Here is a 283,894-nt window from a genome sequence, read left to right on the forward strand (position 1 = left end):
AACCATTCAATTGCTGTAATTTGTGTATTATCACAAGTATATTGCATGGAATTGCCAACTTGACCCCATTCAATCACAGAATTACTTTTCTTTTTCGTGCCATCTTGACATGTCAAAAATGCTTTGAAAATCACAGCTGACTGCAAGCGCTGGCAGACCTGCTTCCTCTCTTCGAAGTCACAGTTTCAAAAGCACCATTGGTTTTCTTATTGTGATCGTAGCATAACCTAGATAATATATTTTATGCAGATATACATGCTGATGTTGGTTCTGAATATAAAATACTGTAAAATGAAAATATTTGGATGACTTTTAAGAATACTGTCTAAATATTTATTGACCGGCCGACTTCCTGGCAACATCTTATGATTCATTGAGAATCTTGGTAACATGTGACCAGCATTCAAATTTCAAATCTTACGTCTCTAAAGTCACCCAGGCTTGTATTTTCCTAATAAACTGCAACTTTAACTACACACTTTTCGCTCCATCTACAAATTCATGTTTCTCCAGAGCAGGGCAACTATAATGTTAACAAAACTAAGTCCATGCTCACACATCATCATTCTTGCTTCCCTTCAGCAGCGTCCAGTGATATTTAGAACTCATTTAAAAAATGTACAGCAGATGTGCTAAGACCTTATTCCAGCAATGGATCACCAGTGAACTGATCAGGGCATTTTAACTACTTCATGGTGCTATATCAAAATCCAGGCTTTTGAGGTTGTAGCACCAAAAAATGTGGATCAAACTGCCTTCTTCTATGGTTCATTTTAAATGTCTGCACCAAAAAGTTTGGGCTAGTATTAAAATTGTTGCTTGTACGCAAGTATGCCTGCACATATGTAACATATGTATATTGCTAAACACATTTATTAGACCACATGTTACAAAAACAAGAAAACACAACTCTGTATAGATAAATAGAATTATTTTAATATATTGGTTCCGTACAGTAAAACAAAAAACAAAAAAATGCACCCCTGTTTTTTTGTATGAATATATCTCAGGGATTCAATGTGTAGTTTAACATCTTTATCCTGACAGATCGGGGAGTTTCACTGGCCTGGCCCACTTAAAGTCAAAGTGGGCTGCATGTGGCCCACAATGTAAAATGAGTTTGACATCCCTACTCTAGTCCAATCATCTTTCTGCCTGCCTTCTTTAAGTTAATCACTCTGCGTACTTTAAATCTCACTGCTCATCTGTCATTCTCCGTTGCAGACGCCTTCATGGAACGCACCTCCTCCCCCTCTTTATCTTCACCGCCGACAGCGCCTAGACTCTGGGGGGGGGTCCTGCCCTAAATCCTATCACCACTGGGATTCCGTTCTGCTGCGATGGGCCATCGGAGTCTAATTGCCAAGTAGCTAAATTGAATTCTGTATATCAATAAATCACGTTCAGTTCCTTCTAATGACCTCTCCTTATTGAAATAACATTTATTCCAATCAAGACATTTAGCATTAAGCTCACGTCTCCTCATTACTGGATCTAACTAGCAGGCCAGCTAGCGGAGCCTTTAAATTCATCATTACGTCAAGGCTTCCACTAGTGGTATTCTTGGGCTAACTAAACAATAACTACTTGCACACACAAAAAAATAAGGTTTAAGTATCTAAAAGCAACATTGTGTACAAAACAATTAAGACAATTGGAAACAATTTCATGCTTTTAACGCTTTTTAAAATTATGCATTTAAGAGAGTTCATGCTTTTTAAGGACCTGTAGCCACCCTGTAAAATACGTGACTCTCACTTCATTATCACAAAATAAATCTCATCTATACATGATAGCTTAGACACATTAATATAATGCATTTGTACAAGAGAAATAGAGAGACTCGATGTGTGCATGGACACTGAAGCGGGACATAATCCACAAGTCAAAGCCTCTGGAAACAGCATGGAAATATCCATCTAAACAGCAACATTATGCAAAGGCAACAATAAACTGGTTCTCATGATAAACAGACTGTCATATCTCTATACCCAAGCCAGAGGGCAACACACTCAGTGACATCCATCTTCTTTAAGTAACACTGCTCGTAATGGCACTGTGCATGGCGGGAGCAGAACACACACACAAGTTAACACTGCCAAACACAGTATTAATATGCTCACTTGCACTCTCTCTCTCAGCCTGACACACATATATAGACTCTCCCAGTATTTAATACAACTGGGTAATGCCAGGGGCGAGGCAGAACTCATAATCACGAGTGTGTTTAACAGCAGTGTGACAGGCGGATGCTGCTTCACTGTAAGTAAAGCACATGTAAATAAGCGGGCTGAATTATTCAAGACGGGAGACTGGCTCGCTCGTGCTGGCTCACCCTCACACACTCAGATCCAGACATGCTGGGATAATCTCAGGAAAAAATGCCTTTGCTTGTCAAGGTGCAAACAGTCCAAGACAGAGCCAAGCAGGAGTGCTTATCATGCAGCGGGCGTAGTGAACTCACGCGATGTGCCTGCAGATTCAGGAGTTTGGTGAAGTTGTGAAGATGCACATGTGGCTTCCACAAGGCTCGGGGGAGATGTCGGGGACATGCACGGGATGACAGAAGAGTTTTGTGCTGCATATGACCAGATGGGGATGAAAGAAGAAAATAAAAAAATAAATAAACATATTTCTTGCAACTTTATTTTACAGCAGACTTTTCCTACTTTTTCCCAGCTTGATATTCTTGGACTGTACTGGAGTAGGTTTGCTTTTATATACTGGGTTTCGTTGGCTCCCTTTAAGCCAACTTCGCTATGATTGGCTGCCTTTCATAAACAGATGGTTTGAACAGCAGTTGGGTGGGGCTTATGAGCTCATAGCCAGAGCTGCGTGCCTGAGATGACCATATTAGGGATTTCCATACTCACTGACATCCTAGAGATCCAAGAAAAAGTATTTGGAGCAGTCTGAAGACAAGGATTACTTGCACATACCCTGACAACATTAATAAGAATATTATTATGACATTCAAGTTTGTCTTATATAAGAAAATGAGCAGTAGGACCATTTTAATTAAAGATTTCAGGCTTTAATATTTGATTAACATGGACAATGTGACACTAACACATGTACAGCATCTCTCAGGAACATGCGTCCAAGTGCACATCTATCTGTGATTTTTTTCCCCCCCATATTTCACGTCTTGATCATAATTTACTCTTCAGGTAAAGGTCAATGTCTCTCTACAGTTTATTTCAGTGATAGACGTGGCACAGTCACTCTTTTTGCCGGCAGTTTTGTCTGCAGCCCTTTCCATATGATGGCTTTCTTGCAGCTTTTCCAAAGTAGCATTTGCTGCCATTCTTTGTCTTATTTAAACATTTTCATTAGATGTTTTATCGACCAAATAATCAGCAGTTCAAATTCCTGCTATTTCATTATTTGCTGAGTGAAGTTGATAAGTCGAAATGTTTGCTTTGTTTTGTTTATAATGTCTGCTTTATGTTTCTAAAGCCCAAACTGGCATCATTAAATGCCATTATGATAATAGAAAACATCTAAAAAAAAATGCTTACAAGCTGTAAAGGAAGGCGTATAATTACATGCACAAGGCAAGAAGGTGAAAGGCTCCTGTAAAAGCACTGCCAATAACAAGAGGAATGCCTGGACGCAGACTTTAAACCACAAATCTATTTACACAGACAACTTTCAGATGTGAGCCAGATTTTCCTCAGGCAAACAAAGGCATTTGTGGTTTGGAGTCTGTTAGCAGTGGTGTCCCTTTATTGAGATAGCTCACACAGCAAATAACTACACTCTAATAAGGGACAATATCGTTAAGGGTTTGTGACTAACACATAGCTTTATTAGGAATCAATCGTTTAATCATTCTACTCATGCTAGATCAATTATAACACATTAGTGCAGTTGCCCTCTGAAGGTTTAAAATGGACTATGTAACCTCTGGAATAACACGTGGAGAGAATCTGTATCAAAACCAATCTGTTAATATCTCTTTGGGGTTCCTGCAGCTTAAGGCGTGTTAGATTTTTAAGTCTTTTTAATATCTTTTTTTTTTCTAAGAAAAACTGAAGGGAAAAAAAACAAGATTAGTTAGTGTAAGAGTTGCCTGGGTTTTGTGGTTTGGCTGAGGCTGTTTGTGAACATTGAAGCGACACATTCAAGATAGCTCATCTGAGATCTTGAGAGCTTAAACAAAGTTGCTGATTCCATTTTTTTTTTTTTTTTTTTTTGCTGATTCCCAATGTGGCGAGTTTTGCACACTTGTTGCACAAAATCCACAGCGCCTCATATACATTGCCTGTTTTCAACCAAGCCACAAAACCCTGCCATACTGATTGCATCTGCAGTTCCCTGTGACATTGCTGACAAGCAGCCAGTGCACCTGACCTGAGCTTCCCTGCAGTAAAACAAGCTATAATTGTTGCTGGCTGTGCTTCTGATCTGCCTAACTTAAATCTGAGAGGCATTCGGTTTTGATGTATTTAGTTTATGTGTTACCAATTAACTAAATGTGAGAAAAAAAGAGAGTCATAAAAGTCTTACTGCCCATGTTTCAACATTTTCAAGGGATTTGAACGATCAGTGTAAGACGTGTTAATACCTGTTTTATGCATTTTTTTTTTTCATTAATCTGAGGGAACCGTGTTATCGATAACGGTAAAACCCAAGAATATTTAACGATTAAAGCTTTTGTGTGTGTAGGGGGGCGGGGGTAGCTTTAAAGTAGCTAAAAAAGAAACAAAATGAAAGAATATTTATATAAGTGGTTCTCCATAATCAAATCATGGAGAACCACGAGGCCAATTACAGCCTGACTCAACGCGTAACTCAACATCAACCGAAACCTCTCTAAGTGAAAGCATACCCTCATACCTTACTTGCTTATTACCCACAGCCAACAAACTGCTGTTTTCACAACCCCAGTCTGCTGATGAGGCCGATCTTCCTGATTAAGCCTCATTTAGGAGACATGTCAGGGCGGGTAGTTTGGTGAGATTAGAGGCACATTCATTTCGCTGTGTCACATTACCACAATAAACATCTGCAATAACAAATGTGTGAGAACCTGCGAGCTAAACCACAGGGAGGGCAAAGAAAACACACCGTCAGCCGTGATGAAGCAGCACCTGGCTGTTAAAACATGCCTCTTTCTTCCACTCGCACATGTGATCAGTTAAAACATGTTCGACATTAATCGCCCCGAGGAATCGCGTAAATATGCCTGACAAGTTGGAAGACTGTCTCGAAGAAAAGCGAGCAGGAGGACTCTTTACTGACCACCAGCGGGAGCAACGCGAGAAGCAACGTGAAGCACCGGGAGAAGGTTGATCTCATGGTTGTCGGGCATTCGGTGCTTTCTAGTAAATGAGCTAGGGGAGCTTTGCTCAACAGAAACTTGTACCTAATGCTGCTTTTTCTGGCTGTGTGAAGTGTGTCTTTGTGATGGAGATTTCGAAGCTATTTTAAATATATTTATATAAATTCTTAATTTATTGAGCAAGAGGAAAAATAACACAATATTGAGTTACCCCAATCTAAAGATAAAAACAGAGAAAAAAAATAACAACAACAAAAGGAAGTTAGAAGATTTCAAATAAAATATGTGCCTATAAAAATGTGGATTTATAAGTAATGTGTTTTTTGAGAAAATGTCTTTAAAATTTTAAGAAGTAGTGTCCTTACAAACACATAAAAAAGGCTATATTTTCAGAAAATCATCGTCTTTTTGCCAGATCTTTTGAAACTAATTAAAAATGCAGGGGCCGTTTAAGGACCATACACTCCAGCTTTTGTTTTCCGTTAGGGGAAGGTATTAGCAAACAGATCTGTGAATAATCATATTACTGCAGAGTAAATGCCACACAGACCCACAGAAGCAAGGTCCCTAAAGCCCCTGAGACTGCAGCATTCATAGGCTCATCACAGGTGCTGTACAGACTAATTCAACTCCAGAGATATCGAAACCACTCTGCAGTTACTAAAAATTTACCATCTGTGATGAGTGTGTATAAAAAGGATTTTAAAAAATTATTTGATTTTTATTTGAAGTCCTTTTTCTGAAACAAAACTAAAACTCAGTCCTGGTGAGGTAGGCCATTTTCTGTATGGTGTTTTATTGTGTTAGTTTTTGTTGAATGTCTTTCTTGATTGTGACATTTTCATGTGACCTGGCATGGAACCACAGATGTAGATTAGCAGTTCTGCTTTATTCCGGCATTACATTACATTACATCTTCTATTCTTTTGTATTTTTATGTACATAAATGTGTGTTGTCCCTGGTGAAACAATAATATGTACTTACAAAACACACTAAGGTCAGTTTGGAACTTTTTCTGACCACAACTTGTCAGATGGATTTTGCTATGTTTGTTTATGAAGTCATGGGTCGTCTACATGCTGTAAGTGTGCTGCCAGCACAAAGTGTCCTATCAGTTAATTTTACACAGCAAATCCAGCATGTCCAAATTAACACTGTCAGATTTGATTTCAACACTTTTAAAGTGTCTATATGGGTCCACACCAGAGAGTGTTAATTTAACTCTTTTTGGAGAGTTGGTATGTTAACTCTGATTTAGTGTTAAACACCAAATCTCTCTGGAGTTGATAATTTAACACTTGGTGTTAAGAGTTTATATATTAACTCTCAAAGAGTATTTTAGTTTAACTACGTAAGAGTTCTTCTTACTTCTAATTAATTCTAAAAAGCGGGAATTTTACTGTTCTGAACTTCTAGAAATTTCTTTTGGAAATAAACATTTACTAAAATGACGCAATGGTTTTTGAAAAACATTTATTCTGAACTGTGCACCACAATTTCAAAACATTTTCTGAAAGATGTAACAGTGTACATGTTCTCACTTTCATTAGAATTTCGTTTATCAAAAGGTCTGACATAGGTGAGCTGGTAAATGCAAATAACAGCATTCTCATCACTTATTTCAATAAATACAAAATACAATATGCATGTCCTTCATTCATCACTTTGTGGAACTGCAACGCACTTCTGCTCTCCCCCATATTCCATCTTCACAAGCATATCCTATGTGGAGATTGAATAAAAATTAGTTGACACTAATTAATGGCACAAATCAATTGCAGCACAGTAAAAAAAAAAAAAAAAAAAAAAAAAAAAAAAAAAAAGGAATCCTTTTTGAGACATTACTTGTGTAAAGTATTTTCCCAAAAGATAAGGACACAGGCAACAGGTAGTACTGAACTAAATGTAAAACCGTGTGCACAAAACTCTGGAGGGATCTAAATGCTAACGTAGAACCCAGTCAGGACATCTGCTACTGCTGTTTGCTCGTTTTTTATGGGAGATCGTTTTCAGGCTTCAAGTAGCACCATTATATCAACATTTCACATTCTAGACATTGTTTTAGGTGTATTTGACCAAAAAATTTAACCGAAAATTCACATGCAAGCTTTTTTTCAAGGCTGTGGTATTTGCCGAAAACAATACCTTTCAGCTAGCTAAAACAGCGAGCGGTGCTATCAGCGAGCAACATGGCTAATGCCTTTCACACAGCTTTGTCTCAACTCCAAAGAGCCACAGAAGTAAAAGCTAATAATAATAATTGAAACAATCTTTGAAAAAATGACTTACCAAGCATGGCAAACAACTCAAATATGTAGAGCAAAATGTTCTGAAACGACTTCACTTCAGCTTCGATTGGAGCCGTGCTGGGGGCGGAGTCTGTGAATTTACTCTATTAGTGTCATAGCCCCTGTAGGAGTTCAGAGTTAAGAGGTCAAGAGTTAATGTTTCCATTGTAACACCTCCAGATTTGAAATAGAAACACTCATTTTTAACACTCGATTTTAACTACTATCATTTTACACCTCAGAGTTACATTAAAAGCATGTGACTCTACTTAGAGTAAAATTAACTCTAAGACTACTAACACCAAAACATTTAACACTTTTGAATTTGCTGTGTAGAATTTGGTATTTATAGTTTGGTATTGATTTCTGTTTCGTTTCTGTTTTCACTTCAGTTGAGTTCCAGGTAATTCCCAGAGTTGAGTTCCAGTTCAGTAAAAAAAAAAATGTCTGAAATGTTTTCATTTTCACTTAATATTTTTTATATATATTTTTTTTTTTAACTTTGAAATTCCTATTACTTTTTTAAACTATAGGTTTTATTTTTATTACCATTTATGTGTTAATGTTTTTTTCCACACCCAGTTTTTAGTTCACTTTTAGTTATCTGTATGCTCAGAACTCCTTTAAATCTTGGCTTCCACATTAGAATAATTTAAGGAGAAAAAAAGTCTAAAAGCTACGCTGATATTAATAAGAAAAAGCAAAAACTGAAGGATTTAAACAATAAAAGTAAAAGTAAAAGAGCAAATGTATTTTGAAAGTGAAAACATAAACTCAGAAAATACATTATAACCACTATGACTCATTCAAATCCCCCTGTTTGTAAAATAATCCAATACAAAGTATTTAACTACAGCTCGTTACTGTAACGCTCTATCTCGCCGTCTATTGGCTGCTGGCAAATGCCGCGGTCGTTACATGTCTACCAACAAATTAAAGCGATTCTCCTTTCACTAGATTTTCAGAGAAAGAGAGAGGGAGTGAGAGAGGTTGAAAGGTAGGTTTCGCGCTGCATCCTGGGTACATAGCTCCACTGTGATGCAGTGAGCCTGTTGTGTTGACTGGACACCAAAGTAAAGTGAAACGGGAGCGGGTCGGCTCCGAGGGGCTCTCCGAGCGAGTTACGATGCGTCTTTCACGGTGTTGAACGGTCGCGGTGAGCCATGAGCCAACTTCGCCGGTCGCCTCGAAGCGGAATGAGCCACTGTTGAGTCCCGAAAACGATTCCTTCTCGGAGGGGGGAAAGCAAAAATGAAGAAGCCGAGCGCCCTGCTTCCCGTTGCCGGCTTGACTGGGAAATGGTAGCGTGCTGTAGGGACCGCACTGGGAAGGATCATGGTCGAGAGGAGCAGCAAATTCTTGTTGATCGTCGTCGGATCCGTGTGTTTTATGCTGATTCTCTATCAGTACGTGGCCCCCGGGGTGATCAATTTCGGCTCCCCGCACGGTTATTTCACGGAAGAAGACGAGGGGGACATCTTCCCCACTCCGGACCCCCACTACGTTAAGAAATACTACTTCCCCGTGAGGGACCTGGAGAGGACGATTGATTTCCAAATTAAAGGGGAGGACGTGATCGTGTTTTTGCACATCCAGAAGACCGGGGGGACTACCTTCGGTAGGCACTTGGTGCAGAATGTCCGTCTGGAGGTCCCCTGCGACTGCAGACCGGGCCAGAAGAAGTGTACCTGCTACCGGCCGAACCGCAAGGAGACCTGGCTGTTCTCTCGGTTCTCCACCGGCTGGAGCTGCGGTTTGCACGCAGACTGGACGGAGCTCACCAACTGTGTGCCGGGGGTCCTCAACAAGAAGGAGAACAAGCAGAAATCCCTGAGGTGAGACTGGGAGGTGTTTGGTGTAGTCAGGCTACTGTAGACTATGGAAAAGACACAAAGTGTGGTTTAGGTTCTAATCCCCCAAACTGCGGAGGATTTTGTTTGTCTGAAACTTTAGAGCTCTTCTCCACTGGAGGTACAATAAGGTCACTGAAAGCTCGTAAAAACAGTTGATAAATAAACTTATGTCACTCAGTCAAACTGCCTTTCAGTTCTTAGCAGCTTCTTTCTGCTCATGACATCTTTTACCTCATTCCCCTGGAGATATTTTAAAAGGCATAATAATCAGTGGTTTAAAGCTCATCTCTCCTCATAAAAATATCAAAAGTCCACCTGGAGCAGGTTTTTTTTTTTTAATCACAGGATTGTTATTGTGATCCCAGAGAAGATAAAGCACAACAGAGGGTAATATAAAGGTGTTATAGTCTCATAAACATGCAACAAACGCATGAAAATCCCCACAGCTTCTTCACGGATGTGTTGTTCTCTGCATGGGACAGCATTACCATATAATTTTCATAAAGTCATCTATCTGCAGGTCGAGAATAGATGCTGAGAGACAAATGTTGATTGACATTTCAACACCACACTGTCACAAAATGCCACAGGAGCTCAGCAGCATCTCTGACAATTGTTGATCGGTGCCAATATCAGGGTGCCCTCCCACTGAATTGTACACTGAGATTTGGCTGAATTTATTTCAGGAGGGCTGTAATACATCCAGGCAACATTTCCGCTCAGTAATAATCCCTCGCTTTGACTGCGAGGTACCCAGACACAATGCGCATTCTTATTAAGTTATAACCCATTTCTTCTCCACGCCTTCCCCATTGTTGTTGCCCACATATTGCATCCCTCACCCAGACATATTGACGGCTGTATCAACTTCCATTTCACTGCACCCCTGTGGTTAAAGGGTACGCTTGTTGAATGGGTTATGTGTCTTTGTGTTGTCTGAGCTTGTTCAATATTTTATTTTGGCTATGGATGATCAATAGGACAAAGAGGGATTAGAAATTGTGGAAATTTGTCTGTCTGGCAGCCAGGCGTGGTGGAGATGTCAGGCCGGCTGCTCTGCTTCCCATGGCTGCTCAGACTGGGGGATCAGTGCTGCAGGCTGGGCTGGGCTTGGCTGGTAGAGGGGGAGGGAGATCGGGGGACCCTGCGGGGGTTTGGCTCCGCTCTAATCCGGGTGATTATTACCACTGGGACACGCATACACACACACATACACACACTAGCAGTGGTATTTGCTACTGGCGTCTGTCCTGACTCCTGTGGTTTCCCTGGGGCAGAGGTGATAACGTGTTCGGCCATTCTGCATGGAGGGCTGCGATATCACAGTGGATGCAGGATAAACTGCCTTTCATCACTTTGTGAACAGTTTCTGAGCCCACGCGCACCTGAAGAGGCCACAGGAAAAGAACGAGACAAGAAGGCAGAGAAGATGAGAGTAAATATGCACGGGTGAGAGCACAGATAACAGAGACGATCGCTTGGCCCGGGTGTAATCGACTGTCTGAGCACTCGGAGCAGGAAAAACAAGGCACTGCAAGGGTAAAAACGCCCTAAAGGAAACAGTGCCGCTCCAAGCTGTGTACAGCGCAACTTTCACAAAGAAGAGAAGTGAATAACTGCAAAGAAACAAGAAGCACTCTCTGTTTCTCTCTCTGTCACGGCTCTGTTTGTTCCTTTTTCTCCCTCATTGCCTCTTTTTCTGGCCTCTGTCCTCATTGTTCGGTCCTCTTGTGCCACTCTTATAATACTGGGAGCATTTATCTTGAGGGCATTGTCGTGCAAAAGCGAGTTAAAGCGTGAATTTAAAGGTGTCAGTGTGGCATTTCTCGGTGTCCCCCCAACCCGTAGCTTTCCGATGAACTGCGTGTCATAGTGCGTTTATGTTTGAGGAAGTGGGTTTGAGCGAATCTATATCTGTGTGAAACGGAAAATGATTATTTAAAACAAACCTATGTAGCAGGAGCAGTTGTTGTGCTGACAGATCCAGCATCCCTCTCTCCGCAGCTGTGCGCTCATACAGCTGTCGAGTGGATTTTACACAAATGTCTCAAATGCTGCAAAAATAAAATGTGAATTAGGACCATTTCCATCAGCTGGATTGAGGCACATAAATACACCACCTGGCTGTCAACAAAAATATATATCTGCAGGAAAACCTGAATAAAGTCCAGACAAACAAATGTATTTAAGATTTAATAGTGGACAAGTCACTAAAGATGGCTACCACTACTACTGTAAGGGTATGTGAATACATCCCAAACTGTTACGTCTCATTCAGTTTGGCTTTGCTTGGTATGCTGTGCTCTGTATGATATGGATATTTCCTGAGTTTTAATGTAAGCCAAACATCTATTTCATGTCTATGTCTTTATGTTCACACGCCCTTAATGAAAATTGATGAGCTTTTTCCCCACAGTGTTTTGGCAGCACACCAGTCCTTTTAGCCTTGCAGTGTTTCCCCGAGGTTAACTGTATCCAGAAGTGGATGGGAGGGTTGAGGAAGCTTATCGGTGGGGTTGCAGCTGTAATGACATCAGCAGGAGAGCCACCAGGGTCGTGGTCAGGATTGGCTTCTCTACCAGCAGAGCTTCTTGCAGTGTTGTCTCTTGCTACTAGCTTCATGTGGGATGCATATTAAGAAATAATAATGATAACTAGGAGATTTTAGGGCTGACTTTTGGACGCTGGGGTTGTCTTTGGGTTTAAGTGGAGCTAAAGTGTAAAGCTTTTTCTCCTCGCTCAGTCACATGATGAAACAGAGAGCAGAGGAGAGAAATGACAGTAAAACAGAGCAGATGCACACACTGAGCTGGAGTGAAATTAAGACGCATGTAATATGTAATTATCATTAATAAAATGTTTCCTTCTTAAATTGTTTTCATTTTTTGATTATATTTTATCCCATTTTGATTGATTTATGCTTTAATGCGGAGATTCCCAAATTGTGGGCGGGCCCCCCTGGTGGGCCACAACAGTATTGCATGTGGGGCACATTAATAATAGAAATTCAGTATGTACAGTTCCATATTTATTTAAATTTGTGTATTGATGTCAAACGTTAATTAAAACTGGTAATATGAGATGGTTAGTCTGTGGTAGTACTCATTACTGCTTTTGTATTGAAGTTTGTGTCAAAGTGGCAGGTGGGTCACTCATTGGGCTCAGCAATTTGCATATGACTTGGTAGCATTAGCAATTTATAGCCAAGAGCCTGTTTCTGTTTGTTTGTTTTAAATAAAAATTTCAAGGAAACGCATCACAATTTAAGATTGGGTGGGTTCCATGGGATTTTCAGGTTTTTAAGTAGGCTGTAGGACTCTTGACTTTGGGAACTTCTTTAACGTGATGATAAAATCAAAGAAATGTCTTTGCTTATTTTATTCTGCTGATTAAGCATACCAGCAAAAACCAAAAAATACTTTCAAGCCTTTTGCGAAAGAAGTATCAATACGTTTTTGTCCAAACAAGTGCATCCATTAATAAAATTCTGCGATATTTGACAGTTGCCTAATTTATTAACTGTTTCTAATTATGTTTATATGGGGGCATGTTGCCCTTTTAATAAGAGCCAGAGAGCATCATAATTACCCTTATGAGATTTCCAAAACATTTGTGGATTTGGGAGCTGTTTTGTATTGATGCTGTAACACTTTCCAAGCCCAGTTGTTATGGCTGGATTAGTTATTGATTGAACAGATGAGTCTGTTGCACCATTTCTTCTGAATATTTCCACTTGAAGAGAGCGTAACAGCAGCTTTAAAAACGCTGAAGAAAGTAGATAAAGTATGGTTTCTTTTTTTTTCTTTTAAATACAGTGAATCCAATTTTTTATTTTTTATTTTTTTGAAGAAAATAAAACAGTTGATTGGACATAGTTTGGTGTGGAGATAAATGTGGCAGCTTCAGAGCAAAGCGCATTAAAAGGAGCAAGCAGCGGCGTGATGAATAGTTGGTAATGGGGGAGACAGGTCTGGCTTTGATTGGTGATTAGATGAGATCGAGATGAACAGTGGCATTGTGGGAGAAAGTAACTCACTTACTCAGCAGAGCGCCACTGAGAGTGGATTTGTCATCTTCCCACTCCTTATACCAGTTTTAATGTTCCCCACTGATCCCATGGGACACACTATCTCGCGCTCACACACGTCCACTAATAAGTGTGTGAAACAAACAGTCAAATGCAATGCTTAAGATATGGCGCTTCTAATTGGTTAAGGAGGTTCCTATCACTTTACTCAAATTAAAGCACCACTTTCAAATGGGGGGAACCATCTGTCCTCTGGAAGTGTGTGTGTGTGTGTGTGTGTGTGTATACACACATCTCATGACTGTGTGTGCCTGTTTTTCTTTTTTTTTAATCCTGGCATGTCAAAGAGTGTCTTAGTAAGCAAAGTGATGGGGCTAATTTTACTGCCTTAGTCTCAGTCCTCTTTCAAATCGCTCCGTTTCTTTCTCCCCCACCTCCTCTTCAGCCCCCCTTGGCTTGTCTCTAAAACACTTTCCCTCCCTCCCTCTCCTTCCATCCTTTCCTCCCTCCTTCCGTCCACATGACGGTGTCACTCTAATCAAACAGCAGGCTGGCTTTCTGCTTGGTGGCTTTATGGCTGGGGGCTCTCTTGCTGTCTCTCTTTCACTTTTCCATCCATCTCGGGCCTGTTGTCTTTCTTTTCTTCCTTTGCCATCGTTCTCTCGCTCTCCCCCCGAGCGTGACTACTGCATTAGAGGAAATGTCTTTTCATGGAAGATTTGCTGCAATTTCCAAAATGGCTGCTTTGCCTAATGGACAACTGCCTTGGTTCTAATGAATGATTACATGTATGACTATGAGGGAGGGGAGGGGATGATGGCAGGGGGGGAACAGAAGAAGAGATGGCGGCGATGAAGAGTAATATGAGGAAGAGGATGGAATGAGTGTGGGACAAGAGGAGAGCTGTCAGGGAATGATTGGAAAGATAAAGGATGGAGGGGTGAAAACGTTTAGTTTCATTGCTGGGGAGGGGGCTAGTCAATTAGCACGGTTGTCAAGCACTGGGCATTACTCTTCTTTCAATAGGTCTGTTTCAGATTCACAGCACAAATCACTGCACCCTAAGATGGCTGTGTGTGTGTGTGCGTGTGCGTGCGTGTGTGCGTGCGTGCGTGCGTGTGTGTGTGCGTGTGTGTGGCGTGAGAGCGGATGCGTATGCATGTGGTAGCCCAGCATGATGCCAGTCAGCCAGCCAGTGCAACCCAGCATCCAGATTAACTTTGCAGAGGCAGCCACGGCTGATTGGCATATCATATGTGCGTGTGTGTGTTTGTCTATGCGAGCACATGCACGCGCTCATGTGTAGTCAGGCAGGTCAGTGTTAATCCAATCAGATTAGCCGGGTTTAAGCGCTGGCGGCCAGGCACACCAAAGCCGGTTACGTCCGTTCATCCTGTGGCTGCGGTTATAGTATTCCCGACAAACATTCCCACATCAGTCCAGCCAGTTATTCCCTTCATGAACTCAAATCCCCTTTTCTTCTCAGGCAAGCCTGCTTATCTTCCTAGAAACCAGGCTCTGATTGGGTTTATCTCTCATGAATAATACCAGTAGCTGCTTTACTTTACCTGATGAATATCATGTTTGTACAGTGGACATGCAGTGATAAGTGTGTGGATGGATGTTTACATTTAGTCGTGGGAACATTAGTAGATTAATGGAGTTTTCAAAGGACACACAATTGATCAATGACAGTTGTTATGACCTGTTTGGTAATTAAGTAAAATATCAAACACTTGCTGCAGGAGGCAACAGGAAGGGCATCCAGTGTAAAAATCCATGCCAAATTTAATATGCAGATCCATCCACTATGGCGACCCCTTAGGAATAAAGCAGAATTTGTGGTTCAGCAGGGATAGCACGTTTGCAGTCCATCCTTCGGCAGACCGATGCATCATCAACTTCCAGAAATGCACAGTTAGGATTTTAGAGGACTGGGCGAAAACCCCTCTCCATGCACGTTTGCAGGACCATACCGAAAGAAGCTTTGTTATAGGTTGTATATCTGTACAAGCTGCTACCAGGCCGATAATCCAAAATTCTTGCTGCTCAACCTGTTTTATTTAAAGTTTTCTTTTTAAAGCTTAAAATGCTTTAGTGTGGAGTTGAATAATGAAGCCACCACAGATGTGCCAAAAGCTTCAAATATCAACTCGTTGCTCACAGCCTATTTGAGACTTTAACAGGACAGTGGATAATGTCAGGTGGATCGGTAAACACTGCACTACTAGTTCGTCATTTTTCACCAATGCAAGATTGGGGAAAAATGATAATCATTTGTTATTATACAGCAAATAGTTTTGTTTTGGGGATTTTTAAAAGTTAAGTAAAGGTTTTGATTCTTTGTAGTCTGTTTAGTTTAATGCTGTTTTAAGATGTCCTCAAATAAAATGGTTATTTCTCTACTGTTAGAAAAAGTTGAGATGGACTCTGTATCTGTTTTCTCCTTTGGTAACGTAGAATTGACAGGTCTGTGCTTCACTGCTGCTTCGCGTTGACTTCAGGAGTTCAGCTCAGGTTCATTCTCAGGTCATTGCGTCAACGTATAACACAGCCTCAGGATTCAGAGCTGAGACTTTAGCTCAATAGAATATGCCAGTACCTCTGTTGGGCCTCATCACTACACACATACGCAGGGTTTTAGTTTGACTCCGTGCCACGGAGACCATCTGCAGACGTTTTGCAGCAGACGAAAGGTTGGCTTTGGTTGATCAGGGATGCACATGTCTGATTAGAACCAAACTGTTGACGTTGGGCATTACAGAATCAACCTTAAAGTCAACATGAACCGGCACAGAAATCAAACCAGTACAGTGAAGCCGAGTTGAGGCCGTTGCACGTAATTGATTGGCCACAGCTGTTTCACCTCAGTGGATTGTAAGGGCAGGAGAAGTAGAGGGACTGCTAAACATCGTCTCCATTGATGGTATGTGAAAGGTTATCATTACCCTGCCTGCAAGACTTCGTTATTGATTGAGGTGCTATGGATTAGATAGGTTGGGTTTTTTTGTCATTGATTGATTGAACTTGAATGACAGTAACATAAAGCAGAGTCTTACCAGACCAGTATGGATGTATGCTGAAGACGGACGACAGACACGCAGACAGAGAGAGCGTGAGTGTGGGACAGAAAAGCAAGAGTGATGTGTTTCTTAATCATTACACAGCCCCTACCGCTCTGTGTGTCACTCCTTTTCTTCCACCCTCTGTTGCCGACTGTCAAATGTCAACCCTCGCCACCGCCACCGAAGTGATTCTGCGGCCCTGTGGACAAATAACCGTGCGGTGAATGATTAGCAGACATTTCTATGGCTGGTAATAAGGGGTGTTACGCTGCAGCAGCTCCGCCAACAGGATTACCGCGTATTGATTATCCTAGCCTAGCATTAGTTTTGCTAGCTAAAAGCGACTGGCTGATTAGTGAGCATTTCTATAGTGGTTAATGAGTGGTGCTGCGGAATGCTACGGTATGCTATCCATGAGAATGGGATTACAGTCTATTAATCAGACAAGAGGCTCGCTGGAGTCATTAGCCAGCCCCGCGGCAAAGTCAGCGCATCTGTGGCTTATTTCTGGTTCCTAAATGAGGTTTGGCCTTGTCTCCGTTGTCTGGTCTCTCGCTACATATCAACTCTGAGTTTCTCGTCTTTCTTTTAACACCCAATGATTCCCTATTCTTTGATCGCACTTCTCATCTTTTGCCCTCCCTCACATCTTCTTTCCTTCCTCAGAGATGGAGAAGGACAGAGAGAGAGAGAGAGAGAGAGGGAAGGAGACATCCCTAGGGGAAGCCTCTCTCTCTGCATCCATTAACGGCACTGTCTTTTCACGTCCCTCAATATGACAAGTCCAGACAGGATGTGAACCCGGAGCTGCTCCTCATCTCTCAGTGTGCATTCCCTCTCCTTTATTTGTTAACAAACAAATAAATGCGGCCGTTTTCTGCATGCTAGGATTTATGAATAATCTATTCACGAAGCTGATGTGCGTCTGTGGGTGCGTGTGTGCGAGCGAGAGATGGCCAAAGGAGGCATGTGAACGGAGAGGCGAGGCTGACAAGCGTGTTAATTGAATTGTGGGAAAAATGCAAATCCTGCACTGCCTCTTTGAGTTAGGGGGAGGAGTTTCAGCTGACTGTGACCGTCTCTGCTCACACACGCCCATGCACGCACAGACGCACACACTGTGCTAACTTTTACCGATCCCCAAAAAAACCGGTTTTGCCTTCTACTATTTGACGCCTCTTCCCATCATTACCCATCATCCTTCTCAGTTTTTCTGCCCGTCATGCCATCCCAGGACCTCTTTTGTCTGTGTGTGTGTGTTCATATGTGTTTGCATGTGAGGGTCCCGCCAGAAGTAACTTAAGCACCGATGCCATTCATGGAAAGACAGAGTGGGGGGAAAATGAAATTCCTCGTTCTGCTACACTTGGTTTGTGTACTTTGCTTTAGGGCAGAGCTGTAGATCACCAGAGTTGCTCCTTGTTTTGTTTTGGTTGTTTTGAAAGTGCAGTGTGTGTCTGTGTGCGAGTGCATGTCCTCTAACTTCATTGGTGCATGTGTGCCGTGTGTGTGCCGTGTGAATGTGTGTCCTGTGGGATCTGTGTTCACAGCACTGTACATTAATTTGATTTGTGGGCCTGCCCGTGACTGCATGTTTGCCTGGTAAACCACAGATGAAATGCGTTGCTTACATTGCTGCCAAGCGTCACTGAAAATGCATATTTCTGATTATCTTCTAATACAAATAATGAGCTTTGAGCTGTGATTTCTTACAATTCCTAAAAGCCGAGGTGTGTTTGTGAACATTTAGGTGCACCTCACAATTATTTCTGCACAATGTCAGCTTCAGATGATGCAGTTTCTTGTTTCTGAGGCCCTCCCAGGGATGTGACTCCAAAATCACTGCATTTACATGAATAAGATTGATGTTGCATAATAATATCTACATTTTCTGAAGGCTTTAAACGGCGAAAAAGCTCGACGGTGGTCACTTTAAATATTAACAAGGACAAACCGAACAACAAAAAGTCACTCGCTGCTTTCTTTTCTCCAGTATGAACAGAGCGGTAGTTGTGACGTCACATCTGCGCTCGCCTCTGTTCCATTGTTTCCGTAACTCGCTGCCGCGTCTCATCCAAACTGGCATCTCCTGACTCGCCCTTGGTTTCTTCTGTCGGATTAGTTCTGTTACAAATGCCACTGGTGACATTGAGTGTTTTTGTCTTAACTCTGGAAACAAGCCCCCAAACTTCTGGTTTCATTTCAGCCCTCTGTGCACCATCTGTAGCTGGGCATAAATAATAAAAACTTCATCAGGCTGCCCGGAGAGATTTAGGTTTTTATTTTGTGCTGAGCAGAATTAAAGGCGAACCGCAGCTGATTACTTGTACCACAAACAGTCGTATGAGGAGCTGTCAGGTGGCAGCTACTAAAAAATGTTTCTTGCACACAGATTATGCGACAGGCCTGGTTGAGTTAAGAGTTAAATCCATACGTCTCCTTGTTTGAAAATCAGCACCGACTCTTGTTGATCTGAGCTTTAAATGTAGGGCAGGCCTCTCCTGTAACTGCACTAAAGAGACGAGTGAGAGAGTGTCACTCTGCCAAATAAAGGTCAGCGTTAAACCTAATCCAGTTATACTATTCTTAGTGCCTCTTCACCTCTTTGTCTCTTGCCGCTCTTCCTTCTCCTCCTCTTCTTCATTTCACTTGGCTCTGTGGATCTGGGCTGCAAGTATGTCAGGTTCACCTTTGTTTTCCCCTTCTCTCTTTCGCTCTGTCAAAAAAAACTTCTTCATCCTGCGCGCCACCACCGCTGTCATTCCGAGTCCCCAGCGCGTGTCAGCTTCCTCCAGAGAGAGGAAGTGATGTGTCAGGATGCGCCTTTATCCGCCAGTGATCTGATCTGATGTGAGATTGAGATAAACACAGGAGGAGTATAGTGTTCTCTCCCTCTCACCCTGGGGAACTGTACGACGGATTTCTTTTCTCCCCCACCCTCTGTCTGTGCCTTTTTTTTCCCTCATGTGCACAGACAGAAAAATCAGGTGGTCTTGGGGTAATTGCCAAGTTACAAAGGGAATTCTAGGGAGTGGGTCTTTCATGTCTGCTAAGCCTGTCAATTCCTTAAAATATCTCCTTTGATACCTTATACTAGAAGTTTAGGAAGAAGTCTTGTAACAGTGAGATCACTGGTTTGATCCCCCATGATATGTAATATGTCTTCCGACAGCTTTGTGTTGTTACAGTCTTTAAGTAAGATACTAAACTTCCTTCAGCTTCTAGTTTTATACTTTTTGTTAGCCTGTCAAATAAATGCAAAAAAAATACTAAATTACTTCAGGAGCTCCTACAAATGCATAGTACAGTGTTGTGACATTTTTAAGACTAGTACTTGAAAATATAGATACAAAGTGTATCAATATTTCAGATTTTCCCCTAGAGTTGTCCTAATAAGCACATAGATTGGTTACTTAGGCTTTAATAGGCAGAGAAAATCCAGTCCCACTGAGGCTGCACTGTTTTCAGCAGACAGTGTAGTGTCTTATATTTAAAACTGCTGTATTTATTATAGTAGATACACATGGAGAGGCAAGGCTAATACCATAACCAACCACTTGAACATTGCATCCTTCCATCTTCTACCAGTTATAAATTCAGGGTCGCGGGGAGAGGCTATCTGTGGAATAGGATAGGCCAATACATCCTAAACAGGTCACCAGTCTATGGCAGGGATAACAGAGAAACAGACAACTGTTGAAAATGACATTCACTCCTATGGCCAATTTAGAAATCCCAATTAACCTAACCCCATGCACATGTTTGGACTGTGGGAGGAAGCCAGTATACCCAGAGAACCCACTCGAGCACAGGGAGAACATGTGAACTCCATAAAGAAAGGACTCAGCCGACCAGTGTGGATTCCCAGAACCTCCTTCCTGTGAGGCAGCCGTGCTAACCACTGCACCCTGGTGCTGCCCGTTGCGGATATTTTTAGATAACTCCCCAACTAAGCCTGAACATCTGTTTCAAAGTTTATTTTCATACTTAGTCAATGGCATCCACTGCTAATACGCTTTCGAGCATTCCACTCCAGTCTCGGCCTAAACCCCGGAAATTTTGGTATGCTGTAATTATCTCCAAGGTAGTGCTGCTAACTCCTAAAAAAAATATTTTATTAGACAACCGAACAGATGACCAAAAAAGGAGCTTTGACGAGTTCAAACGCATGAAAACGCATCACTTAGCGGTGCTTAAGAGGGCTTTGTCATGTCCCGGAAAGTAGAACATAACAGCCCAATTAGAGTTGAGTATGTAAATTAGATGTTTATGAGAGACAAGACTTATCCTGCCTCTTTAAGGCAAACAGTTAATTATGTGCGCTTCCCTTTAATGGAGTCTTCTCCCCATGGTCGAAGGCAAATGGGATCCGAAAGTCCCACCAAACGCTGATAAGACATGCCTTGTTACTACACTGGATATTAAGAGCTCGAGATGTATTGAAATTGTTCAGTCTTTGTTTTTGTGTTTTTCGCTTGTTCTGAAAATTGGACTTGGCTGCGCATCCCAGTCTGTAATTACTCAACAAATGAAGCCAAAGCAATAACTATCAAACCGCTTTCCCAATGACTTCTTGTCACTCCGCTGCCGTCTATGAATTTCATATTCTCCTCTAGTGGAAAGCCAGGTAATTTGAGGTGTTAGCTCCAAAGCTTTCAACAAACGTTACCCCACCACCAATGAGCCTTTAAGCACGGAGAAGCTTTCAGAGGTGAGTGTGTCATTGTGAAGCAAGGTGTTCCCAGACAATGAGTAAAACAAGTGAGATTGTTCTGTTTTATTTAAGCTTTTTTTCCTTTTTCCCTGCTAGGAAAGTAATTTAAACACAGTGTTGACTGAAAGGGGCGGCGAGGCAGGGGGATTTGGAAAAAAAATGATTCAAATTAAGCAGCTGATACTCAGAAACACTACGTATAAACAAAGACAAATACCGGTTATAGGACTAAAAGGCTATTAATTTGCAGAAGGCAAGATACTAACTGTAATGCAACACTTAAACCACCGAAACGAATTAAAGAGAAGTACCATTAACAGTATTTGAAAAAAAAAAAAAACACAGGAAAAAAGACCTAGGCAGTAGCCATTTTCTCTGCTTCTGAGTGTCTATAGCAATAGATGAAAGAGAGTAGAGGTATTAAAGGTGCATGAAACTCCCTGCAGTCCAGAAAGATGTCACTTCATCACAACTTGGGTTATTTCCCATTTGCGTGATGCTGGCCTTTTGAGCATCACAATGCAAATAGTCCGAGGCACTCATGCAAAAATGCAGACCGTGCTCTCTCTGCCACACACATGCTCCCTCCGTCCCTTACAGACTTTATGATGTTCACTGTTCCCCCCACATGTGCTTCCCCCCCCCCCTCCCTCTCTTTTCCTCCCTTCCTTCCCGTTCTCCCCTCGCTCTCTGCCATCTTTTGTCCGGCATCTCTTCACGCTTGACCGGCCTTGCTGTGACTCTTGACTTCAAAGAGCTACTTCATTCATCAGTCACTCATCAGAAAGAGAGGGCCATTCAGCGCTGCGCTAAAAGAGAGGGAGGGGACGAGGAATGAGTGTATAAAAAAGAGAAAAAAAAGAGTGTGCGTTGGGGGGGGCGGGGGATAAGTGTATGAAAAGAGGGCACGAGAGAGAAAGGGGATCCGCTCTTGACCGCGGGAGACCTTGGGAGTCACAAAAGCAAAAAAAGGGACATGCTCCCACACATCCACACACCCATGCAGAGTCCCTGTCAGCACTTAAACAAACTGTCTCATACTTGTTTTCCATCCTGTTGGGTGTGTGCAGATGCCTCGTGCACATTTCCTTCCATCGTTTTCTGTCAATCTCTGTTTTCTCTCTCTGTCTTTTTTTTTTGTCTTCTCATTTGAGCCAGCGGTGCAGAGGGAGCGTCGAGTCCCGTTCCTTCTGTAATCCCCTCACTGCACCTGGGTTTTTTTTTTTCCCCAAATCTTTTCTACACGACCGCTCGCCACTATTTCTAAATCTGTATTTTCTGTATTTTCACTCCATTGGTGTTCACTGACATTCTCCCTCTTTTTTTCCCATTCCTCTGTATTTTGAGGTGGCTGGCAAGCTAGTTTTCAGGTCAGTGGGAATTGCTATTGCCTCCCCTCTCAGTTGGAGTCTGGCTCACACTCGACTGCATACAAACACACTCGCACACACAGATATGCACACTTATTGTTCATCCTGCTCTTTTTTTCCCTTTTATAACCAGTTTATATGGACATGTGGTTCTGTGGCCTTGTACACACGGTTTCTTAACTTGTAAAGATTTCTTGTAGGTGCGCCAGGTGTCTTTCATCCACCTTCATGTCTTTTCATCATCCCGGCTTTTATTTGCGTTTCTCTCTCAAGTAATAAGTCACAACTGAAAGACTGTGACGCTCTGGGTGCCACGATCTGTTTTTGTGGTTTTTCACTCTGTATGGAGAAGCGATTTCTTTATGACTCACCTTGTTTGTGTGTGGGCATGTACCGTATGTATCTAAACTCTTACCGAAGTTAACCTTTCATGCTCAACAAGCAGGTTTTAATGTTTTTACAAGAGGTAATTATGGTCTTATGTAAGGATGCCAGTGCCTGTTGAAGGACTTTTAAAAGTTTGAAAAGGCTTTTTGTTGTATAGAAAGTAAAAGTATATGCATACAGTGAACGGTAATATGTTATTGTCATTTTTATTATTATTTTTTGTGCACCCTGCAATTACTGTGTGCTGAGCGTAAGAGCCTAAAATAATATTTGACTGTTAAGATGTTTTTTTTTTCATATTTATTTAATTTGAATATTATTATTTTTTATTGTTAATATATTTTTCCCCATACAGCACAATTTAACTGTTTTTTCTAAGGTGTTACGTAGGCACCCCTCACTATCTGGTGCTACTTGAGGCTTCACACTTTTTTCTGATAGGAAGTTGCAAACAAGCTTGGTGGGAAAGGCCACAGTCAGTGTAAAAGATGGGTGTAGCATCCGTTACTGGTTTCTGAAGCGCCGTTTTGAAGCTTCCAAGATGTTTCCGTTCATATGTTGGGGTTCTGAAACCAGATCTGAGGAGCGAGTAAAAAAAAAAAGAAGGAGTAAATGTAATGATAGACTGAACCGATGAACTCGGCAAGGAATTGTATACATAGGTCAAAATAGCATTTTAATTCCTTAAGTCCAGTTAGCTTTTTTTTTTAAGTGCAGGTGTGCAATTTTGTTATACGTGTACAATGGCAATAAAGGGCTATTCTATTCTTAAACTAATTCTTAAACTAATTACACAAACTCCGGTCTTTACTTCTTCTTTTTTTTTAGTTCCTGTGGTAGAAACTGTGGCTTTTGCACCAATAAGCTGAATTCGTTCAACAAATTTTTCACAGTCCATTTTTTTGTTAAACACTGTTAACAGTGCCAAGAACTAGCATGACTCAGCAGTACTTTGGGCTAAATGTAACAATAACGGCAGTTTTAGTAAAAGGAAGTCATAGTAACCCAGCATGTAACTACTCATTACATAGTCCTGTAGATGCTAACCTGCTGGGAATGAAACCGCTAGCCACACCATGCTAACTAGCGTGACATTGTATGCAATTTTAAGCATAGTGGAAAGCACCACACATTTTTAACAAAATTGAAATATATTTTAGTTACTAAGGATTAATTTCAAATAGCTGACAGTTTGTAGGAACAGTACTTAACCTCAGCCGTTGAGTGTGGGCTTTCTTTTAGACTGAAAGGTTAGTCTTGAGGGGGGTTTTTTTGTTTTGTTTTGGTTTTATAAATCTTGTGTTCATGTCTTGGGTGCACTATTATTGCAAACTACGTTCTTAATCTATATCATCTTAAATTATGCGTTTGACACGACTCACTCTAAGCAGTGATTCTCTTCCTGTTTCAGCTTGGCTGTTTGTTGCTACATTTAGCAACTTTTCAGACATTTAGTAGCATTTTTCTCCCGTCAACCAACTGCTGTTCAGCAACGAAGGTCCTTCTGCAGTCAAATGTCTCCTTCTGTGCCATTCAGCAAGTTGGAAAGCAGCATGCACTGAGGAGAAGGAAAAAAGAAATTCTGCCTCTTTTGGATCATTTTACTGTCAACGTCTGAAGCCCAACAAACGATATTCGAGACAGCCCTAAGTGTAACTTATGTTTTTTGTTTATTTTTTTTGTACCAAATTTTATTTCCTTCAAAGTATTCAAACATCAAAGTCCTCCTCAAATACATTTTACGTTCATTTTATCAAAGCTCAGGATAGGTAGGTAGCTAGGATATTATTTCGTAGAAGTGAAAGATTTCAGAGTTTTATTATAATTGAATTCACTTCAAATGTAGTTTTCTTAACGCCGAAAAGAGATTTTAATTGAGATTAGAGACAAAAATGTGAAATTAGTAGATACACAGTGCTGTTCATACCATGCAGCTCTTTCTGGCATTGTTTTAGCTCTGTTTGGTAGTAGTAACGATGCATTGGGCCGTGTTTTTTAATATTTTACCATTCTTGTGTGTAAATAGGGACAAACAAAACATAAATTTGTAGCTTTAAGCAACACAGAAGCCCCCGTTAAAGGCATTCAACTAATTAACCGCCTGAACGAGCCTGAGAAGCTTCAAAAATATTGACATGTTGTTTTTGTCGCTGCATTTTAAAAAGTGGGGGAATGAAAGCAAAGAAGAGAAATTGCGCCCGCTGAGAATCCGTCAAAAAATTGGCAGGAGAGCTGACGTGTCCGCAGACCGCAGTGTTTGGATTTTAAAGTCAAATACCGTGTCCGTGTGCAGTCTTCATGAGCTGAAGTTCACTCTAGCAGACGCACACACAAGCTGCTGGGCGCTGCTCTGCACCAACGGCCACAAAAAGCCCGTAGAGAGCAGGTGTAGAGACGAACATGAGTCACAGGTCTTAATAAAGCAGAAAAAGGTGCAGAATAGTTAATGAAACACCTAGTCATTCCCCCCTTTTTGTTACTCTCGCTGCCAGAGTGATAAAATGTGTGTTTCTGCTTTTGTGTGCATATATAAAAATATATCTGTATTTTTAAGTATTCATCTATATAAGTCTGCGTGTAAATTATGTACGCAAACTCTGGCCCTATGGGGCTAGTCGGGCAAGTTCTTGTAAGCCTGGTGGCTGAGAAACAGACCTGCCAGGACATGCCGGCACACATGCACACTCCTGCTAAAACATTAAAACACCCATAGGAGAAAATGGATATGAAGGGAGAAAGAAGCTTAATAAAAGCGCCATGATGAAGGAAATTGGAGGGGTGAGATAATTGTGTTTGAGCAGGCAAACAGAAGGAAAAGCCTGGGAGAGATGATGGAGGTTTTTCTTTAAAAAAATAAAAATAAATAAAAAGTAAAAGAGCGAAACAGAAAGCAAGAAGGTGAGGTGAAACTATCTCGTCGCCCCTCCTAACATGATGGAATGTTAATCAGTGTAAAGAGGTCAGCCTTTGCGGCGTTTTGTGCGTCTGTGTGAGAGTGTGTGACGAGGTGAAAAGGTCAGACATGGGTGTACTGGCTCTTTGGAGCCTCATCTTAAAGTCCTTGAAGTGAACAACTTTACACAGGGGTCCGTTACGACTTTCTTCACAACACAGTCGCAGTCACAAATTGTAGATAAACACCCGATGATGATCCATCAGTTTTGACAGATTTAGAAAAGTGGCCTCAGATATCTGTCGACTGTGTTTTTATCTATTAAATATTAAAAATCTATCGCGCTTACCGTCTTTTCAGCTTCTCTTCCTTCAGTCACTGTTTTGTAAGTGCAGCCGTCAGCCTTTATGAGCAGCTTTTACCTGCCTGCTTTTTTTTTTTTTTTTTTTATTCCCAGAAAGGGAATTGTGCTGCCAGTGTGTTAGATCTACAGGTTGGACCCACAGGATTGTAGATCATTAAACAGCCACAGAGCCATAATGTGTCATCCACAGAAAAGATTTAAAACATGTTGTGCATTTCCTCTTCTTATTAAAGAAGTCTGTGGAAGATTATTTCAGGGCAGCAATCGCCTTGGGGTGAGAGAAAAGGCTTTTGCGATATTGACAAAAACATCATAGACCCCCCCCCCCCCCTTCTGAATTATGCACATTGGCGTTTCAACAAAGTGAATGAAAATTCCACTGCTTAAAAATAAACACAATGCATAAATAAAAATTGCAGCTGTGAGACTAAGATGCTTTTGTTATAAATGAACTAAAGGATTTTCTCCTACATGAGTCTTTTTTTTGGTGGGTAAAAAAAATTCTTCACAGCAATAAATTAAGTTGTATAGGAAACTGCCTGAAATAGTCTGTGATGTAAAAAGAAGGAAACACAGTCTTGGATTGGTTAAAATGGCAGGAGTTAGCATTGTACCAGCTGTACTACATATGATTTATCCTATGAAGAAACCCATCGAGATAGATTTGAAGATTGTATGTTCAGTTTTTCATTAAACATCCGAAATAATCAGTATTTTATTTTAACCAGATTTTTTTCGTAAATGTAAAGCTCTCGTATTTGTGTTGTTGCAAATTATCTGTAGTAGTTGTTCTTGTGTAAAAGATCCACTTTTAGTCTTCTCTCACTAACTTATTTGACACATCTTAAAGCAATTTGTGTATTTGTTCGGTCACTAATTGAATCTGGAGTAGCAGTTTCTCTGTATGTCTCAGCTGAGGTCATTTTTACAACTAAATCAGTCGAAGTAGCTGAGAGTGCTTTTCAGTTTAGTGGGTCGTATAAGAAATCGGGCCGTGTAATTTCACTTGGGAACAAAACAATCAGACCAGGAACTCGTTGAGAGGGCGTGCTGCTCGTCGACTCTAAAGAGATTCTGATCTTACTGGCGTCTAATCTAACTCTGTTACATGGAAGAAATTGTAAGATTTCCAGAAAAGTCTTCATGACGGTTCAGTCGGTCCTTGTGTTGAGAAACTGAGAATTCAAATGAAATAGGATGACTCGTTTATTCGCAGTCTCATTTTGTAAATAGTGATGTGATCCTTTGTTGTACATTGCGACCACATCAGGATACGTTTCTAAGGGGAACTTGGTAATGTAATGTAGTGTAGTGATCCACATCTGCAGCAGATGCTTCATGTTTGTTTAGCTGTTAAGGAAGTCCTCTCCAACTGGAGATTAATGACTAACAAAGAAACAAGGGCCATTGGGGGGAAAGCGTTTCCTTTTGGGTAGCATATACATCGGAATTAGTTTAATGAGTAACTGTACAAAGTCAAGGTGGTGACATGGATGTGATGAAACCTGATGAGGCAAGAAACACTGGTTTAGTTAAAGTGGGAAAAACGAAATAGGGTAGTTCTTAAACAGTGCTTTTTTTTACTCTACTGGAGCACTCAGGGCGTTTTATACACACCTATTCATACAAGCCCTCTGTTCAAGCCTCAGTGCATTCTATTCATTCACACAGTTGTACTCCGGTGAATGTATCAGTTTCGTGCCCAAAGGATACTTTGGCATGCTGAATGGAGCAGCCATGGATTGAACTACGAACCTTCCAGTTGGATGACCTGCTCTACCCCCTGAGCCCGATAAAGCTATAAAGCAAAGCAAACGTTAATTTTTTCTCATAGTGTTTAGCTGCTTTATCCAACCTGTCACCAGTTTTGTGTTGAAAATTGATTTCATAGTGCAGGTTCCATGCACATCTGCATTGGCTTCACTTTTCAGACCCAGAAGCTACGTCGATTTTTCATACGCTCTACACTTGTCACAGTAGGAACAGCACAGATGTATTCATGATGGATCCATACCGTATACAGGAAAGCCTTGTAGACTGATTCACTGTTATGGCTTACTGGGACACTTAACAGACCTGAGCTATCGTTAGTACCTGTGCTTTCCCCACTGTGACAAGTCGAACTGGCTGCTGTGCTGCTAAAAAGGTCTATAATAGCGTACTAATAGCGTAGTAATACAAGGCATTACGCTAAAGTCGTCATTATTATCCTAGATGAGATCAGTCATTTTAGCTAAAGAGTCCACTTGCAGACACAGATGTAAAATAAAGAGCGTATTCAACCGGCAAGAGAGGAATAACAGGATGTATTTTACCAACTTTCTTTGCAAGGATGATTATACTGGGTGGCCGTGGCAGGAGTTACCTTATATTAGGTAGGGACTCAGTGTTTTGTTCTGGTAACTGGTGAATTATTGTTAGCCTGTTGATAGATCCTTGTTAAACAGAGGTGCACATAAGAACATTAGCTCGTCTTTATTCTGCCAGTTCCCCAAATTATGCATCTAACAGAAAATAGGCATCATAGATGAAATTGATTTAATTCCCTGGGGTTCAGTAACTTTTTCTTTTGTTTGTTTGGCGTTCAAGTGCATTTTGCTGTCTGTCATGGAAATGGGAGAACGCTACCAGCACTTTCATTGCTTTCCCTTTTAGGTGGATTTATTTTAATACATGCTTTTAGATAAGCTATTAATGTGCCCAGAGCTGTTGTTGTATAAATGATAGAAAATTTGGCTAAAACTATAAAAAATAAAATAAGCCAAGATGGAACAAAAGATGAGGAAAAGGAAATGCCTCATTAGCTCCTTCAAACTCTGCCACTCTTCTCTCTTTGAATCCTCGTGTCTCCGACTGTCACTGTATTGGGGTTCGTTCCCCGCTCTTGTACCCAGTGATCTGTGCGTTAGCGTGGTAGTAACGTGGTATCTCCATCCATTACTACATATGTATGATCACAGACACGGAGGTTGTCAGCTTCGCCACGCTTCGTTTTAATTAACTCAACTCTGAGGCGAAAGTGACTGTCGCGTGTTCGCATGAAGCAAGACGTTCGCATATGGTGTCTGACATACTGCGGATATGTTGAAAGGAATGGGCGTCCTCTACATCCTGATCTTTCTCCCCTCTCTCTTGGTGTGTAATCACATGCTTATCTATCAGGTGATTTTCTCTATTTTTCTTTCTGTCTGTTCTTATCTTAACCGCTCACTCCATCATCTCTTCCTCTCGCCCTGCTTCTCTTCTCCCTCTTCCTTTCCTCAGAAGCCGACAGCTGCCATCAAGCTTATTTCAGGCACTGGCACGCGCACACACACACACACACACACACGCATCATCGCTTGCTCCCTCTTCTGTTTTCACACTTTCTCTCCATTTGTCACCATCTATCCTAATTTTGCCGTCCTTCTGTTTAACTCCATCTGAACATACCTGCTTGTGAGCGAGCGCCTGTGTCCGAGTTGGACCGTCTTCTGAAGCTTTGGCCAACGCCAGCAGAAGAACTGGAGGAAGACCAAAGCAAACTGGCTCCTCTGCTACTACTTCCTTCCTCCCTTCTACCTTCCTCCTCCCCACCACCCGCTTTCTACCTGTCCATCTGGTTGCCAGCTCCAGGGAGGAGATTTCTCACCATGTTTGTGTGTTTGTCCCCCCAGCGTCAGCCTCTTTGGGCACGCATCTCTCATTCATTTATAATGAGGTGTCAAGCCTTCCTGTCCCCGTGGCTGCACAGGCTCCCTGCTTTTGGCACACTCTAAGTCGTGTCTGTATGTCTACTTGTCCATCTCACTCTGTCTCTTTCCAATTTATGCATCTGTCTACCTGTCGGTTTGCCCTCCTGCCTGTCACTCCTTTTGTCAAATAAATAGGTCACCCACCTATCACTTTGTCCCTCCAACTGGCCTTCCTACCTGTCGATCTTTCTGTGCCGCTCTGCCGCTCGGGGTGTTCATTTTTTCCCTCACTTGTCAGCGTGTCAGATTAATTCTTCTGCGTCCTATAAATGAGCCAAGGAGTGGCATTTTGAACTATTGATTTCAGACTGTGATTGCTATGGGGATTTTCTGTGGTTCACTCACTGTTGACACAGTGTCACTGTGTTAGGACACTTTGTTCCACCTTTATGTCAGCACAAGTCATTATTTACCACTCTCTCTTTTGTTTTTTGTGTTTTTCTTCCATGGCTCCTCCTCCTCCTCCACGTGGCCTCTTCCTGAGCAGGTAAGACCTTTTCATCTGACCTCTTTTGTGTGTTTATGTAAATCAGATCAGTTGTCACAAGACTCAAAGTTGCATCGCGCGAGTTTGCTAATCAAACAATTTGCACTGCCCTTGTGGCTTTACTCACACACACACACACACACACACACACACACACACACACACACACACATACACAGACCCACTTTGTTCTTCACACATGCGTTTACAATCGCAGGTCACACTCGCACACACAAGGTCCACGTGTGTTGATTTACTAAACTAGTTAAATGTTAACTCGACTTTGAAGCACTGAAGGTCTTTGCGTCTGTGTTTGTTCTCCTCTCGGTGTGTTTGTGCGTGCGCATCGTCCTCCTGTTGGGACGTTTCAGCTCTCCCAAATGGGATTGGCCCTTTTCCTTTCTTCCATTCACACAGCCTGTGGGACCCGTTTGTATTTGTGTGATTTCTTTATAAGTGTGAACATTGTGTAGTCTGCGCGCATAAGTGCGCGCGCTGCTGTCTCATCACCTGCAGGATGTTGTTTTCCCTGAGCTGTCTCTTGTGATCTCTCTCGCCTCTGAAGCACCTCTTCTCTAATTTCCAATCGTTCTGTATTCTCCCCATTTTCTTTTCAGTTTTCTTTTTTTCCCCCCTCAGCCCTCCTCTTTCTCCGGTCCCTTATCTCTTCTTTGCAGCCAAACCCAGCCCAGAAACAGCACCTGTGCGGACCTCTGTGAGTGTGTGTGTGTGTGTGTGTGTGTTGCTCTGGTGCACTCTAGTGTAGTCGGCAAAGGTGTTTCTCCACGTTCCACCGCTCACTCGTCTCTTGTGTCCAATTCATTTTCTTTTGTCTCTCTCTCACTCTCTCCCCACCTTTCCCTGGTCTTCAGTCTTACACCCAAAAGTCTAGCTGAGCACCTCACTTCAGTGTGTGTGTGTGTGTCTCCTTGGTCACTGGTGCATCAGGCAGCACTGCAGTATTTTCTTCTTTGGTGGAAAAAAAAATCACCAAGCTTTGCTTCATCCTCTTCTTTCTTTTTTTTTTCTATTTCTCAGTTTTTGGGGTATTTTTTTTTTTTTATTTTTATAACTAACCAGAAGGCCAACAAAAACAGCCAAAACAAAGTAGCTTCCATCACAAATACGCCAGCCTGTAGAGTCTGTTGCTTCGCTCCCCGGGCTGGCAATCAGAACACAGGCTCAGAGATATTTAATTGTTGAGGCATGTGGAGTTTGTAAAAGAACAGTCGGTGATGGGAGCAGTGGAGACTTTTGGGGAGGGGGTGGTGGTGCTGGACTCTCCTCTGCTGATATTTGTCAGAAGCTTTTTTTCTCTCTCTCTCTCTTAGTCTTATTTTCTGTTATTTATTTATTTTTCTTCTTGCCTTGTTCTGTACCTACTGTACGCCCGCAGGGAAGCAGAAGAAAGGATGACCCAGATAGGGGGTGGGGAAGAGAAGGATTGAGGAGGAACAGAGGCTGCGCTGAGGTAAAAAAGTGATATTGAGAGAAAAGAAAGGGGAGGGGTGTGACAGTCGAGAAATTAACCGGCGACACCTGCTTCGTGTCATCGCTCCGTCGAAACAAACGCTTTTATTCGTCTCCCTCGTCTCTCTCCTCAATCTGGTTTTATTTTTCTGTGTTTTCCATTTTTCCTTTTTTTTCCTTTTTTTTTTTTTTTTTTATTTCTGGCGCCCGTGAACCGAAAAGGCGAGGGAATAGGAGGGGACAGACAGGAACATGTCAAGCTGGGAGGGAGGGTGCGAGGCAGAAGTCCCGTGCGCAGCTGTTTTTCAGTTCGTGTGTGTGCGTGCGCCTCAGCCTGTGTGTTCGCGAGCATGTCTGAGTGTGTGTGTGCGAGCTTTTGAAGAGTTACTCTCAAACAGCATTATTAACTCATCCGGGTTTTGCATGAGTCGCCTCCCATTCCCAGACAATGCGCTCACACACACACACACACACGCACGCACACTGTCTCTCTCACACACACACAGTGCAGTGAGTTTTGACAGCTCCCCAGGCTCCTATCCTGGAAAGGCGAGACAGGAGAGCAGTGGAGCATGATGGGATGGTAGAAGACCCGGACGTTCATCTCTGAGCCCCCCAGCCCAGTTAATACTTAATGTCCCAGCATGCACACAAACACACACACACTAACATACCGGCATTTGTAGTACGTAGAGCTAGAAAATCATAAACACATGCACACACACACACAAGACGTAGGCATGCTTTTACACACATATATATCCTCTCACATACGTGCACACAAACACACACAGGCTCACAGTATAAAATATTCAAGACCCCATGAAATAATGATGACCATTGATGGAATGAAACTTGCTAATTTAACTGGGACTCTCTCCTCTCTCCTTTGTTCCAAGGACAACAGACAGTAACTTGGGACTTGGATGCACACACACTCACACCTTCACAGAGTTAATCACAGCAAGAGAGCTGAAGTGACAGGGCATGGGTACCACTGGGACCGTTTCTGAACCAAAGTGCGACGTCTGCGTGCGTGCACGATGGCGCACATGTTCACTTGGCTCATATCATAGTGGATGCATGTGAATTTTACAGTGGTTTGATTGTTAAGTGTGTATACGTGGAGTGTGTAAGTAGGGCAGCTGTCCCTTTTCCTTCGGTGCAACAGCTTCAGCAGTGAGTGGGAAGTGCGACAGTATTGCTGTAATGATTAATAATGCTGGCTGCTGTTTGTAGCATTGAGATAGAAGTTTGGTAATCAGTTAATTAAATCAGCTAATTAAATCAGTGTTTGGAGGCGAGCGTGTTTTTCACATTTTGCTTTTCTGAATGGTTGCAAACAGTGGGAGGGAGACGGAGGAGAAGCACAAACGAAGAGGAGGAGAATATGAGGGCCTGTTGAAAGCTGGACATCTTAGACGATAAGGCCACGGTGTGAGTGTGCGTCCGGGGCGGTCAGTCTGGGGGCGTGTGCGTTCATGCGCAAGTGTGTTCACGTGTGTTTACCGAAGGGAGTTCATGAACGTGTGTGGCCGTGAGTATTTACAGCGTGTAAGTAAATACACTCGCTCATTCACATGTGGGTGTTTTTCAGAGAGCATTATTAGCTCATCTGGATTTCGCTCTCCTCTGTGTGTTTAACTTAAACAGTTTCCAACAGCAACAACTTCACATTCGCCGAGAGGCAAATTATAAGCGTGTGTGCACGGTGCACATTTTCCACTGATGTCAGCACTTGGACGCGGAGTCACCTTATAGTGAAAGTTGTTACAATGAAATGCTTTCCCTTATAACAACCTCCGTTTACGCGGCGTTACCTGCCACCGATTGTGCTCTTTTTCTGGGTTAAGCTGTCAGATAACGGCAGAGGTGAAATGAAATGTTTCCTCTTATATTCATGAATTCTAATTTAGACAGCTGCTTGAGCAGCGGCGCGATTTGAATCACAGTAAACTTCACATTTGCGACTACATTCAAAACACAGTTAAGAGCTTTACAAAGCAGCGAGGAAGGGAAGCCATTAAGAATAATAGTATAATGAGATGGAACTGCTTGACGCGAATTAAAAGCACGACTGCGGGAAAAGAATATGCAAGGAAGCAGCCGGAATCAGGCTGAAACAAAATAATGTGGAAGCTCGCCGCTAAGAGTGCAAAATGGTTTCGAAGTTGGGGTTGATTTTCTTTGCCTCAGCTCCTCAGGCTCTGTGCTTAAAGGCCTCAGAGCCCACTCCACACCCAGGCCCCCACCGTTTATTGCTTGGTGCAGTGCCTGCAACCTGCAGCACATAAAAGCTAAGATAGAATTTGTGTCAGCACTGCTCTGTGATTCTAGTCGTGGTGACGCTGGCGTGTTTGATGTTGCAGAGAAGAGGAGGAAGCATTTGTTTGAGCCTCACCCTGTTGGTGCATACGTGACTGTTGGGGATAGTTTGGTTCACCAGTGTGGACGATCCCCTGCCGCCCAGCAGATTGACACCCCAGATCTCTGTTTGTGGCGCCCTTTAATCTGTCTCCTGCGTCTCACCATAATCCCTCCCCTGCCAACCTGCGCTGACAGGTGGAGGTTGCGTTGGGGTGTCCTTGACCTCCACTGCATGGTGGGTTGGCGAGGGACTGGATTAGACCAGATCAGGCCCTGCTCACTCTGTGCTTACGTGTTTCAGGGAGCCAGAAAGAGCTACAGGTAGCAGAAAGGCTTTTGGGGGATTTTTATTTTTCCAACAGTGAGTGCAATGAATCTCAGTTGAGTCAATATGTACTGTAGTATATTTTGCTGCAGCAAATGTTAACACTGTTAAGGGATAAATGCTGAACTGAGTTTTATCCCGCGTATCGGTCGGTGTGTTGCTTATTTTTTTTTCCCCAAACTCTTTTAGTGAGAAGTGAAAATCTGGCAGTTAATAATTGACTGTAAGTAACAGGGATGGGAATCAGTCAGTCAAGAGCAGTGGTATCAAGGTACAGTCCCACAAATGATCACAGTACTAGCACCACTACAAATACCAGTTTCCATGCCTCCAATAACAACAACGTTACACATAAAAAAATAACAAAAAACAACAGGACCTATTGGTGTTTAGGTCCTAATAACTAGAGATGGCACGATACCACTTTTTTATGTCCGATACCGATACCGATATCATAAATTTGGATATCTGCCGATACCGATATGAATCCGATATAGTGTTTTTTTTAATCAATAAAACGTTTTTTTTAATATCTTGTTGCATTTTGTATAAGTTCATACTCAAGTTTAAATAAATAACAACACTAAAGCTATTCTGTTATACCTGTATGTAAAAAATACACTGCGCCGAAAATATTTCATAGTTCAGCAACACTGATCAATCTAATAAACTTAAACCTGCACCATCCTCCCTATTCTGGTATTTTAAAGAGTACTTAGCAGAAATATTAAGCAACCTAACTAATAGGGTTGCAAACTCCCAGCAAAAAAAAAAAATAGGGAACCACCCTCCACCTCATGATGCTTAATTGATGTAATCAAATTTAATTTGATGCAAGGGGGAAATGCACAAAAATAAATTATTTTTCAAGAATAATTAAATAGATCCAACATCTTTCTTCAACAGAACTGCAGACTGCACAGATGGTACCTTCCCAAAGGAAAAGGTAGTATAGCTTACTAGGGTATATTAGACTTAACAGTTACTATATACAGTAATGGACTTATATATATTTTACATCAGATTAAAACTTTGGGTGTAAGAGTCAGACAATTATTTTTAAAAGCTAGACATTTTAAATGAGAATAAGAAAGAAAAGTATGTCTTTGTGCCCCCTTTTCCCTGTTCATGCCCTATCGGGCCCCCTGGCTAAACTTTGCTAGATCCGCCCCTGCACAGTTACCAGCCGTCAGCTGCATAGAAAAAGATCCTGGTGTAGAAAGTAATATTAAATAAATTCTAACAACAGCTTATCAAGCTTAAACGTGCTGCTGTTGTTCAGCCGCTGGTTTCCTCTTTCTGGTGCAAAGTGGGCCAAAAACTAAGAAGAGAGACGGACTCGCGACAGAAAAGCCGATCAGCTGATCATTAAGCAGTTTCACGATTGAAGTAGCAGCAGGAAAGAGAGAGAGAGAGGCAGTCGCTCCATATATCGGTTGTTAAGCTTAACGTGGGAATGCTTTACAAACATTCAGAGATGAACTTACACTCTTGCTTTACTTCTCTCTGGGAAAACTTCCTCGGAGATGAAATGCTGGTTTGCTAGCACACAGCTGCTCTATCACGTGATGCACACTGCTGCGACGTGCTACGGTTATGAGCCGAGTTACGCTGTGTAGCAAGTTTTGTGAGGTGCTTTTTTGATATTTAATGGATCGGATTACATTTTTTATTTCTCGCCGATATCCGATCCAGTAATTTGGGTCAGTATCGGACCGATACCGATACGTAATATCGGATCGGTCCATCTCTACTAATAACAAATGAGAACACAATAAATAGCAGGCTGGCTGTAATGAACATAAAAGATATACTCAAGTAAAAGAAAGGCGTTCCAGTTCAAATAACTCTATGAGGACATCTGTAATGGCAAAACACGAATCTAATGCTTTGTAAGATCCTATCATGCTCTTTTAAGACTGTTTCTTGGCAGAGGCTTCTGTCTTCCTGTCAGTTTCAGTCTGCTGACAGTAAGCAGTCGTCTGAGGCCAGGCTCGCTGGAATAACCCAGCGCAGGTAAAAGCAAATTAAAACGTCATGTTTGCTCTCACTGACCACCTCGCTAAGACAAATAAGCTGTTTTTTTTATACTATATGAAAGTGAATGGCGGCTAACCGTTTCTCCTTTAAGGTGAGAAAATGAGCCCATATTTCATTTATGCTGACTGTGTTTATATACTAGCAGAGACGAGATGGGGGGAACATGGTGGTGATTTGCTAAACACCAGCATTATCCTTGCTTGGAAAGCCCTGCGGGTCAGAATAGATAAATCCGTAAGGCTCAGGTTTTATCTGTGGAGGCACACTTACTCATATCGAGTGGTTCGTGTTGATGCTGAATAGAAGAGACAACAAAACTGATAAATGGAATAACAAATCTATAAACGGAGGATAATGTGGCAAACATTTTTTTTTCTTTTTTTTTAACAACACTGCAGCTTTTCATAGAAAATTCCTTTCCTGCCCAACATGAAATTTGATTAGCTGTCCCAGCTGAATGCTGAAAGGATGACCAGTGGAGCAGAGAGAGGAAGCCGACAAATTCCTTTATATACGTTTGGGAGTGTTGCTACGGGGAGGGACGCGGATAAAATAATAAACAACACATTATTACACCATCTTAGACTTCTCTGTCTGTTAAGAGTCTACGGGGATGTTTGTTCGAAGTTACTTGTGTGGAAGAGGAGCAAATGAGTCTGCACATGATGCACAGGAGCAAACCTGCTTTTCATTTTCTGTTTGAAAGCACTCAGCCACAATAGGACACAAGCCTCCCCCCTTCTTACAGATGTAAGTAATAACCGTCATTTTCATCGTCAGATAATCGAGCCGGTTGCTTCCTCCAACTTTGGAGCTGTAAATGTGAGAAAAATCCATAGCAATTTACTCAAATTCTAGATATTTAAGTCTTGCGTTATTTGAAAAGTTCCAAACCAAAACGATTAATGAACAGAGAAAAGAAAATAATGATTTTTTTATGATAGTCTAGTAGCTAATATGTGTATAATGCTGAATATGTAATGTAATGGTTAATAAATTAATTGCCTAATAGTTTGAGGTTGCAGACTAATGAGAGAGGTTTGCACTGGCTCATCAGTTATATCTGTATACTAGCTAGGGCCCTTATTTTCCCAGTCTTTACACACTAAACGGGAATCCAAAACACAGAGGAGGTTAATAAATCCTGCCCTGTCCTATACAGAGGCTATCCAGTAAAGCATAAATGCCCACTCACATAATAAATGGGAAGACTGTCCTCCAGCTGGAAGGTCTGTTTCCATATTCCCCCGGGAAAGCAAGCACCGATGTGGATGGAGTGTCCTTGTGTGAAGCACTTGCAGACCCTCCAGGTACCTGTTGGTATCACACATCACAACATTTCTGTGTTAAGGCCGTACCTGGCAGCCCCTCCGTTGCCCCTGGAGAATTGTGAATACCCTAATAATCACATAATGGATGCCGGTGGCTAAAAGGCTCCAGGCTGCGCGATAGTTTTGAGCTTTTTAAAATGTTTCCTGCAGGGGTGATTAGCAATGTGGCCATCCAGTGTAGACAAGCGAGCCGGAATTCTCAGACGAAATGTCTGCTGCTAGAGCCGAGGTGTCCTTGCAGCTCGCTGATTGATTCGAATTTGAATTATGTTGCTCTCTTCCATTTCCCAACAGAGTCCTTGCTGACATCAGCTCCCCATTAATGAAGCAAAAAAACGTCTCACCAAAATGAATCTCCGAGCAGCTATTTCCTCTCGCCACACTGGTTTTTTTTTTTTTCCTTAAATACTCTTCAATATTTTTTTTCTTTCTAGGACAAGATAAGAATTTAATTTATTTAGTTTAATTCCAATTAGGTATATTTTTGGGGGCTCGAAAGAAATTCTGCACATGTCCCAACACGGGTTCATATCAGAGCGCAGCTGTCCAGCCCAGTCAGGCATAAACTGGTCTTCGGCCTGCCAGCTTCCTATTGCAAAGTCCATGTGATGTTCTGTTGTGCTGATGTGCAAACCGGCAAATATTCCAGTGGATTTACCGCTTGCGAGTAGGCGTCATGTGTGTTCCCTCCTGCACCAGCAGTGTGGGCAGCACTATTTCTTGCTGTGTGCTATATGTGAGAATAGAAACGAGCAGAAATATCCCATCCTGATACTTTTGAAATTGTTCCAAGTTCATGTGTGAACATGTCTAAACTGGAATACATCATATTAGGTCTCTTTGTTTTTTTGTTGGGTTTTTTTTTCTGTCCCCGAACTGGGAAAAACAAAACACTGAATCCTGCCTTGAAATTGAGTCTGAGGCTTTTTATTGTGTAGGTGATTGAAATCCTGTTTGATCGATTACAATAATCACCGCCGAAGCCATTTGGAGCCGAAAAGGTGCTTTTGCATCACAGTCACCCATCTATTTTTCCAGCTGACCTCTTTCCACTACAAGCCTAGTTCCAGTCAGATGGGTATGGATCTGTTGTCAATGGCATCCTGTAGCTTTCTGCCTGTGGTCACTTCTTCTTATCCCCACAGTCAGACTCTCCACCACACGTACTTCGTGCGCTCACGTGTGACGTTTCGAGGAACAATCGATTCAATCACTTTGAGATTTTCTCAGAATGTGAAGACTTCACACTATGTGAGTATTGATGTGATTTGAGTTTTAAAGAAGTTTTCAGCGGCACAGCTTGTTTTTGCAATTGATTAGAAAGATTTGTTTTCGTCGTGTTTTTTAAGCCTTAGTTTGATATTTTATTTTGCCTTGACAGTGACCGTGCAAATGGAGCCTCAGGAGAACTCAGTAGTGTCTCTATTAAATCTCACATGAAATAAAGTCACAGTCATAACTACCATCTGTACTTCTTGGTAATATATTAGAAGATCTCTTAGTTGTGAGCATTCGGCGAACAACTCTAAAAGTTGGCAGCAGTTGATAAAGCCGGAGTTTTGTACTAGGGTATTTAATAAAAGAAAACATGCTTGAAATAGTCTCAGAAATATCTAAAGGTTGCCCAGTTTTTAACCATATTAGTGTATGTATTTTTAAACTGCTGCTGTATATTCTGTGCACCATGAAGTTGATTTGCTTATTTGGAGGTTGAAACAAAATTAGATTTTACTTTACCCGTATCACAAGGAAGTCATAAGCAAGACAGTCTTCCCCGTTGTCATTGGATAGGTGCTGATTTTTCTATCCGCGCTGGTTTCATATTTCACCGACATTATTTTCAAAGACAAAATACACCTTCGGGTCGCTTTTTTCCCCTTTTTTCCCTCAGTAGCTGCTTCCTTAACCTAAAATGTTTGCATTCCTGCAAATGTCAGTGTGTCAAGCTTCAAAATAATAGAGCACGCTGTGATGTGGTACTGTTTGATATAAGATACAGCTGCGAGTTTGTTTCTTGTGAACAGCTGTGAATGCCTGTGATGTATGTCTTTAACTTCTTTACAGATCTTTTTTTTTTTTTTTACTGCTGCCAGGAGCTGATTGAACATGGGAGGAGGGGGTGAGATTAGAAACCTACAGTAGAATTGTAATTCTCTTCATCTAATGGCCTACAGTAGAGTCAGGGTAATGTGAAAAGGATTAACGCTGGGATGAATGCACGAGAGGAGGGAGAGAGCCTGAGATTACAATGAGAGCTTTGTTTCTCTAACTATCGAGCCGAGGTTCCTGTAAGGATCCATTATTCTTGCTTTAATGCTGCTGTCTCAATGAAAAGTAGTTGGCGGCGATGCATTGTTTCAACAGCAATGGGGATATCACTGCAGTGCTATTCAGCATAATTTAACCCCCCCCATGCTCGTCCTTGCCTACGCCCCCAAGTTACTTCCCGCCTGCTTCGTTGTGACTCTGTGCAATTACCTGCGGTGCTAAATCAGAGCCTGACAGCAGTGGCTAAATATGGAGCTTCATGCCCACCTTCACCTTATCAAACTTTCAGTGCTTTGCCAAGCAGGATCCTATCCGAGAGGGATGGAGGCCCCTGATAAACGTCCCGGTTACCCTGGACGACGAAAGTCCTGGGTACCGTTTATCAGTTATATGGGCTGGTTGTCAGGGAGCAGATTGTCAGAGAACAAGGAAGTCGGCGACAATTAGAAGATGGGTGATTTATGACACCTGATTTAAAAAAAGGAAAAAAGAAAAACAGCCGCTTTAGCGTTCGGTGTGTGTGTAGGCGTGAGCGGCGCAATCCTCAGCTGTGCGTGCTTGTGTGTGGATGCAGTTGGGCGCGTTGATATGTCAAAGAGTGACAGATATTCCAAGCTTGGAGCTTGCAACATCATTTCCCATTGCTCCTCTCGGCACAGATGTTCGTCTGCGCACACCCTGTCTCACACACACGCACCCCGCTGCACACATACACACACATTATGGGCAGCTCACTGCATGCATCCCAGCTCCAGCTGTTCCAGCAGTTAGTGGGACATGGTAGATGCCTCTATTAGAGAGCCGCAAATCCCTGCAGAGGTGGAGAAAAGAGATGGAGTGAGCGATGGATAAGAAATGAGCAGAGAGGGATGAACAATGACCCCGGTGCTGCAGGGAGGGAGGGCGGGATTGCGCTCTGGCTCTGGCAAATCTCACAGCAGACATTCTGGACATTTCTGGATCCAGCTTCAGGGAACTTTGTTGAAGTGGAGGGAGAGAGGTACACACAGCAGGGGTGTGTGGGGGGCTTTGTGAAGAGGTCTTGGAGCGGCTGATGAATGCTAGTGGAATGCTCCAGGAATGTCGGATGAGGCTTTTTAGGGGCGGCCTGCTTAGCGGAGGCAGATGTGGCCTCGGGGGAAATCACAGGATCATCATTCCATCACGGCTTACCTTTTTCTCTGAACGCACGTGCATCAGACACTTCCACACACACAGACACACATTCCAGTGGAAAGGGGAAAGTTTAAGGGATAACTTAACCCCCAGCTGTGGAGCTCGCTTGCCTCCAACCCTTACAGATGGTTTTATTTACTTTTTACAAGGATTTATGTTTGTGAGTTTGACGCTCCTGCCAGCTGCTGCTTGTACACAGGAGGTTAAATGCTACAAAATAAAGTACAGGGTTGGTAGAATCCCTCTGCTACAGCAGCATCTCTCTGGTACGCCGAACCGTGTCTGACCTCTACAGAAGTCTATATTTTTCTCCTCCAATCTCGCCTGTTTCGTTCTTATCCCTCTGTCCTGTCACTGCTCTCCCGGGGACAGGTTGTGAAAGCTCCAGATCACCGTCCAAAGCATTGTGTAGGTAGATCAGCCTCACTGTTAGACGAGACAACACGGTGCAGGCCAGACGAACATACTTATCCAGCGGGCTTTTGGAGTGATTAGTTTTCCCTGTGTGCCTTGAGGTCGATCTCAGCAGTTGGTAATGTTTCCTGTTAGTCTGGGATGAACCAATGTGGGCGGATTAACAGATAATAGTCAGTGGGAAGGCACGGGAAAAAGACATGGTGAGCTTTCAGCGTGGTGACCCAGTGTGGGAGGTATGCAGGCAGACTCTGATAAGGGCCAGACTGCTAACTGTTTCCTCCAGTTCCTACTGAATGCTAATCAGGAGCAGCAGAAGACAAGATTGGCTAGTTTTTCCTATTTTCCTCTATTGAGCGTCTGCTGCTTCCCTCCCTATCATCTCTTGTCCTCTCCTCTCATTCTGTGTTCCTCTCGTCTCTTTCACTTTTCTCCATCGCAGGCTGAACAGGGATAGCAGTTACAAGGCTTTGCAGATTTAGCATGAAAATGAGGGAAAGCACTTGGCTCGTCAGTGCAGACGTGTGTGTTTAGTGCTCAGTTGACTCACCATATGGAGGAGCTTTATTTGCATAGTATATTGTTCCCTTGGCACATGGTCTCTTGCGAGTTTTAATATACTCTCTTGTAACCAGCACATTAACACGGAATCACTAACCGGGACCCCCAGTCGCCTAGTCTGGCTTCTTATTTTTCCTCGTTCCACTTCCCAACACCGTCACCACAGCATCTGATCCAAGGATTTGTTTGGGATTCTCTTGGATTCACCCTGATTCTCCTCTTTATCAGTGCGCTCGTGTGCTCGTCCCTACATGTTTCTTCTGGCTGGGCACATGAGGATAATTACATATCAGCCTCCCACACAGTCTCTAATATCTTTCCAACAAGACAAAATCTCGCATTGTTCGTATTGGTGCGGGTAGGATGTGCTGCCGCACATTCGCGCGCACACTTTCACACACTGATACTATTACTGTTATGTAGACATTCCATTGACTAATATCCGCTCCAAAACACAGGACATAGCTGTTATGAATAAATGCCCAACCCGCTGTACGATGCAGTCTGCAGCTTTTTTTCCACATAGATCTGGCCAACTGAATGCTTGTGACTCCTATTTACTGTTATGGTCCTACATTTTTAGTAGGTAGCTTGATGAGTTTGATGTTATTACAACATAAAAAAGGCGTTATAAAGGCGTTATAAAAGGACCTTCATAAATAGGGTTGCAGACTCAGGGTTAGCTGATTGGTTGGTTGATACCCACTAATCCAACTCAATACATATTATTGAGACAATCAGTGGTGTTACTTTTATATGGTGAAAAGCACAACATCAACAGCTTTTCAAAAACACCCCCGTGCTTTTGGTAACTTTGAGCTCACCCAACCTAATGGAGACCGCTGGGTCTAACTTATTTAATGCTTACTCTGAGTTGGCTTCAAACTAAGTGGCACCATGTCAAACGAGTCAACAGAGTGGCTGTGTTTAAAGTGGATTGCGAAGAAGCTGAGTGGAAACTCTACAAGCAGCACTTTTCATATAGCAGCAAAAACAACTGCTGTGCGTTTTCTGAAACAAAGGGGGCTAACTGGTGTGCGTTATGATATCTTTTGTGTACAAAGGCTGTGATCTCACGCGGCCAGCACCTGAACACGTGCACCCAGCCACAGTTTTACAGGCTTCTGTTAACATGAAGCTGGATGTGAAGCCTTCTCTCTCATCAAGACAGGAAAACGGTATCTGAATAGGAATTTAAATTGTAGGATTCAATAGATCATGTGTGTTTTTGTTTAGTTTTTTGAGTTTGGGAAAGTCCGCTCCGAGTGTTTTTCATCTGGCAGAGCTTATGCCAGATGCCTTTCCTGGCACCACCAAAATAAGAACTACTAATAAGAACTAAAAGCGCTGACTTTTATGTTGTGTTTTCATAAAAATATGCATGCAGAATTATTTTTTCCCCCCTTGTTGACAGTGTGAGGGGTTAAAGAGGGTGATTTGAGAAAATCAAGATTTCCTTTTGCTGATTTCAGACCTGCGCACGATAAGCTACAAACAACTTTTTTTTTTTGGTTCACATGAGACTAAATGGTCGTTCACGGTTTTCCAGTTTTTGCTCTCATTAAACATGTTACACCCTTTACCCAAACTCTCTAATCAGCTGGCTTTTTGTTCTTTTGTTTCTGTACGAGGACTAGTCCCATTACATGACCATTAAAGGAGATATTTATTCACTCTGTTTTCATTTTTCTTGCCTCTCTAAAGGGAGCACTCCAGCTTTGACCCTTGGCCTTTGTTTACTTTCATTTTGGAGGATAGAATAAACCCGCCAGCTGTGATGTATATTTTTTCCATCAGCCTTTCACTTGTTGTTTTTCCATGTCATTCGTCTTCTATTGGAAGAAAATCCCAAAGCATGTGGTTGATTCGTGCTGGGAGAACAGCAGCCTTATGCCACTTTAGTTATATAAAGTAAATGAATGGATTTTTATGCCAATTCCAACCAGGTGGCACAAATTCTGAAAGGCGCTGTTGATACCAAAACAGGTCTCTGGGCTTTTGATTTAGCACACTTTTTTTTTTTTTTTTTTTTTTAAATGGAAGAAATTCCAAATACCAACATTTACAATTGTCCTGCTTTTGAATTCTGACTAAATAATTCCGGGTAGGGTCCTTAGCTGAATGCGTAATAGTTGCTGACAACATGAATGGTTATTTAAGCTGACACACACACATATATACACACACACTGCATGTACCCTGTCCTCTGCTGTGTTGAATGTCGGGGTGTTGATGCTTGGTAAGTTTTTATCCCAGTTGGTTGGCGAGGAGTGTTGCCAGGATCGCAGCTGCTCCAACTCCACATTCCCCTGCATGTGATCCGAGATTGGAAACTCAGGGGAGCGTCTGACTCGGACATACACACATGCGCACACGGTGAAAAACACATGTACTTAGAGCCACACATGCACAGCTTAGAATCACATAGACACATATGCAGGGTGAAGGCTGAAGAGCTAGAGAGGCTAGATGTCACGGGCCTTATAATAGAGGGATGCCCCCTTAAGCTGCTTCACAGCAGAGCCCAGAAAATCAAACTGTCATATCAATGAACAGCTCAACACCCCCCACCACAAAAAATACTCCCCTCTACACTTCACTTTTCTTTTTCAGTCTCTCTTCTATCTCTCTGTCTCCCTCTTTCCATGCTGAGAAGCAGGTTTGAAGTTTTGTGGAGGACGGAGCGGGCTTTTCAATTATTTTCGGCGTCATTCGTAATGGTATAAGACGGATAGAGGAAGAGGGAGTCGTGAGAGAAAAGGGGAGACAAAGCTGAGAGCAGAAGAGAACATGGGCACTGGCAGAGCAGAGCTGTTTGTGGCAGGCTAAATGGAGATCTAATTCAATTTTAGCTATGACCAAAGGCCAGGTTCCTTTGCTAAAAGCCTGCATCAAATGCAAACACAACATCTGTTTTTTTTTTTCTTCTTCTTTTTTCTAAATCCTTTTCTTCCTTTTAACCCAAGACGGAGACATCAAAAGGGCATGGATTTTCATCCCTCTTCAGTCTTACATCTTATCTTCTTTTGCCTTTTCTCATTCCTGTTTAAAGGTTACTTCATAACAGCATTTCCAGGTCTTTCCAGCTGCCCTCTGTGTTGGGTTTTGTGCAGAATTAACAGCCTTTTGAATCTCTGAATGCACAGTCAATATGCACCCAACAGATGGTGCCTGGCTCCACTGCTTTTCCTCTTCCTTCTTGTTTTTTTCCTCTCCACTAGCTAGGAACAATTTGCTGCTCGGTGTACGTTAGCTGCATGTTGCTCTGCATTGGTTTATTCTGCTCTCTTTCTCTTTGTCGCAGATGTAGCCTGAAATCACGTCTGTCACACTGGCCTTAATCTCACTGATAGCAGCTGCCAGTTGATTGTGTGTGTGTGGAGCGCAAACGTGTATGTGTTTGCGTGATCTTGTGTGAAGAATTAAATAAGCAGTTAAAATCCCCCTTAACGCTCTGGTCACTTGAATGTGTAAGTGTGTATTTAAAGCTGTTGGTCAGTGGATAATTAAAGGAATAAACTGATGTTGATCAAGCTGGACAGACACACACACATGCGCACACAAACTGTCTTGATTCAAGTTTCACTAGAAAACTTCTGTCTTATCTGAACAACAGCGCACTAGTGCAACAAAATAAGAAAAAAAAAAAAACACAATGTGCAAAAGTCTTGAGCCACCCTCATTTCTTTAGATTTTACCAAAATGATAAACATGCAAAAGTAAATGGAAATGCACTATGTAAGGCAAAAATAGAGCGAACTCAGTTTAAATAAAGTTTCCAACGAGCTTGATAATCAATATTTGGTATGACCTCGACCTCTGAGGCAAGTTTTTTTTTATAATTTCTTTAAAGTTACAGTATGTAAAATTTCACCACTAGATGTCAGTAGGTTGCAAATTCCTGTCAACTGAATTCTGTTTTCCTTCCTCCCATTCCAAGTGCAAAATCCTGGCTATGGTGGCCAATGTAGAACAAACAACTCGGTCTACTGTTCATCTATAGTCAGTGTAGGATGTCAGTCGGCTGTTTACCTATGCCAGGCTGTAACACTTTGTGGAGTCCAATACAAGTTTAAGAATCAGGTGACGGTGATACTGAGGTGAGTTATAGAACTTTTCTATTATTAAGGGCTGGTGTTTTTATTGTTGTTAGCCAGATTTAGTGAAACTTTCTTTAACCTGGATTTTTGGACTTGGACATTTAACATTTGAGAATGTGATCAAACTGTTTATCAGAGAGAAAGTTTAATTTTTACACTCGAGCTTAACATTAGCTGCAATAAAATTAGTCTCTAACCAGCTGTTGTTGTTTAGCTGGCCTGCTGTCAGCCATGGAGACAGGAGGGCCGCATATGTAATCTGACAATAAGTAACTGTGACAATATCAGGAATAAATAAGCATGTTTATGCACAGCTTTGTGTGTTAGAGCCCTGACTTCAGCTTAGGAGGTGAAGCTTGAGGTGAGGAGGAAGATGATGACGTTTTTAATCCACATTCTAGTCATGTTTTGTCTTTCCTGATGATTAAACATAGATCTGATTCACACTAATCGGTTTATATTTATGAGTACAACATTCTTTTTTTCTATTAAAGTACCTGAAAACCTTTAAGTAGTCTTCAGGAATAGTTCTCCAGGCATCCTGTAAGCCATTCAGAGCTCTTCTTTGGATGTTGGCTGCCTTTTGTTCCATTTTCTGTCAAGATGATCCCACACTGCTTCAATAATGTTGATGTCTGGGCTCTAGGGAGGCCAATTCATGACTGATGTATTTTTCTATTCAGGTGCGCTTTTACTTCACTGGCAGTGTATTTGGGATTATTATCATGCTGAAAAATGAAGCCGTTGGCAATCAGATTGTTCCCACATGGTATTGCACGGTGGATTGAAATCTGACTGTACTTTTCAGCGTTTATAATTTTGTCAAGATCCCCAACAGCACTTTGAAAGAGCAACCCTGGAGAACTATTGCAGCCGTTAGGTGAACTCGGCCTCTAATAGCTGTACAGTGCTGCACCAGAAACCTCCTTAAGATTGATTTGGTCACCTGTTAATTGCTGCAGTCACAGAGTGCTGGTGAAACTATTGAATGTGAAATGTAAAGTAAAAGGGAGACTATTCACCTTTAAAGTAAAGGTCTTGCCTTTTCTAACATGTTGGTTGGTGTGGCAAGGCACGACCTTTACTTTGAAATTCTCCAATTTCACCTGGTGACAACCAGCAACCACCTGCAAACCAGTCGGGGAATACATTTTTTTCCTAGCAACAGGTAGTTGCCATTGGTCAGTGACCAATCTCCTAATCTCTAGGCCTGTGTGGCTCATGGGCCTTACCCTTTCCCCTGTTATGCTCTGTTCTAACAGGAAAATAAGGCTAAGCTCCAAAGTCAGATGTGGCTTTGGTCACATTAAATAAATTTGCCTATTAGTGTCTCTAAAGCTCCAATATCTAATCGTTTTTGTTTAACCAACACAAAAATTGTGAGCAAAAAGTGTGAAAGCCACAAATTGTAATTTTGCATGATTGTTTGCCTAAATATTTTTAGACCGTGACAGGTCTTTCCACAGTCTTTCCCATTTTACATAATTTCTCTTGTTTGCCTGTCACAGGCTGTTTTTGATAGAGGATTTTTAGCAGACTATAATACAGTTAGTGTAATGGGGTTATTGTGGGGTTATTTCAAGTAGTGTTTATACCACTTAAGCGGACGAGTCATAACATGTTAATTAGCAAGCTTGTAGGCAGATTTAATGACTTTCAGACGAGGGAGGACTTGCTGGGGGATTTTGTTTTGCTTTTTTTTTTTTTTTAAGGCCTCTTAAGCTACCAGGCTGTTAGCCATAACTATACATCAGCTTCTTATTTAACTTGCACCCCAAAATGTCAAACTGCTTTTTAGGAATAGATTGACCCTTATTGAAGAGATTGAAGGTAAGGGGGGAGGGAAGGCGAGGAGGAAGGTTGCTATAGCCTCACAGCTTATTTGAGACAAAGCTGGAGCTGTGAGCTCAAGTTATGTTACTAGACAATAGTCTTCTTTCACCCAAACCCACAAACACAGACACACACAGCACAGGCGTTCTGTAGAAATCAGTTGTTGTGCCTGTTGCACAATATTTGGCTGTTATTATTTTGCTATGCCCCCTTCTTCCTGTTCTCCTGCCTCTGCTGACCATCTCTGATTGTAATTTCCTTGGCTGCTTGTTTTTGCCCGACTGATTGGAGGGTGTGTGTGTGTGTGTGTGTGTGTGTGTGTGTGTGTGTGTCTTGTGCGTTTGGACTTGCCTTGGCCTGTCACATGTATATAGCCTGTGTCGTATGATTGCGCATGATAACAAAGGCTAATTTTAGCTTAGAAATCCCTCTGACATTGTGTCTCCAAGTTGTGGCTGCATAATGAGAGAGTGTATGGGGACACAATCTAGGGAATGTCACCTTTATTCTTTAATTCCCTGGAATTTTCTTTCCCATTTTCCTCCACGCCTTGTTCATGCCAGTCCCTCTCTCCAGGCACTGCTCATTAGCCCCTTGGCCCTCTCTAAACAGGTGGGGCATGTTTGGCACAGCCCTCCGACATGCAGTCAGGCTTAATTGGGCTTAGAGGACCCCTTAACCACACACACACACACACACACATACACACACACATCCATCACTCATATTCACCCCTCCTCCTCCCTTCACACTTTTCCCTCCATTCTTAAAGAACCAATTGTCCCTGTCCTATTCCCCAGGGTGAGGTTGTGGTTCCTAGGCCGGACCGCGTAAATCCAGCCTCAGGCTTGTCTCCAGGCCTGGCTGACTCACTGACTTCCCCCACATCTCCCTTCTCCCCATTTTCAGTCAAAAAGATAATAACTACTACCAATACAAGCTCCATTGACATGCAGGAATATATTCCAAATTCACTGAGCTCTCCTGGCCTTTGGCTCCTCAAAGTCTCCGTGCTCACTTTTTTCCTTCCTAACTCCACCTAGTCTTTACCTCTACACTTTTTCCTGACTTGTCTTTCTTTCCATCCCTGACTTGGTTCTAAGTAAACTCTTTGTCTTACTGCCTGAGAATATATTTATTTATATATATGTTTTTTACCTGAAGAGGATTTTGTTTTTTATGCCTTTCTCACTTTTACTTTTCAAGGATACTGAGATTTATCCTCATGTGACTGCAGTTTTTGTTTTTTGTTTTTCTTTGTGCTGCATGTATGCTCAACTTTCCGGGTAATCGTGAAGCATCAGCATGCCTATCTATGTCTGCGTAATTACACCCGCATCAGGCTGCTCTTTTCAAAAATTTTTATTTTTTTTACCGTTCTCGGGCAAACGCTTGACACTACCTTAAAAGGATGTTTACTTCAAACGAAAGAAAAATCCCCAGTCTCGCTTTTTTGCCTCCTCGCCTTTTTTGTCTCTCGGTAACGAACACACAAGCGCACACTATCCACCGCTGCTACTGGCTCAGCAATATCTCATTATCCTGTTTATTCACACAGCTGAATGCCTACTTTCTCTACACGCGCATGCATATATATACAGATGTAGCGCTGGAGCCGAGAAGTAAAGAGAGCGCTGTGGTGTGTCTGCGCGTGGAAAGGGTTGCACAAGGCAGGTGGGGAGGTTTGAATGTTAACTGCCTTATCACTCCAATTTCACACTCTCGCCTCCAGTCACGCACGCACACACAAACACAATGCACGCACACAGAAAACACCCTGTTGCCTGCAGTCTCGTATGTGGCGACTGATTAACGGACAAACAGGGGGGTCTCTCTCCCTTTCTGTCTCACACACATACACACACGCACACACATAAAGTGCACACACTAATCCCAGCCAGAGGGGAGGTTTTTGTGTGTGTGTGTGTGTGTGTGTGTGTGTGTTAATGAGTGTGCGCGGCTGCTTCTGTAATGGGGCCACCTGTCTACTCATTAGCCTCGTTATCCAGCCTTTTAATTGCCCCCAAACTCTGCACAGTCTCCTCCTTCGTCTTCTTCTCCTCTTCTTCCTCCCCCCTCCCCTTCATTGGAATAAGTGAACTGTTGGGACATATCAATAATCTAACATCACTGCATATGGCGAGGATTATGTCACAACTTGCAGGTGTGTGCTCGAGTGCGTTTGTGCAATAGGAGTGGGTGAGGTTGCGTTGATTGCAGCTTTTCCATATGTCAGCAAAGTGATTGCTTTGACCTCGGTATCAGGAGGCACATGAACATGATGCTGGGTGGAGGGGACTTTTGCACGCACGCACACACACACAACAGGATATCAGGTTTAGTCTGTTACCTTAAACAGCGTAACGCTCCACCTTCATCCCTCTCATTTCCTGGCTCACATTTCCTCTGCTTAACTGGATGCATGATTATGAAAAAGGACTCTGATTACTGAATTTTTATTACTACTGCGCTCACACTTACAACAACGATTATTTGTCTCAGCTTTGGGAGACTATAGCAGATTGTTTTATTGGATTTTTTTTCGCAGCTTAGCATACATTTCCACTTTATTACCGTGCACTATTTCTTAAACTTGCTTAGAGTGCTTTATTCCACACTCTGCGATCTTTATACTCTCGTTGTGGTCCTTTTTGCACCCAATTCAGTTAATAATCACTTCTTTATTACTTTGGGACACAGCTGCAGCCCAGAGGCAAACTTAGCACACATTCTGCAGTTATTTGTCATAATCTCCCTTAAAACTGAAGATAAACTCAGATTTGGGGAGGGGTCTTTTCTTAAGATGAGCCAATTCACTCTGCATCACAAAATTTAACTGCTGTTTTTGGTCACACAGTGATGAGCGTTACATGCTGGAATGAATATGAGGTTATAAGTGCGTATCACGGACATGAAAGTGGTTGCTAACTACTTTGATAAATATCAAACCGTCCCAGCTTGTCAAAAACGGAGACATTCATCAATTGTCGTGCTAGCTGCAGGTTAACTTGTCTGGATGGCTGAATAATCAATTAATCATCATTTCCACTCTAAATGTTGAGGGAAACATCGACATTTAAGAATTGTATATCTGCTGCAGCTACATCTCATACAGCCACATCTTCCTATCCTAACATGCGCGCATAACATAAAATTGCAAAAACATGAAAAATGATCTGCGATTACTTGTGCAACTTTCCTTGTCCTCCACCCATCTACCTCTCACCATATCCATCTTACTTTCTCCAGGCTCCCTCTCGCTCTCCCTCCGTCTGTCAGACAGCTCTCTGGGCTGTTGCCAGCCAAGTTACATGAGCGAACAGGCGGCCGTACATTCCTGCCGAACATAGCTTTGCACTCAGGGGATTCCCTCCCCTGTCTCTCTTTTCCTCCTGCCCTCTCTTTGTTTTTGTCCATTCCCAAACTGTAACGAACAGCTCCGTAAGCCGTGGGCTACACTTCCATACGAGGCATTCTGCTCCCTGTTTGCTGCTCCTCTTTGTCTTGTAATCACGAAGAGGATGCATTTCTGTGCTGAAATGCAGCGAGCCATGAGTTATTTTGCACTCATGGCAAAAGCCAAGGTTTCACACGCTCTTTTAGTTATGGTCGCACAGCAACTCCCACTTGCATTGCCAACTTGCATTTTTTTTTTTTTTTTGTGAAGAATACCTTGCTTGTAGAGAAGAGCTCGCCTGAATGCTTTGTTAATGACTGCAGGGGCTCTGAAGCATTCTCGGTGTTGGATCCAAATTTACTGCCCCAGTGGAACGACAATTCAAAATTGTTACTGTACATCATAATAAGCCTCCTTTTTGGGGGCGATGCTGGCAAAATGTGCGCCTAATGGCACTGGTTTCATTCTCTTGACAAAATAATGAGTAATAAAGGCTGGTTAATACAACTACAGTAATTGTTGTTTTGCTAATCTTGCAGTCCTACCAAAAACTCTTCAGTCACCACTCAGTTCTTTATATTTTGCTGGGTGACATAAATGAAATGGGAGCTATTAAAACATGTGCAAACGTACAAGGAAGTAGAGCAGGGCGATATGAGCAAAAATATTTATCACGATATACTTTTATAACGATATAACTGACGATATAATTGACACAAGACAAAATAATTTAAAACTCCACAACTTTATTAGTGCAAAAAAAACCCCATCAATGTATTTTTACACAAGCAGCTGTTTTTATGTGCATTAAAGTTATATAAAAATTTAACAGTGCAAATGCAAATTCCTTGCTGACAGTTTAACCAAAAGCCATTTCCAGTGGAAATTGGCCGACATATCCTCAGCATAACCATGTATAATATCCACAAAACTTAAAAAGAGGTTATACACACACAATACGGTAATATTATCTTGAAGCACAGTACGTATCACTCCGCGAGGCTCCTGCCTACGATAGACGTAATGCTCCGACAATCCATCAAGCGGTGCGGGTTCGTAGCTTAGCAAAGTCGTACTAAAACATTTAACAAATTTTCGAGCGCCATGTACCACATAAAGTTGTTTCGAAGTCAGTAAACTCAACCAGAATTCATACATAAGGCACACGGGATCATAAGGGGCACTGTCGACTTTCACAAAAATCAAAGGATTGGTTTTAAGTGTGCCGTATTTTCCAAAAAACACGGTAATAACGACGGCCCGCTAGCATGCTCTACCAAAAATAGTGCTTTGTTGTGTGTCTGAGAGATGAAAGCTAAACCAGTTCCACACCACTGAAGTTGCAGCATTTTTACAAACCAATTCTGGTTCATCCGTTTCATTCAACGATCCGCTGTCGCCCTTCTCATTCTCCGCCATGCTTTTTCTGCCACGTGCGTATGAAAACAAAGGCACTCCGCATGCACGGTTTTACCCATATTCTATCGTGATATTTCATTTTCTTATCGTTGCCCAACATTATACAATGAACGGCCCAGCCCTACAAGGAAGTACAATATACAGTGCATAGTGGCTCAAAATCTTATTCATACTTCCATCAATGACAATTTTGAACCAAAAACTTCACATTTACGACTCCTCCCTCTATAACACCTTTTGCCACAAAATTTTGTTCTAGTATTTGCGTACTTTGGGAAACCCCAACCTATTCTACCAGTTTCCCTTTCTTAATAATGGCTTCTTGACAGCCACTGAGACCATTTCCATTGAAGCTTCAGTGAACAGTAGATGGGTAAACTGAAGGACCAGATTCAGCTTTTAAGTCTTTACTGGATTACTTCCTATTTCTTAAGGGCATAACTTCACTGTTCATCTGCTGTAGATATTTTTCTTCAAACCTGTCACTTATTTTTTGTTCTTCACCTATTTCCTCATAATTTAAAAGAAAAGTCTATATACACCATGTCAAACTATTCATTTTTTACTAATAGTTCTTTAGGAATCACCTAGTTGGTGCACAAAAAATATTTTATGCCTCTGAAATTGTGTTATCTTTGCTTAGATTTGACTAAAGAAATTGAAACAAATCGTGTTTTCGTGTCAGGCTGCTACTGCCTAAAGATACAACTTAAAATTGGTTCTTTGCTGTGATATTGGTTGTGTGGAGACAGAGCACTGGCTCATCCCTTCAGTTAGATACCTTTTTTTATATTTGAATGATTCGTAGGTGAGCGTTTGGCCTAAACTAACTAAAAAACAAAAAAGAATAAAAATAAATAAATGAATAAATGGTCACCTACTAAGACTGGATTGACTGCATTTTCACTCATTTTCAGTGTCTGAAAGAAGAAAGTCCAGAACTCGGAGAGATAAAAAGAAGAGGCAAATCCACACTCTTGATAAGCTGGAGCCAACCAGTGTTCAATATACAGACTGAATAAATGAGCAATTAGATCATTAATAGTGCTAATTAATTTCCTCTTACCTGTTCTGATCAGTTAATCAACGATTTCATTTTGCATCTTAATAGTGGCAGTAATCCTGTCTGTTTGTGAAGCTGAATGATGATGTTAATCGCGTGATAATGTGATTTCTCTAAGGGAGAAAAAAAAAAGTACAAATCTAAGTTGCTGGTTTTGTGTAACTACTACAAAACCTGCTTGTGAATGTCTTCAGTTTACTAGATAAAAACCACCGACTCTCATTTCAACATCAGTTCAAGTAGGGCCCTTTTTTACTTCTACTCTCAATCACAAATAGACCGCTCAGTAATATTGTCTCATTAAACAAAATGACATCAGGTTCTCTATTAAATGGTTTGATTTGCTGTTTTTTGGGGGGGGTTTGGACATTTAGTTGCACAAAGCAATCCCTTAGTGGATGTTACATATGGTTACGGACAACTGATTTTTTCATTGTTTTGCCAAATAATGATTGCAGTTACAGGTCATAATGTGATATAATTATGAATTCTGTTGCTCTGAAGGTTGGCCTTAGCCAAGTTATCCCAGTCACATTTTCTTTGACACATCAGCACATATCCAGTTTCATCCAAAAATCAAAGTCAGGATGTTTTGATATAGAGAAAATGTGGATACGCTAAATGGAAAATATTTAGAAACCATAAATTTCCTCTCTTGCTGTTGAGAGAACAAAGAATTTCTGTTAATGTCCTTAATATTTAACCACAAACACTCTTGGATGTCTGCTTCATATCACCGTGCTCTCTCTGCGTCCCCTCACCCCAGCACTGTCCCCATTGTCTCCTGTTCCTCCCCCGTCTCTCCCACTCTGTTTTCATTCCACTCAGTCTCTCATACGTCTTCTGTGTTTAAAGTCCAAATTACCAAGGCAGGCTGTCTGAGTCCCGAGGCTGTTATTGATCAACTAACAAAGAAAGCGGTACAGGGAGGAAGAGTGAGCCAGGGCAGCCAGAAGAAGAAGACGCCCGGAGAGCTTGTCTGAACCGGAGGGTCTATTTCTGTCTGTCTCGGTGCGTCATTATTGGCTAGAGACACTTGGGACACACGGGATGAGATGACGGATGGAGAGCGGAGAACAGGAAAACAGGAGTAGGGGGGAGGCCAAGAGGTGAGGTTTAGCCTCAAGAGATCACCTTTTAGAGGGACAAACGGGCACTATAAGTCAGCTTTGTGGGGGGGTCGAGTGTGCGCGTTCATCCAAATGATGACGTGAAGGAAGTCCTCAGTGGTAGTCTGCTGAGAGTCAAGTCCCAACATGTTGATCCCTGCTTTCACTCCAACATGGCTGATGTCATCTGAATTTACAGCCATGTTATTCCACACACCAGCTCCTTTGCCAGCATTCAAAGTGCCTGTTATTGAGAGTTAAACCACACGCACACATTCAAAATCTGATTCTTATTTTTCGTTTTTGGTGTAGACATCGTCAAATCTTGATGTTCGTTTGTGGTATTCGGACAAAGAAATCTAAATGTGACAAGAAAAAAGAGCAAAGTCACACTTGCATATATTTTACCAAGTGCTAAAAGGAGAGGATGTTCAAGTCTGATTTCTGGCATCTTTTGTGGTGGTGCTAATTAAAAACCGTTTATGTATCAAATGTAGCTGTGATGTTAAAAATTATGGCTGTAACTGTGATTTTATGCATATGTATGTATATGTATATAGATATATATATATATATATATATATATATATATATATCTTAACCAGGCTCCTATTTGACAGGTTTTTATGTCGGATGCATTTTCTGTCTCCCCTCCCAGGATCAAACTTGAGAGCTTTCGCTTGTTAGCTGAATGTGCAAACCAATACTTATGTATTTATATTATATTGTTTATATTTAAACGTGCTCTGCGTTCCTGATGCATTTCGTTTTAGTCTTCGTTATTGCCACCATGCAGAAGACCGTAAACTTCTAACTGGACCACATGGTGGATTTTGACAGAAAGAAGTGATGGGATTTGATCACCTCTGGCCAATGTCTGATCACAGTATCCCAATTTCAATCAATCCTTCCTACTTTGAACACATTAAGTGAAATAAAGTACATTTTAATTTGCTTGTTTTATCTCAAATGAGGTTCATTTTTACATAAGTTATCCTCAGCGTTTCTTCATCATCTTTAAGAAACAAGATGTGCTGCTGGAATTTCAAATCTTTGCATAATCGACCAGCAATCTGAGGATATTCTGCACATCGTGCAAGTTTTTCGCCTGCTATTTCCAACCTTTTTGTCTGATTTTTGAAGAGAAATTCACCAGCCTGTGGCGTTGGCATTAAAGCATAATGGTCAGTTTGGACTCTCCTTGCGGTGGTTTTGCTTCCAATTCTATTTTTAGAGGTGGAAAAAGTTCATTCTTGAGTGGATCTGGTTCCACCGACCGTCCAGACTATTAATAAATCATGGCTGCGACATCATAGGGTGCTGTTGGCGTCACTGTGTTTACAGGGCCGGATGAGTATGATTTACGCATGTAAACACCCTCAGATTTATATTTAAACAAGTTGTCTTAACCCTTTCATGTTCTTAAGGCATTAAAAAACTGTTTGCATCTCTTGTGTACTGAAGTGAACCTCTGGTATTTCTTAAAAAAGAGATTTTAATTGTAGGACAACCTGCAGACCTCTTCACCATAATTAATGGCAGTCTTGCTTTCTAATATTTTACTAACTAACAGTAAAGTTATAGAGAAAGATTTGGGTGTCGCACTTTCAGGGTGTTACTCCAAAAGGGAAAAAAATAATTTCCTAGATTGGATGGGCTAAAGTAGACGACCCAGAGGGAAGGGAAGATTTAAACAGAAGAAAATAGAGGCTTTTAAAAAAAAAAAGGAGGTAGAAGTTGTAGAAGTGATGATTTGAGGTCCTCAGGAAACAGGGTTATGTTTTTTTCCGGGCTCTGAGGGACCGTAGCCGGGCCAAGTTCTGTGTGTTTCCTCTTGATAACACTCAGCAACCTCACTTGTTGTCACACTTACTTGCACTGTAGAGAGTCTGGACTGCGTTGTTATAGAGGGATGAGTCTAGCACGTTTTGTGTTTATTCAGTTGTCCTCCAAGTTGTCCACCAAAACTTGCAAGGAATCACAAGCATTCAGTGTTTCCTGACGTCGTCGTAGTTTTGGCAAAGTTGGAAATGTGAATAAAATATAAAAATGTGGAAAAATACAGGTGCGCACAAGGGACAAGGAGGAAAAGAGGGGGAAATTTCTCGAAATAGAAAACTACTGGAATCATTGCATGATGGGCTTGCTTTGTTCTTCGTCCTATCTTTGTTTTTGTCAGCCAGTCACCTAGTGAGCTTCATAATGAGCTTATAGCCTCAATTTTGAATTCAGTTTTACTGATCAGGACAAAGTAAAAAGGGAGGAAGTAAAAGAGGTACTAGACAAAGCCCCGCGGTGGCTTCCTCACACCTCTTCCCATCAAGCAGTCGTCTTTTTTTTGTCTTTTTTTTTATCAGTGCTCCACACACCACCAGTCTGACGGGATAAATCTATAAGTGTTCGCCGATTAGTCGACATGTTTCATAAATGTAATTTTGACTGCTTTTGCAGATAACACAAAGGCAAACCGGCGAATCTTATGGAAGGAAAACAATGCAATGCATTTAAATGTAGTCTGCAGGAGGGGACCTTTCAAGCTGCAGTGTCATGACTACGAATCCACAGCCGTGCTCAGCCGGAGTATGACGATCTTTAATCTTGCCGGTGAGAGATTGAGCAGTTCATATTACCTTTGTAGCTGATTTGACAAGTGCGCATAAGCTTCAGCTACGAGCCATGTCACCTGTGGTGGGGGGAAAAAAACAGAATACCTGTTGTAATGTTCCGCTCCCTCAGAGCCAAGGGAAAAAAACATGGAAAAGGGAGTGGCCTTGCTGGTGAGTGAGTAAAAATACGTGAGGCTAGGTGTGTGTGTGTGTGGGTTGAACCATCATTACCTTGGGATCCGAGTACACGGCCAGACATCATTAGGCTTTAAGGCGAGAAAGTCTCCGCAGCACTGGTTTCGCAGTCTGCCTGACCCAGCAGACACGACAGGCCGGCATGCCGTTTAAGATCATTTATTTGGCTTTGCGTGTGTGTTTGTGTGTGGGTTCCTATGCGTGTTGCCTCATGTGTGTGTTTGTGTGCGTGTTATTTATTTATTTTGCCTGGTAATATGCCTGAGCCTTCATTATAGCAGGAGCCATAACTTTGATAAATCACTTGGGCTTGGGGCCCTCACTGCTTTCACAGTATTAGAAAACTAATTGAAATTCTCTTCCGCCCCCTCCTAACTCTCTCCCTCTCTCTGGCTCTAGCTTCCCCTTTTTTCTTTTTCCCTCCCGCTCCGTTTTTCACCCTTTCCCTCGTTCTCCCTTCCCGTCTCCTGTATCGAGGGCCAAACAGTACCGTGTTTTTTCAGTGGAATGGAAGCCAAGAGGGGGAAAATGTCATCACTGATTTAATAGGCATATTCTTACTGCTAGACACACACACACACACACACACACAGTTCACTCTGGGGAGTGTTAGGAATCTTGATAATGTCATCGCAGGAATCTCTATAATGTACTCAGGTGTCCTGCAGGCTCCAGTTTGACTGTGCCTCTCCTCTGTTTTTGATTAGATGGGTGCAGTGGGGTGGGGTGGGGGAGATTTTAGGTTTAGGGTGATGGGATTTAGAGTTTAGATTCTTGTTTCTGTGGCTGTGATTTCCACCCCCCCGCTGTCTCCGAGATTGAAGGTCTGTTTGGTTCGTTGCCTGGGATCTCCCAGCTGCCACTGGATTGAGGGTTTAGTCGTTTCATTGTTCATGATCTCTCCCCCCCCCCCCCGCCGCCGCCGCCGCCGCTACTTGATTTGTTTCATTTGCAGAGATGTCTCTGTGCTGCAGCTACAATCGGGGTGTGGCTGTTTTGTCGTGCAGGGTCTCCCAGATGATTTTTTTTTCTTTAGCTCTCCGGGATCGCCTCATAACTGCTGGATTTAGTTGTTTTTTTTTGTCTTTATAATGATGCTCTATCTCTCAGCTGTGGCTAGATTTTGGGTTTATTTGTTTTGTTGTCCAGGATCTCCCTCCTCCTGCTGCAGCTGCTAGTGCTGCTGGATTTTCAGGGATGTTGCCACTTTTTAATAGCCAGACACTGCTACTGTTTGTGTGACACTTGGGGCTTTGTGTCCACCCAGCAGTCCCGCTTCTCTCGCCAGGCGAGCTTTGTAGTGCGAAGCCCAAGATTTAGCGATGAAAGCAGAGACTCTGTGTGTATATGAGAGGCGGCTTGTGTGTGAAGCAGGCGATTTCGTAGAGTTCTGTCAGCACACAAAATTCCCTCTGCAAACATTCCTCTGATGTGATGCAGGCCCAGGGGAAAAGGGCAGCGTGTGTGCCTCTGCGTGTGTTTTTGACAGTTGACGTGCGTCTGCTGCCCAGGCAAATCCATACCACCACTCTGAGCCACGCTGCAGGCACATAGTCACACATAAGCATACACGCGTGGGTTATATGTGTGCGTTTTGGTTAATGAGGATGTGTTGATTGATTAGACTGCAGTAATTAGCTGGAGTGTGAAGGCCTAGAAAGGTCTCCACTCTGGTGGGAGTGTCCCCTCTAGAGAGATGTTGAACTGTGCTATGCACCATTACATCACACACAAACACGCACAGACAAACACCACAGAAATGGTTCCATCCAAATCCAAGATGCGGGATGAGTCATCTCTCAGAGAGACTTGGTGCAAGCGCGAAGGAAGGGGAAAGGATGTTTGCCGCGCGTGTGCGTCGGAGCCCGAGACAGAAGGATGTTTGCAGCGTGGAGATGTGTGCTGCACACATGAGATGTGCTTGAGCCAGCAGTTTCCTTTCCTGCACAGCATGGCCCCAACACTGACCCGATCCCTCTGCCTTACAAATCAACTCTCTCGCTCACTTCCTCCTCCTCCTGTGCTCATTTGCAGTTTGGCTTCCAGTCTTCCACCCAGATTTCTTTTGTGCAACACAGAGCTGCTTCTAGTAAATGCAAATAATGTGGTACTAAATATGACAAGCTCAGTGTGAAGCCCTGAGTTAGGAGCATGCACAATGAACTGCTTCGGGAAACCATTGCACACAGTGCCACCATATGGTCGGCTAAAGAACTGCGTGTTGATTTAGCGTTCTTGTTGGCATACTTGATGCGTGTAAAGAGGCGAATAAAATTCACTTTGCACCCTTAAAACAACATCACACGAGGCTGATTCTCTTAAATGTCTAACATTAAGGGTTTTTACCTTTTGACTTAAACTGTGCATACACCATTTGAAATGTTCTGTACAACTGAGGTAACCTCTGCTTTTTTTTCTCTCCTCCCTTTTGCTCCATCCTTGTCCCCAAATAGAAAGTTCTACTACATCACTCTGCTGAGGGACCCCGTGTCTCGCTACCTCAGCGAGTGGAGGCACGTGCAGCGGGGCGCCACGTGGAAAACCTCCCTGCACATGTGCGATGGACGAACTCCAACGCCCGAGGAGCTGCCCTCCTGCTACGAGGGGTCCGATTGGTCGGGGTGCACCCTGCAACAGTTCATGGACTGTCCCTATAACTTGGCCAATAATAGACAGGTACAGGGGGGGGAGAGGTCATAAGCATGTGTCTCAAATCACTGGAAAAGTTTCTGTACACCATGTTTTTCCCCCTTTTATTTTACCTCATAACACACAAGAAGATGTACTGGCAAATTCTCATACAGCTAGATTGTTATTTTACTATCATTTATTCCTGATGTTTAAACTGTCTGTAGTCTTGCTTTGTCTCCTTTAAGAAGATGTGTGGCCTGTCCTGGCAGTGGTAGCGACTGGTGATCGGGAACCACAGTTTATAAAAGACTTCCTTTGCTCAGTTTGCTTTCTTATTAAAAGTAGCGAGGAAGCAAAAATCCATACCATAACCATAATGGAATCACGAAGCTTTGTAATGTATAAAACCAGCCTCAAACGTTGTCTAAAGTCAGCACACTGTCTGTCACTTTTTAAAAAATAAGCAATAAAATAAGTTAAACCTGTGCACTGTAAGTAGGCCTTGACCGATATAGGATTTTTAAGGCCAATACTGATATTTGAAAAGAAATTGGACATTCATATTATTACAGATACAGATTTTTTAACAGTTTTCACACAAATGGTCAAAAATGGTCCATCAAACTTACATCACATCACCAGACCTGACTTCTCTCCTATCAGGTTGCTTTATCACCATGAGAATTACTGTACAGATGTTGAAAACACCAGCAAAGATGCACTTTGGCTTGAATTAAAGTTAAAGTAGCAGGAGAACTTGTTTATTTCATTTCTTACATATAAAAAGGGCATGGTACACTTGTAAGATGAAATCCGCATGAGTGAAAATATACTAGATCTTTCTCCCTCTCTCTCTCTCTCTCTCTCTCACACACACACACACACACACACACACACACACACACACACACACACATTTACCAGTACACGGTCAGGAGTGTGCCTTCTGGTCATAAACACCTCAAATTCACACCTCCTTTTCTCATGCTATCTCAGTCTCCCTCAACGTGTTGGCCAGCTTATCTCATCTGAGCCTCGGGGTGTTATTACTCAGGGTCCTATGACTTATAAATGTGACACGCGCGCACAAACACACACACATGCATACTTGAGGCATCCTGATAGACCAGCAGGCTATGGTGCATGCAGTGAATCCAAATTTATGTCCAGTCTGTTTGTTTACTGTACTTTAACAGCCCCCCGTATACCCTTGGTAATGAAGTGATCTCTCACTTTGGAGCAAAAATTTCTTGGCTCTAATCTGCTCCTGCTACTGGAATTTCAGAGGGAAATTTGTTACTGATACCGACATTTTAAAGATAACACATGATGTGCCAGCAAAATCAAAGATTTCAGGATCAAGGCTGGACGATGAACAGTGAAAATCCAAGTAATATTAGTACCACCTACATAAATTCTGTTGCACATGCAGTGAGTGACAGACACTCCATGGGACGCACAGCCACCTTCACGTCCTTTTCTCCCGTCTTTAGGTTCGTATGTTGGCGGACCTGAGTCTCGTAGGCTGCTACAACATGTCCACAGTTCCAGAGAAGAAGAGGGCCCAGCTTCTCCTGGAGTCTGCCAAGAAGAACTTACGAGACATGGCCTTCTTTGGCTTGACAGAGTACCAGAGGAAAACCCAGTTCCTCTTTGAACGAACCTTCAGGTTGCGCTTCATCAGGCCTTTCATGCAGTACAACAGCACACGGGCTGCAGGGGTGGACCTGGACAACACTACGGTAAGTGCAACATTGTATTTAACTCTATAATGCCAGATGTATCATCTTTGATATATGAATTCTCTTTTCCCCCGAAAAACCTAAATAAATTGCACAAAAGTAACAAAAGTAGTAGATGTAACAAAAATTCAAGAAACTGAAACAAAAGTTAAATAAAAATTAAAAATATATACACATATTTTATACATTTCTTTCTTTCTTATTTGTCAAAATGTTCAAAAATAAGAATTTTCTGGCAATTATTTTAAAGCAGCTTATACTAGCTTATACTATAATCACGCTGCTTCTATTTTAAGATGATTTATTTCTCATTGCATTCAAATTTGTATTACTTGGCAGATACTTTTTTTTTAATAGAAACTGGAAGAAAAAGGAAGAAGTACAATAAGCTGAAACAAAAAATGAAGAAAGGGGGGAAATGGCAAAAAGAGAGACAGAGAGAAAAGTCTGCAGTCTGATATTGCTGTGAAATGAGTTGGAATGACTGTCGCTGTTGAGAAAACAGCAGCTTTAAACATGTTCTTCACACTTGTGTGGGAGTTTTTAAGCTCAGTTCTCATCTTAAAAAAAAAAAGAAAGAAAAGAGAAATCCTCCAGTATACAGCAGACTGGTGATTTATACATCAAAACCAGTTGGAGCAGAGAATATAAAATATGCTTCTGACAGATGCTGTGGAAAGGTTGACCCACTGGTTATTATCACGAAAATGAGGAAATATCATATTGTGACAGGTTGGAGTCCGACAGATGTGGCGTTTTGTGTCGCATTTTGTTTAAAAGTAGGTTATAAAATTGGTTTAAATCTTGGCGAAGCCGCTCTGCTAAACTGAATTATTTAAATACGTTTTTTTTAAAGGAATTCAAATAATTATATCAGCAGGTTTGGCGGAGACTGTTTACTTTAGACTCTCCTCTAAAGCTGCTGAAAGCCCACTTTTACCCTCATCCCTTCAAGATCTCAGTGAGTCATTTTTGTTTGAAACTGGTTTCTAAATAATTCGACGCCTGTTCTCAGATAGCCGTGCGCCTTCTCCCTGGCTTTCTTTTTGCTGGTGTCCCCCCCACGCCGCTGATCAAACGCCTCAGATTTTCTAACATCGACGCATCACGTCGCTTCCCCCTGTTATCCCACACATGGCTCGCAAATGATATCCAGCACTCCATCACAGATTTCAAAGGGATTCTCTTAATTAAACACACACACACCCCACCTCCATGTTCAATCTGCACACAGCAGATTACAAAGCCAGCTGCATGGCACAACCAAACAACATGTTTCTGTTGTCTCCACGCTGGTGATGCATTCTCTTTCAGTTCCCTCTCTCTGCAGACGCTAAAAAGCATGTGATCAAATGTCACCATGGGATATTTTCGCAATTCCAACTTTGAAACTTTCCCAGGATCGCATGGAGGAAACTGAGACTATATTTAGTTTCTGGGGTTGTGCCTTGAGTGTTTTGGGAACTTTCTGGGCCTGAGTTTGTAATATTGAGCAGTATTGATGGGTCATTAATCACAGACATATCCCTGTGTCCCCAGAGTCAGTGTTTGGGTTAGGAGTGGACACAAGTTGATGAAGAAATTAAGGCTTCGACATCAATCCCAGAGCAATCCAATACCATGGCTAAAGTGATAATACCTTCAGCTCCATGCATTTCCAAGCATATTGGCCTTACTTGTGATCCATCTCACTTCCCCTGTAAGTTTAGTTGACCAAAAAAGGGAGGTGAGCCGCGTGTCAAGTATGATCACTGTGTTCTGACCTTCATCTCTCCACAGAGAGTTTTCTTTTTACTCCCGCCTACATCAACACTCCAGATAAGGGAACACTTTGTGTTTTTTGCATTGTCAGCAAGCAGCCGGGCCGTCCTTGACGCAGAGCACGAGGTAGAGCATGACGCAGTCAGGTCACCGTGCTCCAAAAAGGTCTGCCATGACTGACCCTTTCTGGTTCCTCAAACTAGAGTGAGAGGTCAACTTTAAAAATCTTATGGAAACAATACCGATTAGAAATCAGTGCAATCTAAGGAGGATCCTGGAGCTATTGAAACTTTTAGAAAAGCTAATAAAAGCCATCCCTGTTCACTCCCCCCCCCCCCCCCCCCCCCCCCCCCAAAATCTCATCCACCCAGCTAAATTTCTCCTGCTCTCTTCTTAATAGGTCCAGCGTATAGAGGAGCTCAACGAGCTGGACATGGAGCTGTACGACTACGCCAGGGACCTGTTCCAGCAGCGCTACCAGTATACCAGACAGCAGGAGAGGCGGCAGCAGCGCATCAAGAACCACATGCAACAGAGCCACCAGGGCCTGGGCATCAGCCTATGGCCCTCCCGCAGCCAGCAGAGCTTGGTGTCGACACTGGAGGACGGAGACGGAGAGCGGGAGGAGGGCGAGGAGGGAGGTAGAACGGAGGAGGCGGGAAGCAGGCTCCCCACTGAGGACTACATGAACCAGATCATCAACCGCTGGTAGCAGAAGAATGAGAACAAACAACAGACATGCATATGTAATGTGAAATGCAAACACATACACATACACACACACTTACACTCACACACACACTTACACTCACAGAAAGTGGCGCCTGCTTCAAAGACCCGACTGACTGAAAAAAAATACAAAAAAAAAAGAAAACAGACTTTACCAGAGTTGGGCTGCGGGAATCAGAATCCGAGTGGGTTGCTATGGAAACCTGAGCTTGGTCGATTGCATCAGCTCACATTATTGAGGTTTGCCCAGTTGTTATTAGCGCCTGCTTGACCTTTTCTCCCCTGTGCATTTCTTTGTCTCTCCCATCATCATTACTGACTGAGCAGAGGAGAGATATTTTTAAAAGTCGCTGACAGCTGAGTAACCCAACCAGCTCTCCCGCCTCCGCTCCTCCTTCTGTATTCCTCTCCGTCTCTATGGCCTGATATGGAGCATGAGAAAATGAATTTAAGTCTGTGAATTCCTGCTAATCCTTGCAAAAAGAGAAAGAAAGAAAGAAAGAAAGAAAGGGGGAGAAAGGAGAAAAAAAAGGACCAGTCTACTTCCTGGATTCTCCAATTTCAAAGGAACTGGGAGAGCTATGAAAATGCGCTGATTGCTGGGCCGAACAAAGAAAAAGGTGCGTCAGAGACTGCCCCAGAAAGATGGAAAGAGAAGTTGGACTCAGTTGTGTAATAAAAGCTTTCCGCTTTACAAATAAAAATAAAAAATAAAAAAAATCTGTCATCTCACCCATGAACATGCTTTGGCCATGAAATAGTGACATTCTCATTTTAGGATGAATTTATTTGTATTTTTCCTTCTGTGTTGATGCTTTTTTTTAAAAAAAAAAAAAAGCACAATTGTAATAACACTGAGACCAACATTGCTGCCTAAAGAAAAGTAATTCCTTTATGTCTTTATTTTTATTTGTTTTATAAGTCAAAGCAAATGGATTAGATTGATGTACTATGGACCATAGCCATTACTGAAGCCTTGCTTCTTAGGGGTGGGAATTTTTGTTTTTGTTTTTTGTTTTTCTAGTCAAGGTTTCCACAGCCGTTGTCGCTTGATAAGTTCATTATTTCTCTTTTTTTTGGTCTCCATCCTGCAGAGAATTACAGCCAATTACAGCGCAGAATCTCACATAGGTGCGAGGAAATCAAAGGGAGGGGAGAGGAGCGAGTGTGCTGCAGGTTGTTGCCAGGAACTGTGCAAGCGCTTTGGAAGCCTTAACTCAGACAAATGCTTGAGATAGGAGCCATGGAACTTCTGGTCACCATGGCAATGTGAGCTCTTAATGCAGTGGGTGGCATTTTCAGTTTCACCATTTATTCCCATTTCTTTCTTTCTACCTTCTGACTGCGTTGTAAAAGTAGCAGTCTCAAAGAAGCTTCTGCCCTACCTGCAGAAAGGGCGCCCACGGCGCCGGTGACCTGCGGTTCGTTAGTGGGAGCTGTCTTTTTACCCTGAAGAACGGACAGGGTGAGGTAGCAGTGCCTCTATGTACTGGGAATCATAGTCACCATAATTATTGCTGATACTATGTCTGCATTACACTACAGTAATTTCTCTGACTACTTGTGAGTCTGTGTGGATGAGTGCAATTCTGCAAGAGTGCGTGTGTTTGTGTAAATAGTATGTACAGTATGCCTTTGATTGGCGTATGTGTATGCCTTTGTAAATAGTGTGCCTGACTGACTGACAGAGGATGTGCGATGAGTTTAGCGAGTGAGTGGCTTCATGACCAATTATAATGCCTTTTTTGTTTTTGTGGAGGGCAGCATGTCAGAGCAGTGCGACCCTCACAGTGATGCAAGCCAATAATACTCCCCTCCCCTCTCCTCCTCCCCCGCGACCTGTCCTTAACCCTTGTTTTTTTTGTCTCTTTCCCATGAGGCTACGTATAAAGACTATCAGTACGACCACTTAAAATCCTAATTTGCATTTTTGTCAATCAGTCATAAGTAAGCTTAGTGGGATTTTTCTCCTTTGGTGACCTTAGTTCCCCTGTATGTTATTCAGTGATTTGGTCATGTAGCGTTATGTATGCAAACTGCAGGAGGGAATCCAAACGTGCTATCCAGCAGCTGGCCGTATCTTCAAAGGCTGTTCCAAGTTCCCACAGGGGTCAGCTTTTTAACCGGAAAGTTAAATATTTGCATGGGGAAGACTGAAAAACTATTTCCACGCAGCGTGCCAGCTACTGGCACAGGTTGAGCAGAAAGCCTGTGGAAAGATCGGATTTAAATGCGTCTTTAGCCCAGGGTCATCATTTTATTGTTTTCTACAGTAAGTAGCTGCTTGAGTTACCACAAAGAGAACTGGAGACACAACTTCTATCCAGATCACAGGTAAAAAGAAAATTAGATTTTGACTTCATAGCCCAAGGTTGCGTAGGACCTCTGACGTGGTCACAGATGGGGCTCTAATGGCAGCAGTTTCCAGTCATCTGTAGCTAATCGACATTAAGTCCATAGCAGCTGAGAGATATCTGCAATTTTCTGTATTCTGCCAATGATTGTTTCCTTTCTATAACTGCTGGGAACTTATCTGGTTAGCTGAACACGTCTCAGGAATATAATCAATACTTTAAGGTCATCAAATTAATAGCGCCCAGCTCACTGAAAAATATGGTGCAAAGCTACATCTGTTCATTATCACTTAATCAAGACTTTGTGCTACAGTGGGATTTCTCTTTAGGCTTGAGTTACAGGCTGGAAACAATAAATGTATTCGTTTCACATGCATGGAAGGAAGCATTTTGAAAGAATTTGGGTTTAAAAGTGGATTGGAGTTGGAAAAATCCCTCATCGACCCTGCCTGCAAGCAAACACTGTCAGCAATAAAGCGGGAAAACGAAGAGAATGTAAAAGTGGGACGGGAAGAATCTAAACTGAATGTAGTCCGCTGTTTGTGTCCTCAGTCAAAGGATGCAGGCAAACAACCTGCTTTCCTGGTATCCACATACATAAGATGATTCATCTGGTTGTTAATGTTATTTTATTATTATTTTTTTGTAAACAAAGGGAACAATTTAGCTGAAATTTAACAGGCCGGATCCTCCCGTCCTCCTGCAGATCTCTTTATTTGATCAGCTCTGTTTAAATCAGGGATGATTTATGAGGGAGAAAAGAACAAGGGCGAGGGGGGTGATGAAAATGTACTGGGACACATCCAGAGTCAATATGCTTCTTTTAAAGTAATGCATTAGGGAGAGAGAAAAATGGTTATAGAACGAGAGAGCTCCCTTTTTCATATTTTTCCGTCTCAGTCATTGTATTCTTCAAACCGGAGATTTTTATTTATTTTTTTCCCCCCTAAGCTCCGGGCGTTTTGCCCACAACTTCTTTTTCAGAGTCACACTCACATTAGTCCATGTTTTGGCTCGAAACCAACAATATCTGGCTCCGCATTAGTGGTTTCGGAACAAATAAGACACCAATTCTGTATCTCAAGAGCGTTTCATTTTCAGCGTCCCAGTTTCAAGTGTAGTAGTCCTCAAAAACACTCCCCGTACCTGAACAGAGTGTGAGAGGAAATCTCAAACCTTTCACCGAAATGATTCCAGTTACCGATGCTCTGAAGCTATGCTCAGATTTTTGTGTCTGATCTCTGTGTATATCTGATGTCTTAACAGCATTTTTCTTTGTGACAATGAAGCAACCCGGGTGTCGCTAGCATCATGCTTTTTATTTTTTTTAAAGAGTGTGATAGAGATGTGTGTTGTTTGTTTTTGTTTTTGAGTTGGTGTGCAGTCTGTCTCTGGCTCCTTCTGTATGCATATTTCTGGGATTGTTTCTTATGATTGCAAAAATGAATCATCAAGCCACCAATTAAAATATTTCATTTTTACAGACCGGGCTGTGTTGTGGTTGTCACTGCGTGTCATTTCTGATGTTTCCCATTCTGTCACTTTATTATCAAGCATGAAAAATATCTTCCTTTTTTTTTCTTTTTTTATAGCTGGAAATTACATCCAAGGTACTGAACTTGAAAACGAGCCACATGTTCAATTACACTCAGTGATTTTTTGACAGCTTGAGTGGGAGCCGAGACCTGCAGGTTTCCACACTCCCATTCACAGGCCAATTTGTAACTAAAGGATTTCTTTCTTTTTTCTTTTTTTTTTTACCTTTCGCCTACACTAACTGCAAAACTGTGACCCCATAAAGATGCCCGTTTCCCCCACCTAATGACGGTCCTCAGTCCTGTCGCCAGCGATCTACAGCCTAATTCAATGTGCAGACACTCTGAGCCTGCCTGAGGCACTTATATGCACACAAATATGCTTCTTCCTCTGCTGTGGCAGGTGGGTGTTTGCGAGGAAGAGGACAGCCTGTATAAATATAATTCCGTGTCCTTGGCTGAGCTTCCAGAGGAGAGAGGCCTCCACCCTGCCTCATCAACACACCAGTGAGCTTCAACTCTGACCTATCGAGGCAGGCGTAGAAAATAATTTGCCAGGACGGTGACGAGCAGGGCCAATTGGCTGGAGGGAGATCAAAGCTGGCACGGACAAGAGCAAGAGTGTCGAGCAGATGAGGAATCAGAGAGAGTCTTTATGTAGGACATGAGGAAAGAGATGCTGGTTTTTTGGGGTTTTTTTCTTTTTCTGCCTGACATACGAACAGAAGAGCGGGATAGAAAAGGAAGAGCTGCGAAGCCTCTCTGGCAGCTGGCAAATGGTAAATGGTGTGTTAGACTGAACGCAGTCTTTAATCCTCCCCCTAGCTCTGGGTCGCTGTCATTCCAAGTGCAGCTGGACTGAACAAACAATAATGGCTCGACCGTTGCAGAGGGGTGGACAGCTTTTGTGCGGCTGAACGTGTGCATGTGAGTGTTTGGGAGAGAAAGCGCTCGCTTGGTTTTGCAGTGGGAATCCAGCTCCGAGTTGATTGTACGGACTCTGGCTGCAGTCCATTATTAGCAGGTCAAACTGGCTACAGCTCCTCAGTGCTGGTCCCATACGTGCGCCGTGCAAACAAAGAAACTCTGGCGTTATTACTGCTTATTTTCAGCGTGGAATTCTGCAGATAAGTTCATACCGAGTTGCTCCCTTATGTGCATCGAGCCAGGCTATTGTAGTTCTGGAGGACTGCCCTGTTGGCACTGTCAGCTGGTCACGATGGAGTTTGGTCTTTGTGTCTGGGCTTGAGTCATTTCCAGCAGTGGTATGGCTTAGACCCTCATCGTCAGATATACAATGTGGATAAATCTCTCTACACAAACAATTTGCAGAGTTTCAGTACTCTGTTTTGTCAGATTGTGAATGCGGAGGGCGGTGAGGGAGAGACAGCAGTCCAGAGTGGGAGTACGCATTTTTCCCTTTAGCAATAAAATAAATATGATTAGATGGACCATCTGGGGCTGTTATCTGACCTTCCGCTCCACGTCTGGCTAATCTCCCAGGTCAACACCAAATCACCTCTCGTGATACTGCAGGATTGAACAGAAGAATCTAACCTCCCAGGCAGTGCTCTGCTGACTTACACTAGTGGGAGTCCGATCTGAAGGATCTCACAATCCTATTAGGCTTGAAAAATGTGTGTTCATTATGTTTGTTTGCACGCACGCATGTGTGTGGAGCTTTGGAGCTGTGGGACAGGAGCTCACAAAGAGCTGATCTGCTGCAAACTTATTAACCTCAACATAAAAGCCTGATAAATGTTGATGTTGGGGAAATGTAACAGGACACAAACCCGCAGGGGCTGGGCCAGCCCATGAGATCTAAAAGGCTGTTTAAAAGGGATAACATATTCACATTAAGTGACACATGGATCCTTCAGAGAACACAATCATTAAAAAAAATGCTACAGTGGAGGAAAAAAGTGATGCGCTCATTAAGCGTGTGCGTTCTCAAAAGAAGGCACCTGGATGTTGTTTTTTGAACATTTTTAATGGACTAAGCAAATATTTTACTCAAACATATACATTTATCAGGGTGTAATTAAGGCTTCCCAACAAATTAATGCATTCTTATGAACTTTGAATTAATCAATTAAAAATACAGAGGTGCGGGCATCGGTTTGTGAAAGCGCCATGTAAGAGTTTCTGTGCAAGAGTAAATAAACGTGACTATATATTAACAGCTGAGGCGAACAGCGAACTGACAGCCTACACTCACTGGAGATGAATGATGACCAGAGTTGTCATACTGTAGCCACCAAGCCAGGATTATCCACTTTCAGTTCACCCAGCCTGCAATCTACTGACATCTAGTGGTGAGATACTACGTATTGTACCTTTAAGTTGTGGAGACGTTTCACCTCTCGTTCAAGAGGCTTCTTCAGTTCTAAAGCTAAAAGCTGGAGAATCCCAGCTAAAGCCTAGTGGGGGCTGTCCCCTTCAGAGGTGATGTTGACCCGTTATTGATCATGTGAGGGTGTGGATCATTGCCATCACTGGGGGTTAAGGGTGAAACTACTGTAAGACCTTGGCTGACTTACTCACGTCACCTGAGGTAAATTTGTGAGTGGGGGTTGAAGCAATGCATTGTAGGTGGTTGACGTAAGCCACCACCTCTATCCAGTGATAGTCATTCACAGTGGACATGCATTTGTGAAGTGGCTGTTTAGTTTCTCCTGCGTAGAGATCCAAGCACTCCTCAATGCCCTGCACAGCATATGCTACATTGTTTAGTTAAGCTGTGGTGATGAAGTCCAGTTGCCTTCCTTCTTTTCAAGCTCTCGAGACTACCGTGACCTGGATGACTGAGAACCTGCGCAGATGTTTACGTACGAGTGTAAACAAAACGGTCCTCGTCTCCGGGTGTATTTATAGGAAGCGAGCTCAGATCAGCAAAGAGTTTTTGGTCGCTGTTATGTGGTGAATTAGCTTGATGTTAGTGACCCCAGCTGACCCTCATTATACAGTCAGGGACACATTTAATTAGCAGCAACTCACGTGAAACGACAAAATGTATTAATATTAATGGAGGTTTAATTGAGGTCGTTTTGGTCCCCCGTCGAGGCTTTCAACCTCTAAAATGGCTGACGTGCGATAGTGTGAGGAGAGGGAGCCCACAGCCCGAGCTCGCCATTTCAAATGTGACCCCAGAGAAGATGGCAACCATCTCCCATAATTCATCTGAAGATGTCACCTTCCTGACAGATGAACAGGCCCTGTGGGCAATGTGTGTGTGCATGTGTGAGACGGGTTTTAGCTATACTTATGCGGACTAATGGGATGTTTAGGCCTGTCCTAATAGAGATATGGCTGAGTTTTCTGTGTATGTGTTAGATTTTGCGAGTCTGTCCGCATGGGCACGTCAAAATGAAGGTCAAAACCAGAAGGATAATTAATGTTGCTGCTTTTTATATAATGTTAAATCAAACCCTGGAACTGCTCCCTCTGGAGGATCAACTGTCCAATTTAATTTAGGCTGCTAGAGCGAGTAAATGAAAAAGCAAGAGCCATGTCTCTGCACCCTGGGACACTGTCTCCGTACCTTTCATCTTCTTTATCAAGACCACACAACAGGTAGAAAGGCAGTCTGGCACATTTTACCAAATCTGCCCCACAGGGATTGTCTATCCAAAAGATATCACACAAACTCAAGGTAAAGGTTTACAAAATGATCCCAGGTGCTCCTTTCAAAATAAGAGGGTTTTCAGTTTATCTACTTTTTCATTAGCACACAACAAATACTTTTAACCAAAGGGACAGGTATGAATGAAGGATTTATTTCCCATGGTTATTACACTGTGCATATAGAATATGTAATTCCATGAGCTGCATTTCAGAGTAATACCTAGAATCCCAAATACATATAGCTCAACAGCCACTACACACTGAACAATGCTCTCTCTTTTACAGTTCTACAACAGGTGAGTTTGGGCGGCTCTCAGATTTGGATCAGCACTGGAGACTTGACTTCAGAATATGCATGCTAATCAGTCACAACATTAGGAAGTGAAACATGTTTCTTATCATAGTGAAACGTGTGTAAGGGGTTGGATGTATTGGCACCAATTTAACAATGTTTGCTTGAAGTTGATGGGCAAGTATAGTATTCTGAGTGAGATTAGGGTCATGGACTGTAAAGATTGATCCTATTTGACATAGACAAAGTGTACGGAGAAGGTCATGAGAGAGGTACAACAATGAGTGTCTATTATGAACATAAAAAAGCGTTGTCAGATTTTAATGTCCCATGCAATACCATGGGGAGAGCAGCAGGTTGGGAGCAGCTTCATATTTCAACATAGCAATGATCCCAAATACACTGCCAATGTGGTAAACTATACTTGGATAGAAAACAAACAATGCAACACTATCAGTCATGGACTGGCCTCCCCAGAGCGTGGGCCTCAATCAGCGGTCCCCAACCCCCGGGCCTCGGACCGGTACCGGTCCGTGAGTCGTTTGGTACCGGGCCGCGAGAGTTGAGGCTCAGGTGTGTATAGTTTTCAGGGTTTTTTATCGGTTTTCAGCATTATTTTGTTATCGTTTTTATTGTTAACTCGGTTTTCCTGGGTCTTTTCACGTGTGTTATGAATAAATCTTCTGGGTTTTTTTCGGTACCGGTACTAGTTTTATTTTGTTGTATTTATCCGCGACACCTTAAAGGCCGGTCCGTGAAAATATTGTCGGGCATAAACCGGTCCATGGCGCAAAAAAGGTTGGGGACCGCTGGCCTCAATAATAGCAGTGTGCAATCATCTTGACAGAGAATGGAACAAAAGGCAGCCAACATCCAATGAAGAGCTTTGAATGTCCCTCAAGAAGCCTGGAGAACTATTCCTGCGGACTACTTAAAGAAATTATTAGAAAGCTGAATAAGACATTTCAGGTCGTGTTGAAGAACAGCGACAGTAAAGTGAACTGACGAGCCAGGGGGATGCTGGCGGGAGGGGCTCTTGCAAGGCTGAAATGAACTTTTTTGTTTCAAGTAATTAGCATCATAATTAAGCTGCCTGAATAAATAAGTTGGGAGACTGAACCTTGATTTAAAAGGATTGTGTAGGCTTTCTAATGCCCCTTTCACCCTTTACAAAGTACGACAAAATAGTTTAGTCCAGTCCTTTGTATTCCCAGAAAAGCAAAACTTAAGTATCAAAAACAAAAGAAAGGGAGGAAAGTAAGCAAACTAAGGGAAGTCAGCTGTGAGCTGAGCACGAGTAACAGGTTAAGTTGGTTGGTTCGCCTATCAGCAGCTAGTAAAGAAAGTGAGGCAATGTGGGATGTGACTCTATATCTATCAGAATGACCCAGCACAACTTGAAACTCATGGCCCTTAATTTCAATAACAGCCAAAGAGTGACTCCAAATATTCAAAATGAGACACAAGGTGAGCTCATATAGTGGCAATTGACAGTTTTTCCAAGGAATTACATGTTCTGATAGCAGGTTCAGTTGAAAACTTAGCAAAGCCATCGTCAGGCAGCATTAAGCTTTATTCTGTGTTAGGCCCACAGTTTTTCATTGGTATGCCATGAGGTAAGCAAGAGATTTTGAGGAAGCCAGTGAATTTCAAGCAGTTGAAAGAGTAGTTTAAAACTACCACAATGACTCTGCTTTTTAATTTAACCTTTTTTTAAGTAGGTTGTCAGTTATATGTGGATGAATAGATTTATCTTTTTCTAGTTCTAATAAAACACCATCAGACAGCACACTAACATGTGTATACCCTCGAAAGCCATTTAATGTTTTACTTAATCACACAGTATATCCACAAGACTGTTAGAGTGAACACTAACAGAAAATAGCTATTATATATCAAATCATTGCACATATCATAAACCTCATTTAACCTAATGCATTGTAACATAATGCTCTTCTGCCAACTCAGCCAAGGTACTATAATTACACTGATGCAGGTCTATAAACACAAATAGGTTTGGATACTTATTTAAACTGACTATTATCGAGATGATTTCATTATTTACAGTCATTACAATGTGCCTTAGTCTCTGACCTTTGATGTGCCATAGCACCAAAAGGGTTGAAAATAACTTCAGGCTGTCTGTGCAGCAGAAGATGATTCACGTGAGTTGCTGCTGATGGAAGTGAATATGCAAGAACAATAATGGCCGCCCTGAGGGTGATGGTGAGGATGAGAAGCAGACATAGTGAGTTAGAAACTCAGATTTGACTTTAAAGCTTTGTTTATAAACCATGAGCATCATTAATTCTTATATAAATTAAGAAAATAATACAATCATAAACTTAATACTCGAAGCAAAAGTTATTTAACCATACAAACCGTGCATATTTATGAATGTAACAGTGATTTTTTTTTTAATGCAATCTGGTCTATGAACACAAAATCATAAGATGTGCAAGACACACGCGAATCAAGAAAGAAAGGAGGCCCACAGAGACTGCCTGGAGTTTTGCTCTACAGTCCTGTTGTCACACCAAATATTGACTTTCAAGCTTGTTAAAATCTTACAAACTCTGCTTATGCCTGATTTACTGTATTCCTATTTATGTTTCCTCATGTTTCAATAAATATTTATCCAAAATATTAAGAAATTGGGAATAGTTCAAGACCTTTCCGACTGCTCATGCTGACCACTGTCAAAGGCCCATAGTGGACATATGGGTGTCAGAATTCACTCATAGAGCAAGGTCCTGTTTGGATGGTTTTATGAAGAGCATCTTGTGCATGTGTCAGTTACATCGGTAACAGAAATCAGAATCTTTATTGTCATTGTGCTTTAAGAATAACAAAATTGTGTGCAAACCCGTTCGGTGCAAGTGAAAAGTGAAAAGAGCGCATTTTTAAAAGAAAAATAAATAAAATATTTATAATATATACAAGACAAAAGAAACTACTGTATATAAAAAAGAGAAAGCACTGTAACAGGAGACAGAAGAGTGCATGATTGGCAGAGGTGGCAAAAGCACAGGCGTTCTTCACTTAAAAATGCTTGTGTTAAAAAAATATTTGGGTAAAGGTTAAAATACTGATTCAATTTCTTTGCTCAAGTAATAATTAAAAAGTACTGACTCTGAAATGTACTCAAAGTATAAAAGTAAACAGGAGCTCTATGGAAGACATTTCTACTGGGTATTTTTGTGAAAAGCTATCTGAACCTCATGTCATACTAATATAAAAATACAATAATTCAAAATGCAAGGAATTACAAACTTACAAAACTACAAAATTTAGCTGGGATAAGCTTCAGCTCTCCCAGGACCCTTATGAGGATGAGCAGAAGAGAACGGATGGTTCTTCCTCCATCTCTGAGTAAAGACATCAGTCATTCTTTTGTCTTTCTGAGAAACACAGCAGATGCACATTTAACTGGCAGACACACTGCACAGAAAAACTACACAGAGAAATGTTGTAGTTGAAATGATATGCTTTCAAAAGCGACCCATTTCATTCCTTTTTTGTAGCATAAGCTAGATGTCGTAATACAGCAACCACAACTTCTGTACATCTGCACCAAAAAGATAATAAATAATGCATGAACTATATGCTTTTTTTGGTTCTTTCATCTCATCTCATGTAATTATATTTACCTACAAATACTTAGCATAAACCACTTTTTAAACAAGACAACCTTTTACTGTTTTTAAACAAATTTTCAACACATAAACACTTCCTTCTAACTGTATGACGTTTTTAATTCTCTTGTAATTTCATTCTTACCGTAGACTAGGAATGTCTTGTTATTTCAGCTTGTCTCATTAACAGTTTCAACACTGTTCAGCGAGTAGTTTACAGACACGTCAGCATCTTCCATGCAAACTGCTGGAGACCACAGCAATCACAAGCAGATCGATGCAGCACTGTACACCTCTTTGCAACCTTCAGTAACCACTTGCCAACTGTTTAAAACTAAGGTCTAAGAACAAAAGAAGAGAGCACAAAAAGCAAAGAAATGACTGAACTGTACAAAGAAAAAAGGCTAAATAACATTGTCTTTAGCCAATATGAGCAGTTTATTGTTAACTGTGTTCGAGTTTGCATTACAATTAAAAATTAAAAAAAATATTCTGTTGAAGTCTTTCTTCATTTGTGTTAATCCAATTTTTGGAAGTTTTCTCACAGTCCTTTTGAAAGTTCTGATTGAAGGTTGATCAGTGTGAAAGAAAGAACTCAAGTTTGACTATCTCCATTAATATAGAGATCAAATGTGCCTATGTCCTGCAGTTTTTGCTGGTGGGTTTATTTATTTTTTTTCTAAGTAGGAAAGGGACAACAGTCTTTAATCACATGTTTATATGTAATATAGGAGGACAGTTGAATAGTGGAACATCTGTGATGCACAGAAGTATTAGGTAGTATATAGTATACCCCAAAAAGTACAGTATATTTACACTGTAAGATGTAAAATTAAAAATTAACCATACAAAATGCCTGGAAATTAGGCACTTACTTAAAATGACTTACACTATAATTCTTCTTTCTTGTTAAATCTTGAACTAACTAGACTACAATAAGAGGGTACTCTTATTGTAGTCTATTTACTACTAAGTATTTGTAGGTAAATATAATTATATTGTAATTCCAGGTGATTATACGTGGAAATTCCATTTAATTTAATTACACCCTTTGTCAGGCCCGTATTAAAAAGTGTTTGTTACCTGAAGCACTTTGTTACTTCCCACCTCTGACCATTGGGAAACAAGCTAAAAGAGACAATGGTAAGTCCTTGGTTAGTGCTATTGCCAAGAGCTGGCAATACTTTCTTTTCAAATATCTTTAAGTGGGTGCTGCTTTTTAAATAACATCCAATGAATGTCAGGATCCAAGGTTGGCGAGCACTCTAACAACATTTGTCAGTGGTTTTAATAATATGGTTTATTAAATTATGTATATTTTCTGCTTCTCACTTCTTACACTTTTAAAAAATAATGTCCTTTCACATAGTTTACTTAAATCAGGAAAATAATTTTAGGCAACAACACTAACAACAACAATAATAATAAATATAAAAAGAAAAAGGATTTTGACAGTCTTTGTTTTTAATTAGTGAATTAATTATCAGCGAAATTTGCAGTTCACCGTCTAAGGCACGTCTCATTTGTTAATCATTTATTGCTTGAGAGGTTCAGTAATTTTGAACAGGCAACATTGTGGTTGCCTAATGAGCCTGTCAGGACCCGCCCACTCCACAGCGGATCATGAATTCAGGAAGCTACCGAGCCGGCTTCGGTGAGACTAAATCATTCATTTTCTGTGTTGTGGAGCTTCATACGCTTGTAGCTAAGGCTGTTTATTGTCGTTTCAAACAGAATTTTACATTTTGTGCGTGTAAGTAAACAAAAACAGGTGCAATCGGGCAGTTTTGCTTTTGTGCGGGAGGCGTTAGCTAGCATTAATTTCAGGTAGCGCTAGCTCGCCGTGAGTTTTCCGGCTTTGAATGGGCTCTGAAGAGTAAATATAGCAGACATTAGAGCTGGTTAAACCAGTAAAATTTGAACGTGTGACGTGTTTGTTACAATTAGCAGTTAGCTCGTGATTACAGCTATTATGACAGCTCTGAGGGTTGTCATTGAGACAGCCCGGATGTCCAAACTGTGCACTCATTGGACGGATGAGCCACGCTGAACTCTCCCATTGGATAGAAATGATGGCACGTTTTGTTTACAGCTTCAGCATCCTGCTTTCCTGTAATTAAGCGTAACACTATTAAAGAAATCTGTAACGTTATGATATGGCGATGAAGGGTTCATGCATTTCCTCCTCATCAGTTTGTCTCTTCTTTTTGTCCTCTCAGACCTTATATCTTAGAGTTATTTAGAGTTTGACTTGCTGGTCACCCAGGTGTCTTTCAATGAAGTGTAGTGTACCCAGCGGATTACACATAACCACTGGTTCACTACCCATTGGTTGTTTTGTGGTAGGGTATTTGAACTCGCCCTTTTAGCCCAGAAAACACACTGGCCCCTTCTACCAGGCAGAGTATCATTACTGACCATAGCAAGATAACTTCCAACTACTGTGATATTGGATTAGTTACAGCAACACCACCAGCCTGAACCACTGATAGGATGCAGAATGGGTCCATTCTTTCACTGTGTACCTTCTGCTGTAGCCAGCCTGCTTTAAAGTTTGATGTTTTGTGCATTCAGGGATGCTCTTCTACATACATTGGTTACAACCAGTGGCAATTTGTGTTTATGTTGGTTTCTCATCAGTTCAAAGCAGTCTGGCCATTATGCTCTGGTCTCTGGCATCAATGAGCCATTTTTTCTCAGTGAACTGCTGCTCACTGGATATTTTTTCTTTTTCTGACCATTTTCTATAAACCCTAAAGATGAATGTGAGGGAGGAAATTTCTGAACAGTAGCCTATCAAGGAATTGCAACAATACCACGTTCAGAGTCATTTAAATCCCCTTTCTTCCTCATTTTGGGCATCAGAATGGGGAAGAACTTTACATGCCTGGATTAATTGAGTTTCTGTCATGTGATTGGCTTATTAGATATTTGTGTTTAAAGTAGTTGAACAGCTGTAAAGATGAAGTGGCAGGTGAGTATAAATACATTTACTGGTGCTGGCTTTTGTCATTATATATTTATAGTCTATTCTATAGAGATCTCTATCACCAGTTCCTGTAATAATGTCCCTGACTGAAGTAGGCAGCACTCGATTGATCAATTTTGTGTGGAAGAAGAGTGAAATGATACTTGATAGTATCAGGCTACATGGGAACATGCACAGAGCCTGAGGCGAAAGTTCTAGGTTAGTAGACAAAGCTGATAACTGCTGTTTTGATACCTGTTAATTCTGACCAGGTTTTTAGAGTTTATTAAGCCAGGTAACACAAAGAAACAAGGTTACTGGTGCATCCTCTTTAGGCCTTTAAAGGCTCTAAGGCTTTTTTAAGCCTTTCTAAATACTGAACTTCTAAAAAAGATTTTCTAAAATGCAACAATATGGAAAACCTGGCATCATACCGATGTTTAAATTTGACAGATGATCCTGATACCAGCATTAATTATTTATTTCATTAATTTTTCATTGCTGTTTATTTGTTTTTGTTGAGCTCTGATCCAGGGCAAAAATTGATCAGACACAAAAAAGTAAACCTCAGCCACCACCTTTGGTAAATGTTATTTTGTTTCCACACGGTAATCGGCAAGGCCTGACATTGCTGTGTGGTCAATAGCTGTGCATCCCAAAAGCAATAAGAAAAATTGTCATATTAACATACGATAAAATATAACTAATATAACTTTTACAATCGTGAATAGGAACCATTGTGTTATGTTATTTACAGCTAAACTTGCACAGGTAAATGATTCTGCATAATATGAGGAATAAAATGTTTAAAAATCCAGCTTTGTTTAGATTAATTACAGTTTTTTTTTTCCATGAAGTGATAAATAATGACCAGGTGTTTCTTTTCTTTAATATTTAATTTATGTGGGTGTATTCTTGTATAATTGCTAAGTAGTCAAACATGTAGAATCAGTTGCACAGCTTGAGGAGATGATCTGGTACCTTGCTTTAGGTGAACACTTCACAACCATGTTTGAATTGCTTAGCAAATTAGCAGTATCCTACTGTGCCTGGCAAGCCTTATGTTGTCGGCAGCACTGCTGAAGGCGGTATCACGATGTTAATAAGGAGTCTTAAGGATATTTTCTTACACTACACTTGTTGAAGCAGCGCAATGTGTCCTACTATTAAGATGATTATAAAGTCTAGACCACATAATCATACATATGTGTAAAACAATAATATTAATTTTGTTTATTTTAATTTTAAATTACTAGCTTGGAACCATTTATTGTTTGAGCAGACTTTTTATTTAATAACAGGATTTGATCAGATCTCAGTATTATTCAGTGGAAAGCTGATAAAAGCCTGTTATGCACACCCTGTGGCACTGAATCATGGATCGTTCAGTGCTGTCAGAAATTAGAGTTCACCCACCATACTGTGGTCTTTCAAATACATACAAAGGCAAAAACAACACTGATTTCGTCCATTAAAATATCAGAATTGTTCGTCCTTGCTAGTGAGACAGTTTTGCGTGTAGTTTAGTTAACAGACTAACATAAAGAGACCGCAAAGGAAGAACTAACTCCTTCCATCTATTTATTTTGTTGTTTGTTTATCGGAGCCGGGTTGTGGGCGCAGCAGCCTGAGCAGAGAAACCCAGACCTCCTCCTATCCAGGCCACCTCCTCGAGCTTATGCGGGAGAACACCGTGGCCTTCCTAGGGCTGCTGAGAGATATAGTTGCTCAAGTGTGTCCCGAGACTACCGCAGGGCCTCCTCCTGGTAGGACATACCCAGAACACCTCACCCAGGAGGCTTCCTAATCAGATGCCCAACCCATCTCAACTGGCATTTTTCAATGTGGAGGAGCAGTAGCTTTACTCTGAGACCCTCTCAATTGACTAAAATCTTTATCCTGTCTCTAAGGGTGGGCCCAGCCGCCCTTCTGTGTGACCAATAAATGAGTGAGGTGGGGACTTAAATCGACCTTGCTCAGAAAGGCTAACTTTATTTTTGTCATATTGCTGTGCAATATAAATACAATAAAATCAATCAATTATGTTAAAGTCAGTGCCCTTAAAGTCACTGAATATTTGGTGTTTAATTATGGTGAAATCCAAATATAAGTTGCTAAAAATAATATCATTTGGAAATGTTGTTTGCAAGCTTTAAATCTTGGGGCCAAGAACTCATGAGAACATAAATGAAATTTATAAGATAAGCAAAAATATGTAAAAATGGCAACACGTGTTTTCTATTTAAGTGCTGTTGCTCTTTCTTCAGAGGTCTCTTTGAAACATTTCCTTGTTTCAGGAGCTTTTACTCTGAGTTGAGATGTTGTATCCTACGGAGGGTCTATTGAAGCAAATTCTAGGTAAAAAAGCACCACAGTACAAAGGTTAGAACTGCACATAGATGGCCTTATTTGATCCCTGTGTTCCCTAAGTCCATATGGCCCCATCCATGAAGAAAACCAAGGTTTAAATATGTTCAATTCAAAGGTCATTATTAGTATATAAAAGTGTCAGCAAACAGTAGCACCAACGCATTTGGACAGAGTGTAAGCAACTAAATGTTATTAATGTACAATTAATAATATATGTTGGTTATACACAGTAGTTGTAGTATGTTATATCTGTATGTTTTTATTTGAGAGATAATTAACTGCATTCTTGGAAATCTGCATAAACAGAGCTGAATTTGTTAAAGGAAATGATTTATTGTTATTAAAGGTTTGACAGTGGCTACATATTGTGTTGTATTTCCATTTTCATGTTCTTATTGTCTTCATCTTTCAATGGCATCTTTGTGGTCACTGAGCTTGTAGTTTGTTAGGATCTGCCTCTGTGTTTTATCTCTGTTGGCAGTGAGATGTTCAGCCAATTCGTACAGAGCCAGATAACATTATAATCTACTTTGGTGGCTGAGTGGGCTCCGTTCTTCACTACCGTGTAGCACAATGGGCAGGATGATACTATCATTCACACTGTTTATTTTGAGCTCGACTTTAACAGCAATGTGGAAATCTTTAGCCACACTTCCCAACTCTTCTGTTCCCTCAGGTGTAGGCTTGAGGATGTGGCTTCTGTGGATCGTGCTGCTCTCGCTGCTCTCTGCAGCATCTGGGGGTGCGGACTCAAAGGCTGTCACAACCACTCTTACAACCAAATGGGCTGATACACCGCTGCTGCTGGAGGCCAGGTATGACACTGCACTGCTCAAAGGGAGCAGCACTTTGGCTGCATTACATATAAATTACATTTCAAAAGGAGATAATAGATAAATCAGTGTTCTGAGGTCATTGCTGTGACTGTCCTCTAAGTGAGTTTAAACTACACTTCTGTCTCACTGATATGTCCTTGAGGAAGACTGTGAATAATTAAGGGCTTTAGGTGTTGTGCTGTTTGCAGTAGCTGACACTATGCATTTCCAGCTTACGAGACCGCCACTTTCATATTCTCCTTCCCCAGTGAGTTCATGGCAGAGGAGAGCCAGGAGAGGTTCTGGGACTTTGTAGAGGCCAATCAAAACATAGAAGGAGAGCATGACGGTAAAGTAAAACTTTGGACTCTGTGGACAAGATTTCACTTTTAGTTTCTGCGCTGTGAGCAGCTGAATTTATGATGTGTATGCAGCATCTTGGCAGTAATTGCATTGTCAGTGTTTTAGCTACATACTCGTTGGAGGAATAACACAATAAAAAGTGTATCTCAGTTAGACCAGCACTGCTGTAACACAATTTCAAGGGGACCTATTATGCTTTTCCTTATTCTCTTTATTATATATACTGTACCAGTGGTGGTTACTCATTAAATTTGGTCAGATTTTCCGATATTGAGGTCAGCGCTTGTGCAAGTAATCCCAGTGAAAATTCAGGCTTCAGATTGCTCTAAACACAGTTTTTTCTCCTTTTTTTGATTATGGCACCTTATGTTGTAAGTGAGAACAGATATTCTCTCAGCACAGCAGCACCGTCCACCTGCTGTTCAGACCTTCCGTTTGTGAGACCCAGCGAATTAGAAGAAAGTTTGCTTACAGGGAGCGTGACCCTGAAGCGAGATAAGATGATCTGTGGTTATTGCCTCACAGCCCAGTGTAACATAAAAAAGGATTATTCTGAATTGTGAATTCTGCAAAGCTATTTAATATAGATTACATTAATTAAATATGAAGGGTATTGGGTCCTCTAGAGAGGGGCAAGACCACCCTGAAATCTTACGTGTGCACATTTGCTGTCCCCACACAGACACAGATCAGGCCTACTATGATCTGATCATGAAGAGAGCCAGTGCCTTGCTCAGCTCCGTCCAGTTAAACATGCTGAAGTTCGCACTCTCACTGAGAGCTTACTCTGCAACAGTACACTCCTTCCAACAGGTAACAGCAGGGCAATTTAAAGCTGTTTTGAAGGCTTAAGCATACATGTGAGTAGGATGATATTATTACTGATTATGCTTTTTGGGTGTATATTTTTAGATAGCGTCCACTGAGCCTCCTCCTTCTGACTGCTCAGCTTTTTTGAGCATCCACGGAGAGAAGACCTGTGATACAGGGAAGTTAGAGGCACTCCTAAAAAGTGCACCTCAAAGGTAAAAAAGTCACATACATCTAAAGCAAAAGGATTACGAATTATATTATTAAGGGCAGCTTTTTTTTCTCTCTTCCAGGACAAAGCCATATCTTTTTAAAGGTGATCATAAATACCCAGGTTCAAATCCAGATGCTCCTGTTGTGATTCTTTACGCCCAGTTTGGGACGGCAGATTTCCAGAAGCTTCACCAAGTCATTCTATCCAAAGTTAATGAAGGCTCGGTGACTTACGTGCTTCGCCACTACCTGCCTGTAAGAATTGATTTACTTCTAATATAATTTAAATGAGAAGATCACATTAGATAATTTGAGATTGAGCATATTTAGGTCACTACTTGTATATTACTATGTAAAATTATCAATAAAACAAATGTTTTCCATGTCAGGAATAGTTTTATAAGTGTAAGTTGGTTTATAGTCATGTGGTGAAAGTTACTTTGGGCTCCTGTGTTTTATCTGAGTCTTACAAAAAAAAAATCTGCAGTTTAAGACGGTCCTCATTTACACCTGGGATGAAAAGAGCTTCTCCAGTTCCTCATGCTAGACTGCAAGTTTCTCAAGTTGGATTACTTTCCCCTCACTTGCAAATCCATTTGATAGCGTTTTTCTTTTTTTCCTCCCCCTGATTATGCTAAATTATTCTCACCATCTGTCTTTCAGGCAGGAAGTCCTGGGCACTAGAAAGGCTGTAACATTTAACTCTTACTCTGTGCATATAGCTCTGGGGCCAGACCAGGGACAGTTAGTGGCTTAAGTACTTAGCAAGCTGGTTGTCTGCACATGGAAGATAGTCAGCAAGCACATGCATTTATAATGTGAGTGGGATTTATTTTTTTTACAAGTGGGAACACAAGAACGTTCACAGAGCTTTTTACATAAAAAAAAAAAAAAAATATATATATATATATATATATATATATATATATATATATATTTTGTTTTGTCATCAGGTTAGCATAACTGTGTCTTTTAATCTGTTTGCAAATGCAATTAATTGCAATTAAGCGTTTTCTGTGTGTGACACAATTATAAGTATGTGATGAGCCCATCTTTTCTTATTTTTCTTCTTCTTCTGCAGCAGTCAAGAGGAAAGAAGGTGTATCTGTCTGGGTATGGAGTGGAGCTGGCCATCAAAAGCCAGGAGTACAAAGCAAAGGACGACACACAAGTCCAAGGTGTACATACTCACAGGAAGACACACAGTCGATACACACATGTCCACATTGTTGTAATCCCAGAGGAGTCCTGACTTGAAAATCGAGTTAATTGATTGTGGTTTCAGGGGCGGAGGTGAATGCTACAATGATCGGAGAGAATGATCCAGTGGATGAGGTTCAGGGATTCCTTTTTGGCAAACTCAAGTGAGTGACTCTGTGTCAGCCCATGATAAAAATTCAAAGCTTGGATTAGGTCCAGGAATTGCACCACACTCTCTCAGCCAAGCCTTTCTTTTCTTTTTTTCTTTGTTTTTCCTCCTGCCTTGAAGCACCGACCACATCTGTGCTCAACTAACCAGAAATAATCAAATCAATCTGTGAATCCAACAACTTTCTCTTAATTAGCACTTAAGTCATTTAACAGATGCATCCATTCTGTCCATCTTTCTCACTAGGACCCTCTACCCGGAGCTCAAGGAACAGCTTAAAGAATTGAGGAAGCATTTAGTTGAAAGCACCAACGAGATGGCACCTCTGAAAGTCTGGCAAATGCAAGGTGGGCCTCTTTCCAAATTTTATTGTCTTATTTCGGACATCAGCAGATTTTTCTGTGTTTGCAGTTTCCTTCTGAGTGATTGGTTTTGACAATATGAACAGGCTCTGTAAGGAAGTATCTGTTTCTGGTATTACACGTGTAAATAAATAATGACACAGCACAATGAAACAAACTTGTCAAAACTGACCGAGTCAACGTCTTGACAGGCTAGCAGAAAATAAACTGTGAGGCCCTCTCATTTTACAGGTAGCACCTGTGGGCATTGCTCCTGTGACTTAATTTTTCAGAGAATCAATTTTATGATCCTGCAAATATACCTGCAGGACTTGAACTTCGTTCTCTATCTATTACTTCCATAGCTATGGCTGACAAAGACAATTATCCGATGGGAAAAATCCCATGTCCTCATACCCATTAAATTCAAATCAATTGTTAGCTGACCCAGAGCGTCCTCTGATGTTCTTACAATTTCACAGAAATATCTCGTTACACAATCATTTTAAAGATACCCTCCTTACTCCACAAATGGAAAAAAAAGATCATTTCAAGGTTTTTTCTAGCACAGAATGGGCCTTTGGGGAGTGACTACAGACAGCAGAAAACATAATCGCCGCCTACAGTTAAAGCAGTCAGCCTGTGCTTCCTAGAAGCCCATGTCTTTTCTGGGATTTCCTAACATGTGTTAAATGGAAAAAATGCCCAATATGCTTAACTATTACCAACTATAAGTTGGTAGTAGTTTTCATTTTTGGTAGAGGACTGGTTAATGCAAGTCAAACAGGTGGACCAAGAAATGGGTCCACCTCAAAACAGTATTATATGAGAGAAAATGAACTGTATCTGTATTATCACATGCTAGCACCGTACATATACTGCATTTGTTTAAATCATCTGTTAACCATGAGAGTTTCCTGAACTATTAGAAAGTTAAAAACGCTTTCCTATTTCCTGTCTCAACAACCCTTTGATCAGGAATAAATAAAAATAAATTAACATTGGCTTTTCCAGTTGTCTTCTGTTGCTTTAACCATGATGTCATTCCACCTGTGAATCAAACTAGCAGCTGAAAATGTATCTGTATCGATCTCTGATCTACGACTGCGATCGATCACTGTCCTCTTGATGCGTTTGAGCCATAATACCTTGAAGACATGAAAGCTTTGTCTGCAGCAATATAAAAGCATTGATTAAGATTACATCATATATTGATTAACAGTTCAAAGTCACTCCCACAGATGCAATCACATATACTTTTTAATTTTGTCATTTTCTTTTTGATGTTATCGAGCACATAAAAAATTATATTGGCTCCAGCTCATCTGTTATGTTTATGTTTCTTAAAGAAAACGCTTCCATATGTAAAAGGTCAGCCTATCAGTAGGTGTAATCAGGATGTGAGCGTTCGGCTGCTTTTATATTTGGCGAATATAGGCTCCGAGGAGATGAGGGGGTTGAACTCGACTGTCAGACTGTCATGTGGGCGTCTGTCTTTATCTCCTAACCCTGTGGGGCTCATTAGCTCAGCCTGTTTACAAAGAGAGGGAGACCTCCAGAGGCTAATAATCACACAGACTACAACACCATTACAGAGATGCTCACTGCATTGAAATAATCCTCACTGCTCTCTTCCCTCCTTGCACACCAAAGCTCCATGCACCCCTTTATCTTTTCCACACTTACAAATTAAAGAGATAAGTATATCTGTGTTTATATCAATTTAAGGTGGCGAACATCATAAACATTATTCCTGCTCAACACGAACATTTCAGCATCGACACTTTAATGTGAATTGTAATTTGCCCATATGAAATATCTGTGTTGTACAGAGCTGCAAGCATATTGCCTTAGTCCTTTTAAATAATCAAGAGTAAGTTAACGATCTTTGAAGCAGCCCTTGTCTTTGTTTTATGTCTAAGTGCTCACATGTCTTCTAATTATGATCATTGTTTCTTTTTTCTTCTTTTCCTGTTTCCTGTTCTTCTTACTAATTTTTCCACTCATTTCTTTCCCATTCTGACCCTCGTCGCCTGCCTGAACATCCACCCACCTTCTCTTTTACAGATCTGAGTTTCCAGACAGCTGCTCGCATTCTTGCTGCTCCTGCTGTTGATGCCCTCAATGTTATGAAAGACCTCAGTCAGAATTTTCCCACCAAGGCCAGGTAGAGGAGAAACGAAAACACACAGACACACACACATGAGCAGTAACTACAATAAGAAGCTTGGTTTGTGTAGATTTTGGATAGTCAGCAGTTTCACAGTTCAGTCTTCCTTTTCTCTCCCAGGTCAATCACTAAAACTGTGGTCAACTCGGAGATCCGTAAAGAGATTGGCGAGAATCAAAAGGTACATGTTTGATCATCTTCTATTTTTTTCCACTTGTCCTTTTGTAACACAATGAAAACACTTCTGCTTTTGGTTAAAGATGAAAATGAACACTTTAGTCTCTTTCACTTTCTTTCAACTTCATGAATGCAGTTAATAGGCCTTCATGTGCTTGTTAGACTAACACTAAATGACTTGATCATTTCAGGTATTTTCAGGTTTAGAAACCACATGTAATTGTTACAACATGAATTAAGCTGACTTAATTTATCCAACATTATCTCCGATCCCAACCTCAACACGATGTGTCAGTGTCTTTAGTCTTTATATTCCACTCTGTGATGTCATACATCTTTGCTGTGTGACTTGGGGAAAAAAACAATACTGATGGCAGCTTGATGTCACATAAAAATCTCATTAGGACACAAGCTTTTCTTGTCTTCTTGCAAAGACCGATGATGAGGCTGTTACAAGGCTCTTTTTTTATTTTGTTTTTTTATTGACTCATCCAATCGAAGGACTGATAGGCTTATGTGATGGCAGAGCATCTGTTGTCCATACATATCTCCACAATTCACAAGAATTGGTGCAAGATCAAGGTCATATTTGTCATTTTACAGCTACTCCTTCGTTTTCACAAGATCTGCTGCTTCTTTAAAGAATATTAGTGTGATTTTAGTGAAACAAGATTAATTTGTCCCTCTTATGGCTGTTTGTGATCCTCCCTGACTTCTTGGTGGATTTTACCAGTTACAACAAAACCTAGACCTTTCATTAGGAACTTTACATTTTACAATAACCTGTGAATTCTGGTGGTTCATGAGCTGCTACATCATTGATATTCTGGTTCCTTCTTTTGTGCCTCCAAGACCTTTTCGTTGGTTCTTTTCATATCCATCAGAAATCTTTTATTCTTTGGGCTTCCCTGGAGTAGCTTTGTATGCTTCACAGTTCAAAATAACCTTTATAAATCTTATAGTGGGCCTTGGTGCAGCTGCTCAGTTCATCCGCTGTCTGAAAGACGTCGCTTTAGCTCCTTCCCCTATAGATTTGCTCCCCTTTTAAGCAGTATTTCTTGTGATTGGCTGCCCACAAAGTGGGAGTAGAAAAAAACTGAAAATTGAGTTTTGATCAGCCTGAAGCATTAACTTTTAGCTCAGCAGTTTAGTGGCTAGGACTAAATCATCTGCTTTCAAACTGCTCGATTTCATCGTCTGTCCTATGTTTGTCTTTCTATTATCGAGGATCCTTATTCTTTTAATCTTGCAGACTGTGTCCTCTAGTGGTTAGGGATAATTTAGCTTTAGCTGTTTACCAATTTAATCCACCAAAGAGGAAGAACCGAGACAAACAGCATTATTGCAAACATCCATAATCAAGTAGCTTTTGTCTCTCAAAATGAAATTGCCCCTCCTGGTTTTGTTTTACCTTTTACTTTGTGATAAATTGTAAACATCATCTGATTTGAAAGCATTCAGTTTTTGACAATGTGTGTTTTGCTTCGCCTGTTAGTGGAATAGGCACTCACCCCTTCTTCTTGTCAGTGTTTTCTCTCTCTCCTTTGCTTGGTCTCCTCTCCTGAAGCTGTGCTCACATTATCTTGGTGTGCAGACAGGAGTTCGGGCTGATGGTGGGGCTGAGCAGACAAACGTCCTAATTACTGAATCGGTGATTCATTCAGCAGGCGCGCGGAGTCCTGCAGCGAGAAATGATTATTGATTGAAGTAGTTTGGACACGTGCACTTGCTCGCACACAGACATGTCTTTGTCTTTCTCTCACACACAGGCATGCATCCACACACTCACACAATTTAAGTGGGATGAACAATATTTGTGTTAATCATGTCTTGTTGTAATTGCAATGTCTGGAGTATGATTAATCTGATGTCTTTGTCTTTCTGTAATGAGATTTGACTGCGCCAGAACGACTTTGAGCTTTCCTTTTGCCTGTGCAGACGCACAAACACACATGCGGGTCTCTTCTCATAGACATATTCACACACGTTTACACACCCCTTCTTTGATAATTAGATTTGTTTAGTGTGGGGTTTAATTGCTCTAAACAGGCTGATTTTGAACAGAGTTGTCAGTGCTTGTTTAGAGCTGTCAACGTGACTCGTTGTGGCTTTGTGTTGACTGTTGCCTCTAGTTTTACAGTATAATTGACTACGTGATGGCTGGTTTTGATGTTGTTTGCCGATCTGCTCAGCTGGTGTTGAATGGGGAGCTTGACACAAACAGGATATTTAGTCATATTGACGTTTCTCTTTCCATAGTTTTTCAAAGGAACTCTGGGGTTGCAGCCCGGGGATTCAGCGCTGTTCATCAACGGGCTGCATATAGATTTGGACGCACAGGACATCTTCAGGTACACACAAAAAGCCATATTTTGAGCATCTAATTTGCAGTAATTACATCACAGAAATGCATCTTTGTTGCTTTAACCTTTTGCAAATGAAAGTATATAATCAGTCAAGACCGTAGCTTGACTGATTATATACTTTAACAATTGTTTAGAACAAAATGTTATGAACTGGTGATTGTTTTGAAAATCTGTCCTCAAACGTTAGAAGTAAAATTAAAGATTTTTGTGTGTGTGTGCGTGTGTGTGCGTGTGTGTTTGGGCTCTCAAGACCTGGGAATGTTAAGACAACTGGGCCTAAAACCATGAAAAGATTTGAATGATAGTCACAGAAGCAGCAAATGCTTCCATATGGAAAACTGTACCCAAGTGATATTCTTGGGTTTACTGGAATATTCAAAAATTAGTTCTTGTATTAGGTTTTAATAGGTTGTGCTCGACCAATCGATAAAATAAGTTGAGAGTGAGACTGTATAATAACGGAGATTGTTGCTTTTTCTTTGTCATGTTTTTAAAATCTGATTTCACATTCACATCTTACCTGCTGTTTAATGATTTAAATAAGCCAGATCAAAACTGAAAATAATGAGCTCTACTTATACATCTCTTTCAGATAATAAGGCAGTGTAGATGCTACGCTCAAATTCTTGATTACAATACACACACACTGCACCCCTTAACTCGCCTCTGTCCTTTGCTACCTGCAGTGTGTTTGAAGTGCTGCGCAGCGAGGCCCGGGTGATGGAGGGTCTGCGCTCCCTGCTAATTGAGACACCTTTTATTCATGACATCCTGAAGCTCAACGTCCAGCCCTCCGACTCTGACTACGCCGTCGACATCCGCAGCCCAGCCATCAGTGTAAGAGTGCCCGTGTTCACGCATGTCCCTAATAACTAACTGTTGAATGCTGCAGCAAATGAGGGACTAAACCAAAATAAGCTTGGAAAGAAATGTATTGTGTTTGGAAGATTTTTGTTGTGCAATCAAGTTTCTATTTGAGCAAATTTGGAGGCATTTCAAGCCCTCCAAAATTATCGTCGTGCTTTCTTTCCGCTAGCAATAAAAAGTAATTTCTTTTCTGCTCAGTCTTGTCTTTAAACTTAATTTAAACCATTTCCTCTTCACTGCATTCTCCTTTTTAGTGGATTAACAACTTGGAGACCGACTACAGGTACAGCTCATGGCCCTCCAACGTGCAGGAGCTGCTCAGACCAACTTTCCCTGGAGTCATCAGGCAGATCCGCAAGAACTTTCACAATCTGGTAAGAGCGCAGTTTATTAATCAGACCCCTGTGAATCCAAATAGGTCTGAAACTTTTCTGACGAATGCTAACACGCATCTGTTACAGGTGATCATTCTGGATCCGACCCAGGAGAACACTGTAGAACTGCTGAGCGTCGCAGAGATGTTTTATGCTAATAATATACCCCTCAGGTTGGTGTTTCTGTCATCAAGATGCATACATTTTTTTGGACAGACATTTTCTTGGGAATTAATTATCAGCTTTTATGAATTTGAATACACAACATATCCCTTTTTTTATTGCTGTACAGTAACCAGAAAACTAAAATGAATAAATAAATAAATAAAATAAAAGAGGTGCTGCAGAGCATTGGTAGTCAGTAGAAATGTGTAGTTAAAAATCCATTTTAATTTAGGAGTTTTGTCAGGGATGTTTGGAAGACCTTTGATACCGCGCTGCATGTGGCATCTTGGGATGGTCAGTTTGTTTGAATACTGATGAAGCAGGCAGCACACGTTCTGCATTTTAACTGTTTTTGGAAGCTTACTTGCTCCGTGTTTGTGTTTAGGATCGGGCTGGTGTTTGTGGTGTCTGATGAAGACGACATAGATGGTATGCAAGATGCCGGTGTGGCACTCGTCCGAGCCTACAACTACATCACTGAAGAGGTGGACAGTCAGAATGCCTTTGAAGCCGTCATGTCGGTGAGTCCATTGTTCACAGAAACTAGAAAGTGAAAAAGACCTTTGTAAGACTTTATCTAATCTGTGTCTCTGTTACTCTTTGCCTGATCCAAATAGTTAACGCATCCCTCCTATCAGGTGTCTTTCCCAAAAGCCTTAAAAACAGCAGTTATCAAACCAATATTAAAGAAAAAGAACCTAGACAGCACATTAATGCAGAACTACAGACCAATCTCTAATCTTCCATTTATCAGTAAAATTATTGAAAAAGCTGTTTTCCAGCAGTTAAACAGCTTTCTCACAACGAACAACCGCTTTGATATTTATCAGTCTGGTTTTCGTAGGCACCACAGCACCGAGACAGCCCTTGTCAAAGTGATTAATGACATCCATATAAATACTGACCGTGGGAAATCCACAGTATTGGTACTACTGGACCTTAGTGCGGCGTTTGACACCGTTGATCATGATATATTACTGGAACGTCTAGAGAGCTGGGCCGGACTCTCTGGTACAGCACTCGACTGGTTCAAGTCCTACCTTAAGAATAGAAACTTCTATGTGTCAATTAGCCAATTTTCATCACAAAATATAGAAATCACATGCGGGGGTCCCCCAGGGTTCCATCCTAGGGCCCCTCTTATTTAGCATTTACATGCTCCCGTTAAGCCAGATTATAACCAGCAATAATATTAGCTACCACAATTATGCAGATACTCAACTTTATATCTTAATGTCACCAGGTGATGTTGAACCTATCCAAACTCTTAATAAATGCATTGAGCAAATTAACAACTGGATGTCTCATAATTTCCTTCAGCTGAACAATAACAAAACTGACTTATCTTAAAAGATTGATTAAATATCAGTAATCAGCTCAAACTGGTCCAACTAGAAACTACCGACCAGGCCAGAAATTTAGGTGTAATAATGGACTCAGACCTGAACCTCCAGGGCCACATAAAAGTTATAACAAAGTCAGCCTTCTATCACCTGAGCAACATTTCTAGGATTAAAGGACTGATGACACAAGGAGACCTAGAAAAACTCATCCATGCATTTATCTCTAGCCACATTGATTACTGTAACAGTATCTTCACAGGTTTACCCAAAAAATCAATCTGACAACTGCAGGTGATTCAGAACACTGCTGCTCGTGTTCTCACTAGAACCAAGAAAATAGAGCACATTACTCCAGTTCTAAAGTCATTACACTGGCTCCCTGTAGCTCAGAGAATAGACTTTAAAGTGCTTTTATTAGTTTATAAATCCTTGAATGGGTTAGCACCAGAGTACATTAGGGATCTGCTATCATGGTACAAACCATCCAGATCAGTTAGGTCCTCCAGCTCTCGTTTATTGACCGTCCCTAGAACCAGAACTAAACATGGAGAAGCAGCTTTTAGTTTCTATGCTCCTCACATCTGGAACACACTATCGGGAGAATGCAAAGCTGCAGAGACACTGAAGTCTAAAATTAAAACTTACTTATTTAGACTTGCTTATGAGTAACTGATCCTATTATGGCTCTCTACTTGTTTGTTTTAATTTTTCATATAAATTATTGTTTTATTGTAAATGTTTTCTTGTATTTTACTTTTATAGTGATTTATTTTTTATTTTTTGTGTTTTATTTTAATCATGTAAAGCACCTTGAATTGCCTTGTGCTGAAAGTGTGCTATACAAATAAAATTGCCTTGCCTTTTCCACTTGTTCATCCCATTCTCTTCTCCCTCTTATAGATGTTTAACCGTGTGCCAGTTGGTGGTCGGCTGAGTGTCGGGGATGTAGTTAAAGTGCTGGAGAAGAAGTTTCCCTATGTTGAAGTCAGCAGTGTCCTTGGAGCCGACTCCAGCTATGACAGCAACAGGAAGGTGAGTCGAGCAGAATGTTTTTTCTGTTCATATTATTAATCTAAAATTACATTTTTATTAACACAGCAAACCTAAGTGTACAATTACAGTCAAAAGAGCTGTATGTAGTACCAGAATAAAAGGATAACTGAACAACTCAAGAGTAGTTCGATAATTCATCAGTGGATGAATACTGGTCATTTTATTAGGTACACACATTAAACTGCTCACAAACGCACATATCTGAGCAGACAATCACACGGCACCAACTCAACTGAGCGTCAGAAATGGGAAGAAAGATTATTTTATGTGACTCTGACTAAGGGATGGTTTTTGGTGACAGAGGGACTGCTCTGAGTATTTCAGAAACTGGAGATTTATTCAGATTTTCCCCACACAATCATCTCCGGAGTTTATAGAAAATGGTCTGAAAAAAGAGGAGAGAAAAAAAATCAGTGAGCATCAGGAGAAAAAATCCTTGTTGTAGTCAGAGGAGAATGGCCACACTGCTTCATGCTGATAGGAAGCCAACAGTAATTCAAATAACCACTGGCTACAACCAAGGTATACAGAAGAGCATTTCTGAATGCACATCATGTTAAACTTTGAAGCAGCAACCACAGAAGACCACACTGCATCACACTCATGTCAGCTAAGAACAGGAATCTGACGTGGAGTATCTGTCATCTGATGGCTGCTTCCAGTGGGGTAAAATCATCTTAAAGTGGTTTCTTAAACATGAGAATGAGTTCACTGTACTCAGATGACCTTCAGTCATCAGATCTCAATCCAGTAGAGCACATTTGGGATGTGGTGGAATTGCAGCAACTGTACAATAGTATCATGTATTTAAGAGGTTTTTAGATGCAAGAATATTAAGTGTGATTTTGTTCTAAAAGAGAAATAGAACAGCCTTTTTAAAGTGGTCAGACCTAAAACTGACTCCAGAGCCTAATAATTAAGGGTTAACCAGATAACATTTCTTTCTTTCTTCCCTTTCAGGAAGGACGGGCATACTATGAGCAAACAGGAGTAGGCCCGCTGCCTGTGGTCATGTACAACGGGATACCTTACCAGCGTGAACAGCTGGACCCGGATGAACTGGAAACTGTCACCATGCAGAAAATCCTGGAGACCACCTCATTCTACCAGAGGGCCGTCTACCTGGTCAGTTACAATCACATTTACAATAAAAGCTCATTATCTGCCATATCATTATTTTATTAAGGGTTATTCTAAAACACAGGTTTTAGAGCATCAGTCACAGTTTCTAAAAAAAATCTGTTGCTGGACTTTAATTCAAAACAACCAATAATATATCTCAGTTTCATCTTTTGATATTTTGTATTTGTATTATTTTGAACAATATGCAGAAAACTGCATTTTGCATCTCAGCAAAAATAGTTTGCCTTAATTTCACAAGCAAACTTCAAATCTATTCTAATTTTTATCAATAAAAATGTGTTTTATCTTTTTTTCTAAAAAGTACATCATAAGATATATTTATTTGTCTGTCCTTTTTCTTTTAATTAGGTTTTTCTTTCCTGCTTTCTTTCCTGCTACAAAATCTTAGTGTAAAATTAAAAGTATTAAAGGCAGAAGTTAAGCCACTGTCTGTCTTTGTAGTCATAAAACAAATTCTCTTTTCAGCAGGATCTTTGTGAGCATGCCATCTGTCATTTTTCCTCTTTAAATGTCAGCCCATCACACAGAGGAGCCAAATCTTTGAATTGATTCTTTCAAAGGATTTCTAAGGAATTTAAACACAGCAAGCAGCATTTAATTTGGTGGCTATAGAAGTCTTACTGGTCAGCATAGCATTAGTCATCCTACCTACCTTTTCTCTTTCCTTTCTTTTAATGTTTAACTCAAACTTATTCAAAGAAAACTTTCTAAACAAGCACCCGTAACTGCAGTGGAAAGGCCATTAACATTTAAGAAGTGCTTTTTAAACTGTGAGCAGGGAAATCTTGCAGAGAAGGACCTCCTGCATGACTGTCAGCTCTGCAGCTAAAGCGACGACTCTGACTTTTTACTTTAACCTTACACGTTTCCTCTCATGTCACTCGCAGGGTGAGCTGGCTACAGACCACGATGTCGTCGACTTCATCATGAACCAGCCCAGTGTTGTTCCTCGAATCAACCCCAGAGTGTTGTCCACCAGCAGAACCTACCTGGATCTGTCTGATACCAGTAAGTATGAGGGTTTCTTAAATCTCAATTTTTTTAGATCATCCTCAGAAACGAATGTGCTGTCTGTGACATGGATGACCTCAAAGCTTCATGTAGAAGCACAGTTAGTTTTCCAAATATTCTTCAGCCATTACTGCTACTATTTATTTCTATTTATTTGATGATTATTATTTTGTTGGCATTTTTTGCAGTACAGATATGATGTAATCAAAAGTTTGTATATTATAAAAACATTTGCTCCAGAATCGATACTTTACTCCTTTTTTTCCCTCTCGTTTTGCAGATAACTATTTCATAGATGACTACGCTCGCTTCTCGACGCTAGACACAGTAGAGAAGAACACAGCTGTGGCCAACAGCATGAACTATATGACAAAGAAAGGTAAGAGCACTCTGGCATCTGATCACTGAGTAGAAAAGCATGCCTGTGGATTTTTTTTTCTTGTTGTTACTTGTGAAGATAAAAAATTTCAAAGCTAAACTCTCTCCTGGTGTATTTTCCTTCTGTCCTCTCCTCCTCCTCCACTTCCGCCTCTTATTCATGTGTTTTTAAATTCCCTGCATCAGGGATGACCACCACCAACAGGCATGGTAATCACCCTTTTTCTCCACATTATTCCCCCTCCTACTCACTTGCTCTTTTTTTCAGTTTTCTGTTAACGACATTGTTGGCACCGTGTTTGTGAATCCACCACCACTCCTCCATCTGTGTTCAGTTCTCAAAGGACACAAATGACTAATAATTATGCATGTGATAATTGTCCACCAGTCTCCAAGCATGAGTACTAAAAAGTGTTTATGTAACTGCTCACTATAACGTTGTTTGTTCCAGTGGGAGAGCATGATAGTTCACCCAGTATGATTTCAAAGTAACTGCATGAAAAGTTTGAACGGTGTGATAAGGAAGTAAAATTTGGAGCAGAGAGCAGCACTTTAGCACTCAGTGGTCACTTTATTAGGTACAGCTTGATGGTGCTGGTTCCTTCAGAGCTGTCTTAATTGTTTGTACGTGCTGGAAGTGAGTCTCAGAAGTTTTTGGTCCATATCAACACGATGGCATCAAATAGGTGATCTATTGGATTGAGCTCATTTGAGTAGAGCGGTCATGTGATGTTCAAGAAACCAGTTTGAGGTGATTTGAGCTGTGAAACATCCTGATTCATTGGGCGTAGCTTCTGTTCTTAGCTGACAGGAATGGCACTCGGTGTGGTGTTCCACTGCTGTAGCACATATGCTTCAAGGTTCAACATGTTGTGCATTCAGAGAATCTGTTCTGCATACTTGGTTTTTTGAGTTACTGTTACCCTATCTGGCTATTCTCCAACAACGTCTGGCATCAACAAGGCATTTTCACCTAGAAATTTGCAGCTTATTGAGTATTTTCTCTTTTTCTGACTACATTCTCTAAATACCTAAGACGTCGGTGTGGGGAAAATCCCAGTAGATCAGCAGATTCTGAAACTCTCATACCAGTATGTCTGACACTACCAACTATGCCATGGCTAAAGTCACTTAAATGACCTTTCTTCTCTATTCTTATGGTCTGTTTGGTGAATGACGCGTGTGTGTGTGTGTGTGTGTGTGTGTGTGTGTGTGTATTTCTGATGAGTTGCTTGCTTGTTTTGTTTTTTTTAGATATAAGTGACCTTGATTCTTGATGTTTTTATGCCTGTGAAGCTGTTTGAACTTCTATATGTGATATTGGGCTATAAATAAATTTGAACTTAATGAACCGTGAACAGGCGTACCTAACAAAGTGGCCAGTGAGTGTATTATCTTTGTTTGCCAACACCATTAATACCACTGAAGTTGATCTGTAGCACAACTGTGGTTGTTTATTCTTACCTCGTGTCTTTCTTCTTCTGTGGTTGTCAGATGATGCCTACATTCGTCCTGTGACTTTCTGGGTAGTGGGAGATTTTGACAAACCCTCAGGACGCCAGCTCCTTTATGACGCCATCAAACACATGGTATGAAATGAGCTGTTGTTTAAAATGTTGTTATACAATTTTTGATGTCAAGTAAACTGTATAAAATAAATTCTGATACCTTCCAAAAGTTGCTTTTTCACAAAGGATATGTGACCTAACCACTCCATAAAGCTACTACTTGATGTTTTTATTCTGCAGCCTGTGGCTGCTGCAGACGTTTATACACAGCTAGGCTAATGTGCAGCTCGCTATAGCATCATAGCGTGCAGACACAAGAGTGATGACTTTATTGTTGTAGAACTTGAAGGAGAGAAAAGCAAAAAGGCAAACTTTCTTTTACAGTGATACTCATGTGGAGTGTAGCTTATAGACGGTCAGAACATTAAAGCCTGTAGAAGCTTACCATCTCTCCCTTCTTGTACAACAGAAAACTAGTAACAACGTCCGACTGGGGATGATCAACAACCCGTCAGCTGATGTGTCTGCTGAGACGACCCGCGTCACCAGAGCAATCTGGTCCGCCATGCAGACACAAACTGCCAATAATGCCAAGAACTTCATCACAAAGATGGCTAAAGAAGAGACTGCTGCGGCCCTGCAGAAGGGTGTCGACGTCGGCGAGTTCGCTGTCGGGGTGAGAGGTTTACATACAGAATCTAAACAGGATCATGTTTTCTTCTTTTATTATTGGTGAAATATTTAGCATTTGCACTAAGGCACTAAGCCATCCTAGTTTTTTTGTTTTTTTTTACTCCTAATTTGTCCCTTTGTCAGCTGCCTACAAAATATCTATGTTTTTTTCTTCAGGGTATGGATTTGTCACTGTTTAAAAGTGCGTATGAGGCTCCCAAGTTCGACTTCCTGCTTTCCCACGCTGCTTACTGTCGAGATGTGCTCAAACTGAAGAAAGGACAAAGAGCAGTTATCAGCAACGGAAGAGTGAGTCAGAAATTTTAAACCTGTCCTAGATGTTGTATAGGTTCAAATATAGCTTATATTGATTTCAAAAATGTCCATCTACCCACATTTGCTGTAGTTATTCAGTCAGTATTTTTGTTTTCTTCTTGACAGATCATAGGTCCGCTGGAGGAGGCGGAGGTGTTTAACCAGGACGACTTCCTGCTTTTGGAGAGCATCATCTTAAAGACTTCTGGAGAGCGCATCAAAAGCAAAGTTCAGAATTTTGGAATCGAGGAGGACAGGTATTTTCAGGCTCCTCTAAGAAGAAGTTTACAGATTAACTTTTCTTGTCGAGCTAACACTTAATTCTTCTCAGGGCCAGCGACCTTGTGATGAAGGTGGACGCTTTGCTCTCGTCTCAGCCTAAAGGAGAAGCCCGTGTGGAGTATGGCTTTGCAGATGACCGCTACAGGTACAGCTGTGTATAAATCAGATGAGCAAGATTTCTTTATTGAGTTGAGAGGTTTAAAAAGTGAGTACTCCACAAGGGTGATTTGATGGTTTATTTCAGAAGGGAGACCTTGAAGAGGTCGGTTAAAGTTTTTTTTGTTTGCTTTTTTTTCTGGAGAAAGCAGGAGGGTCTTAAATATGTTTTGTTTGCTTGATTTTCTCATTGATTTGCTGTTTGTTGGCAGTGCTGTGAAGATTCGTCCCAAAGAGGGAGATGTATATTTTGATGTTGTTGCCGTGGTAGATCCAGTAACCAGAGAAGCTCAGAAACTTGCTCCTCTTCTTCTGGTAGGTTATCTGTGATAACTCCTTTGAATTTGTGATCCATCATGCTTGTATGTCCAGTTGATTTATTTCCAACATGGTCTGTTTTTGTTCTGTGTAACACCTTTCTCTCCGCGCCTCCTGCAGGTTATAAAGCAGCTGGTAAATGTCAACCTGCGTGTCTTCATGAACTGCCAGTCAAAGCTGTCAGAAATGCCCCTGAAGAGGTGAGAAAACAAGCAGTTTCTGTACTCCATGCTGAAATTGTACATCCTGGTAACACCTTGATGGTCTTTCTATTTCCTCTCCCACATCACTTTTCATTTATCCTTTAGTTAAAGTACAGAATCATCAAATATCATATTATTATGCAGGTTTATTGACTGCATAATAATATGGACATCTGCTAACAAGTTGTTACCGTTCCTGAATCTTTTGATGTTGCTTCATGTGCATATGGCACTTACTACAAGTCAGGATTGTTCTGTTAAAGCAGGCAGGACGTGTTGTAAAGACTCCTCCACCTGATATAAAAGTTCACCTGATTTCTGCTTGTGTGTTTGTCTTCCAGTTTTTATCGTTACGTACTAGAGCCAGAGGTGGTGTTTCAGGCTGATGGTAGTTTCTCTCCTGGGCCTTTGGCAAAGTTCCTGGACATGCCCCAGTCTCCACTCTTCACTCTAAACCTCAACACTCCCGAGAGCTGGATGGTTGAGTCTGTGCACACTCGATATGATCTGGACAACATTTACCTGCAGGAGGTACAGCAGAACATCTGTTTTTAGGCAGGGTCGCTTGTTTGTTTGTTTTTAATTCTTTAATTTTGCTGTTTCAGTAACTCAACTGGCTGGACAACATATAGATAATATAAGTTGCTTATATATTGAACATTTTGGAGTCCAGTCCTCATGGAGACCTTCAGCTAATTTGGGAACCATTATTAATGTGTGTCTGTGGAGCCCCTGGACGCTGATATCGGGCTGCATAAAGTAAACTTTCCTTGGCTGTGCGTTGGTGTTTGCAGGTGGAGAATATTGTAGCAGCAGAGTATGAGCTGGAGCACCTTTTGTTGGAGGGCCATTGTTTTGACGTCAGTTCGGGTCAGCCTCCACGTGGCCTTCAGTTCACCCTGGGAACCGAGTCTGAGCCCGTCATCGTGGACACCATCGTCATGGCAAACCTGGTAATCGCTTCAAAGCACGACCCTCTCTATAACACAGCTTTGATTTGTTATAGTTTAATGCTTTTCTACTTGATAAATAACATATTTTTTTTACTTTCCTAGACATTAATATTCTCTCAGCCTGAAACTGTAAATCTCCTTTGTTCTGCTCTGCAGGGTTACTTTCAGCTCAAAGCCAATCCAGGCGCCTGGATCCTAAAGCTAAGGAAAGGGCGCTCTGATGAAATCTACAAGATTTACAGGTAATAATGTGCAGAATTGGCTATATTCTGTCACATAAATGAAATGTCAGCCACTCCTCTTTGCTCCTGGTTTTATAAATTAATCTGAAAATCTCTCTTCTAATGTTTTCATTGTCATTTCTTTCTTCTGTTGCAGCCATGACGGCACAGACTCTCCGGCGGACTCGGACGACATTGTAGTCGTGTTGAACAATTTCAAGAGCAGAATCATTAAAGTCAAGGTCGGTTCACTTGCAATGCAGTGACGTCTTTCTGGCACAAAAGCACAGAAGCAGTGGCAGGAATCTGCCCTTCAGCACTGTTAGCTGGATAAATCCACGATGGAAAGTTGGTGAGCAGAATATCCAGACTGCTCAATTTCTCAGGTTTCTCATAAATTTTAACGAGAAGCAGAAACTGCAGTCTGAACTGAGCCGTTTTGAGCTGAATAAATATGTAATTTGTGCAAAGATGACTAAAGTAAAATCAGACTTTGAAGCGGTATTTGCATATGACAGATGTGCCCACGTGCCAGTGCATTTTTCAACTACAGACAAAAGCACATACACATTAAGCTTCTCTCACCTCTTTGTTTTTCACATTAAAAAGCCCATATTATAAGTTTTGGGCTTTAGTGGGATTTATAGTATTTTGTTCGTGTTCGTCTTCTCAAAAATTCTGAGAAGTTGCAAAAGTATGCTTCAAAATTGTCTTCCACCATTCATCTACATCACTGTGTAACACATTTCCATAATGCCCACTAAACAGCTTGTTTGGCCCTTCCTCAAACAAAGAAGGAGCAGCTGCCTCACAGTCGACCTTTATTCCCTCACTGTACTTACTCTAAAGGTTAGCCACAAGCAACGCATGCCAGTTTTTGTAATGTTGGCTGCCAGTGAACAGTGTCTTCACTCCAGGTCTTGCTTATGCCCCTTGACCCCTGTGTGGTAAATACAGTCTCATCTCCTAGGCAAAAATATAGGTAAAATCCAATTATGCTGTCAGCTTTTATTCTCTCAGGTTGTCGACCTGCTGTTGTGTCTATGAGTGGAGGTTTTTGCAGGAGAGTGGTTTTCAACAATAGGTGTGGATGATGCTTTGTGTAGGTTGAATGCTAATTGGTTGACAAGTGGGCTGGGAGGGGAAGGCAGCGACAGGCACTTCATATTGTAATCTAAAGACTCGACAATATTAGACTCCCTATGAGCAAGCACTTGGTGACAGTGGGAAGGAAAAACCCCCTTTAACAGGAAGTAACTTCTGGCAGAAGCAGGCGCTGAACCTGCCCTGACCGACAGGGAAGATGCAGCATGAAAAGTACAGACAGTGACTATCTTGGAAACTTCATTGTTTATCACTTCAGCTCTTTGTTGTTAGCTCTTCTCTGTGGCTAATTGGTGAACCAACAACGGCACAAACAAGAGACTATACTTGTCTGTTGTCTACAATTTTATTTCCAAAATTTACGATAAAAAGATGAAAAGCTTTTGTGACTAAACTACTGTGAAAGTCTTTCATAAATATGACATCTGGCCCAGTATCCACCCCGTGTCTGCAGCTCTGCTCCCAGAATCTGAGGGTCCTGAGACTCTGTGGATTACTCGTGTTTTTGAAGGCAACATTGCCGCAGCAGCTTAGCAATAGCTTAGCATTAGCTTTGATAATGTGCCCAAAGAGCAAAGCTGTGTAAGAAAGCAAACCTGAAGCACTTTGACTTAATATTTAGAGAATTGCACTCTTGAACTCATGGCAACATGTGAACATGCGATCTCGTGTGATCTTAAAGCCGATACAAAATTTAAGTCCGAGTAAAAACTCAACCACTAATGTTTTGTGTAAGTTTCAGTCCTGAATCAAAACCACATCATATGATATTTGATTCATATTTTAAACAGAATAATTGATTTTCTTCTTTTCTCCTCCCACAGTATGTTGTGACTGACTGAGTTATGATTGTGTGTTGATCAGGTCCAAAAGAAGCCAGACAAGTTCAGCGAGGAGCTGCTGAGTGATGGGACGGAGGAGAACGACACTGGTTTCTGGAATTCTCTGACCAGGTGCAGCTCAAAACAGATCTCATTTTTAATTTTCAAATGTTCCAAACTGTCAAATAATCGCTTTTCATTTTGTCTTTCAGAGGTTTCACAGGTGGAGGCAAGACTGAAGAGCCTAAGCAGGACAAGGAAGATACGATCAACATCTTCTCTGTGGCCTCGGGGCATCTGTACGAGAGGTTCCTCAGGTGGGTGTCAGAGATGTGCCCGGGCAAAGAAAGGGGATTGTTGTGTCAGCCAAAAATCCTTGAAAGCGAACATCCCTGCTTCTTCCTTATACTTTTGATTTTAGAGTCTTTTTCTTCACAGTTCTGTTGCCACCAGTCTTTTTACTTTACTGTCCTCCTTCTCTCTCAGAATCATGATGCTGTCAGTTCTAAAGCACACCAAAACTCCCGTCAAGTTCTGGTTCCTCAAGAACTACTTGTCTCCCACTTTTAAGGTAGGATTTTACTTTATTTTATTCAATTTTTTGCCTCCGGTGTTACTTTAAAACTCAGCTGGCATCTCGTCACTGATGTGGAAATCTTCTCCAATGGCTGCAGCTTTTTCTCTGTCCAACATCGATGTGAAGCTCAAGCAGAAACGTGCAGCAGGGATCGGATTACTCCCTGATTTTTCTTTGAAATATTCTTTAGTTTTTATGTCTAAAAATAATTTGTGTGGGAGATACTGTTGGCTTCTGAAGGTGCTGCAGTTTAGTGGATAGGATGCTGAATGTATTGCATGTTTTAACACGAGCGTAACAACCTTTGCTTGCAGGAAAACAGAGAAATGTGGGATGTACTTAGTATTTCACTAGAAAACATGTTATTTGTTTAAAGCACAGTACACCCACGGTACAGTACTCTGGACCAAAGGAGCATTTCTCTTATGTTCTCACCATAAAAGCTGCCGGGTGCAGCTAGTGTGAAGAAATGTAACAACCACCTCACTGACGCTGTTTTCATACATGACCTCTGGACTATTTCAGGAAAATTGGGTTGGGAAGTTGTCTGAAGTTACTCACATGTGAAACACAGCAGTGAACGTTTGAGAAGCACTAACTGGACATTTTTTGTGCCCACAAGGCATCACACCTGAAACCCATTTGTTAGCGGTGAAACCACCGGAGTGTTATTGAATATCACTCTGAAGCTGACGGCTGATCTCTTGTGGAAGTTCCAGGTTGTCGGGTCATGTGTCAGTCAGCGGTATCCTGCTCTCTCATTGGTTGTTGCTTCAATTGCTCGCCCGGAAGCTTAGAAAAGTTTGTCAGGTCCCGCCAGCGGTTATTTCACCCGTAGACGGTTTGAAATGTGAATTACACTTCTGTGTCCAATCTATCTAATGTGGCTTTGATGGGACTGCACCAAACATTTATACTAGTCTTCAAAGATTTAAGCCCATTCATAAACACTGAATCGAGCAGCTTGTGCTATTTCTGTAGCACGGCACAGCAACAGCCTTCTTTCAATAAAAGAACCAAGCAGACGGCTGCAATAGGAAAAGAGATTATTTTTAAGTCAATATTGAGCCTTTGAAGCAAAAACAGTAACAGCAAAGTGTAGAAAAAATATTGTCATAATAAATGTAAATTCAACAAAAAGTAATTCAGTCAAAATTAAATACATCACAAATATTAAATTGGTAGATCACTGTTACCATAAATAAGATTTAGTTAAAAATAAACATCAATATATATAAACAATTTAAGAATAATAAAATCTGCTAAAACTGAGTGTAATCATACTTATTTCACTTGAAAAATTCTATGAATGAGTTTCATTCCTCAGTAGATGACTGCATAATTTTATACAAACATATGGCATTCACTTTACTTTTGATTTCTGCTGTCCTACAAAATCATCTGTCATGCCACATATTTCACTAATTTCTAGAAATCCTACGTAAACAACACAAAACTCAACATTTAGAGCAACTATTCAACCACAGAATGACTGAGTTTAATTTAGCTTACCACTCTTAGTTTCAATGTTACAGATGTAAGAGTTTTCTGATGAAGAACAGTGAAGTTTGAAATGCTTTAGGCCATTACTGATTGGTCCGTGCAATAATGTCTCTAACCGTCACATAGCCTGATCTTTGCCAATTGGCCGGGAGCAGTTCGTGTCCTTCTATGACCTCATAGAGTGGCATAGCAAAGCCAGTTTTGCTGTCTATTGAAGTTAGCATGCTTGTTTTCTTTGTTTTGTTTTGTTTTGTTTTGTTTTGTTTTTTTTTGGGGGGGGGGGGGGGGGGGGGTTGGTCTTACATTGTGTTTATTTAATTTTCCATTTTGGATATTTAAGTCCATTTTCATTAAATCTGTCAGGGGTCAGTTGTCGGTCAGCTGTCAGCCTGTTTATGAATTTAAACCTTAATTATTTATGGCCCCATATTGTCAAAAGGGAAAATTATGAGGTGTGCACATGCTGACAGCTCTGTTCTTGTGTATCACCATCTTTCAGGAGTTTATCCCCCACATGGCAAAGGAATACGGCTTCCAGTACGAGCTGGTCCAGTATAAGTGGCCCCGCTGGTTACACCAGCAGACGGAGAAGCAGAGGATCATTTGGGGCTATAAGATCCTCTTCCTGGACGTGCTGTTCCCTCTGGCTGTCGACAAGATCCTGTTCGTGGATGCTGACCAGGTTTGCTCACATGTAGCTGTGCAAACACAGTCACTCATCCTGCATCTGTCCAAGTATTTGTTCTTTTACTATTCAGTAAAGGAGGAAACTGTCAGCTTCAGAGAACCTGTTAAATATAATGTTCCTCATGACTGCCATGAAGTGCTAAAAGGTTTGGAAGTAGTTTTATAGAAAAGTTTGGAAGTGCACACTCAGTTTTGCTCCACATGAGTTCCTAGACTCATTTTTTTTCTTTTTTTTATGTGAGATATTTTCTCTACTTTTTATTTTTACTGTTTTGTGCCAGCTAAGCTGTTCACACCTCCTCCTCTGCTTCAGATCGTGCGCACAGACCTGAAGGAGCTGCGTGACTTCGACCTGGAGGGAGCTCCGTACGGATACACTCCATTCTGCGAGAGCCGCAGGGAGATGGACGGATACCGCTTCTGGAAGTCCGGATACTGGGCGAGCCATCTCGCTGGACGCAAATACCACATCAGGTAGACGCTGATCGCTCAGCTCCAGTGTCGCGATCAAGTTTCAGCAGCATTTAACATTTAACTATCTGCAAACATGCTTTCCTGCAACTTTCTCGTGTTACCATTGTTTTCAGTGCGCTGTACGTCGTCGATCTGAAGAAGTTCAGGAAAATAGCTGCAGGAGATCGACTCAGAGGACAGTACCAGGGGCTCAGCCAAGACCCCAACAGTCTTTCCAACCTCGACCAGGTCTGACGCTCTCTTCACTCACTGTCTACATTTGTGTTTTTATGTACACGTGACATCAGAGCCATGTGTTTTATGTAAAACAGCCATATGTTTTTAGATTGATTGAACACTCTTCTCCAGTTTTTCAGTGAAGACTTTAGAGCAGCCTCGCGTTAGCGTGCGTCTGTTCCTTGTCGCCGCTCGTGTTTACTCGTCGTGTTCTGCTCTGCTTCTGATTTCACGACAGCGCATCGCTGGTTTTATGATTGCGGCATTGTTCAGCAGCTTTTACATTTCAGGCTCTGATGTCCTTGAGCACAGCGACAGGACAAACTGTAGTCTGTGATTGCAACTTGATTACTACGCAGCTGAAAGAAAACATAAAGACAGCCAACTGTGAAAGTACACAGGGGAAGCAGATGCTGCTTCTAATGCTTGTTTGTACATGATGCTTCAACCTTCCTAACAATAGTTTTCCCTTCTTTGCTTTTAGTTAAGCTCTGCACTTTTCCTCACTAGTTTGTTTGTTTATACGATTTGATTTTTTTCCAGGATCTTCCAAACAACATGATCCACCAGGTGCCCATAAAGTCTCTACCTCAGGAGTGGCTGTGGTGTGAGACCTGGTGTGATGACAGCTCCAAGAAGAGCGCCAAAACGATAGATCTGGTAAAAAATGCTTCTTTTTATTTAACTGTTTTCTGTACAGTTTGTCAGAGTTACAGAGGATTGATGGCAGTTTTCTAAAGATTCCCATGTATCCTAACAGCCACTAGAGGGCAGGCAGGCTTAAGAATGAGTTCACATTAAAAATAAGACCACCTTCTTCCACCACAGTGGACCATCTGCCTCCATCTCACCCTGTCCCTAGCATCCTCCTCGGTCACACAAACTCTCTGCCTGTCCTCCTCTACATTCGTGAAGCTTTCTCTTTTCCTCCTGCCTGGCAGTTTTATATTTAATATCTTTTGCCCAGAATATTCACTATCCCTCCTCTGCACATGTCCAAACCATCTCAGCCTTGCCATGAAGGTTTTAAATAGTCATTTTATAGGTGGACATAAATCAGTTTTGATGCTGCGTCCTGTTTTTGTTACTGAACCACATTATGTGACCTATGATATGAGCTGTTTTGTCTTTTTTCTCATTTTCCCAATATCAGTGCAACAACCCGATGACCAAAGAGCCCAAGCTGCAGGCTGCGGTGAGGATCGTAGCAGAGTGGACCGACTACGACCAGGAGATCAAACGCCTGCAGGCCAGAATCCAAGACAGAGCGAACCACATGGCGAAGCAGCAGGACACAGGTGCACCTCGCTCGCAGAAACCGATACGCGCAGCTTTCCGCATTAATCACTCAGGCTAACGTGTCTCTCCTCTGTCCTCTGCCAGATGCTCACACGGAGCTGTGAGGCGCTCGCTACAATGAGGCGCTGAACTGGACTCTGTTTAAAGAGTCTGCTTCAGAACGACGCTCCTCTCCTGCCTCGGGGACTGCTGACAGACTGACCGACTGGTTGAAACAATGTCCAGTTTTTTGTTCTTTTATAGGTTTCGGTGACTGTGTGGGTGCAAACTGTGAGGATGTGTTTTGTGAAGCGAATCGCACATTTTTTTTCTCCCTGTAATTGATGTCAGTCTGTTTGCACTGATTGGGATTCTGGTTCTGGCTTTTGTAGAAGCACAAAGGGAGGAGGACTTCAGAGAATGGTATTGCTGGTTCTTTTTGGTGTTTATTTGCTGTATGTCAAACATCTGGTGCTGGGAACACTTTGCATTCGCTCATTTGAAGCTGTTTGGTTTTTCTCTGGATTGCATAAAGATACAAGTTCACGTGAAGGCTGTGATTTTAAAGAAAACAAGGAGAAGCACTGTAAACTCTCACCCACAGGTGTTTGACCTGAAAATGAACATCAAAATCAGTAGGATTGTTGTCACTGTGACTCTCAGGTACAGATGTTGCAGCATAAAGTCAGAAGCTGATCGAAGTTATACTCTAAAGGGAAGAGAAGCCTTAAAAATTTGGCTTAAAGCAAAAGTGATTTCGGTTCTTTGGTAAGATCGATGGATTTGTCATCTTCATCTTGTTTCGGCTGTCAGATATTTTTGTTAAATAAACTCTGATTAATAGGTGGTCCAGTGTATTTTTGTTTACATGTGATTACTTGAACAATATTCTGCTTTAACTGTTAACGTCCTGTGCAGATTCTCCTAACCCTGGTGAGAAAGCTAGTTAGCAGCCAGATAAGTACACTGCTGAAAAAGGAAACATTGGATCACATGATAACAGCAAGTCCGTTAAACTTCAGGGGATATCATTCTGTCCTGGTAGGAAGCATGAACTACTGTGAGTCCATGTCACCTGCTCTGGTGCAAATCAAAGTGACATCAGAGGCAACAACCAGACTGCCCCCGTAGCCCTCGTGACTGCTTTTTCTCTAGTTTTGGTTTTGCCTAGTGTCCTTGTCACATCTGGCAGCATGAGGCAGTACCTGCAGCCCATGCTTGCTGTCAAAAGAAGCTTTGCTGTGTCTCCCAGCACAGCCTCAAGAGTGTGGAGGAGCTGCAAGGAGGAACAGGAGCACTGCCAGAGCCCTACAACATGACCTCCAGCAAGCTATTCATGTGCAGGCTGTCTGAATCAGAGTCCACGAGGGTGGTGTGAGGGCCTGACGTCCCTTTGTGGGACCTTTTCACCCCAGCACTGCGCAGCTTGACAGAACACCAGAACTGGCCGGTCTGCCGCTGGGACTCCGTTCTCCCATGTGGAGAGCAGATTCACTCTGAAAGAGTGTGGAGAAGCTGGGCAAATGTTTCACTGCTTCCAACATCATCCAGCATGACAGGTTTGGCAGTGGGTCAGTGGTGATCTGGGGGATTCATATCCTTCAGTCACACAGACCTCCACAGGCTGTGCTGGTGTTACCAGGATGGCATCATCAGACTGATTATCCAGGCCATTGGCTAGACTGTGTAGGTAGCTCCTGGATGACAAAGTAGTGATGTCACTTCCTGCACCAATCTGAAACCTTACCTCTACCAACCATCAGCATCTACACACTCTCTAAAGCGTAACTCTCTTGGTGCAGGTCATCCCATTTCTGCCCCCGACACACAAAACCTGTTATTGGAAGGTTTCAGACTTTTATTGTGATCCATTTGAAAAAAGGTTTTACAAAAAGGTAACATTCAATTTTTACACCAATTCTTTAAAAAAAACAAAACAAAAATCACTTAAAATAAGGTTTTGATACAACAAAATTCAGTTAACTAATGGCTTCTATGAACAATGTGAAAATAAGATAATATACATGTAAATGAATGCTACAAAGATGAGGACAAACAAAGGGATTACATCAATTAAAATAAAAAATAAAAACACAAACAATGGCATGATTGTTTTGCTTTTTCACTTGAGTGACATCTGGCCAGAATTACCAACAGAGCGGTTATTGCAAAACGAATCCCACAGCGTGTGGCGTGCAACTGGAATGTGATGACACAAAAAGAAGCAGGAAAAAAAAAAAAAAAAAAAAAAAAGTAGAACCGCCCTTAATGAGGCCGATTTGATGCATCCGTTTTCTTCACATGGCAACACTGGTGTGTGCAGACTCCTCCTGCAGCCAACAAACAATAACCCAGAACGCTTTAAAACCTATGATTCCCATCATCGTGTGGCTTCAACATAGACGACACCCAGATCAGCAAAGAGACGCGGAGAACTGAAACATAACGAGAATTAACCCACCCCCCAAAAAAGGGAAAAAAAAAAGGATGTGGTGTTTCTTTAAATGTTGACAAGCATCAAGCTCATGAAAACAGATGCTGAAAGAAGTTGCTTGCATTTGTTTCCCCCACCCCTCCCCTCGTCCTTGAGGCAAAAACGCAAACTTCAAACCGGTTAATGGTGGCACTGTCATCTTAACCTGACCAGCCAGCTGTGCCCGTGCTCTGCGTCGAGCAGCACGCGGCGTGACATCAGCACCGCTGCCCTGACTGGGCTGGAAAATAACCTGATTTGCCGTCTTACTAAAGTCTGTAACGCCAAACGCGAAGCCCCTGTGAGCAGCTGGTTACCTTTAGCACGACGACAGTGAAGGGAGGGGGTGGTACCAGACTGCTGGATTTTTTTTACTCTCAGGAAAAAAGCGAATCAGCACATTTCCAAAAAACATTTAAAAACTACTTTAAAAAAACAAAACAAAAAAACAAATCAAGGCAGCGGTGTGGACGCCGCGCCGCTTCAAACAGGGCGCTCAGATTTGTCACGACTCTCCCCGAGAGTTTCCACGGCCTCCTTTTCCCTCGGTCCGATTTCACAAACACATTTACCCCATTACAGTTACATCATCTGCAAAGCTTTTTCTTTAAAAACAAACAAAAAACCAACATGCACCTCCAGCATTTTATACAAGAGTATAATACAAAATAAGGCATTTCATCGTGTTGAGTATTCATGTCGTGTTTTGAGTGTTAATGTGTGTTTTCATGTGTGTGTGTGAGCGTGTGTACATAGCAAACACATTTTAATGTTATTTCTTTTTGCCCGCCTATAAAAAGACTGCAAAAAACAAACATAAAGTCAAGATAACTCTTACTTAAAATATATATATTTGTCATATACATTTAGGTATATATTCATATGTAAAAAAACAAAACAAGGAAAAAAAAGGGGGGGAAGAGGGGAAGAGAAAAGCCCAAGAGGTCCCTTTTGATAGGCCAGTTCTCAAAAAGCCACCTCACCACATCAACCCCCACCCACCCCCTCATTCCATGACCTCGCCTGGCGCCACTGTGACCAGCTGCAAGGGGATCTCCTGATTGGCTACAAGGTCGTGCGCGTTGGTGGCCTGGAGGATGAGCGTTGTTCCGTCCGTGTTGATGATGGCGTCGGAGGTGGGAGGAGACGTGGAGGGGGGCACCCCGCCTTTTTTATTCTGGTGAGTCTTTATGTGCTTGGCCAGGTGGTCGCTCCGCATGAACCTCTTGGAGCACTCTGAGCACACAAACTTCTTCTCCCCTGCAGGGTCCAACAAGCACACATCAGTGGCGAGGCACATTTTTGTCTGCAACTAACTGAACTGCAGCATTTGGAGACTTTGTCGCTTGTTTCTAGCATCACATCCTTCACTTAGCAGTGGGGACGGCTCCCTCGAGCCTACTCAGGACCCCATTTTAAGCATTTCCTTTCCTAACCCTCTTCTTAGTGTAACTGTTAAATAGTTTTCAGCATCACATTAATTTAGAGTCATAACATTTTAGGGCCTTTACCTCACAATATAAAGCATGTTGAGATGAATCTTGATTTTGAGCAAATAAAAGAAAGAAAAACATCCCTACGGCATCATGATGACGCTGCACACTGGACAATAGGGATGCCGTTAATGAGTTGCCTTACCTCACTAAGATGCTACAGAGCAACTTTATTGCAACGCAACTTTTTGCAGCCCTTGTCGAGGTCATGTGACCTTTCCTCTCTTCCGTACATCTTAAAAAATATGTGATGTTAAAACCATAAATCTCTAATCTGATTCTACACTGAACTTCCATCTCCTCAAAGGAAGTGTGGATCTCACTCATCGTAACCACTGGATTCTTGGTGGCCCACGTGAGCAAGAGCCTACATCACCATCTACTCAGATTCACGACATCACCTGGTTGAGCAGGTGACCATATGACCCAAGACTCAATGCAAAATCTGGGATCAGATCCTTTCCCGTCTCTCTCCTCCCACTTTCCTCTCTGAAAATAGCTAAAGGGCCCCCTAATTGAATAATTAAAACTTGTCCCATGCCTGCCCCTAAGGAGCCAATCAACATCTAAATGGGAAAAGTATGAAAAAACACACTTTACTGGTGCTTCTGTCCCGGTGACCACTGAAATTAAACTTTGGTTTCCTCCCTCACCGACTTAGACGGTTTTCAAAATAAAAGCCAAAAAGGAACCCAAAGGCTTTACCAAGATAGCAAGACTGAGCAGCTACACCTCTACATTAATACTGCTGGAAGATTGTTGATGGATATAATGATTTATTAATGACAGACGGTCACATATTGCATCATTGTGATAGAAATGTGATCGCAGTAATGGGGTCAGATTTCTAAAGAAATCAGAGCCTGACTCTAGTTGTCGTTTAACCCAAAGTATCAATTAAGGACAAGCACACATCACAAGTTTGTCATCACAGCCCCCGTCTACATCTCAGGCTTTATCACAGCAACGGCAGCCTCGTTAAAATGATTTAATAATAATACTTTGTGCTGAGTTGATATTATCTGCTACTTAACTGCACAGATGAACGATGATGTAATTTCAAGTGTTTATTAGCTGATTAAATTCATTTCAACTACAAATAAAATAAAACTGATATCGCTGATGATCTGCTGTGAAGTGTCGGTTTCTCACTTTTTTTTTCCTTCTTGTTTCACACCTCGTTGCTGAACATTGCGTGATTGCAAACAAAAGCTCTGGACAGCAGCAGCAGACATGAAAACATTTTGTAACTGTAACATTGTAACGGCAACGCGATCCCCACATGAGCTCCGACCATAAAACTGTTACTTTGTTGTCATTCTTTCTTTCTTTTTCAATTTCAAAACAAAAAGCGTGTCGACAGGTGATCTCACCTGTGTGCGTCCTCCTGTGTCTCTGCAGCTCGTCGCTCCTGGTGAATCTCTTCCCACAGAACATCCAGTTGCAGACGAAGGGTCTCTCGCCGCTGTGCCAGCGCAGGTGAGCTCGGAGGTGGGATGTCTTCCCGTAAACCTTGCCGCAGCCGGCGATGTGGCAGATGTGCTGCTTCTTCTTCCCCATACCTGAACCCCTGTGGAAACGAGGGAGAGTGAAGATAAAAGGGATCAGGGAAGTGAAGTGCTTCCATTTTCCAAACTTTGCATTTACTAGTGTTTCCTTTTTTGTTCTGCTGGTCAAAGGTGAGCTCAGCACCTCCTGTTAATCATGGCGTGTGTGTTTTCAGAGGCCCACCTTCCTCCGGACTCTTTGCAGTTGGGGCAGGTGCAGGCGACTCTGCGGAGCCTTTTGCCCTCCCCGCTCGGCGTCTCCATGTCCTCGTCTCCCATCTGAACACGCAGGTTGTTCAGGTCGCTGGGGTTCAGCGTGGAATCCCCGCTCAGCTGCCACTCCTCAGAGTCTGGCTCTTCCTTTATCTGGATACCTGAGCAGAGGAAAACAGAATGAAAGAGGAAGATTTAAGAAACTGTAAGGGATTAACTAAATGAATGAAATGAGGAGTGATTTATGCGTGGCTGTACCTGCTGGACTGTTTGCATCCTCTCCCTGTGAGTACTGGACCCCAGTTTGTGTTACAGAGTTAACTGTGACTGTTTGGAGGTTGGGCAGGCTGACCTGGCCTGTCTGGCCCAGGGGAAGGGTCTGGACTGGGGCTAAAGTCAACTGTTGGGCCTGGCCCTGACCCTGGGGCAGCTGAAGTCCTTGGAGTGACTGGACACCCTGAACCTAAGAGAGAAAACAGATGTTTTTAGGAATCTTATGGCAAAGCAAGCTCACCTGAAAGAGCAAAGCAGCCCCTTGAACTTACCTGGAAGGTCTGCCACTGGATCTGTCCAGTAGCAGTGACAGTTTGGGCCTGGATGAGAAAGGTCCCAGGGTTAACCAGCTGCACGCTCTGTAGAGTCTGACCTGCTCCTGCAGTCAGGTCCTGACCCTGAGCCACCTGGGCTACCTGGGCCTGACTGTCCCCAGACAGCTGCAAAATGGGCTGTGAGATAGTGGTGGCATTGGAGGATGACACCTGCAGGAATAAATAACTTTTAAACAAAGGCCAAAAAAGTAGAATTCATACGTTTCCCCCTTCTTCTTTTTTTTTGAATGCAGTACTTTCTGCAGTGGAGAAACTGCACATTACCGCTTTATGTAAAGGCCCAAATAACACAAGTGCATGAAAAAATTAACCAAACCTATTATCAGCAGTGCACTTTTAGGCCCTTTTGCTTTGTATCATGTGCAGATGCCTTCTTGTCAATCACATCTACTAGAAATAATCCCCCCAAAATTTTAAAAAGACAGATGTGAGATGCACTGCAGCGCTCTGATCTAAAGTAGAACTGATGAAAGTACACAAAGCTACATTTTTATGGCCTGACAAACCAAAGAACTGCATTTTTCGAGTGAAAAGAAAGTGGATATCAGCAACAGACTGAGAGGAACCATCAGCAGGAAGAACAGGAAAAGTGTGATCAGTATGTGTCCATGTGCAGTGATTTAAAAAATTTCCAAATATGAGTTGAGGCCACAATATTTTTGTGAATGCATTTGTGTTGCAGTTGGATGTTGATTATTCAGACAGCTGTGAGTAACAGTTTCATAAGTGCTTTAGTTGACTGCTAGCATGACACGCTATGCTGAAATAATAGAGACGTTGTGCAATCAAATGACTTTAGCCAGCTAAATCATTTTAACATGATTTCAACCCTCAGTCGAGCCCAGGTTCTTGGTGCGTTTCCATAGGAACCACCAGGTGGTCTTGGCCAAAATATGTTCTGTGATACACATCAGTCACAGTAAAAACTTCAACAAACATAAAGAGGAATTTGTAAACTTTAAATGCACACTTTAAAGCAGTGCCTTACAGACATTATTGGCCTTGGGGTGATTAGAAGAATCTGCTTAACCCCTCATTACTTGGGCTGGGTGTCATTTTTCACATTCTGTTGCCAGTGACGACAAAGTTATTAAATTGTGTTTTCTTTACAGGTTATTATTATTACTATTATTATGGATTTTCTTTAGTATCTTTTAATTAACAAATGTTTTCTAAGTATTGTGGGGTTGTTGTGCAAAACCTTCCCATTAAACTGGCAACAGTATGACTAAAGCTAGGAATCTGTCAACTCTTGCAACAAATAAGTCTTCAGGAATGACGATATTCCAGGGCCTACTTGTCCCCACTTATGGCTTTAGTGCAGACCAAAAACTTTTCCTTTTGAGATTGCTTAATTTTATTAAATTACTCACTTATAATTTAAATTGTAGTCAAATGTCTCCAGAGACCATTGGGCATGACACACATTCACATGACATGCTGCTAAAGCCACACACGCTGACCTGGATTTGCTGCAGGTGGTTGTGGGAGTTGTAGTTCTCCGAGGACGACAGATCAGATACGCCTGCGGACACGGCAGTCGCCTGGGTGAGAACTCCTGTGCCGTCGATGGTCTCAGGAAGCTGGGCGGAGTTGGAAGAGGAAGTGGTTGTGGTCGTTGGCACGTAGAGCTCTTGGTTGGCGCTCGGGTCACTCACTGTGACCAGCGACTGTTTGGCTCCGGTGTCCTGGTTCTGGGTCTCGAGAGCCTGGCTGCTCATTATCAACTGGCCTTCAGGTGTGACTCCTGTTGCAATAGGGACCGTCTGAGCTCCGGTCAGCCCCAGCGACTCCAGATCCACACTGTTTATAGGGACGAATGTTATGTTGCCAGGAAGCCCTACAGGCATGGTGCCCGTGTACGCCGAACCTCCAGCTAGCGAAACGCCTTGGATCGACTGAACCTGCCCCGCCTGTGTCAAGAGATCTGTGGTTGCCGTCGTGGCACAGCTGATTCCAATGCTGCCCTGGCTGCCATCTTGGAGTAGCTGAATCTGCCCCGTACCGTCATCCAAACCCTGCGTGGGGAATCCTGCAATTGTCCCATCTGCATTTTGGATTTGAGGGATGACCTGAAAGACAGAGCGGGGGGGAGACAGCTTTGAGCATGCTGATCACCTATGCAGGAGTGTTCTGATCTATATGTTTTTCTTTGTTCGTCTTTACCTGATACTGAATGCCCGACACTCCATTTGCTGCAGCCTCACTCCCGGTTGCTGTAACATATATGGGCTGGCTGGGAATACTCCCAATAGGAAGCACGTACTGCCCGTTGGACGTGATAATCCCCGAGTTCGGAATGTGAACGACTCCCTGGTCTTCCTTCCCAGCCGATATGGGAGTCAACACCTCCCATCGATCTGAGCCCGTCAGCTGAATGGCTGACATATCTGTCGTCTGGGAGCACAATCAAAAGTCACATTAACAGGGACAGATCACACTTCCAACAGGGAGACAGTGACTCCTCTCAGCTTCAGATTAGATCACAGTCTGGCTATTGTCTACCAATCAGGTTTGGATTCAGAAACTGTGCAGATGCATGAAAGGAACAAGTGGAGCACGGGCAGGAGTAGATCATGCAGCATTTAAAGTCACAAGAAAGATGTGAGCACTACCAGCACACATACACATATACAGAGTGAAGATAGCAGGCTCAGATACAGCCGAGAGCAGGGTGTGGGGGATGGGTGGCCATTACAACACAACTGCAAGCTACTGTTTTGATTATGGACGCTATCCGTGCTACATTATCCCACCCCTGCATCCTTCGAGCCCAAGGTACACCGGCTATCTTCCAGCGAGCCGACCCAAGTGACTGACTTCAGTGTCCTACCCACTATGGGCGGGTTTTACAGGGGTAAAGTGGGTGGCCGTTATTGAGGGGAACACAGGAAGTGTACGGCTTTCTCCCCATGCCATCAAAATGTTAAAACCTGTGAACTTCATGCTCCCAAAACAAAACACAACCGAGAAATCGAAAGCGAGCGAGAAAGACGAGCTAGAAAATGTCGGATACCTGTGTTTCCGCGGCGCCGCCGGGTTGCAGAAACTCGCTTTGACTGCTGTCCACGTCCGCGGACGCCATTTCTCCTTGTTTCAGAGGCTGCTCTGGCGCTAGCAGGGAGAGAGGGGGAAACTCAGCAAAACTCTGTAATCTTCAACTCCTGCCTGCCAGAAAAGCCCGCAAAGCATCCCCACTCTCCGGTCCCAAAAGGAGCCGACTGCGAAATTCTACTTTGCAGCGGAGGTTCTGAAGAAATTTGGGGGGCCGAGCTCGACTGTTTACTTTGTCAACTCCGTGGCTAGCCAGCTAGCTCAGTCAGCTAACCATATCGAGCTCGTTAGCAGCAGAGCTAAAGATAAAAAGACGTAGCTCGCTCGGCTCCAGCTCTCACAAACTCACCGATTAGCTGCACGCTTCGATGTGCTGAACGTTTACGTACCAGTCATAGCGTGAGTGGTAGTAACCCGGGGGATTATCGGATCAACTAAACTCCGAACATGATTATTTTATCAAAGGCGGGCCAGTGTTGATCGGCGAATTCGGGTCGATTTTTTTTCTATTTTGATTGACGGTGCGGGAAACACAAAAAGGTGGGACTAACAAGCTTGACCGTCGAATTTGCATCACATTACAGGACGTTCCGCCCTTCTTCTCTACGTCGATTGGCTGAGCGGAGGTTGTGGTGGAACGTCATTGGTTAAAACCGAGCGCCAGTCATTTTTTGTAGGACGAGTGTTTCCTGTTTGTTGAAGGAGACAAGAGAAGGAATGCAATTGTTGAAATTTAAACAGGGCTTAGTTTGAATACGGAGACGCTCCAGTACAGTTTTTGACGTAAAATAAAGTTATTTGTTTATTTTGTATTGCTTTATCTCTTTTGATTTGCTTTCGCTTTAAAGCCGTAGTCGTTTGCGATACGAGGGGATTGTTTTTTTTTTTTTTTTTAAAAAGTCCAAAAAGTCCAAACTACTTATGTTCACTGCAAACGTCATTTAACCTCCATAATTACAACCAGGCAGCTTCACGTGTTATTACAGCTTCACACTGAGAGCTAGCTCGTTGTAATAGTGCCACATAATTAAAGAAAGCAGTGCTATCAAACATCGGGAGCTCTTTATTTCACTGAATTCGGGATTAAAACGTCCAGATGTTTCAACCGCTGCAGATCTTTGTCTTTTGAGTTTATAAACCCATACAAACATGTTAAAACAAACCTTTAAAAATTAAATTCGTTCTGGCTAAATTTCATGTGTGGGTCCACGATGAAAGCTTATCCATATATGAAAATAGGTTAAAAACATTTTTATAACCACCAACTTTGAATTAAGCTGCCACATGACTATATCACTTAGTGCATGAAGCCCAGTGAAGTAATAAGACCGACCTCCAGAGTGTATGAAAAGTACAGCAAAGCAGTCTTTCGTGACCGTGTAAAAGTATACAACTGCTCTGGTAGCGTCCTTAGACACTTTGTTACTAGCAGCCTGTAACAAAAACACATTTGTTCCAGTTTCTTAGCTGAACCTTCAAAACTGCCAAAGATTACATAGTTTTGACAGGAGTCAAAAATATTTTTTACACCAAGGTGATTCCCGAAGAGGTATTAGCTGAAAACTTGGCACATGGTGGGCAAATTTTGAGGAAACTGGACAAGTGAAGGACAAAAAAAAAGTGTCAAAGAACAGAGAGATAAGCCACCATTGTTCAATGAAGCTTCATCAGAAATGGTCTCAGTGGAAGGTTGACTATGAAGAAACCACTGTGTAGGAGGAGAAATGGTGAGAAAATGCTGAGGTGTACCAAATTACACAAAGACTGGAAATAAAATCAGTGGCAACAGGTCTTATGGAGCGATGAATTTGTATTTGACATTTTTGGTAATATGTTTTTGTTTTTCAATATGTACAAAGGTAAGGAGAGAGGTACAGCAGTGTCTACAGCCATGTGTAAAACAGATGGAGTCACAGTTTGGGTCTCCATTTCAGCCAATGGTGTTGGAGATCTTGTGAAACTTGCTGGAATTATAAATGCAGAAAATCCCAGGAAGATTTTGATCCTCCATGCAATACCAACTAAAAAGTGCCTGAAGTGCCTTCATTGTTTTAGCATGAGAATAATCCCAAACACACTGCCAATGTAGTGAAAGCAAATCTGGATAGAAAAACACAGTGGAACACCATCAGTCATCGATCAACCTCCTCAAGGCCTGGACCTGATTTTGATCTGGAATGGACCCAAACATCCAAAGAGCTTTTTTTCCTTATATATACACTGCATTGCCACAAACAACTGTACATGTTTCACAAATAATTTCAATAGATGCTGCAACTATTTCCTATCAAAATATAAAGAGATGAGAGTAGCTTGGGACGACGATTTGTTTTGCCTGGAATGAAAGAAAATAAACATACAAAACCGTAACAGGTTTATCTCCTTTTATTGAAACATGCATATTGATGAGGGTGATACTTATTGTTCACTGGTTTCCATAGGTCAGAAAGATTTCTATTTTAGTCCACAGTGTGGCAGCATGTTTATGAAAATGAGCATAGTTTGTGGGCAGTGAGAGAGGTGAAACATGATGCGATTTAAAGCTGTACAGTCCAAATGATCCACAATGGTGCATTCTCTCGTTATGCGGGGCGGACTCCTTTACGCCAGGAGTCTGTAAATCAATAAAAGCAGCTTTCTCTTCAGGATCTGATGAGGCACTGCCACCGAGGTCTCCGTTCCTCTTTCTAAAATAATATCCCTCATGTTATCAGCACAATACAGTTCAGCCCCACCCTCAAAGAAACACCGACCGATGGCTTTCGTTCTCCCAAGAAATGATGATCTATTTTTGGACACAATATATTTTAGCACTTTTTTAATTTAATTGAACTGTGCTGCTCTTTTTAAATTTTAAGGGATGACATCTAAAACTAATTCACCTGCAGCACGTTGTTGCTTTATGCAATTATGAGTATTCTTATGATAGAACAGCCACGCCTGCCCTTACTAACGCACCAAACAACAGGCTCATTAGAACGTGAAAGCTTACAGATTAATCAGCTGTAGCCATGACTGCAATTCATGAAGAGAGAAAAGATGAGCTGCTCGGAGCAATAAAACACTTAAGTCTTAAAAAAAAAATCCAAAACAGAAACCTGTCTCAAAGGAAGTCTGAGCTTTTCTTTAAATTAAATTATCAAAAAAACAGTCTTTTATGTGTTAAAAACACATGAACAACTAAAGCATTGTTACCAAAAACTGATTCAAACAGCTGAAGCCATCAGAATCAAAAAAGAAGTATGAAAACCAGCAGACAGTGTGCTCTGTGGGACTAAACTGTATTCTGAGTTTTGATTCCCCAAACCCAGTGACTCTGTGGTCTTATTTCTTTTTGGGTGCATTTGGTGTGTTGAATTTGAAAAAGATAATGTCCCCGTCCTCCACAATGTAGTTCCTGCCCTGTTGCCTGTACTTGCCAGCAGCCTGAGAGAGAAAGAAACAAGGGGAAAAAATTATAGTTGATATATTCCAGAATAATAACAGTTATTGATGACGGATGATGGAGATTCAGCACATGCAGCAACTCAGGAATAATTGGGCTGGGGAAAAACAAACAAACAAACAAAAACACCCAAAACAAAACAAAAGCTCACACCTTGGCTGCAGTTTCACTGCCCTCTTCTTTGAAGTCTGTGAACTTCATCACCTCGGCCATGATGAAGCCTTTCTCAAAGTCAGTATGGATCTTTCCAGCAGCCTGAGGAGCTTTTGTACCTTTCTGTGGGACCAAAGCACAACAGGACATGTTATAAATAAAATATGTATTTATTAAATGCATCACATTTAAGAAATTCTGCAAAAGTAACAATCTGTGCTCCTGATATCATCACAAAATGATGACAACTGTCAAAAATTTACTTCAGGGCTCTGTTTTGAACAAAGAAACAATACAATTTCTACCAGTATTCAAATATAGAACTGTTGAAGACACCAAATGGCAAAAGCCAAAGTAATATAATATCACATATATTTAAAAATCTATATGTCAGATGTTTCCATCACTCCGTTTTACAAGTCAGATCTTCACTGACTACTTAAATATAATAACTGAAAACAAAAGTGAAGCTGGTTGTCAAAAAAAACAAAATAACAAAAATGATGCAAAATGTTGGAATTGTAATACAAGCCAAAATTCTAATCACAAATTAGGAAAAAAAAAAACATTGGAAAATTAAGCTTTCCAAAATATTCTTTGAATAAATTCTGTTTTTTATTTTTTAAACTCAGTGAAGATCTCTAAAATTCAAAACTATCAGAGTGGTTTATCTTCAATCACAAGAGTTGATTATGTATTTTTAAAAAGGTTACACACACGCACGCACGCACGCACACACACACACACACACACACACACACACACACACACGTCAAAACACTCACCCTGATGGTCCACGCTCGCACCTCATCTGGTCCTGCTGTGAAGAAGTATTCCAGCTGCAGCGCTGCATAGCCGGTCTTTATTATTTTGGTCAAAACACTAGAAACGCACAAACAAAACAAAACAAAAAATGGTTTGCAAATTCAATTTTTGCACAGGGTACGAATGTTTCAAAGCACATTAGTAAATAAGGACCAGTGCAAACTTTAATTACTCAGTATTAAGTTGCCTGCAGCCACTTAATATCATTACAGCAGAAAGGTGCAACTACAAAGAGTGATTAAAGGGTTAGTGAGCCATGAACTTAAAATCAAAGTTTTTAGTGTCAAGTCACCTCAAAGTGCCATGTCTTCCCCAATTATTCCTCTGATTGCAATACAGAGTTTGCCTAAATAAAACTGTTTTATGCATGCAACCTGTTGAGCCGTTCCTTACCATTACCCATGAATAAACCCTGCTGTGAAAGTTACAGCAGCACAAATTGTGCATTGCATTCTCACTGACATGTGCATGTATTCAGGGAGCAATGCATTTAAAGGCATCTACACATTTCTTCTGCCCTGCTGGAATTGCACCTACAATAACAGAGACTGCTTGCTTCACAGTACACCCATAAAGAAAGTACCCTTCAAGTTTAGCATGATATTAACAACTTAAAGACTAATGACCAAATACCTCTGTGTCTTCTGTTCCTCACAGTATTTATTCCTCTCCTCCTCCTCCATGTCCTGCAATTTAAACTCCAAAGCTCCACTTAAAGGAATGACCATAGCGCCAGGATCATGAGCATCTACCCACTCCTTGATTTTTGCCAACCTGATGAACAACAGGCCGCAGGATGAGTTATTTCAAATGGCAAAGAAATGCGATGACGGTAAGATTAATATATGCGACATGTAGACACGCAGGGTGAAAGCAAACATACCACTTGTTCTTTTTCCTGATGTAATCTTTCTCTGAAAGATTAACCAGGTAGAGCATGGGCTTGGAAGTCAGAAACAGGTACTTGTTCAGAACTTCAATCTGTGAAGAGTTAGAGATGAAGTTCTTTATGAAAAAGCCATTTCAAATAGGGTCTAAGGGAGAAAAACTGTTTACACTGGAACACATCAGTACCTCTTTGTCATTCCAGTCATGGTAAAATCTGATGTGCTTCTTCTCTTCTACCACCCAGTTTTTTATTTTCAGCATGATATCCTGAAGCAAAGAGAAGAATGTGAAGAAGCATATACAGACCGATTTAATTCAGAATCAACAAAAGACAAAAAGTAAACGCTTCTACAAAAAAAAATTCACTTACATATTCAGGTTTTAGTTTTTTGTCACTTCCTCTGACAGCAGTTTTCTCCAGTTTGTCGATAATTGGACCGATCATTTCTTCGTCTTTTAGCCGCAACTCCTCATGGATTATCTCGATGTCCCTCACCGGGTCAACGTTGCCCTCCACGTGGATGATATCCTCATCATCAAACGCACCTTAACACAAACAAGCGTCAGCAGACTGTCGATGCAACGACATAGCTTGAAGACAAAAAATGCAAATACTTTCACTGGAGAAGTACAGCAACAGCAAGATTAATAAATTATTAATCAATTTAAAACATTTTAAATGTTCAATTCTGCTAATTTATTTCTAAGCAAATTGATGTCCCCTTTCACTTTTTTGAAAAGTGAAACTAACAACAAGCCAAGAGCCAATTATTTTGCCTTTTTATTTCATTTGCCTTCATTATTTATTGACTAATTGGTGAGAGGGAAACAAACAAATTTAATTGTTCTTCAGTCTCTCAAGATCTGCCTAATATTACCTTCGAATGACCACAAATTTCATTATACCAATTTATGAAACAGAATCATTGAGATATGGACACAAATGCAAAATCAGACAATGCTGGATAACACCTCTGGTCTTGGAGATTAAAAAAAACAAAAAAACAAAACATAAACACAAACTGCTCAGATTTAACAAACAGATTTTACTTCTAATATAATATTTGTCACCCTGATAAAGATTCCTTCTTTATTTTTTAATTTTAACTTAAAGTCTTTATTCTCAACTGCTTATCCAGTTAAGGGTTCAGAATCAGAATACACCTTTAAACTGTAGATGGAAACAGTTTGGAACTAGGCTTCAATTCCCAGTCCTAGTCAAAGCCACAAGTACACTGAGAAAAGTTCTTAAGATGGACCTATTACCCCATAAGACCTTTATTTCCAGCATGCCCTGACACCTGTGCTCTCTCAGCTGTTACTACACAGCAGCTGCAGTAGTTTATGCAGCAACTGTAACTCACGAGTCATGTGGAAGATCCCATCACAAGCACTGATGTTAGAGAGGAAGGCGTTTCCGAGTCCCTGTCCAGAATGAGCTCCCTTCACCAGACCAGCAATGTCCACAACATTCAGGAAAGCGGGAACCTTACTGAAGTGACAAGGAAGATCATCAGATGATGCAGATGTCCTTACATCTCCTAACCAGCTGTTGCAATACACACCTGGCAGGTTTGTGGTACTGGCAGAGGAAATCAAATCGCTCATCAGGAACGGGTACCCTGCTCTCATTTGGGTCAATTGTGCAGAAGGGGAAGTTTTCCGCAGCAGCTTGGCTTTTAGTCAGCACATTGAAAAATGTGGATTTCCTGCAACAGCATTAAGAGAGAATGGTGACGCTTAACACTTTTTCCCCACTCATTCAGCTAGAAAAAAATACTATAACATTTACATACCCAACATTAGGTAATCCCACTATTCCTATTTTTAGGGATGTTCCAAATCGTCCAATCAATGGAGGTTGCTTCGGAGCTTCTGTCTTCTTTGGAGGCATCTACGAGATTGAAAACAAACTGGTCAGATTAAGACACTCGTGTTGGGATACTAAAAAAAGCAGAGTTTTTTTTAACCAACTCCTCGGCTCTGCTGCATGTCAGCTGGCTCCACTAAAAACGTGTAGGGTCATATGCTCATTCAAACACAGCATGCTAAAGCTAGCTAGTAGCTAACTGGAACCACTCCTAGCTAGCAGATGGGAAAATTTAAACCAGAATACATAGTCCTGTTTGTACCGTCCGAACTTTACAAAGACACCAACATTTATTTGGCTAAGAAAACGTCTCTTTTGCTACCTTAATGTCTGTTCTCAACCTGCAGGCTACGTGCTGTCCACTCCTGATGCGTGTTCACACCGGCCGCTCTACTGGAAAGACAAGCTGGGGAGCAAAGCGGAAGTGTTTTGACGTAAGGGCTCTCTGATTGGTCGGGCGAAGAGCTGGAAATGCTTCAAATTATTTAATTTAAATGCACTTTTCTGCCTTTCTTTTGTTATACGATACGTGAGTCGTCTCGTGAGTATTTAAAATTACTCCGCGGTCTGTTTCACCGTGACGTGTGCGTAATGCGTTCAAGAACACGAAGTCAGTATTGTCAGTATGGCCAGAACCCATAAAAAGACTTTACTTCTGAACCAGCTTCGATAGAACTGGATATCTGAGGTAATTTCTTATTAAAATACGCTGGACAACAACAGAAAGGGGTCTACTTTTTCAAAATACAATGTCCTCACAAATTGAGTGAATGTAGGGAGCAGGAGAGGCAGCCTGGAGAGGTTGAAGTATGCACTGGAGAGAAGAGGAATAAAAGCCAACAGAAGCAAGAAATGCTGGAGAGATGTCTCTCAGATATCCTAAGAATGCTTTGGTGTCCCAGTGGCTGGAGAGAGAGAGGTCTGAGCTTCTCTGCTTAGCCTGTTCCCCACGTGGATCAACTATCCATAGCAACAGAAAGTGCACAAGAAGTGAAGAAGAGGGCAGGCAAGGTGGAGGGAAGATGAGCGACAGGAGTGTTTTGTGACAAAAGGACAGCAGAAAGATTTTCATTAGGAGGGACCAGAATGGACAAGATGAGTACATTAGATGAGTAGATCAGGTTGAGTGGATTGTAGAGGAATATAATGGACAAAGGACATGGAGCTGACAGGCAGGAGGAAAACAAAACCATCACAGCAAAGATTCACAAATGATGTGGAGAATTTACAGCATTGCTGTAACAAAGATTCTAGAGATAGGATGAGATGGAGGATGATGATCCACTGTGCCGACCCCTAAAGGGAGCAGCAGTGCTTATGACTGCGTGTAGCTGTTGCTGTAATTTATTAAAATAAAACCCAAACATTTGTTTTTATATTGTTAGTAGTAAGCAAGCAATACTTTTCTTACTGGTGGAAGACATTAGTTTAATCAAATAATGTTCAATAATTAATGCTTTAACCAGTAACTCTGACAATTTTGATAATAACACAATTTAGGTGTGGAAAAAAATGGAAGCATATCTTAAATACAAAGAGCACAGCATGGTCAAAGTATTTTTTTTTTAATTTCTTATATACAAACAAAAGTGGACATTCGATCAAGCAAAAACAAACTGAAAAAGAAACATGGCATTTAAAACTTAATGAGGGGCAAACTAGGCTCACGACAGTTTAACAAATCACCTACCAACAAAGAGCAAAATGAGAAAGTGTAAAACTGGCACAGAAAAATCCAGCTATGATACATAAAAAAAACCAAAAGAAACCAAGAACTACTGAGCACATCGTAGCCTTTTTACAACGACTGACTGTGCTTTCAATTCAATTCATTTGATCACACTGAGTACTCAAAAATAAAATAAAAAATAAATTCATTTTTCAGAAAAAAACAAAAACTGATTCTTTGCACAGACTTGATGCAGCATGATTCCCTGATTACTTTTTTGTGCTCAGGGAGAAATTTAGGGGGTTCTTTTGGATCAATTTTGTTAAACATTTGATACACAAACAGATGCAGAGTTTTTAAATCACATACATAATATTGTCAGATTTAAAACAAAAACAACAGAAAAAAAAACTGTCATCCAAACAGTAACACTTCTGTCGCCTCTTCTCTCGTTGCTCAGTAGTGACCTGTTTAAAAATACATAAAGATTAGAGATAGAGTCAAATTGAAGGTTTTCTAAACAAACTAGTCTAATGGCAGAAACATGGTTTGAACATACGTGGTGAGTAGGATCGTGATCGAGAGCGATATCCTCTACTATAGTAAGGAGATGGAGATCTGCGCCTGTAGGATGAGGGGAGGAAAAAAAATTTAGTTACAGTTACTGACTAACTTGAGTCTTTATCAATCATGCATCATTATCAAATCTTCGTGATCAACACTGGGATACAAACGGTGCTGGAAAAAGCACCAACCTGTATGAACGGTACTCGCGGTCATCGTAACGATCGTAGTCACGATCGTAGCCTCTATCATAGCCTCTGTCGTAGCCCCTGTCGTAGTCCCTTGAGACACGACGTGATGAGCCGCCGCCACCGCCGCCTCCACCACCACCACCACCACCACCACCACTGAAAACAAATGACAGTGTGTCAATTTTGCTCAAGTAACCGTATAATATCTCAAGCTCCCCAGTGGACAAGCACTCACTATGTGGGGCGTCCCATGTAGATTCCTGGAGTGGGAGTATGGGCTCGTTTGGTAATAGAGAAATCCACTCGGATCCTGCGTCCATCCAGCTCCATTCCATTAGCTCGCTCCTTGGCCTAAAATAAATAAACACACACACACACACACACACACACACACACACACACACACACACACACACACACAGTCAGAAGCAGACTAACTGAAATTGTTTGCATTGCAAATTGTTTCACTCTTGTGTAGACACTAAACAGCAGACTGGACGGACCAGAGGAGCTGCATAATCAAACAAGTTTCACTTTCACATTTGTCTTTTATGCTATTTTACTTACTTACTATTGTTCACCCTGTACAAAATCAAGGATGTGCTCTTTGAAGTTTAGTTTGAACTAAAATAGCTTTTTAACAGCAAAGAGGTTAACTATATTAGGACGAATAAGCAAACTGTTTTAAGTTTTTAAATACATGTTCCCATGTTATTCTACTTACCTCCTTGGAGTCCTCGCAGTTCTCAAAGTAGACAAAGGCAAAGCCTCTGGATCGACGCGACTGCTGGTCATACACAATGTTGACATCTGCCAACGGGCCATACTTAGAGAAAACCTCCCTTAGGTCCCTCTCAGTGGTATAGAGGCTCAAACCAAACACACCCAGACAGTTGTTGGGGTCTGGGTTGGCCTGTGAGCAGAAACGTTGATGTGTGGGGACAAAAAATAAAATTTAAGATGAGAAATTCATGATTGTGACATATGTCAACATATTTCACAATGTCACACAAACACACACACCTTAAACTATACATCACACAGTCAACATTAAACTGTTTAATCTAAAAATTGATGACTCGCGTCTCCATAAACACCTTGAGTACAAGTTAACAAAGTAGCGCCATACCCTGTTGCCAATGTGTCTGCGTCGATTCGACATGGGAGAGCGGCTGTGGCTTCTGCGCCGGCGGTACTCAGAGCTACGAGATCGGCTCCTGGAGCGGCGCCGGCGAGAACGAGAGCGGGAACGGGAGTGGTGTCTGCGTGAGCTTCGATGGGATCGAGACCTGCAGACAAAATCACAGGTAAGGAAACCAAAATCTCACACGATTATCTTGTTATGTACCTTAAATCAGAAACCTGACTTACCTGGATTTAGATCTTGACCGAGATCTAGATCGGGACTGAGATTTGGATCTGGAATGATGGGAGCCACCTCTGGAGCGCGCTGGTGAGCGGCTAGTGGATTTAGGTGAGCCTCCAGGGGATGGGCTCTGCGAGCCGGCCCGAGAGTCCTGAACAAACCAGACTGCAGATGTCAGAAACACTCTAAAGCCAAATGTACCAAAACAACAACACTACAGGGCCTGGAGGTGACACCGCTCATCACCTTCAATGCCCTTTTCAGAAGAAGTTCACCACATTTTCGCATTTAACAGGTTTGAGACTAAATATTGAGGAATTAGGTGAAATACTAAAGATATTTCAAGCAGATATTAAGAAATGTAGCTTAAATATTGACTGCACAAAAAGTTAATTAAAAATAAAGAATGGAGGAATTGACCAGTGATGTGGCTGATACAGAGAGGGAAAATCATGCATGCTATAGAGAAAAATAATAGGATGAAATAGAGTAATAACATAGCAGGCTGTTAGGAAATTACTCATACCCTGGAAAACTTCTCATCTTAACTTCATAACTTCTTTAACTTCATTACTTCATAACAACCCTTCATTTCTTCTTTCTTCCGTTTGAATATATGACTTCTTTTTTTCCTCCTCTTCCCCCTTTTACCATCTGCCATTACAACACTAGACGCGGGGACAGCTCTTGATCGCTTCTTTTTTCAGCATCTCTCCCATACATTAGCATGCATCAACACCATCAGCTTCAAACAACAATAACTTCACATCTGAAACGTCTTCCGCCTTTTTCTTTCTTCCAACCTCAACCTTAACAAAGAACAAACAAGGGTGATAAGGCATGTTGGTGTCTGTTAAAACCAGAAATTTAAAAAAAAAAAAAAAAAATGAAAAGAAAAGGGAAAAAAACATCAAGAAAAACCAGGAAACATTATTATTAGGACTGAAAATGTGCACTTTTTACGTTTAACTGGCCTTCATTGGGACTAAACTACAACTTACTCACAAACAGCTGAACGTTGAGGTAGCTAACTATTAACTGTACACATATATTTGCTGCTGGCTAGTTATATTTTCAATAAGCAACGTTAGATAATAAGTAAATGAGAAAATGAAAGCACCCGCGGCCAGGCGGCGGCCTCCTCTACCGACCGCTGCGCTTAGCAGGCCGCACGCTTTAGCTTAGCAAGCAAGCGCCAGCCCTCTTATTTTCACATAAACGCCCCAATAAATCTTAAGAATCTAAGTCTATAATTCACACAACGTGCTTAATATCCTTGTATAAACTCGACTTTTACTAATTTCGAGGCCTGTTTAAAAAGAAAATATAGCCGTTAAACAGATCTGCAAATGCAGCTAACAGCTTATTTCGTCCTAACGCTGATTGTCATGAATCGTGAACTCACCTGCTCCCTGAACTCTTTCTCGTTGTCGCTCATTATAAAATAACACGTTTAGCAAATGCGTTAAAAGATATTTAACGCTAAAATTGCTCTGAAGACTAATCTTACTGCTACCTCTACCGAAAACGCGTACTGCTTTGACCTGAAAAGAAACGGTCTGCGCCTAAGGAGGACGCTTTCCTCTTCCGGTTTGAGTTTCAAGTCAAAAGCACCTAAGTCAAATATGCATAAATAAAGTTTAAAGAAATCATGTATATTTTGAGCGTATTCTTATAATTTTGATTAGATCCCTTAATCAAGGGAATGTAGAACTGTATTTGGAAAAACAACTTCTTACAAAAGGGGGCAATAAAATCTAGCTAAATCTAAAAGAGCTAGCTAAATCTAATCTAAAAGAGGTTCAGATATAACGGAGTGACTATATTATATCGAATATATTTATTGTGTGTGGGAATAGATTTTCTATTTAAATTTGACTTGTGTTTCTAAATTACCCTTTAAACTTTCCAGGTTTAATCCGATGATAAGCACAGTTTCAGTCCTCAGTTATTCTGTTTGTACTAACAGATGTATAAAATCCCTTTATTATTGCAACTTGGTGGAGAGAGGTATTTGGATTCAAAGGGGAATTTTCTTGAATATGATGTATTTACTGAGAAGTATTTTTTGAAATGCAGTAATAAAAATAATTTTCAGTGTGTTTGATGATACCACTGAAGCTGTTGTTTTATATAAATGAATAGATTGTATGGAAATTCAATTTTCCATACATACAAATTGATAAGGGGCACATTTACATCCAAGCTCTCTCCTTCACCATTAAAAAGGAAAAATCTCTTTAAAGATCAACCTGAGCTCACTCTACCTATTTTCACCTAAAGAGAAAGCACTTTAGTCTTAATAAAATAATAATAATAATAATAACACTTGTTATTAAACCTTAAAACATGTTTTGGGATTGTAATCAAACTCAGACTTTTTGGCTAACAAATCAAAATTGGTTTCCTGAGAAATAATTTTTCATTATATTAAATTTGGTGTTATAATGATGGAAAGGAAAAGATAATTATTGTACAGCAGCTTTATTATTATGAACAAACAATTTATCAAACCACTGTTCTTAATATTCATGAATGAGATGATTAATTTTCATAAGACTTTAAAAAAAATTTAAAAACCTAACAAGCCTTGGACATTGCAAAAACACTATTTTGCGATTAGATCTCTGTACTTCTTTTTAATACTAACCTCCATTTTCCAGGCTTATATATTTGCAAGACTTTTCCTAATATCCCTCAACACCTTTTCTTGTGGCTGATCCCGTCAGGAGTCCACAGACACAGATTATTTACCTTTATCTCACTTAATCTAATGATAAATCAATCAATACACAATTTAAAAAAAAAAAAGGAGAAATACTTTATTTTAGCAAAAAAAAAAAAGAAAGAAAAAAGACATGAGCACAAACATGCATGTGTGTACAGTAGTTTGTCTTTTAAATGGAGTATACTATAATTCGAGTTTTTGTAACAGCCTTAAATAGCCTGCTGCACTATACTTATTGAACAGATTCACAGCTCTAACAGCGCTTTATGGTAAATATGGAGAGACAACTATTTACTCCAGTCATGAAGAAAAAAAAAACTATACACAGACACTCCAAAATACACTCATCCAGTCATAAATAATCGGGAATCATACATCTTGTCATTACGACAAGTACTCAATCATGCACGTTTTGTCAGACAAACGTCTGGAGGAGGTATTTTAATTGCCATTGTCTATATTTTTAGAAAAAGATTAAGTTTCACCCCAGTCAATGCTGTCCACTCTGATCATAGCTGGGAGGGGTAAATGACACCTAGATTGTTGGGTTGTAAATAACAAATTTCCCAACTGAAGGGAAAAAAAACAAAAAAAACTATGCCGAGCTCAGTGTGAGAAGACTTAAGGCACTTCAGGCAGCACTTCAAACAATAAGGAAACACAATCAATGACAAGTCATTCAGTCAGTAGTGCCAAAGTTTCTTTAAGACACACACTTGTTACAAATACTGTCTCTAATTACAACTCAGAGAATACAAAATGTTTACATGTCCCTGACACGATAAGCAACAATTAACTCTTAAGACTAGTGTTTGTTACTCCAGATCTGGAGAGCGAGACTGGGTTAGATCTCAGTCGATAAAGTCCACTTCTTTGGCCCATTTATTCTTCTCTTACTTCACATGTAGTCACTGTACACGAGAGGTTGTTCCCACTAACCCAGTCTCTTCTGGTAGGCCATTAACAATGGATGCGACCCTTCTATTCGATAGCAGCTTCTGATGAAGAATTTCCCAAATCATCAACTTCCTGAAGAGAGGCATGTGGCACTGTAAAGTAAGAGGCAGATGTTATTTGTATATCGTTTGTTATGTGTTCATATGTATATTTAAACTGGACTTTCATATATGGTTTCACACCAATTCACTGATATGCTGCAATGTGCCAAGAAAGGCAGGGATTTCAGAATACACACCTGTTTAAAGGTAAGGGGCTGTCCTCTTGCGATATAGTCAGCGTATTTACAGGCAAAAACACCGCAGTCGCTTCCATTTTTCTGCTGGGGAATCTCCTACATGCATAATACAGAGTCATTAATTTCACTGTGAGGAATAACACATTTCAAGTGTTACTTTATTCATCACAGACTTACACTAGCTTTCAAGCTTCCAACAGTCCATTTGGTGCAGTCGAGCTCTCTACCCTTTTTCGCTTTGTGCTCCTCTTTAAGGTAGAGTCTGAAAAATCAGCACAATTACGTCATTTATAATGCTTCAGTAAAAACAAATCTATAGTGAAAACATGTCTAACATAGCCAGTAAAATGGAGCTTAAGAGAAAATTGACGACTCACAGTAAAAGACTCGAGATATCATCGTGTCTCCGGCCCAACGAGTCATAAGACTTCACTGTCTTTGACCGAAAATCTATCACCTGCAAAGAAAAAGGTGAGCGATTAAAATGTGCACTTCTGCTTCTCTGGAATAAAACCAGTGCAAACATTTGATTTGTGACAATGACTGACAAGAAAAAAATACTGATCACAGTTCAGATGTACAGAGTGAGCCTTTGCAATATTACAGGTATTTTTAGGCAGCGCATGTCAAAAACTGGTAGATCCAAAGTGACTCACAGCCAATGCCCAGTGGACGCCTAGATGCAGAGGGACCAGAATGAGGTCAAATGTGAAGAGGTCGACAGCTTTGGTCCAGCGCTTCACAGGAGCATGTCCTCCAGCCTGCCCGCCTCCTCCACCCCTTAGCTTTGGGAAGAAGAAGGTGCTGAAGGAGTGGACTTTTAATCGTCCTGCTTCACCAGAGCTTCGCTCCATAATCAGGGAAAGGTAGAAGTTCATCACCTTGGTGGAGAACACAAAAATTGTAATATAAAACATGGCATACATAAACACTCATTAAAGACACACATTGAATAATCTGAGTCTACAGCTTTTTTAACAAAACAACATTTACAACAAAATAACATAAATTAGTATTTATACATGCAATTAATGAATAATATGCATACTGGTTGGTTTAACACTCTTTGGCATTAAGGTGATATTCTTTCTCCTACCCTGTGTACAATTTATTTTAAATATTTAGCTCTTAGAATTAAGGAATCCAATTTATATGGATGATTTTGCCCTGGGCATTTGATTGTATGCAGATGATATTACTCTACTGGTTGAGTCCGAAGATAATTTGTAAGACATTAAATGTATTAAACAGCTAGTGCTATAGATGATGGTCAGCTACAAACATAATTAAATAAGTAAGAATTTTAATTTTAGGGAAAAAAGGCACACTAAGAAGCAAGAAACCTCTGGCCTGTAACACTGGATCAGACACAACAACACAAATATCTTGATGCATTTACAAAGTATGAAGCTGCTAGATTTAGCTGACATGTTGGGTTTTTCTTAGGACACAAATGCATGATGCATGTGACAACTCTATATTAAATTATGCTGCAAAAAACAGGGATTTAAAGAATGCTGTGGAGCTCTTTGGTGTTTTTGAGGAAGCTGAACCACTACAGTATCTCTACAATGACATTTTAGTAGCAATGTGAATCAAATTTGAAGAAAGATAAACATATATTTAAAAGACAAATGCTTAAGATATTTTGTTAACGCCAAAATTGTGAAGATGTATTCAAATTATGCCAAACATCACTGTTGAACTCTAGGATGGCAAGAGGCTATGGGGATTATGAGAGGTTGAGAATGAATTACACCTTCTTTTGTACTGCCCTTATGATTAATAAAGAATATCTAGTTAGTCCACTGGCTCAGCTCCTTTGTCACTGGTGCCTTATAAGGCTGCCTGGCCTGGGCGTGATAAATAAAATTATGCGTCACACAATAAAAATCAAGCACTCACATTAACCAACAACAATTATCTAACAATTATGAAAACAAGAAAATCAAGGTAAATACAGACATGATTGTTTCCTCCATTGTTTTTGTGCAAAACTTGCTCTTGTCCTGTTTTTGACTTTTTGTGCTTGTGCTGTGTACTTTTTTGTGAAGTTTTCAAGAGCTTTTAGATTAAATAACTGTCCATGAAATATAACCATGAAATCTTCTATTTAAAAACCTTTCCAGCATTTCTACTTTCTCACCTCATCGTTGAGCCAGCTGCCTTCTTGTAGTGTAGCCAGGTCTCGCTGTGTGATGCGAAGTTTGAAAGCTGCACTCAGGACACGGTTGGGATCACTTTGAGCCAAAGCTCCACTCACCTCTGCTGCCATTTCCTACACACACACACACAGACAATATACACATTAAAAATAAATAAATAAATAATCTCAGCATAAAAAGTCCACATTAAACACAGACTCTTACCTTGGTCAGTCTGGGTATGTCTTCCTCACTGTGCCTTGTATGTGCAGAATGTGTGTCAGGCAGACCGACAGCAGGAGTGTCTCTGTCCACGAGGTTGAGGCGAGTAGCTACCTCTGTAGAAAGATCCAAATCTGCTGGATGTTTCTGCTGCAACACAGGTCAAGATTATGGACAGGACAGACTCGTATCCATGCTGTGACATGTCAGAGAAGAGGAGGAGTGACTACCTTTATATACCCAACAGGCTGTGCGTCCTCAAAGGGTCCACTAATTGGCTTACTAAAGGTGAAACTACCCCTGCTGAAGACGAGTCGCATAAAAGAAGTTAAAGCAATCATTCCTCGTTATGCATGACGCAGTCGTTTAAATAAAAATAGCACCGCACCAACCTGTCGTTAGCCGCAGATGCATTTCTCCATGTAAATAGACTTGCAGCAGCTGTGAAATAAACCATAAACCATGAACAGAAGAGTCACTGCAACATGTTTACTGATCAATATGCATACATGCATTTAAACCTACTTTGGGTGAAGTGACTGTGTGATATGAAAGGCTTTATTTATTCTAATAAAATGTTACAAATAAATCAGAGATCAAACAGTCATGATTTAATCAACACACCATCTCCCCCCCCCCAACTAAGTATCTGGACAATTCTTTGATCGTTAAAGTTGTTTTTTCAAGTAAAAGCCACTTAGCCACCTTACAAAAGAATTATATTCATTCATTGATATTTGATCATGTGTTATTGACAAAATTATTTATAGATTACAAAAAAGGGTGAAGTTAAACTAATAACAATCTGCAATTAGTTGTAATCGTCAACAATGAATAAAAACAAATCAGCTTTGTCTGTAATGGATGACCGAGTGCCCCACCTGTCTGTCCCATCTTCCTGTGTACTGATTCAAAAGTTTTTACTGAAGCAGCAGTTTTGTGATCAACCTGTGACAGCGGATCACTGAGGATAAATACAAAATAAGCCACTTATTAGCTCATGGTCAATGGAAATATTAAAATGAGAAAAAAAAAAAAAATCAAAGTTAATACTAACTCTTGTGGTTTTGATTGGTTAAAAGGTAGTGGCTGGCTTTTGCTGTATTTCTCTGTCACCATCTCCAGCAGCCGCCTGTAGTGCTCCTTATTATTCTGCTTTATGGCCTGAAGTCACCAAAAATATCAGAAATGAAAGTGCAGAGGTTCATACTTTTAAAGTTTGATTATTGGCACTGTGAGGTGGGGAAAAGTGGAATTTAAGTATATTTTCATGTATACAAATAACTGACTAATTTACCTCTTCCACAGTAAGACTGGGCTTGTAGCAGCGGTTGTGTCCAAAGCCATTGCATGTTGGGTCAGGATTAGCATTTCCCACCCTGAGCACAGGCCTTGAGGACAGCAGCTGGAGGGATCCTCTCCTCTCCCTGTCCTTTGCTCTGTCTGGAAGCCCTACAGAGAGCGTTGTCCCACTGGATTAAAATAAAAAGAGGGAGGTAGATTAGCATGGGACCCGTTTTCAATAGGTGGTAACATAAAAGAATAAGAACAGCCTGAAGACTGCAAGCACAAAGGCTAAAAAAAAGGTACTGGATGACTTGTACTTTACATAAATCTCCAGTACTGAATCACTTGCCTGTATTTCCTCATTAAAGGAGGTAAAGAGCTCTGAAAAGGATTCTTTCCCTGACTCTCATTACCTCCAGCTACTGGTTTATCTTTGAAGAAAGAACATCAAAACAAATGACATTGGGTATAAGGATGAGATCATTCTGCACTGACAAGCTTGGTTGAAACACAGTGACGTGAGTATAATCATGAATTGTGCGCTAAAAGGTCCATCTTCGCTTACCCATTCTCCATTCAGTACTGTTCAGCCATGAGGTGTGGAGCTCATCTATGCCCATTAGAGCGACAGGCTGGATCAACAGAGGAAATTCAATGGAATTACAGAGTTACACGGATAAATAAAGTTAGCTATGAAACTGTATGTATCCACATGGATAAAGCAGCACATGTAGTATGCATCGCATCTCACAAAGAGACTCCCAAAAGACTTTTAAACGAAGTGTTGTTTTGCCTAAATTAGCCATAATCGCTCCTCCATAAAGGTCCGAATCACTTGATGAGTTTGTTAACTTGTAGCTTTTCCCTGTGATTTGGTTTGTTTTCACATAGAAAATCTGAGTGAGCTCCAAGTGAACCAATATGCGTGACTAACAACCATGTGAGAATGTTCTGTCCTATTGGCCAGATGTGTCTGGGGTGGGAGCAACAAAAGTAAATACAGGAAGAAGGGCCTGTGTTCTGGATTATTTGACAACATGGAGACTTGACATTCATTTCACAGATAGTTGTTAGCCTGTACAGACCCTCTGCACATCTATAGTACCTTGCTGCATCCCAGAATGCAAGGCTTATGTGCTTATGGGACTTTTTTTTTGTCTGTAAAGGTTCTCAGACATCCAGGTCATTGTACTCCAAGGAGTTTGGAAAGAAGAGCCACCTCCATGGGACAAGACTCAGCTGTCCATCTACATCTAAAAGAAAAAAGTAACTCTTTCGAGGATGGCAATGTTCACATTTTGGACAGAGATGGTTTGAAAGAGGAGTGAAAGAAGCCATTAATGTCCACTGTGAACGACCACTTGATAGGGTGGGGGTTAGGTTTCACAATGAGCTCACCCGAAACCTTGGCTGATTGTGACCTACACCCGTCTTAACACCTTGAGTCGTCTGACTAGGTAGAGGATCATTAGGGGGTCCATTGTCCCTCTTGGGGGGACACTCCCACAGGGCTTACATCTGGGACTCTCCACCCTTTAACCCTAGAACTGAAGAAGCTTCTCGGATGAGAGGTGAAAAATCTTCAAGCAACTTAAAGAAGTGTAGACGTTGTTCTTTCCAAACTCCTTAGAGTAGCTGTGAAAACGCCCTAAGTGGTGGTGTGTGTCCACCTATCATTACACCTCAGCTTAGAACTCCCAGTCATTACAGTACTTGTCTATTCGATGAACTCTGATACACTGTAGCAAATAATACCAAATGTATGCGTCTGAAGCACAGACGGGCCACTCACCTGTGTTTCTTCATGAGATCTGGGCTTCTCACACCTCGTCAGTGATTTCCGCATTCTGAGTAAACCTGCTACCCGAGCCACAGTCTTCTTCATGAAGCTGATGACGACATCTGAAAGACAGGACACCACAAATCACGATCACCGAATTCCACGTCAGGAAGCAAAAAATATTAAGCAGTTTTATTTTCTAACAAACCTCTTTTGCGTCTTTTCACTTCGACTTGCTCACTCTGGCAAACACTCTCTGCAACATGCACGCTGTAATAACAGAAAATGGTTCGAAATGAGTGGTTTTCAAAAATACATAATCTTGCAAAGTAAGAAATTAAAAAAATAAAGAAAGAAATTTCACGCTACCAGCTGTGGCAACCTTTTGTGAATAAGAGTGCAGGGGAAATGTAGCTATTAATTATGAGGGGATTTCTTTTTGTGTTCTTCTTGAATTCTAATGAGAGTTTAACATCCATTAACCTGGAGATAATTTGGCAATAGTTTCAAAGGCCATCGCAGATTCGGACAGTCCAAAGTGACGAGTTCAAACATCAATATATTTGCACAAGACCCAAAGATATTCACTTTCTATGAGATAAAGACACAATTTGCATCAACAAATATTTGAGAAACTGAAACAAGGGTTTTGAATTTATTCATTAGCATTTTTATTTATATACCAGTGACCATACATATTAGCAATGATGCATTCATATAAAATGCAACCAATGCTATGTACACAGGAATTCTAGCTACAGCTAATTTGCAGGCATTGGCCCCAGTAAGGTTTTTAAGCCACAACCTGTCAGTACAATCATAAAAAAAAAAAACATAATGAAGAAAACAGCAAGAAAGGACCCATTTCTGTGAGACAGACCTTTAACTGTAAAAGAGGACTATAAATCTTGTTCTACGTACTGGTAGCTTGGAGTGATCACTAACTGCTCCCACTGTGGGAGGTGCTTTGCTGCTAAATTTTAAAATACTTTGACTAAATTACGCATTTACGGCCATTCACAAATTACAAAAATAAATTTCAAGAAAAAAAAGTATCCAATTCTCAGAGTTTAACATATACTTTTTTCTACCAACAAAATTTACAATGATGCCAATGTATTTGTTTCTTTTCCAGTCTTTCTAGAGCTTGTTTGTATACTGATAGTATATACAAACTGCTGACTGTGCTGCCTGAACCCAAACAAAACCATGCAGATATCATTGGGCGACCTTTACCAGCAGGCTTACAAAATCAGTTAAAATTACTCTCAAGTCTGCTGTGCTACAGCAGTCAAAAAACGACAAGCTACTGGATTTAAATAGGATTTTAAACAAAAATAAATTAATATTGGAACGGTCATAATAAATAGTTTTAGACTACTTCTGCTTTCGCTATGAGTGTACTTGATATTAAATGTCATGTGGGTGTCCACTGATACTGTTACAAACATACTGTCAGCAAACTTCAGTAAAATAGTTTTTTAAAATTCACCTGCTGTGAATAAACAAATTCCATCTAAAGTTAACTCAAAACTTAATGTTAGCTAGCTGGAAGGGTGAATGACTGCCCTCAACAATCCAAACAAATCATTAAATGGCCAACGAAGTGTGAACTATTTAGGACTAAAAAAAATATAGACCATTTTCAATCACCGACCTCTGGTAGTTCCGTTTAGCGGGTCTGCAGTGACTCTCCTGCCGCCAAGCTGCTGTTTTTACGCCTGGTCGCGTGGGTACCTCTGCGCTAACGCTACCTTTCTCAGGCCACTCCGTGGGGTTTTGCCCCGTAATGGGCTCAAACAGCGACGAGAATCCGCCAAGTATCCATCCATACATCCCAGACAAATACGAGAAAATTGTAGCGAGGTTTTCAATGCGGTCCAGGACTATTTCTCCACAGGCAAGATGTCAAACCGCAATCTACGACACACCGCCCACCATTATCTTAGCTTAGCATTAGCGTCGCTGTGATGAAACGCCAACAACGTCCGTCATTCCGTGTTGACGTTCTGCGAAGGGCAAACGTTTTATACACCAAAACAAAACGAATGGGCGGTGTTCTAAAGTGTAAAGTCTAAAGACGACAGATAAAATACTAAACATAAAGCATCGTGGCGGAGATAATAAACGAACCCCTGATCACGGAGCGGTATCTTTGGCAGCTTTCTCATTAGCCTCTTCTGACTTGTTCAGGAGAGCAAGTGGGAGAAGTTAGAGCATAGATTTCTTTATATTTATTTAAAGATTAGTTTCATTTAATCTAAACCACAATTTCAGCGTTTACTTCTTACAAAGCTTTTTTTGGCAGAAAGTCCTGGTGGCAAACCTCTAGCATAGGTCCATTCTTTGTTACATAATACTAAATCAGCATATCAATTGCGAGTTAGAAGGAAAAAAGAAAATCCCAAATACCTCAGTTTTCTTACCTCTCTTAAATGTGGCCGTCATTAATTGTTAATTTAGTGGCCGACGTTTCTGTTACTAATGTAATAAATGTGTATTTAAAATCCCTATTTTTGTAGAAAATTCAAAGAGACCAAAAATAAAACCACCCAATTAGAAGTTCCTTACTGACTGGATTTACCTTTGTACAGCTTTAGTATACCAAAATGCTCACTGCTTTACTCTGTGCACTAAAGGCTTCCTGTTTTAAATAAACTCTTTATTAAGCCTAACAGTGGACTACAAACAGAACTAAAACACCCCACCATTGTTCAATATTCATCAGTATACCTGTGTTTTGAGATTTTGCAAGAAACACTCCATCTGGTTCATAGTCACACTTAATTTATTTACTTTATGATAAAAACAACATGGACGTGGTTTACATTTTTGTAATGGTGCACAAGTTTTGTAGATCTTAGACTTCGAGTATAAAACTAGTGCATTTAGTAACATGTGTGGAGAACATTAACACCATTTACAGAGCACAAAAAAAAGCAAACAGTGTTTGAGAAACAGTGTATAAAGAGTGACTTTCAAAATATTGGCAGTACACAGGATAGAAAAATTACCCCCAAAAAATAATTAAAAAATAATTTAGTATAAAAGTCAGGAAACTTATAATTTCTATACATTTCTACAAGATGTAAGGCATGAGCAGTTTTGAAACAATATGCAGGCAGATTCAGTCTTTAGATTTCAGGCTACTTTGGATCAGGCAGGAGACCAGATGAACCTACAGAAAGGGGAGAAGAAGAAAAATTAGATGCAGCAACAAACAACCTTTAATCACAGACTGGCACCTTACATAAATAGGAACCAAGCTAAAGTTTAAAATGGTCTTGACTAGAAGTTCCTTTCAGTAAACGTAGTAGTTATTTAGTAGTTGTCCAACTAGTTAATAAACAAAATACTTGACTTTTAAAATTATGACAATGTACTGAAAAATAGCACTGACATAATTCTTGTTGTCAGAGAACTGCATCTCTAGCTCTAAGACTAAAAGCAGTAAGGCACAGGAGCACTGATGGCGAAAGTTATGAGATAAGTAGATGAACATGTGTTCCCTCAAAATTTCAGAGTGCACCTCAAAACAGTTCAACATTTACACAAACACGAAGTTAAATAAAACAAGACATAAAAACAAATGTAGCTGAAATGGAATAAACTATTCCACTCAGTGACTTCATGCTCTGCAGGGTTTTGCATCCACGTTATGCATCTACTGCACCAGCTTCACCTCTTTACTGGGTTATACACATACAGAGCCACCTGGGCTTCAGACATTGTACTCGATGTAACTATGTACCTCCTTTGTTCTACTTTTCCAGATGCATTCGACTCGTTCACCATGTTGACAGGAAGCTCTTCCATGTGCTCAGCCACGGTTTAAATCCTGAATCATCACTTATTATTGCATCATCATGCCTCAGTATCACATTTCTTACAGCTTAGCTTCTCACTGCATTGATAGCCAAATCTCATAGCACACCACATGACATGTCTCTCAAAAATTATTATTTAATACGTTTGAATTAAATTTTATAGAACAACCCTGCAGGACATGTACAGTTCCAGACCAAAGTTATCCCCTGTAATACACTGTGCTCGGTGACTAGTGACAAGTCAGTCCCTGAGCACTGTGCTACTTTATCCTTCAGTGGAGTGAGTGTGTTACACTCACACTCACCTGGCCCATATAGGTAAAGGGGCGACAAGCAGCTCAGGTACAGCCAAGTCCCGTTCTCTTGCAGCCAGTGCTGCCGATAACCAATCATACCAGGGGAACAGGGTGACTGTAGTTTCCTTTCCTCTTTGGGGGGTGGGGATAAATGAGTCTTGTTTACTAGGTTGGAAGATGATAGAGCACATAGGTTTTGTGGGATGTGGAAACAATTTTATTTCATTTTTTTAAACCAGTATGGTCCCAGGGGAAAAAATATCTGAATGGTTAACTGACTTGCACCAGACTAATGGCTATAAAAATGCATAGGAAACATCTCCCAGAAACAGGGTGATTTATTTAGGAGACATGCACAAAGCACCAGGATCAGCTCACACAACATTTACCTTTTTAGAGGGTCACACAGTCAGATTCACAAATTCTTTCAATGGCAGACAAAGCAGACTAGAATGCTCATGCCTGCAATACATTTTAACAGATTTTTCAGGTACCTGGGAGTTTCTTCAACAGCACAAAGTGCATTTATATATGCAAAAAGCCCAACACGGTCTCCTTTATGTAGGGAACCAGCAAGCTTTTGCTTCCCAGGCAAAAGCTCCCCGGCATAACTCCTTCAGGGTTATGTCGGGGAAGGGCATCTGGCGTAAAACCTTGCCAAATCAAACATGTGGAGCAACCTGCTGTGGTGACCAGGGAGCAGCTGAAAGTCATTTTAAATTTAATACATACAATTTAGTCCTTTGTCAGTAAAGCAGTCTCGTGGCTGGTTGGTTAATTTGGTATAGGGCACTTCCAAGAGAGATGATTGTGTGACTCTTTCCTCCCTTTTCCATGTTTACAAGTATTGTCTTGTGTTCTTTAGACTGTACTGAAAGTACACGTGGGCCATTCCTAGGCTACTATTGTGTAGTCTGATGCTGGTACAAGTGCTATATCCCAGTGCCCTGAAACATCTTCCAGTATGATATTCAAATGAATTAAGTGCTCAGAACCCCTTAAATTGTGCTCAATAAGGCAAACCCAATCCTGTCAGTGTTGAGATATTTGAAGACCATCACCACAGTGTTTTCTCTCAAGCCTGTGCACTGCTCAATCGGTCATGGTTTGCTACGGCCAAGCAGACATACAGCAACAGTGTTCCCACCTGTAAACCAGTGAACTTACCATTAGGGATACACCCTGTGTTTGCAGTGAATACCTTATAACCCCCCTTCTCCTCTCTTTGTTATTCTAAATGCTACTCACCTTGCTTGGCTCCCACCAACCGCTGCTGGACTTTCTCTAGATGACGGATATATTCTGTCAGGGATTGTTCTGGATCCTGAGCTGTTCCACCTGATTGTACAGAGGCCAAAGGGGTACTGGAGTGTGACCTGAAGAGTATAGAAAGCATACTTAAGAAGACAAAAAAAAACAACCCCAAAACTAATTGAATCATATCAGTTTCTAATAAAATCTGCTAAGCGAGACCAAACCTGTGGCGCAGCCTGAAGGGCGATTTGCTGGGTGGGACGAGCGCTGACAGAGTGTCTATGTAGATGGCGCTGCTGTCTCGGATCTGCGTCGGGTCAGAATTTGATCTTGGCTGCTGCTGCCTTAAAACTTCAGCTTTAGGCCCTGCCAGGAACGATAAAATTAAATTACCTATGCACTCATACTCACTTGGATAATACATGCAAGTCTAAATTATGTAGACAGAGCTGACCTGGAGCATGCCCATTGACAACCCCAGTTGATAATCTTCGGATTGCTTTCTGCCATTTCCTCGTCAGGAACCTCATTCTGAAAAAGTGCATGGAATTAACTAAGAATCTCTGCCTTCCAGGGAATACAACTAATACGTATATTATGATACATTTCTTACCTTGAGACCGCAATTATGACTTGCACTGCAGCCCTAAATCGTCCGAGGGGTCTACGCTTGGAGGAGATTGGGTGTGAGGGTCGAGCTCCCATGTGAGCGATAAGACACAGTGTGGCTTGTTCACACTCCTGGAATCCTCCTATCAGCAGCAGCAAGTAACGCTTCTGGTACACCAGAGCTTTCCTGAAGCTCTCAGCTCGCAGGTAGCGCTCATAGTAACGCTGAAGCTGCAAATCAAGCAAACGCTGTCAACATTTCATCCCTATACAACCAACAGTATACAGTGAATCCAGAAATGGCAATTAGGTCCTTTGGAGTCAATATCTGTTCTTGAAAAGCTGTTGCAAAAATGGTTATTACACCCCTAATTTATCCTGATGTGCTACCTACTGACCTTGCTCTGGCTGGATATGTCGTAGACCGGCCTATTTTCGGTTTCCGCGGTGACCTTGGCGAGCTCATTCTCTGTGCGGCGCAGCTGTCGCTCCAGGCAGGTGAGTTTGTGCTTGAGAGTGGCCCTCTCCTGGCTCAGTGATGTCACACGCTCTGTCAACTCAGAGTTCTCCTTCAGTAATGTCTCCAACAGGTTGGAAGACAACTTGGACGGCGTCTAAGGTGAGAAAAAATTCATTTAGCAATGATTACATGTGCCAAAATGTAATCCTAATGAAAAACTTTGTCACAATAGTTTGGATTCCTCATAGGGATTAAGGCACTTGAATACCTGCTGGTGCTGCTTTAACACTCCTGCCTGGCCACCATCAGTATGGAGGTTGGTGTGGGGGTGCTGGAAAGGTTCAGCTTCGCGTTGTTGTCCCGCTGTTCGTCCAGACAGGCGCTGAGCAGCCATCTCTCTCTCGTCTCTTTCCAGCTCTGCCAGAGTGCGCTGCAGCTCCTGCATACGCTGCTGGTCCTGCTGCCTCAACAACTCCAACTCACACTAAAGTCAGAAATGTTCACAATGATGTGTCTTTATGGATTTGCATAGGCAGTGAGTACACTAGAGAAGATTTTGGCTGATGCATCTTACCAGTTTGCTGTTGATCCTCTCCTGTCGCCTCTCTCTTTCCATCTGCTCTTGCAGCTCCTTCCTCTTTTCCCTTTCCCACTGCTCCTCCCTCTCCCTCTCTTTGTCCTTCAGCACTCGGAGTCTCTCCTTCAGCTCTGCGAGTTCCACCTCTTGGCGCCTGGACTGCTCTCGCTCCACCTCTAAAGCCCGGTTTGCTTCCTGTTTCTGCTCCTTCAGAGTCTCAATTGTGATACGATTTCGGGTGGCTGCTTCCTGCTCCTTCTGAAGCTCCTCCCTCCTCGTTCTGTCCTCTTCTTCCCATCGCCTCCTGCTCTGTAGTAGCTCTGCCCTCAGTCTGTCCGCCACAGCTGCCAACTCCTCCCCTTGCCTTCGCTCTTGCTCTAGCTGGGAGCGCAAGTCCGAGATGAACTTCCTGTCTCTTGCAGCGTCGGCATCATGTCTACGGCTGAGCTCATCCACCTGCCTGGAGCAGCGGTCTTGCTCTTCATCAAGCTTCCTGTGAGAATCTGCAAGCTTCGAGTGAATTTCAGTCAAGCGAGTTTCTGCTTCAGTCAGCAGGAGCTCCTGACGAGTCTTTTCTTGCAAGCTGAGCTCTTGTTGCTGGGAAGAACGTTTGCGTTCATCTTCTAGCTCCTTCTGAGTGTCGTCCAGGCGTTTCTCTAGCAGCAAACAGCGGGACTGTTCAATCTGAAGTTCTTGTCTCAGGTTGCTACAGGCCACCCTTTCCTGCTCCACCTGCCCCTTTAGAGACATGACCTCTGACCTCAGCTTCTCAGAAGACACCTGTACATTCTAGACAGAGTACATTGCGTAAAAACACAAACATTGGGTAGTAATGTTACAAATGTAGCAAACTGAAGTTTTCTGTACGAATAGAAAATCTTAGTAGTGTCCATTTTTAGTGCTTTCTTACCCCTCTCCTTTCCTCCTCCTCCCTTCCTATACGCAGACTTAGAGCCCTCTCCTGCTCCAGTTCTTGTTGAAGCTCACACACTCTGGCCTGCTCTCTCCTCAAAGCTTCCTCAGCCTCTTCTATCGTCAGCCTGAAGAAAATTGGTAATTTTCAACTTTACCATAGTTACATTGTAATAGGTTAGACTAAAACATAAAAAAAGGTTTAGGAAAGGGGCCCTTTAACATGCCTCAACAATGAAGTTGAAACCCATTTGATTTGCAAAACGCTGATTCACAGGGGAGGCCTGTTTAAGTGCCTGTATTCTGAGCGTGTAATACATACCTGAGCGACATCGTTTTGTTCTTCTGCTCTTGCTGAGCGTCATGTGCACATTTGAGTTGTTTCTGGCTCTCCTCCAGCTCTGCCCTCAGTTGGGATTCATCCCGTTGTTCAGTCTGCAGTTGATCTCTGTGCCAGTTACTGTCAACTCTGTCATCAGTCTGAGAAAGATGGTGAAAAAAAAAAGAAGAAAAAAAAAAGATTTATACAGATACAAGGTAAGTTAATGCACCATGCTAAGTTAAACTCCTTTTACACCTGAATGAAAAATAATACCTTCATGCCAATAACCGATTTAGAACAAATTATCCTTTAAATAGAAGAAATTTTGAACCAGCGCTTGAAACTCACTTGTGAGTGTCTTTGTGCCATTCGACAGAGCAGCTCTCTGAGTGCAATCACAGTCTCCTGCAATGCCCTCTTCTCCTGCTGCCAGCTCATGGGAGGATTAGATGATTTATCTTGGTGGTGCAGTAGAGCAGAGCCATCTTCAGCATGATGCTGCGACAGACTCAGTGAGCAGGCTTTTAAGTCCAACACATGAGACTGTGCTGATGGATTGACACGACGCTGAGACAAGGTCAGAATTCTGCAGCTTTCTTGATAAACTTTCTTCAACAGTCCCTGCATGAAGAAAGACAAAGTGAAGAAAAATCTGTCTTTTTGTTACTTTAACATGTTTATCAATTGTGTGTGAAGCCTACCTGAAGCTCAGGTGACAACAGATCATCACTGTAGCTCATACTGCCCGCAGCACTGTCCGTGTTAGCGGTGGGGTCAACTCCTCTACAGCGGAGGTACTCAATAAACTGAGCATCCAGTCTCTCAGTCTGCTCCAACTCCAGTCTCAGCCTAGCACCCAGTTCTGAACTCACATCTGAATAAGAGGAGAACAGCGACGTTCAGCTGCCTTTATGCAGAATATCCAGATATACAAGTGACTCAAAATCCTCACAAGTCACAGGTGTCACGGTGTGGAAATACTCACTGCTGCCATATCCGTCACTGGCCCATTCGGGTGCCGACAAGGAAGAGGTGGAGCCAAGTGGTGAGGAAGGAGTCGTTAGGTCAAGTCCTTCCAATTCACGTACCTGTGAACAAGAAAACATAATAATCTGAGTTAGAAGTGAAACCAAAAGAAATGAACACATGGTTTACATATCTGAGCTCGAACTACATACTTTATCGGCATCCAGTGAATCGAGGATGGAGTAGTTCTCAGACACTGACACAGAGCGTGGCGAGTGGGAACTCTGTGTAGCTGGGTCTGGGGTGATGGTCCTGGAGTGTGAAGGAGGCTCCATTACAACCCTGGGAGAGGGTTTGACCTGGGGGAGGTCCAGGCCTGTGTTATTCAAGCCACTGAGCTCAGAGGTGTGGAAACGTTCAGGGATTCGGTCCTCAGAGCACTCGAGTCTTCTTAAAACCTCCGGAGAGCTCAGAGAGTCTTCGTGGTGAGACACAATGTCCTCGAAAGCTCTGACAGAAATATCTGACAGTGAAAGAAAAAAAATGATCAGTATGAGAACATGTTTCTGTTAAAATGTTCGGGGGGCTCTATAAATCATCATCATGTTTTAAACAAAGTTTGCATTTCTTATTTTAAAACCCCAATTCCACTATTCCTTGTAAACATAAAAGGCTAGGTCAAATAGATTTTCATTGTCATTGCTTTTATAGGCTTGCACATAATCATAAATCAATATTTACCCTCATATAATCAGTGCAAAGACTTATTTAGTGCTCACCCTTATGTGGGTATCCCTGAAGTGTGTCCTGTTGGCTCTGCTGTCGGAGCTGCTGCAGCTCTCTCTGCTGATAGGCCAATTCCTCCTCCTGTGCAGCCAAGTCCTCCTGAACGCTTTGAAGTTCTGCCTTCAGTTGTTGGTTGTCCGCTTCAAGGTCAATGAGAGCACGATCTTTGGTCTGCCAGAGAAATTGTGACATTAAAACGCAGCAGTCAAGCTTCAAGCACTCAGACCACCCCATTAATTAAAACCACTATACATCATATCTGATAATGTGTGGTCCACTCCGATTCCCACCTGAACTTCCTCATGCAGTTTTTCAGCCCTTTCTGTACTGGTACTCAGACCCTGTCTCAGTGCAGTCAGCTCTGTCCTAAGAGCCTGATGTTCTTCCTTGAGCTTGGAAAGCTCAACCTCCTTTTGTCTCAAGGCAGTGTCTGCTTTAGCCAAGGTCTCCTCAGCATGGGTCTGAAGTGGAAGAAAGACATCCACAGAAACATTAAGTGTCATATCACACCCCTTTTCCTTTAGTTCCCCCCCCCCCCAAAAAAAGAAAACATACACAAACCTTATATAACCAGATTTAAACACTTTCAAATATAACAGCATTTTACTGAGTATAGTCAGTGTATGCATCTGTTGCATAAGCTGTAATCTTTCACTCGCATTACAAACAACTCAATGTAACACGAAGAGAGAAATTTGCCAAAAGCAGCTGTGAACTAGTAAAAAAAAACAAAAAAAAACCCGAAAAACAACAAGCTCCGATAAAACGCAGAGACATGCTACAAACTAACCAGTGCATTAAAGAAGTCATGCTCTCTTTTCTTACCACATCCTGCCAAGTTAGAACAAAACACGAAAAATAAAGTGCAACACAGCTTTAAAAGCCAGTGCTACCAAAGATTTTCTTCCTGCTTCCTTTTTTTAATGTCACTTCCTCTGTGCGGGTCAAGATTTTGCTATCTCTCAGTGCTGCACCACGTCACAACAGCAACGCCCCTAATTATAACCAGATGTGGTCTTGCGGCACAGTTGTATGCTTCGGAGGGGAAAGAAAAAGAAAAGCAGCAGCAAAATATTTCCTGTTTCGTACTGAGGCTTGTTTAAGTTTAAAGAGGTTGCTGGGCAACTGACATTTTTGAAAAAGAACTCTTTTGAGTGACAATAAACAGATTTGTTCAGTGAAACTATTACAATTTTAAAAACTGAAGATAGAGCATGTTTTACTGCTCTGTTTAATGAAATACTCAAACAGCTACAACATTGTTATTATATGGTTATTACAGATTGAATGATAAGTTGAGCGATTCTTGTATAGCACTTGTAAAGCGGTTTATACAAACGTGCCTCATTCACCCATTCATACAAGCACTTTTCTCCTATGCTGAAATGCTTTTAATCCAACAGTCACACATGTTCATACTCCAATGAATGAGTCAGACTAGAGCAGCCAGGGATCAAACCACCAACCTTCCAATTAGTACATACACACAGACAACAAACGTTTATGGGAGACAACAGAAATATGGCCGACGTATCCGCAAATTAGACCATCACTGATGACAGATAGCTGTGTTCAAAGTGAATGAGCCAATAATAAGGTTTGTTCTTTAAAACTAAACCAACACCTACCAGCACTTCCTTTTGAGCCTCTTCTTGACTGGTTTCGTTTTCATTTAGCTTAACTGTCAGGTCCTGGATGAGGGCTCTCAGTGAAGTCACTTCCTGTTGTAGCTTTTCAATTTCCTCTTGGAGCTGGCCCTCTCTCCTCCTCAGTGCCTCACGTTCAGCAGAAAGCTCTCCCTTCACAGTCTCCAGGGTTTTAATTCTTGCCCTTTCCTGAGCCACCTGTTCCTCCATATCAACCACCTCTGCTCTTTGCTCCTGGACTTGTCTCTCAAGAGTGAGACTGCTTTCTCTGAGGATGTCCATTTCCATTTTCATCTCCATCTCCTTTGTTTTTAGAGTTTCGATCTCTCGCACCCTCTGCTCTTCATTAGTCTGGAGTTCCAAAACCTGAGAGGTGAGGCAGGTTTTTTCCTCTGCCTCTTCTGCTTGAACTTTCCAGCTGTTCCTCTCCTCCTCTGATAGCTTCCTCTTCTCCCTCTCCTCTTCTAGCTGGGCTGTGACCTCCTCCAGCTCAGTTTCCTTCAGGGAGAGGAGACTTTGGATTTCATCTGACTTTTCTCTCTCAGCATTTAGCCTCTTTCCAAATTCTTCCCCGTGCCCTCTGTACTCTTCCTCCTGGGTGAGCAGTAATCGTTCCAGTCCCTCTTTCTCTGCCACTGCAGTCTCGAGTTGACTCTGAAGAGCCTTGATACGAGAACGAAGCGATCGGGAGGCGGTAGAATGAGTCAGGCTGAGTTCATGCTTTAGGCTGTTTGGCCCCGCTTTCTTCTCTTGTTCTTGGATGGTATAGTTTTGAGGTTCGGGGCTGGGGGCGGGTGAAGGATTGATGCTGTCACCGTCCTGAGAGTCACTGACTTCATGCAGGTTGGGTCCCAGGGTGGCAAGTTCTGCCTGCAGCGTACTGATTACCTCGTGAAGGCGCTCCTCTTCTTCCTGTTTGTCTTGGCGCACTCTTGTGATTTCAGATTTAAGATGTTCCACCTGTGAGCGCAGATCTTCAAGCTCAGCTTCCAGAACCTTTTATCAGAAAACAATCAAAACGATTCCATTAAAAATAAATAAATCATGGCCTCACCAGGTATGTGCACTCAAATATTTAGTTAGTATTTACACTGACCTTGTTATCGCTGGTATTCTCAAGTTCCTGTTCCAGTCTTTGGATTTCACTGTTGAGGTGGTCGATCTCGTGGTTTTTCTCCTGAAGAAGTGCTGAAGGGAGCGTCTCTTCATCCATTTCATCCTCCTTGCAAAGTTGCTCATTTTCCTCCTTAAGTATCGTCAGGGCAGACACATTTTCCTGGAATTGGTGGTGCATTAGCAGTTATCTTCGGATTCAACTGTTTTTCAACTAACCATAATGAGTGTAAGGAAATATTAAATAGAGAAAAAATAAATCTGCTGCAAAACCAGAAAAACTGATATTTTAAAAAAAAAACAAAAAATGTTATCGATGTGTTTTAAACTGTAAAAACCTGTGATTCGAGGTACAGGGCGCAGTAGTGCATTTTAAGAGAACTGCTAGTGTTAGCTCAGAGCAGCAGATAAAACATAGTCTCCCATCTCCACTGCTTCACTCAGTCACATTTAAAAAAAAGTTCAGTCAGGCTTTGTTTGGGTGTAGCAGTCTGACGTAGCAGGCTTGATAGAAGTTGATGTAGCAACAGAAAAGTAAATGCAACAAGTAATCATCTTACTTTTATCAGCCATGAAGTGTGCAAGTAAGCTAAGGCTACAGTCAAGTGACAGCAGGAAGGGAGGAGACTCACAAAAAAAGCAAGTCTTCAAAAGCTGAGATGACAATATAATTAAGGCATAAGTATTATTTGCTGCAGTCATGGTTTTACATAAAAGTAAAAATGTTGGACCAACGCAACTTATTGAACTGTATAGTGTAACATATTTTAGGTGAGTTACATTGTTTAGTCATCTGAGAAACACATCCCACTTCTTACCTTCAGGGCAATAATTTGCTCTTGGAGCTCATTAACATGTGCTGCATTGGAATTAGTCAGCAGCTCCAGCTGTAGTGTGAGGTGTTTTACTTCAGCTTCCTTTATATTCAAGTCTCTCTGCACGGTCTCCAGCTGGCCAAGCAGAACCTCAACCTAAGAAATGCAACGTAACTATTACTATTATCAAAACCAAAATACAATTTTCAAGTTCTGCATTTGCTGATAACTAATCAGACTGATGGCTTTAAAAGACTGACTAAGACATCACAAACATTTTTCCAACCAATAGGTGGCAGCACAGCAAAACGTGTCAAACAACAACCGCCACCACACATCAGCTCAAATCTTCTTAGCTACCAAATACTAGCGTTACATAAAATCTAACAGACCTCCTGCTCTTTGCTCTGTAGACTCTGTTGAGCAGTGTCTAGGGCATCCTTAAGCTCCTGGGTGGGGTCACGCATGTTGTCATGGTAACAGTGTCTCGTCTCATCCAGTTTGGACTGCAGGGCTGAGATCTGAAGCCTGCTGGACAGCTGCTGCTGCTCTAGTGCCTGTTTATCCTGACAAAGAGAGCGAGAGCATCAGTTAACTCTTGAGGGAGGATGCACACCAACACTTCACCTGAACTCAAAGTGTGCACTTTGCCCTTACTTGTGTAAGCTCCTGCTCTCTCAGCTTCGCTTTTTGAAGTTCTTGTTCCAGTTGACCGACGGATCTGTTACTCTCAACACTGTTGAGCAGCGCTTGCTCCAACTCTCTGATTCGACCGGCCAGCTTGTCTATCTCCTCATTGCGTTCTGCAAGATCGCGCTGGGCTTGCTGACAGGTTGCAAGCAAAGAAGAATAGTCCTCGGTCTTATCTTTGATAACACCTTGCAAGCTCTCAACCTGCAGAGGCAGAAAGATTGATTCAGTTTCAGGGTTTTAAGATGGAAAACTGCAAATTTAAAACAAGCAAAAACAAAAACAAACAAGTCAAAGAACAAAACGCTACATGATAAGATGCTTTTAAAAAACAAAAACAAAAAAACAAACAGCCAATCCAGATCTGCAGCCACTGGTTGGGACACTGAATTTAAGCCATTTCAGAGAGCAGCAACATGAAGATGAAAGACAGATGACGTGTGAAAAAGATGCAAATGAATATTAGCAAATGGACTACTGAATACTAATGAATGCAGAACCTATAACCAGTACATAAGCACTTCAAAAAAAGATGATGCAAACCACACACACACCATGCATGACAGAGAGCTAAGACAAGCATGCTACAGTTAGATTTCATACCTGCAGAACCAAGTCCTCAAACTACAGCAATCCATTCAGCACAGGGATAAACACATGGCAATAGTCAGGCTCATTGGCAAACACCACATTCATCACTTCAACACCAGTAACACTATGTACTCCACAGCTAACTTGCAAACAGTAATCACACCAAACAAACACTACAACTGCGACACGCTAGAAACAGAAACATTTTGTTTAACAAATTCTGGTTAAATACATCGTGCTTCAGTATTTATGGGTAGATATAAATCAGAGCATTGAAATACTTTAACCTGTGTTTAAATCACAAAACACTGCACACACAAAAAGACGTCTGTTGTTGAAGCCAACAAAGCCATTAATCCAAACACGAGTTTTAACAGAGCCTATGCCTGTGGTAATGAATTTGAAATTTAGGCTGAATTACAGGATAGCAGAAGATCTGATAAGACAATGTTTGAAGGAAAAAAAAAAAAAGAAGGAGAACAAAAGCTGCTGTTAAGGTACTTCTGTTTTGGGTTTAAGAAATGCTTTGTGACCAAATCACAGGCTGAGAAAACCTGTAATATTTACAGACACACAGTTAAGTGCCTCACCTGGTATCCTTTATTATCCACACTAGGAGTCTGTCTGAGCTGGGCCTCAAGCCTGCGGATCTCCTGCTGGAACTCATCCCGCTCGTGTTCACGTTCCACAGCCTGCTCCTATTATGGAAGGCAACAAATTCAGTGAAAGCCTGTCCGCTGCGCTAAGCACCAACTTGGAAAATAGTCTATGACACTTTAATAACCTTGAAAAAACAATCAAGAAAGAATCCATAATATCCAAATGCAAACAAACCCAAGGTTACACACCAGTTGAATTTGTCAAGCCTCACCTCGATAAACTGCCTGTCATGTTTAAGCTGCTTCTCCAGTGCTTGGACACGCTGGCTGAGGTCTTCAGTGTGGGTCTTGTGGTGCAGCTCCGTCTCCAGGCCTCTGGTTTCCTGCTCCTCGAGCTCCCTCTCCAGAGTCCGGAGACGAAGGGACAGAGAGCGGTGATCCTTCTCTGCCTGCCGCTGCAAGTCCAGCCTATCTTGGGACAAACGATCAGTCTCTGCCAACAAAGCTTGAAAAATAAAAAGGGGAATTCAAGTCAGTAAAATTGTTTTCATTTAGTTAAATTCAGAGGAATTTTAAAAAAGCAGAGGCATAATATGAGTGAGGTTAAATACTGACAATTCAGCATAATCTGCCTTAAGAAATAGAACAGCAAATGACAGCACTCCAAGATGCTTTGCCACACGCTATTGGTAATTGCAATATTACAAAAAGCAACCTCACAGCACTGCAAATATACTGCATATTCATCCCCACTCCCTTCTCACACACTAATACTCCACTCTGACCCACAAACCTGCGTCAGGATCTAAATTGAGCCAATGGCCTACGGAGAGAAGACACGTCTGAGCACAGACATTATATAAGCGCACAGTCAAACTCACTAAAGAGGTCATGTAGCATTTTATGCAGACAAATGATTTCATGTTTTTGTACTCCCTCCACTAACCTCTCTCTCTCTCCCCCAGTCCAGCAGTGAGATGCTCCTTGTGTCGCAGGAGGATGGCATGCTCCTCAGTCAGCTCATGATGCTTCACTCTGAGAGTGTCCAGCTCTGCGGTAAGGCCCTCCATCTGGTGTAGCTTCACCTTCAGGTCCTCTAGCTCCTCCACAAGCCTCTCCTCTTGAGTCTCCTTCTGCTGTAGCGACTCCTCTAGGGCTGCTTTTTCAGCCATGTAGCCTTCAAGAAGACCTGAAGAAATCATGCAAATGGTACAAGTTTATTTAAAAAGGGAACGACCTCAAACACGACTGAGCGTCACAAACAGCAGAGCTGTTAAACTGTGGTGCAAGTGCTAAATGTGCAGCATAATCAGAAGACAGCAGCAGTATGCCAAACAAAGACATAGTGCTCACCTTCTGCTTTGTGAAGCTCCACCTGGAGCTGACTTTTAAGCTTGGCCTCCTGATCAAGCTGCTCCATTAGACGCTTGTGCTGTTCAAGGAGTTGTGCGGAGTCTTCTCTGCCTTGAGAAAACTTTTCCTCCAGAGAAAGATGAACACTGTGAGTTTGCTCCAGCTGGAGAAAGGACCAGCATAAAATGATCAGACACCTTGCAAGGCTGTAAAACAAGGGAAAAAAAACCTATGCGGACTGAGGAGCATCTCTACTTCCTTTACCTGTGTATTGGCTTGGTTGAGCAGCTCTAGCAGTGTGTCCACTGTATGTCGAAGTCTGCTGCAAGCACTTAGAGCTGCTTCTTCTCCACCAGGACTGATCTCAACATCTGAAACCAGGAGACTCTCACAGAGCAGATGAGTGAGCTCCAATTCCTCTGAAGACAAGTCTGCAACTGAAATACCTACGAAAGAGCAAATTAAGTGTTTTAACCAATTCTCACATGAATTACACTAAAAAGAGTCATCCTTGGTTCCTTTAGAAATAAAGCAATTTTCAGTTAATCCCCAACAAACAAAAAAATCCTAGCATTCATTGTAAAATTATAGAATACATCAGTCAGACCTGATTCTTGTGCCTCTTTGTTCACGCTTGAGCTCCTTTGGTGAGTCGCCTGCTCGGACGTTTTGGCTCGGGCACTGATCTTTTGTCCAATCAGTTCTTCTGTTGCCACGATGCCGCGGAGCATCTCAATCAGCACCTGCCTCAGCTTCTCATTTGTACGGTGTAATTTGCATCTGGGTTAACAGGTACACAGAAATGAGAACATTCAGGATTTGCGAAAGCTCAGAGGTGCTGCTTAAAATATGATTATAATAAATATTAACTACACAACTACATGCACACCTTTCCTCTTTAGCTGTCTGTAAGTCATCAGTGAGCATCTTAAGAAGGTTCCCTCCCTCCTGTGTCTCTCGCTCCCTTCGTTGAAGGAGCGTGTCCATGGTCTCCATTTCTGCACGTTTTCCTTCCAGCTCTCCCTGCAGGCACCCAACCTCTGCCCGCAGCTGTTAAAACGAACAAAGATATCTTGTTAATTCTCCTTACACTTGTGACCAACCTTTAGTTTCTCACCTATGCCATGGCTTGTTTAAAACCTGTGTGTAGCTGAAACCCAGAGAGGACAGAAGTAACAGACTGAAAAGATTAAAAAAAATAATAATAAAAAAAAAAAAAGGGCATGGCAGGACCTCTAAATCCAAAACATAATAAAAAGACTGAAACACTGGTTCTGCACCATCCAAGTCTATCTGATTAAAGCCTCTGGGTCTTAACAAGGGAAATGGGAAAACCAAAAAAATATCCAGATCCAAAAGCATAACACAGAAGACATTTACAAGGCTCAGAAGGAAATAAAAACCAGCTGTTGATTGTAAATATATTGAATACAGACTTTATAGAGAAAAACACTCCTCATTTTAAAGTATATAATATCAAAGGTGTCTGATGTTAAGTACCAACCCAGTACGGTGACAAAATCCAACTTCAGGGCGTCAAACACTCAAAAGCTGGAAGAGTTTTCTTGCATATCGGTTGTAAGCGTCCTTACCCTTCCTTCCTCAGCCTCTGATCTCTCCCTCAGCTTTCACCATGTTTTCCCTCCCTTTTCCCCCTCCGCTCCCTCCCACAACTGCATCTCATGCAGTCACCTGCCTCACCAAAACAATGCTGTAGCCATGACAACAGCCCCCTCCCAACCTCTCTTAAGCGCTCCTTTTTAACCTCGTGGGGGACACAAGTGTGGCTGTCTGTCAATATCTTACTACAAAGAGTCAAGCTAGACAGGTGCCATGGAAACAAATATATGCAAACACCAATCAGTCATGAGACCGATCAGTTTGTGAAATCCAAGAACGGGACTGCAGGTTTTAGGAAATATTAATGCAGGTAATATCGCAACTGCCTTGTTACAACCCTAGAAGATAACCAAGACCAATCCAAAAAAAAAAAAAAAAAAAAAAAAAAAAAGTCAGTGAGGATAAATTATAAACCCCAAATACATAACTGAATACAGTTATGTGCCAGGGCATGATTTATTATTATTGTAACTGCTTTTTGAAACTGTCCAAATGAGGTTACAAAAATGTGAGACAGAAAGTCATTTTCTGAAGATCAGGGTGAAATCAATTACTTGCTTTACTTTGGGGGGGGGGGGGGGGGGGGGGGGACAAAACAACAAAAAAGCAAAAGCAGTAAAACTGTTTTTCTGTTGATCTACTAATCGATTAGTCGGCTAATGCTTTTAACCTTAATTTGAAAAAACAAAAACAAAACACCAGATTGGTGATTGTATTCATTAATATGTTCATCTTCCACAGGATACCATCTGATATATGGTGAATAAGGAAACTAACCTACAGATCCACAGTCTGTATAACCATCCCTCACTCTTTGCTTTAGTTTCCAAATCATTGCATCTCCTCAGTCCTCTTGTGGACCTTTTCCCTTCCTTCAGTATAAATACAACATTTTTTCTGTCCTCTTCGCCCAGTTAGTCTTGCCTCCCCCCCCTTAAGTAAAAACAGCTATTGTCAACCTATCCAAATTAATTAACTATATCTTCATAGATATAGTTATATGCATGACTGGTACCTGGGCCACCACAGCATCTAGTTGCTGCAGCTGGGCAGTGAGTTGACTCATTTTCTCCGTGTAGCTCCGCTCTTTTTCCTCTTGTTCAGACGTGAAGCTCCGCCTCAGGTTTTCAAGCTCCGCCTCCTTCTGCTCTTCAAATTCCGTCTTGAAAGAAAAAAGTGATGTGTATAGATTAATTCAAAAACGCAGAGCAACAGCGGAAGTACACAGTAGGTTCATTCATTCCAGAGATCTTTGGACTGACTGGCTTATAGCTGACAACTGGCTTGCACATTTCAGATGGTAAAATGCTAAAAGTCTGGAGGGGGGAAGGGAGAAAAAAAAAAAAAAAAAAAAAAAACTAACTTCAGCCTTAAAACCTTCTGCATCAGGGGATAAAAAGCTTAGATCCATCCCATTTAGCCACTGTTCAGATGGCAGCAACACAAACACATGCACGACCCAATAGCACACACATTCAGAGACCAGAGGGACAGACGGACATGAACACTTGTACATATATGATGGAGGGATTATGAGAAAACTGGGTTTGGATGAAGCCTCAGTGGGATAGAGTCCAACAGAAAAAAATATCCCTGGGAATGAACTGGTGCAGCTGAAGCTTAGAGAGGCCAATGGCATCACACACACGCTCCAAATAATCCGGAGCTATTGCATAATAATGTTTGAAAGGAGTTAAATAAAGAAACAAATATAGGGAATATCAATGTATTTTCACATGAACTGCTTATATGGAGAAACATGGCTACCTCAAAGGTGTTCAGCATTAATAAAGATCTTAATTGAAAGGATACTTCTAATCCTAACTGTTTCATATATCCCAAGGAGTTTTATTTTCCTCCTCTTACCTTCAGTTGATTAATCCTGTCCTGCAGCCGCTCTTCTGATTGGACTTTGAGGAGCTCCACCTCTTCTAGGAAGTGCTGTCTTTGCCTTGACGACTCCTCTTCAAGCTCCCTGCGACATGCCTCTAGTTCCCGTGCCGAGACTCCCTTCAGCTCCTACAGCAGACGCGTGTATATATTTAATACCGCAGTACTCCGTTAGTCAGAAGGTCAAATTTTTAGTGCTTCAGAGAAAACAAAATCCAAATAAATACTCTGTGCCTCTATGCAACAAATAGACCATTATGAAGGATTAACAATAATTGAGTGTAGTCCATTCACTAATGGGCTTTTAGAGCCACTGAGACAAGAACGGACAGGTAACCGTTAAAACAACCCACAATTTAGAGAACAGGATGTTAATTCATGTGGTTTTAAAAAAGGAAGAGGATTTATGACAGACTGTGACGCACACACCTGCAGCTGGACTTGGTGCTGTTTGGTTAGTTGCTCTTTTTCAGCCGTGTAGGTTTGCGAGAGCTCCTGCAGAGCAGTGCTGTGTTGCTGCTCAAGCTCTAAAACCTGCAAAAGAAACAGATACAAATCAAGTCCGATTTAGAGTCTCCTGGTACTTAATGCACAAGACTAAGTAAATCAGATGAAAACAAATCAAATTTGATTATCCAGCCAAACAAACTTGGCTCTAATGCTTTTATTTTGGATTTTAACAAATCAGTTTCATAAAGTTTTAATGGCTTCAAGCTATGAATAACTGCCAACAATCACATTATATCATGTTTAAGCAGAGACCATCTGTTTGCCATAGTTACACATCTTTTTCAGAGATATTTGCATTAAAAATTAAAGGAAATCTGCAATTATATACTTATTGTTGTGACATTAAACCAGCCTAATAATGAGATGGTACTCAGCTATTTGGCTTTGAGACAGTGGAAAAACAAACATGATGTAGTTATCATGATGACTGGGCATGTACCTGGTTCTTGAGTGCTTCCAGGGCTTTGCAGTGTTCAGTATCCAAGGCTTCTTTTTGAGCAGCCAGTTCAGACTGTAAAAATAAAACATGAAAATAATGAAGAGTTGAAGGAGCAGTGGGAGACTCGTAATAATGATCCCTACTCTTCATTACTCACTTTGTGAACATGGCTGAGCTCGGCTGCCATGGCTTTAAACTTCTCCATGTGCACATAAGCCAGTTCTTTCCTCAGTTCTTCCCTGATGGACAGCTGCTCTGCAGTATGACGCTCTATTAACTGCTTATGTTCTGAATTCAGGAAAATCAGATCTTCGCGATGTTTCTCCTCAAGCTGAGCCATTTCATCACGTAGTGTCTGCAATTGTAAAGGACAAAGACATTAAAATCCACAAACAAACAGAGAAACTGTCTGTGGCTTCCATCTCCTTACTTGCACTTCTTTCAGGTAGGTGGCCTCCAACGTATCCATGTTACTCAGCATCCTCTTTTCTAGTTCATCTTTCTCCTCCTGGTGTTTAAGAGTCAATTCAGCTTCCAAAGCCTCTAACTTAGCACGATTAGTCTCTTCAAGACGTTCAAGGTCTTCCTTTAGTTTGGAACTGAGGGATGCCTCCAAGGCAACAAGCTCTGCATTATGCTTACATTCAAGCTCGGCTGTTTTAGCTGAAAGCTGATCTTTGTGAGAGGCACAGAGTGAATCTAGCTCTACTTTGTGTTTGGCATTGAGTGCATCCATTTCTTTGGAGTGTCTGTTCAGTAGCGTTGCCCTCTCATGTTCCAGCTCCGCTTCATATTTGTCCTTCAGCTCTGCCACAGACGCTTCATATTTCTCGATTAAACGCTGCTCTACCGCTGCCTTTTCCTCTTGGAACCTGAATAAAGACATGAAAATGTAACCAAGAAGTTAACATGTTTGAAGAGTAACTGAGACATGTTTCAGTTTTTGATTTACTACCATGTGGCCTGAGTTTGCAGTGCAGACCCTCACAGCAGTACAGCAAGAGAAATTGTAATTTTATTGAGTGTCCATTTCATTACAGTTTACCTATACAGCTGCAACATCATTGCTATGACAACCATATGCATTTGTTCCCTCCCTATAACCCGAGACAAGCCTGGGCATGTCATGTGTCAGCCTCAGATTCAGTTTAGTATCTAAAAGGGAGTCATTTCAACAACATCCAACAAACAACAAGAAAACCCTTCCTGCTCAAGGTGGAAACAAACATGTTGCATCACTTGAAGCAGAAACACCCTTGAGTGCAGCAAGGCTAGGAAGGAGGAGATATTAGCAGCTGGTGATGTGTGACCCGGAGATAAATAAATCAGTCCACCATGCGCTGCTGGAGCACTCCTTGGTTGTACTGTGCAAATGGTCAATTCATATTACTGGTGCAGTTACAAAAAGCAGCGCCTTAGGCAGCTTATTAAAAAGCTACAACCAGGTAGAAAACATTTTTCAGTTTATTACGTGACAATTTTGGGCAGCTCCTGAAGAACCCTAGGTTTATCTTTTTCCCTTATCACCAAAAATAATCAATATAATAAAAGGTTTCTTGAAATATAGCTTCAAACCATTGTAAAGGGTATTTCTCACTTATTATAACCATTATTATTTGAGAAAAAAAAAATCATACACAATCAATATGATTACCTATTTAATACACTCTGGATTATACAATTTTAGCTTCAATCAACACTCTTGAGCTCACCTCTCTCTAGCCTGGCACAGCTGCATCTCAACCTGCTCATGAAGCAGCTCTTTGAATTCTACAGACATGCAGTCCTTGGTCTTTTGCAGCTCTGCGTCATTGGCCTCCACTTTCAGTTTCAACAACAGAACCTGTTGGCCTAGAAGGCAGACATTAAAAACTGATGGAGAACCAAAAGGTAGATTCTGTATACAATTTCCAAAACATGAGATCTGGCTAGAAGATGCAATTCACCAACATTTTTCTATAAATAAAAATGACACGAGTCCTGGACATTCTTACTCTCATCATTTTCCAGTGCATCCTGAAGAGACTTCAATTTCTCCTTCTCCTCGTGAAGTGCTTTTTCAAGCCGTGCCTGCTCCGTTGCCATCTCATCATGGTGTGACCTCAGGACAGAGATCTCAGATTCATACTTCTCCTGCAGCTCTTCTTTCAGCTTGTTCATATTCTCCTGTGCTTGACTCCTCTCTAGTTCAAGAGCTTCCTCAAGACGGGCAAGCTGCTCAGCAAACTCTTGTTTCATCTGCAGTATTTTGAAGGAACATTAAATAGCCGTTACTAAACCGAAGCTTGTCACTGTATTATGAAATCAGTATTTTCATGCAACTACACCACCTGCTGCCCAGTTTTCTGTTTTTACTGTGTAGGATAGGTTTTAGTATGAAGGATTACAGAAATACCTTCTGCATGTTCTCATGCTGCTCGGTGAGAGCAGCCACTCTGTTCTCCAGAGTGTAGATGATGGTCGTTGCTGTTTGCAGCTCCTCAGTGTGAGACCATATCCTGTGTTCCACTTCAGCCTAATTATAACAATAGAGACATTCAGATTTTGGGCCAAACAATGTAATCTCATTAATGTAATCTCTTTGTTATCTATATTATTAAGCCTTCTTCTCACCTCAACTTGCATTGCTGCCTCCAAATGGACTCTGGTGAGCTCTACAACAAAGATATTCAAGTTCATTCATTTTGCAACACACACAGAAAATAAATGAATAAAAATAAAAGTATGTGAAGGACCTTGCAGATGTTTGTCAGAAAGTTTGGCTCTGAGTTGCTCAAGGTCCAGAGCATGACGAGTTTTCTTCTCCTGCAGCTCTTCATAGTAATGATCAGTGAGGTCTGCGCGCACCTGATGTACAAGTTACAACATGCAGCAAGTTAACCAAAAACACTTAGTGACAACAAGCAGTCACATATTAGGATGATATCACTTTAATAAAAGGCTGAACATATAAGTTGATGTCTGACCTTCTGCACCTCTTCCTCAAAGGAAAGAGTCAAAGAGGATCGCAGATTAGAAAGGTCCATTGTGTGTTTCGCCTCAAGCTGAAGTGTCAAACTGTCAAGCATTTCCTGGATGAGGAACAGGAAACAAAGCAGCCTCTCAATCAATTACACTTAATATGTATCGACTTAAAATGTAACCGACAGCAGCGCCCATTAAACATCTGCATCTCTTACCCGCCGTTTCTCCAGCTGAACAGTATCAGACAAAACGTCTATATCCCCTTGAGCTTGACACTGAGACAGAGCACTGAAGCAGAGACCAAAGACTTGAATATTCACAAAAACATTTGTGCAAAACTGCAGAGCATGAATCTTATTTTTATATCCAGATAAAGTGAAATACCCATGATCAGTCATTTTAAGCAGAGAGTCCTCCAAGGCACCTTCTACCAGCTTCAGCTGTAGCAGAGCAATTTCCTCTTTGTGACTCTCCTCTGTTGCATGCAACCGCTTCTCAAAATACCTAAAAGCAGGATGAGGGTAAAACATGATAGAGTAGAGAAATTAAGCTCAATTTAAAGAAACCCATAATTCTGATGTCTGTTTACACTAAATGTTAATATTCAGGAATAAATGCATCACAAATTTGTGTTTTCAGGTGATTCTATGGTACCTCCTCAGGTTTTCTAGCTCAGCCTCATTTTGCTCTTTAATTTCTCGTTTCTGTTCATTAAACTCCATCTTTAGGCGTTCGATGTCATCAACCCGAGATGAGCGTGCAAGCAGCTGCTCCTTAAGCTCTGTAAAACAAACAGACAGCTATCATTCAATCACTAAGAACAGGCATTGCTAATAATATATCATGTTTGTTAGAATGTAAAGAAATCCAGTGTATGAAGAAAAAAAGAAAAAAAAAATCCAAGCTTTAGCCTGGTAGGCTTATTCATACCACCCAACTCCTGACGACTAGTCCTCATGCTCTCCAGCTGAGTCCACAGCTCACTGATTTCCTGATCAGAGCTCTGTTTGAGCAAGTTCTTCTCCTCCTGTAGCTGTGAAACCTGGGTGGCAAAGTTTGGAAAAATGTTTTTATGAATTTAAAAAAATGACCCAACAGGTTTTAAAGATGTCAATATGTTTCAGGAAGTAATTATTATATTAATAAGTTAGTGTTTAAAACTTCTGGATACTGAGGGGGAAAAAAAACAAACAAACAAAAAAAAACCCTTTACAAAACTAAAAAAGAAAAAAAAAAAAAGAAGAAAAAAAAAAAAAGATTATCCTTTTTACTGTGACTTAAGACTTAGAAAGCTGCAGATAAAAATGCATATTTAGGGTTGCAGTAGACCAGTAGTTCAAACTGCAGGGCATGCCCCTTTGGTGCTTGGATACATTTTTACCAGACTTTGTGGAACTGACCTGGGACATGCCAGAAACTAACCTCTTGCTGCAGTTGCTGCTCCTTCTCCTGTAGGTGAAGGACTTGCTGCCCTTTCTCCTGCAGCAGTGTCTTATTAGAAGAAATTTCCTCCTCCAGGGAACCTTTTACAACAACATCATCACTCATCATTACTATGCATATATTAATGTAATACACAAATTCAAATCATAGATTTAGAGGACTGTGCAGCCTCTTTATGAAAGTGTATAGTGTTGAGGAATATGGGGACTGTAGAAGGACTCACAGACAGCAGCATCTCTCTCAGCCAAGGCTCGTTTCAGCTCCTCTAGTTTCTGTTTACTGGAGGTTTGAAGCTCCTCCATCCTGGCTTGTGTCTCCTGTACCTCTGACTGTTTCTGGGACACAGCTTCCTGTGCTTCAGCGAGGGAGGCCTGGGTGCTTGTGAGTTCAGTCTGGGTGGCACTGAGGCTGTTCTGAAAGTTTGCCTCCATGGCTTCAGCATCTTTCTCCCACTGTGCTCTTAGATCCTGAAACAAAGTAAAACCAAAATGGAGTGAAATAGAATAATACACACAATGACAAGACAGTGCATGTTTTTAAAAGCCACAGCAGTTTTTTGAATTATAAAAAGCAGCTTTTGTATAAAAATATAATGAAATTTCACCTGTATTTCTTTGGCCTGCTTTTCATCCATTGAAGCCCTTTCCTGAGCAACACGAGTCTCCAACTGCTCCTTCAACTCTTCTAAACACACGAGAAACGATTCTTTAGAAACCGGATGACTCAAACAAAGACAGCTAAAGAATGAAGATCATTGAGCAGCTGAGATGATCTTGTGTGTAATCACCCATGTCTTGTTGGTGCAGCTCAAGCAGCCTCTCCTGCTGCTCCTGGTTCTTCCTCTTGATCTGGTCCACCTCTGACTGATGGCGAGCCTGCAGGAGTGCAATTTCTTGGTCAAATTTCTCCTGCATAGAGGCCTGGACCTTGATGAGGGCAGACGTCTGCTCCTGTTCCACGTTTTCTTGAGAGCGCTCAAGATGAGACTTGTGGACTGTGGTCAGGCTCAGACGCAAGGCTTCAAGCTCAATGGCCTTTTGAGCCTAGAGGAATAAAAGCATAATGAAATGATGAATCTAAGTCAGTATTTAAGAGGACAATAATATATTTCACTGACTTTGGAATATTTAAAAAACAAAATGAAGAGGCTGACTGAATGAATAATGTTTTGGCTTGTGCGTCTGCATATAATATACCTGAACCTGCTGCAGTTCAGCCTGGTGAGCAGCCTCCATGCTCTCTCTCAGCTCCAAAGAAACCTCCGTCTTCAGCTGACTGACAACCTCATTGTGTTTGGCACTGAGCTCTGAGATCATCCGCTCGTGCTCACGTTCAGTTACCTGTCACAAAAGAAGAGCCAGAAAAAGCTAAAATGGCACTCTTGGTGAATGAGTCCTCACAGCAGTGAAGGAGTGAATTGCTCTGATACCTGTTTGATTAGACTGATCTGTTGTTTCTGTTCTTCCTCCATACTGGCCCGCTGCTTCAGCAGCTCTGTCTCCAGGCGAGTATTCAAGTCAGAAATCTAAAGAGTCATGCAGATTATATTTATTATTGCTTGCTACTAAAATTAACATTTAATCTGACTATTACAAATCCCACAGCAATTGATGAATCGCACCTCCTGCTGATGTTTCTCCATCAGATCTTTTATCTCCTGCTGATGAGATACCTTCAGCTTTTCTGCAGCCTCCTCCACAGCCTGTGCCTGCTTCTCCAGGAGAGCCTTCACCTCGTCTGCTTTCTCCTTCATTTGCTCCTCCAACAGATGTCTTACATCAAAAATCTCTTTGTCCTTCTCCAGCCTCTCCTCCTCCCATTTTTCCTTCACTTCAGCCAACTGTGAATATAATTTTATAGGTTAAATCACTGCACATTAGCATTTCAAACTGCCTTGCATTTAAAGTATGGCATTTCGTTCTCACCTCGACATCCTTGGCTTTTAGCAGCTTCTCAAACTGTTCGAGTTCCTCCTCTAGCACTTGTTCCATTTTTTTGATCTGTTCATCCATCTCTTCTTCTCTTCTGCTGTGCTCATCCCTCTCCTTCACAGCCTGAGCCCGATCCTCCTCCGAACAAGTCAGTTTCTCTCTCAGACAGGAGATCTGAGACTCTAGCTCATGCTTCTCTTTTTCAGCACAGTGCAGACTATCGAGGCTCTGCTGCAGCTCCTTCTCCAGCCTCTCCACCTCCGTTTGGACACGTGTCGTTTCAAGCTCCTTTAAAACTGTATCGAGCTCTGTAGTCCTTTGACTCAACAGCATCGATGCATTTTTGTGCTCAGTTTTTGTCTCCTCGAGTTGTGACATGAGATGCTCATAGTTGGCCTGGAGAAAAGGAAGCCAGGGAAACGGTTTTAATTATTCATACAATAATTTTCTTATCAAGTCAAAACCTCCAATTTGATGTCTTAGTACTAATATGACTACTGAACCAGCTCCACCATTCCAACTTTGTTAGAAAAAAAAAAAAATCTAATTGCTCAGAAACCTATTATCATCATATTTGAATGCATTGTAATTATTGCACACTTATGGTACTGGCATACCTGTAATGTTTGCAGCTGGTTGTCATCTCTGAATTCTGTGCTCTCCAAATCTGCAGTCTGCTTTATCTCCTGCAGAGATGATACGAACAGCTCCTGCTGTTTTTGATGAGACTGGAGTGCAGTTTCCTCCTCCTTTAGTTCCCCTACCAGTTTTTCATCCTCATCTGATGGAAAGGTACTAGATATAAGGAGGGAAGTTTCAGCAGAGATTTCAGTTTCCTTTACCGTCAACATTACTACATTCTCCTGCTCTCTTTCTTCTGATAAGGCACAGAGTTTGCTCCTAAGGCTGTCTTGTTCATAGACTTTCAAGTTCAGCTCCTCCTCAAATTGTCTCCTCATTTCCTTTTCGTCTTCGAGCTCCTGGAGAGCTTCCCTAAGCTCTTCTGTGACTTGAGCCCACCTAAAAAGACAGATAATAATAATTTTTAAAAAAAGTATATCAATCTACAGTAAGAAATAAATGTAACCACAGCAAACCAGCTTACATTCAAATGTTTATTGTAAACTAGTGATTTATTTCTTAGAAATGCCTTTTTCCCAACGTGGACATTTAACAATATTCACCTTGAGATAAATATTTATTATTAATCAAAATTAACAGAGTTATGTAATTTACTTTAGAAGTAAATATTACTGTATTAACACAACAGCAACATCATTGTTAGGTATAGAGCACAGAGTTGTTTTTAAAAGGACTTTGAAGTCATTTGATAAACGGCATGAACTTCATTACCTGCTCCTTGCCTCCTCAAGCTCTTCTGCACTCTTGATTACTTCCTCCTTTAGCACATTTAGATCCCTCTCCTTAAGGGCCAGCTCCTCACGGAGCTCCTCACACTGCTGACTCAGCAGTTCTTTTTCCAAGTTAGTGTCCTCAGACTGCTGCTCAGACACGTTACTCCTTTCCATCCAGCCCGAAGCGGAGTTGTGAAGCCACTGAGGGTTGGACTCATCAGCCGGAGAGTCATGTGGACTAGAGGTGTTTTGGCGGTCGTCGTGTTCTTCAATCAGACGTTTGGAAATTGATAATAGTTCTTCTCCAAACACATCACTATTTAGCTCAAAACTGAGAAGACACAATGACAAAGGGGATTAATATATATAATATCTACATCTGATTGATAGTCCAACAATAATAGCTGCTCTCACCTGCCGTCTGCAGATATGTCCAGCTGACTGCACTGGTCAAGGTTCTCAGTTATCGCTGAAGACTGCAAGTGTGCAAGGGGAGCTGAAGACAAGTAGCGCTCCATCAGAATATCTCCAGACATTGATTCATTCACACTGCCCTGGTCAGCTCCACTTTGCAGATTAGCCTCATCGATACTGACAGTCTCATCAGAGCTAACGTCGGCTTTTACCTGGTTCTGCCAATTCTTAGATGCTTTGAGTCCCATCACCTCCTCCTCTTTAAATTTTAGTTCTTTCTCCCTCTCTTCCAAAAGCTGCCTGACTTGCTCGACCTCCAATGTGTGCTCCTCTTTGAGCCTTTTCATATCCTCCTCAAGACTCTGAAAACAAAGGGCAGAGCTAGCAAGCTTCTCACTATAACTCTTCCCTGCATCTTCCTCCTCCTGAAGCCTTCTCCTGAGCTCCTGCAGTTCTATGTTGAGGACCTCTTTCTCCTCTTTGTATTGTTGCATCTCAAGGCACTGACTTTGAAGTTGGCTTAACTGGAAATGAAGGTTTTGCAATTCTGCTTCCCTTTCTTTTCGCTCTTCTTCTCTTTCTTGCTTCTCATTCTCCAGCAAAGAAAGCACGTGCTTGTTTTTCTCCATCTCCTCTGCTAGTTCGCTACATATTCGCTGGCTGTTTCTTCTTTCTTCCTCCAGCTCAGCTCTCAGCTTGCACAGAACAGTTTCCACATCAGTTTCGCCTTCAGCATCAGACTGCGAGCCAGAACCTCCTGAGCCCTCTGATGGCGCTTCCTTATGACTGATGTTTGGCTCTTGGGAGGACGGTCCATGGTAAGGCTGCTGAATATTAAGGGCTTCTGTTCCTGACAGATTTTTGATACGTAGAAACTCCACACTGGTCTGTGTGACAGACGAGAAGACATTCAAGCAGCAGTTGCTGTGCATGAGCAACGAAGCAGAAAAAACAACCACAGCCACATTCGGTTTGATTGGCCCTTACCTGCTGGAGCTGCCTCTGCAGTGCCTGAAGCTGTCCAGCAAGAGACTGTGCCTCCACCTGTACCTGGTCTCTGCTGGCCAGTGCCTCCTGCAGGTTGGAGCTGAGTTTGGCAATTATTTCATTACGCTTCTCCACAGCCTGCTGTAGCAGCTGCAAGCAGGACAAAAGTATGTATCAGTTTTACGAGCAATCAAACACTCATAACTTCACACACTTCCATTAGCTTTTGCAGAACATATTATCAAATGTCCAGCATGCATTCCTACTTCCAAATTCATTTTCTATTTTTCCCTCTGTGGCTGGCCAGAAAACAGACTAAATACTTCAAAACAAACAATTTATATGCAAATTACAACAACAAATGAAGCCCACAATCTGGTTGGAAGAATCAAACCCAGTGTTGGGACTAACGCGTTATTAAGTAACGCGTTACAGTAACTACGTTATTATTGTGGTAACGAGCACGGTAACTAGTTATTATGCCAAAATCAGGAACGCGTTAGTCGTTACTAGGATTTAGATAGGGTCGTTACTCGTTACTTCATGTGGTGGCTATCGCGGAGCTTCCACAGATTCTGTAACATTAGCATGTGGTGGAGGCCAGCAGGTGGATGAGGGAAAGGGGACGCAGAAGGAAAAGAGACCCGAGGCGGCCGCCGGTCCAAGTGTGAACTGAACTTCAGGTAAGAAGTTATGACCTGCAGTCTATCTGGGTCAGATATAAACCAAGTTTAGGTGGAGTTTATTTTCATTATTCTGACTTTTTCCGTACTGCGTACAAGCTAGCATGACGGAGTTTCTATACAGCTGGGTGGGTGCTATGAAGTTAAAGATGTTAAACTTTATTTTGTTCATAAGTTATTAGAGTTGCCAACCGTCCCGTCTGGTATTCAGAGAAAATATTACGCGTTTCTTATTGAGGTGAAAAGGAACAGTTTGTCCCGGACTTCAGCTACAATGAAAAAGACACAAAGCTGGAGTTATTCTGTGTCTTTGCTGCACAGCTGCCTCTTCTTATCTCATTCTCCCCCCTCCCTCTCCCGTTTCTACTTCAATCATGAAACTGATCAATGATCAGCTGATCGGCTCTCTTGTTTGTTTATCACCCACTATCGCCCAGAAAGAAACCAGCCTATTTTGCGTTAAACAACAGCAGCACGTTTAAGCTTGATCAGCTGTTGTTAGAATTTATTTAATATTAATTTCTAGTATCAGCTGATGTTTGCTGAAGCCACAGCTGCAAAAAAGCTGCTGGTCATGATATCGGTTTGGTTATCTGGTGAGAGGGAAACATGAAGATAAAACCAGGAGATGTCCTTACGAATCATCAGAGCTGAACAGGTGATGGAGAAACAGGTTTACCTTTTAGGTGACATGAATGAGTTGAAGGGAAGTTATGAACTGTTTCTGAGAGACAGATAACCCCAGGATCCTTTTTAGGTAGCTGACAGCTGGTAACTGTGCAAGTGCAGATCTAGCAAAGTTTTGCCAGGGGGGCCAGGTAGGGCATTAAAAGGGAGAGGTGGGCACAAAGAAATACTTTTCTTTCTTATTCTCATTTAAAATGTCTAGCTTTTAAAAAATAATTATCTGAATCTTACAACAAAGGCTTGATAGATTGATGCATATATACCATCAAAACAGTGTACATCACTGTCACAACAGCGTTTGTTTTCATTCAAAGGCTTTATGATTTTTCCTATAATGGTGGGGCAGTCTCTAGTCAAAATGCCCGGGCCGATTTTTTGTCCCAGTCCAGCCCTGTATGCAGCTCATCTGCAGTCTGGTGTTACCTACATCTTCCTATTCAGAAGGCAGAATTTCCGAGTTCTGAGTACAATCAAAGCACCACGACTGCAGTTTTTGTGTTGGATGTAAAAGGCGCACATGACGCTGTGACGTAGGCTAGAATCATGGCAGCAGTCAATGATGGTCCAGGCGTGGGATTTCTGTTGTGGAAATATGCACATTATCTTTTCCTTTCTATTGGTAGGTGGCACAGTGCACTTGTGGCAAGTAAGCAAGCTAGAAGACTGGCAAAGTTGTGGAAGCAACACATTAACAAGAGAATTCTGAGTAAAACCAAAGTTACTTTCCCTAGTAACTAGTTACTTTGAAAGTAACGAGTAACTTGAAGTAACTGAGTTACTTTTGATAGAAGTAACTAGTAATGTAACTAAGTTACTATTTTAAAGTAACTTACCCAACACTGATCAAACCATTAACTTACAATACCTTATATACAGAGAAAACACCCCTAGTTTGAGATTTAAATACACAGTGAAACACTACGTGCCAAAGACACTAACCAGATTCCTCTGCATACAAAGCTTCACATTAGACCAACTGTGCTGCTTTTTCAGTTCAGAGCACCAAGCAGCCATGCAGAAGAGGAGACTTGGTACAATCCCCCATGGGAGGTGATGACACAGAAATCCAAACAAACAGTCCTCCTCACACGCATAGCAATACCATAACGAGACTTTCATTGTCTTAGTGAGCAAACAAAGCATCAGGACAAATGAAACACATCCAATTACAAAGTACACACTGGAACGGATTTAGATAACTGCTCAGTTCTGAGGTTACTGTGTGTCAATACAGAACTTAAAAATGTGAGCCCAAGTAGATTACAGTATTCATGACAAACCCCATCCTGTTTCTCCATTTCCAGTTATGCTTCAGCCACCTGAGTTTAACATGATGATGAACTCCAATCAAACGGCTTACTTACGGATTACTGAATTATGCCATACAAGACAAAGACATGCAAATATCCTGACATGCTCCCTGGAACTGCACTAATAGATGCAAACCAGCCAACTTGGAAACTGCTTCAAGAAGTTAACTTGCGCCAAATATGGAGACAAAGCCCTTCATGTAATTAATCCAATCAGCACCAGGACATGGGGAAAAAAATGTTTGCAGAAGTACGAGTCAATTCTGATAAACCTAAATCACTCACGTTTTTATAAAGCCATTCACACCACTTGTTCAACTTCTACAGCTCAATCCAGGGTACAGATTTGGTCAACGTCTCTGGCTCATCTCACGAGAACAAATGGAAATCCTCTGTCCTCTTTAACAATAATGACCTACGCTCCTTGATTTTATTCTTCTAAACAAAACCAGCTCCATGAGAGAACCCATCTATGGTATTCTTGAGTTTTCCCCCAGACACACTTTAAAAGTTTGACATCCTACAGCAGTGTCCAGATACTGGCTTTGTATACCTTGAGCTGCTCTTTGCCAGTAAGTGCAGCTAACTCCTCTTCTCCCAAGTCATCCACAGGGGACGGGCTATGCCTGGGGGTGAGCAGCTGATCCTTCGCTTCGTTTTGCCGAACCTCTTGTTTCCCTGACATTTGAAGCTCCTAAAGGATTAAAAAGTATTAGAATTAAAGTCTAATCTTACCAGAGTCCACAAAAGAAATGTCAGGAAAAAACGCATGTGCTGCAAATTTGCACATTTAATGTCATTAGTGAACTCTGCCTTAGTAGAAAAAGAAAAAAAAAAAAGGCAGTTAATCCTGGCCAGGTTGTCATGACAACATGGCCTACAGGCAATGTGATGGTTAGTGACCCATTTCTGTAATGTATGTTTACAGACAGGGGGCATAGACCACTTGTTGAAGCATACAGTGAATAAACAAAATAAGAAAAACAGGGTGGGGTGGGGGGACTGTGAGTATGAATGGAGACATGACCGTCATGAAAATAACCAAGTTTTAATTAAAACTAATAATCTTATGCTCCCTACATATCAAAATTTCTTCAGTGTTTGTAACTCTATTATTGATGAGCTCTCTAGGCAATTGGCAGCATACCTCATGGTTGGTGCTGTTGTTATGCTCTGTGGCACTGGCTGATGGAAGAGCTGGTTCTACGTGGTGATCTTCCGTCGAGCGGTCATTCTGCGAGTCAACCTGGCCCTTCCTCTTCTGCGTCTTTTTCGCCGCCCCCGCCCCGTCGCTTTTCGCCCGCTTCTGTCTGAAACTAGCAAGCTGCGCAAGAAGGACAGCGAGAGGTAGATGGACACGTACGTCAGCACCAAAGAGCACCACCACACTATCAGCATGGTGAACCTCAGGGGTTGAAGGAGAAATGAGGTCAGAGTCCAGATTTATCTCAAGGTAGGGAAATGTATACAAAATGAATCAAAACCAGACAAAAGTCATCATGTGAAGTTAGTGATAGTCCACAGTGTAGAAAGGAAAACCCCTCGTCTTGATGAGTCAGTTGTGCAGCAAAAAAAGCCCAAAAGTAGTCCCAAAACTCAAATCCAAAATAGACTACACCATAGCCCGACAAGGTATCCAAGTTCAAAATGAAGTGAGGCAGCTAAATATTCTCAAATCTCCAGAGAACAGGCTGATGAGAAGTGCAGATTTTACATTGACACACAGTGGACAACCTCTCAGCAGACCAGAAACAGAGCAAGGTTTAAAAAAGGACACGCAACTGTCACTTTGTGTTTCTCAGCTTGTCAAAACCTCAAAAATCACAGATGCAGCTTTTTTTTTTCCCCCCTATTTTTTTTTGGAAGGGTCTCTTAAAGTCCTTTCTGTAGCTATAAAAGGAAACGTATATCGAGACTAAACCTGACAAGAAAAAAAAAAGCATAATTATATTAAAGCTACAATATTTATCTTGAATTCCAGAGGGAACAATTTGATAGAAATTCACCTCGGTCAGTTTGACTGCAACACACCCTCTCCTCTGTTCACTGCCTCTCATGCCCCGTCTCTCTTCCTAAGCAGCTTAAATCAGATCACGGCAGTTCACATTGTGACAGAGACCCTCATAGAGCTTTCCATCAATATCTGACAGCAATTATTGACTTCCTTTCTTGCTGCCTGTCAGACCTATCCATTCTTCCTTATCGGGCAAATTGCTCTACTGTCCAGATATAGAGCTTGCAGTCTGCAGGCAACAGCGCAGTCAGCCCAACCTTTCATCCAAAAACTCACTGCCAACTGCCAACAGCCAACATCCGAAGCAGAGGGATCCACAAACTCTGGGTAGAGGATGGCATGTGTCTAGACTAAAGAAAGAGGGTGGAGACTGGGACATGCATTCACATAGAGAGGAGGAGACAGAACTCTATGTGTGGCAAGCAGCACTGGAGTGTGCATGCTCAATTCAATTTGAGATTACATGGCCCTGGGAGACCTACTTGTTGCATTATGTGATGACTCACAAGCGTGATGCATAACAATATCGTGTGTGCATGTGCATAAAACCTTGTTCTGATCACATGTTCCTTGACTACACTGCCACATTGTAGGTTCTGCTTTATAAGCAGCCTGAAATGCATCCATCACTGTACAACCTCAGTGTCCCACTCCTGAAAGCAGCCTTTTATCAAGTTAAGCACCCTTAAATGTTTTCCTACCTTAAATTGTCAGCCTTCTTTCCTTACTTGCTTAAAACCGCACCCATTCTCCATCCATCACCCTATTCACTGCCTCCGCTTACCACAAAAAAAAAAAAAAAAAAAAAAAAAAAAAAGAAGGAAAAAAAGCCCTCAAAGACAGCAGGATGAGCTGTGTTTAGCCCAAGGCCACTTCTGTCCTACTGAGACTGACTAACAAGCTGGCTGAAGCTCACTCTAGTCAAATTAGATGTAATTGGACTGCTGAAAGCTGCTGTTCTCAACAATGTCATCATTGGTCAGGGGGGGACTGCTGTCTCCACCAAGGGGTTAATTTGTTGTCCACGTTGATGATGGTGTCAAATTTGTGGCACGCTTTTAATGCCAGAGAGAAATCAGAGCTTACCGATGCCACAAACATAGTAAAGGCAAAAGACAGCACTGCATTACCATAGCAACACCATTCATGTGAGACACACGCGCAACATCCTTCACCTCACCCAATCTCATGGGTGCACTGCACCACCTGATGGCCTGTAACTAACATGACAGCATACACAAGGTGCATGGCTATTTTAGGCATTCAGATCATGACTGCAGGCAGATTTCCTTTCAGATGCTGTATTGTTTGAAGAGCAATATACATTAAAAGGTGACAGCGATTACCCCACGGCGCAGAAAAATAAGAAAGTTGTGATTGATCACTCAACAGAAACAAAACAAAACAAAAAGAAAAATCAAAGAAGAAACAGCCACAAGCCCACAAGTCATTGATTTGCTCCTTCATCCACCACTTTCTATACTTACATTCTGACTCCGAGGCATGGTGGAAGATTTCTATAAGGAATATAAATGTTGTAGTTGAGTAATTTTTTGTTATTATTATTATTATTATTATTATTTCCCCAAAATGAGTTCCATTACAAATTATAGATGGATTATATCATATAACACATGCAGTGTAAGTGGCTATCCTAAAAAGGTGACTTAGTTTTATACATTGTTTCTAGACTACATGGCTTGTTGTCAATGTGGGACAAGCCATTTTTGACTACTAGGCCATTAATAATATGGCTTCCCATTAAGGTGAAATCAGCTGCTTGCCATTTCTACTTGTAAACACCAGAGGAGCCAATTTCAAAACTGATGAGGGCTGAAATTTTTATTTATTTATTTATTTTTTGCTACTTTGGGGCTTGCTATAACTAAATGAAGCATGCATACTGCTCTCTCAGAAAATCCTGGAGAAGAATGTCAGACCATCAGTTTGCGGTCTGAAGGTCTGACTCACTAGTTCTCACCAGCACAATGACCTGAAACACACCAGCAAGTTCACTTCTTATTGGCTCAAACAAAACAAAATGAAGGTTTTAGAGGGACCTAGTCAAAGTCCAGGCTTATATCCCATTAAGATGCTTTGGCATGGGATTAAACGGGCTTTTCATGCTGCAAAACCTCTGAATTCACACAATTCCACAAAGAAAAGTGGCACAATATTTCTCCATAGTGATGTGAAGGACTCAATTCCAGTTATCGCAGATTGCAGTTCTTTCTGCCAAGGTTGAAGCAACCAGTTATTAAATGGAATCATTTAAAAAACATTTTGCATTTACTCGGTGGTGGCGGGGGTCTTTGGCTAACATTGAAATTAGTTGATCTGACATGTATGACATGTTTACAAAAGAATGAAAAAAAAATTCTTCTTCCTGATTTTTGAACACTATGTCACTTAGATACAAGTAAACAGTACTTGTTTAGAGAGCTTAGTGCGGGATAGGCTCACAAAGTTTTGCTACAATTTTGAAACACAGATGACTGACTTAGTGAATAGTTAACTTTGGAATTGAGGCTCTGTTATAACCACTGCACAAGTAAACCCTTTCAGTGAGTAAACATATGATGTTGATCCACGTTGTTTAGAGCTGTAATGGCCTGTGAATAATGTGCAACCGGCATTCTCAATAGCAAAACAAATCAAGCATGTGCCAAAAATCTCCCACCGAATGCATCTTCACTGCACACGAGTTAAAGGTAAACTTAACACATATGTCTAAATAAAAATGAAAGCTATTTGCTATGGTCAATGGAACAATCACATATGCGTTTACTGTTGAACTACCAAGTAACTTATATGAAAACTGCCTTCATTTACCAGCTGATTAACCTGCTTCATAAATGATGTTACTCTTCGCTTCTCATATTCTACGCCCAACCGCGGGAAATAAGTGGCGAGAGCCTGCAATTTAACATTCAAAGGTAATTCAAGCCACAACAAATGTGCAGTCATTTTGGTGGTGAGTGTAGTTAGCAATGGATAAACGCAGGGCTATGACAAAAGAGTTTGCTAAGTGCTAGCATTCAATATTAGCATGCGTTACATGTTAGCAACAAACCTTAGCTCTCCCAGCTTCTACCTTCCTCCGACGTTCATCTTCATCCATGACTCGATCGAAATAAACGCGTTAAAGGTTTAGGACATAGGTCCTGATTTCACTAAAAATAACGCTAAACCTTCCTTCAAAGAATAAGTTAACCCTTGAACAAATCTTTACATGCAACTGTCAACAGACAACATTGAGTATGGCCGCCAAGTCAACGTAGCTCCGCCCTTATCGAGTTTCCCTTGCCTAACTGCCCAATCAATTAGTTACTTTCCTCACCTTCAGCCAATTAAATTCGTGTTGTTTAAAAATAAGTTAAAAGCACCGCCTACTTTATATAGCAGTCAAAACTAGCACTCAGTTAACCAATCAAATTGCTGCTTCAAGCCGCCTAGACTGGATTGACGTCTCTTGTACCCAACCACAGTTAGCTCATACAAATCATACTCTGTCACAGCTGGATGAGGAGTTTCTCATTTAGGGGGCGTTTACAGTGAAGTACGCAGGTTAAAAACATTAGTACCGTTCACATTATATTTATTAAAAACACAAAGCAACGATCTACAGTTTATATTAATTAAAGATTAGTGCCTAATGTACTCAAACAGTGCGTTTCCGTTTATTAGGAGTCAATAATTATGCCACGTTAGAAAGGTTTTGACTATACCCAAATGAGGTGAGCATCAGCAGCAGCCAGCACTTAAGCACTAAATCCATCCAACAGAGCCAAGTAATAATTCAGAACCCAGCTTTAGGCTTTTGTATGTGACAAATCAAAAGAAGAATAGGACCCATTTAATGTTTTTATTGTTTGAAGGTTCTCTTCACTCTTCACCTTAGTCTTCACCTTAGTTTTTTTGGCAGCAGAGAAACCAGGCCAAGCAGGTAATGCAAGTCATAGTTAAGTCCGGTAGTAATAAACAGGTGTGTCCCATGGCAGCTACTCTGTGGCTTTAGTTTGTCTGAAAAAAAAAGTCTGAGTTACTCCAAATGCCACGACATGAAGTAAAGGTTAGCTAAGTCAAGTCAAACTTTATTTCTATAGTACATTCAAAACAACCTCAGCTGACGAGAGCACTGTACAAGTTAAACAAAATAGACTTAAAATATAAACTCTACATAAAAGTCACAAAATCAAGCTGTGGTTAGTCCTTCATAAAAAAGATATTGGAACAACTTGAATTTGGAATTGGATGGAAGTATTTCTCCATGCATTCTGATGAAAGTAGGACTTTTTTCTTGTATTTCAACCTTTTATTTTTATTTCATAGAAAGTCCGACAGAACCCATAGCTTTTAATGATCAGAAACATGGCACGAGTCGCATTTCATCAGTTGTCCTCACCATCCACCCACAGTACCCACCCATCTCCATCAACCAGCCACTGGTCTGCCCTTCCTGCCCTCTCTACCACTACCTGCCCCAACTCAGCCTCCTCATGTACTCCAGCAGACTATGAGATACAGATCTCATAACACCCCAGTGCCCCTCTGTTTCTATTTGGTCTGTTAAGTGTATTTAATATTGTTCTCCTCCTCCTCCTGCCTGACCCAACCTGACCTACACTGCGTACAAGATTGCACGGATTAGATTTAAAATGCTCTGGTAAAATCCCCAAGTAAAGTTATCTTTTTACCTTCCTGCATTATACTATATCCCAAATTCTATATACATCAAAATAAATTGAAAATGTGCAGTTTGATTTAATCTAGTGTTATATAGGTTATTTGAGTTTTAAGACAAGGAAACGGTATATATTTTTAAAATAAATTATTTATCCATGTGCTTCAAAGGAGCTTGCAAAGAAAAGCGTCTGGACTTCTTTAAGTTACTTGAAGACGTTTCACCTCTCATCCGAGAGGCTTCTTCAGTTCTAAGGTCAAATGGTGGGGAGTCCCAGATATAACCCTAGTGGGAGTGTCCCCCCACAGAGGGACAAAAGGACCCCCTGATGATCCTCTAATCGCCTGAGCCAAGGTGTGGAACTGGGTGTGGGTCCCAATCAGCCAGAGTTTCGGGTGAGTTCATTGTGAAACCTGGCCCCACCTTATCATGCGAATTCCTGAGGTCAGATGGCCCAGGGTGTGAGTGGGCGTTAAGGCGTCTGGGAAGGGATCTCAAAACTGGATTATAGATGGCAGAGAGTTGGTGTCGTAAACCACCGCCTCTGTTCAAAGATGGTCGCTCACAGTGGACATAGATGGCTTCTTTCACTCCTCTTTCAAACCATCTGTCCTCTCTGTCCAAAATGTGAACATTGGCATCCTCGAAAGAGTGTCCTTTATCCTTAAGATGCAGATGGACCGCTGAGTCTTGTCCTGTGGAGGTCGCTCTTCTGTGTTGTGCCATGCGCTTGTGAAGTGGCTGTTTGGTCTCTCCAATGTAGAGGTCTGGGCATTCCTCGCTGCACTGTACGGCATACACCACATTGTTAAGTCTGTGTTTTGGCGTTTTGTCTTTCGGGTGAACCAGTTTTTGTCTGAGTGTGTTGCTGGGTCTGAAGTATACCGGGATGTCATGCTTGGAGAAAACCCTCCTGAGTTTCTCTGATACACCGGCTACATAGGGGATGACAATGTTGTTGCGTCTGTCCTTCTTATCCTCCCTCGCTGGTGTCTGATCTTCTTTTCTGTGCCTCTTTGCTGACTTTAAAAACGCCCATTTTGGATAGCCGCACGTTTTGAGTGCTTCCTTTACATGTGTGTGTTCCTTCTTTTTCCCTTCAGGCTTAGAGGGAACATGTTCTGCCCGGTGGTGTAGGGTCCTAATTACTCCAAGTTTGTGTTCCAGAGGGTGATGGGAGTCAAACAGGAGGTACTGGTCCGTGTGTGTGGGCTTCCGGTAAACTTCGATGTTGAGGTTGCCATTCTCTTCAATGTGCACAGCGCAGTCCAGGAAAGGCAAACAGTCATCCTTCGTGTCTTCCCTGGTGAACTTGATGTTTTTATCCACAGCGTTGATGTGCGCAGTGAAGGATTCCACTTCTTGTGTCTTGATTTTGACCCAACGACTACAAGAAGACAACTCCTTGGAGGACAGGACCAACTTCACACCCGATCAGATTTGCACACTGTTAGACCTCTGCCTCACCACCACATATTTCAAATACAACGAAGGCTATTACAGACAAAAACATGGCTGTGCCATGGGCTCCCCCGTGTCACCTATTGCAGCCAACCTTTACATGGAGGAAGTGGAAAGGAAGGCTCTTGGCTCTTTCAAAGGAAGAGTACCCAGCCACTGGTACAGATATGTAGACGACACCTGGGTCAAAATCAAGACACAAGAAGTGGAATCCTTCACTGCGCACATCAACGCTGTGGATAAAAACATCAAGTTCACCAGGGAAGACACGAAGGACGACTGTTTGCCTTTCCTGGACTGCGCTGTGCACATTGAAGAGAATGGCAACCTCAACATCGAAGTTTACCGGAAGCCCACACACACGGACCAGTACCTCCTGTTTGACTCCCATCACCCTCTGGAACACAAACTTGGAGTAATTAGGACCCTACACCACCGGGCAGAACATGTTCCCTCTAAGCCTGAAGGGAAAAAGAAGGAACACACACATGTAAAGGAAGCACTCAAAACGTGCGGCTATCCGAAATGGGCGTTTTTAAAGTCAGCAAAGAGGCACAGAAAAGAAGATCAGACACCAGCGAGGGAGGATAAGAAGGACAGACGCAACAACATTGTCATCCCCTATGTAGCCGGTGTATCAGAGAAACTCAGGAGGGTTTTCTCCAAGCATGACATCCCGGTATACTTCAGACCCAGCAACACACTCAGACAAAAACTGGTTCACCCGAAAGACAAAACGCCAAAACACAGACTTAACAACGTGGTGTATGCTGTACAGTGCAGCGAGGAATGCCCAGACCTCTACATTGGAGAGACCAAACAGCCACTTCACAAGCGCATGGCACAACACAGAAGAGCGACCTCCACAGGACAAGACTCAGCGGTCCATCTGCATCTTAAGGATAAAGGACACTCTTTCGAGGATGCCAATGTTCACATTTTGGACAGAGAGGACAGATGGTTTGAAAGAGGAGTGAAAGAAGCCATCTATGTCCACTGTGAGCGACCATCTTTGAACAGAGGCGGTGGTTTACGACACCAACTCTCTGCCATCTATAATCCAGTTTTGAGATCCCTTCCCAGACGCCTTAACGCCCACTCACACCCTGGGCCATCTGACCTCAGGAATTCGCATGATAAGGTGGGGCCAGGTTTCACAATGAACTCACCCGAAACTCTGGCTGATTGGGACCCACACCCAGTTCCACACCTTGGCTCAGGCGATTAGAGGATCATCAGGGGGTCCTTTTGTCCCTCTGTGGGGGGACACTCCCACTAGGGTTATATCTGGGACTCCCCACCATTTGACCTTAGAACTGAAGAAGCCTCTCGGATGAGAGGTGAAACGTCTTCAAGTAACTTAAAGAAGTCCAGACGCTTTTCTTTGCAAGCTCCTTTGACTACGATGACCTGGATGACTGAGAACCTTCACAGACATATCCATGTGCTTCTTGTAGTATTTGTTTTTTGCATCAATATCCTTTGCGAGATTTGTTAATTTGTAAAATTATTGGTTATATATGAGAAAAAGGACAAACCACACAATACTTTTGACAGGGGTGACGTTTCTATCGCACTGCAACTATCGCAGCACCCTGTGCCAAGGCAACTGCAGCTTCCTTGGATTCTTCTCCTTCAGTCCTGCCCTGCAAAACAGTCATCACAAAGGGTAAATGGTAAATGGCCTGTATTTGTATAGTGCTTTTCTAGTTCCTAAGGACCCCAAAACGCTTTACACAACCAGTCATCCATCCATTCACACACACATTCACACACTGGATGCGTAACAGCACTGTTTATGTCATGTATAGCTACAGTATATGTTTGGTACTGTTTGACATGGTGTAACTGATGTTGACACAAAAAGCCCAGATTGATCAGACCATGATGCATGACATCATGCTCCAAGCCATACCTCCCATGTCCGTGGCCGTGTCATCACCTGGTGGGCTCAGTCACTGTGCTTTTCACACTACATTTCTCAAGCATGCAAATAGACACAAACACCTTGACACATAGAGACAAAGTGAAAAAATGGCTACACTGTTTACCAAATTGACATTTTCTGTCTCATTACTTCCAGGCAAGTTACCATGGATATCATGTTTGTAAGACCTGATTTCAAAATAAAGAGTGTGGCTGTGCATCAACATCAGCATCACTGCAGTCTTGTCCCTAGATCACCACAACTGCCTCCAATCAGCAACCATGCATGCTCATCAGCCACCAGGGGTGACGTTTCTCATTGCTCCACATGTAGAGACACCAACCTTCATCTTCCTTTGATAGAGCCATGAATCCTCTCGGTGGTCCTCCTCTTTTCAGTCCCTTCTGACCTTCTCTGCACCTTCTCCATCATTACTCTCAAAGCAAACGTCACATCTGCTCTTTCCGAAGCCTGATTGTTGCTTGCCTGAGCGTCACCTCTCTTCTTAACCCAGCTTTAACAACTCATACACTTAAATTTGTGGTAAGGCTCATCAATGAAAAAGTACTTCTTCAAAGTTTTCAACACATTCTCTTCACTTTTTCATACCAATTTTATCTTTATAATTAATCACCCTAACCTGCTGCACATCCCTTCCAGCCAATTAATACAAGTTATTTTCTCCTTTCTCAGTGTCCATGCTCATATAAAACGTCCAACAAGCCTTTTTTCCCCTTTGCCACCTCTCTCTTTGTTTTATACATAGCCTCCCAGTACATCTGGCTACTTGGAATGGTGACCATTCCATTTTTTCTTTGTTCTTCCTTTGCATATTTCCTCATTCTACATAATCTCCTTGTCTTCTTTCATATGTTCAGCTTTGGATCCAAATGACTGATCTTAAGTAGACTTCTTTGAGAGAATAGATTTGCTGCACTTAGGAAAACTATCTTAAGCAAAACTAAAAGGAGGAAAAACTGAGGGAACTTAGAAAAAACTTCTCAAAGCAGCTTGTAAGAACTATATGACTGAAGGTTTAAAACATACATACAGCTTTAAAATGGGTATGTCTGCTGCAGAGATAAATATCGTTTGGGTGTTCATTTTTGTCGAAGAGCAGAAATTTAACTTTTCATCATTCTTCGTTCGAAGGGGAAAAGATCGACGCCCGAACAGGGACTTGAACCCTGGACCCTCAGATTAAAAGTCTGATGCTCTACCGACTGAGCTATCCGGGCTCTGACGACAAGGCGCACAGGACACAATAAGAATTACAACCAGACTGAACGCCGCCAATTTATTTCACCAGTCTAAGAAACTTTTCTTTCAGCTTCCGTGATGTCAAGACGAAACGGTCGTTGTTAGCAGTGAACTACGCTAGCAAGCTAAACTTAAGCTAGCGCTGCAGACAGCCTTTTGTAACTTCATGTAGCATAGAGCCACGTTAAAATACGAAAGGTTAGTCACCGTCAACCCGTCACCGTGTTATAATCATAACACATTATAAACCGGATCATGTTTGTAGTTTGTTTTTCACTGCACACACAAACTCATTGCATCGTTTTTAATAGACGAATTTTCAACTGTACAAATTGGTATTTTACAAGATTTATAATATAAACAAACAAAAACGCTAATCACCTTCAAATTAACATTAATCACTACAGTCTCCATCGACAGTACTTCATCACCTTGGCACATCCCTTTGAAAAATAAAAATAATTTAACAATATGTGTACGAAAATATACAGATGCAAAACAATCCAAGTTAAGTGACACTCTGCATTAGCAACTTATTAAAGTGCATCATTCCCAGTGTAAAGACCTGGCTTATTGACATGGGGAACAGAGTGCTTCCATGCTCTGACTGGATATGGTAGAGTTTCTTGCTGTGCCATCAAGTTTGAACCCTCCAGAAGGATGAATATGTGATGTCCATGCACTTTGGGAGATTTTAGTATGGCAGAAGTCAATATTACATGCTTTGACAGCCTTGTTTTCCTACTGAACTATTAGTCTATAAGTCTGTTGACAAATATTTAAATGGGGGAAAAATGGGTGACATTAGATTTTAAAGTGTCTGCAAACACATCAAAATGGATTCAATATTCCCCTGGGCTGCTGTGAAATAACCTGATAACACAGTGCATGTTTGCATGCAGAACTCAAATCAGTACAATTCATTTTTTAAACAAATATCAATTTGTGCAAATGCATCCAGATTTCTGGGCTTTGGGACATTTTTTTTTAGAAAAATCTCTTGTAAAGCAATTAATGCAGAAAAGGGTTAAATTAAAAGATGATATGAAAAATATTATGTAAATTTTATAAGAGTTGAGATCTTCATACTTTTTTTTTTTTTACAAGAGGCAAAATGCAAGCTGAAATGCAGAGTATATGGTATAATCCACACCCTGCTGCTATCAGTACAAGAACAAATATACACAATGAAAGTCTCTGTTTTTAACAGCATCTGTCTAAACACACTTCATTGTTATGGAGACATTCTTCATTTTCTTCATTTCATGTTATCATGTTTACAAAAGTGGTAGACAGCATAGTCTGGACTGCTGTGGTCTGGTTGGGGCAAACTGTTTACTTTCCAGCAGTGCTTGGTGTTCACAAGCACTGTATCTCCACAGCATACGCACTTTCATCCCACGTGATGTTAAATATGTGTAGTGTAATCTGATGTGCACAGTGACTATTAGAAATAACTTGATCCTGAAGGTCCTCTTCTGATAAACATGTTTACTCCAAATGCCTGTTAAATATAACATTGATGTCGCAAAGTCACAAAGAATTCGAATGACCAAAGGCAATAACTATCTGAACCTGTTCAGATTGTTTTACTGCTTTTGCATTATGTCAGATCAGATGTTCAGTCCTGGAAAAGGGTCTGGATGAGGATCAATGTTGTGGGATCTATATAAGGACAGATGCAGGTATTCGCATGGCTTGATTATGTAACCTAAAGTGAGAGAAAGAACAAAATATTCATTTACTTGCAGTGAATACAGACAAATTAACATTCAATAGCACACACAGAAAGGAAGAGCATTCACCTTGTGTATGTGAGGAGGCATTTCATCCTCTAAACTCTCCTCTGGTAGTGGTTCATGGTGTCGTTGCGCTGTTTGACCATCCTCTGCCCATCCTCCCATTGGCACACGTGCTGACCTCACTATCTTTACCCCTGTACCAAACGGGTCTTCAAAACAAACAGACAGGTAGTCAAGATTTAACACACTTATGTGACTTCTCCACAACTGGCTTCTTTTTTGAGTCGCCTCCTTATGGCCTTTTGAAAGGATGCAGGTTTAAAGCACTTTGCATCAGCTTTCTTTTCAATTCCAGACTCTACATCTATCTTTTATATACAGTCTATAAGTAGAACTGAAGAATTACAGTATTTCCAGTGCAGGCAAATTTTCACATTAGTACTGACACAGCTCCCACACCTCTTCCTAAAATGAACACATTTCCTTAAAGTTTATTAATTTATATTTCCATTCATTGTAATAATGCTACTGCAAAAGAAAGGATTTATTATAATAACCTTAAAATTAATAACATTAAAAAGAATACCAAGCAACCAAAAACATAGATACCAGTTGTAGGTCCACTGTGGTGTCTCTGACTGCTGCTCTGTGCTGTTGGCCTCTCCTGGCCCAGAGCAGTGCTGCTGGTGGCTGAAGCTGAAGTGGGAATGGCACTAGGACTGGGAACGGTGGTGGGGAAAGTGTGCGATCGAGGGAAATTTCTTGAATGGGGAATGGGTTCGCTCCTTACTTCATCTGGGATGCTGTCGCTGCTTTCATCGCTCTCCTGTCTGTGCCAAGTGTGGCGGGACATCTCGCCACGAGACTGCTGTTTATGGAGCTTTGGAATAAAAGTGAGAAAGATGAGGATGGATAAAGATGGATGAGATCTGTGAAATATTCATAATACCTCTGTTATGCATGCACATACCTCATGCATATAAAGTGCATGGATGCTCATCTCAGTGGAGGCATACTCTGATAGGACCAAACTTGTAAGCTGACCTTCCCATGCGCTGCTGCCTGAGCTCACAGTTCGAGCGTCGGTCCTACCGGAGGAGAGAACGAATGTGGAGAAAATTGGACACAAGGAATTGGCAAAGAGAAGGAGAACATGAGTTTAGTATAACTGAAAGAGTATCTTTCCTACCCTGAGCCTGCCATTGTTCTGCTAGTATGGCCAGCAGCCCTGTGAGCTGCACTTAAGCTGCCTCTCAAGTGAAGGCTGCTGCTAATTGGCGAAAGAGAGCGTAAGGCGGACCCCCCATCGTTTATGCCAGCTGCTGCATGATTTGCTAAAGAAATATCCCGGTCAAAATGAACTGAGGCCAGTGTGGAGGGACCTGTCAAGAGGTTTGCAATGAGACTCCGCGGCTAAAAAAGAAAGAAAAGACAACAGAGAAAATCAATTTTTACCAGTGAAAATGTAATTACATTAATTAATCACCACTTTCATACTTGGGTATGCATGGTAGTTCATCAGCCTACCTCAGACTCTGACAGAGACATTGGATGTGTGTCTGAAGGAGCCCCTGTGGCTTCTCTGTGAACTCTTTCTTTCAACTGGCTGATAAAGTGTGTGGTCTCTCGAGGAGGCTGCCACTGGGGGTTAGTGATGGCAAAGTGCATCAGCGATAACTCCGTCTTCCCATCCTCTGCCTGCTGATAGATAGATGCCTCTGTCTTCCCTCTGACATCCACTACAAAGGGAGGATTAATTATCAATCAATAACACCACATAGTTTATACTTTGTGTTTACATCTACATATTTAGTCATAAAATTGGCTGTGTTGTGACAGTCTCTCACCGCAGGGTGTCCATGCTGCCTAATGTCCATCTGAGCAAAGGAGCAGGTGTCTCCCACCCCAACCACCTCCACAGTGAAGTTTCTGAAGAAGTCAATGATCTCCAAAGATTTTCTCCTTAGACAGAAGATGAGGATGATGGGAGTCACCACTGGACTTAACAGCTCCTCTAGAATAAACACCTGGAGGAAAACAAAGCGTAAACTGCACACTGAAAACGAGGAAAGTGTTATGCTAAATTTATTCTTTTTGAACACATTCAAATTTAAACTTCAACGTTGCTTTCAGCACTAAAAATCTTCAAGTGAAGAGTAAATTACTTCTAACAAGCAGTGATAATATGCTCCTCAGCATGGGACCAAAGACCCCCACAGTCAATAGCTAGAATCTGCTAATTTTCCAATCCCTATGAGACATGAATGCAAATGACAGTGATTGTGAAGCTCACTATTAGCGGTGGGTGGTGTGTGTATTCAGGCCATAGTCTCTGGTAATTAACAGCTAAATAGCAGAAAATCTTCAGAAGCCTTTCATGGTAAAAACAAAGTGCACCTTCTCTCAGTTCTAAGGTTTTACATATCAGGAAGTAATAAAAATAATCTGGGCCTCAGCAAGTCTTAAAATGAGGTAACTTTAGATGAGCTACAAAAACACAGGATATTACACCATGTCATTATTTATTTAACATAAACAAAGCCAAAATGCAGGAGGAGTGTATGAATACCCATTAGCTCCCTTATTGCTTCCATATCACTTAAAAGGGTAAGCGGCGGCCAAGTGCTGCAAATCAAATGCATTTGATTGATCATAAGCAAGCGTGAGCACCTCTATAAACTGAGATTTTTTGGCAATACTTTGGTCTGAAGCATTCAGGTGTGAGATGATCTTGAAGAATCAATTGTTGCTGCCCTTCAGTCTGTGAAGTACTACAAGGCCTCTAAACAATCTGAAGGTCCACTACTGTACAGTGAGAATGATGGTTCACAAGTGGAAAACATTCAATACTGTTCTAATCTTTCCAGCTAATTCATAATGTCATACTGTGCTTGGAGAAACTGCCAAAAAACAAAACAAAAACAAATACAGAGTGCTACATCTGAGAATCTACAGACAGTAATTTTGCATGTTGTAATGTTATATGTTAAAGTTCAATCAGTGCAATTAGAAAAAAATGAATAAGTATGACTTTTTTTGGGAAGATTTTCCAGGAGAAAGCCTCTTCTCATTAAACCTGGAACCACAGCTTAAGTTTGCAAAGCTGCATCTGTATTAATCACAAGACCTCTGGAACAATATCCTTTGAACAAAAAGGACCAAAGTGGAGATATTTAACCATAACACAGTGCAACATTTAGCAAAAACCAAATGCAGCACATCAGCACAAAGACCTCAGACCAACAGTGAAGCATGGTGGTAGAGGGGATTATTTAGGCTTGTTGTGCAGACACAGATCCTGTGGCACCAATGACCTGTACAGTCATTGAGTCAACCATGAATGTTTCTGTATTCCAAAGTATTCTAGCGTCAAATATGAGGTTTCAAGCTAAAGCTTGTTCCTTGCAACAGGCCATAGTTCCCAAAACACCCAGCAAATCTACAAAAGAATGGCTGGAAAAAGCATGTTTTAAAAGGCCTTTATCATGGCAGAGGTAAGCAGGAGCAGAACATGTGTGCATAATTGTTTTTTTTAAAAACAATGATTGGCTTCCATTAATTGTCTTTCAGTCAGTTTTCAGGTAATGACATGTTCAGTGTATAATTTGAAGAAAAAAAATGCTTTTAGAAAGGTTTATTCATAGTTAAGTTTCTGTACTCACTGCTTTGTACTGGAACAGCTGGGAGAACTGGTCTCGGGTTTCGTATCTATGTGCATTGCCTTGCCAGTGATCAGGCATGTAGTGGATATGAGCCAGAATGACCCGCAACAGCTGCTCAGGGCAGAACACCATATGTTTATCAGGAATAAATGACCTGTACAGAAAGAAAGAGAAGTGGTGGAGACGGTCTTTTTTTTCCACATTTACTGAGATATGTATGATGACACAAAGCTTTGGACAACAGATGCATATTAGACAAGAATGAACTGTTTAAGTAAAGTAAGTGGACATTTTTAAAAAATTATTAATTTCATTCATAATAAACTACACATATGCATCGTTTCTTTCAGTGTTTTGGATGGCTGAAAGCGCAAAATAATTAACTGTGTCAAATTAACTTTTGGAATTCAGATGTAAAAGAGCCAGAAGCTGCTTAAGGCAAGGAATCCCTCTTCCTTCCATAAGTAGGAAGAAGAACGAGATGCAAAAGAGCATTAAAGGGATTACAACTATGAGTAGCTTTTAAAAGGGCAATAAAGAAATAGCTCGGGGTTAATGGTTGATATTCTACATGATGAGATTTGGGTCCTATAGTCTTAGTTTGTAGCAGATGTATGCAATTTAATTTACAATATTGTTAAGTATTTTATATATTTATAAAGTTTCATTTAGTTTTACACAGCTGGACTGATTAGCGGTTTCTTGCTATTCTGCTTTCTACCCTTTATTTTACTTTTCTTCTCCACTGAACACATTTTAAATTTAGGTTTTTATCTTATCCAGACTTCCCATTAAATTATTTCACCATCAGTCCTTACCTGCAGATTGTGATACACACTCCAAGGAGTGTGATTGATGAGAGCACATGCTCCACTGCAAGAACGTCCTCATCATAGATGGTCAGGGCGATGAGAACGGCCAAAAGAGACCCGGCGAAAAATGCCACATTTTTGGCAACCACTGTGAGCAGTGGTGAAAGGAACAGTTCATATACTTGGATGCAGCCTGAATGAAACAGGAACAGAGTACAAAGAAGAGGAAGAAAGGAGGAGGAAATGGGGTTGATTATTAACTCTGTAGGCAATGAATGAGAAGCACCAGAAAAATCTTTTTCCTTGCTCTTATCTACAGGAAAAATCCCAATTGGTCTCATATATTTACAGATTTGCCAGATTTACGGATTAGCCTTTATAATCCTAGCTTTTAGAAAATAAGAAGGTAGTTATGAGCATAAAAGATGTGCAGGAGATGAGTTGGTGCACTGACCTTGTAGCCTTTGCTGAGGCGTGACATGAGCTCGTGGTCCAGCTCATTGAAATGACGCAGATAACATCGACCATACAGAGACCAGCATCTCGCCCCCAGAGAGCCAGGCTCTCGCTTGATCACCTACATACAAACACAGACAAAAAAACAAAACAAAGCACTGTAATCACTATTAAATGCAAAAGGAAATGGCTTAGTTAATTCATATGTAAATCATTTACCTCAGTATAACTGAAAAAGGCATAAAGGATCTGCCACACAAGAATGACTGGACACAGCAGCAGATTTGCAATGCCGATCCACAGGATACGAGAGGCTAGCCTGTCTGCAAGCTCAAGCCTGTTCCCTCCCCTCTTATACTCCTGTTTCAGACTCCACTCGTTCTCAAACAGGGAGCCTACAGGAATGAAAACAATCAAAATCAGCAGAGTTTAAATAAAGGTTTCTTCTCATAAACAGATCAATTACTTACACAGGTATATAACTCGTATACAAAGCACACATGCATAACTGATGACAGACCTGGTCCCCAAAGAAGATGAGCTCAAGTTGTATTTGAGACCCCGAGTATAAAACACGGACTCCCCAAGTACAGGAAGTCGAAATCGCACAGGAAGAAGTGATTTATTCACCATGGCAACCTAGAGAAGTACAGGAAGAAAGGTTTGGTTTGAGGTTACATCATTTTATGTCTGAAAGAAGTGTTCACCCACCAAAATCTTTAATGACATTTCACTGCAAATTATACAAACCATGTAATTCTTAAAGCGGAGGATGCGGTGGTAAATGTCCAGCTCTGTCAGCTCCTTTTTATGGATGCCAGATCTGATGTTCCTTCTGGATCTCACAATCCTGGCCTGAACCTCCTGCCACGTTGCATAGGGGAGCTCTGACTGAAGCACAAAAGTACTATAAAGCTTAGGAATTGGGCTTTATTCTTGGCAAAAATAACAGACATTAGTGGGTGTTTCTAATGTCAACAGGACAAACTGTCCCACAAAAAAACTCACCATGGTCATTTTAAGGGCGTTGATGTAGAAGGATCGGATCTCCAATAACAGCACCACATTGTAGATGAATTTAATGAGCCGATGTAGCCAAAACACCCCGGAGATTATCAGCACAAAGATCACAATGCATTGTTTCGGATTCTGTAGACCAAAAGAAATGTTATTATTCACCAGCATTGAAGCAGTGCTTCAACAAAATGTCATATTTATCAGAAAATAAAGAAAATTGGAGGCTTTATTTATACAATAATTTCTGAAGATAATATAGTGAAGATTAAGGCAGACTTAAAGAGGGCCTTTTATGTTTTCCTTATTTTCTGTCTGGATTCTCATATCTAAAATGGTCAAAACACACAATAATGACATCAGCATGCAAACATAAACCTCAGACTGCTCTAAAAGCTTGATGTCAGATATTCTATTTTATTGTAGTCTCTGTATGACATCATTTAGGGCAGATGTGCTTGACATGGTCATCTCAGCCACACAAACCCATGGCTGTAAGTATAGATGCCCCACCCCACCTGCTGTTAAATCTTCTGTTTGAGGTGTTGCAACCAATCAGAAAAAGCTGTCTCAAAGATAGAGGGACTAAAATGTGTAGTTTAAGGCAGTCAATAAACTAAGGGGCTCCACCAAGCACAGCATACGGTAAATATTATTATTGTTTTGAACTACAGCTGGAGCACTGTCTCTGCAAAAAACACCATAAGGTCATTTTAACAATACAGAGTCTTAGACTCACCTTGCACTGCAGACATCCACTGGGAGGAATGCATCAGGCAAGGTGACTTTAGATGAATCGGTGTGATTTACAAACTTGTTGGCAAAGAGGACGTCATAATCCACACAGTTAGCAAGGAACACTGTAAAGCCAACCACAAACAGCAACTGACTGCGTAGAGAAAGAAAGCGAGTGGTGCCAGGTAAAGAGGAAAAGACAGGGAGAAATAGAAAATATGAAGACAAACATAAGACAAAGTATACTCTACAGATAAAAGTTAATGCTAAATTTGCTGAAAAATACAACTTGTGATGAAGAGAATACGTACACCAGCTCAAAGATCTCTCCGAGCAGCATACAAGTGAATCCATTCTTTTGATGCAGATTATAGACGTAATAAGTGTTAAGGAATATCCTAAATCCATCTGCGGTAAGAAAGTGCAGGGCAATTCAGAATGTGGTGAGCAAGAAAAATTAGTTCAAAGGATATTCTCTGGAAAAACAGGTCCAGGTTTTCTATGTGGTGCCATTGAGCTGCAAAAGAGTTGTTTCCAGTTAGTGACATTGTTATTCTGAGGCATCACTGTGAATATAAAACAAAAGGGGCATGCGTTTTTGAAAGTCTTATATTTGTTTGTGATTTGTGCATGTGTATCATACATTTAACTCCTTCAGGCACATGCATCAACAGGTTCTCCTCTCCCGGGGGAGAGTCGCTGTATGATGCCTCCAGGCGCTGGTATTCTGTGTCAAAGTGCGCCATACCGACAGCAGCTTCAGTCTCACGGAGTTGTCAAACTTGCTGCTACAGACTGTAGAAAGGAGGGGAGAGAGTTACGGCTCTAAATTTTAAAGAACGTGACCAGGTTTCACTGCTAAGTTTCATTTTCTGCATAAATATCACTGCATATGTACGACCACACCTCATATCTTGGTTAAAAATCAACTAAATTTGAGACCCATACATTATAGAAAACACGCTATACAGGTTACAACATCCACAAAGTCCACCAGAATTAGCCTTAAGTATAACTCTTTATTGGTTTATTCATTATTGACTGTACAGATATATGCCATTTTTGCTGACCCTTCGGAAGGAAGGCCAATGGTCAGGATCACAGACAGAAGATGAATGTAGGTACTTACTAGGAAATTCAAAACTAGGTCTACTGGTCAAAATGCACTATGTTTACATGATACATGTTGGAAGCAGATAAAAGTTGGCCTAAAGTGCATATATAAAATATGTCCATAGAGCAGATAGGGCAATATCTTTATGCATTAGATACCAGAAACAATTTTAGAATGTCTGAATGCGACACAAAGTAATAAATATACCCCAATGACCAAGTAAAACCAAACAAAATACAGTCCTTCAAGCTTTGGTCTGACTATTGTGTTACAGCCGTGACACCAACGCCCAAAGCCCCCAGAAAACCCCACAAAAATTATATTAAAAGAAGACCAACACTCCTTATGATGTAAGAAAGACTTATTTTACACGTAAGCTGTGGCTTATCACACGATAAACAACACATTGTGTGTAACGACTTTGCTTATAGGTAGCTTATAAGAGGCCCCTAAAAATACACGAAGAAAACTATAGACATATATATGACAGGAAATACGAAATATACATACCCCCATTCCAGTACAACACGCCCCGAACTGGTATGGTGTTTGCTGAACATATCCCGCTGTAAAAAAAAAAAAAAAGGAGGAGCAGTTTTCTGTGAGCCTTTCTCCTGCTTGTCTTATCTAAAACCACAACAAACCGCTCGGACAGAGAATTAAGCAGTATTTCGTCAGAGGGGGTCAACGAACACGTCTGCACATGTTTACACTCGCTTGTAAGTAAACCGTAATTAGCTTGAAGCTAAAATAGGAGAAGCGAATCAGGTGTTGTTGTTGTCGTGGTTTGACAGCAAAGGCCTGACTCCCCAAAAAATGTCCCCCCCGTCTCTCGCATCATCTTATCCTTACCGTTTGTGTCTTGAGCGTCCGCTGTGTCAGGCCGCAAGAGTGAATCGCCTGAAATTTTTTTAAAGAAGCGCTTTATTTTCGTTTTCTCGTCTTTACCTATCAAAGTCAGAGGTAAGCCAGTTTCATTTTCGAAACAGCTAGCCGTCTGGAGTCCGTCACCGCGGAGTGAAGGGTATCTTGTCCAATAAGAAACGGACTTCTCTCATGGCATAACGTCAGCCAATCGGATTTCCCTAGAGGCGGGCTCATACTGATACGGCCTATCTAAGCGACTCACCATGTAGTCAACGTGCTCTAATTAAATGGCTGATTACTACCACCGTCTGGCCGTTTAAAGTAGAGTCATGCTGTGATATTTTTTTCATTTATTCTTTCAATTGTATATTCTATACAATAAAATTTAATACATAAAAATATACAGTGCCCATATGTATGTGTTTGTGCAGAAAAACAAAACACGTACATAAATGAAACTCAATCAATGCTTAATTATTATTATTATATTATATTATTATTATTATTATTATTATTATTAGAACAACTGTCAATAAATGTCAATCAAAATTAGTAACAATAAACAAAATCACTACTTAGCAGCAGTTCGTTTAAGACAATTCTACTTTTCCTTGGAATTAATGTTAGCAGGTTGTGGTCAGAGTGTGATTTGATCCTCATAACCTGATAAAGAAATATATAAAGCTGCCCACCTGGTTTTAGCTGCATGCAGTTTTTTGCTATAGAGAAACGTTTAAGGTATCTTCAAAAATGAAAGCCATAATTTGAGATTCCGTATGAATTTCCATTTTTAGCAATAATAATATGACTGAGAGCAAATCAGTGCAAGGTTTTCTAACTTTGTTAGTCAAGCAGATTCTGACTCTTTTCTTAAATCATTTTTTTAGCATTAATTCAGAAGTTATGACATGTTTTGTTAACCATACTAAATTAATAACAGGCTCTTAAGCTGCTGTTAAAGCTAAATGAGATGAGGTAAAAGAGCTGACTCCACACTGACTTCCACAAAGACCACGCATTGCAAAGCCAAGCTCACCTTCTGTCGCTCTCGTGGCTGCCATGAATATTCATACATAATTGTTAAGCCTCTAGAGTGACAGCTGGGCTTTTGTTCAGTGCATGTGTCATTAGTTACACTGTTAACACCAGTCCTTGTGTGCGTGCGTGTTTAACTTAATAATGACAGATTCATTAACCAATGTCCACTCCCTGAATTTGTGAGACAAGGGTCTGTTTAAGTTAGAAAGACCACAAAGAGTTACAATAGAAAGAAATGCTCAAATACACAAAGCCATCAAAGTCGTGCTATTGCTTTTCAGCCATTTTCAGTCTCGCCAGTTTCACCCAACCCATCTCATCCTATTTTTTTCCTGATATTTTTAAGAAGAGGAGGGGTGTCTTAAATGAGGGGGAGTCCATGTAATCCAGTTATTATAGCGATCTGGGTAATTTCAAATGCGCTCATTAGGATTAGGCTTCATTTAACTTAATCCAGTAGAAAAAGTCGCTCACAACAAAGCTCAGATGAACTCTAAACATTAACTGAGATACAGATGTAGTATGGACAGTAATTAAAAGCTGCGATAATAATCTTGATAAAATCTCTACCTCCTGAACTCCTTCAATTTCTTTTTATTTATTGGCAGGTGTACAGGAAAAGTTGCCAAGGGCGGGGCTGATGTAGCAAAGAGAAGAAAGTATCTCCCCAGACTCACTTAAAGCATTTGTTTGTGTGGTCACAAGAGACAGATGATAAAATAATTTTTCTCTATTGTATGAATTTGGATGTCTGCATGCGTGCTCTCCTGCAGGCTATAGCTGACTGATTAAATTACCCCCACTGTCTGTTGGGAATTAAGGGGTTGCAATGACAGCTAATTTGGTTCAAAGACGTGCTATCCTACTGCCATGTAATATGAATGGTGCAGGAGTGGGGTGTGGCAGTGGCGGGGTCTGAGTAGGGGGAGGGAGAAAGGAAATCATGATGAAGTCATCCCTCTGAAGCGACTTAATTAGATTGAACCCCTTTCTGTACATGCATGCATGTAAACCCAACACAGCTGGCATAAATCTGCACACATGGGGATGTTTGCAATTCACAGAGGGTGCAACCTTACACTGCAAACATCTGCAAAATTTCCAGGAGTAATAGTGCTAATAACTAATAGTGCAATGCCTTTTAGGGTTTGTAAAATAATAGATGTACTTACATATTGTTTTAATATAGCTGCACGTAGCCTAAATATCTATACATAAACTGATGTTGAAACATCTTATATAAAGTCACATATTCAATCACATAAATAAACCTGTCTCCACCCATTTTTATTTCAACAGATGATTTGAAAACTCAAGATCCTAAAACAACATGCACATAAGATCATATTGATATCAATTTCCTGTTCATGTTTTACAAAATTGGAGACATGCTGACACGCTTAGATTGTTTTATATGCTCGTGTTACATGTGCAACCTGAATAGAAAACATTCCTAATCCCTGCCTTTTCTGTTAGTCAGGCCAGATACAATGTAAAAATTAAAATATGTATATCTAAAAATAAATTTATGTATCAGTGGAATTACAGCTCATTGGAAGAGACTGCAATCTCTCTATAAGAGCCCACAGCAGCAGGAATCAATGAAATAGTCTGCTGATAGTTTAAACATGTATATTTTTACATTTTACAAGAGGCCAGCCCACCACCCTCAAACCTTAAATGAAATATGAAATCATATTTCTTTCTGGGATTTATGATTTCAGGGCCACAAACATTGTTGCCTGACTCATACAGATCAGGTGACATCACATATATCACTCTGAAAGTGCTCATGAATTCATGAATGCAGCATTCATTCCTCTGTTCACCATCCCCAAGGAGTGAACTCTGACACCAGGATGCACGAATCGTCTCTCAGAAGAACCACAGTGGCTCAGCTTGTTTGTATTTATTATTTCCACTGTACCTTTCTTTTTCACGTAGCTACTGATACCACAGGAAAATTGCTTTGTAACTCTGTTGTCCGTGTATTGTAAATGCTTTAATATTGTGCAGCCAGACATGCAAATGGACACTAGACAGAAAGCCTTTTACTAAACTAAAAGGTTAATGGTCATCACCAACAGTGCAGCCAATAATCAATACAGATGTAAAGAGAGATGGAGGCTGAAAGAAAATGCAAGCAAGAGGCTGTTTGTATACAGATTTTAGAAGACAGATACTTTGCAGACTTTCACTTTTGATAAAACTTATAGTTAGGACAGACTCAGGTGCTCCTGAATTGTCTCTAAATTATGCAGCAATATACTTAGGCTACTGGGGGGGCTTCCCATAATGCACTGAGCATTTCTTCTTCATTGATCTCTTTTTTCCCTGTGTGTGTTTATGCACTACAACTATATTTAATCATTAGTTATTATGAAACTCTAGCTCTCTCTTATAGTTTAGTCATAGCAGATGTTTGCCTCTCCCTTAGCTTGGTCCTTTTGTAAGTTTCTTCCTGTTAAAAATGAGATTTTCCTTCCTGCTGTTGCCAAGTGCTTGCTCACAGGGGCTTGGGCGATTGTTGGGTTTTCTTTGTCTTTTCTTGTATAAAGCACTTTGAGGTGACTGTTGTTCGTATTCTGTTTCAATCTGAAGTTAAACAATCTGTTGCTAAACAAACCAAAACCTTGTTAGCTCTAACTCAAAGAGGTTTCTGAGTCAAATGAGGCTTTGTATTTCAAGTCTTTGTGTCTGATTTTAACTGGGTTTGTCTTTATGTGTTGGTGAGTATCTCAGTGATCATTGCTAAAATAAGTATTTGTCCTGTGCTGGCAGAGATTTGGTATTTGTGAGTAATTTGAAACAAATCAAATTAGAAAGACTTAATAACCTCCGATTCATTACACCAAGCCTGTGTGTGTATCTCTTATTATTGTAAAAACATGCAAACCAACATTTAAATGTGAACAAAACTGCTACAGTTGCAGTAATAATATTTACTGCCAAAAATTATTTTGGTGATTTATTGCAAGACAAAGACATGTTGAAATATTTTCATGAAAGAAATATAGCCAGTGGGCACATTATACGATCTTACAGGGCTCTGGCTAACAACGAGGGCTGCGAGTCTTTTATCCACTTGTTAAATTATTTCTTTAAATATCTACAAGTCAGAGACTGTTTTAATAAAGAGATGAGACCTAATTTGATTAACATATTTGATGACTAAAAGATAAATAAAAGATTGTATATGAAACTCCGAAAAGTTACCCAGCTGCTGATATTTGAGGATGATTGCAGTAATATCTGGAACAAAAATCCTTCTTAATAATGGGAATGTTGGAGGCAGAGTGGTAAATCAGTCGCAGGTCATTTTTCATACATTTTCCTTACTTTCCTTTTCCTTTATTTTACCCAAGGATTGTAGTGAAGAATATTATGTCTGTGAAATCACTGTCACATCATAAATGGGAAAAATCCAGAATAAACTAAAAAAAAACAACAACCCCAAAACCTTAGTTTATCCTGGTCACAAGCTTGAAAGTTATCATATAGAGGTGGATTCAAAGGATGACCCATCTGCTCCATCAGAGAAAAATTGACTTTTTTCGTAAGAATGCAACCTCATAAATATTTAAAGAAATACAAAACATTGACTAAATACTCCCCGTGATCCCGTGTAACCTAAAAACTATTCTGTGATGCATATCTGTCCATGTATCTGACCACACAATGCTTTTTTGTCTTTGTGTGACCATTTATAGAACTTGCTGAGAACTAAATATAGCCCCGAGGCCTTATTTTGGATTGCCCCATTTTACCAGTGAATCACTACAAAGTAAGGTTGATGATCATCTGGGACATTTCACGCTGAGTTTCTCTGGAGCTCTTTCAATCAATGTGTCCTTTCAGACAACCATAAACACATCCAAAGCGAGAGGGGGAGGTCACAGAAGATCAAAGACTTAAAATGAAAGATGGTAATAAATGTAGAAAGATTTATGGGTGCTCTGCTCATAAAACTGATTGCCTGTATCACCGGGAGTGATGCCTGTTAGCACATGCAACATATCACATGCACACACTCAGTCAACTCAATTGTTAAATTACACAAAAGTCTTGATCCAGTCTTGGAAGGTGGCAAATAGTGGGTGGAAGAACAGTATGTAAGGTAAAAACTGAGTTTTCACAATACAAATGACCTTGAAAGTCAATATTTGGTATGACCACCTTTAGTATTTAACCAGTTTTCACCCAGAGTACCATCAGACTTATTGATGATCTGTCCACAACACCCACCCACCCACCCAAATATTCAGTTAACAGTAAGAGGAGAAGGAGACATCAAGGGGAAAGAGATGAAGCTGTGGTCAGATGAGTAAGCAGAGTTCTTCTCCTGACTTGCAGGGAACAAAATCTATCCCACAATTCACTGCTGAGGGTCACTCAGTCCTGGTGTTGTCATGGTAATGAGAATTTAATAGCCCATACTTTCTTGTCTGTGTATTTCAATGTGTGTATGTGTGTGTGTGTGTGTGTGTGTGTGTTCCTGTACACATGTGAATATTGGATGAGTTAGTCTGCTGGGTCATGAACAGCAACGACTCCTCTGTCTTTCCGCATCAGAGATCTTTCTGGGCAAATTTGTAGCTGTTATTTTTGCTCTATTGACTCCCATGTAAAAATCAAAAATACAGTCAGTGTGTTCGTTTAAAGCACCCTCATGTAGCAGCCAGGAGGGGTTTTGTGCTGACAGATAATCAAAAAGAAGATCAGTGTGTTGTGTAGTTAAAACTAGAACTGGAAACAATAAACAATAGATTTTTTCATCATAGACATTTTTATTTTGCTTAAGAGATCATTTGTGGAAGCCCTGTTGCAACATCTGAGACCTGAGAGTTTCAACTACAGTAAAAAAACAGAAGGAAGCAGGAATTTTTTCCCATTTGATGGTCTGGAAGTAGAAAAAATGTTTTAGTAAATTTTAAATATGATAATTAAAACTTTTTCTGGATCAATTTGTGCTGAGCATTTAATCAGTGAATCAATAAATCAACTAATCATTTCCATTTTGCTTAACTTTACCTGAACTGTCTTAGTGTGACAAACCCCAGTCATTAAAATAAAATCGATGTTTAAAATCAGGTGAAAGTCCCAGAGTACCAATGTTCCTTTTCCTTCAAAAGTGAGATCAGAGAAATGATCAGTAAGATTGGGTCTCATTTCCTGAGTGTTTGTGTACATGCATGTGTGTATGTGTCTAATCACAAACACAAAACGCGCATGGGGCCCTGCTGGCGGGTCTAGTTTTTGAACTGTTGCGCTGATGAAGACGGAGGGTACAGCTAAATAATACTTCCAAGCATGCACACAGGAGCCTCTCCACCCCTATACCTCCAGGGCTCCGTGGGGAACAGGCTGAGCTTATGCTTTACCCAAGAGAGGCCTCAGCCTGCTGGGCTCCTAAAAGCTGCACCTGGCCCCTGCAGGCTGGTGCTGTGAAAAGAAGAATAAAAACCTCACACGGTCCACATCACATAAACCAGCTGTCTGTCTATTTATACCAAACTGTGGTCTTTGGAGACTTTATTGGTTTTTCTTTCTGATTTTGGGATGTTTTGCCCTCACTGTTATGGTCGTGTGTGTGTGTGTGCCATGAGATATCATTTTTCAGCCTGCATGGGGGCAGGGGCTCTGACTGATCCTGTATCCAAACCTACTCCTATACACCAAGCAACTTTTTTTTTTTAAAGAAAGAAAGATTATATAGCCACGCCCCCCACCACCATCACCAATCCCTCTGGCCCCATTTTCTCTTTGTGCACTGGTTTTGGAAAAGCATGAATGCTCTTGACAGCACTTGCCTCATTGCTAATTTAGATATCATTTATTCAGCTTTATAAACTTCCATGTCAGCTTGTCTGTATTCATGGCCTTAATGGTTATAATAACTTTATACTCTTGATACACAAGCAAATTTTTGCACAGAAGGTAACAGCTGTGGGAACAGGTTTTATACAATCTATCTGATGTCTTTATTACTCAAATGCTCACTAATACTCTGGGAGCTACATCAATAGCAACATCTTGTGATTCACTGGTAAAGGAAATTACAAGGCAATAAAACTCAAATAATTTTGTTCATGATTTTTTTTGCAACACATGCTTTTGAAAAAGATCAGACATCAAAAAACTAAATGGCACACAATACATTAACACATTACTTCTTTTTTAAAAAAAAAATAAAGTAGTTCTATAACAAAAAGAAACAGTCTACATTGGCTTTGAGTTTTTCATTCTCGAGCATTTTGACAGAACAAAATATTAAATAAGAGACCTAATCTCTCCAAACAAGGAAACCTGCTTCACCAGCATTTATCATCTTATTTCATTTATAAAAACAAAAATACTCTTTTCTTTCTTTCTTTTTTCGGGACTCATTGCTGTATGAACACTGATGTGATGGGATGAAGCCGGATAATCTGGTTCGGGATGATCATCTGTAATTAGACCAAGAGGGACAGAGGTTCTTTCATCTGTCAACAACCACAGAAGCGTCATCTCACCTCTAGGTGGACTGTCTGTGACCGCAAAAGCGCTGGTTAAGGTTTGCTCGCACATCTGTACGTGTGAGCTTATAATGTGTGCTTTATATCGGAGGGGGCTGTGTCTGCACCGCCCCATCGGTGTGTGCGAGTGGACAGCGTCAAGCTCATCCTACCCCCGGACTGGTCCTCTCGCAACCCCACGCAGGATACTCACATCCTCACACGTGCACACATACACACACATATATCTACACACATACACACGCTGATACACAAACCAGGCAGACCTGGAAAACCGGGGGGCTTCAATTAGCGTTCCTCCGACGGATCCCTGGCGTGGACATTTTTCATTTTTTTCCTCTCAGCCTCCGTGGATTTTTCTCATGTGTGGTTTTCTTTGCGCATAGAGCGTGGACGCAGCTGAGGTGTGTTTGAGAAATTGGGCTATTTCGGAGGTTATAGAACAAACGCTCGTTGAATGGGAAACACCAACACAGAGGCACTGCTACCTTTCCCTCATCAAACAGGCTCACTCTTCAGTTGGTGAGATTTGCGCACCCGAGACCGGAGCCGGTGTCTGCGCTCTGCCGGGCCGGGCGCGAGTCGTCAGGGAGGAGTAGGCAGGATGGAGGCGTTTTTTTGCAGAGGTAAGGCCACTGAGAATCTGTGTCACGGTTACGGAGATAAACATGAATGACATTAATGGCGTGATGATGCCTGGATTTACACCGCTGCATGTCTATAGTGCAAGATACGGTTTCATTTTGAATTACGTCAATTATGGCAGGTGCCGCTTTGCTTCCGTCGAGCAGAAGCATCCTCACCGTCCGCCCCCCCAAACCCAGAAGAAGGCCTGGTCCCACTATATGTTATAGTCTTCATGTATCTGGGGGAAAAACACCGTTTGTTTCATTATCACTGCAGAGGATCAGGGCCTGACTGCCGGCTTGGTGAATTAATTCAGAGCAGAGCCGCAGAAAAATTGGCCAAACGGGAGCTGACATGGGCTTTTGCATCCATAAGGATGACTGCCGGATTAAAGCCAATCTGTTAAGGGAGGGTAAACCGTGTTGGCCTTCAGCGACAGCCCTACCACGGCATGCCGCCGTGAACAGACCCACTCTGTGTGTGTGTGTGTGTGTTTTTTTTAATTGCGCTGTGAATGGGATAGAGATCGGATCCATGGCAGGGTTTGGGCCGGTAGAGGAAGGTAAAAGAGGAGGGAGGAGGAGCAGTGTGAGGGATATGTCTGTGTGTGTGTTTGTGTGTATGTGAGACCGAATGGGTGAAGCAGGAGGGAGATAAATTAACTGCCCTTGTAATTGAAAATGAAGTAAAACACTGGTTATTAATTAATCTCCCACTCTCCCACAAAGATGACAAAACCAGTCTCATTTTCCTCTAATCTGATCCAGAGTTGTAAGCATTTTAGGCTGTCTTTGTCTGTTGCTTTATTTTCTTTCCTTATAGGTCCTTCGCTGTACATGTTCACACCCTAATCAGGAGATACAAGCTTCCTACCAGTCCCTGTCTTCATTTGTGTCTTGTTCCTCAGACCCCCATTTAGTGGCTCAGGCACCCAAACAGTCTCGTCCACTGACTCCGATGCCAGTATCCATCCTCTCCAAGCTACTTATCCTCCCCCCATCTTAAGTTAATCTGATATGGGTTTAAATGCCTCTCACATTGGCAGTGATGTCATGCAATTTATTAGTGTGTGTGTGTGTGTCTGTGTGTTAGTGGTTGTGAGGGTATATGTTTGGGCACCAGAGCTATGAGAATCACTGCTGATCATACTTCTTCTCTAACTGCATGACATAACCATGATAAGCCCACAGATTACCACACAACTACATCAAAACACAAAAACCAACACTCCCGCTTCATTTCCCATCAGTTTGTCTGTAATATATTGATCATAGCATTGATTCACAGACCACCATAAAGCAGCCCCACACTGCACAGATTATGAAAGGCTGCATGAGATCTGAAAATGGAGTGACTTATTGAGTTACGAGGCCCTGCAGACATGCATAAGCTGCTACCCAGAAACATGACTTCATGCAGTAGTCGGGTGCTGAGTAATCAATCCTTCTGGGAGGTGTCTGTCCAGCATCCACTTAGTTTCATCCTGTACCCCTGCATTCCTCCATTTGGATCGCTGAAAAAAAAAAAGAGTGAACAACTGACCGCTCTGTCTCTGTCTCTCTCAACCCAGGCAGAAAATGTGATGGCCATCCAGCCAAGCATGAAATATCAGGTGGTATTAGACTACTGTATAATCCCCGCATAATCATACTGGCCTGGTTAGTAGTGAATTATGGCAGTTGTGGTGACTTTATGCACTCTTAATATGAAAAGAACCCAATCACTTCCTTGTTATGGTGGCTGAAAAAAACAAACAAATTGTTACTCCTGGTGCAGATTCCATCTGGTATTTTGAGTGTTTTTTAAATTGAAAAAGCGCTTCTTAAGTTCTTAGATACTCTTAGCTAGTTTCAAACAAGTTATTTCCTAAACTGGGTTAAAAATTTAAAAACTTTTAAAAATGTCTTAGCTTCAAACCTGACTGGGCTTTACAGAAGCTGGAAGTTTTGGAGCACAATCAGCAAACATTTTAAGTGCTTTGTCTTTAATAGATTCTATACATACTGGTGACCACTGTAATTAAAATGCTTTTAAATAATGCTTCAAAATAATTTTTCCTGGAGCTGCTTCATGATGACTGCTGAGTACTTTGCTGTCAGCACTTGAGTATCTAAATTTGAGTATCTAAATGTGCTTATGAGTGAGTTGGGTGACATTTGTTTTCAGGGGTGATAGTTTGCGTTCGTGTCAGTGCACATGTAATAGATTTGAACAGGTGTAAAGCTGAAATGAACCAATAACTGTGAGATAGGCATGTGCAAATAGGCAAGGAACAGCTTTGGTGCCATTTGTTTTTATCCAGCTTGATATTCACTAAAGACCCTTCTGTTTCTGTCTCGCCTGCTTGTCCGTGTAACTGAATAAACAGTAAATCTTTATTTACTACCTATCAATTTGTTGAGTGGTTGCTGTGTCCTGTACCAAGAGTAGCTGAAGAGCAATAAAAGGTTTCTCACACTATGAGGGTGATTATAAAAATGTAATCATCAGTGTGCATTCTCCATGGCAATTTGCACATATGCAGTGAAACATTCATGGAAGCATTTTTATGCAGCTTGAACAGCATAAAGTGTCTTCTAATTGCAGAAAAAGAAAAATCGGTCCTTTTTCTTTCGTGCAATGGGTGTTCATGGAAAAAACCTTAGGGTAAATTAAGCAGAGCCCATGCCAATCCATTGTGGTACAAATTATGCCGGATTTGGTATGAAGTGCATATTGCAGGAATCTGGTTCAGTGGAGGTAAGGGAACAGTCACTGGAGATGTGTGACCTATATTCAGCAGCTCCAAACACATTTGTTCTGCTTTGGAGCTGCATCAGTTTTGCTTCTCTCTCTCTCTCTCTCTCTCTCTCTCTCTCTCTCTCTCTCTCTCTCTCTCCTCTTTTCCCTTCCCTCTGATGCTCTCTCTCCCCCTGCGGCCACTCTCTTGGTGCTTCTCCATCTTGCTCAACCACCCACTTTAAGAGCTGCTCAGTCAGCCTCCCTCCCCCTTCTGGCAGCTCTGTCTTTCTCTATTCTCTCCTCTCTGTTTCCACTTTATCTTTTTTTCTCCTTTAAATCACTTCTTTTTTTTTCTTTTTTTCCCCAGCATGTGTAGGTGTAACAGCTCTGCCTCATCTAAAGTAAAGCTATGTTACAAGATATGAATTTATTTAATTTCCCATGATACTATGGTAGTATATAACTATCAAATGTCACAATTTTCTGGGTAACAATAAATGAAACATAGCATATTACATAATTTTTATTGTATATTGTCTTTCCTGATTTAAAAGTCTTTAATTATATTTATGGGCTTCTGGAATAGACTGTGCCCAATTTGATTGATTGGACTAATGGTCCTAAACCAACAGAGCGGTTCGATTTCTAAACCAAATGAATTTGTCTGGTTTGTCCAATGTCAAAAAAACATTCTAATGCTATTATGATAAACTCAAATATCAGATATCCTACATATTAAGTTGTAATTAAATTGGCAAAAATCTGAACCATTTCCACAACCATTAATCATTATTAAAACAGCCATGGAGTAAACCGTGGAGCCAGTGTACTCTCTGTACTGGACATTTGGTGCTAAATCTTTGCCAAATCAAACATGCGGATCATTGAGAATGAGATTTCTTTTGCTGTTGTTGAGTGAAAACAAAGGAAGAGGAGTGGGGGTAGGTACGTTTAGAGGCAGCAACAGAGAAGGGAAGGTAGCATGGTGGCTATAGAGAAGAGTTTTAAATGTAGGGACTGTGACTGGTAATGCCATTGAGGCAGGAGGAAAGAAAAAGGAAGATTACAGACAAGGTTTATGGCTATAGTGAAGGAGGACATGCAGATCGTTGATGTGTCAGAAGAAGATGCAAGGGAGAGGATAAGATGAAGGAAGATCATTTGTTGTGGTGACCCCTAATGAGCAGAGGAATGAAGAAGAAAAAAATATTAGGCATGACTTCAATCGTTACATTTTTTTTGTCAGCCCTAGCATTAAAAATACCCACAGGCCATTGGCAGTGTCTTGCAATTTTTTACTATAGGGATCTAGATATGCAGGGTTTATTCCTCTGACCATGGTTCACCTCTAGAAATGTCATGAAAATTGCTCATTTAGATTTTGCATACTCCTGATGACAAGTTGCAAAAATTCTGCACTGAAAGCAAATTATCCCTTGATAGAGATCTGCACCAAGAGGTCTTCTTTCAACCCTGCTAAGCTTCTTCATTGCTGAAATGTGGTAGTTTTTGTGTAATCATGGTGGCAGACTGACAGACAAACAACAATAAAAATAACAATAAAACGAGTTAAAAACAGTTAAAAATTTTTTTAACAAAACTGTGAGAACAGTATTAACATTTACTGTGTTCTTTGGTAACAGCCTAGTCCTTCATCAAGTTTTCTAAAATTTGACTTAGTTTTTGCTTAACAAACATACAAACTGTGCTGAAAACATTAAAATTAGATCGCAACCCCCTTCACCTGAACATCAACTCCCAGCATCCACCAGTGCCTAGAGGAGAAAGGCTGTTTCCATGGTATCCTGTTTCCACACTGTTGCCGTGGAGTCCTGTTGCCAGGGTGTTAGTGGGGGTGTGACTGTAGTTTAATCCAAGATGTGAGAGAATGTGATAATTAGCACAGAGCTCAAAGAGGATTTGTACTGTACGTACACACACACTTGCTCCTGGTTTGTAATTTAACAGCAGACCTTGATCCAGTTTACCTTTGGAAAATCATGTTTGTTTTGGAATTAAGCTGTCCAAGGCTTCAGATATTCCTAAAATAACAGCTATGCAGCCAAGCAGGAAATAAAGGGCACTTGTGTTCTTAAAACTCATTGCATTTCTGCTGTCCAGTAGTTATATGGACTGCAGGTTAAATCCATGAGTTTTCTGCATAAGTGCCTTTGCCATCCTAGTTGGATGGACACAGGGGGATAGAAATCAGGCACTCTGTTAATTGTAAAAAGTTTTGAAAAGGAATCACATAGAGGTAATTTCTAAACCATACTTGAAAATATCCCAGGCAACTATGGGAATGTTGGTTTCTTTCTTTTTTCCCTGTAAGATTGTTTTGAAATTAGCAGCCACTCATGTGTTGCTAATCATTCAAGATCCCCCAGAAAAAAGTAGTTATATATATATATATATATATATATATATATATAAAACTACATTAAATGTAGTGTATATACATATACACTACATTAAAAACACAGGCATCCTGGTACATTGTTATATAATGGGAAAACACTGAATGATGAAGTATTTTCCATTGGTGGAGATGGTGTTAGTAACCAGGACTGATGTTGTTATACACAGATCTGTCATAGTTAAAATGGTTTCTAACACCCAACTGATCTAAGATTTTTAAGACCAATGCTGATACTGATATTTGGTGATTTAAAAATCAGATTTCTGTAACCTTTGTTATGTGTGGTAATTGTTTGAGTTATTTATGCTCTGCCCAGATCAGTTATGTTTGTCAGTTGTTGTCTTTGTGCCGTTCCAAATGCATGTTGGCATCAGGCAAGTGGACAAACTATGCAATGTTAATCCTCTTAACAACATTGAAGGGTGTTTCTCACCTGTCTTATTTATTGTTTGTATTTTCATTTGTTAGCTGTTACAAATACCAACACTAATAGAGCTAATACACTTATAGTATTGTAAAAGTTATCCGTCTTGTGATACATTAAAGTTAAAAGACACTCATGGTATATGACTATGGATAAATTAATATGCTCTTAATGTTTTTTGCTGTGATCATGTTTCCATTTACGCTCAGATGTTTATTTATACCTGCAGTGTTGAATCTGCACTGCAATCCCTTTTAACGGCAGATGTACAGGCCAGTGACACCCACTAGCCCACATGCACATAAGCATACACACAGACACACCAACATGCACAGACCGCACGGATAAACACATGCTGTTGCTCTCCTTCCAGCAGCCATAATCTGCTAAAAGCCTCGCTGTCCTGATTGTATTATCACCTTTAATGGAATATTACTGACACAGTTTAGGTCTCCGACATGGGCAGCGCTATGCTAAGACGACAGATCAGAATGCTTTTTGCGAGGAAAAAGGCAAAAGAAGGTGTCTCTCCAGTTCACATACAAATTTACTACATATTTGTGATAATCCTACTTTCTAGGATTTTCTGCTGCTCTTTCATTTGTGCTCTCTGCCTCATATTGACAGTTCACTCTCATGGCATTTTCATAACGTTATGGTGGAAAATAAAAACCACTTTAAACTCCCACAGAATGTCCCCTCTTGGAGTGGGCTCTTACCACTCATGTAAGAGTTAATATTACCTTATTTGACAAATATCTGTGCTTTTTATAGTATTTCTGGCTATTTTTCAGCAGTTCTCTCTAAAAAAATCAAACAAACTCTTTGGGGTTGCCAAAAATTCTCAAGTAGAAGGAAGCAATTGAAACACATTGTGCCGATCAGCCTAACCATATATAGTGATACAGGGTTAATTAATTAACTGTTAATAACTTAACTGAAGATTTGTCACATTATTAACAAAATCACAGAGGACCAGGCCATAAGTGGTCCCTTCATCCTGGAGCCTAATAAAAATTACTACCTGATGCTTTTGATTAGAAAGAGATTGACAGTTTTTACAAACACAGATACACAAAGAGACACAAAAGAGACAGATACACATAGTTTAAAAAAACACGCTGGTCTTTAGTTTTCCTTTTATCTGCTGCTGAGCGGTCATCTGCTCTTGGCATAATTTATTAATTCGTGTCTCGTTTCTGTCATTTTGTGTCTTCTCCAACCTCCTGTACTTGTAACCTTTTGTTACACACTTTGCTGTTTTCCTGCCCTTGTCTTCATTGTCCTCATTTTCCCCATTTGTCTGCCCTCTCTGTCTGTCTCCTCTCCTCTGTTGTCCTTTTAGTTTACACCGAGTTTGTCAGACGTGACTTTGCCCCACAGTGACTCCTCTCCTTCTTTAAGCTGTCATTTATTTATGTGTAGTATGACTTTTTATCTCACCTTTTTCTGATTGCCATTTTTAAAGTCTTGTAGCTGTTGGTCAAAGTCAAAGTCTGACTGTCAGTGTGTCCAGTTTGAACATCTACTGATATTCAGTTTCCTCTGAAGATGGACCAGTCCAATATTATTATAAGTCGCACTTAAACTTTGTATTTTAAATTAACTAAACATTAAATTGCTAATACCAACATGTGCCATTGTGCATGTGCATTTAGCTTAAAACAGCACAACTTCACAGATAGGCAGGGCATCAGGACCAAAAGTGTCTGTTGAGAAGGTTCGCGCGGGCTCATTAGTGTATGTAAAACATGCACAGCTCTTGAGTATGCTTACATAAAGAATTTTATGGTGCTTTTACAAGCCAAAATCATGCATGATTTAAAATCCCCTTCCTGTGTCCCTCAGAACGTCTCCCAGCTCTGCAGCTATTTTTAGACCACTCCCTCTAAGTCCTGTTCTGACCACAAAAAATGATATAAAACCAAAACCAAAAAAGTAGCACTAATGATAGAAGAAGTCCAGAAATGCACAAAAACAATCTTTAAAGGGTGGAGTCATGAAACACGTTGTCCACAGTTGACCCTTTGTTGCTACACTGAATTCATATGAACCAGAGGGGTTTATTTCTTCGTCTCTTATCTTTCTTCTCAATGCAGCAGTCAACAGCTTCTTTTTAAGTTGATCCAATATCTAAGCTCGTGTTAACCACAGAGCGTAGCTTTATGTCATGACCAGTGAAAAACATTTAAGGTTTAATGATGACTTTTGAGTGATTCCACTCCTGCAGATGTTGGTCATATGTTTGCACTCAGCATTTGCTTTGGAGAGAGCTCTCAGAAGGAGAGATCCTTCATCAGAGACTATCTCCATGGGAAGAGCCTTGATTATATGGCACAGGGGTCCATGTAATTGCCTGAACAGACAAAAGGGCCTCTATCAAACATATGTATAGCTGAGCGCTCATTGGATATGTCTAAATTTATACCTAAATGTCTGACTATAATCTCTAAATTGTGACTTTTCTCAGAAGAGGATTAAGGCCAGAATTCTGATAAGAATATTTCACAATTTGAAAAAGTGTTGAGTTCAATCAATCAGTTGTGAATAAAAAAAAGATTTGGGGCTCACAGAAGAAAAAAACACACTCATGCATTAGCCATCATCATCATCATCATCATACATATCCTAGCTGTACTTGAAATTATGCTGCTGTATTTTTGTCACAGCATTCTACGGGAAAGATGTCTCGCTATTGTTTTAGCATTTCCTGTTGGTTATAGAGTCGGATGTAAGACTTGAGGTCAGAGGTCATCTCTGAGGGTAAAGTGACAATAGACGCTTAATGGAGCTTGACGAAAAGGTAATGGGGCGGAGCCTGGGGCCTGTTTGACTGTGGTTTGGTTTGAATTTCATGGAGCAGAGAAACAATGCGAAGCATAGTGTTAAAGGTGATGTTACAGCCGTAGATATTAGGCCATAGAAAGGTTTGGTGTTTGTTGTCATGCATGGCTATTTCTGTCTGTCTGGGGCAGTAATAGATGGGAGGAGGGGAGGAGGACACAAACAGGAGGAGGAGAGGATGAGTCTGAGTGGAGGCTTTGGTGCTGGCTGGTCATTTATAACCCTCAGTCTCCCCTTAGTTTGCCCATGAGATTGCATATCGATCTGGGACTGGAGACCAATTTGCTTAAAGAGGAGACAGAGAGAGTCAGAAAGCAGAAACATTCATCGCTTTCTGGTTCACATAAGATGAGTTTATGTCTGTATGACATATAAACTCACCTACACAATGACTGTGCTTCAGGGCAGACACAACAGCCCCAGTATTTGAAGATTAAGTTGTCTCAAAGGCCAATTTATTAGCTAAAACATGTGGTGGAGTACCAGTGAACTGTGAGTAGGTCATCAGGTCATAATAATGTCTCAGTGTGGTGGAATCTGACAGAAAAAAGACAGAGAGGATAAAGAGGAGCAACGAGGCCGCTATAAATATATAGAGAGTTGCTGTGCAAAGAACAGTGAAGGAAACCTTTTTGCAGACTAGTGCAGAAGATGAACTATAGATGGGTTTATGTTTTGCAAAAGCCAACAGCCTTAAAGTCCGTTTTCAGATGGATTCAGACATTTTATCCCCTAAGCCTCACCTTAAGCAACCCATTTGTGTGCATAAGTAACACACTGTATTGGTGTGTGACTGGTTTATGCCTGGTTAGCTCCATAGCCTGAGGCATGACTGGGTTTCTGTTATTATCCGTGTGCGTATGTGTGGCACTGAGGGATTGAAAGAACCCAAAAAGAGAGAGTGGGAGAGAGGGAAGAGGAAACAGAAAGTGATAAAGGTTGTCAGGGGATGCTTGGGGCTGTGGCACCATCTGTTGCTAAAACAATTCTTTTCCATTTGTCTTCTGCTGCTCACGTCATTCATATGCACACATCTGCTGGTCCACCAAGCCTTTTAGGACTCACACCTCTGCTTAGGATTTAGACTGGAGCACTTATGCCACAAAACTTTGCTCTAACTACAAGAAAATTCATACATTATGGATAACACCATCACTTAAAAGGTGGACTCATCAACAAGAGTGCAGTGAATGTGATTCAAACACCCACAAACATCACCATCATTATGACTAATTTGTCAGAAAAAGTGACAAAAAACATTTCACACATTCCACATGTGAGAGCACAATGTAGAAAGTAAATAGTTTAAATTCATTTCAGTGCACAAAATTCAGCTCTCTAGTGAGATTTTGTCGTTAACAAACTACAGTACTGTGTGTTTTCTCTGTTGACAGTGTAACCTTTTATTTTAACTTCCTTTGTTTTGAATTCAAACAGTTAACAGAGTACAGAGAATAGTAGTCGTATTCAGCTGTAAGCACAGCAAGTATTTATTGATGTAAAGTGTTTTTCATTAATAGCTTCTTGTCTGAGGATATATTTTATACTGTAGTAACACAACACCAGCCTCCAGCAGGCGCTCCGCGGTTGGAGTTATAGTCGTTAATAAAATAAGCAAAGTTTTTTATTCAAGTATTGTTTTGATTACATTTGACACCACTTCTTGGACCTGTTTTAGAGGCAGTGCTTGGGTAAACTCACAAGCGATTCAGTTTGAGCTAAACTGTACAAGTGGACGTATGGTGTGCCTCCTGTTTTTCCAGCATTTCAGTCGCTCCATTGACTCATCTGTCCTCTGTTGCACTGTCCTTCTGTTTATGGGTTTCAGGTCAGAGGTCAGTGACTGTGTGAAGGAGGGCTTTGTCTGTTTAGAAATATTTAGGAAGAACGCACAGAACATGAATAAACTCCTTGCACAAAAAGATAAAGACACCAACTGCAAGCGCTCCTGCTTCACCATGTTAGAAATTAGGTGTGGATACTAATTGGATGGGATACTAATTCTAGCTTGAAAAACTAGCTTTAAAACAAAATGTACATAAATTATATCTGAGCAAAGCCAAACTATGCTTTGAAGTCACTCAAAGCATAAATAATTATCCACAGCTTACATCAATATAGTTTATCTAGATGAATTTTAGCCTGGCAACAAGATTTAGCGGTTACACATTTCCCTAACAAGTGAAAGATTTCCAGTTTGATTCCAAGATGCAAGAGGAGATGTAAATCCTTTTGGGGTTGCATCAAGAAGGGCATCTGCTGGAAAAATCTGCCAAATCAATCATGCAGCTGTGGTGACCCCTTGTGAATAAGGAAGCTGACCAAAGTAGCTAAAAAGATGAATTATTTAAAATCTCACCTGTTTAGGGTTGCAGTTATTGGCTGCTTAACATCTGTGATTTGTGTGCTTGTTACAGGGTGCCCGCGTTTGGGTCAGGGAGAAGGAGCAGCTGCTCCCAGCCACCGTCAACTCCTGTGGAGATGGAACCCTTGTGGTCACGACAGATTATGGGGAGGTATGAAACGCACACTTTGCACGACTGTCTTTCTGATCTCTTTTGCCTTCAACACTGTGATGAGTGAGCAAAAGTCTCATCAGGACCCTCCATATACAACCATGCATTACACCGCTCATCATTGACGTGAAGGTGAAGCAGCGGTGTAGGTACATCATCTCCTGTGCTGATCAATGCAAACTCCTGGTCATGATGTTCCACTTTCCCTGCCCCAGTTTCTTCCTCCTCCTCCTCTTCCTCTGCCTTCTCCGCCTCATACATATTCAAAATTCATCTCTGGATCGCTGACACACATTCTGCTATCAGAGGAGAGCCAGAATAGATAGAAGGCATTATGGGAGTGTAGATGAAAACGGTCAGATGTAAGGATGGGGTTGCCTGCAGCTGATCTAAAAAAACAAAACAAAACAAAACAAAAACAACCTCAACCTTTTAATGCCACGCACACTGCCAAAATAATGGAATTGAATGTTTAAATCTCATTATAAATGTGTGTGTGTGTGTGTCTGCGCTCATCTAATCTGTGTTAGATCAAGGACAAGCACACATTGCTGTTTGGATTTAATATGTTTACACACACACACACACACACACACACACACACACACACACACACACACACACACACACACACGCGCGCACACACACTCTCCAATTGCGCTCTATTTAAAGATGGAGGTAATAATAGAATTGTTTATTCCTTCCAAAATCAAGAGTCTTAATCCTCCTTTTCCAGTCCTACAAGAACACAGTAGATGTACAGTAAAGATGTACAATGAATTCATGCTTTTGAAGTTGTTCCACTTCTGATCCAACTACTTCAGTGTTTCTGTTCAGTGGCCCAGGAGAGACAGACAGGGATTTCCCAAAATAGAGGACCAGTTATAGGAGCAGGCATTCTCTTTGCTCTGGATTATGAATGTCCTTAACCTCTCTAAAGCCCCATCCATCTCTCTGCCCCCCTTCTCTGCTAGATGATGGTGTTTAAATGTTGACTCTGCAGGAGGTGATGAATATTTGATGGAGAATCAGCAGGATGGTGGGGTTATACCCCACAACAACAGGATCTGACCCATGAAAACAGTCCCACGGTCCCTATTCATTCATTCCCACAGCTCTGCACCGTGTTCTTCTGCTCAGAAATAAATGTTTGATTTGAATGACTGCAGAGCACAGTGAATCCTAACTTTGTTTTGAAAGTAAAGAAAATTACAGCAGTTTGCAGGTTTATGATTTTTTTGCTATGTTATACATGCCATCAAGTTACCCTTTAACAATGAAAAACTTGTTAGTTTAGTTAGTGGCATGGAACACAACCCCCCCTCCACATGTGAGCCTACAGTATAAAGAAGCCTACAGGTGAGTTAGGGTTTATCTTTACACTATATGTATAAAAATATTGGACCACCTACACATTACACCTACAGGAGCAGCTAAGCCATGGAAACTGATGCCATGAAGCTTGTGGAGCACAGTTTTTGTGTTGATATTAATGCCTGAGGAGGTTTGGAAGTCAACAGCCAGTTGATGGACTTTATGCGCTGCGCACCTCAGTGACCTGTAAACTTTATGTGGTCTGCCTGTGGTTCCTTAATGCTGCCATTCTGCAATAACACAGCTTAGAGTTAATCATGGAGGATCTCTGAATATAAAGATTAAAGGGTGTGGCCCACTACTTATGTTCCTGTATATCAGGGGTCCTCAACTCCAGGCCTCGAGGGCCGGCGTCCTGCAGTTTTTGGATCTCACCCTCGAGGCCTGGAGTTGGAGACCCCTGCTGTATATGGTCAGTGGCACTCCTCATTGCTCTTTAGTGTAAAAACTATAGCAACACTAGGTCTTTTCAACTGTTATGAAAGCTAGAAACCCCACGAAAACAAACTACAGCCGTACACTAAGCTGAAGACATTATAGAGTTATAAAAATCTCCTAATGCAGTAAACTCAAAGGGCTCAAATAACTCTGATGTAGGTCGACATGAAGTGTTTAATGCGAGCACTCACTGAAGCCTTCTCTCCACGTATTGGCATTATATCGATTTGAGAAAACCACAACCTTTCTCACTTTTTCAGAGGAATACATGAAACAACCTTGAGGGTTATTATTGATTGTTCACACTTTTGCAGTCTTTAATTACATCATCTTGTTGTGTGTTATTTTTCTGCAGTGACTTAATGGAACAGCGCCTTTAGCTGTTCATCACAATAAACCGACTCCTCATGTAACTGTGGTGATTAGAAACACCGGCAGCAGGAGATAGCACTTTCATCACAGCTCGAAGAGTTTACACATTCTTCCTGTGGCTGTGTGAGCTTCCTCCCACAGTCTACAGACATGCAGGTCAGGTGATTCTAAATTGGTGACAGCGTGAATTTGAGACATTTAAGGTGCTGTATCAATGTTTATGTGAGTGAATCTGGATTGGTAAAGCACTATTATTGGTCCAAATAACCGTTTATTCCAATTTCAAAGAGCCAGACTGTTGTGAATTTGTAGAGTGGTCTAGAGCAATAGTTCTCCAGTTTTAAACGGTATATTTGAGCACTTTGTTATTAGCAGCCTGTCACAAAACAAATCATTTGTTCTTATTTCTTTAGTTGAATCTATGTAGACCAAAGACAACACAGTTTAAAACACATAAAATAGTGTTTTAACTCCAACAATGTGGTTCCAAAAGGGGCAAAAAACTTGGCATAGCTCGTATCTTGAAGCAATATTAGTCATGGTTTGGCCTCCCCTGAACCTTTGCCTCAAAATTATTGAAGGAGTCTAGGATCATCTTGAAAGTAAACAGAATGAAAGGCACGATGGCTGTAGCTCAGGCAGTAGAGCACGTCATCTACTCATTGCAAGGTTGGTGGTTCGATCCCTGGCTCCTCCAGTCTGCATGCCAAGTATCCTTGGCAAGATGCTAACCCCAAATTGCTCTCTATGCGTTCATTGGAGTATGAATGTGTATGAATTAGGAATTGTTAAGAAGCACTAAGAAACTTAGAAGACAGTGCTGGTGTGATTGGGTGAATGTGTTGAGTACACTGGGAGTATAAGAATCAGTCATTTTAACATTTAGCTAACATTAAAAGGGCTTTGAATAGTCCTTCAAGAAGACTGGAGAACTATTCCTGAAAACTCATTTGAGTTTCTTGAATTTGCAGTATCATCCCATCTCTCACCTCATGACAAACTCATGACCATGACTGAAGGTTAGAGCTAAGTCAATCCACATGGACTGATAAAAACATCCACCTTTTCCTTTAAGTCTGAATAGTTTTCTTGGTAGAGAACTTGATAACGTTAGGCCACATAAGGCAAAAAATGAATGAACCTTTGGGGAAACTGGGTAATTAAAAAAATGGGTAGATAAAACATACCCATGCATACATACCTATACATACCTATACAGCAAATAGATAGTATTATCAGTATTAGAGTGTTTTAACTAGTTGCAATTGATTTCAAAGAGCTCCCATTGGCATTCTGAATATCCTGTTAGTTTGTGTTTGATATGAGTAAAGGGCTCCTACCTACATATTCTTTAGTGGGGATGCTACATTTTCTGCCTCCACCGGGCACCTTTACCATACACTTATATAGCACACACACACATGCACGCACACTCAGGTTACGTTTGCGATGATTTATGGACTGTGTGTGCTGTGTGACCTGGATTTCAGTAGCTAGCGTGAAAGCTGCAGCGAGAGCTCACGCGAGCACAGAACATGCTGCAGGGATGCAGCACTCCTTGTCCACCCACACACAACAATTGCATACTTAGAAACACACACGCACACATGCACTACTACGCACAACAACTCCTCCCTCGTACTCTGTCAAATGTGCCTAATGAAAAGTTCAGAAATGTTTGGGCCGATTCGCCACGGAAGAAAGCTAGTGTTGCTGTGATCTCCTGACCCACTTCCTCTACTCAGTTTCACATTTCTAACCCTCTGAGGATCCCCGTAGTTACACACTTGCTCTGTATAACATAATGAGATTAACATAATTTCACACAAAAATACGGATGAACGCACACACATTTTGCTAAAGTATCTGTCTTACTCACTTGCATTTCGTCTATTCACACCTTTCCAGGCACTGCAGTGTTCTTTATTAATGCAGGGCGGAGACCCCCTATAGGGTAGTGTGAGTGCAAAATTTTAAAAGAGGATTTTTAGTCCAGTTTTAGTCAGTCCAGTTGATTAGAACACATGTTCAGTGCTAATTCTAGCTCTGTAATGTATGTAATGTTTTAAGACAGGGCAAATTTCTTCATCAGTGACTCGAGTTTATTTGGATTTTATAATAGTCACCTAGTAAAATAATCGTCTCCATGGGTATTGGCTCTGTTTTATGTTTGATGCCAGTTGCAAAACTGTTCAGATGGCAATCATGGCAAATTATTATTGAAGCCATGTTAGCATACTGATGCTAATGTTAGCACCACTGCTCCGTAGTTTCCCTAGTTTGTGAAGGTGGTTCACAAATTACAATCACATGCTTCACACATTTTTAGTGTTTCCTCTTCAAACTCAAATCCTATTTTTCCTTAAAAAAGTAATGCAGTACATTATTTAATTACTTGCAGGAGAAAGTTACATTTCTCATTACCTTATTTTCTCATTACTACATAAAATAACCTGAAAAACATTTAACCTTAAACCTTAGCCTACAGTCCTATACACCGACACAAATCCTTGTTACAAATCTCACTTATGTGATCTTTCTTTTAGTTTTTACGTATGAACACAAAACCGACATCACAAAACAACGATGAAAACCAGCACATTGAGACTTCCACTGTGATTCCACTTTAGCAGCATGAGCAGGAAGAAACGAAGGCTCCAAGCCGGACTGATTATCTCTGCTTTTGTTACCTGTTGAACTTCTGGCTGCTGGGCTGTGGTCGGCTTTCACTCAGCTTCATCATCACTCTGTGTTCCTGGTTAGTTTTGTGTTAGCATGCTGTCTTTGCAGGGGCTTGCAAAGAACTGAAGTTCTGCTAGCAGCATAATGTGGCTGTTCCTGATATTTGCTTTCCTACAATAAAGCTGACTATAGCACAGAAAGAAAAAAGCTTGTTATCTACCTGCTGTGCAGATAACTGAAGAACCTTTGTAAAGCAAGTAACAATGAAATGCAGTTACTGAATTAAGTCCAGTAACGTGTTCCTTAAAAATGCAAAATGTTTACAGTAGTGTGAAAGCAAAACCAGTCATTATAATGTAATGCATTACACCCAATACTGTCTTGACTCATACCCAAGCAAATCAATGTTGTCTGTAGTCAGGAATGCTGATAAATGTTTTAAAAATCCTTCTTCGTATTCTGCAGGCTTGATAGTTTTTAGCAAACGAGAACTGCTAAGCACTGCTGGCCACCGTTGCCCACAGTGTACTTTGATTTCAGTGATCAGATTACACTAAAGACCTCCTCATCCCAACTGCACTCATTTAGATCTGACACTTCAGATCCAAGGTCAGTGAGGAGACCTGCAGGTGCTGTACCGAACTATGTGATACTAAATCTGCACTGGCGAATAGAGGTCTACAGAATATGTAGGTCACTGTGCTCACAGCTCTCTTCCTCTCTGTCTCTCCATCTTTATCTCCTCGCTGTGGTTGCAGCTAATATGTGAAGTCAGATGAAGAGGCTCGTCTCCTCCGGCTCTCCTCCTCAATCATGCAAAGCAGCTTCAGACATCAGAGAGCTTTACAGAAAGACTCTAAGAACTGCATGTATATGTGTGTGAGCTTAAAAATGTCTTTACATGGCAAAGAAAATGATAATAGGGAAGAAGTGTTCTGAAAAAGTGAATCATACTAACCTGTTTTGTCATTTAACTTTCCATTAACATAAAATAAATATATTTTCAGTCTGAGATCATCCCAATAGGCTTTCTTTGCAAAGAATTTGGTGCAAGTTTTCTAAAAACAATACTACTCAGCCACTTTAGGAAAGTAGTTTTATCAGATAACTATCTTTGTGAATCACAATTTTAAGTCTGGTGTCTTCAGCAGAGTGTAGGCCTGAATGTTAGGTGTTGTGAAGTCAGAGAGTACTCAGAGATGGACTAAAACAATTTTTTTTCAAATTTTGTGGTGGGATTTTCTGACCACCTTCTCGCCGAGTATAAACTCCCATTCCTGTCTTAGTGAAGACAGATAAGAGTTAGTTAACCATCCTCTACTTCTACTTCAGCCTATCTCTGTATTTTTCTCTCGCTGTTCTTCTGCTCCTGTTCTGGATGATGAATTATTGAATATGAACTATCCCATTTTAGACTCTCTGGGTAGTCAAATTTATCGTGCGTACATCTGCATCTGCATCACAGCACAGTTTGAGTGTGTTCGTACCTTTTTTCTTTGTGGGTTAATGTGCAGATAGTCTCCATGCAGAGAATGTGTGTTAAAACCTACTGGAGGGCAATGAAAGAAAACAGAGACATCTGCAAAATTCTTTTCCCCCTCTCTCACTTCAGCTGCAGGTTACTTCAGTTACTGACACACTTTCCAAATTTGAAGCATCTCATTTCCCTGAATTACTTGTGAATATCTGCTTTATCTGCTGGTTTTTTTTTGTGGCTTCATAACCAGTTATATGTTGCAGAAAAGTATCCCAGGAATTTATTTGTTTAGTTATTGTGTTAAGAAATTCTTCAAATATACATTTTAGCAATCCCCTCCCCCCTTTAATGGTAGTTTGCCATTTGTTTGCCATTTTCTCTTGTATGTTATGAGGACGTGATTGTGGGTCGTTTGAATATTCTTTCAACCCTGTAGGCAGTTTAGTCTTTATATAAAAATATATAAAACAACCAGTCTGAACAAATGTAAAAAATAGGCTACCATTTATATACAAGTTGCAGTTTGTGGAAGAGAGTATGCTCAAATAAATAAAAAAAAACCTAAAAGGAGATTAGGTGCATTAGTTTAACTCACTGATTTTCCTATTGTAGAGTTTCTTTTTCCATTATTATATGGATATAAGTGTCCTTAGGGTAAACAGTACAATCAGTAAACTCCTTCACTTCAGTTTGACGTTTATACTACAGTAAAATTCTGCACATTTACAGACAAAACTCAACCAGTGTAGAGAATAGGTCAGCTATCTTAATGACACACCATGAAATGTTAAAATAATGTCACAGCAGCTGCTGAAAAATAAATAAAAGAGCAGGAGGGATGTCACACGTGTTACAGTTTGAATGCATGTCTATGTTTTTTAGTGCTATCCCGCTAACCTGTTATACAGGAAGGTTAGCCGTGTATGAGGAAGTTGTTAGAATTTATAGAAATATTCAAAATCCAGAAGAGCAAAATCAAAGATTATTTTAATACATTTCAAGACTACTGCTGGATATTCCTGTTGGTCAGAGTTATGAAGATAAGTTATGTAAATATAGCTATGTAAATACAACATGCAGGCATCCATTTGTGTTCCTTCTCTGTTGACCTGGTGTGGGTTTTTTTCTTAGTGTTGTGTGTGTGTGAAGTCTTATCTTCCCTTCCACTGTAATTTACTCTGGATTGCACAGGCGTGCTTGACTTTCTGATTGAAAAGGCTCTCGGTGTGCCTTCAATTACAGACGGGGTCTCAGATTGAGCCATTTAGGCATTAAGTGATTCACTGTGAGGGATACACAGACACAGATAGATAGCAAAGTATACTGGAAAAACAAGCTGAAGGAAAACAGTATTGACGACGAGAATAGCAATACAGAGGAGAGGAAAAAGGAAAGGAAAAATGCTGTGTGGGGCAGATAGAAGAGAAGGAGGTAAATTAATGAAGAGTGGAACGATAAGAGAGGCGAGATCGAAGGAACAGAGACACGAGAAATGATGGGGGAGGGATAAAAGACGGGTGACATACAAAGAGAAAGAGAGATGAGAGAGACAGAAGTGATGTTTAAGACATGAAGACATGGAGAACTCCAGAAAAAAGCAGTGGGAGATCATGATTTAATAGGATGAGAAAGTAACGGAAAAAAGTGGAAAGAAAAGCTTTATGGAGTGGAGATCGTTCAAGAGTATTTTCATCTTTCTATTTTTTAAAAAAGGTCTGCCTGTAATATCTGCACTATGGATGTGCACAGCTGTCCACATCATGACAAACAAGCACAATGGTCCATCTCATTTCGTAGACAAGCGTGTGTCTAACTCACACATCAGGCAGTGATAATAGTACAACCACATACACTAACACACTCACACATAGATCAGCTTCAAAGGTTGAAAATAGCAGGACGTAGCATTAATTAAACCAAGAGAAAACAGATACGGTCAGATATGGATCAACATCATCATTCATTCACAGGGTGGATTTAAGTTCAATATTCATCCCTGGTCTCCGATGAGCTTTTAAATGTCTGGCTTTTTAGCTCCTAAATGCTCCACTATGATTAGCAGCTGGTTGCAACCTTTTTTGGTCTGTTTGGTCGTGAGCAGGTAGCATAAAATTAGGCTTTAGAGATTCTTCAGCAGTGCAAAGTGTGAATAGGGAAGAAGTTAGAGCAGTGGGTCCCAAAATCAAAGCAGTGAACTGAAGACTAATAACTCAGACATTCAGATAAATATATCATAGATGTTTTCCATCTTCTCAGGTAACTCCCAGCAAGAAAGTAAATGACGCTGAGTTCTTAAATGATAAAATATTAGTAAGTTACACTACGTTATCTGTTCACAATCCTCTTCATCAACTCCATGCAGCAAGAGGGTCAACACTCAGGCAGTCTTTTCCATGCATACAGCATGCTACAGCACGTAACATAAAATAGATCCAATTTAGAACACAGGGCCTTTTAAATGGATGGGTCACAGTAAAGATGCAGAGCTGTTAGCTGCTCGTGTCATCATACATGAGTCATGCCTTCTATAATGGAGGCTGAGGTATAATTGGGTCATTTCATTTACAGCTCAGTGAGTGCAGAAATGTTACTGGCTTCATTAGCATTGCGATACTTTAACTGATGTTTTGGCATTTCAGAGAGAGAAAAGTGGAAACGCTGCAGCATATTGCGCACAGGTTTCTTTTGTCAGCCACATGCAACAAACAGTTGGCATGGGATGATTTCTTTTGCCCTGAGAGAGTCGTCTGCACGCAACAGCTCTGTGCAGTGCAAGGCAGCGTCACTGGAGTGAAATAGATTTATTTAAGAACAGGATGTCGGAACGCCTACAGCTCACCCTTCTGCCGCTTTCAACAGACTTCCACCACATCTGTTACAGCAGCAAGCTCACTCAGGGTGGAGGCTGGCTGTGAGACTGAGATGACATATTAACGGCCCAGTATCGTAAAGGCCGTGGTTTCTATTCTTGGCCGGGCTGATTTCGCTGGAGTGAATGAGCGACCTTTACGCTGAAGTAGAATGACAGCCTGGGTGCGTCTGTGCACCGTGTGTGAGGAAGACGGACGGGGATTGTGGCAGCAGCATCCATGTGCCTGACCTGAATACACACTGAGCTGCATTCACTTGTCATGTCCTTCCAGATCAGATCCATTGCCCTCTCTCATCTTCTCTGCTTCTGTCCTCACGGTGTTCCTCTTTCGCTTCTTTCTCCTCCCCTCCCACAGCCGGCTTCTCCACCCGTTTTGTCCCCTAATTCTCTAGTTGCCATGGCAATGGATGACATAGATGAGATGGGGGGTCTGAAGGGAGCCGTGAGGCTCTGTATTCTCACCATGTGGATTTTCATCATGTTGCATCACAATTAGCCTGTTAATGCTAAAAATGGAGAGACGTTGGAATGATGGAGTCTTTTTTTTTTTTTTTTTTTTAGCACATTTGCTTCCTCTTTACCCCTATATGTCTTTATTATCCTGTAAAGGCATCACTTCCAGCTTATAAATGTAATACATCTCTGTAAAAATCTGTATTCATGTATTTGTTTGTGTCAGAAACATTGATTAGCCAGTTAGCCAGTTCTGGTCTGTGTTATTTATTAGAATATTTCCTTTTAAATTACAAACAAAAGCCTTTAAGGGAATATTTCTAGTTTTGGGGACTACATTTACTCTAATTTCATTACAGTGAATATGAACCTATTTTACATCAGTAACAGGTTATGTTAGCTCAAAAACAACAATAACAAAAAAAAGTAAAATATAATTAAACTGGCCTAGAAACCTTTAGACTTAAGAAACTTACAAAACAGCATTAGCAACAAAAAAACTACTAAAAGGAATTCCCTTAATAACAGCTGAATAGCACAAATAACCTAGGCAGAAAAGCAGCTCTGGACTCATAACATGTCAAACTGTAAGACGTTGAGGCTTCAGCAGCAGAAGACCACACTGGTTGCCACTCCTAACTGAGGCTGAAATTCACACAGATTCACCACAACTGGACAACAAAAGATTGGAAAAACGTTACCTGGTCTCACGAGTCTCGATTTATCCACGTTTGTTGTCTCCAAGTGACTGTCAGTGTTGCACAATCAGCACATATGCTGCTTTGCATTGCTGTTAGATTGCTGTTTCATAATGCTTGTGAATATTATTGTATTATTTCATGGCAAAGTATGAAGTTAAAAACTGGGTGATGATCTTTACGTCTCCTTGTATACAGGTGTTTTACTTGCAGCAGGCCGAGGTCACCAGGGAGCGAGTGTACGCTATGCACCAGTCGAGCATCGATGGGGTGGAGGACATGTCAGCACTGGCGGAGCTGCACGAAGCCGCTATCATGCACAACCTTTACCAACGCTACCAGAAGGATTGCATCTATGTGAGTGCATTCAGCGAGCCATGAGTGTCTATGTCTATGTCTGTGCAGGGCCATTATGTGTGTTTATATTATCACACACCTCCTTTTCCTTTGCTTACACGAGTGAGGCTTTTAGAAAGAGACACAAATCCACTTATCAGGCCTCCCCGTCTGTTAGTGTTTAGGACAGGCCAACTTTAGCTCTTTAGGAGGACTGAAAATGGCTTCTTATTGAAACTGTCTAAAACTTTCATGTTTTATTAAATCAGGTGGTCACAAGAAGTTTAGTGATTCTGCAGCAAGAGGAACTCAAATCGTCTCACATCATTGGCAGGATTTATTCTATTTTTTCTTCTTTACGAAACAAATTTATCTGCTTTGTTTCATATGTTGATATTTAAGCCCACTAACTGTAGAAGCATCATATCCCTGCTCACCATTTCACCATTTCACATTTCATTGCAAAAAATAACCATATGAATGACTTTATGGTGCGATAGTGCAGTTTAAAATCTGCAACATCACTTTGAAACTGATTTGATGGCCTTGTGGTTTGAATACATGCGCGTTTTACAATGCAGATAGGAAATAAAACACATAAAAGTTTATTTTTGATCACTAACCCATGCATCCTTACACATGAATGCCCTCTCCTCCAAACTGTGGGATCAGTATGCATTGCAGTCTTTCTCAGCTCTCATAGCTGACTCATAATAAAAAGAGAAATTACTCGTGACAGTATTTTGTCTCTGAGTGTTTGTGTGGAATGAATTGAATCATTAGATGATGTTCACAAAAATCCCGTATTCACATGTCCTGGTATGATGACAGTACCCATCTGTAGTTCCAAAATTAGCAGTGAGATGGTTTAATTACATTTTGATCACTTTTATGCTGATGCACAGAAATTTTCAAAAGTCTGTAAACCTGGAAGATTACCAGACAGATAGATTATCTAGACTGCCTAATCTAGATGATGAAATATTGTCCATATATGGATTTAACTTAAGCTGATCAAAAGAATTTCTCATGTGTGAGTCTGCTTTCTGTATTACTGCGCGCTCATGCACTCATGTGTATCTGTGTCCTTTAGCACTATTTTATGTGTGGATAGTCCACTAAATGTGCCAACAAGGTAAAATGAATATAGAAAGTGGATAAACGTGGACCAAATATAATCAAATAATAAAAAGAAAGGAAAGATGATACAGACACTGAACCTGAAATGTCTCTCCTTCGCTGTTTTCAGACTAATATTGGCAGCATCCTGGCAGCTGTCAACCCATACAAGCAGATCCCTGGTCTGTATGACCTAGAGAGGGTGGACTTGTACTCCAAGCACCATCTGGGGGAACTCCCTCCACACATTTTTGCTGTAGCCAATGAATGCTACCGCTGCATCTGGAAACGCCACGACAGCCAGTGCATCCTCATCAGGTAATGATGGAGGACTTTACCCATCTATCTCTATCTTTCTCTACTAAGCTATCAAAACATGACTTTGTTTCCTAAATCTTGAGATATTTCTAGTCTACTATTTCCAGTATGCTCATTCCCAGAAAATCCTGCTGTTCCTATGCCTGTTTGTAGTTGAAGCCTATGCATAGATAGTGAAACACTGACAGCTATTAGACCTAATGAAAAATCAAGGTAAAGGCTTAAGGAAGTGGAAGTGGTTTGCATCCCAGACACATTGATTTCAGTGGTTGATTGGAAATGCGAGACAGAGCAATATTCAAGACCAAGCTAGAGAACAAATAGATTGTGATCATGACCGTGTCTCCCTTTGTTTTGAAAATAAATAGAATTTCCTCTTCCAAATTAAAGTAGGGTTATTGGTTTGCATGATTAAGTGGCCTGATCTGGTTCTAGTGTCCACCATCCCATCATGCTTTCACTTGTGCTCAGCCTGATTACGATAGGCTGAATATCTCCGAGGTCTATCAACCTGCAACACCAATTAGATAACCGGAGAGGTTCAAGATACGGGAATGTCAGTGAAGGTCATTGTGTGTAGGATTTAATTGGGCTATGTGTGTCTTTGTGTGTATGTGTACTCCAGTGGGGAATCAGGAGCAGGGAAGACTGAAAGCACCAAACTGCTGTTGCAGTTTCTGTCGGTGATGAGCCAGAACTCAGCCGGAACTCCTCCCTCAGAGAAAAGCACGCGTGTGGAGCAAGCCATCGTTCAGAGCAGGTATGCAAATCAGTGAAGTAAACATGACAGGCTTCAGGAAATGCAAGAAACAAGTCAGTGGGTTAGCATCTTTTCCATGGAGCGTGCTACCTGCTAGGCTGTGGTGAAGGAATAATCACTAACGCCAGAAAATATGATGAAGACTTTAAGTTTCTGTAATGACTACTTGTGTAAGTAGTAAAAGGACGGGATTAGGAGTGTGTGTTTTACACATTTTATATATCAGATTAACAGCTTACATGGTAAAGATGGCAGCCATTCAAGGCCTGCTTATGGCCTTTGCCTTTTCTTTGGGATTTCACCAGCTCATTTTACTTGAGACTTTAAAGCCTTTTATTTACATCTCTAACAGGGTGTTAAGTTCTCAAAGAATACAGTTTTGTGTAACTCAAATTTTATATCATTTAAATTCAAGTGTCAGTATTGCAACTGTAATGTGCGAGTGCTAAGTGAGCACGGTTTGAGCTCAGATGGATATTATGTTCTCCTTAAAATGTTGAATTTGTTGAAGTTTTTTCTGGAAAACATATGGTAAAAAAAATACTGTAAAAATAATTTTTCCTCCTTTTCAGTCCCATCATGGAAGCTTTTGGTAATGCTAAGACTGTTTACAACAACAACTCCAGTCGCTTTGGGAAGTTCATCCAACTTCACTTCTCTGAAAGTGGCAACATCCAAGGAGGCTGTGTCATAGATTGTATCCTTGCTTTAAAGGACAATACATCTAACTGCATGAAATTTACACCTGTGTATGATTGAACGGGTGCTTTTTTTTTTGCATACACGCATAAAAAGTCGTGGTAGAAATGTATGTTTCTGATTCTTAGAAGGTGAATTATATGAATGATGAATTTCTTTGACTCACTTCCTGTCAGATTTACTTGAAAAGGTAAGGATGTCTCGACCTCCTCATATCAAATTTATTAGGAGTCACGTGTCAGTCTTACATTGTCAATCACAATAAAATGTTCATGGAAACTTTGCTACCCTGATTTTTCTGTAGAACCGCGTGGTACGACAAAACCCCGGAGAGCGAAACTACCACATCTTCTACGCTCTGCTGGCAGGAGCTAGTAAAGAGCAAAAAAGTAAGAAGCTGTGCGAGCGTAAATATCGACAGCGTGCTTTTATTATTTTTATTATTTTTCAATGATCAATTTTACACTTTGGCTTCATGTGAGAAGTTATTGTAAAAATAGTTTGATTTCAGTTATAATAGAGAAGAATAAATATTGATGGACAAACATTATTAATCTTTAACTTTTACCTCTGAATACATATCGTTTGCTCACATTATACATTTGCTCTTGCAGGCCTCTACTTCCTGGAGGATCCCGCTGAATCTTACCACTACCTCAGCCAATCAGGATGTCTTAAGGACAAGAGTCTAAATGACAAAGAGCTGTTTAACAGTGTTATGGTCAGTATTGATTTTGTCTTCAGTTCTTCAAGTAGATGTAGTGAGGTCTGTAAGAACAGTTCTCTATTGTTATCTATTTTTTTTTTTATCCAGTTACAAAAGTAGCAGAGGCTAACAGGATGATAGGAGGCAGGATTGACGGCCTTAGATTGTAAAGTTTGATGTCCTCACAGCCATAAAACTGTTAATCTTTTTTGTTGAACACTGACATATTGTTGTCTTAAGAGCAGAGCAGGTTAGCCTCAGAGAAATAAAGACCCCCCCCCCCCCCCCCCCTCCATTTATCAAACCTTTTTCTGGGATGTGAATGTTATCAATGAACCTTTGGCTCTGAGCTGAACAAAGTGCTCACAATCTCTTTCCCCGTGCTCGTCTTTGCACAGGAGGCGCTGAAGGTCTTGGAGTTTACGGAGGAGGAGATCAGAGACATGTTTAAGCTGCTGTCGGGAGTCTTACAACTTGGCAACATTGAGTTCATGACTGCAGGAGGAGCTCAGATCACCACCAAGCAAGGTCAGAGAAGTGCTCATAGAAAAGGAGTTAGATGATATAAAAATCGAGGTAGACACAGAAAACGTTGCGGATGTTTAACGTGTCTTTGTCCATGTTTCCAGTGGTTACCAATGCCAGTGAGCTGTTGGGGCTGGATGCCTTCCAGCTGTCTGAAGTCATGACTCAGCGCTCCATAATCCTCAGAGGAGAGGAAATCTGTTCCCCACTTACTATTGAGCAGGTCCCTATACACACATGCATATAAACACACTTTAATTTACCCCTTCGTGTTTGATTTCTGCCTCTTCCTGACATAGTCCCATTACTCATTTCAACCCTCCCTTGGGTTTCCCCCTCATTGCTGCAGGCTATTGATTCCCGGGACTCTGTCGCCATGGCGTTATACTCCCAGTGTTTCTCCTGGATCATCCTCAAGATTAATCAGAAGATTAAAGGGAAGGAAAACTTCAAATCCATCGGCATCCTTGACATCTTTGGCTTTGAGAACTTTGAGGTGAGGGCTTTGACCTTCCCTCTGTTTGGCATATTTTTGATTTTGAGGTCATGAATTTTCTCCTCCGCTTCCTAAGCTGCCAGCTGCTACTCATCCTGTTACTAAGCAAGATTAATGAGTTTCTTACTACTGACTAATCACTTCACTGAAACACTGAGTTATCATTTGTACAGGATTCTGACAAAGACAAATGAAAAAGCTTACTAATAAGGTTTTTCTTTTCTATAAAAGAAAGAGCTATACGAAAAACACAGAAATTAGAGGCCAGGTGTAACAGAGAATAATTTATTAACAAAACTTAAGAATTTACAGAAGTATTTTTTGAGTCTCTTTAGACCAGGGGGATAAAAAGGCAGAGAGGCAGAAGGGAAATAAGATGGAGCTGGCAGGTTGAGTACTGACTGCAGGAGAGCACTGAGATGATTTGAGCCAAGCCAAGGAGAGGACAGAAGGAAAGCCAAATTAGGGAAAGCTGCAGAAGCAGGAAAGCTTGATAGGACCAAAGCAGGACCGGATCTGCCATCTGATTAGTGGACACAAAAAAACCCCATATAAACAAACATATTAAACAGTGGTTGAATGAGACTAAATGTCAGTCTAATGGTGGAGTTTTTAAGGCAGAGGAAACCACAGAAGAGGGTATAGGGTTCCTTTCTGCTTGGTTAGCTTCTAACAGATTAGCAAATGCATTACTTGTTCATAATGATACAGCAAAGAGCCAGAATTAGGGCACTGAAAATAAAAGAAGAACTTGAATAAGCATTTTCTCTTTTTTCTGGCAAAACTGGAATACTTTGGAAACATGCTACTAGCTGGATTCATGAACCCAGAGTTAGCTGAGCCACACGATAACCAGCTTTGTGATTGCCGTTATGCAGGATCGCCATTTTTAGAATCACTGATCCAGATGATCCAGACAAAGTTGAGCTTGTTTCACGACACAGAACCATGACACATCTGTAAGTCAATCCCTGCCTCTGTGCCTGTAGGTCAACCGGTTTGAACAGTTTAACATCAATTATGCCAACGAGAAGCTTCAGGAGTACTTCAACAAGCACATCTTCTCTCTGGAGCAGCTGGAGTACAACCGGTACGGACGTGAATATGGAACCTAAAGACATTCGGATTGTGAAGCGGACTTTAACGTGTCTAAGGAAAAGGGAATGGAAGAGTAAATTTAAATATTACCTTTTTCTTTTTCCTTGCATAAATATTTTGTTGTACTCTCCACAGGGAAGGTGTTCAGTGGGAAGCAATTGATTGGATGGACAATGCCGAGTGTCTTGACCTCATAGAGAAGGTAAAAAATACATTTGCTATAACTCATAGCATAAATGTAATGAAGATGTTAGTTTTTGAGTGCATGATCTTTTCTCAGTCAGTTGAAGAGAACTGAAATAAAAACTGCAGTACTTCACCATTACGAAAGACCAGCTTGGGTGCCTCCTTCAGATCTGTTTTTGGAAATCTAATAATTTGTGTGGCCGATGTCTTAGAAAGTGGTGCTGATTTCATAATACTGATGCAATAACACCACTTTACCCCTCCCCCCTCTTTCTCTGTCCTAGAAACTGGGCTTGTTGGCACTAGTGAATGAAGAGAGCCGATTCCCCAAAGGAACAGACTTCACTCTGCTGGAGAAGTTGCACAGCCGACACTCTGTGAGTTATTTACACATCTCCTAATGACCTCTATGCGTAATTTACTAAATGCTGAGCTTATGTTAAATGCCATGCTTCTGTTTTTGCAGACAAACCCTTACTATGTCAAGCCCAGACTTGCTGATCATCAGTTTGGTATCAAACATTACGCTGGAGAGGTGAGTTTTATTCAGAACTGACCTGCTGCACGCCATCATTGTGTTGTAAAGTCAGTGTAGTTTATAATATCTGTTTCCGACAGGTCCTCTATGATGTCAGAGGAATCCTGGAGAAGAACAGAGACACATTCAGAGATGACATCCTGAACATGCTCAAGGACAGCAGGTAATATCTGCAGATATGATGGTTAATTAGGACTCAGAGGTCTAATTAACCAGTCATTCGAAGAAAGAATGATTTTAGAGGTAAATCCATCTTTTGTTTGCCTTGTTTTAAGCTGATATGAATTATTGGGCTGAAGTCCAAACAATAACCAAAATAATGGATATTAGTTTCTGAAAATATGAAAAAAGTGTTTCTAAAAGCTTCTAATGAGCTTTGAAACTGACCATCCAAACTCACCTGAATCTCATCTAGCAATGATGCGAATTACACAGAGGATTTTTTGTTTATTTTTTCCAGCTCTGCCAGTTTCCTTGTTGTTATCCCGATGTACCCTATAATACGTTTTCTAACATGAGTTAGCAGATGCGTGTGTTTCATTCTTTGTATTTCTGTCGATTCATAGACTGGACTTCATCTACGACTTGTTTGAAAAGGTCGGCAGCAGGAACAATGAGGAGAAGATGGGAACAGCCCGACGTAAACCTACAGTGAGCTCCCAGTTCAGGGTGAGTCATATGATGTTGCTGCATATTTTTCTTGTAGACAAAGCCACTAACTGTTAACCAAGGGTCTTGAACTGAGAGAAAATGCATTGAAGAAAATGTTTTTGGGGTTTTTTGGAATGGTAGTTATGATTGTTATGGTGATGTATCGGCATTTATTGTTTTCTTAATCTCTTTAGGACTCTCTTCATGCTCTTATGGCCACTCTGAGTGTTTCCAATCCTTTCTTCATTCGCTGCATTAAGCCCAACATGGAAAAAGTCTGTTTTTTTCTATCCAATGTCTTTATCTACTCACATATTCATGTTAATATCACTATCTGACAGTATTATTCTGTACTATATCAAGGTTACTTGTTAAATCCTTTGTATCATCCTTTCAGACTCCAAATGTGTTTGACCCGGAGGTCGTGCTGAATCAGCTGAGGTATTCTGGGATGTTGGAGACCGTGAAGATCCGTCGTGCTGGCTTCCCAGTTCGCAGAACATTCAAAGATTTCTTCTCTCGGTAAAGATCTCTAAATCTACATTCTTACATATTTTTCTATATCTGTGATTTGTTTTATAAAAGTATCAATTCTTTTCTTTAACGTTACATTTTTATGGCAGTTATAAGATCATTCTGAAAGAAAAGGTGCCGACAGCAGGAGATGATAAGAAGAGAACCACAGACCTTCTAACCAAATATGATAAGACCAAGAAGGAGTGGCAGTTAGGCAAGACTAAGGTGAGGTGTTTTTTTTTTTACCTTTTGGAGATCTAAAATGGCAAAGTTTTGTACAGTGTCTCATATCAAGGTTGTTTAACAGGCTGGCTATAAACTGTTGTCACCTCTTTGTTTTGCAGGTGTTCATGAAGGAGTCTTTGGAGCAGCGTTTAGAGAAGGACAGAGATGAAGTCCGCCGCCAAGCCGCCATGATAATCAGAGCCCACCTACTCACTTTTTCTGCTAAGTAAGAATCTTGTGACATGAAGTTGTGTTTTTGGGACCAGTTATGTTTGTTGCTTTGAATTTTGTGTTATTCGATCCACAGGAAGCACTTCAAACGTGCACGTGCCAGCGTCGTCACCCTCCAGAAACACTTACGAAGGCACATCCAACGCAAACGGTTTGTGAAGCAGCGCAAGGCAGCGGTGGTGTTGCAGAAACACCGACGAGGTCAGGTGGCGCGTGCTCGCGTTCGAAAACTGAGAGGGGAGAAGAAGAAGAAGGAGGAAGAGCAAAAGACGAAGGAGGAAGAGGAGAAGGAGAAAACGCTGGGCGAAGGGGAGACGGAGGAAGCGGAGGGAGCAGAGACAAAGGTAAAGCCGTCAGAAGCATCTTCACTGGCATTAATGGAAGTGTTTTAACCCTCTCGTCTGCTCTTTAGGATGAAACTCGCCAAATGGAGGAGATCCTGCAGCTCGAGAGAGAGATTGAGCGCTTGCAGAAGAAGAGGGAGGATGAAGTGTCGCAGCTCTGTGAGTCGTCCAAGCAGGAGCTGCAGCTGCGCCGGGACGCTGAGATCAAGCGGATGAAAAAGGAGGCATCGCGCAAGGCCACGGAGCTCATCGACCTCCTGAACTTTGGAGGTGTTGATCCCTCACTGGGAGCAGTCGGGGCTAAGCCCGCTACAGAAGTGAAAGCTCCAAAAGGTGCCAGCACCACCAGAGGAGCATCCAAAGAAGAAGATGTAGACGAAGGCTTTCATGCTGAGGAGGAGTGTATCCCCTTGCCTGACTTTCCTCCCCCTGCTGAGACAGATGCTCCTGTGGATCAGGAAATATTGGCCCAACTCCCTCCTCCGCCACCTGCCTTTGCAGAGGGAACAGTGCCCCCTGCACTACCTCCTCCGCCCCCCCTTCCCTCAGACGGCATGCTTGCGGGTGGAATTCCTCCTCCACCTCCTCTCCCTCCACCCGGAGATGGCACCACTGTGCCTCCACCACCGCCTCCACCAGGAGAGGAGGAGAAGAAAGAGCCAGAAAGGAAAGTGAGCATGGTGGAGAGCCTTGTAGATGGCGAGGAGCCGATCTACAGCATGCCGGCCGACACAGAATCAGATTACGACCAAGAAGAGGAAGAGGGGTCAGTCACCGCCGGAGACGACAGCTCCGTGTCGGGAAGCAACCGAGGGAGCGCGGCTGTGGCGGACGAGGAACACCCCAGGAAGTCGACCTGCACCAATGCCAGCATCGAGTCCTACAGAGGCAGCTCTGACTCTGTGAGGACACACACTTACACGCATCCTCACAAGCGTGCACGCAGATATGTATGAGCAGCTACAGTATACAGTGCATTTTAACTCATTATAATAAACTGTTAGCGTGCTATCTCATTATGGAATAAAAGTAATTATTATTAGAAGCATAAGCAGGTCACTAACGTTATCGTGTCATGTTGCAGTATGCGGACAGTGATGATGAACATGATGGCATGATGGACACTGATGAAGAAGTGACGAATGGCAGGGTGACTTTGCTCAATGGAAATGGGCCACCATATTTCCACGGCTACCTATACATGAAGGGTATAGATGTTTTTCTTTGTAGAGCTGGTGTTTCTGATCTATTTCTGTAGCACTTACATTATTAAATATAGCAGATAATCATAGCTCCGCACTTTCAGTGTGTGCACCAAATCCTAATCACTAGACCTTTTTTTAAATTGATTATGTCTCCCATTTGTACTCCCTCAGCTGGTCTCATGATCCCGTGGAGGAGGCGCTGGTGTGTGTTAAAGGACGAGACCTTCATGTGGTTCCGGTCCAAACAAGAGTCTCTGAAGTCAGGCTGGCTCTACAAGAAAGGAGGAGGACTGTCCACCCTGTCACGGAGGTTGTTGTAGTTATTACTGAGCGAAGCCTGCATGCTTTGCAAATAAAATTCAGCACTATTACAGCTCAGCGCAATCTGATGATGTGATGGTTTTTACAAAGCTGTTCAGAAAATGTCAACAAGATGGGTCTGTGAGATCCCACCACACTGCCAAGCAGAAGATCTTAAAATGTAACTGAATGTTTCATATTTCCTCATAATTCTATAAAAGGTGAAGTATAATGCAGTATGACAGCTTCATAACACCACAGTGTTTGTTAGCTTGATTTATTTAAATGTAAATAGCTTAAAAGTCACAGATTTATTGAATCCGCATGAATGGGTTAATTTGTCTGTAGTTCTGAATGCTGTTGAGTATTTGTGTAACTATAGGGATTAAACCCCCTGCAGTAGTTCACTACAATACATTAAAGCCAATGTATTAAGCTTTTAGTGGTTCTTCAGTTAGTTGGTAATTAATTTAGGGAAAGTATGTGTTTAGAGTAAAAGTTGGTGGTTTTCTTTTTGGGTAGAGATGTAGTTGTGATCTTGTTAAATAGAAAGGTTGAGAGGGCAAAATTAAGCTTATGAAGAGTGCTCATGGTGTCTTATTTCTCTGCAGGAATTGGAAGATGCGCTGGTTTGTTCTGAGGGACAGCAAGCTAATGTACTACGACAACGACAGTGAGGAGAAGCTCAAGGGAACCATTGACATCCGAGCAGCCAAGTAAGATTTCTGACAAACCCCACCACCAGAAAATCACACAAAGTCTTCTTCACTATTTGTCTAGAGTTGTGTGGCTAGCAAAACTCAAGAAAAAACAAACAGAAAATCACAAGCAAATACAGAAACATGTTTCAAGCAGACCAGATCATAATGGAAATTTTCTGATTTAAAATGTGTTGTATGCAGCTCGGGCATGTTCTTCAGCTTCTTGCTGGATTAATGGAAATTTCCTCTTGATTTCTGGTCCACTGGTCCAGACAGAACCTGAATTTCTCAAACGAGTGTCCTTTTTATGACTTCATAGGGAGATTGTGGATAACCATGAAAAGGAGAATGCTCTGAACATTGTGACAGATGAGAGGACATACCAAGTGTTCGCAGAGTCGCCTGAGGATGCGAGGTATGACGTAGACTTGACATAGACTGCTAATAATAAAAACAAGCACCTATCCCTGTCTGATTTCATAGCTTTAACATGATGGCATCCTCTTTGTCTGTGCAGTGGGTGGTTCAACGTGCTCAGTAAGGTTCGAGTGTGCACTCCTGAGCAGCTACTGGAGATGTCCCATGAACAGGCCAACCCCAAAAATGCTGTGGTCAGTCTTTTAAAAACACGAATCAGTAAATTCCTCTGATCTGAAAATATTCTTCACAAAAAATGTGCATGTTCGATAGATTGTAATTGGTTGTAGGTGATTATTGTTTTAATGGTTTTCTTATCGAAAACGATACAGATAAGGTTGTGAACAGTCACGAGTTGGATTGGTTTATTAATACAAATAGTTCAGTTTGAACAATGCTCTCCTTTCTCATTCAGGGAACTCTTGATGTGGGATTGATTGACTCCGTTTGTGCATCAGACAACCCTGATCGGTAAGTTTGATCAGCTAGAAAAGAAGCTGATGTTCTCCTCATATGCAGAAGAAGAAGAAATTCTCTCTCGTTGGAGTATGAATGAAGAACTTAGTAGAAAAGAATGACAAGCAACTTTATACAAGACCTGAGACTTACTTTAGTGCCAAGATCAGCACTAAAGAAATGCAATGCAGCCACAGGTGCTTGTTTTGCACCATGTGGCTGCAAAACAAACCCAAATCATCACCCCTCCAAAACCATGCTTGACAGTTATTATGAGGTGTTTCTCCTGATTTGCTGTGATTGGTTTTCACCGAGCGTGCCACTGTGCATTATCTACAAACACTCCACTTTAGTCTCATCTGTCCAAAGGACTTTGTTCTTGTTGTTTGTTCAGATGTAACTGTGGAAACCTAAGCCATGCTGCTATGTTCTTTTTAGAAAGAAAGAGGCTTGTTCAGTCTTCTTCTAATTGTGCTGTCATGACATTTAACATTTAGCATGATAACTGAGGTCTGTAGAGTGTTAATTTTTGCAGTTTATGTGAAAATTGCTTTATCTGAGCTTGAGATGAAGTCGCTCGTGGGAAGACTGGCATCAGTCTTGAATGTTTTCCACTTGTAATCTTTCTCACTGTAGCACCATGCTCTCCAAATTGTTTGCCTACTCAGACTGACTGGCAGCAACAGTTCTATCTCTGAGATAAATGCTGATATTTTTCCTCTTTGGCATCATGTCAATACCTGAATGGTCCATATGAGAAACCTGGCAGAATTTCTCATTATATAGAGGTGGTCACGCTTGCTGATCATCAATTGGTCAAGTGCATTTTGTTAGCAACACCTGGCTGCTACTTACCCTCATAGTTCATGTTTTCAGGCCAAACTCTTTCGTCATCATTACGGCCAATCGTGTGATCCACTGCAACAGCGACACACCAGAGGAGATGCATCACTGGATCAGTCTGCTGCAAAAACCCAAAGGAGATGCCAGGATAGATGGACAGGAGTTCCTTGTCAGAGGTGAGGGTTTTGGATATTTTCAAACTTATAGATGTAAATCTGTGCTTTCTATATTTTATTACTTTTTTTTTTACTTTTGGGAATACTGTCATTTTTAAAACAGTATATCTTCAATGTAAAGGTTTAGGTATCACAATATTTTCTACATTCTTTTTCCTCTTGTTGCCTCCCTCTCCTCTCCATCTTCAGGGTGGCTCCAAAAGGAGATGAAGACAAATGCCAAGAGCACTTCCCTTAAGCTGAAGAAGCGCTGGTTTGTTTTAACGCACAACTCCCTGGATTACTACAAGAGCTCAGAGAAAAACTCCTCCAAGATGGGAACTCTGGTCCTTAACTCCCTCTGTTCTGTCATTCAGCCGGATGAACGAGTGCACAGGGAGACAGGTGAGCAGAGAGAAATGAAAGGAACGGGAAAGAAGGGCACATTTAATCAGGGATTATACTTACGAGGTTAGGGATATATGCCGGTGTCTCAGTTTACAATTATAGACTTGATAAATGTACCAGTACCCTGGTTTTATTGAATTAGATTAAAAGGATTTATTGCACAACTCTCATAAAACTTAATCACGATGTTAGTAGAAATAATTTTATTGGATTTAACCCGCCCCCTTTTTTTTTTTTACAGGCTACTGGAACATCATCGTGTACGGGAGGAAGCATTCCTACCGTCTTTATACTAAGATGCTGAATGAAGCCATGAGGTGGACAGCTGCTATACAGGGAGTCATAGACAGCAAGACCCCAATAGAAACACCAACTCTGCAGCTCATCAGAGACATCAAGGTAAGACGCTCACATAGACAGAGTAAGTTCAAATTCATCAGCAGATGTGTGTCTTTAAGATGATTTTTTTTACATCATTGTGTCTTCTCAGGAAAATAGTGTGAACCCAGAAATAGTGGAGCAGATGTACAGGAGGAACCCCATCCTCAGATACACACAGCATCCTCTGCACGCGCCTCTACTGCCCCTCCCTTATGGAGAGGTCACCAGCTGTGAGTGAAATAGAGAAACCTCTTATGCTCCCAACCTCCTGTTTCATAGGAAATTAAAAAGGCCAAAAAAAAAAAAACCCCACTCAAAAAAGTGTAAAATGGAGTAAAAGTTCTGTCATAGGGTGAAAAACTGGGTATACCCAGGAGGGGTCGCCAGCGGATCACAGGACTAACATAGAGCTATACAAGGACAAGCTCACAGATCCACAGCCAGAGCTAGTTTAGAGTTGTCATTAAATTTAACAAGCATTTCTCTGGACTGTGATAACAGTTGGTGTCCACAAACAGGAGCTTCAGAAGGGAACCTGCATGGGCAGCCACAGGGAGAACATGCAGACAACATGTTTAACACTTTAAAATGCTGACATTGGCACAACAGTCATCCTTTAATGTAATCTTTCTTGGTGTTACTGTTCTCATCTTTAGCCAAATTGATTACCTACGTGTTTTTTTCTCCGTGCAGTACAAAGGCAGCAGGGTTACGCCAGTCTGCAGGATGAGGCCGTGCGAGTTTTCAACTCACTACAGGAGATGGAGACACTGGCAGACACGGTGCCCATCATTCAGGGCATCCTGCAGACCTGTCAGGACCTGCGCCCTCTCAGGGATGAGGTACTTTTGTATATTTACTTTCAGAAATATATAAAACTCGAATATTTTATTTCTCATAGAGTATTCTTTCAGTTTTCCAGCTGTTTACACTCTGATAAAAATCTTTTCCCCACAGGTTTATTGCCAGGTGATCAAGCAGACCAATCATGTGCCTCAGCCTAACAGTCCAGCCAATCGTGCACACTGGCATCTGCTCACCTGCATGAGCTGCACCTTCCTACCCAGTCGAGCCATCCTCAGATACCTCCGCTTCCACCTCAAGAGGTGAGCGTCTGCATTAGGGATAGCATTTCCCTCACAAAGCATCCATAAAATTCATGCATGTAAATGTGTTGTGTATATTTGTGTATTTGTAACTCAGGATACGTGAGCGTTATCCAGGTGCGGAGATTGAGCGGTATGCCACCTTCATTGGAGAATCCCTGAAGAAGACCAAAACTCGTGAGTTTGTTCCCTCTCAGGAGGAGATCGCCGCCCTGCTGCTGAGGCAGGAGATGAGCACTACTGTCTACTGCCATGGAGGAGGTTCCTGCAAGATCTCCATCAACTCACACACCACTGCTGGAGAGGTGCATAAACACAATAGATACACAAACATATTTCTCTTTGAAATGCCTTATTTAAAATGCACACCTTTAAGATAAAGTTAGAAGTGTGTTCATTTTACACTTGTATTGAGTGTAATGATCCATCACTCACACCTATATCTGGAGACTTGCAGTCTCATTAGCTCATCTTAAACATAAAAGAACAAAAATTAACCTTGAATAGAAGGAGAAAGCTGAGGCTGGGTGCATGTGATTTGCAAGTGATCTTTGAATTATTTGAAAAACCCTTTCAAGATGAAATAAATCAGTTTGAATGGGAATACTAAACGCCGTCTGAATGTTGTTACTGCAGGTTGTAGAGAAGCTGATCAGAGGTCTGGCCATGGAGGAAAGCAAGAATTTGTTTTCTCTGTTTGAGCACAACAGCTTCACAGACCGAGCTCTGGAGAGCAGAGTGATTGTGGCAGATGTTCTGGCCAAGTTCGAGAGGTATCCGAGTGTTTGAACAAACACTGCCATCCATTTAACCGTGTCTTTGTTGTACACTTTGCAGTAACTCATGGCATGTTTTCCTTTATTTTCAGACTGGCAGGCAGTGAAGAAGAGGAGGAGGAAGGAGAATGGAAACTCTACTTTAAACTGTACTGTTTCTTGGATGTAGAGAGCATGCCCAAAGAGGGAGTGGAGTTTGCTTTCATGTTTGAACAGGTGAGATTTACTCTAATTATTATGTTTAGCTCAAAGTGATCACCTAAATGCTGACACAAGAAGAAGCAGGTGAGACCAAAAAAGGTGAGCTTTAAAAAATATTGCTGAAGAAGAACAGAAGATAGATCAGGCATGAGTAAAAAACTATAAAGGATGTCCGAAAGAAAACAAGGGAATCTTATTTGTATAGCACTTTTAAAACCAAAATGCTTTAGAATAAAATTAATGAAATTTTCATTTCAGTTTACACACATTCACAATATTTCTACATAATAACAAAACAGCAGCCTGTCTTCCAGAGTTCCAGAGATTAGCAGCTTCTAGAAGCTTCTCAAAAGTTATTAAGAAACAAACCTTAATAATCTTGAGTCAGTGTGGGTGTCTCGGGTTGGTGTCAAGGTTGACCCAAATCCACAAGAAGAAGTTCAGCAAGTGACGGACAACAATGTCTATAAATCGAAGCAGGAGGAAACATAAAGAGGCAAAAGAGAACAAACGGAGAACAAAAGCACAACAGGGCAGAAAAATAAGGCAACCTGAGGCTTCAAATATACTGGTGACTACAGTTAACTAAAAGTGATCTAACAACTAAAACTAACTAAACAAAAATAAAAACTAGACTTTAAAAAAACCAAAACTATCTGAAACAGTTTTGTGTCCATCCATCCGCTTCTGTTTATCCTTTTCGGGGTCGCGGGGGGCACTGGAGCCTATCCCAGCTGTCTTAGGGCGAGAGGCAGGGTACACCCTGGACAGGTCACCAGTCTGTCGCGGAGCTAACACATAGAGACAGACAACCAATCGGACTCACATTCACTCCTATGTGTAATTTAGTGTTTCCAATTAACCTAACCCCACTAACTGCATGTCTTTGGACTGTGGGAGGAAGCTGGAGTACCCGGAGAGAACCCACGCAAGCACGGGGAGAAACATGCAGACTCCACACAGAAAGACCCCAGCCTGATGGTAGAATTGAATTCTTGCTGTGACGCAACAGTGCTAACCACCGTGTCACTGTAAAATAAAATATAGATGAAATATCACTAATTTTAGTATTTGTTAGCTTGGCAAAATTGTTATTACAGGTTGCCTGATGTATCTGTTTATTCAGACTCTGGATATCAACAAGACTCTAAATCAACTGCTATGAAAAAGTTCTGTGTTTTTATTGTAATATATTTACTGATTTTCCTAAATCTTGCCTTTAACACATGTCCACCATACAATGATAATTAAAAAGACCAAAACTTACACTGAAACTAATAAACCTAACCATTCTCAAACAATAAAAACTAAACCGAAACAAGAAAATCCACTCAGCAAACTAACTGATAGTACGCTGTACTTAAAACAAAAAGTCAAAATGAAATAATAATAAAAACTAATTAGAAAAAAGTAAACTGCAATAACTCTTCTGGGGATTAATCTGGTCACAGCAACACAGCTGGAGAAAATAAGGAACAGGTGAAACAAATGAATGATACCAAAACATGGGAAGTAAAACTTCAAACATCAAACACAGGAGTGAACTGAATACCAGAGTAAAACAGGAAGTGAGTAACAAGCAAGGCACAGAGACGGCCACTTAACGTGGGAACACAAGTGAGGCAGGCATAAACTGAAAGCATGAAATGATATGAATCACCAAAAACAGAAACCAGATAGTGAGCAAGAACACGAACAAGAAAATTTAAAAAGAAGAAAGAAAAACTGGACTCATGATATAAAAAAATAGTTAAAAAGTTAAAGCAACAACTCTACAGTAGGCAAACATTACTCATAAACCCAAACCATGAGATAACTAAAGATTCAGATGAAACAAAAAACATAAAGTGTACTTGATCCAAAAAGAAACTAAGAAAACTCAAAATCCTGCGTCAGGGACCCAGGGACCGTGATGCTATGGACGCATCATGGACGCATCAACCAGAAACCAAAACTAATTAATGTTGACACCTGACAACAATCAAAATCAAAGTCTGGGTTAAACAAACTGGGGAACGATATACAGATAAATCAAGGAGGACCTAAAGATTGTAAGTAAAACAAACATGAAACAACACTTATTCTTGACATCGATGAGGTCAAGGGCACACATACACGAGGCTTTCCTACATGAATGATGTAGTGGTGGCTGTTGACTCTCTGGTTCTCCGGCATGAATGTATGACTAAATGTGGCTGAGGTGTATTCATTTTTAGTAAGATTACAAAAGCAGTATTTGAATGCAATTCCAATTGAGCCTGATATTTTCTTTTCCTGCTGAAGATGTGATCCAGTCAGGAAATATAAGTGTCAGAAATGCAGACTGTCTTGCTCTCTCTCGCAGGCGCACGAATCTTTGATAAGTGGTCACTTCCCGGCCTCCGAGGAAACGCTGCAGCACCTGGCCGCTTTACGTCTTCAGTATCTCCACGGTGATGGGGCAGGTCGAGCCGGGTGGAACCTGGGGAGCGTCTACCCAATTGGACGTCTGCGCAACCGCATTTTGCACTCCACCAAACCGGGTGTGGGGGTGGCAGGTGGAGCTGGAGGGGCTGGAGGTGTTGGAGCTGTAGATGGAAAAGGCGTGGCAGTGGGACAAGGTGGTGTCGGGACTGGCGTAGAGAAACGAAAGACTCCGAGCTTCCTGGATGGCACCCTCAGGAGAAGTTTCAAGACTGGTTCACTGAAGAAGCAGAAGGTCAGTGATGGAGGAAAAAGAAGTTTTTCATTCAAGTTAAAGAAAATATAGCTACTTCATTTTAAAATTCTACTTTGCAAAAGTGATTTGTACAATTCTGCATCTTAAGTTCACTGAAATCCATCTCCTGCTATACTAAATAATAAATGAACCTGCTAGCTGAGTGGATTGATAGTTCGGAGGATTCGCTGATTGTTTCAGATGGAGGATGAGCAAATGCTTGAGATGTGGGTGAAGGAGGAGACGTCTGCCACACGGACCAGCGTGCTCGAGAAGTGGACTCGTCTGCAGGGCATGCCGCAGCATCAGGCCATGCTGAAATACATGAGCATCATTAAGGAGTGGCCAGGATATGGCTCCACTCTATTTGACGTGGAGGTGAGGAAAAATGCCCAGAAGATAAATTTTGGAGCTTTGTAGAAATAAATTTGATCTGCTTCCTTTCCCTTTTCTCCTTTCTTGCTAGTGTAAAGAGGGAGGTTTCCCTCATGATCTGTGGCTGGGTGTGAGCGCTGACAACGTGTCTGTGTATAAACGAGGAGAACCCAAACCGCTCGAAACCTTCCAGTACGAACACATCACCTTCTTCGGAGCGTCACAGCCCTGCACCTACAAGATCATCGTGGATGAGAGGGAGATGTACTTTGAGACTCCACTGGTGAGAGCTCATCATTCGTCGTCTAATCATCCCCCCCCTCAGCGTATTTTCTCAGCATAGGATTTGATACCTCTTATCTAGGATGTACTAATCTCCTTTTCACATTTTAGGTCGGCGAGATCACCAAGATTATGCGGGCCTACATCAACATGATGGTGAAGAAACGCTGCAGCATCATGTCTGTGTCCAGTGTTGCCAGTGCCTGGGTCAGGTGATCTCTCCCAGCCAGTCAAAGCTCTTCGTTCATCCATCTAGTGACACCAGACGCCTTGGCTCCTTGCATTGGTTGGTTGTGTTTTATAAAGGGCAGTCGCACCAACCAGCTCAACCTCCCAAGTTGAATCATGAGCAGGGAATGAGCATCATTTACAAAAATGGGTAAAAAGTGGACACAGAAGCCAAATGCACACTCAACTGGCCTGGAGATCTATTAATAACGTAACATGAAATAGCATGAAAAAAAAACAGTTTTGGGGGGGCTGTCCCATCAAATACATAACCCTGAGCGGTAGTCCTGCATGTAGATGTTCAAGCACACACCAAACTCTCCGTTTTTGGACAAATTCAGAAACAACAAGCACAAAGCAGCCACCCAGTCCCAGTCAGCCCCAGGTGGCTCCTCCAACCTCCATTGCACTGCCAGACAGAAGAAAGCCACACTTTCTCAGTTTTGTTAGTTTCTATCTCACTTCTCCTCTAATTTCCGAGTCTCTCTCTTTCTCTTTATATATCCTCACTCTTTGTTTGCGGTTGCTGTTAAGTTAAAATGCTAAACTCTTGTTCTTGCTTGCTTTCTCTGTCTGTTATCGATAATATCAGCTCTGTCACGTCTGAGGAAAAGGACACGGTGATTCGTCACCAAACAACATAGTGTTCACCTGCTCACTCGTCAGCGCCACTGTGTGGCCACAAGAAGAAAACTCAGCCAAAGGAAGTGGCTTTAAGTATTTAAAAAAAAATAATCCTATAAATATTCCAGAGAAGAAAGATTTACTTTGGATGCTCTCCAAAGTATGTGCATGGCTACGAGCCTCACTTGGCTCTGCAAGAACAATATCCAGAACAATGGCCAGAAACCCCCCCCAACAAACTTTCCCCTATTTATGTCTACATGTCACAGAAGCTGGATAAATGTGTATATTCGCCTACGTGCACACATAAACTGAACAAACATGTATCATTTTGTATTGTATATCACGCATTATAATAAGAATTATTGTTACATTTTTGGTGGCCACTGCACTGTACAGTATATAAATGCCATACTAAATGCAATGTGACACCTGCCATGTAAGATACATGCAAGTGATTGGTGTTAATAATGACCACTGTATGTCTGAATATGATGCCAATACTGTACACTGGCTGTGCCATTAATGTGACTCACAGAGAAGTAAGAGTAAGATAAAAAAAAAAAAAAGGAAACAGACTATAGTGAGTCTGGCTGCTATCGTGGTCATATTTCTAACAGCATTTTGATGAATTTATCATTGTTGTTATTTGTTGGACTCACTCTGAAGAATTGATTGGAGCCATGAAATCCTGTCTATCCTCATCTGCTCAAGCTATTCTCATTTTTTTCTTCAGAGATCAGGAGACTTAAGCAAAAATGCACACAACCTTGTTTGTCTGTGTTTTCAGCCTATTTATGAACATGTGCTTTTTATTTAAACAATTACTGATAATACTGTTATTATTGTATTCCCCCTATCTTAGCCAACCTAAAGTGCTGTGTCTGCATTGCTGCTGTGTGTGTGAGTGTATTAATGGCGTAAACTGTTGGATACGAGAAGGGAAATGAAAAAAGAGAAGTGATACTACTGAAGTGATACTAGTGATACTACTGTATTCCTTGGAAAAAAAGAGATGAATTTACATGAGTAACTTTTGCGAAGAATGGTGTTGTAATTGTGAGTTAACGGGAAAAGCATGGAATATCAGGGGAGGGTTGAGGGTTGTTTATTTCCTATTGTACTGTATGTGTTGCAAAGTTTGTTCAGGAAGAATGAAAATATGCTTTTGATTATTCTTTTTTTTCGGCATCAGTGTACAAGAAGCAGATATGACACTGTGAGGACACGGACTTGGAAAAAGTTTAATTGTGCACTTGGAATGCTGAAATTCATCACTGCTTTGTGTGTGTGTGTGTGTGTGTGCATGCGTGCGTGTGTTCTTTGGACTTGAAGTGAGGTCACCTGATGCTGTGCATTGCAGCTAGATGGCACTCATGTCAAACACCTGCAGAGAGCACTGTAAAACAAAGATGTTCCCACAAAGCAGATATCCACTGGGAGTGCTCGCATAGCATGGAAAGTTACCGTCCAGCATGACAACATGCTCCAGTTATTTGTCTTATCTGGTTTAGATGAAGTTTCTAAACTCGTTTCTGTGGCAATAAGAATTTCAGGATTTGCCCCAAAGACAGATCTGGTTTGGCTTTTCACACCAGACACTAAAGTGAAGTTCTTCAGGTGAAATATGTTGTTGTTTTTCTAGTTCATCACATACTGTACAGGGTGGCAGCGATGATTTTAGAAAAACTGAGGCTGTGAATCCAATACCCCTCCAACCCCTCTGAAGTGTTGCCCAGTAACCAAAAATAAATTTATCCACAGATATAATGGAGAAAAAAAACCCCTGAATTGCTTCTTTAAAATTTAACAATTTAAAGTCTAAGGAATATTGAAATCAGTCTCTACGACATGTAAAGTTGTAAGTGTACAATGTATAGATTTGCTAAAATAATGCTCCAAATTTTAATAACCTCAGTGTCTTAATCATAGCTAACGGCCTGAAAGCATACACACAGCCCACTGGGATCCTGCCTGTAGATTTAGAATAAGCAGAACTCACTCACAGGTTCCACTTTGAACTTTTGGTTAATTTAGTTTTATCTAAAAAAAAAAAAAGGAGTGAAAAACTGAAAAATTGAAGTTCACAAGCCATAAATCCTGAGGACCCTGGAGCTGTGAGATCTGGTTATTCTACATCTGTGGTTCTGTCTGTCACTGATATTACACTGAGTAAGAAGAACTTGCCCTGTAGTTGCTGAAATGTGATCAGTGTGTTTCTTAATGGGAATTCTGATTACAAATCTGTCTTCAAGGGCAACTTCATCACAAAGGGTCCTGTTATCAGCCGCAGGCGGCCAAAGTGGGGCCCACTCTTATCTTGTGTTACGCTTATTATCACCTTTACATAGTAAAACATTGTGCTTGTTTAAACAAAAAAGAACAACAAAAAAAGAGAGAAAGAGAGAGATATGTGTGGTGTTCTTTTTTTTTTTTTTTTTTTTTGTAACTGGCTTTACAAAATTATGCTTTAATAAATTATTGAAAATGGTCCTATATTTACCGTGACCTTTGTGCACTTATTTTTGAACAGAGTTGAGGTTTTTCAGGGAGCTGTGCATGTGCTGGCACTTTGGCTCCAAACCTCTTTGCCCTTGGATGTCCTGTTCGTTTCATGAAGTTTATCATCTAATTTGTTGAAACAAAATATGGAAGCTTTAGAAGAGCTGGGGAGCTAAGCTGCCCAACAAACATCTAGCTCATGAAGTCATCGACAACAATTAGCTGTTATGTGTTAGCATTTGTTATAGAGTCACTTTCCTACTGTGGGAGGCCAACACAGAGCTTGGGAATGAATGGACTAAACGAAACAGCTGTAAAAAGGTATGATCCATCAGGAAAAAAGCTAATGTTTTAACTGTGACTTTTTAAAAATATACTTTTTGTGTGTGTCAAAGCAGCTATTTTTGTAAACTCCGCCGTTTATTCAGCACATAGTTTAAATGACGTATATCGAAATGCACTGCGCTCTGCCAACGCCTTTCCCTCTTTTGTCTGTTTGGGTGCGTAAAGAGAGCGTGCGTCAGGATTTTGCGTTTGGTTCCTTCCCAGCAAGTTCACTTCTCAGGTTTCAGACTTCTGTCGGAGCAGCCGAGGCATTTCCTCCTTTTGCGCTTACACCGTCTTCTAAAATCTTCTGAAACATAAAAAATTGGAGGAGAATCTGAGTATACGCTCTTGGATAATGGGTTTACGGATATTACTGGCTGTTCTTCTCTTTGGTTTCGGCCTGGCGAGCGTTTTCGCCGATTCGTCCACACCTGAGAACGGTAGGAAAGGAATCAGTGGATGTGGGGGCTGAGGAATTAGTTAAGCTGAAAAGCTTTTTTGTTTTTGTTTTTGATCAGATGTAGCTGCTTTCTAATTTATTATTATTATTATTATTATTATTATTATTGTTATTAGTAGTATTGTTGTTTTTATCTTTATAGCTAAGCACAGGTTGCTCAAAACCCCGAATGTGAGTCGTTTAGCTGTTCAGTAAAGTCACAACAGTTTTAAGGGCTATTATATTCATAAAGCATTGTTTCATAAGCCTTGAACTGAGGAGAAAAGCACCCAAACATCTAGAATTAAAATGTCATTGTTTGCATTTTCTACACTGAAACTATTTATAATAAAATATATTAGATAACCTTACGTACCGGCCACATTTCAGCTTAAAAAGCTTCACTTAAAAGGAATAAAAACACAACTTTGTTGGTAGAATTGTGTCTGTGTAAGATTCCTGTCTCTGAAAACTGTTGAAACCTCTCAACAGGAACAAGGAGTCTCTTTTTCAGCCCCTGGGGTACTTGATTGTTTCAGAGCAAAGAGACTAAGAGAAACTGTGGCACACAAATATGAGACATTGTTTCTCCATTTTACAGATGCATGGATTCACTCGCACAAACCCAGCTGTTGTTCTGTGTATGTCTGCTGATAATAACATGACTGGTTCCACAGGCTGTGTGGTTGCTGTACTTAGTCTCCATGGAAAATGTCCCAGGAGGATTACCAGTAGTTACAAAAACCAGAGTGGGCACATGCCAGGCCTTTTTAAATCTGCTCCTCATGGTGCTTTCATTTAAACTCGACAAGTTTTGCAGTCATGTTTGCCTTGACGTTTGAGGCAAAATGTTTCCACCTTGCCCATTATGTCCTTTAACTCGATTGTATTAACTTCTTTGACCTACAGTGTGTGAGTTGAAAAATGGGACAAGCTGTGAGGAATGTCTGAAAAATGTGACGGTAAGTTCGCTGAGAGAGCGTTTTATTTCTGCTTGGCTGATTTCTTTTTTGGGTTAACAGAGTTTCTCTGTGTGTGCATGGTCAGTATAGATGTCTCCTCCTCCAACCCAGACCTGTTTGACTGGTTTGAGAAGTAACTGATCTCATGAATTCTCACCCTGCTCCTTTTTTAGGCTGTGTGTATTTATCATACATTGCTTCCTGTAATTAGCCTGCATACCTCCTTTTTTGGTTTTCTGTTTAACTAATAGGGACATTGTGCACATTTTTTTTTTTTTTTAAACAGTGCTTGTGGTGCATCACAACAAAGTCATGTGTAACATATCCAGTGAGAACCATCCTCCCACCCCACGCGCTCTGCCCTCTGAATGATGCACGATGGGGACTCTGCTGGAGTAAGAAAACACACACACACACACACACACACACACACACACACAAGCTGATCACATTGATAACGACTTTAATTCAATTAACTAATTGTTAAATATGCTGTCCAGTACACTGTCCGACTGAAGCTTATTTGCTGATTTTCTTTCTTTTTTTCTCTCTGTGTTAGAATAATAATTAATAAACTATATTCTTGTATAAGACAAAAATACTTGCATGTCCCTGAAGCTGAGAAATTACTGTGTTGCCTCAGTCCAATCATGATTAAAAAAATTGGAAAATTAAAAATTACTCCAAAGAAGGAGCTCAGGTTAAATGAAAAATACAAAAAAGTCAAATGCTATATGGATTAAAATCTAAATGTGATACTATACTAGGAGGTTAAACCTAAAATGAAGGCATGCATTGTGGTATGAGGTAGTAAAGAACTTCTGCGTCTGTCTTTGTGGCAGCTGAGCTGAAACAGATGTTAGATGAGGTGTTAATTAAGTGGTGCAGAGAGGATCTATAGCCATAGTCATTTGGATGACCTCAGCATCAAAATACAACAGCAATGATTAATTCCCTTTGCGCATAACATGGACTCATTCCCACAGCTAGCACTTCAGTGTTCCAGATACAATAAAATGTCTGGGATTGTGCAATCCCTTTACATACCACATCTTACTAAAGTCCTGAAGCCAGGTACAGTCACACTGTGTGCACAGTGTTTTGCTGCTACTCCAAACTACACTCACTGTGTTCCCTCTGCTCTTAATCAGCTCACTGAACTTATTGTGCAGCCACATACATTCCCCATGATGCTGGCTGTAACAGCTTCGTCTCCATCATTTTCCTCATAGGTCCCCTAGCTTTACAGGCCTCGCTCCGGGCAGTAGAGCCCTTTTCTGCCATTTGCTGAGATTGTAGTGATATACGAAAATCCACTAGTAGGCTTGTTAGGCTATTTCACCTCCACATAAACTACAAGGAGCAAGAAAAATCCACTTTAGTAGGTTATGAAATAATTTCAAAATAAATAAATTGGAACAGGAGCTACTGCAACAGGCTCCCAATCCTCACCGTGCAAAGGATAAATAAAAACTAAATAGTTATATTTAAGGGCTATTTTTTTTTCTAAAAAAATAAATACTTACAAATAGAGATTAAAAGATCCTGCATCTTCATAATTCTTTTTCACGAATGAAGATTGGAACAATTTATCCTGATTTGCTGTAGATGAAAGTTTCACTAAATCACTAAAGTGGAAAAACAAAAACCCCTCCATGTTTGTGGATTTTGCGTCTGGGGTTGTTTGTTTTGAATAAGTGCTTCAGCATGTAGGTACGTTTTAGACAATAGCGGGATGAGGGAAAGCCCTATCCTGTTTCACCGTGACAGCATCTCCCTGTACAAAGCGTGCTATCCAATAGTCTGGTAGTAAAATAGGAACCCATTCATGTTAACATTCATTTTGTCCACATGCTTTTGTACTATTACATCTTTAAAATCTTGATGCAGAACTTTTTACAGAAGTACATTTGCATATTAAACATTAAAATTGTCTTTGATCCTTGTTATTTTTATCAGCGTGTCAAAAAACATTAAAGTTTTATTCAGTACATCTGTAGAATGATTTGGTTTGAGAAGAGGAAATTAAACGCAACCTAATGAAGGAGGAAGAACAAGAATTTTCTATCTGGAAGATAAATCTGCGATTTGTGATTTCTGAATGACGTTGTCACTCTGTTTCTGTCTGCAGTGAACTTCCAGATCTTGATAATCACCTTGTCAGTGATTGGTGGCATTCTTATCATTGCATTTTTGGTCTGTCTGTTCTGCTGCTGCAAGTGTGAGAACATCGGGTAAGTGTTGATAAAACCCTCTCATTCCAGCCAGTGTGATGCTGGTAGAATACATTGTAGCAATTATATTATTAGTTGTGTGCAACAGGTTAAGATACGTACTGACTACCCATCAAGTCCTTCAATTAAACGATTATGTTACACATAACCAAGTCTGAAAATGGGAGTGTTTCCGCTTATGCGTGAGTGTGAAGTAGCACAAAGGCAGTCTGCAGGCAGTCAGGTACTACCCGTCTACCTGCAGAGAGTGTTTATTGTGGATTGGGGCTGTGTCAAGAACATGTGACACATCCAGTCTGTGGGCTACTCTTGCTTCTGCTGTTGTTGGTTCATGAGCCAGCCACAGAGAAAAGTGAAATTATAACTACAAAGAGCTGAAGTGAAACTGTTTAAAATCAGTGAAATGTGTCTACTGTGGAGCCTGTCTGTGCTTTTCATGCCGTATTTTTATTCTTTGATTTTCTTGTTTCTCATTCTTCTCATGTTCTTGCTGGACTCTGTTGTCACTCTTTAACTTGAGCCCCTTGTCAAGCAAATGGCAGTTGACTGATTCATAGGTCATCCACATCCGGCACCATTTTTGACTTTCAGATGCTGTTTTATTAAGTTAAAGCTCAAAAATTTGATTCAGTTCGGAAAAGTGTGGTCATTAAAAAAAAAGTTTTCTATGTTTGCAGGCTGAGTTCAACCCCATCTTAAACTCACAACACTTACCCACATTTATTCACACTAGGAATGCCACTAAATTGCTTTTCTTTAAACATACCTTGCGATGATTGCTTTCTTATAAGTTTGTTAGTAATAATCAGCAATCTTTTCCTTCTACTACATGAATCTAACACTGGTCTTGTTTTTTCAGATCTAGCAGGTCTGAGGCCAAGATGCAGCGGCAGGCCAATAAGCTGAGAACCAAGCAGGACGAAAGGTGACAATATCATGTTTTGTTTTGTAATACTGTTTCACCCCCTCTGACTGGTTGGTCTCTGTATTTGATACATCCATAGCTATAACTTAACAAAACGTGGATTTAAAGAGCTGGTGGACTCTAAATTGCTGCCTAAATCTCTAGTTTATATAATTAAAATTCAAAAATCATGAGAAAAAACAAAACTACAGTTCAGCACCATGTCTTTATGACCAAGTTTCTCCATATAGAACAGCATCTGTCTCAGCTAACATTGAACATTTGCTATAAACGTATACGCTTGTCCTCTAAACAACAATTATATATTTTGGGCTTTTATTGGTTCTGTAATAGTTGCACTAGGTGCGACACACCGGCTACCTTTTGCATTGATAGCTATGATTAGCATCGCTTTCTTTCAACACACACGAGGGGGAAAAATGCAGACGTCACACTGTTATCAGCCCAAACTGGTTTGTTTCCACGAGTCTGAAATTCTGAAAAAATCTTTAGTCGTCGCCCTGTGACTTATGGAAAAATGTTTTGTCTTTACAGGAGGGCGGAGATGAAGCAGAGACACCAGGAAATCAGGCAGAAATACGGTGAGCTTTTCTCTTTGTTAGTCTGTGTGTGTCAGCAATCTGCTACCTATACAGCATCTAAATTATGACTTGCTCTACAAAACAAAATGTGGCTCTTTTTACACCTGTAATGTCATTTACTAGATATGAGAGCGCGTGATTAAGAAAGTTGATTCTGTATTGTGCTACCAGTATGAGGCACTTTGCCCAGTTTAGCATAACCGCTGGGGAGGGGAAAAAAGAGCTTGTCTGACTCTGTCCATAAGGTCCAGAGAGTTCAGAGCTATACTATTTAAATGTCTCTTTCCTACTAATGAAATTCAAATGTTTATGGATATGGAACTGACTACTGCAAGAAATTCAGAGAAAGCATCAGATTCTGTCCTCCAGGTTTTCTTTGAGTGGAAATCACCCCAGCGGGCAACAGATAACACTATGTTAACTTTGCAGACCTGCTATAATATGAATGATTTTCAAAAGACACCAATGAGTAATTACTTCTGCACTGGCACTCACATAGTATCAGGGTTAATTGAGCAGAAAAGATGGACACAGTCGCAAGACTTGTTCCAGTTCATCCTGCAAGAGCACCTCCTGGAGTCTGATCCATGGAGGTCCAACCTACAACCTAAAGGTTCCTGCTAAGGTCATTGTAATGTTATGGCTGGGTGTATACCATAAAGCTAAATATAAAAGTTTAAGAGAGGCTGGTAAGTTTTTATTTAGCTATGATACAATACAGTGCGAGGCTAGCCATTTACTCCTGTCCGTGCTAAGCTACGTTCACCGTAATCTGGCATTGACTTCATATTTGCCATTTTGCGTGAATATATCAAACGATTTATTTAAATCAGGGCAACTCTTACTGATTGTTTAATGTTTTTCAGGTCTAAGTGGACAAAACCCATACTCCAGATTTTCTTGAAATGGATTTGTCAACTGAGATTATTAACTGCAGACAGAGGACATCCATGAGCTGTCTTGAAGTGACATGATTGGAGAATTGTTGTAATTGATATAAAAATAGATTTAAATAGATCAGGGTCATTTGGTCAATGAAGCATTCAAAGAATACTACATTTACTGAAATGACCCAAGAGGCTGTAACCAAATGCTAGAAGAGATATGTAGTGTCGGTATTTTTCCAAACACTTGTCATTTATCCTGTGACTCAAGATACTAATCTGCTAATCTACTATTTATTTGGGTATTTAGTTTAATGGTACTGAATGGAAGGAGTCCAGTCTGGCTGCTGGAATAGTCTTTCCTTTAGCTTCTGTTGTAATTGTACATTTTCAAATTGTTTTTGCTGCTGAGATTTTTTTTTTTTTTACTTTATTTTATCTTGTTTTAAATGTTTTTTTCCCCATTCTGAAATCTAATTACTGTGTTACTGCTGATGTTTCCTACTGTTGACAACGAATTTTAAACCAATCACATTTGCAGAATATATTCTGAATATGAGGTCAAAATTAACATAATGAAAGAACTTATAAATAAAAGATTTCAGACTGATCCCTAATTCTGATAGTAACACTGTTTATGTTTATTTCCCGTTGAGCTTTCATGTTAACCTACCTTTATGATATACTGTATGTTTTGTACAGTTTGTCAATAAATCAAACATTTGATTAAAAGATGTGTTATTCCTTAAAAGAAAAACCCCCCAATGATCTTCAGTTGTAGTCAGAAGATTACGTATGCTCACCACGAGTTAGGACTTTGTACCACGTATACATATGGTATACATAGACCCACACTATTTGTTTAAATCTGCCTTAGTAACTTGCACGTCAATCAGACACTTTTGGTATCCATCAACAAGCTTCTGGCATATTTCTGGATAGATTTTTTTTTAACACTCTTGGCAGAATTCCTTTAACTTGGTTTCAAGACACTCTTAAGCATTGTCGCCCGATTTTTCAGTATGATCGAGGTTGTTCCTCAAGTTCCTCAGGATCTGACCTTTTTGTTCCTTTTGAAACGTGACCTCCACCAGTCGATGTAATGTGTGGGTTCCTTGTAAGTTTACCAAAACCTGCTATGAAAGCCATGACATTTTTCATTGCTCTTAAATGGCTAGGATTGCATACATTCACATACAAACTGATACTTTTTCTAACCTTTAGCTTTATTTTTTGAATTACTGTGAACAAACACAAACAAATGCTAAAAACTATATTTCAAAACGTGAAAAACTATGAATGTATCGACTATTTAAATCAAGTGAAATAAAATGTAAAATAAAAAACAAGGAAGAGGCACAGAGGACCTGATGTACTGGCAAAGTCTGGATCTTCACTTTAATTAGGCTGACCAGGTATTCCACTTTTTAATGGTATCTGCAAAGCACTTGTATCCCTTGCCCCATTGTTTTATGTATCTTATACCAAATCTGTTTGTCTGCAAACTCCACCAACAGCAGTCAAACTTGATGGTGATATACCAACAAGCTGAACCCCCCAATTTTTAGCATTTATGGTATGAATACTGTGCAAAAGTCTCTAGCCACTCCTGCTTTATATTTTTCTTCCAAGGAAAATGGGTTCACTGTTAGTCTGTTGCTAGGCAATATGATGACCTCATGACATCTGATATAGATAAGAACTTTTGGGGCCCTGAGTCGTGCCTGTGTGTTATCAAACTCCTGATTGAGTAGTAGTTCACATACGAACACACGCACACACACACAGAGATTTGTTGCAGGCATGTGTGCAGTTAAGGTCATTGAGTACATTCTTCTTCACTAGTATGGTTACTTCAACGCCAATGCCTTCTCCTTTGTAGATAAGAGACGCATTGTTTCCATTGACAAGCAGCAGACGCATCTAGTAAACGTAGAACGGGCGCAAAAAATGACGTACCGGCAGAGCGCAGCAGCGGCCAGCGCAAAAAATTCGCTCCAGCCAGCGGTCAGTGCAGCGCATGTCGCTCCCTGTGTCAAGGGGCCTTGAGAGGGTTACATCACAATGCCTAGAAAAAGGAAAGGCTCTTGCCGCAGCAGTAAGGATGCCATGCGGAAGAAGAAAATCAGGGCCACTGAATCTCAGCATCAAAGAGAATCTAGACTGGAAAACGCCAGATTAGCAGAAGCTGCACGAAGACAGCGAGAAACCAGCGAAGAGAGACAGCGTCGTTTAGAAAACGCCAGAGTAGCCCAAGCTTCGCGGAGACGGCGCGAGAGCAGCGAAAAAAGACGACTTCGCCTGGAAAATGCCAGACTGGCCCAGGCTTCGCGGAGACAGCGCGAAACCAGCGAAGAAAGGCAACGTCGATTGTACCATGCCCGGTCGGCTCAAGCTTCGCGCAGACAGCGGGAAACCAGTTTGGAAAGGCTGCAACGTCTGCAAAATGACCGCCTGGCTAAGGCTTCCAGAAGACGGCGTGAAACCAGCTTGGAGAGGGAGCATCGCCTGGAAAATAAGCGGCTGGGGCAAGCTTCACGGAGATTGCACGAAACCAGCGAAGAGAGGCAGCATCGCTTAGAAAATGACAGATTGGCTCATGCATCACGAAGACAGCGAGAAACCAGCGAGGAAAGACGGCTTCGGCTGCAAAATGCCAGACTGGCTCAAGCTTCACGGAGGCAGCGAGAAACCAGCGAAGAAAGGCAGCGTCGATTGGACCATGCTCGGTCCGCTCAAGCTTTGCGCAGACTGAGAGAAACCAGTTCGGAGAGGGAGCATCGCCTGCAAAATAATCGACTGGCTAAGGCTTCACGGAGACAGCGAGAAAACAACTTAGAGAGCGAGCATCGCCTGCAAAATAATCGACTGGCTCAGGCTTCACGGAGACTGCGCGAAACCAGTGAGGAAAAGCTGCATCGCTTGGACCATGCCCGGTCCGCAAAAGCTTTGCGCAGACTGCGAGAAACCAGCGTGGACAGAGAAAGGCCGTCAGAAAACGACAGACCATGGCGCCGTGAACATTATAGACTGCAAGTGCTCAATGCTTCCCGAAAGACAAATGGACTCGGCTTTCCAGCACCTGTATGGAATTTTCACGGGTCTGCTTTTGAGGAGGGACAGGTTCACTCTGAATTACCGTCACTGTACACAGTGAACATCCAGAGTTTTGTCTGCGTCTGATTATGGTGACAGTGTTTATATGTATGCTTCTCCGTCTCCCCAGAAGCCTCTTGATTCTGTGTATCACACTTACTCACCGTTGTATCTTATATGAAGGAGTGGGATTTATTTATTTAGAAGGCTGAAAGACATTTTAGCTGCACCTCCCATTCACACTGGTCTCGGAGAAACTGGATTTGAATACCTTGCTGCCTATGAAATGAGCTACAAAGAAAACAAAAATTGTGAAACTGCATTTTTTGATTTCATGTTAAGTGTCTGTCTGGATTTTTCTCCTGGCCGTGTCATTGTTCTGTTTGTTTGTCTGTCTGTTTGTTAGCAATCTTGAGTCTACAGTTTTCAAGGTATCATTTTCATATTTTGTGTGATGGTATGCCAGTAACAGCTGGAGCTGATTTAATTTACAAAAAAATCAGGTCACGTCAAGGTCATGCCAAAATCAATAAAATCTTTATATTGCTCTTCATATTACCTTATTTTTTTTAACGGGTTGTCTTTACAAAAATATGCAAGCCTAGGTTAGCTAAGCATTTGACCTTGACCTTCATTGTCAGCACCCAAAGGTAAAGTTGACCCAGAAAAGTTTTTCAAAAAAACAATATCGAGTAATATCATAGTAGTATATCATATAAAAGGCCATTGAGAGCTGTACAACCTACCACCCCACCCCAGGCCTCCCCCAAATACCATGCCCTACAGTGTTACAGTGACAGCATAAAGTTTTGCAAAATCACGCACTGAAAATGAAAATATTTTTAAATCTCAAGGTTTTTTTTTAGCTTATAGAAGCCAGAAATTTTAGTCAGTTGTGTTGCAATCATATAGGTAAAGATAATAAAACAGACTATTTTAGTATTCAATGCTTCAAGGACATAGGTCAAAGGTCAGACATTATGATGTCTTTATAAAAGCAGGCTGAGGTCGCTGCACTGTAATAAAAGCAGGCTGATGTCAGCATGTTATAATAAAAACATCATAAAACATTTTTTTTTAGTATAGTAAAAAAAGTATAGTCCTTGCCCTTCAGGGTGAGTTGCACTCTCCAAATGCTCTTGTTTTTTCAATTCGACATCACAATGACACCATAAAGTCACAAAGTCACAGACTGCACGAATTTAACTTAAACTTAACTTATAGAAGCCAAAGATTTCAGTCAATTCTGCTCCAGTCATATGGGTAAAAATAATCAAATACACCACTGTAATGTGGTATTTATGTTTGGTATATATTTTAGAATATCTTCAAGGCCATAGGTCAAAGTTCAGGGTCACACAAATTAGGAAAAAGCTTTAGTTTCCATTGGATCATCTCTTTAAAGTGATATATTAGTCATTGGGGGATATAAGCACTTTCTTTGTTTGAGCTCTTTAAAACGTTATTTTTTCAGTACAACATTATATAACTTCAAAACGCAAAAACACAAAAAGATTAATATACTACACTAGATTTATTACACTAGATTTTGTGAGTGCTCTTATATGTTTTAGGGGTTTTTTTTGGTACTCCTTTCCCTCTTGAAAAAGCTCTCCATCGCAGTGAGACTACCTGTAACTAAAGGACTTATTAGTAACACATATATACCAAGTAAGTGGGTTAAAGTAAGGCCATGATTATACTGTCAAAAGGGACAATTACACTGTAGCATGGGCATGCACTAGTTGACTCAATGTCCCACATATTAGTTGGCTCTTAAGTCAGCACAGCTCATAAAGAAATGTGAACTATGGATGCATCAGTACTGATGCCAAACAAAATAAGCAGAGAAAATCAGATGAAATGAGAGTTAAAGGTTAGACCATAAAATAAACTTCAGTTTCTATTTATCTGTGTTGTATTTACTTTGCCAGGAAGCTGGGAATCAATGCCAAACCAGTGAGGGACTTGCATAGTTTTTATGTTTTTAATGTTAAACATATAAAAATTTGGTATACCAACGTTACCAGTACTTCCCACATTGCCCCACACATTGCCCCTTTCTTTATGTAGTTTGCTACAATCTGACTACCCTAATTGTAATAGAATTTCGTCAGAAGTTTATGTCTACTCATCCTGGGGAGTAATAGCATGGCAATCTGTTCGTTTTTCATGGTGGAGTGATTGTACAGCATACATCTTTAATAACTTAAAAAAAACAAGTTTGAATTTATTTTGGATTTTATCTAATCCACACAGTGTCAAAAGTACACATACAAGCCCCAAATTATCATGACTTTCATGCCCATAATGAGTGTATAAGAACTTATGACCACTACTGTATTTCTAAACTTCTTAAAACATATAATTAAATTAAAAGAGTCAAAGTATTATTAAAAATAACAATAATAATACACTAGGATATTTAAACATTAAAGAGCTTAACCCATTCTGAAGTCTGGTCTAAACTAAACTAAGATGGAAACAAAACATTTTAAATGAATGCAAATTAAACTACAGAACTTCAATAGCTATCACTTACAGGTGGCTCGTTATTTAGTTTAATTTGTGCGCACAATAAGAGATTTTCATATAGATTCCTCGCGTGATCGAGTTTTTTGCATAGACGCGCGCTCCCGCGATTTGGCAACCACGTGGTGTTTTAAGGGCCAATGGCTTATTTGCAGCAGCGGTCTGAAGCGCGCACCCAGGGCAGAGGAGAGGACAGAAGGCGGCAGAAAGACAAATAAAGCCGAACTAGCAGATCATTCTGTAAACTGCAACGCGAAATCCTGCCGAGATGTCAGAGGAAAAGCCAAAGGTAATATATAGCGGTTTATATAACTGCTTGCTTGTTATGATGGCTGAGGCGAGCTCCTGCGAAACCGTCGCTTATATGTGCAATCTAAAAATGGCCTGGTTTGCACGTTTCTCTGAATCGGCGCAGTGGTTGTTTCGCAAATGAATGAGTACCCGCACATTCATATGTGCGTCTATATGCGCTCACACAGCTCGCTGTAGGTGAGTTTGGGAGGGATGTTGTCCCGCTAACTAGGGTCTAAAAGGTTGGGAGCAGGAATGTCAATTACACCATGATTGTTATTTGCGGATTTTTTTCTTTGTCGAAACGGGACCACGCTATGTCCGCAACGCCGCAAATGCCGCAACTGCAGCAGTGGCAGAAGAGCGCAAATGGAGGTGACGCACTGCCTTAAAAACTGATGTGACTATGGTATTCTGATAGTTTTTTATTTTATTTGTTTTAATTTTTTCGTTGTGCTGCTTGTTGTACCACAATACTTCATAACAAAACTGCTAGCGGCGTTAGCCGGTAGCTAAACTCGCCAGTGGTTCTGAGCCTAGCCCGGAGCTAATGATGCTAACGTTAGCGCCTGTGAGTGCCTTGTGTGAACGCATATGGTAGCATGTCTGTGTTATTGAGCTCCAATGTACGTTTTGTTTTAATCAAAGCATCAATTGAATAGTATGGCAGTAATTCAACACAAGTCACATCTGTGTTTTGTGACACGGCTGTTAAAATTGTGGGATTATATGCCTATTAGTTTACTTTCTGTATGTCTGAGCTAGCAAGGCTAACAGTATTGTGTATGTCGCTTTAAAGAAAACGTATACGTACTATGCATTACTGTGGTTGCTAATCCATTTGTTTATCAAGTGTTAAACCATTGTGTTTCTACAGGAAGGAGTAAAGACTGAGAATGACCACATCAACCTCAAGGTTGCAGGGCAGGATGGGTCGGTGGTTCAGTTTAAAATAAAAAGGCACACACCTCTCAGTAAACTAATGAAGGCATACTGTGAACGACAGGTAAGCTGCTGTAAGTTCTTAAGCAGCATGATTACTTGCACACTTAACTTTGCTGTTCTTTTAACGAAAATGCGGCATCTTCATCTGCAGGGTCTCTCAATAAGGCAGATCAGGTTCAGGTTTGATGGCCAGCCGATCAATGAGACGGATACGCCTGCACAGGTATGATTATTATGCACTTGAAACCATTATTGAAACACATTCTGTTTCTTTAAGATTACAGCGCACTTGTCCCCTAAATAAATTGAATATGTTTGCAATACTGTAAAATAATTAATATATGGAACATCTTTTTCTTAGCTGGAAATGGAAGATGAAGACACCATAGATGTTTTCCAGCAGCAGACAGGCGGGCATTGCTAAGCCCTACCCACCTCATTGACGGCCACCCTCAGAAAACGCCCTCAACCATCTCACTGTCCATCCCTTCCCCACCACTCCCCTCATCTTATTATTATTATTATTATTATTATTATTATTCTTTCAGTTTAAAGATGTCTGTCATGGTTTTCGTCAGGTGTGGGCGGGGGGCCTCGTTGGCTGTTTATGGGCTGTCTCAGTCAGGACTGAACTTTTGTGTGTCAACAGTCTCTCTGCTGGCCAATCAGGACACCGATTTCCTTCTGGCACCGCTGGCTGTGATTGGACCAACAACTCATCACAGCTGTTCCTGGTTTGTCACTGCTTTTGGTTCGCTGTGCAGTGAAAGCTTAGTATCCAGTAGTTTGTCACTGTTTTCATCCATCAGGGTTGAATGCGAGGCTCTGCAAGTGTTTTGTCCTGGGGTCACTGTCAGTGGGCATAAAAATGGTTTGAAGTGGAAGCACTATCTGAACATAATACACACATGCTTCCCATTTCACTTTGCTTTTCTGTGTGTTTGTCGTCTGAATGGTGACTCCTGCTTTTTTTTGTTTTTGTTTTGTTAAATGAATTTTAATTCTTTGCATTTTAGGTGCTTCTGCAATGTTTCTTTTCTTTTGTAAATGTTATTTTTTTGTTTTTTCGTCTGTTATTTTAAACATTAACACCCATGGGGCATATGGTCGACATTTTTTCCTCCCTCCTGTACAGCAGTATCAGAATGGGTGTTAGATAAATGTTGTGGGGCTTGGACCAATACTCCAAAAACAGAACGTCTGCTTCATATTTGACGTGCTTCTCTTTAAAAAGCCAACTTCAAGGTGAAAACTGTCACATTTAAAGGCATTTATATTGCATCAGTGTTTGCTTCCTCTTAGATGGCTATTCAGTGAGTGACTGTGGGTGTCTGCGGTACAGATGGATATATGCTTATGCAGAAATGCTTGTTTCAGGGGAAAGAATTCATCTATATCGCAGAAGTGCATCCACGGTGTAAGCTGGTCGGCGTTTGATTGTGTAAAGAGTCTCTTGGTTCAAAATACATAACATTTTTCTTTTTGGTTATGTTTTTTTCCGAAGTGGGCTAGTGACCGGTCCTTGTGATGATCTCAAAAGCAGGTCTGCTTGTTGTAGGGGGTGGACTGTGAGTGGGAGTAACTGAAAGATTCCTCAATGTTTGTTGTTTTTTTTAGGTCAGGTGTCTCATCCCCTGTATTGCCCTAGCACAAGTAGGCCGACGGGAACACTGAGTTTTAGATGTGCTTTGAAGAGGAGCAGGTTCAAGTTTGAGCAAGGGTATCCAACAGAAGTTGGACTGTCTTTGCTAAAAGACACCAACGACACTTTTCACTGCTGTGCCAGCTGCTGAGATGCTGTCTGCTTGTATGTTGTTACAGTGGCAGTCTTTCAAGTGGTTATGAGCGTCTTTCACTATTTTTACATTCTGGAGAGTGAAGCATGCAGTTCGTTTCATATCAGGAGGTCAGCCATTGGAGTTTGGGAGACAAGTGTTCTGTACCCACAGGGCCCCGTTCTTCGTATGTGGGTAACCAAATTATCTTTGAATGTAAATAGTCTGAAATGAGCTAGGATTTCTTTTTTTCCCCTTTCCTCCCCCCAGTTCAGCCACAGTTCATTAAGCTCAAATCCTGAAAAGAAAAACCCAGCTTTTTTTGAAGTTAGTTGGATTCAAGTTATTAGAAAAGGTTGCACCTTTCAAAGTTAAAAACACACTGCAACAAAATGAAATGTAGGTTTTAATACGTGCTTTAAAAACTGTGTCTGAACATTTTCAGCTACTACAGTAAATGTTTTTCATCTTTTATATGAATAGTTAAGAGTTGGTGCCAGTACTGAGAAATGAAACCTTATTTCCTTGCACAGCCATCAGTAAGCATCTGTGAATATTGTATTGCACAGAGAAATGTTGAGTGTTTGTGTGACATGCATCTGCACAAGCCAGTCAGCGATCATGATTCCAGCTTTCGTCACACAAAGTAAGAGCACACTTTACGATGCCAACAAGCAGCCTTCCGCTCGCATTTCAAGAACCCAGTGAGCTGGACAAAGGTCAGCTGAGCTAAACTGTAAAGTACGAAGAACGGGGACCAGGTCTTGTCATGTTATGTTTTCTCTACTGATTTGTACATTATTTGTGGTCTTTTACTACTGTATACAATAAATATAGTTTGGTACTCAGATTTGATGTCAAGTTTTTGTGTTTGACCAGCTAATCTGTTTGTTTTAAAGAACATAACTTAAAGCCCCTTTTCTGTCTCCAGAGAAGGGAGGGATGAAATTTGGGCACCCAGATGCACACAGATGGGAGCTAAGGATCCAAAAGCACAGAAAACCTGCTTTCTAATGCGCAAAAGTAACCATTAGGTGGCACCACTGGCCCATACCAATACCATGTTGCTAAAGCTTTGCTTTCATAAAAACATGAAAGTAGTGGGGAAAAACTGTAAACTTAGCTGAAGTGTTTCAGAAAATGAGGTTCTGAAGTGGTCCTCAAGCACACTTCTTCCTGTAGTAGACAAAAGATGACTAAATTTAGATAAATGAGTTAAAAAAGGACAAACACTGATTATCATCTAAAACTTCACCATCATCTTTATTACCCAGGTCCAAATTTAGAACGTGGCATCTCATCTGATAGTCTGTGTGAATACTTGCATTCAGTATAACCGGAACAGTGATAAGATTAATCATAGCGGCCGATGAGTCAAACCAGGAATAAGGAAAATCAGGCACCGGTGGACAATCTGCATCTGCTTTTCTTCATCTAAACAGGTTCAGGGGTGTAACTGCTGTTCCTGGCAGTAAGAGAGATTGATGAATGGATAAAGGAAAATATACTGGTATGTATTTTGCATCCTTGATATTTGTGGCGTCCATAATCTTAATGTGGGTAGAAGAAGAAAGACGGTCATTTGCCTTGTAAATGTGCCGGATGGTTCTGAGAGATCTGACACAAGCTGACAAGCCGCTGTTCCTCATGAGCACCTGGTGACCATCAAAATAAGATTAAACAGACTTGAGGAAATCAATGAATGTCGAGTTTGAGTGGCACTGAACATCCTCTGTAGGAGACTGTACACTTTCAGGTACTCCACTGTGACTGACTTGGCCCAGCCAGGTTGACATACATGCAAATATGTATTAATTGCAAAAACTATCTGACCAAGCTGCTCTCAGTACTTTGTCCATTACAGTCTTTGCTTATTTTAATACTATTTTGCTAATTCAAAACATATATGTGGTTCAGCATACTATTCAGCTTTACTATCTTGAAACATAATTACCTTTTCAATACTTGCAGAGCTTTCAATTAACATCCAGATGTCCTGCACATACACTAAAGTGTGATCACAACTAATATAGTAAAAGCTTTGGCTTGTATGCACTGCTTGACCAAAGCTCGTGCAAGTGTTGTTGTTTTCTTTTGATTGCCTTTTAATAATAACAATAAAAAAGCCCTTTAATCAATCATTTTTCATGTGATCACATTCAGATATTGTGTCTGTGAGCGTACACGTATACATTCACAAAGTGGTGCAGCTCACCCCTCTGGTAGGTCTGTGTCATCAGATTTGTGGTTGAGTGAGGATGACTGACAGGGCACTTAGTGATTTGCATGACTCCGGAGTTTAAAAGGAGCTGCAGGTGCAGGTTTTTCCACACTTATGAATGGATCTCTCCAAGCGCGGATGCTCTGGGACTTCCTACTCCTAACATCAATCTTAGGTTACCAGTGTGACTTTAATGATTTTCACCCGAGTTTCTTCATAGACATTTTTTTGTTTGGAGCTGGAATTCTTCGCAGGCTCAATATGAAGAGTACACAGCTTTCTGGTGTGTGTTATCATTTAGGATAGGCAAAGAAATACCTTCAGTATGGAGACATTCCTACCAACTGGAAACTGAAACAAACCGATTTTCTGCAATGTCAACGCTGATATTTATGCCGTTCCTTCTCCTGGGGTTAAGAGTAACTGAGACAGCCACAGAAACATGGAGGCAATGTACAGGTATTATTCCATTTTTATTCTATTTTATCTCTTCCAGTCTCAGCTGAGTTCAGCACATGTAATGTTTAGTTAATTATTATACAGCGAATGGCTTACTGTTTCATCTAAAACCCAGGAAGCCCCTCTAGCTAAAATACTTTTTGGTAATTCCAGCTGTCTGCATCTGCCTACAGTACAGTAGGAGTGCTTCTCTGTGTGGACGTGCATGCCACTTTAACCTAAATTAACGTCCATAAACAAGTACAGACATTGGGTGTGGTTGGGATTCCACAACAATCCCGTACACATTGAAATATTAGGACGTACACAGCGCATGTTTACGTGATGTCTCATCAGTGTGGGAGTATTATTATTTTTCTGTTATCGTTGCTTAGGAAAGAGTATCTTTTCAAAAAAATAATTAGATAACAAACCCACTGAAGTCTCATAAAACCCCACCACTACCTAGGGCTGTTTCTCACACTCCAGGGTGTGGTGGTGGCAGTAGTACTGGGGCATTGAGGAATTTATTAGTTTCCTGTGGATCCTGACCTTTTTGACTCGTGTCCCTTTAAAACAAACCTCTGATATGAAGATGCTCTACCACACGCAGCACTTAAGGTATATAGAGTAAGTAATCCTGCTGGTGCACTAATCATTTCAGCTCAAACTTTATATGCTCTTAGGTTTTTTTTTTTTTTTTTACAATAAAGCATCAAATCACACTTTTCATTGCAAAACCTAAAGTTATTAAATTATTCTAATGTACTGAAGTTGAGTGAAAGTGTGAAGTATGGTGAATAGATTACTTCTACTGCAGCCTGAGAGCGATTTTGTTTAAATCCACTTTAAAAACTTTCAGCTTTTATTCTTTTCTAACCCATTAATCATCCCAAGAATTCTGCAGTTTTACTTTTTCAACACGAGGAAGTTTAAAGTTTGGCCATAAAAGTCACTGCCATAGTCTTTATTTGCATATTTTGTTCAGGTTCGCTTCCCCTGGATCTTCTATCTTTTGTCCTTGAGAGGGACCCATCCAAACTTGTGCCGGGGGTGCACATGAAGCAGGCCGACGGGGTGAGGGGGATTCATTTCTCAAGCCCTGATACCGCACTGAGCTTTCCCTCCTCCCAGATACTGGTGAACTGTGACCTCTTCCCCAAGGAATTCTCCATCGTTCTGACATTAAAAGTCACCGACGGTGCACCCAAGGTGAGCATCTGACTGAAACGCCTCGGTACTAATGACTGCAGGGGTGTGAAAATAGGAATATGTTGCAAGTAATAACAGTTGATTACTTAAGTAAAATAATAGATGCCACCACTCCACCCTGCTTTGCTTGAGGAGATGTTGTGTGTTACATAAATAGAAAGACTGTGTCTCTGCAAACCCAAAACACAGAATAGATTTGACAGAAATTCCTGTTACAGTGCCATATTAACCCTGACAGAAAGATGAATGCATACGCTGCTAAACTTGACACAGATGTCGGTATTACTCATATTTACTGCCTATTGATTTATTTGCAATTAAACTTACACGCAAGTCTGTTCTTCTAGTGCAATTTAGTGTTTCAAAAAGCAACATAGTTCATTACCCATCACCTAAAAAACTGCATTCTTAAGTAAAAAGCGTATGCACTTTGTTACCATCGTCCGCTGCCAAATTTAGTGTGTCTGAGCTTCTTTCTTGTTTTTCCAAACAGGGGAATGAATATGTCTTTTCTCTGATGGGGCCGAAAGGACGACCAGTGGATCAGAACAAAGAGGAGAACGATGGAGGCAGCAGCTTGAAAAGCAATAAAGAGTCAAGTATCACCGGAGAAGAGCAACACAGTCAGAAGACGAGAGTCAAAAGTGATGGACGCCTCATTCTTGGACTTAAATTCTCGGGAAAGCGTCTGCACTTCCTTTATAAAGGTCACAGAGGGGTTGTAGAGCACTGGGTGTTTCGAGGCACCCAGCTGGCTGACAGCCAGTGGCACACTCTTGTTTTAGCCATTGGTAGTCATCACGTGAAACTCACAGTGGATTGCAGCTCACCAGTGGAAATGTAAGCTCAGTTTCTCTCCCCTCTTTCTCTTCTCTGTTCTCTGTTCTCTGGGTGGATACGTCTGTTTCCCACTTTACTCTGTTCCCTCCGATTTTGCCTTGAGGCGCAGTAGATCCTTCACCACAATAAAACGGTCCTGCTCAAAATCTGCGTATGCCCTGCAGCCATATCACAGTAGCCTGACAGTGTGTGATAGATGGTTTTTTAGTGGAAACTCCCTCTGGCACGCCGAAAGGAGGAATATCAACACCCACACAGCACTTGTACATGTAATACAGTTCATGTCTCACACTGAGTCCTAGAATGAGAAGAACAGAGTGAACTATTTTAATTATAGAGAATTTAGTTCATTTACAGAAGAAAAACAATTTACTCTACCTATTAGAAATAATTATATATATCTTTTATGGCAAACAGCATTCCCTCCAGGCCTTTCCCTTCAGACCTCAACATTCAGGGATCCAGATTCCACATTGGTAGTCGGGGGCTGTGGAAGGGCTTGTTTTCAGTAAGATGCCTTTCTTTATTTCAGACTATAATAAGATTTGTAAAGGATATGCCATGAATTCGGAAATGATTGCCTCTTCTGTGACCACATATCCAGGGTCTACTGCGACAGCTGGTTTTGGTGCCAGGTTCAGATGCTACCCATCAGATCTGCCCCTCTTCTGATCCCCAGCTAGCAGCTCTGTCAGTACCACCACTGTTTTTAGACCTGCCAGCCACAGGAGCAGAAGATGATAGACATGTGAATACCCATGGTAATTTGCATATGCATGTATTTTTACTCAGTATAAATAAGGCATTGCATGTTTGCTTGCCTCTTTGATTGGTTTCTGGTTTTTAATATGTCAGAAACTGAAGCTAGAGTGTCTGTGGGCTTGGAGAAGTCATGCTCGGAGCAGCTACAGGGCCAGCTGTGGTTTAATCCCCTCAAAAAGGGCCTCTACCTCTGTGACGGTACAGTTTGGATCACTGTGTTAGAGGGTGAGACTCCAACTACCACCGTTTCTGTTCTTGTTTCTATAAAATAAAATCAAATAAACCATTCATTTTCATTAACACAGATCGCAAAAGGCTGGACTATGTGCTGGAACATCAGGTGCTCACCACCAGCTCAGAGACCCACGACATAGAGGTATTTATCCACCATTGGCTGTGAAACTTACTTAGGTCTTATTGTCTGATACTTTATTGTCTGATACTTTTGTTTCACTTTCATTTGGGATTTCCTGTACATAAACCCACTGTGAAAAAAAATCCAATCTCCAGCTGTTCCAGGTACCTGGTATGGGTCTGATGGCTGCTATGGCCCATCGGTCGGCATCTGGCTCTGCTGTGTATCTCTGGACTAAAACAGGTTTCCAACTCTATCAGAATATCAGCACCAATGGAGCCCTGGCTTGGAGGCATTTCAGCATGGGCAATAAGGTGTGACAAGTTAGTGGAAAAATCACACTTTAACCCTACTAAAAGCTTTAAACCTATACTCTTTCTCTTTTGTTGTTTTTAATGTAGATATATCTGGTGGTGTCTAATTCTGGGGGAGACAGGCGAATTAACAAAGAGTCAGAGGCGGACTTTTCTGTGATTTACAAGTGGAGCAAAAGGAGAAAAAGATTTGTGCAGTTCCAGACTCTGCAGACTCACTGTGCCCGAGATTGGGAGGCATTTAATATAGATGGACATACATATCTTGCTGTCGCTAATCATAGACAAGGTAATATAAATATATACCTATACTACCTGTTAACTTCCACAGTTCCTGGCATGGCATCTTTTGCTTGTTTGGCTTTTAGGTGACAAGAATCACACTATAGACAGTGTGATATACAGGTGGAACAGATTATCAAAGTCTTTTGAGGTCCACCAGATGCTCCAGACTTCAGGGGCGTACGACTGGGAGTTCTTCACTGTCGGACCTTACTATTTCCTGGTGGTCGCCAATGCTTTTGATGGCGTGACCACTTCTTTAGACTCCGTCATCTACGTTTGGGTGAATGGAAACTTCCAGGTGTTCCAGAAAATTAAGGTTTGTGATAAGAATAATGTAAAATGGTAAATGGTAAATGGCCTGCATTTGTATAGCGCTTTACTAGTCCCTAAGGACCCCAAAGCGCTTTGCACAACCAGTCATCCACCCATTCAAACACACATTCACACACTGGTGATGGCAGCTACATTGTAGCCACAGCCACCCTGGGGCGCACTGACAGTAGCTCAAATAGACTAAAAATATTTTCCTATTAGCTGTTTGCTGCTTCGCTACAAACCCCTCAAAACTCTGAGTGGGTTTGAGGACGGCATGGTTTTTCACTCCATGGCAAGATGTCATCTTCTGACCATTTGGGCTTTGGTTTCTCCTGATGAGATGTGTATCTGATGATTATGAAAAACTACCTTAAAAAATAGAGTATGTGGTTTGCTATGATTTGCTTGAGCGATAACGGTGCTTTGACGTGTAACTGATAGTGAATGGTATATTTGAATCAAACCACATCTGATGTGAGAGTGTTGACACATTAATAGTCTCGAGAGAAAACAGAAGGAATTGTGTAATTAAGGGGAACGCCCCATGCGAGATGTGAGGATGTACATGAACACCTCAGGGCTGCTGGTAATTAATTAACTGAAATAATAAAGAAAATGGGGCAGAAAACATATTTATCACATACTTTTAGTCATGTTGGCTCTTTGATTTCACAGAGGCAAAGTGAGTCTGTTAGCTTATACCCAGGATCTCAAAATAATTTTAGCCCATTGGCTACATTTAATATTATCAATTTGGATCTCACCTATCCAAATCTTTCCTTTACGCTGAATTAAAAGAAGGGCAAGTTCACTCTGAAAATGCTCACATTTAATGAACCATCTATCTACAAACTGATGAAAGGCTTGACATGTCTTCAGAAAAAAGGCAGACCATATATCTTTGCTTTTTTTGTTTATTGGCATATGCTTTAATTATAGAGAGTCGTAAATCCAAAAGCATCGGCACGCCTCCTTAAGTATCTTCAGTTTTGGATGGCGCGCCATAGGTAATGTCTTCGTGACTCTGGCTTGGATAAATCTATCATGGGGTGAGCCATTTTTAATGGCTTATAATATTTTCTGGAACAAAGTAAGTGAAAAGTCCAAGTCATATTTAAAGCTGTCCAGTGGATGTCAAAAGAATGTCCCAACAAATTCACCCCAAGATTGGAGCATTGGAGCAAGACTGTGCATTGTTCAGAGAAATTTAAAAAAAATTCAGACACAGCATAACTAGAAAAAGACTGAACAAGTATGGCTTGAGTGGAAAAGTTGCTAAGAAAGACTCTTCTCTTAAAAAAGAACATGGCAGCACGGATTAGGTTTGCAAAGTCGCATTTGAACAAACCACAAGATCTCTTGAAGAATATCCGTTGGAAAGATGAGACCAAAGTGCAGATATCTGACCATAGTGCACGAAATCAGACACAGGTTATCAGCACAAACACCTCATACCAGCTGTCAAGCACAGTGGTTGAGGAGGGATGATTTGGGCTTGTTTTGCAGCCAGAAGGTCTGGGTAATTCCTCTGTATACCAAAGTATTGTAGCCACAAATGTGAGGCCATCTGTTTTGGCTGAAACCGGATCCTGCATGTATCAGCAGTTTCATCTAGCACTGTAAAATATAATACCAGTAGAACTCTTCCCATCAGCAGCAATATGCAACTTACTTAACTTCTGTGTGCCACGAGTTTCCCATTTGAAGGCTAAAGTATTTGATTTATTGATTGGTTTTTTTAGACGTTCTGTGCCACAGACTGGGAAATGTTCCAGATTGACAGCAGAGTTTTTTTGGTTGTTGCCAATGGACACAGACTCCATGGTAATGGGCCGAGTCAGTACACCATTAACTCCACTATCTATGAACTGGACATGAGTGCACAGCTGTTTGTCCGCTTCCAGGACATTGTCACCTACAGGTATGGATGTTCAATCACCAGATAATACTTACCAGGTGTACGCACACTCAGAAACATTTTCTTGATGCGTCTGCTGTCATTTTATCTGTTCATTATCTCCACATACCTTCCTCTTTCTTTCCAGTGCAGTGGATTGGGAGTTCTTCAGCCTCGGGCAGGAATATTTTCTGGTTGTTGCTAACTCCTTCAATGGAGAATCCTACTCTCTCAACAGCATTCTCTACAGGTATTCAACTTGTCAACAGCACCCCTCCCAATGTGAAATAAGTCCACCTTATTGCCTTTTGGTATCCGCCTTGAAACCATCTCAAACATCACACACACACAATTCTAATATTGATTTATTATCTTACCGTGAGAGCAGATGGAAATACTGCAGTAATGGGATTCATCTTTTCTGTTTTGCTTTTAGGTGGCAGGGATATGAAGGATTCGTTCCTGTTCATTGGCTGCCAACGATCGGGTGCAGTGACTGGGAATTTTTCAGCGCTAAAGGAGAATCATATTTAATCTACTCCAGTGCGAAGGCACCACTCTCCAAAGTGTTCATGCTGAAAACCTACTAGACAAACAAACAAAAAAAGTGTGGCTTTGTGTCCTGCATTTGTGTAATTGTACACAATCTATCATGTATGAAAATAAATTGCAAAAGGTCATTTAAAAAGGTCATTTAATGGTTAAATTAATTATTGAAATTTTATTGACTTTTTAAATTATTGTCTGCTCAGAAATTCCCTCAGGGTGTTGGCTGGGGTACCTTTGCAGTGATCAGCCCTGCATACAGTCACCCTCCGCACAGTGATATGTTAACAACTGATGTACCTCATTTTAACACAAAAAAAAATCACATGGACCAAATAAAGTCTGTTTTTAATATCTATTTGTGTGTATCTTGTGACAAAACTTAGTACAAATTTCTATATACTCTCTCTCTCTGTAAGAGCATTGTGTTTTGATATTATTTTGTTTACTAACTGTAATATGTTTTCTTAAATAGAAAATTGTATTGTTTGTTGTTATATTTTGCCTCTGGCTGCATGAATTGTATATGAAAAGTGATAGTAAATTATTGAAATTTAAATAAACTATAATTATTGTGTTTATGTATGGAATAAGAGTTGTTTATACCAACAGATAATGTTGTTTAATATTTGAATGATGATTTATTGCAGTTTTTTGAGTAGCTAATCATTTATTTGGTACAGTTTCCTTAGACAAATAATTACCCATTGAGCTCTGACACTCACAAGATGTTGGTCTATAAAAGACTACAAATCACATAATACATTCTTAACCTCAAAGCATAGACTTGCCGGAATTGTAGTTTTTACACAAAATTATTTTGCTGTAATCAAAACGTAGATATGAAACGTGGGCTTTATCCATACCTGTATCATAAAATTACATAAAATCGCAGAAATTAAACTGGTTAATTATGGAAAAGAGCTTCAGTTACTTTCACTGTTGTGTGCGCATTAACCAAGCTTGGTACTACAAGAACCATAATGCATCATTTCATTCTCGGTCAGGAAGAAACATGGCTACTCACTGTTCAACGACGGTATTTTTATTTACGTTTCGTTTGTTTTCTGCTTTACGACAAACAGAAGAAGAAATGGCTTATTTTGGTAGGGATTCTGAGTAAAAGTTAAATAATAAAAACTGTTAGAGTTTCATTAAGGCGACGTTGTTTTCCCAGTCGTTGTGACACAGTTCCCGACAGTGTGATTTTTTTTTTTTCTTTTCAATTTTCGCTGAGCTGTCAGCTGCTCGTTGGTGTCGGTGCTTTGCTAGCGTGCTGAGCTACCCAAACGACTGCAAATTTCATCCGGTACTAGCCGCAATGTTTAGTCCCGTAAAGTCTTCTTACTTCAGAGTCAGTCCGGCCATTGTCAACAGAGAACTCGGCAAAACCAAGATGAGATAGCAAGAGGGCACGTCGGAGTGCTAACACACGATTTACTGCAAGGCTGAACCCCAGCATAAGCGAGACACAACGGAGTAATAACCAAACAAACCCCCCAACGCAGCATGTTTGGGAATCTATTTGAGGAGGAGGAAGAGGAAGGCTTCTCTTCGACTTCCTCCAAGGGAAGAGTTTCAAAGATGGGAGATGAACCACCTCCACCTCGAGGAAGAAGCAATCTGTGCGGCATCAAAAACCAGGGAGGGACCTGCTATCTGAACTCTCTGCTCCAGACCCTGCTCTTCACCCCCGAGTTCAGAGGTGAGGACAAGTGATCCTCCCTCCAGTACAGCTCATAATAATAAGGGGACAGTTGTTGCTTCTTTTTTGTTTAACATATTTGTTTTGTGGTGTGTGTTTGCAGAGGAGCTGTTCAGTTTGGTGCCAGACGAATTAGGATCCCTGGAAGACAAAGACAAACCAGAGGCTAAAGTATGTGTATGCATGGTTAATGTAGGTGCAGTCTCCATGGGTCTTTTTTTTTTTTTTTTTTTTTTTTTTTTTAAAGTTAATGAGGTTTGTTCTTCATCTCCTCAGGTCAGAGTGATCCCATTGGAGCTTCAGAGGCTCTTTGCCCATCTGTTGCTAGTGGACCAGCAGAGTGCTTCCACTGCTGGCCTTACTGACAGCTTTGGCTGGAACAGCAGTGAGGTATGTGCACTTTCTTTGCTTCATGGAGGAGGAGAAAGAGGGGCTTGATTTACATGTCTAATTTAAGTGATGGAATTACCCACCAGTAATGTCAATTACTAGAGAACAGGCAACCACAGTTGTAAGAGAGTAAACCTATAACAGACCAAAGCTTGTACTTTTCATGTCTTTATTGAACACGCTGAATGATTCCTCACAGTGGAGGCAAGACGTGTTCTTCCAACACATTTCTGGGACTCATTGTTTGAGGCTGCTGTGCTACTTCAAGGCCCGGATGCCTTACAGTAAGTTGAGGAAACAATGGTAGATCAATACCTTTTACAGGAGACTGTCAGGATAGGGCGGTGCATGATCTCAGGAGATGTTGGTTGATGCACCAGGACAATGAGTCATCAAAACATATAAACTGACAAAAGAATGCTTTGGCGCAGTTTTTTTTTTTTTCTTTGATCCAAAATTCTTCTTCAGTGTCTCTACAGTTACAGGAAGTGGGCTGTTTTTCATACTTATTACTTGGTACAGTCAGTAAAGACATGACAACTATTTGTGGGTTATTAGTTTAGTCAGGTAGTGTCTGTCCATAATTACACAATCCACATTTACGTAGCTCATGGCACATAGTTACCCCTTTGTTTACATAAATCCTTCCTGGAACCACCACGAGTAGACGGAACAGGGAAACTTAACAAGGAACCAAAAGCCTGTCTGAGAATATAACGAAAGTTTTCGGGCATCACCCATGCAAACAATAAAAGTAGTTATGTGATCTCAAAAGGATTTTCTAATCAGCTAAAAACATCTGTTATAGTGTTGTTTATTTACTACCTAATTGTTTATGTCACACTTTGGGTTAGCTCGAAGTATTGTTAAAAGTAATAACTGCCCTTTAGTGTCATGTATCAATGGTTTGGGCTTCTGGTGGTGTGGGGGATCCTTGGCACACTTTTGATCCTTTCTTTTGGGTTCCTTAGTACCAACTGAGCGTTGTTTAAACACCACAGCCTGAGTATTGTTAATAATCATGTCCATAGCTTTATGACAGCAGTGTACCCATCGTCTAATGGCTGCTTCTGGCAGGATTACGTGCCATGTCAATAAGCTAAAATCATTTCAAACTGTTTTTTCGAACATGGTAGTGAGTGCACTGTACTCAAATGACCCCCACAGTCACCAGATCTATAGATTAAATAGATCACCTTTGGGATGTGGTGGAACAGGAGATTTTATCATGGATGCACAGCCAGCATATCTGCAGGAACTGTGTGTCACCATCATCTCAATGTGGTCCAGAATGTCGGAGGAATATTTCCAGCAACTCGTTGAATCAGTGGCGTGAAGAATTAAGGCAAAAGTAGGTCCAACCTGGTACTAAAAACATGTACCTAATAAAGTGGTATATATTTACTGGAAGGGAAGCTGTGGATCTTAATTGAATGCAGATTTTACTTAACCCTAACCCTGTCTGTAGTTGCTGGGCAGCTAGCTGTCTGACATCAGTCTGATAGGAAATACTTACTGAAGTTAAACTCCAGAATCAATTGCAAATTTAAGGATAATCTTACATCAATATTTCATAATTGGACAATATAAACACCACCATTTGCCTCCATAAAGATACTACTCAGTCTGTCCTGTAGCTTCGCTGTCCTCAGATTCAACTTTGCCTCTTGTTTTTCGACTTTTGTGGACCTAACAATCTAATTCTGTGTACGTGTGACAGTTAACAGAAACTAGATTTTAGACACACTAACTTTTATCAGCCCACGACTGGAATTCCATTTTGTCTGGAGCCTGTTCAGCTGCCTACAAGCAAAATTAATACAATAAGAAAGAACAGAAAGAAACAGAATTTGCCACAGGGCATGCAAACCACATGTTCAAGTGAAAACTGTACATTCTGTGATATGTTTAAACTTGAAGCAGTGCTCTAAAACCTTTGAAATATGACGTGCTGGAAAAATCATTCGCGTATTCGGGTAAAAATGTTGGAAAAAAAGTTGCTGTGTGTTATTTACTGATTTAAAATAAAGAGTGACTTGCTATCGTCCTTACTTACTACAGTTTTAGTGCAGTTTAAAATATACTGTATATGTTGAAGTCATAAAGATTTAAAGCTTTAAATGTACCTGTAGGGTCCAACAGACATATAAATTAACATTATTATTCTTTTATTGTCACTGATGTTTTGGTATTTTTTCAACTTACAAACCATAATGCAGAAATAATTTAGAAAGGATGTCATCCATAGTTTTTACACAGAAACTTGTGATATTAGTGTTTATAGCACTGGTCACTGTCTGCAGCAGAGTAGACAGTGCTACTGTCTACAGCAGCATCACAGCTGAGGATGCTGCAAAGACAAGCAACGTATTTATGTTGTGTTGAAAACAACATGAAACAGATTGCCTTAAAACTTAATGAGCAAGCATCCCATTGTTTTTCTTTTCATTTCTCAGCATCATCTCACAAAAACACAGGGCTACTTGTGCCACGTTATATTGAAAAAAATAGATTAGCATCAACAATAATACAAGTAAATGTAATAAATATATAAGGCAGGGGGCAGAAATGTAAACACTGAATCTGCTAAGAGGTTTTACTAAGGCTGGATTGAATCTTATTTATTTATTTATAGCTAGTATTGGATCTGTGGCACTTTTTTTTTTTGTTTGTTCCTAAATTGATTCTTTTTCTGTTGTCACGTTGTTGTTGTTGTTGTTGTTGTTGTTTTTAAGGGAACAAATCAGCATGATGTGCAGGAGCTGAACAGGATTTTGTTCAGTGCATTGGAGCACTCTCTTGTGGGCACCAGTGGCAGTACATTTATTCACCGTCTCTACCATGGAACCATTGTCAACAGTATCGTCTGCAAGGAGTGTGGAAATGTCAGCCAGAGACAGGTGTGTGCAAACCCAAACTCATGACATTACAGAACACGATGCAATAAAATGCGTCTTAAATGCAAAGAGAAAAATAATCAATGAACCTAATTTGTTTGTCTTCTTCAGGAGGACTTTCTGGACCTGACAGTGTGCGTTTGTGGTCTGCCTAGTCTGGAAGACGCTTTGTGGAACATGTTTGTGGCAGAAGAGCTGTTTGAGGGCAATAACCTGTACCGCTGTGCACAGTGTGACAGACTGGTCACTGCTGCCAAGGTCAGTGCCAATTTTCAGACAGTGTAAATACAGCAGTGAAGAATACAATGCAGTAAACATTTGTACTTTTTTACCATGCTCGACATTACAGTGATTTCTTCCACTTTATTTACATTAACAATATGTAATTTGTTCTTTCTCACCATTCTTATTATCCAGTCTGCTAAACTAAGGAAACTCCCTCCATTCATGACTATGTCTTTACTGAGATTCAGCTTTGACTTTGCTAAATGTGAGCGATACAAGGAAACAGGACGTTACAGCTTCCCCCTCACCATCAACCTACGACCCTTTTGTGAACAGGTACTTGGGAAATTTGAAATTTAGCTTATGAAACACACTTTGCTGCATTAAAATGGCTTTTACTGTTATATTTTCCCCCTCCCACAGGCTGATGGAGATGACTCTGATTACTCCTATGAGCTCTTCTCTGTCATCATCCATAAGGGTGGCTGCTATGGTGGCCACTACCATGTTTACATCAAGGATGTGGATAAACTTGGTCGATGGGAGCCACCGGTGAGAAAAAGAGATGAGCCAAAAGAAAGTACACCCTCTGTTAATTCAAAGGTTTTTACATATCAGAACATGATCAAAATGATCTGGTCCTTACCAAGTCTGAGGTAACTACAACCTCAGATGAACAGCAACACATGACATATTATTAATATGTCATTATTTATTTAACAGCAAGTAAGCCAAAATGCATACTAAGTACACCCCATGATTCAGTGGCTTGTAGAACAACATTTAGAAGCAATTAACTTTATCAGTCTCTCACATCATTGTGGAGGAATTTTGGCCCACTCATGTTGGCAGTCATTATGGCACAGCTCTCTTGAAATCCTATCACAACATTTCAGTCAGGTTGAGGTCTGTATTTTGACAGGGCCATTGCAACACTTTGATTTCTTTCTTTTGTTCAAATGCATTTTTGCAAACCTAACCTGTGTTGTTCTTTTTAGAAACAAGTCTTGGCAACCCTTCCAAAACAAGCTGTACTTGCTCAGTCTTTTTTTAAATTCTATTGGGATGAGCTTAAGCATTTAACACACTAACTGAGGCCTTTAGAGTCTGAGATGTAACTCTTGGGTTTTCTGCAGTTTCTCTGAGCATTGCAGGGTCTGACCCTGAGGTAAGTTTGCTGGGGTGTCCATTCCTGGGAAGATTGGCAGCTGTTTTGAATGTTTTTCACTCGAGAATAATCTTTCTCACTGTAGAATTATGGGCTTCAGATTGTCTGGAAATTGTTTAGGCACCAATTGTCAAAACTTCTGCTTTTATAGAGGTGGTTACATTTCTGTAATCATTTAATCAGTTGCATTTGATTACGAGGACCTTGCTGCTACTTACCCTCTTAATAATGACACCGATAACATGTCACATGTTATTATTCATCTCAGGTTGCCTAATTTTAAGATCTGGAGATCAGGGTGTACTTTCTTTTTCCACTGACAGTATACTAACCGCTCGTACTTGCAATAATATTTTAGAATATGATACACATTGATTTTCTTTGTGTACTATTATCAGCAAATTAAGAAAAGCTTCTCATTGTCAGGAGGAAGACTGCAAACCTAAAACTCAAAAGAAAGCTAAAGTGGAGTTTAAGGAAGTGTTGGAGCCAAAACTTCAAGAAGATGACCCTTTGTCCATCGTCACCACTATTATTGCCCAGGTACTGCATGAAAAATCGTAATTCTCACTTTCATTTTTTTGAGTTTTGACCAGCATTGAGACGCTGATGAATAATGAATAAAATGCTGTGTCTTTGCTGTCCACTAGGAGTCATCAAAGAGTGTCCTGCTGGACCAGTTGGGCCAGAAACTCATGGATAAGATTGGTTCATCATGGAACAAAAAGTTCAGAAAACAGTATGGACCCATTTGCAAGGTATCATTAGTTTCAGGTTTTGACTATTTAACTAAGCTTCTGTCATTTTGTGCGCATGCAAATCCTGAATCCTGTTGCAATGCTTGGTCTTTTCTAATTTAGTTCCTGCAGTCGCACAATGATGTTTTCATGATGGTGTCCAATGGCACTCGAGTGGCGCTTAAGGCAAACCCACCAAGCCCAGCGACTGAGCTCCCCAGCCCCGCAGAGCTTACCTCAAACTCTGATCCTTCACCAGCTCCAGTCTCGGGAGCTTCTGAGCCACAGCTTGCACTAAACCAGAAGCCAGAACCGGAACCAGAGGTACTAAAGCAACAAGCTTTGTATCAGGAATGCAGGGTTTAAATTACAGTCTAGTCTCAAGTCTTTTGAAGCCTCAAGTTTGTTTTTCTTCAGATTCCTGGTAGACATCTTGTGATTACTTTGATGCCTGTTTTCTCACGAAGCATCCTCCTGTCTGTCAGCAGGGTAGCCACTGGTTTGACCTCAATGACTCAACTGTGACCTCCATCAGGGAGTCGGACATAGAGAAGCAGTTCCAGGGCAAAGAGAGTGCCTACATGCTGTTTTACAGAAAAACACAGCTGCACAGGCCCAGTGAAGGTAATGAATACCATGTTTTGCATTTGTAATGGAAAGATTATATCCGCTTAGTTCGACAGGGGAAGGAAATAGGGGAGAGGTGAAGTTAGAGTTCAGAGGGTTCTTGTTAATATAAGGATCAGTTAATTGTTGATTTAATCTAAATGACTAGATACAAGTAGTAATAAAAGTTATAATAAAAAGACTAGCTAATTGTTTTATACTTTCTTTTCCAGCTCTAAACAATCCCCAATATAAAGTTCCTTCTCACCTCATCCAGATGGCTCAGGAGGAGAATATCAGACTGCAGCAGATGCGGTATAGAAATGAATAAATTTATACATGATACTCTCATCAGTTCACCTGAAGCTGTTTAGTATCTGACTCACAATCATGACAGTCCAGCTGTATCTTAAATTTAAACCAAACAACAAATAGAAAAAAATGAGAAATCTGAGCTACTTATGCAAGTTATTCATAGGAGGTTCTTTGCTTTTGTTGCAGTGAAGAGTTCGAAGCCACTAATAACACACTGGAGCTGCGTCTGCACCTGGCTCCCTCTTATAGGCTAGAAAATGGAGCTCTGCAACCAGTCAGGAACAAACCAAGTGGCAGCACTGCTCTGAGTTTTGACCGTAGAAAGACTGTGGGAGACCTGCGATTAGCTATTTATCAGGTATTGTACCTCTGAAATCAACAGCTGTTCTATGTTGAAGTCCTGAAGGTGACAATAACAATAAATTGTTTGTTTAGATGCAGGAATTCTGGGAGGGAGATATGGCTCTGACTGTGGCCAAGAGTCTTCCAGCAGGTTTACACCTCTACAATACTCTCACAGGTTAGAACCTTAAATAAAGGCTTAAATAGCGCTTAAATAGATAGAAGGTAGTGATTTATTTATTTTGTAAACTACACTCTGTTTTCTTTCTGTACAGATGACAGTGTTTCCCTGTACAGTGCAGGCATCTGCACAAACACAGAGCTGTTTGTGTGGAATGGCAGAGAGGTGAGGAGAGGCATGATTCATCACCTGCTTTGTTGGTCGATAACTGGCATCTAAAATGTTTTTATGATCTTTTCAGGTGTGTGGTGCATCTGTCTTGACTGGGGCTGAGTGGGAGCCTGTCCTGCTGACTGTGGTGCGTCCCTTTTTAGGTGATGATGTGGATAAAGAGGTGGAGGAAGATGTGGAGAGTGAGGAGAACAGAAAAGGTTTTGAAAATGGTGGTCCAGGGCTCAAGAGGGAGGCAAGAGGGTTTGCTGGTGGTGTGACTCTTGGGGAGGTGAGGGACTCACTCGGGGAACCTAAGGAAAGCCTGCTGTGCCAAGAACATAAGGGAGGCAAAAAAAGGGAAGAGGAGGCAGGAGAAGGTGGAGGGTCAAGTGGATGGAGAGTTTTCCCCCCTGACGACATGCAGCGGACACTGAAGGAGCTGTCGCTGAAAGATGGAGATGCACTGTTGGTGCTGGAGCCACAGTCATTTGACAGCAGGTAAGTTTCCTATCATGTGCTAAGCATTATGGAAGGTTTTCTTTATGTGTTTGTTTTAAAACCTTCTTCCCAACTGTCTTTAGCATCTTCACTCGAAATGGAGATGTTGTCACTGTGACTACACCGTCTGACTGCCGCTGGCTCCAGGTGGAGTTCCGGCCTATTGCGAAAGCAAGTGAAGGGAACAAGGAAGAGGAGAATTTTAAGAAAATCAAGGTTCCAGCCACAGGAAATATGGTCAGTAGTTTGTTTGTGGCTCTCTCTACTTCCTTTATATCTTTTTATTTAAGAGATATCTAAAATTACTTGATGTTTCTTTCCCACAGCTGCTGTCTGAGGTGAAACTGAGGGCCATAGAGGAGCTGCAGTTACAGGATCAAACCCCAGGCAAGATGCATATTTATGGAAAACTGCAGCACTACACAAGCACATCAATACTTCATATTAAAAGTACAGGGTTTATCAAAAATAATGCTCAAATTTCAAATAGCCATATTTTTGTTAAAAGTAATGGAGTTAGAAGTTTGCAGGAACCTTTAAAATACATGCCTGAATATAGTTTTAGATACAAAACTTATGTTTACAAGTGCTCAATATGTCCCCCTCCAGACTCATGGCAAATGTCCATACAATATTCAAACTGGGCCCATACTTTTGCGAGCATGTCTGGAGTCATTGCACCTGATGCTGTTATTATCCTATGTAGTGGCACTTTGAAGTCAAATCGAGTCTTTTTGTTACACAGGTTTTTATGTTTTTTTTTTTATATCTTTTATATCAAGTTTTGGGATTTTTTCAAAGCAGGAAAAGCACAGGTGTAATTATTAGCATTAATGTCGGATATATTACATATAGCTGAGCTAAAGCTGCTGTTTTTTTGTTTGTTCTTTTTAGTACACAAAACTTAACACATGTTTTTTTTCCTCCAAGTTTCTATTCAGGCAGTTACAGAGTGTATTTTTGTGTAAGGTTTTTAAATGTACGCTCCTAAGCTGGCCATTTTTCCTGCTTCACTGACCAGGTGCAGAGTACTGTTTGAGGCAGTCTGACTGCACAGGGAAACTCCTTCCTCCAGGTACTGTGTCATTTGTTACCTCAGGGTAATTTTAATAGTGCAGATCACTTAGAGTTGGAAATCCCCCTCATTTTGCCAAAATATTTAGATTTGCTTTCCTTTACAGTTTTCCCTTATTAAAAGTTGAAGCGGTACTCCCCCCTGCTTTTAATTTTCTTCTCATCATGTGCCTTTGAAATCTTAAAACACGTTTATGAATCGCACTTGTGTCATCCTATTCTCGTTTGCCTGACAGTGTGTGAGGAGTCGAGCGTTCGGGATGCAGGAGTGCGACTCATGACCACACTGACTCTCTGTCCGGGTACTAGCCCCAAGGCATCGCAGGTGTGTCTTTTATTTGAAGTCTTCAATGACGTCTCTTTTACTTGCAGCTGCACTGAACAAAGTTGCAGAACCTTTAATCAAGACCTGCAATTTAAAACGACAAAAACAAATCATGGCACATTTAAAAAGCTTGTTTGAAGTTTAGAAATTTACACTTTGCTTTGCAGCTTTTCTTGCACTTTACTGTGGGTGCAGCTCCCTCTGCTGGCATGGAGATGGACATAATTGTGGAGAAGACTAGCACTGTTAAAGAGGTAAGGAAATAAAACTGCACATTATGCTTATAAAATTTTCTGCACTGAATAAAAATGTGTAATATTTTCTTTGCAGTGTCTAAAAACAATGCTGGACGCAGTTGGACTTGATGGTAAAACACTTTTACTTTGGTTTTCCTAATGTATGTTTGCATTTGCTTTAGCCTCAGCATTTGTGAATTTGGCATTCCTTCTCACAAAGATGATCTCATTATTTATAAATGTGTTTTTAGGCACATGTTGGCACTTGAGGAGGCTTGATTGGTGTGAGGAGGTCGGAGAGCCACTTATGGATGAGGTAAATAAGTGGAGAACTATTGTAATAAGTCAATACAATACAATACTGCTTACCTTTTGTTTTTGTTTACATAGTTTCCAAGTACCAAATTAAAGAATGTAGGTCTGTGATCAACAAGTGGCATTTCATTTTCATGTTCCTAGTTTTCCCCGAGTTTTTTTTTTATTTGTTTGTTTTTTGAGGGTTAATTGACTAATTCTTATTTGTGATGATGGTGGACAGGAAGTCTCCACGGTCTGTGATGTTTGCAGATAACATTGTGATGTGTAGTGAGGGTAGGGAACTGGTCAGGTGGAGACATGCACTAGATAGAAGAGGAACGGAAGTTAGTAGAAGCAAGATAGAGAATACATGCGTGTGAATGAAAGGGAGACATGTTTAACAGTGAATATGCACATATTTTAAATACTTGAGGTCAACCATCCAAATGCAGGGGGTTGGTATGACAGAGAAAGATGCTAGAGATAGGTAGAGCACCAAGAAGAAGACAATTGCTTAATTAATTCACTGTTTAAATGTTGTAATTAGTTTGAGTGACAGTAAAATTGTTTCATTATTACTCTGATATCATCTACTCAGTAGAAGTTACCCACATATGTTGCAGTGCACATGACTAATAAATCCTTATGGCCTTTGATTCTCAGGATGCTTCTCTGTCAGAGCTGAAAATCAGCAATGGAGAGACATTAGTTGTCACAGAAGGAACTTTGCCTTCAGAGGTACTTCAGTGTTTTGAATGTAATTGTGGATTAATGATGTGTTATAGCTTTATGTAGTGCTTTAGCATTTTTATGTCTTGTTTTTTCCACCAGGGTTTCCTAAAGATATCTATATGGCTGTACTGGCATCCAAAAAACATGGAAAGAGATTTTAATCACACAGAGAACGGGCCTGCTGACGGGCAGATGCCTGCAGGAACAACACACAATCAGTTACCTCCTTTATGTAATGGAAATGCTGCAGAGCTCAGACGTGTGGGGCAGATAGAGATATCAGATGAGGCCACTCTGGAGGACCTCAAAACTCAGGTAAACTGTTTTGGTTGTGTATGTGCTGACTGTCTCTTGTAGCCATTAGTTAACTATTTTCAGATGAAATACATGCTCACTTTGCTCTTTTAGGTTTTGACGCTGCCTGCCCTTCAGGAAGTGTGTGTGCCCACCACTGGATTCATGCGTGTTTGGCAGCTGGAGGGACGGAAGCTAGCCCGAATCCTCAGAGGACCGCAAGCCACACTCAGGTCTGAATGCTGTGCTCTCATTTGTACATTAATGGTCAGAGGATTGTTTTTTTGTTATTGACAGATGAAGGTCACTGAGTGATTCCTTCTTATTATCCTTTTGGTTTCTCCTTCTTCAGGAAGATGAAGCTGACCAGTGGCACAGACCTTTGTGTGCAGACACTACTGAAAGAGGAAGATCTTGGGTAAGTATTATGTTACAGCTCTTTTCTTACAAAACATAACCCAATGTAATATCTAAATCATTCATCATGAAATGTGTCTGTTGCGCACATTTTTGACTTTTAGTAACATTTTTAAATATCTTTCCTTCTTTAACTGTTTCCTATTCATAAGGCCAAAAGACGTGCTGCTCTATGTTAAAATGGGAATACCAGGAGAGAGGTCTTACTACCCTTCAGAGGAACTGGTTTGGAATGCGACCCATGATTCCTCGCCTTGCTCTTTACGCACTTGTCTGGCTACACGCTATGGCCTCTCTCCAGACTCTCTGCTGTTGGCCAAACACCAGCCAGACAAATACATCTGGGAGGAAATCTCCAACTGGGTACGATTAGATGAGGGAAGGTTCTTGAGTAGGAACCTGGTTGGGGGTGATACTGTATATACTTGCACTCTCTTGCATGCACTGTTTTGTGCATGAAATTCGATTTGGCCTTCACTAAGTAGTTTGTCTTTAACTCTTAGACCCAACAGGTCTCCAAAAAGAAGAAGAAGAAAAAAACAGAATCACTCCTGGGAACACCGTTCCACCTCAAAGATGGTGACACAATTGGCGTCAAGGTAAATGCCTGTTTAATAAACTCTGTTCTGCTTTGGTTTCAGAGACACTCAGTCTGTTTTCCATACTTTTTTCAGAATCTTTTGGTTGACAACAACAGGAACTTTATCACTCTGGAAGACGAGCAGGGCCAGCAGAGGCTCAGAGAGCAGGCTGAGGAACGCAGGAAAGGGTGAGAGGCCTTGGATGCATGTAACAGAAGGGAAATGCTTCTTATTTAATGAGAAATTAATATTAGTGTTTTCACTCAGTCATTTTACAGCAATGATGCAATCCATAAAGACTGTGCCCATTGGTGTTTGTTATGTTTTATGTTATTTGTGACTCTTGCTTACTTTCAGAGGGCAGGCTGCAGGCACTGGTGAATCACTTAAGAAAGCTGGACAGACCAAATCCAGGAAACCAGAGGTGGCACTCTCAATCAGTGTTGGAGAATTCAGATAGCGTCCTTCTTCCATTTGTATAGATCACAATGAACTGTGACACTACATGCACACACTGTGAGATGCCACATTGCAATTCGGACATCTGACATCAGTCTTGTGCCATTTGTTTTTCGAGTACTGTTTGCATACTGACTTTCTCCGCAAATCTCTTAAATCAAACCCTAAACCGGTTCCTACTTCTCAACTTTCTGACGGACAAAGAGAAGGAATTTATTTTTGGCACTTTGATTTGCTCTTTTGTTATAACTGACTTTGATTTGCATCGTTCCTATGCAACATTTCTGTTTTGAATGGATTATCCATATTTGTCTCGATTCCTCCCTCTACAGACTTTCAAAATATGATATATCAGTCTGCTTTCTGGTTTGTTTGTTTGTTTGGTTTTTTTTTTGGTGTGCGGATCATATTTTATATTTTGACACTGTTAGTTTCTCAAAGGCAAATTGTTGAGTGTTTTGTCCACTCAGGACTGGCAGTTATGAACTGACACATGTGCTTACTGGAACTCCTGTTAATTATGAGCCAGTACAGGTCAAAATTTATACCCAAGCCACATGCCAGTGATCAATATTCTGGTATTCTTCAATAAATTGTTCTGAGTGACCAGCCAGTGCAGTAGGCAATTGCCTTCAGTATGTCCTAATGTTCTTTAATAGGGAACCTGTTGTATAGAAAGTGACTACTTTTTATAACTAACCTGTCACTGTGCAGCACGAGCAAAAATGTTTATGGATCAGCCGCTGTATTGATTTTAGGTTGATAAGGGAGAGGAGAGACAGGCCTTAATATGGAGAAGCCTTAGCGCTGCTCTGTCCTCCCTACCTCACGCTGCCTCTCTCTCTCTACCTCTTCTGCCCTGTCATTTCTTTTTCTGGTTTTCATAGTTTTTTTTCCCTTTTATTTCCTCCATTACTGTAAAGTACAATTAAGTATTTAGGCAATAATGCATTGGTAAAATTTTTGACTCTGTGCCCTTAACACTGAGTGTGACATGATGCATCAAATTAAGTATAATGGGAAAATAAATAATAATTGAAACATTATCCAGATTTTTGTAGGTGAAGATTAAAGTAGGATGATCTTCCTTTTACCTTTTTATTTCACATTCAGATTAGCTGTATAGAGCAGAAACATTTTGTTATAGAACTGTTTAGGATGCCAGTGATATATACATATGTATGTATACATACTGCTGAACTGTTCTTCTTGAGTGTGTAGAAGTAAAGACCCATGAAGCGTCTTTGTGGAACATTAATTGTTTTAGTTGCATGCACTATTTGTGAACTTCAGGGAATTTAAAAAATGATTCTTCAGATAAGTTATTTGAAAGAAGCGACAAATAATTACATTGTTGAATGAAATATGATGGGGATTTAATTTTCATACAAAAGATTTTCTAAGCTGCTTCGTTCATTAATCTGGCCTTGACCGGTGCCAAGATTTTTCAAGTAGAAATTTTTTGTTCTTTTTTTAAAAGAAATTATTTGAAGCAGATACATAAAACTGTTCTACAATATACTCAGCAATAGATGGACTTCTTTTTGTATAATGTGGTATCGTTTACTAGTGTTAATGATTACATCTTTGGTGTCATTGATAAGGACTGATCTACTGTATTGTAACAGTGGACAACTGTTTGTCCTCATGTCGGACTGTATTTGCAG

At 41.0% G+C, this 283,894-nt stretch overlaps 14 protein-coding genes and 1 non-coding gene across 34 annotated transcripts in view; 8 read left to right on the forward strand and 7 right to left on the reverse strand.

Moving 5' to 3' along the window:
- Window positions 1-8,560: 8,560 nt before the first annotated feature.
- On the forward strand, window positions 8,561-65,516 carry hs6st1a (heparan sulfate 6-O-sulfotransferase 1a). Its single transcript, XM_085143092.1, has 4 exons — window positions 8,561-9,411; window positions 60,598-60,820; window positions 62,269-62,517; window positions 64,679-65,516. Exons 1-4 carry the CDS (start codon window positions 8,912-8,914, stop codon window positions 64,988-64,990), a joined length of 1,284 nt encoding a protein of 427 aa, XP_084999218.1. The 5' UTR covers window positions 8,561-8,911; the 3' UTR covers window positions 64,991-65,516.
- Window positions 65,517-77,993: 12,477 nt separating this feature from the next.
- Window positions 77,994-110,005, forward strand: uggt1 (UDP-glucose glycoprotein glucosyltransferase 1). Of its 4 annotated transcripts, none has more exons than XM_085143019.1 (41): window positions 77,994-78,101; window positions 82,462-82,600; window positions 82,870-82,949; window positions 83,646-83,776; window positions 83,876-83,988; window positions 84,067-84,241; window positions 85,068-85,164; window positions 85,272-85,350; window positions 85,602-85,702; window positions 87,764-87,863; window positions 87,987-88,047; window positions 90,303-90,394; window positions 91,096-91,246; window positions 91,531-91,650; window positions 91,738-91,823; window positions 92,201-92,336; window positions 94,059-94,190; window positions 95,172-95,336; window positions 96,242-96,362; window positions 96,646-96,744; window positions 96,930-96,953; window positions 98,238-98,332; window positions 98,721-98,927; window positions 99,101-99,232; window positions 99,365-99,495; window positions 99,570-99,665; window positions 99,889-99,991; window positions 100,115-100,194; window positions 100,539-100,728; window positions 100,992-101,150; window positions 101,307-101,392; window positions 101,529-101,613; window positions 103,340-103,428; window positions 103,509-103,613; window positions 103,783-103,867; window positions 105,876-106,058; window positions 106,377-106,537; window positions 106,651-106,765; window positions 107,297-107,413; window positions 107,907-108,051; window positions 108,137-110,005. In XM_085143019.1, the coding sequence occupies exons 1-41, from the start codon at window positions 78,071-78,073 to the stop codon at window positions 108,154-108,156; spliced, it is 4,617 nt and encodes a 1,538-aa protein (XP_084999145.1). In that variant the 5' UTR covers window positions 77,994-78,070; the 3' UTR covers window positions 108,157-110,005. The 4 variants fall into 4 exon arrangements, with proteins under 4 accessions (XP_084999145.1, XP_084999147.1, XP_084999144.1 ...); XM_085143018.1 differs by lacking the exon at window positions 77,994-78,101 and adding an exon at window positions 78,108-79,634; XM_085143021.1 differs by lacking the exon at window positions 96,930-96,953.
- LOC146496172 (transcription factor Sp3-like) lies at window positions 109,869-117,967 on the reverse strand. 4 transcript variants are annotated; one of them, XM_085143022.1, is made up of 9 exons: window positions 117,809-117,967; window positions 117,382-117,479; window positions 116,532-116,762; window positions 115,829-116,437; window positions 114,303-114,515; window positions 114,016-114,220; window positions 113,729-113,918; window positions 113,371-113,567; window positions 109,869-111,764 (listed from the first exon to the last, which is right to left on the reverse strand). In XM_085143022.1, exons 1-9 carry the CDS (start codon window positions 117,813-117,815, stop codon window positions 111,511-111,513), a joined length of 2,004 nt encoding a protein of 667 aa, XP_084999148.1. In that variant the 5' UTR covers window positions 117,816-117,967; the 3' UTR covers window positions 109,869-111,510. The 4 variants fall into 4 exon arrangements, with proteins under 4 accessions (XP_084999148.1, XP_084999149.1, XP_084999151.1 ...); XM_085143023.1 differs by having other exon boundaries at window positions 117,769-117,967; XM_085143025.1 differs by lacking the exon at window positions 117,382-117,479.
- A 1,672-nt stretch (window positions 117,968-119,639) lies between these two features.
- Window positions 119,640-125,058, reverse strand: LOC146496173 (obg-like ATPase 1). Its single transcript, XM_085143030.1, has 11 exons — window positions 124,923-125,058; window positions 124,527-124,624; window positions 124,296-124,439; window positions 124,095-124,222; window positions 123,101-123,276; window positions 122,917-122,997; window positions 122,726-122,823; window positions 122,476-122,616; window positions 121,803-121,899; window positions 121,018-121,140; window positions 119,640-120,845 (listed from the first exon to the last, which is right to left on the reverse strand). Exons 2-11 carry the CDS (start codon window positions 124,622-124,624, stop codon window positions 120,744-120,746), a joined length of 1,188 nt encoding a protein of 395 aa, XP_084999156.1. The 5' UTR covers window positions 124,923-125,058; the 3' UTR covers window positions 119,640-120,743.
- A 1,415-nt stretch (window positions 125,059-126,473) lies between these two features.
- Window positions 126,474-129,969, reverse strand: LOC146496174 (transformer-2 protein homolog alpha-like). The gene is made up of 8 exons (XM_085143031.1): window positions 129,796-129,969; window positions 128,396-128,541; window positions 128,154-128,313; window positions 127,749-127,937; window positions 127,260-127,375; window positions 127,025-127,180; window positions 126,829-126,893; window positions 126,474-126,736 (listed from the first exon to the last, which is right to left on the reverse strand). The coding sequence occupies exons 1-8, from the start codon at window positions 129,826-129,828 to the stop codon at window positions 126,726-126,728; spliced, it is 876 nt and encodes a 291-aa protein (XP_084999157.1). The 5' UTR covers window positions 129,829-129,969; the 3' UTR covers window positions 126,474-126,725.
- Window positions 129,970-130,858: 889 nt separating this feature from the next.
- senp2 (SUMO specific peptidase 2) lies at window positions 130,859-139,974 on the reverse strand. 4 transcript variants are annotated; one of them, XM_085143029.1, is made up of 17 exons: window positions 139,404-139,974; window positions 137,955-138,016; window positions 137,759-137,868; window positions 136,532-136,598; window positions 136,316-136,397; window positions 135,977-136,151; window positions 135,737-135,843; window positions 135,561-135,643; window positions 135,072-135,120; window positions 134,910-134,979; window positions 134,683-134,826; window positions 134,460-134,591; window positions 132,970-133,194; window positions 132,691-132,770; window positions 132,491-132,575; window positions 132,314-132,409; window positions 130,859-132,167 (listed from the first exon to the last, which is right to left on the reverse strand). In XM_085143029.1, exons 1-17 carry the CDS (start codon window positions 139,580-139,582, stop codon window positions 132,027-132,029), a joined length of 1,887 nt encoding a protein of 628 aa, XP_084999155.1. In that variant the 5' UTR covers window positions 139,583-139,974; the 3' UTR covers window positions 130,859-132,026. The 4 variants fall into 4 exon arrangements, with proteins under 4 accessions (XP_084999155.1, XP_084999154.1, XP_084999153.1 ...); XM_085143028.1 differs by having other exon boundaries at window positions 134,683-134,829; window positions 139,404-139,973; XM_085143027.1 differs by having other exon boundaries at window positions 134,910-134,982; window positions 139,404-139,971.
- A 542-nt stretch (window positions 139,975-140,516) lies between these two features.
- Window positions 140,517-176,087, reverse strand: pcnt (pericentrin). Of its 5 annotated transcripts, none has more exons than XM_085143016.1 (62): window positions 175,883-176,087; window positions 174,297-174,326; window positions 171,943-172,119; window positions 171,349-171,489; window positions 168,116-168,265; window positions 167,129-168,015; window positions 166,713-167,045; window positions 165,977-166,379; window positions 165,354-165,755; window positions 165,101-165,268; window positions 164,858-164,953; window positions 164,625-164,768; window positions 164,216-164,471; window positions 164,033-164,112; window positions 163,652-163,895; window positions 163,408-163,508; window positions 162,916-163,027; window positions 162,640-162,766; window positions 162,370-162,489; window positions 162,201-162,273; window positions 161,988-162,092; window positions 161,757-161,868; window positions 161,635-161,675; window positions 161,417-161,536; window positions 161,016-161,259; window positions 160,734-160,872; window positions 159,452-159,893; window positions 159,179-159,376; window positions 159,022-159,093; window positions 158,502-158,606; window positions 158,049-158,201; window positions 157,198-157,344; window positions 155,452-155,612; window positions 155,170-155,342; window positions 154,827-155,008; window positions 154,563-154,725; window positions 154,156-154,398; window positions 153,482-153,714; window positions 153,201-153,308; window positions 152,623-152,643; window positions 151,987-152,223; window positions 151,722-151,895; window positions 151,333-151,485; window positions 150,498-150,677; window positions 149,384-150,397; window positions 148,046-148,216; window positions 147,749-147,926; window positions 147,182-147,492; window positions 146,989-147,091; window positions 146,705-146,877; window positions 146,352-146,624; window positions 146,004-146,161; window positions 145,680-145,809; window positions 144,767-145,558; window positions 144,461-144,676; window positions 144,131-144,346; window positions 143,737-143,963; window positions 143,578-143,654; window positions 143,348-143,489; window positions 143,118-143,245; window positions 141,879-142,034; window positions 140,517-140,924 (listed from the first exon to the last, which is right to left on the reverse strand). In XM_085143016.1, exons 1-62 carry the CDS (start codon window positions 175,928-175,930, stop codon window positions 140,893-140,895), a joined length of 12,495 nt encoding a protein of 4,164 aa, XP_084999142.1. In that variant the 5' UTR covers window positions 175,931-176,087; the 3' UTR covers window positions 140,517-140,892. The 5 variants fall into 5 exon arrangements, with proteins under 5 accessions (XP_084999142.1, XP_084999139.1, XP_084999141.1 ...); XM_085143013.1 differs by having other exon boundaries at window positions 165,050-165,268; XM_085143015.1 differs by lacking the exon at window positions 174,297-174,326 and having other exon boundaries at window positions 165,050-165,268.
- A 5,959-nt stretch (window positions 176,088-182,046) lies between these two features.
- Window positions 182,047-182,119, reverse strand: trnak-uuu (transfer RNA lysine (anticodon UUU)). Its single transcript has one exon. It is a non-coding gene; the product is annotated as a tRNA-Lys (tRNA).
- Window positions 182,120-182,431: 312 nt separating this feature from the next.
- On the reverse strand, window positions 182,432-192,704 carry atg9a (ATG9 autophagy related 9 homolog A (S. cerevisiae)). Its single transcript, XM_085142287.1, is given in 24 exon segments — window positions 182,432-183,852; window positions 183,947-184,092; window positions 184,493-184,763; window positions 184,854-184,971; window positions 185,073-185,296; window positions 185,411-185,613; window positions 185,616-185,622; window positions 185,731-185,910; window positions 187,546-187,699; window positions 188,364-188,526; window positions 188,529-188,550; window positions 188,812-188,934; window positions 189,033-189,208; window positions 189,334-189,350; window positions 189,352-189,452; window positions 189,564-189,704; window positions 189,822-189,946; window positions 189,949-189,962; window positions 190,567-190,716; window positions 190,874-190,938; window positions 191,036-191,079; window positions 191,206-191,357; window positions 192,187-192,242; window positions 192,529-192,704. Coding segments are annotated over 22 exon segments (2,556 nt in total). The 5' UTR covers window positions 191,309-191,357; window positions 192,187-192,242; window positions 192,529-192,704; the 3' UTR covers window positions 182,432-183,843.
- A 7,444-nt stretch (window positions 192,705-200,148) lies between these two features.
- myo10l1 (myosin X, like 1) lies at window positions 200,149-242,149 on the forward strand. Of its 4 annotated transcripts, none has more exons than XM_085142271.1 (43): window positions 200,149-200,722; window positions 211,549-211,647; window positions 222,212-222,370; window positions 223,599-223,786; window positions 224,412-224,546; window positions 225,119-225,243; window positions 225,422-225,435; window positions 225,550-225,634; window positions 225,860-225,966; window positions 226,350-226,479; window positions 226,581-226,699; window positions 226,826-226,972; window positions 227,962-228,062; window positions 228,206-228,272; window positions 228,541-228,633; window positions 228,723-228,791; window positions 228,875-228,957; window positions 229,361-229,463; window positions 229,640-229,720; window positions 229,843-229,967; window positions 230,069-230,186; window positions 230,306-230,412; window positions 230,494-230,761; window positions 230,830-231,711; window positions 231,846-231,969; window positions 232,138-232,279; window positions 232,878-232,982; window positions 233,287-233,382; window positions 233,485-233,578; window positions 233,800-233,855; window positions 234,717-234,859; window positions 235,049-235,243; window positions 235,488-235,645; window positions 235,737-235,857; window positions 236,321-236,469; window positions 236,585-236,733; window positions 236,831-237,038; window positions 237,370-237,506; window positions 237,602-237,725; window positions 240,055-240,408; window positions 240,610-240,786; window positions 240,875-241,066; window positions 241,177-242,149. In XM_085142271.1, exons 3-43 carry the CDS (start codon window positions 222,260-222,262, stop codon window positions 241,279-241,281), a joined length of 6,087 nt encoding a protein of 2,028 aa, XP_084998397.1. In that variant the 5' UTR covers window positions 200,149-200,722; window positions 211,549-211,647; window positions 222,212-222,259; the 3' UTR covers window positions 241,282-242,149. The 4 variants fall into 4 exon arrangements, with proteins under 4 accessions (XP_084998397.1, XP_084998398.1, XP_084998399.1 ...); XM_085142272.1 differs by having other exon boundaries at window positions 232,138-232,276; XM_085142273.1 differs by having other exon boundaries at window positions 200,151-200,722; window positions 230,830-231,663.
- Window positions 242,150-244,527: 2,378 nt separating this feature from the next.
- pttg1ipa (PTTG1 interacting protein a) lies at window positions 244,528-251,503 on the forward strand. 2 transcript variants are annotated; one of them, XM_085142281.1, is made up of 7 exons: window positions 244,528-245,186; window positions 246,095-246,147; window positions 246,434-246,542; window positions 248,279-248,381; window positions 249,241-249,306; window positions 249,841-249,887; window positions 250,754-251,503. In XM_085142281.1, exons 1-7 carry the CDS (start codon window positions 245,102-245,104, stop codon window positions 250,789-250,791), a joined length of 501 nt encoding a protein of 166 aa, XP_084998407.1. In that variant the 5' UTR covers window positions 244,528-245,101; the 3' UTR covers window positions 250,792-251,503. The 2 variants fall into 2 exon arrangements, with proteins under 2 accessions (XP_084998407.1, XP_084998408.1); XM_085142282.1 differs by having other exon boundaries at window positions 249,247-249,306.
- A 115-nt stretch (window positions 251,504-251,618) lies between these two features.
- LOC146496181 (uncharacterized) lies at window positions 251,619-256,443 on the forward strand. The gene has a single exon (XM_085142280.1). It carries the CDS (start codon window positions 252,836-252,838, stop codon window positions 253,952-253,954), a length of 1,119 nt encoding a protein of 372 aa, XP_084998406.1. The 5' UTR covers window positions 251,619-252,835; the 3' UTR covers window positions 253,955-256,443.
- Window positions 256,444-256,538: 95 nt separating this feature from the next.
- On the forward strand, window positions 256,539-260,260 carry sumo3a (small ubiquitin like modifier 3a). 2 transcript variants are annotated; one of them, XM_085142285.1, is made up of 4 exons: window positions 256,542-256,688; window positions 257,568-257,696; window positions 257,787-257,858; window positions 257,997-260,260. In XM_085142285.1, exons 1-4 carry the CDS (start codon window positions 256,668-256,670, stop codon window positions 258,057-258,059), a joined length of 285 nt encoding a protein of 94 aa, XP_084998411.1. In that variant the 5' UTR covers window positions 256,542-256,667; the 3' UTR covers window positions 258,060-260,260. The 2 variants fall into 2 exon arrangements, with proteins under 2 accessions (XP_084998410.1, XP_084998411.1); XM_085142284.1 differs by having other exon boundaries at window positions 256,539-256,688; window positions 257,568-257,858.
- Window positions 260,261-260,381: 121 nt separating this feature from the next.
- On the forward strand, window positions 260,382-269,516 carry LOC146496183 (thrombospondin-type laminin G domain and EAR repeat-containing protein-like). The gene is made up of 13 exons (XM_085142277.1): window positions 260,382-262,090; window positions 263,058-263,281; window positions 263,775-264,121; window positions 264,539-264,629; window positions 264,726-264,882; window positions 264,977-265,108; window positions 265,189-265,259; window positions 265,394-265,552; window positions 265,640-265,841; window positions 265,921-266,153; window positions 267,895-268,073; window positions 268,198-268,299; window positions 268,486-269,516. Exons 1-13 carry the CDS (start codon window positions 262,006-262,008, stop codon window positions 268,637-268,639), a joined length of 2,136 nt encoding a protein of 711 aa, XP_084998403.1. The 5' UTR covers window positions 260,382-262,005; the 3' UTR covers window positions 268,640-269,516.
- An 83-nt stretch (window positions 269,517-269,599) lies between these two features.
- The window catches only part of usp40 (ubiquitin specific peptidase 40), a 14,332-nt gene continuing 37 nt past the window's right edge, over window positions 269,600-283,894 (forward strand). The window contains exons 1-31 of one of the 2 annotated variants that reach the window (XM_085142275.1): window positions 269,600-270,300; window positions 270,404-270,471; window positions 270,577-270,690; window positions 273,426-273,590; window positions 273,699-273,845; window positions 274,005-274,148; window positions 274,236-274,364; window positions 275,407-275,523; window positions 275,631-275,738; window positions 275,841-276,041; window positions 276,203-276,341; window positions 276,557-276,638; window positions 276,825-276,996; window positions 277,074-277,158; window positions 277,256-277,326; window positions 277,403-277,812; window positions 277,896-278,049; window positions 278,139-278,199; window positions 278,834-278,887; window positions 279,123-279,211; window positions 279,379-279,465; window positions 279,542-279,578; window positions 279,699-279,763; window positions 280,408-280,482; window positions 280,576-280,791; window positions 280,885-281,003; window positions 281,123-281,188; window positions 281,340-281,550; window positions 281,691-281,786; window positions 281,862-281,956; window positions 282,126-283,894. The exon at window positions 282,126-283,894 is cut by the window's right edge and continues 37 nt beyond it. In XM_085142275.1, coding sequence (XP_084998401.1) covers window positions 270,105-270,300; window positions 270,404-270,471; window positions 270,577-270,690; window positions 273,426-273,590; window positions 273,699-273,845; window positions 274,005-274,148; window positions 274,236-274,364; window positions 275,407-275,523; window positions 275,631-275,738; window positions 275,841-276,041; window positions 276,203-276,341; window positions 276,557-276,638; window positions 276,825-276,996; window positions 277,074-277,158; window positions 277,256-277,326; window positions 277,403-277,812; window positions 277,896-278,049; window positions 278,139-278,199; window positions 278,834-278,887; window positions 279,123-279,211; window positions 279,379-279,465; window positions 279,542-279,578; window positions 279,699-279,763; window positions 280,408-280,482; window positions 280,576-280,791; window positions 280,885-281,003; window positions 281,123-281,188; window positions 281,340-281,550; window positions 281,691-281,786; window positions 281,862-281,956; window positions 282,126-282,228 — 3,876 coding nt within the window. In that variant the 5' untranslated portion in view covers window positions 269,600-270,104 and the 3' untranslated portion in view covers window positions 282,229-283,894. The remainder of the gene's footprint in view (window positions 270,301-270,403; window positions 270,472-270,576; window positions 270,691-273,425; window positions 273,591-273,698; window positions 273,846-274,004; window positions 274,149-274,235; window positions 274,365-275,406; window positions 275,524-275,630; window positions 275,739-275,840; window positions 276,042-276,202; window positions 276,342-276,556; window positions 276,639-276,824; window positions 276,997-277,073; window positions 277,159-277,255; window positions 277,327-277,402; window positions 277,813-277,895; window positions 278,050-278,138; window positions 278,200-278,833; window positions 278,888-279,122; window positions 279,212-279,378; window positions 279,466-279,541; window positions 279,579-279,698; window positions 279,764-280,407; window positions 280,483-280,575; window positions 280,792-280,884; window positions 281,004-281,122; window positions 281,189-281,339; window positions 281,551-281,690; window positions 281,787-281,861; window positions 281,957-282,125) is intronic. The other variant, XM_085142276.1, reaches the window with a different exon arrangement.

This window comes from Neolamprologus multifasciatus, chromosome 19, assembly GCF_963576455.1.
Source record: "Neolamprologus multifasciatus chromosome 19, fNeoMul1.2, whole genome shotgun sequence".
NCBI lineage: Eukaryota > Metazoa > Chordata > Actinopteri > Cichliformes > Cichlidae > Neolamprologus > Neolamprologus multifasciatus.

Bases quoted from the DNA above. Each gene is read 5' to 3' on its own strand.
- pttg1ipa (XM_085142281.1), top strand. From the start codon at position 245,102: ATGGGTTTACGGATATTACTGGCTGTTCTTCTCTTTGGTTTCGGCCTG. The intron at 245,187-246,094 runs GTAGGAAAGGAA...TTTGACCTACAG, and splicing joins TTCGTCCACACCTGAGAACG to TGTGTGAGTTGAAAAATGGG. The intron at 249,888-250,753 runs GTGAGCTTTTCT...AATGTTTTTCAG, and splicing joins GGAAATCAGGCAGAAATACG to GTCTAAGTGGACAAAACCCA.
- pcnt (XM_085143013.1), bottom strand. From the start codon at position 175,930: ATGGATGAAGATGAACGTCGGAGGAAGGTAGAAGCTGGGAGAGCTAAG. The intron at 162,767-162,915 runs GTATGAATAAGC...TTTGTTTTACAG, and splicing joins TAGTCGTCAGGAGTTGGGTG to AGCTTAAGGAGCAGCTGCTT. The intron at 161,869-161,987 runs GTCAGACATCAA...CTTGTACATCAG, and splicing joins TTGAGGAAGAGGTGCAGAAG to GTGCGCGCAGACCTCACTGA.
- hs6st1a (XM_085143092.1), top strand. From the start codon at position 8,912: ATGGTCGAGAGGAGCAGCAAATTCTTGTTGATCGTCGTCGGATCCGTG. The intron at 60,821-62,268 runs GTACAGGGGGGG...TCCCGTCTTTAG, and splicing joins ACTTGGCCAATAATAGACAG to GTTCGTATGTTGGCGGACCT. The intron at 62,518-64,678 runs GTAAGTGCAACA...TCTTCTTAATAG, and splicing joins TGGACCTGGACAACACTACG to GTCCAGCGTATAGAGGAGCT.
- LOC146496173 (XM_085143030.1), bottom strand. From the start codon at position 124,624: ATGCCTCCAAAGAAGACAGAAGCTCCGAAGCAACCTCCATTGATTGGA. The intron at 123,277-124,094 runs GTGAGTTACAGT...GTTTGTGTTAAG, and splicing joins TGGGATCTTCCACATGACTC to GTGCGTTTGATGATGAGGAT. The intron at 121,900-122,475 runs GTATTTGGTCAT...GTGCGTTTCTAG, and splicing joins GAGGAACAGAAGACACAGAG to TGTTTTGACCAAAATAATAA.
- LOC146496172 (XM_085143022.1), bottom strand. The intron at 114,516-115,828 runs GTCAGCGTGTGT...TTATTCCTGCAG, and splicing joins ACCACCTGCAGCAAATCCAG to GTGTCATCCTCCAATGCCAC. The intron at 113,568-113,728 runs GTGGGCCTCTGA...TCGTTTCCACAG, and splicing joins TGCAAAGAGTCCGGAGGAAG to GGGTTCAGGTATGGGGAAGA.
- sumo3a (XM_085142284.1), top strand. From the start codon at position 256,668: ATGTCAGAGGAAAAGCCAAAG. The intron at 256,689-257,567 runs GTAATATATAGC...GTGTTTCTACAG, and splicing joins TGTCAGAGGAAAAGCCAAAG to GAAGGAGTAAAGACTGAGAA. The intron at 257,859-257,996 runs GTATGATTATTA...TCTTTTTCTTAG, and splicing joins AGACGGATACGCCTGCACAG to CTGGAAATGGAAGATGAAGA.
- senp2 (XM_085143026.1), bottom strand. From the start codon at position 139,582: ATGTATGGATGGATACTTGGCGGATTCTCGTCGCTGTTTGAGCCCATT. The intron at 135,644-135,736 runs GTTAGTATTAAC...ATTTATCCTCAG, and splicing joins AACCAATCAAAACCACAAGA to TGATCCGCTGTCACAGGTTG. The intron at 132,576-132,690 runs GTGAGTCGTCAA...CTGATTTTTCAG, and splicing joins GATATCTCGAGTCTTTTACT to ACTCTACCTTAAAGAGGAGC.
- uggt1 (XM_085143018.1), top strand. From the start codon at position 79,598: ATGGGAACATGCACAGAGCCTGAGGCGAAAGTTCTAG. The intron at 100,195-100,538 runs GTGAGAAAACAA...TTTGTCTTCCAG, and splicing joins TCAGAAATGCCCCTGAAGAG to TTTTTATCGTTACGTACTAG. The intron at 107,414-107,906 runs GTAAAAAATGCT...TCCCAATATCAG, and splicing joins GCGCCAAAACGATAGATCTG to TGCAACAACCCGATGACCAA.
- LOC146496181 (XM_085142280.1), top strand. From the start codon at position 252,836: ATGCCTAGAAAAAGGAAAGGCTCTTGCCGCAGCAGTAAGGATGCCATG.
- LOC146496174 (XM_085143031.1), bottom strand. From the start codon at position 129,828: ATGAGCGACAACGAGAAAGAGTTCAGGGAGCAG. The intron at 127,181-127,259 runs GTGAGTGCTTGT...ATTTGTTTTCAG, and splicing joins TACATGGGACGCCCCACATA to TGGTGGTGGTGGTGGTGGTG. The intron at 126,894-127,024 runs GTTGGTGCTTTT...CTCATCCTACAG, and splicing joins CGCGAGTACCGTTCATACAG to GCGCAGATCTCCATCTCCTT.
- myo10l1 (XM_085142271.1), top strand. From the start codon at position 222,260: ATGCACCAGTCGAGCATCGATGGGGTGGAGGACATGTCAGCACTGGCG. The intron at 233,383-233,484 runs GTATGACGTAGA...TTGTCTGTGCAG, and splicing joins GAGTCGCCTGAGGATGCGAG to TGGGTGGTTCAACGTGCTCA. The intron at 235,646-235,736 runs GTAAGACGCTCA...GTGTCTTCTCAG, and splicing joins AGCTCATCAGAGACATCAAG to GAAAATAGTGTGAACCCAGA.
- LOC146496183 (XM_085142277.1), top strand. From the start codon at position 262,006: ATGTCAACGCTGATATTTATGCCGTTCCTTCTCCTGGGGTTAAGAGTA. The intron at 264,630-264,725 runs GTAAGATGCCTT...CCACATATCCAG, and splicing joins TGTGGAAGGGCTTGTTTTCA to GGTCTACTGCGACAGCTGGT. The intron at 265,260-265,393 runs GTATTTATCCAC...TCCAATCTCCAG, and splicing joins CAGAGACCCACGACATAGAG to CTGTTCCAGGTACCTGGTAT.